Below are 241,595 nucleotides of genomic sequence, written 5' to 3'. Positions count from 1 at the left end.
GGTGAAAACCGGTGGTTCCTGAGAAGATGTTCTACAATCCCACCTTTTACAGATAGAAAAACTAAGTTCCAGAATTCCCATTGTGCCCAAAGCCAGCCTGGCCCAAATTGGTCTTTCCTGGGCTATGGGATTCCCACAGTGCTTGATACTCCCTAAGGCCCCCACAGTGGGGACAGATTATACTGGAGATCCAGCCTGTGTTCCCCTCTCCAGATTAACTGTGTTCTCCTCTCCAGATTAACTGCCCCCAAAGCATCCCAAGGGCTGGCTCCAAATCATCTCAAGCCCCTCCCCCTTCCCTGCTAAGAGTGGGAAGCTTCCAGTCTGCAGAACACCTATAAGACTGGAGACAATTCATCCAACAGGGAGGTGCCTGCTGGATCGAGGCACATTTTATAAAAGGATTGCTGGATTATTGCTAGAAGATAGGAAGATGCTGTTGAGAGAGTGATGGGACAGGCCAGCTCTCAGGAGTTGCCATCTTGTCACATGCCCTGATATGTCCCCATAGGTACATATACCATGTATACCCTCCGGTGCGCATATCCAGAGATATCATATCTCCTCCACCAGCCTGTTCACTCAATTCCCTTAAATCCCAACCCTTCCCAAGTCCTTGGTACTCTGTCTTGGAGGCAGGGCTGGTCCTGTGAGCGTGGACTCCCTGCTAACTGGAGCTATAACTTGGACCAAGGACCACTTTCTTCCACTTATCCTCCATCCCTCCCTCGAGGTCTAAAAGATTTGGAGAATTTGGGTTATCAGGGGGTTTTCAGTGCCTCCCCCAAAAGGAATCTGGACCGTGCTCCTTGGGCAGCTGGCCAACACCTAACCAATGAGGTCATTCCCCCCAGGCTTTGTAAACACTCTGCCTTCCACCTTCCCTCTTGGACTTGCATAATGAAGTCAGAAAGACCAGAGAGATTCTGTGTTGCTGGAAGCTGCCTTGAATGTATGCTATATGCATTACAGCAAGGAAACGAGAATTTGTTTTTATCTTAAATTCATTTTTTCCCAGTGCCATGGGCTATACCCAAGACGGAGGAATGGAGTAGAAGTTTGGGCTAAACTCTACTCCGTAGAGCATTGGATTGTGTTAGGATGAAAGTCTTTGGGGGAAGAATGATTGCATTCTAGAAACTTCTGTCCTCTTCTTTCTATCTGGGACCCCTAAGTTCATTCGGGCCCACAGACGATTACCGGGCAACTTCTGTGTATCTGGCACCGTGCTGGGAGCATCACAGAAATAGCCCAGCCATCACCCTCAAGGTGATTGTTCTTTAGGAAGACATTAAAATGGGCCTTTTTCCTTAAAAAAAAAAAAAAAGCTGACAATCTGAACAGATGTTGTGCAAATGAGGGGAGGTTCCATTTAGACGATTCAGGATAAATAGAGAAAGATGCATGAAATCAATAAAAGAAATGAAAGAAATGTGAAGTTACCCACACCCCCCAGACATAGAGCCCCAGATCTGCTCGTGGATCCCCTGCTGACTGGCTGTGTAATCTGGAATGCTCACTGACCCTCTCTGGTCCTTCCCAGCTTCTTTATTTGTAAAGCAAAAAAGGTAAGCTGGGTTGTCTCAGGACTTTCCAGCCAGTCTTCCATAATTTCTCTTTCCTTCACTCTGATCTTTAAGGCAGCTGTGGACACACACAACTGTGGATGGGTCACTCCTGTAGGCAAACTTGATAGCTACAACACCACCCAGCAGGGTTAGGGGAGCCAACAAGAATGGAGAAGGATTCAGTGGCATCCCATTTGCTCCTTCCCCAGAGAGCACCAACTGGTAGAGTCCAACCCCACCAGCATCAGCTGTGTGACTTTGGACAAATTGCCCAACCTCTCTGAATATCCTCATCTATAAAATCAGAAGAATAACAGTCCTTGATTTATGGATGTGCTAAAAACATCAGATGAATTATTCACATAAAATGCTTGGCACATTGTAATACTCAATAAATATTTATGATTATTATGATTTCCAGGGCTTTGGTGAGATATGAAATTGGGGGATACCACACATCTCAAAACCCCCACAGTGGGGCCAGCCAATACATTCATACCCAGGACTATTTGGAACTTTCTCAGAGGACAAAACTTGGCATATCTTATCCCAGGGTCAACAATTTAAATTGAAACTATTTTAAAACAAATATAGAAATAGCATTGAGTAGAACATAGATTTGCATTCTTTTTAGAGATAAAATATGCATGTGGTGGGCGGCAAAAAGTGGAAAAGTTTGAACAGCCCTGAAATAAAAGGCTCCGTGGGGAAGCCCTGGGAAGGACGAATCCATTTTCTGCCTGAGAAGGTCGGTTGCAGCTGTACCTATAGCTGCCGCCTCCGATCTGCAGAGCTCTGAGGCACCCGGATTCCGACTGTGCGCATGTACTTGGGTCCGTGTATTTCCAAACTGTCCTTGGTACTCCTGCAATGCACGCTCCCCCTTCTGCAGAGGCAGAAGCCACTGTCTCTAAAAATCCCAGGAAATCTAGCATCAAAGAATGGGAGTCAGGTCCCAGCTAGAAGCAAGGGTCTTTCTTGTTACCTGGGCGACCTGCAGCAATCGCATAACCCCCAGACCTGGCCAGGATGGGAGCTGGTTTTGCTGCAGACAAAGTGCTTTCTCTGCCCTCAGCTCCTCATAGCAGCGCTCTGACACCGACAGGGCAGCGGTTCTCAACATCCCCATTTCACAGATGGGAGAAGAGAGTTACCAGCAGCGGTGCGCTCCCTGTTGTGGAAGTGGGGAAGCGTGCGCCCCACAGATGGCCAGTTGCGCAGTGGGATTGGGGTTTCCATGGAAGAGAGTAGGCTGCAGCAGAGAAGCGGGTTCCTCTGCTTCCAGGTCTTTGTGATAAGAGAATCTCACCAGCACCCTCTGCAGCTGACAGAACACAGATCTTTGCTTCTGCTGAAGTCAGCAGAGAGAGCCACTGAGCAGAGAAGTAAAGACCCATCGGAGCTGAGGCCAAGGTAAATATTGACCTCTTGGCATGATAAATCCTCCTGTTAATCCAAAACAGCACTCTCCCCCACTGCCATCTGCCCTGGATTGCCCTCCAGGACATGGATTCTGCAATTTTCCCAGAAGTTCAGGAAGGCAGTAGAAGGAGCCGGGTGGTTTCAATACAGAGTCCTCCAGCAGCCGGGGGGGCCCCAGCTGCTCCGTGCCCCCAGCTGCTCTATGCCCCAGAAAAGCCTGGGGATATGCTCTACTGAACTCCAGGGAGCCAAAGAGTCACACCAAAAGGACTTCAAGACTTTGCTCCTAGCGTTCCATACTTGGCCAGGGAAAAACGCCGGCAGAACACAGATCTTATGGAAAATTATCTGAATTTCCTTCTTCACCTAGGTACCCTGAAATTCCACCAGGCCCCTGTGAAACAAATGCTTCTTCCCAGTTTCCGCAAGCATTGGCAAAGATCTAAGATCAGAAGGCAAATGAGACGGCTACCACATAGTCCATGATCTTGGACAGTTTCTTTCTATTTTGGTACCAAGGATTGAATTCAGGGGCACTTAACCACTGAGCCCCATCCCCAGCCCTTTTTGGTATTTTATTAGAAACAGGGTCTCACTGAGTTGCTTAGGGTCTTGCTAAATTGCTGAGGCTGACCTTGAACTCACGATCCTCCTGCCTCGGCCTCCCAGCCTCGGGGAGGACAAGTGTGTGTGTCGCCGTGCCCAGCGTAAACAGAAGTTTCAGAGGGGAGAAAAAGAAGTGTTCAAAGTAAAACTGAAAAATATGATTAAAAAAAAAAAAGCAATGAGAACTTGTAAAAACTAGAGCCCATATTGGAAAGCCCAGCTCGAATGTGGCGATGGCCTCACGGAAGTGACCAGAGGTAAGCAGGTGCTTCCTGGGAGCTTAACAAGATCACTTCGTGGAAAATGAAGAGAGGATGGAAGATATAAAACAGGGAGAGGAAATGCTCAGGGAGCAATGCCCTGTCGGCTGGAGGCTGTGCCCTGGCCCAGGAATAAAGCCAGGAGAGTGTCGAGGCCACCCTGGACAGGAGCTATGTACACACCTTTAAGTCCTGAGTCAAGAGGGACTGGACGGTATTGCACCCACTGCACAACAGGTGGACTTGACCTCCGCTTGGATAAGAAAGGTGCCGCTCAGGGAGTGGATGTCACCCGATGGGGTAGAATTACACCGACCTGTTTGCTGTAATCCTGTCCTTTTGCCCTTTTTTGGATAGAATGTTCCATGGATTAGCTTCCCCATTAGTAAAACCCGGGTCTGAGGAGTATTCCCCCTCTTTCCTGCCTGCCTTGCCCCCCTTATGGGAGCAGTGGTTAAGAAGTGGTCACTGAACCCCAAGAAAAGGTATTTTCTGAGTCTATGTCTTTATGTAGCCAGCCCAAATTCACTTGGAGTGACCCCAATCGATTTAGTCGCGTGTCCCCACAGGAGGGGATTTAGGCACAGTGAGTCCACATCACCATGTCCCCTCAAAGTGTCCCCAGCCTAGAGTCTGTGGGAGGGCATCTTCTATCCACCACACTCCACACCTCCTCCAGTGCCCAATCCTGCGTTATCCCTCGAGATTTCCCACCTGAGAAAGGATGGAAAACAAGCTATAAGCTTAGAGGACAGCCCCAGGGTAAGCCGATCCAGAGGCCAGGTATATGGGGGAGCTGGGAGAAAAGACCAAGGAGGAGCCATCTAACTCTAAAACAGCAGGAAAAAAATTATTAAACTTGTTCTCGAAGCTCCACGCACGGATGGATTGGGAGCTAAAAGATGGAAAATGTCAGATAAAAATAAAGAAATACTCCGTAATAGGGTTGTCAACAGCAGAGGAGAGGGTGAGTCTCCTATCAACAGAAGTAACCAAGCAGAGAGTGGGGTAACACACGGCAAGAATATTAAAATTCAGGGGAAGGCACCAACTCTGGTCTCAAAGCCATGACTTTAGACCCTGGAGGAAAGAAGGGAATCTAATCACCTGCAGAATTTTCCCCCAAACTCCATTGACACGTGTGGTAGATGTAACTAGTGTCCACCAAGGTCTGGCTCCACTGTGCTCCCTGGGCACAGAGAAGACTGCCCTCGACAGCCTCTCTTGCAGCTAGACAGGGCCATGAAGCCAGTTCTGGCCAACGGGCAATGAGTGGAAGGGACCTGTGTCACTTTGGGACCTAAGAGTGAGCCACACACAGCAAGTGGTCCCAGAGCTGACCCTGGGTCTTGTGTGAGTGTGTGCAGAAGACCCTCCTCCACCCAGCCTGCCCCCTCCACCCCCTTAGTGGCATTGAACTTGCTGCTTGAGTTCTGTTCAGCCGCTGAGATGTCAGGGTGAGGTTGGTGAAGCATGAGGTTGGGTGAGGAATCGTTCCTGACTGATTCACTGAGTACATATATGGTGCTTTGAATGTCCCTTTTTTCTTTTATTTATTTATTTATTGGTGGTGGGGACTGAATCCAGGGGTGCTTTACCACTGAGCTACACCCCCAGTCCTTTATATATTTTTTATTTTGAGATGGGGCCTAAGTAATTTAGCACCTCCCTAAGTTGCCGAGGCTGACCTCCTGCCTCAGCCTCCCGAAGGCCCTTTCTCGATGCCTGCTGTGGTTTGAATGTGTGCCCCAAATGTTCATGTGTTCAAAAGTTAATCCTCATGCTTATGTCAGTCATATGTTGTCTGATGCCATCTGTCATGTGATAATGCAGCAAGAAGGACCTCACTAGGTCCTGTCACCATGAGCTGGAACTTTGGAGCCTTCAGAACCATGAACCAAACAAACCGTTATTCTTTATAAATGACCCTGTCTTGGGTATTTTGTTATAGCAACAGAAAATGGACAAAGATGATGCCTGTGCATCTACGCTGGTCACATTCCTGCCTACTGAATGAGTGAAAGGGTGGCCTTTATTGTCATGGAGTGGTCCTTACCCCATGGAGAACTCAACTGCACAGGGGAGGCCCTAACAGCCTCTAGCCAGGTTAGACACTGTTTCTACTTCAGGATCATTAGGGAGAATGCAAATAAAGAGACACTGTCCCTGATGCCATGTGACTCAAAGACAGCAATTCAGGGGAGCAAATGGAGGCTGAGGGCCTGGGGGGTAGATATCCATGGGGGATCCCAAAGGCCTTGGAGGAGGAGGAAGGCTTTAGACCAGGCTGAGGGGAGGGAGGCAGGAGGAAGCCCCAGGGTGGGGCTGTGGGCTGAGCTGGGATCGGGGTGATGAGCAGAGGGGCTGGGCCCTGTGTGCAGGGGCTGGGCCTGTGTGCAGGCCCAGGCCCGTGCTGGACAGAGGCCACCTCCCTGGCAGCCACCTTCCACCTCCAGGATCCCACCCTCAGCCCCAGCACCCCCCCCCCAGGGCCCATGAGAAAACCCGTTAGGAGAAGTCATTTGCGGGGCTTCGGGGACAAAATGAGGCTCAGACTAGCGGTGGCAATAGGGAGCCTAGGTCTTCTCAAGAGGAGGCCAAATTTGGAAGACTGGGAGGGGGTGGGGATCTGTTGTGGTACAGAAGCCGCAGCACCAGGCACAAGCTGTGTGAGTAGGATTTGCTGAAAGTCGGGGAGGAAGGCCAGTCACCCTTCTGAAAGGCGCCATCGCATTGCTACTAAACCCAGAAGATGTCCCCCCTTGGTAAGCACCACTGCCATGTACTATTAGGAAGGGTCTGTTTGAAGGGGAACAAAGCTCTAGATAAACCCTTGGTGGGGGAACCAGAAAACACGAGGCAGAAAAGCTGGCCACAGTCCTTCATTAAGACGAGCAAGCCCCGTGAGGAGTGGAGCCTGCTCGGGCTGGAATCAGGTGGCTGCAGAATCAGAGGCTTGGGGTGAGGGCGGGGGACCTTTTCATGCTAAAGAGAGCCAAAGTCACTCTGAGGATTTTTAAATGACAGCATTATTAAAGTCAAGGCTTCCACTGTGACCAGACGACCCTGTCAACTCCATCCCCATCTTCCAGGGAGGCAGAAAACCCAGTGAGGGACACACTCCCTCCGGGGGCAGTGCCGGCCCCGTCCTGCCCGATTCTCTCCTGGGTTCCCAGCAGCCAGCAAGTATGCAGGCCCAAGGGGGCTCCGGCTCAGGCACTTGCCTTCTCCAAGCCAGCCTTACGGAGCCTTCAGAAAAGAAGGTTCCAGAAGGCAGGTCATGTCATTCCCCCCCCCCCAGGTTTTTTAAGAAGGTGCAAAGGGTTTAGATGTACCTCGCTCTGAGCCTGAGCTTCAGTATAAAGGCCACTCTTGGCCTCATTCTTTGCCCTCGCTGCCCTCCCCCCAAAACCTGTAGTGGCTCCCCACTGCCAGCAGAGTAAAGTCTGACCCCTCATTGGTCTGGCATTCAGAGCTCTTCACCACCTGGCCTCGGATGCCCTTCTAGAATCATCTCTCGCTGTTCTCTTTTGCAGGCACAAATCCCAGAAGGAGCCATGCACAGGCCTGGGAAACAGCCTAAGCCAAGATCAGGTTGTCGTGGCTCAGCCTTCGGGATCCGGGAGCGAAAGGCACGTTCCAGGCCTGAGGAGCTCGTCGGCGTGGAGACGGGGAGACAGATGAGCAGTTCCTCAGGTGCCAGCGCGGGGACACTTGCCCAGACAGATCCCTGCCCCAGGTGAGTAGGGCTCACGGCTTGGTGGGCCTGGGCGGGTTCCAAGTGTCCCAGAAGAGCCCTCAAGGTGCTCTGTCCCCCGGGGTGAGTGGGCATTTACCAGAGGGAAAGGGAGGAGGGTGTGCAGAGTGTGGAATGGTCCAGAAGGTGGCTGAGCAGAGAGGACATGGGGTGAGGACAAAAGCTGAGGCCAACGTGGCTGGCCGGCAGGGGACGGAGCTCCCTGAGGGACTTGAAACAGGGCGGTAGGAGTTAGGAGGTTCATGCTTCACGAACTTTCCTTTGGCTCAAAACAGTCAGCCAGTGGACGCAGAGGCACTGACCATTCAGAGGCTCTTCCAGAAGCCCTCACTGGGAGGATTAAAGGCAGATATGGAAGGTCCGCAGAGCCCATGAGGAGGGTGCGGGTCCCCGAGAGTCCCCAGGATTTGCTCACAGTCCAAGCCCCATGTCCAGCCCGGGGCCAGCAGCCTCCCGTGGCTCTCCGGCCTTGGACACGTGGCCGGTCCTCAGTGAGGAGCCCTGAAAACGCAGCACGTGTGCCAGATTCTGAAGTATTCGTTCAGAACCCCCCTTTGTAATGTAAAATATCTCGCTAATATTTTTTACATTGATTCCACGTTGAAATCATCATGTTTTTCGTACATGGGACGCCATAAGATTAAAAATGAATTTTACTTTCTTCGTTCTGAACGTTTTGCATTGTGGCTTTTAAGAGCTTTAAAATCGCATTTAAAGCCCATGTTCCGATTCTGGTGGGGAGGTGCTGGATTAGAGGGCCACGAAGCGGGGAGGGATGGAGGGTGGTTTCCGAGTCCCTGCTCAGCACACAGAGCCCTTGGGACGGGTGACGCCTGCGGCTCCTGCTACCAGGTACAGACGCGGCTCTGCACACCCCCAGTTACCTCCTCCCTTAGGGCTGCCGGCCATCTAGAGGTGAGCATCGTGATCACCTCCACGTGGCAGAGGGGAAGCCAAGGGACGGGGGCGGGTGGCAGGCAGACACTCTGAATCCAAGATCCAGGCTCTGCTTCTGAAAGCGCCGTGAACTCAACCTGGGAAGCAGGGCTGGATGGAGGCGGCAGAGGCAATGAGTGCATTTGGGCAGGCCTTGACCATCGTGTCTTCTGGGACATGCAAGGACACTTCTGGGAGGGACAAAGCTGGAGGCAGATCCCTGACTGCAATGTCACTGAGCGGGACATAACCAGCCCAGGAGGAAGCCCAGCCAGGCCCGTCTCCACCCAGCCCACCCGTTGCTCCTTCCCGCCTCCTTCACACTCTGACGCCCCATCCCTGCCATCTACAGGGTCCTCAGTTCACTGGTGCATTGGACAAAGATGAAAGGCCCGGACACACCGGGCCCTTCACTGGGAGCTTTTCTGCATAGCAGCAAGAGAATCTTCTGGAAGAACAACCCTAATGAAACCCATAGAATAACTAAGGAAGGAAAGAAGGGTTCTCTACTTCAGCTAAGACCACTGGAAAGGACCACCCCCAACCCTTGTGCTTAGTGAATAAAGACGGACCACACCCTGACGTCAGGATGCCTACATCCTGCTCATAGGGACAGGTAAGGGAGGGACATTTGCACAATCCAGGAGCTGCATTTTTAAATCTCGAGTGTCCACTATGGAAATCAGTATTGGAGGTTCCTCAAAGGACTAGGAATGGAGCCACCGTACGACCAGCCACACCACTCCTCAGGATTTATCCAGAAGAATCAAAGTCAGCGATTCATGCATTCACAGCAGCCAAGTTGTGGGACCTGCCTGTCTGTCCTTCAGGGGATGAACGATTCAAGAAAATGCAAACTAAAGCGTAGCATACCCACATCCTAGGGCCCCAGACCCTAAGTACACACCAAGAGGAAGAAATGCATACAGACACCAAGGACATGAGTGTGTGTGCACAATGGAGTTTCATTCATCCATGGGAAAAGAAAAGAAATCATGTCACTTGCAGGAAAACCGGTGGAACCGGAGAGCATTATGTTAAGTGAAATAAGCCAGAAAGTTATTATTACACATAATTGTGATGCACCAGTAAAATGATAATAATATGAAAAATATGAATCCCTGGTGTCATGGATGGGACAGTTAAGGCTGGCCTCCAAGAGGAGGCACCGAGGGAGCTGAGGCTTTGCTGGTGTGGAGGAGGGAGTACGTGCTGGTCTCATGGGCGAGGACAGCCAATGCTCCCCCGGGGTCTGTTTGGGGACACTGGTTATGGCTGGGACAGAGCAAGCGAAGGGTCCAGGTCATTCTAAGATCTTGGGACCTCAAGGAGGGACAAGCCTAGGACCTGGGAGCCAGAGGGTGGGGGAGGGAGGTTGCTGCGGTAGAACAGAGAGGGGAGCCGGCCGCTGGACAGTGGTCCCCCAGAGGCCACTGCCCAGGGTCCAGTCAGGCTGCTCTCTGAGTGGGTGCCTGGGGGCAGGGCATGCATCCCAGGGCCTTCACCCATGTCCTGTGACTCTTTCCCACCCCCAAGCCCTTCCTGCACCAGGTCTGTCCCAATTTACTCCGTCAGGGTCCAGTAGGGCTTGGGAAAGGAAAGAGCCCAGATTTTAAAAAATATGTATGTGACCAAAATGAAGGAATGGCATCTTCCAAGGACCTTCCATCTACTGCCCACCGGACCCTCTGTTCCATTAAGTTTTCTGTCTTTGACACCTTCCCTGGCTCTAGATCACCACCTCCCTCTCTGCCCAGCACTGAATCCTAGCAGGCTGCCCCCCCGAGAGTCCCATGACTGGTGGCCTTGCTCCAAAAGTCCTCTGCTTTGGCTTCAGGCAAGGAGCAGAACCAGCAAAACATAGGACAAAAAGGAGACGGAGACTGTAGTGAAGACATTTCTTCTCTGCTCCCTTTCAGTTTTGGCGCCCAAGTGCCTGAAAAATAAACATATCCTTCCATGGCTGCAGTTGCTCCAGCCCTCACTGGGCCCTAACAGCGTAATCCTCATCCCACACCCCTGTAAGAGCTCCTTCACTGAAGTGTCTTCATTTGTACCTCCCAGGACCTATTCTCTTTCCTCTCAGGATCCTGACTGATGCAGACCATTAAAAAAAGATAAAATTGGAACTCCCAGGATAGTGACATACATCTGTGCAAGTTCCAGACTGCACAAGTGGGGGGACTGCCATTCACGCTGCAGCCTATGAGGATGCAGCACCCTGGAATCACACAGCACACTCTCCACACAGCTGAACATGATGACATTGAATTTGCCCAAGGCCAACCGGTGGGTGGGACTCAGCCGGGTCTTGACCCATGTCCCGTTGCTTTTGCCATAGACTAAAAGAGCCTCACTACACACATTGTGGATTGGACGCTGAGCATCGATGGAAAACCCAGAGAAATGCCCATAAACCCTGGAGCTCGGTCCACTGTGCTGCACTGATGCTCATTTCTTGGATTTGCTAAATATCCCACGGTTGTGTATGATTTTAACACTGGGGACACATGGGGTTACATGGGCGAGGACTTTTCTGAGAACTCTCTGCACTCACTTGGTAACATTTTTTTAAGTCTAAAATTATTCCAAAATTTCTTAAAGTTTATTTAAAGAGAGAAAAAAAAAACTGAAAAATCGTAACAGCCAAATACAACATGCAGCCCTGGTTTGGATCCTGGTTTGAACAAATAATGTGAACATGTCTTTGAGACAATCGGGGAAATTTGGTTAGGGACTGGATGTTAGGTGACATCAGCATCAATGCTCATGCTATTTCGTGTGCCGAGGACTGATGGTTGTGTGTTGTGAAAGCCCCTACCTGGTGGGCGGTATTTACTGTTGAAGGGACAAGGGCGTTTAATTTTAAATTGTCCACTCTAATGAGCTCAGAAGGGAGGCTGAGAAGAAGAAAACAGAGAAAGCACTCTGTTCGGGTCTGGATATGCTCTGTCCCCCAAAAAGCGGATGGGAGCTCTGGTCCTCAGGTTGGCCTCCGGACCTTTAAGGGGTGGGGCTTAATGGGAGGTCCTTAGGCTGTTGAGAGCCTTGGAAGGGAATAAGGTACTTCTTGCGAGAGTGAGTTATTGTAAAAGGAAGTTCAACCCTTGGGTCATTCTCTTCACTTCCTGTTTTGCCATGTGACCTCTTGCTCCCACATACATTGCCACCATGATGCCATCTGCCATGATGTGACACAGCCAAAGTGATGGGGCTGCCCAGTCTTGAACACTCAGCAAGGGCTGGATTGCGTGTCTAGCATGAGACCATAGGTTCAGTCCCCATGGTGGCCAAGAAACAAAAATACCTAGGGACTAAATCAATCTCTTTTCTTTAAAAAGTAGCCTGCCTCGGGTATGTTGTTATAGCATCAAAAAGCTGTTAATACACTGTGTGTTCTTTGAGAGGCCCCCTTGGGAGATGGAACCATCTGGCTACCGGCTTTCTTTGTTTCCCCTGTCAGGACTCACTACCAAGCCAGCAAGTGACATGCTTTCCCCTAGGAAGGAATTGGCACATCAAGAGGCAGTGAGGAATTGGGTCCTGATGCCACACAGCCTCAGTTCACTACCTACCTAGTGGAAGGTACTATTGTAATCATCCTTTGTTTTGTTGAGGACTTCAGATGAGGTGCTGTGTGCAGAGTACTTACACCGGGATGTGGCACAAGAAGGACTGGATCATGTCAACTGGTTTCATGGTCACGGCTGCAGCTAGCTCTCCTCCACATGAGGCCTCCGGGCCCCCCATCCCCTGCAGCTGGATGACCAGAGCGCGGCAGGGTCTCTGGTTTCTCTGCCCTCCCTTGCGTTCCTAACACATCCCACATGAACGCAGGGACGGCCTCCAGTCACTTGGCCAGGACGGAGCCTTTGCGTTTTCACATGCTCCTAATTTTCAAATTAAATTCTCCTGTTTTCATGGTCTTTGTCAGAAACAATTTGATGAATCCCTTTCGCCATTTCAAAAGCCTTAGCAAAGGGATCCCTTTTCAGAGAAGAATTTGCCAAACCTCTCTGCCCTCTTCTTAGAACCGGGGCTGCTGACAGATGAGATGGGATGTGGCTCTTCGGTGCCTGGTTTCCCCAGGGACAGGGGGCCTGTTTGTCCGTCCTACAGAGCTAGGTGGACTCTCCTGTGTCCACGAAGAGAAAGCAGGCCTTTGTGCTGCGATCTGTCCTGGCGTCCTAGGGCGCAGTGACTGGCCCGGCCTGGGCACAGCAGCTAGCAAAGCAGCGAGCCACGTGTTAAAGGGATCATTTCCTGACACATTAATCCTGGGGGTGTTTAGCTAATTGGTTTAGGCACAATACAGTCAAGCCACTTCTTGGGTCTCGTTTGCACGGATCTTAAACACCTTTCTTTGCAGTTTTTCATGCCTCTGGAGAAGGCCTGGCCCGCAGAACAGTGCACCAAGCTGGAGCTGGGCCAAGTTTTCACAGTTATTAAAAAAAAAAAATCACACATTGGCAGACCCCACCCAAGATGCCAGGAACAGAGCTGGGCCCCTGAGGCCCGTTAGCCCCTGGGTGCTCAGCTCAGTCCCGCAAAGGGACTGTTCCTATTGTGGCCATGTTATAGGCAGGGTGACGGAGACACAAGGCGGTTAAGTAGCAGGTCCAAGGTCACCCATCTGAGAAACGGTGGGGCCAGGCTGTGCACGTGGCCATCCAGCTACGGATCCAAACGCCTCTTGTCACAGATGCTCACCCGATGACAGCTGGGTCATCTTGAAGTTTTCCTAAGGGCCACTGAGCTGACCCCAGTGAACCATTTGATCATCGTCTGTGTGGCTGCAACTGTTGATCTGTTGGCTGGTTTGTGGGTCGGGTGGGCTGTTGGTCCTGGATGAATGAACGTCCTGCTACTCTGTGCCCAGCATCTCCACGTAGATTTTCTCATTTTATCTTCCTAAGAATCCAGGGATGTGCGGACCGTTATTTCTATTTTTAACAGAGGCTCAAAGGAGATTTACACTTACCCCAAATCACCTTGGGAGCATTAGAACAAAGAAAATGTCCATGGCTGATAGACAAGGACCTTCCACTCGGCCAGAGGACATGACTAAGCCCCAAACTTCCACCAAGAGGTTCAAAGAAGGACAAGGGACAAGTGACATACTTTCCACCATAGAAGGACTGGCACACACAGGGGGAATGGTGAGGAATTGGGTCCTGACACTAGAATTGGGTCCCGTCGGGACTGCGTAGTGATTCTGAGGGGTCACACCAGAGCAGGGGGCTCTCTCAGGGACAGTGGATGGAAAACAGCTACAGGAAACCTGCCCCCACCCACGTCCCATGTCACATGGCCTTGTGCTGTCCTGATTTGCAGGCACCGGGACAAGAGGAAAACCATCCCTCTTCCAAAACCTGCAATGAAGATTGATTAGATAATGGTGGCAAAGCGCTTTGAAGACAAGGGATGTTGGAAATATCCTGTGTTTGGGTTTCCTCTCAGGGGCTCTGGGCCAGATCAAGGCCCATGAATGGATCTGCTCCGGTGGCTGGGAGTCTTCGTAGGGGAAAGGAACCATTTCCCAAAACCTTTCTCCTAAGGGGCTGCCAGAGTCGCCTGGCTCTGCGTCACACCCAAGTCCATCTGTCGTTTGAGAAAAAGGGGTTCCACTGCTGGTCCGTGAAATGTGGACATGTACTTTGATCAGCTGTGTCCTCGGTAAAGAACAGCAACCCAATTTTGAGGACATTGTATCAGGAGGGAAAAAGCAAATACAATGAAGAGATAAGACATCCCATCATTTGGGGAGGGAAGAAGGAACAAAGATGAACCAGTGGGACTTATCATCAGACCAGAGGAACAGGGCAAGAGGAACACCCCAGGGCGTTTCGTCCAACCCTATCCACAGTCAAGTCTATCAGCCTGTGCCTGACTGTCCACACCCACCAGGAAGGTTAAATAGCTGGGTGTGGTGGCGAATGCCTATAATCCTAGCCGCTAGGGAGGCTGAGGCAGGAGGATCGCGAGTTCAAAGTCAGTCTCAGCCATTTAGAAAGACCCTAAACAACTCAGTGAGATCCTGTCTCAAAATAAAAATAAAAAGGGCTGGGGATGTGGCTCGGTGGTTAAGTGCCCCTGGGTTCAATCCCTAGTACCAAAAAAAAAAAAAAAAAAAGAATTACCAACTGCTAAGTAGAGAAGAAACGTATCATTGAGGTTTGACAATGTTGTGTGTGTTAATATCCCCATCCCTAACTATAGTCGCTATGTATTTGGGGACTTAGAAAGTTAATTTTATTTATTTTTTAATTTTTTTTAGTTGATATAGACAAGTATCTTTATTTATTTATTTTTATGTGGTGCTGAGGATTGAACCCAGGGCCTCACGTGTGCAAGGCAAGTGCTCTACCAATGAGCTACAATCCCAGCCCCTAGAAAGTTAATTTTATGATATATGCTGCTGTGGACACTGGAGGGGACAGGGGGCCATCGTACCTTGCTGGTGGAAGTACAAAATGGCACAATCTAGGTAGCCGGCAAATTAGTTCTACTTACTCAAATCGAAAGTCCATTCAAATGACCTTTGGTAATCCCACTTCTGGGGATTTACCCTATACCTACACCAACATGTGTCAGAAATGAAGCACCAATGGCATTATTCACTGTGGCATTGCTGGCAACAGGATCAGGCTGGAAACAACCAAGCAGACCTGAAAATGGATCTGGTTAATGAAAAGAAGGTCCTCCCACATGATAGAATACTATACAGCAGCAACAAAGGTGTGAAAGCTCTGCCTGTTACGGGGAAAGACCTCCAGGCTACACTGCTAAGTAAAGGAAAGAAAGTACTGAGCAGGATCATATATCTTTGGTGCAAGACAGAAAGAAAGAAGATCATCTATTAACATTTGCTTATATGAGGAAGCGATGCTAGCACACATGATAAATTAATTCAAGTGGTCATCCAGGTCATCCATCTCTGCCCAGGAGAAGAGGGGAGGAATTCTGGGAACAGGAGCCGGTGGGAGAGAGGCCTCCCCAGGATTTGTCTTTCCCTAACATTCTTATTTGGAACCATATGAATTTGTTACCTACTTGAAATGCGTGCACACACACACACACACACACACACACACACACACACACAGAGAGGCACCAACACATTTAAGACTGAATTTTACAGAGGAAAGTTAATGTACAGAAACCAGAGCCCACCTGGGCCTCCATACCAGCAGTTTCACATCGTGGATTCAACAAATGGACCATTAAAAATATTCAAAGAAAATGGCATTTGTATTAAACATGGACAGACTTTTTTCTCATTATTCTGATGAGAAATGATGTAGTCTAACAACTATTTACACAGCACTAGGCATTGCCGGATCTCGAGATGCAGGAGGATGGGCATAGGTTCTATGCATATATTGGGCCATTTTATGTCAGGGACTTGGTGGGGAACAGTATCCCACAGGTGCTGAGAGGTGACGGGGTCCCCCTTACACTTCTGTCTCCTGAGCTTTCTCTGCTCAAATATCCAGACTTCCAGCTCAGCCCCCCAACCCTGCTCGGGAATCTTCCAAAGCAGTTCCCAGAGCCTCCGACTTTGGCCACGGGGACGGAAGCGCTCGCCAGTCCCAGAGGAGGACTGGCTCTGGTCCTAGGGCCGAGGGAGGTAGTGGGGATCCCACTCCCGTTTCTCCACCAGCCAGAGCTTCAGGTTATTGCCTGATTATATACGAAGCAGGGTCATCTCTCTAGGCCAAGGGCTGACGATTTCAGGAGACAACGACATCTAGTCTCATCAGAAAGAAGAACGCTCCTTCTGGCCCTTGGGTGACAATGACCTCAGCGTGGTTCCGCTACCATACCTCAGATGCTTTTCTGAGCCTGGCCTGCATTGCAGGGGTCACCCAAATTGAAACCCAGCCTCTCCTCCTGTGCAGGACGCCGGGCGGGATGCTCCAATTCGGGCTTCTCTGAGCTCGGTCCCCTACGAAGGGGGCTGAAAGAATCCCCTGTGACCCCAACACACAAATCACCTCTCCAGACACAACTGATCAGCAAAAGGTTTAAATACATGGTATTAAAACAACAATAACAACAAAACTTTTCAATTCACACCAAGTAGTGAAACCTGTAGAAATAATTGACAAAAGATGCAATCCCTGATATGCTCACTCAGTGGTTTCTGACACAGGGACAGCAGGGCCGTGCCTGATCAATGACCCTGATCTTCAGGAACTTGTCTGATGACCCCTCCCAGTTCTTAGAGTGAGAAATTACTCCCTGCTTCTGGCCTTTCCTAAGCAAACCAGGGGAGTCCATGCCCAACACTCTTTTTTTTTTTTTTTTTTTTTTTTGTATCAGGGATTGAACCCAGGGGTGCTTAACCACTGAGCCCCATCCCCAGCTCTTTTTTCTATTTTATTTAGACACAGGGTCTCACCGAGTTGGTTGGCATTTCTCTTTTGCTGAGGCTGGCTTTGAACTCGGGATCCTCCTGCCTCAGCTTCCCGAGCCCCTGAGATTACAGGCCTGCACCACCGCACCAGGCCTGACAGTCTTTTATCAGGCTATGGACCACTACCCCCTACCTTAATCACCCTGTGGCCAGCTACTAGGCCACATAAGTCCCTATGCCCCTGACCCCACTGAAATTATTCAGAATAACCAGCTCTGAGCCTCACTGAGCCTGGGCCTTTCCTTTCCTTCCTGAGGAAAGCAGAAAGGGCTGTTACCCCCATTTACTTGGCTCCCTCTGCTCCTGGCTGACCCTGGTACCTTCCTGCATGGCCCACATGAAGTGGCTTGCCTCCTCCCCTTGGAAACAATAAATAACAAACTGTCGTTGCAATGGTAATCACCCCGATCTGTTGGCCTCACTACACCCAAATAAGAATAAAATCGACTTTTTTTTTTTTTTTTGACAGTACTGGGGATTGAACTCACGGCCTTTGCACATACCAGACAAGCACCCTACCCCTGAGCCACACCCTGAGCCCTAAAACCCACATAGTCAAACAGCTTTATAGAGAGTGACACTTATTCAGAAAAGATTCTAGAATCATCATGGTTAAATTTCAGATTAAAGCTGGACCCAAAAAGATACAAGATACCCAACTTGAAGCTGAATGTATTAGGAAAATCTTTTCATGAACATTTGAGGGTGGCACACTCCACAGTGTAGATCTTTTGAGAAGGTGGACCAGTCATTCTCAGGCATCACCAGTTCCAGCCCCCTGTGCCTACATGCGCTTACCTGCTCTTGACCATAATTAGCGTGGGAGGTGCTGTGTGCAAAGGTAGGCTTCCTTAGGTAAGGAACAGAGTTGGAATTTTTAGCTACCCGTTAAATGTGCAGTACCTTTGCTCAAAATGAAAGTTTGAGCAAATTAAATTGAAAAAGCAAGAAACTAGCTAACTCGAGTAAGTGCTAAAGAGCTACATATAAAGAAATTTTATCAGAGACACTTCATGTGTTTGAGGCAGTAAGTTATTTGCATTAGATTAAGCAGGGGACTGCTTTTCCCTGGAATTGGAGGGAGGCAGAGGAAGAGCATGAAGTTTTAGTGCTCAAAAGATATAATTAGGGGGGCTAGGGACATAGCTCAGTTAGTAGAGTGCTTGCCTCACATGCACAAGGACCTGGGTTCAATCTTCAAACACACACACACACACACACACACACACACACACACACACACACGATGCAATTAGGATAGGGAAAATTCTGTGGTCAGGGCACCGATGGAGTTACTCATAAGCATCCCCAAAATGTTACAAAGGACTATATGTATGACAAGTGATAATAGCTATCAGATGTCACCCACCTGCTACATGCCGGGAATTAGGCTAGGCTGCTTGCAGGCTTCATGTCATTCAATCTTCCTAATAATCCCACAGGGTGGGTTTTAGAAAGCCCATTTTAGTGAGGAGGAAACCAAGACTCTATATTTGCATAAAAATCCCCCCAAATTTAGTGATCTATAGCAACAATAAACTTTTATTTTCTCACACTGTTTCTGTGGGGTAGAAATTTGGGAGCAGTTTAGCTGGACAGTTCTTATTCAGGATCTCATATGGAATTACAGTCAAGATTTTGGCTGGTGCTGCCATCATCTGAAGGCTCTAGTGGGGTTGTAGACTCTCTTCCGTGGATGGCAGATTGGCCCCAGCTGGATTGCAAGAGCGTCATTTCTTTCCCCAGGGGAGCTTGGGTCTTCAAGACATGGCAGCTGGCTTGGTACAGAGCAATTGATCCAAGAGAGCAGGAGGCAGAAACTTCATGGTCCTTTTATGACCCAGCCTCAGACATTACACATCACTCAATTTCTGATTGGTTACACAAGTCAACCCTATCCAATGTGGGAGGGGACTACTGCACAAGGGCACAAAAATCAGGAGGTGAGGGATTCCACCTCTTGGGTCCCCTTCTTCCTCCAGGAGAAGTCTTTTCTGCTGTCCTTTAATAAACTTCTAATTTCTACTCTGAAAAAAAAAAAAAAAATCAGGAGGTGAGCTCATTGGGGCCATCTTGGATACTGGCTTCCACTAAGCCCAAGAGAGTAAGAAATGCTGTTAAGATCACTCAGCTAATTTCAAATCCGGTCTTACTTTTTCCACTGAAAGACCCTACTTCCCCAATGCCCTCACACAGTGGGGGACACTGCCAAAGGCAGGATCCAGGGTCCTAGTGAAGCTTTATCTTCAATCTACTGGGAAATCGTTCTTATATTGAAAGCTTAGCTCAAGTTCTCTAATAAAAATTGATGAAAAATAACTTGTTTATTTCATTGATTTTTACCCCAAACCAAACTTGCTAGACCTCATCGCTGGCTACAACTGGATTTATTATTATTATTATTATTATTATTATTATTATTACATTCTCTGTTTTTTTAAAAGGAAAGCCAGTATTATGAATCCATAGAGGACAAAATACTTCCAGGTTTCAAACTTTTTTTTTTTTTTTTTTTTTTTTTTACCATTTCTGTATTCAAGAGTTGAGCTGAATTGGTTGGAATCTCTGTTTTGTACAAGGAGGTGATTGAAGGGTGTTTTTATTCCCATGAGTCACAGGAAATCCACAATTTATTCTTCAGTAATAAAACCTGCCTGTGTGATTATTGGGACCATGGAGGGTCAATTCAAATTAAAGACTTTACGACTGGTGGTTATATTAAATCTTTTCAACAATTTTTGGAAAGGATTTTAAGTATGTCAGACTGACTTCTCTATGTTTTTTTTTTCTTCAAATGAGAGAATTTTATTGCACCAAGTCACAGAATCAAGAGGAAAACGACTTAGTTCATCGATTCCTGTCAACCCTAGTGATTTCAAGTTGTTCCCTTTAAAACAAAGGCCACGTCTGAAGTTGCCTGAAGTCCACCTCCACTAATTAAAACGGAAGTCATAAAGCAAAGCATTGCAATAATTTACAATAATAATAATAATAATCTCAAATTGAAATAGCACATATATCCAAGAAACATAAAGCATTCCACATGTTTTATTTGTCTCACCTGGAAACAGAAATTAAAGTTCCTTGGCTAGTCTAAGGGAACACCCATTAACTAAAATATTTATATGGTTGCTGAATGTGCATGTGGGTGGGTGTCTGTATACAGAAGAAACCGACATTTATTGAGCACTTACTCAATATCAGGTCCAGAATATTGAAAGCTTAACTCAGGCTTTCTAATGAAAAATGACGAAAAATCATTTCTTTACTTCATTGATTTTTTTTTTTTTTTTTGGTACTGGGGATTGAGCTCTGGGCACTCCACCACTGAGCCACATTTCCAGCCCTAATTTTTGTATTTTATTTAGAGACAGAGTCTCACTGAGTTGCTTAGTGCCCCACTTTTGCTGAGGTTGGCTTTGAACCCACCATCCTCCTGTCTCAGCCTCCTGAGCCGCTGGAATTTACAGGTATACTTCATTGATTTTTGTTTGTTTGTTTGTTTTACCCTAAACCAAACTCACTTGATCTCATCCCTGGCTAAAGTTTTTTAAATAGTTAATAATAACAATTAATTTATTCATACATACAAAATCATGTTTGGGCTCAGAAGACCCAACCAGGAATGAGATCCTTCAAAGAAGTCTTGGGATCTTAAGGGACAGAACATCATAAACATAGGGGCTGAGACAGCAGGGGGCCCCAGACCCCACACAGCTGGGGCAGATTAAGAAGCAAAGCCACTTCCATACACGGAAGGGACGTGACATCTTGGAAAGCCTCTGCTTTCTGCCTCATCCCCAACATCAATTTGGGGACTGACTCATCCCTGACTTTTAGCTATAGCTTCAGTCACAAATCAAAATGAGACTCTGCGTGGGAAGGTGCTTGGCCGGGAGGTGCCCTCTACGGTTTGGTGTCCCCATCTGGACTGGAAGCTCTGGGGACAGGGTCTGTGCAGATCCACAAGGAACCCAACACCCACCCAGGTGCCCAACACCAAGCCAAGACCAGAGACCTAAAGGCACGGTTCATGCCAAAAGAGAGAGGGGCTGCCAATGCCCCCTCCCCCACCAATTTTTCCAGGTGTGAAAAGCAGTAACTCTTTTGAGACGTTTGATTTGTTAATACAAACAAAAGGAGGTGGGTGGTGTATGGTAGCTATGATGCAAGACTAATGAAAGGACCACCTGGGAACATAGAAAGGGTGCCAAAAAGTAAGGAGTCGCTCACGGAAGGACAGAAATTCAGAAGGATGCAAGAAACCAGATTAAAGGGGCTCTGGAAGGCCTCGTCAAGGACAGATGGGGCATCAACAGAAACCGTGGTGTTACCTGGATTATAGCCCTGAGTACAAAATGGGAACCCATGGCCACAGTGTCTGTGTGTGCGTGTGCGTGTGTGTGTATGTGTGTGTGTAGAGTCACGTGTTGCATAACACCCTCTTTGTCCACAGTGACCTCCTATAAGCTGGTGGTCCCACAGAGTCAGGAATCCCTATTGCCCAGTGACATTGGAGCACATAGTTACTTGCCTGTTTTGTGGTGATGGAGATGTGAAGGAGCCTCCTGTCCTGCCAGTCATGTATTCATAGAGCACGTCCAACCAGGTTACTGGATTTTGTATTTTTACTATTCTATACTTTTTATTGTTATTTTAGAGTGTGCGCTTTCTACTCCAAAAAAAAAAAAAAAATCCAGTTACTGTAAAACAGCGTGCTGTGTTCCACCAGCAGCAGCTTCCTACATCTCCTGCTGCTGCATTTCTCTGATTACATCAAGAAGCCACATCAAGAGCCAGGTACAGTGGTGGCACATGCCTTTGATCCCAGAGGCTTGGGAGGCTGAGGCAGAAGGATCACAAGTTCAAAGCCAGCCTCAGCCATTTAGTGAGGCCCTAAGTAACTTAAAATTCCTGTCTCGGAATTTTAAAATAAAATAAAAAGGACTGGGGATGTGGCTCAGTGGTGCCTGTTATCATTTTGAGAAAGGCTCTTATCTCGCTAGCGACCCACACTGACAAGATGAACTGGGTTCACGAGAGCTGCCTGCAACATTAAGGAAGGAAAAGCCCAGGACATAGAAGTAACTTTCTTACTGAAGGTGTGACTGCTCTGTGACCTCAGGGTTCCTCTTCCACGCTGGAAGTCAAGAGAGCGAGTGCACTCGGAATCCCTTTATTTATGGGAAAAAGACAAAAGATTTTTGGTAGAATATGACATTTGGCAGTTTTAAGAGCCTTTGTCAATAACTTACATTTTATGATATTTGGCTCTTGACAAACAGCTTCTGCAGAGTGAAGAGGAGTCAAATCTTGACTGGAGGAGGTTGCAAAGAGCAGAAGGGGAAGAGTCATGCTGTAAAACTGGGGCTTGGGGAGATTATATTATTATCTTTTATCTCTTTCAACATAGTAAGTGTATTCAATTTAAAGTCTATATCTGATAACTCAAAAATCTGGAGTCCTCAGGCAGGGGACAAGGTTTCAAGATGGAGTCTTGCTTCCTGATGTCTGTGGTCAGAAGACTGATTGACATCTTGGCAAGTCACACCCACCTCAGGTGCTGTGTGGGATCACGGGAAGAAGGAGAGGAGAGGGGCACTTGCATGGCACAGCGCAGTCAGCGTGCAATGCCAGACCTGCCCGCTCATATAGCTCCAATGCACATAGCTCACACATAAAGCCTATGGATGGCTTTTGACACTCTCGCTAAGTTGCTTAGGGCCTCAGTAAGTTGCTGAGGCTGGCTTTGAGCTTGGGACCCACCTGCCTCAGCCTCCAGAGTCACTGGGATTACAGGCATGCCCCACTGTGACTGGGCTAGTTTTAAAGTCTGGATCTGATAATCAAAAATCTGGAGTCTCTCTTGGCCTGTTTCTATGAATTTATGCATTTGTTTCCTAGGTTGTTTTATCTTTTACATATTTGATTTTTTATATTGTATGCCAGACACAGTAAGTACAAAATCATATAAATAATTGATGGCCAAGTATGATGTCTCTTTTTCCAGAAAGGATCCATATTTCTCACACCTAGGAATCTTGGATCATCTTCAAATATATGCAAAAATTGTGAAGATTTGAATCTGAGCCACAGCCCCTGCTCTGCCCATAGTAAAATGGTTTGTCCAAATTACTTAGGCAATCTTTACAGGAAGCACAAACTCTTCGTTGTAATCAAGAGCTGCACTGAACTGTAGCCATGTTCTTGTTTTCTTCATGAAAAAGCTGTTGTTCCATGGATGCTATTTTACAATGAGCATCTCACAATCCCTTCTTGCCGCAGTCTGGCTGGGCACAAAATCACGAGCCACCACACACCTTGTAGATTCAAACAGCAACTCTTTATTCCTGAACTCACACCGGCCCTCTACAAACACGTTCTGGGGAAATTCACGTTCTGGGCAAAATCCACGTACTCCACCAGGTTCTAATCAGCAGGATACGCCCTATTCCCGGCAGGGTACACCTTAAACCTGGAACAAGGAGCGGGATACTCCCTAAAACCTGATCCGACCTAAACCAGATCTGCCCTGGTCCTTGAGCAAGGTCACCTTACTCAAGCATACAAGCAATGTCACTGCGAATGTCCAACGCAAGTCCATTTCCACGAGTTCTTCCTCTAAGCAACATGGGGTACATTGGCAAGGAAATTGTCATACCTACTTGGCTAATGGCTCTCAGCACCTTCTGGTCTTAGGCAGCCTCTCAGATGATACCAATGACACCTACACCCTGGCAATCCCCCAGACCTGAGTAGGAGTGAACCTGGTGACAGAATGCAGCTAAAGTGGTGGAATGTCACTTCTAACATTAGGTTACAAGGACACCGTGGCTTCCATCTGGCCTGTGCTGTCTCACTTTGTCACGTGCTTGCTGCCATACTGCAAACTGTCCAATGGAGAAGCCACCCAGCCAGGAAGTGAGGAGGTCTCTGGCCAACAGCCAACAAAGAACTGAGGCCCTCAGGCCAACAGGATACGGAAAGCATCCTGCTGAAACCCAAAGAAGGGGACCTGCGAGTCCATCCTCCTAGTCAAGCTTTGAGATGGCTACAGCCAATACCTCGACAGCTACAGCCAATACCTCGACGGCAGCCTCATGAGAAACCTGAACAGGAGACAAGACCTGCTCACATTTCTGATCCACAGGAATCATGAGATAAAAATGTTTGACATTTTAAGCCACTGAGGTTTGGAGTGATTATGTTACTTGTGAAAGGTAAAGTAACCAAGGGGAAAAAACATGCACATCAGATAATAAAAACAGTCCAAGAAGGACTCCAGATTTTTGAATTATCAGATGTAAACTTTAAACTAAATATACTTACTATGTTGAAAGAGATAAAGGATAATAACATAATCACTCCAAGCCCCAGTTTTGCAACATAACTCTTCCCCTCCCTCTCTTTGCAACCTCCTCCAACAAAGACTCCTCTTCACTCTGCAGAAGCTGTTTATCAAGATTCAACTGTCATAAAATATAAATTATTGACAAAGGCAGTTAAAACTGCCAAATGTCAAAGTAATCTAGCAATATAATATATATATGGATACATATAATTTAAAATACACATATCCTTTGACCCGGCAATCATTTCTGTCCCATATATTCCACAGAAGTAAAAGCACCTAAAAATAGACATACATTATTGCAGTCTTGTTTCAAATGACCTTAAACTAGAAACATATTAATGCACAACATTAAAAAAAATCTGAATAAACTATGGTATATCAGACTATAAAATAGTACAGGACCTTAAAATAATGTAGCAGTGTTGGGGTCCGGCGGGCGTCGGAGGGAGAGACCACACAGAGACTTACTTCATGCAAATGCAAAGGAGCATTTATTGGGGATCCGTTCCAGTGCGCTGGGACTCTGTGCTCACTCAAGAAGGGAGAGCAGCCCAGAGCCCAGAGCAGAGGTCAAGAGGAGCTTAAGTACACTTTTTGGAAAGGGTGGGGGGCTTTGCATACATCAGAACAAATCATCATGAGGCACGGGAAAATTGAACAACATCTCTGAGTCAGGATTAGTACATACATTGGCAGGAACAACCTGGGCAGGGGTGATTGGTCATTTCTAAGCGGGGTACAGATTTAAACTGATTGGTTTTGGAGCCTAGATGCTTACGTACCTGGAGCCCTTAGCTATTAAACAACCAGGGAATCAATGGAGATATTTACTGGGCAGCTCGGCATTGTCCTAACAAGTTACAGAGATTACAAGTTCCGGGGGTAGCAGAAGAATGTTAACAATACCTAGTCTTTACTTTTTAGCCCAGGCCTTGCCATTTAGAGAACCTTACAATGCCCGGTCTTTTACACTTTAACTCAGACTTTTGCAGCTTAGAATCAGCTTAGAAATTTTACCTTTACAGCAGAACTGTGACAAAAGACTTGGAGCAGTTTCTACAATGTGTTGTTAAAGAAAACCAAGACAGAATAATACATGATATGATCACATGATTGTAAAGTAATGATTTTTATTTAATAGGTGCAGATATAACCCAGTGGGGGTGCTCTCTGGAAGTAGCAGATCTCTGATGCTGATTTTTATCTCATTGGGAAGCTTATGGGGGTTCCTGGGAGATGCATGACCATGTTTCTGGCTGCAGCTGCCGCAGACCTTAGCCTCACCTCCAGCCCAAGCAACAGCAGTCCATCTTGTTTGGGGAGTCCACCTTCTCCAGGGGGGCTTCTCAGAGGCAAGATCTAAAATACTCACAGCCAACTCCTTCCTATTCAGGTTCCTAAGAAAACCTCTTGTTCCCTTGGCTATTCCCAATACATCCTCTTTCTTTCCTCTCTCTCTCTCTCTCTCTCTCTCTCTCTCTCTCTCTCTCTCTCTCTCTCCTTGGACTAAATCTCTCTTCAGCTTCTCTCACCTATCTTCATGCTGCCCAAACTCCAGAGAACACCAGTTCTCCCATCTCCACTTGACCTGACCTGAGCAAACAGCATTCCCTCCAAAGCAATTCTCTCTCTCTTCTTCAATCTCGTAAGTTTTCAAATATTTCCAGGTAATGTGCTAAATTCTACAGAGAAGGATTAAAATCTAAAACACCGAATGCCTACTGTCATCCTTTAAAAACTTGGCCAAAATTGGGATAGTCGTGTTTTAGCAAGCTCTTCCAGATCGACAGAGATATAGATCTGCGTAGAACGGGGATGTCTAAGATGTATGGAGAAAAATACTGAAGGATGCACCGTAGATTATCACGCACTCCTATCAGGAGTTCTCTTGTTGTCTATCTCTTCACTGGAATGAAAACTTCAAGTGGTACGGAAGGAAGGAAGCGATGTCAAGGGTCAGGCAGGTGAGCCAAGAGAAACAGTAAAACAAGAGATAGCACCCCACGAAGCGGAAGTGAATGATCACTATTTAAGAAAAAAAAAAAAAGGAAGTGCATTATCTATGAAAATAAAATGGCCCGGCACCGTGATTTAAGACGGACCTAAGGACTGAATCAGCAGCAACGTTCTCAGGCCCCTGCCCTAATGCCCAGTGCATTCCTCTTCTGGTTTCTCCCAGATCACTGGAATAATGGTGAGCGGTGTCGCCCTTTACTGAGCTCAGAGTCGCGATTCCTGACCTCCTAGGCTGGCCCAGGGATGTGTAAACCCCCTCCCAACGTGGGCAGCACCAGCCAGAGTGATGAGGGGGTCAGAGGCCTGGTTCCAGGCCAGCTCATCGGCCTCGGGGTCTGTTTGACCGCGCACGATGACTGGGAGGAGTTAAGGGCCCTGCGATTCCACTTTCCGCGTCTCTGCCACGACAAGCGGGACTGGCGAGCTCTGGGCCGCGGGCGCAGAACCGCTCCTACTGCCGGGATTTCGCCCCTTGGCTCCTGCGCTCTGCGCGTCCGGAACTGGCCGTGTCCCGTCGGCCCCTGCGAGCCGCTCCCGGTCGTCATGGAAACGAAGGCAGCCAATCAGCGCGGCGGCTTGCAAGCTCGCTCTGCTGGGTTCCTACCGCGCGCTGGGGGCTGCCCCGCGGACCGCGATGCTGAAGGCCAAGATCCTCTTCGTGGGGCCCTGTGAGGTGAGGCCAGCCGGGGCGGCGGCGAGGGGGGCCCGAGCGAGCGCGGGGCCGCCCCCGGGTCTGTGCCTTGCTCAGGCAGACCCCCAGGAGGTGGCAACCCGGTCACAAAGCCCCCACCCCGACGGGCGCCTCACGGGAACTGGGCGCCTCCAGATCTTGATCCTCACCATCGCCCGAGGGCGGCGATGGAGGGGAACCCTGAGTTGCCGAGGCCCGAAGGCCCACGGTAGTGAGTGGCATCTTTGAAACCATAGCCTGGGTCTTGTGACCCTCCCACCAGGTCACATCTTTCAGGTCCAGCCCCAGGGTTTTGATTAAGTCCAGGAGGGACCAGGAATTTGGATTTTGGTGGTGCTGTTGGTCCAGGGCACACACAGGGATAAGCACTGTCGATGCATAGGTGATTATATGGAAAGAGATGTGTTCAATCTGCAGTTAGGAAAGGTCTTAAGCAAAGCCCCCCAAATGAAAAAGGCTTAAAAGAAATGATAGCTAAGTTAAAACCTGGGGGTGAGTATTTAAAACTTACATTAATAGGACATGCAAGGAAAGTTTAAAAATCAGTAAAGAAAAGAGAAATAGTTCAATAGGAAATCAAGCCAAAGTGCTGCACACAAATAAAATTGGGAAATAAAATTGCCAGGTAAGTATAAGAAGATGTTCAACCTCATAATCACAGTGACACATGAAAACAAAGAGATGGGACTTGTTTACCCAACCAAACTAATGGGGAAGTTTAAGATTGCTAATGGGTACTGTTAGGATAGATTAAAATATACTTCACATGCCCAACAGGGCAGTTTCTTCATTTTTCTCATGAGAACCCATCCCTGCTCAAATTGGTTTTGGCCAACTTATATATATAAACTTTAAGGACATAGATGAAACATTCTCATATACTTCTCCCATGTTTAATGTATTCATATAGTCATGTGTATGTATGATATACCTGTAAAGGCCCATGAGGATATATATTAATTTGAAAATTTTATTTGATTCCATTCACTGGATGACACAGTTTTATTCAAGCTTCTAATCTGAGCCTTTGACATCTGGCTTATCTTCATGACTTGAGCCACTTGTTTTGCATAATTTAACATGATTGCCAATGCATATTATTTTTCTGTTCATCTAAGTTGTTTAGGACGCAGCATTTAAAAAAAAAAAAATCAATGTTATGAAACTCTTCCTGGAAATGTATTCAGGCCCCAGGACTCATTCCTATAACCTCAGACCATTTACTATATTTATTCATCCTAAAAATAAACATGATCTCCACAAGGAAGCCACTTACCCTGTTATTTTATCTGATATTTAATTTGTGAGGCTGCATTCTAAAGACAGTGTGCCCTCCCCTCAGCTCTCAGGTTTTTGATTCTACCAAGTGATTTCTCCAGGCCTTGCAAACTAGTTCTGATCCAGGTCATTCTAGCCAAGCAGAATGACCTGGATCAGATATAAAGTAACTGAGAACGGGGCATAATTGGAGAGGTTTTTAAATAAGAACTCAAGTGTAAGAGATTGCCTTTCTTCTGAAGAATAATTTGGGGGGAGAAAAAATCATTTTATATTTACGCATATGTAGTATTTGCTCAATGAATTATGCAAATATAGAGAAGATCTGAAAAACATAATTTTAAGGAGGGAATGGGTTGAACATAGGGATGGTTTAAGTAGAGGGATCAGAAGGCTGTTTTTTTTTTTTTCCTTGGATTATATGTCTTTTTTCCTGAAACAGCTTTTTTTTTTTTTTTTTTTTTTTTAGTACTGGGGATTGAACTCAGAGGCACTCGACCACCGAGCTACATCCCTAGACCTTTTTTGTATTTTACTTAGTGACAGGGTCTCACTGAGTTGCTTAGCACCTCGCCCTTGCTGAGGCTGGCTTTGAACTCTCGATCGTCCTGTCGCAGCCTCAAGTCGCTGGGATTATAGGCATGTGCCACTGGGCCCAACTAAGGCTGTTTTCTTGATGGGTTGATTTTATTTTTATAGGAATATCAATTACTTATGTTCTAAGGAAAAATAGCTTGCTTTGAGTTACAGATTTTTTAAAAAATATTTTTATTAGTTGTAGATAAACACACAGTATCTTTATTTATTTTTATGTGGTGCTGAGGATTGAACCCAGGGCCTCTACACATGCAAGGCAGGCGCTCTACCATTGAGCTACAGCCCCAGCCCAAAACAGCTTGCTTTGAGATTGTGGAGCAATCAGCCAGGAATCCCCAGACCTGGGACTTAGCTTTGACCTTGATCTTCTTTGTGACCTTGAGCCTTGTGTCTGTAACAGACTGATTCCCTAAAAATGTGGAGAGGAGCAGGCGTGGAGAGAGACACACTGGTGATTTTTTTCTTTTGTCAGATAAGGTAACTGAGAGTCAGCCAGGAAACTCAAGTGAGGGTGGAGTCCCCAGCAGCAGAGGGAGCACTGGCCTCCCGTGCTCCCCATATTCCCAGCCAGGCCATGCCCAGCACACCAGAGCAAAACAGCAGAGGGCCCTCTATCCTGGTGACCTCAGGGCTGTTTCTACTCTTCTGTCATTTTCACAGAGTGGAAAAACCGTTTTGGCCAACTTTCTGACGGAATCTTCTGACATCACTGAATACAACCCCACACAGGGAGTAAGGTGAGCTCTACCCTATCTGCACCCCAAAAAGTCACTAACCGTCACCCATCTGTGACTTTGCATGCTATTGGCCCTTCCAGAAGGGTAATGCCTCCTAAATAGTGGTGTTGTTGCTACTGTTTTTATGTTTAGGATCCTGGAATTTGAGAACCCACATGTTACCAGCAACAACAAAAGTGCGAGGTGTGAGTTCGAGCTCTGGGACTGTGGCGGTGATTCTAAGTATGTTTCCTTTTTTTTTTAATGTTTATTTTTTTAGGCGTAGATGGACACAACACAATGCCTTCATTTTTATGTGGTGCTGAGGATCGAACCTGGGTCCCCCCCATGCTAAGCGAACGCTCTACCGCTGACACAATCCCAGCCCCAGTATGTTTCCTTTAAAGAAGGTCTACTTCGTCCAGGCTGGGACAAGTGGCAGAGGGCTTGCCTAGCATGCACGAGGCCCTGGGTTCCATCCCCAGCTAAAATACACACACACAGTGCCCACCAGGTTCCATGGAATCAGGCCTTGCCTGGTTCCCAGGATGCATGAGGGGCTTGATGAGTTCTTTGGTCACATACATTGCTTTATATGCTTTAGCAATTGAGTTATGATATAATTAGAAGTCACCGATCAATTATTAATACTGAGCTATTTTTAAAGTGATCATGAGGGCTGGAGAGGTAGCTCAGTGATGAGAAACTTGCCTGGACTATGCAAGAACCTGTTTCCACAAAATAAAAATTAAAACAAAGTGCCCAGCTAGAGTCCAGGATGCCCCGACTCCTGCTCCAACTCCCTTTCTGTGTTGCAGGTTCGAGTCCTGCTGGCCGGCCCTGATGAAGGACGCCCACGGGGTGGTGATTGTCTTCAACGCTGACATGCCGAGCCACCTGAAGGAGATCGAGATGTGGTACTCCTGCTTTGTCCACCAGCAGCTCCTACAGGACACCCAGTGCCTGCTGATTGCACATCACAAACCGGGCTCGGGAGGAGACACGGGGAGCCCGTCTTTGTGTAAGAAGGCTGGGGTTTCACCTCCACCTTTTGCCGCAGATGTCCCACGCACCTGTGTGAGGCAGTGTCTTTGAAACCAGCAGCTATGTGCACTTACTGCACACTGGCCACGCCTACGCCTTTGTCGATTTCACCATGTCCATCGGAACTGCCAGGATGGAAGGTCCATCCTTCCATGGAGGCAAGGGATGGGCACTTTCACAGCAGGTAGATGCAAAGATGGGGAGAAACCTGGTGTGGGCCATTTATTGGTCCCACTGGGGACAGTCTTTCTTGAGAGGCCTTTTCCCAAGAAAAACCTCCAACTCACCTGTGACATGTACACAGCAGAGGTGACAAAGTGATCCCGGAAAACAACTCAGGAAGTATTCAGCACTTTTAGAAAGTTAAGCAAGTCTCAGGTCCCTTGGGAGCTAGAAAAGATTCCAAGTCCACTCATTCATCTTATTCTCCTTTCTCAGCGCCACCCTTGAGCAAGCTGAAGCTGGTGCACTCCAATCTTGAGGAGGACCCTGAGGAGATCCGAATGGAATTCACAAAGTATTTAAAAAGCGTCGTCAACTCAGTGTCTGAGAGCAGAGACAGGGAGGAGATGTTGATCATTACCTAGCCGCCTCGCCTGGGACCTCCATCTCCCAAATGACATCAGCTGTTTCCTCGTCCAGAACTCAAACTTTATCCAGCTACTGATGCTCTCTTCTCCTTGTGACTAGAGAAGAAATTTTCCTCGTCTGTTACAAGGTACGATTCAGCCAGAATTGACTCAGAACATCCATCCTCCATCCTTAGGTCAGTGGGGAAAATTCTATGTCTGAATTCTGCTTCCCTAGCCCCAGACCTTTCCAAAGAGCTGGAAAATTAAACTGGGAAACTTCACATATGTAAAGTTATAAAAACTGTGGAATTGTAACTGTCACAGTTTCGTCCATGAGTCTCAGTTCAATTGTGATTTTTATTCCTTGATTCACTCAACAAATTCCAACTAGCTGAGCATCTACTATGTATAAGGTGCTATTCTGGCTGCTGCTGAAGTACAGCATGATAGAGCACAAAATTCCTTGCCCTTGTGGAGGTTAAATTCGATTTTTCTAAACAGGTAGATCAAAAACATAAGTACTACATTTTAGATAAGAAGGGAAAAAAGGCAGACTCTTTATTTTCTGTAGTGGGTATTAATTTCACAGGCTCCCACCCCACAGCTAATGAGAGGACCTGGGTTACTTATGATATCAAACAGGGGTGTGGTTGTCTTTGATCGTGGGTTCTGTATTCAAGAATTCCCCTGTTCATTAAAATTTATTTGCAACCCCTAAATCAAAACTTGGGATGCTCTCTCCATTGTTTGGGACACACATAATGTGGCCTAAAATTTGAATCGCTGCAGCACATGACTGTTCCCAGCTGAGGTTACTCCAGGGTTCAAGGGACGCTCCCGCTCTCTTCTCTTGGCTCTCGTAATGTGTCCTTTTCGTGGTCGATGTAGGGACATGTTCTCACAATTTTCGAGCTTTTTGTTGGTGATTTCACTTTTGAAATGGCCCCAAGCTCAGTGCTAAAGTGTCATCTAGTGTTCCTAGATTCAGGAAAGCTGTGGCATTTCTCAGGGAGAGAACACGTGGGTTAGACAGTCCCTTTAGCATGAGTTACAGTGCTGTTGAATTCAATGTTAATGAACCAACAATATGTTAAATAAAGTATCTTTAAAACACACATAAATGAGATTACATATCAATCAACTGCTGAAACTATTGCGGCAGAGGTTTGCAGGCACCTAATCCTGTGCTTCCCCTGAGAGCAGTGTTCAGGATTCACTGGATCAGCATGCTTGGTGACTTCATAGAACAAACTACATGAATCACAAGAATCAACTGTCTCCACTCCTGCAATGTCAAGGCTCCTGTCATGCTTCTGGAAGCCAGAAGTCCAAAATCAGTATCACTGAGTCCAAATCAAGGTGCCACCGAGACCACACTCCCTCTCGATTCTTAGGGGAGATCTGTGTCTTGCAGCTTCTGGTGTCTGCTGTCATTCTTTGGTTTGTGGCTTCTTAGCTCTGGTTTCAAGGCCAGCACCTTCAAACCTCTCCACATTCCGCCTCCACTTTGCCTTCTCTGTGTGTCTTTCAAGCTGGTCTCATGAGGACATTTATCATTGCATTTAGGGGCCACCCACATGATCCAGGATAATCTCATCTCATGATCCCTGACCTAATCACATCTGCAAAGATCCTTTTTCCAAACAAAGAAACATTGCAAGGATTAGGACCTGATATCTTCAGGGGTCATTATTTAGCCTATTTTGAAAATGACAAATGATTAGTCCAAGATGACCCAGGAAGTCAGGGACAGAGGCAGGCCTGGATCCCAGGCCTCTGCTCTTTCCACTGAATTATAGTAACTGGGCAGTTGATCCCACCAGTGAATATGCTGAGAGTGTCATCCTCTGGGATTAAAACTCGTAAAGCAACATCAACCACAGTGCTATAGTTTGGATCTAAAATATTCCCAAAGGGGAACATTCCTCATCTTGGTGCCACTGGAAGGTGGTGGGACCATATACAGGTAGTCCTAGTAGAGGTTTTAGGTTGCTGGAGTGCACCCTGTAAGGGGATTATAGGACCCCAGTCTCTTTCTCTTTTTCACTTCTCTGCCTCCGAGAGGTGAAAAGATTTGCTCCACCTCCCACTCCTTCCATGATATCTTACCTGGCCACAGGCCCAAAAGCAATGTGGCCAACTGACCATAGGCTTGATGATCTAACACCATGAATTGATGATCTCAGGTATTTTGTTACAGCAATGAGCAGCTGATTAACACATACTGCAATAACAGAAGGATGGTTACGGGAGATAATAACCATATTTGAAGTGGAGCCCAGCCTGATGGTGGTTTGCAAGTATCTTGCAGGTAGAACTAGTACATGTCCTCCGACCAATCCAATGACCAGTTTGTGTTCTGAAGCTTTAGCCATTGTAAAGATTATGCTTACATTGTAACCCGAATATCCACATCATAAAGTTGTTCAAGCAAAGTCCTTGGAGATCATTAAACTCTGTGTGGGACACTGGGAGACTCTGATATCTGCAAGGTACACTAAATTGCCTTAAGAATAGTTTTGCTGCTAACTGAGGCTAGGAGTTAATTTAAACATCAGTACTCCTGATTAAAAAGGTAACTGGGTACTGTGCCATTTGAGAAAATTACTCTGGAATATGGTTGTAGGTCTTGACTTTGGCCTTCCACACCTAATTGTTGAGAATTACATGAATATCCTGGCCTTGGTTGGTGCTTTATCATGAGATGTGCTCTTTCCTTAGGCAAGAAATGAATGATTCCATGCTTTAAAAATATGATTAAGGAGGAGGGAGGAAACTCTGTTTTGAATGTTAGGAATAAATTACATAGCTTTGACATGACTTCTAAATGTTATCAGTTAAATAATTCTCTACACTTATGATATGGGCTGTTCTTCCTACCAAAGTTTTAAGCCAGTGGGAATGTCATGTCTGCCAACTGTCCTACTTCAAAAGGAAAGTCCTGGATGCTTTGAAGCAAGCAGCACCTCATTTATCTTTCTGCCCTCTACTTGTTCATTAGATAAGCTATAAGAATATGCCTCTGGTCTCTAAATCCTCAATGCAGATTTACTCTTTGGCTCAGACCTAATTGTAGATCATTGAAGGTGTTGTGTGAATTAAAAGTAACAAGTATAGTCTCACTGCAGTTTTGTGATAAGTATTTTATTCATAAAGAACAACCCTTTTTCTTCTGTGTGACTTCAAAAGCCCAGGAGACACCTATATCATGTTATGATGTTTTCTGTTCAGAGGAATTAAATGTTAATCATGCTAATTTTATCATAGAAAATTAGGAACTTGGTTTCTACACATACAAACCTATTTCAAGTGCTTCTCAAGATTATAACTTGCAAATCCAACTGCATTTGGAATTTATCACTCTTTTAGGTGCAGCTGTTGAAAAAAAAAAAAACAATGGCAATGACTTTAAGCTATCAGTAGTAAATGAGATGTAGGGCCATCGGAATACTCCTGCATAAGGGGGTCAGAGGGAGGCAGGAAGTCAGGTCAAATATACTCGAGAGTGAGTGATTAAGAGGGCTGGTGGCGGGTTGCATCCCCTATCCTAGGCGTTTCTGGCTTGTCGCAGGTGGTGGCCCATAATCCATGACTACACCTCCCATAGTTGTTGGGACAGGGTCGCTTGACCTTCCAACTAAGTCTGTGCGCATCCCTCCCCCGAGCGTCTGCGGAAGCAAAACGCGAACGGTAGGGGGCGCTGCCAGACGTCCTATTCCATTCTCTAGCCTGCTTCTCGGGCTCCTGCTCGTCTCTTCCGGGGGCTTCAGGGGCTCCAAAGACCCGGCGCTGGTTTCCGTGGCAACCACACGCGACCGGAGTGGCGTGCGCCTGGAGCATTCTGGGAGATGTAGTTCGGCCACCGCACGAGCCCAGTCTCCTCGGGCAGCAGAACGGCCGCTTGGCGAGGGGCGGGGACAGCCCGTTTTGAAACCCCGGGGTTGAGGAAGGGTCTGTGCCCGGCGACCAGCAGGCCACCAACGACCACAGAGCCGACGAGCCCCGCCCGTCTCCGTGGTAACCGGCTCGCCGCCGGGGACTCTGGGAGTTGTAGTTGCGCGGGGGCCGGGCGCGCGCCCGGAGGACGAGCGGCTGCCGTTAGCGTTCGCCACTGGCCATTGCGCGCTGGCGGCCAGCCCTCGGACGGTGAGGCCCTTCTGGCCTCCTGCGGTGCCTCGGCCTGTAACCCGGAATGGTTGAGCGGGAGGCCGGGTCAGGGGCGGAGGCCGCTAGGGAAGGGCAGGAGTCGGCATCGCTCAGCCCCGGCCCGCCCAGGCTCCCCAGCTGAGAAGCCCCCAGTGGGGCTCCTGGTCACCCGAGGGGCTCCTCCGAGGCGGTGAGTGGCGCCTCCACGTACCCTCACCCCGTGCCCGTCATTACGGAAGGGGAGGTCTGAGAGAGCCAGGGATCTGCCCCAGCCGGAGACCAGGCCACGGCTGTGCGCTCGCACCTTTGGCTGCAGCCTGAGCGCAACACGTGGCGCAGAACAGGCGCTCAAACTTTTGTTGAGTGTCACTCCATTCTAAGGACACGCAACTGAAGTATTTCAACAAATAAATACAAAATTTAAAAAGAGAGAGAGAGAGGCTTTTCAGCCACATGCAACATGTGGACTTTATTAGGATCGCGATTCTAACCGCCAAGATTGTTTTAAATCAGGGACGTGCACATTGTTGATGATATTAAGGAATTATTTCTTCAGTTGTTTAGTCGTAATACTTTAGGAGTTATGCTTTAAAAATAAAAGAAAATGCCTGAGAGGCACATATTTGCAGATCTTATGAATGAAATGATGTCATATTGGCTTCCAAAATGCTTCAAAAATGGGGGAAGGGGAGAGAATAAAGGAAAGAGACTTGTCTAGGTGTTGGTCATTGTTGGAGCTAACCATGATACACCAAGATCACTAAACTTTCTCTCTCTGGGCTGGCGATGCATGCCTGTAACCCCAGCTACTCAGGAGGCTGAGGCAGGAGGATCCTAAGTTTGAGGCCAGCCTCAGCAACTTAGTGAGACCTGTCTCAAAATAAGAAATAAAGTCTGGGGGATGCAACTATGTGGTAGAGCACCCTGGGTTCAGTATCACAAAAAATAAAATTATTCTCTCTTCTCTCATTACATCCAAATGCTTTTTAATATAAAGTATCATTTTAATCCTTATCTGCCAGTGCTCCATATGAGTTATTCATTGGGAAGAATAAGGTCTGATGTCTGGAATTTCCTTTAAAACACAGGCACACAGGAGTGTCTGTCATGGAGGAAATAAGGATGGCAGAAAATGAATTGCTGTTGAAACCAGGTGGCAGGCAAGTGAGAGTTCCCAGCTTTGGTGAGATGGAAGAATTTCCATAACCAACGGATTCTATGTGTTTCAGGAAGTCTCTGGAAAACAAAGGAATTCAAGAGGAGCTTCTCTGAAACTTGACCCTGCCATGGCACAAGTGAGCCTCCTTGGGGACTTTTCTTTCAAAAGTGGTCACAGCAATGGGAGTACTGCACAGTGTCCTTGGTCTCTCAGGTTCCTCAAAAGTAGGATAGAGTTTTGATGGTGGAGGAAAAAATACCATGGGACTGGAGTCAGGGTGAGGGGCAGGCAGCCACAGAATAATTCTTGCAGAGGAGAGCTGGCACCAACAGCTGTAGACGGTTTGTAATGGCCTAAGAAGGTGTGCTCTGCCCGAATGGCTGAGGTAGGAGGGCATAAAAGGAGCCTATCATGGAGCTGTGGCCCATCTGGCCCCAGGAGCCCCAGGCTCAGGGCAAGGAGCAAACCTGGGCAATGAAAGGTGGACTCATGCTGGAAGGAGATACAGAGCATAGTGAGCAGGACAAGCAGGAGAAGAGCAAAATAATTTGTGAAAAGAGGGTTAGGCCTCTAAAGAAAACTAACACCAAATCTATGTTTGGTTGTTTTTGTTTTTGTTTTTGTTTTTGTTTTTGTTTTTGGTACTAGGGATTGAACCCAGGGGCACTTAACCACTGAGCACATCCCCAGCCCTTTTTAATATTTTATTTAGAGGCAGGGTCTCATTGAGTTGCTTGGGGCCTCTCTAAGCTGCTGAGGCTGGTTTTGAACTCATGATCCTACCTCAGCCTCCCAAGTTCTCTGGGATAACAGGAGTGTGCCACCACATATTGCCCCAAATCTGTTTTGATCCAACACCTTTTCTCTGTTCTTAGCTCTTCTGTTTTACTTTGGGGGCATAAATTTGACTTTGGTAATTTCCCAGCGCCACCTCCACCCCATGTCATTTTTATCTGGGTATGCTTCTTTTTTAAAAATAATTTTTCTAGTTGTAGATGGACACAACAATATCTTTATTTTTACTTGTGCATTTTTTATATGATGCTGGGGATCGAACCCAGGGTCTCATGCATGTGAGGCAAGCACTACCACTGAGCTCCAGCTCCAGCCCCTGGCTATGCTTCTTTTACATTATTTAAACCATTCAATTTTTTAAATTCTCTACAGAAACAAAAATACATATTCTCCTTTCCCAATACAGAATCAAGTTCAGGTTTTCTGTTTCTTGACAGGCTCTCGCCACAGCTCCTCATCTATGAGGGCTTCAGTACACCCTCTATATTCCTTGAGACTAGCCCTAAGGCCCTGAGGTCTGTTATCCTTCCACTTCCACTGTGTTCTTACCAAACTTGTTATCCACGGGGACACAGATTTAAAGTTTACAAAAATTCTCAGCTTCAGCAGACATCTTAGCCTTAATCTCCTAAGGAATCCTGAGCTAGAACCACCCAGTTCCGCCACTCCCAGGTTCCCAATGCTCAGAAACTGTGTGTGATAATAAGTGTTGGTTGCTCTAAGCTGCTATGTCTAGGACAGTCAGTTACACAATAGAAAACTCAATATGAGTGGTCTAACAGAATTTGGATGCTTGTTTCCAGCCTTAGAAGCCCTCTTGGGAAGGTCATTTGCATTCAGTTTCTGTACTGTTTTGATATCTTTTGGGAACAACTAGATAGAATATTTGATATTAGAGCATTTATGGGAAAATCCAGGAAATATAGTCATCGTATCAGTATAGCCAAATTCAATTTTCTTTAAAATAAAGCTACTTTGTTTATACAACTATGACTTTTATCAGATAAAAGTTTAATCAAATTTAATTTAAATACAAAATAGGATCATGAAGGACAGTCCTTTTGTACTCTTGGAGGAATGCTGGGGTCAACCCAGGGCCTCATACTATTAAGCACCTGCTCTACACTTGAGTGTCGCTCCCAGTCCATTCTTTGTGTGTTTTTATAGGGAAGTAACATTAATTATTTTTTGCAATGAATAGATATTGCTTTCAAACCAGATAGTAGTTTTTAAAGAAACACACTGGGGGAGAGGGATCTAAATAGAAATTTTCTTAAAAGAAAAACAAAAAACAACTCACTTTTCTTTCCTTCAGCTCTCCAGTTTTCTTCACTGTCTCCAGAACAGGAGTTTTTCTGGGACAGATGGCACAAGAGCACCAGAATCCTCCACCAGGGCAGACATTGTTCGGATGTGGATCTTGGGAGCCTCACCCCCTTGGAGCTCACGGTAAGGGACAAAATCCTCCAGGGGTCTTTGTCCCTTTTCTGGGACCTCCTGTGTAGAAAAGCAGGCCAGAACATCCCAGTTTGCAGACCTGTGCTGGAGCTGAGCGTGGTCATCAACTAGCACCAGACCTTAGGTCCAGAACCAGAGAGGCACTGAGGTCTTTGGGAGACTGCCAGCCCTCTCCTCAGTTACCCACAAGCACCGGTGTCCTCTGTTCCCTGAAAGGTTACAGTGAGGACAACATTGAGCTCCTCTGAATTGTCTTCTGGTAGCTTCTTAGTCAAGCCACACTTCGTGGTGGGGACTATCAGGACTTCCGCTGATAATACCGTCTCCCCTTCTCGCCTCCACAAAATCTGTACTCAAGGCTTGAAGGGAACCCTGGGGAATATCTCACCTCTTTTGGAGGAATATGGAGGGGGTCCTGCTGCAGGGAGAGGGAGGGGTTGAGAATGAAGAGAAGAGACCTGAACAGGGAGAGGCAGGGCGAGCTCTGTCTCCTCGTCCATGGAGGTTGCCCGACAGCTGGTCTCTGCTGCTGCCAGTGCTCAGCACTTGGTGCTCCCTTCCTGAGCAGACTCTGAACACTCAGGGCAAAGACTGGTGAAAACCCTGGGCTTCCCGTTCCGGGTCATCAGCCCCCACTGGTCTCAGCCTGAGCATCAGGAACCACGAGTCAACATGAGCCAGATTTGGACATGTCCATGGAGCCTACACCAGGGGGCTTGAAGTTCTTTCGCTTTGGGGTGTGGTTTGACCATAGAGATAATTGACACATTGTACAAGTTCTAGTCTTCTGTCATTATTAGGGCCCATGTGACACAGAGGTAGGGGAACAGAGTGCACGAGTGGGTTGATAAGCTGTTGGGACACCTCTGGGCCGGCTCGCCCTAGTGTGCGCCCTGCAGCCACCCTGGCTAACCTGCCTCACCCTCAGGACAGATCTGATGGTGATCACCTGATCCCTCTGCTCCAGTGCTGGGACCAGCATCTGTTGTCATTGGTGATGTCCGGGCCCTCCTGGTTGTCATCAGTGATGTCTGGGCTTTTCTGGTTGTCAAGGGACTTTGGCCCCCTTGGCTCCGGCCCTGCTGACCTTTACCACCCAGCAAAGTATAGCCACATGGGCACTGGCACCGGCTGGCAACAGGCCCTGGCCCCATGGGTACTAGCTGGGCAGTCTGGCAACTTCTTGCACTTCTCTGAGCCTCAGTTTCTGTGTGAGGATGCACTCTGCAAACTGCAGGGCACACACAGGAAAGGCAGCTTCCATCACTCGGTCTCGTCCTGAGTTCCTTGTGCATCGCAGGACCTGGCCTTGAGCCCAGCTGTCTCCCCGTCCCTGCCTTGCTCCTTCTGTGACCTCCAGTTCCCCAGCCCGCCCTGGGCTACAGCTCCTGCCTTCCTACTGCTCTGGAGGTGCCCAGGACTCTTGGAGGTCTCAACCAGCCCCCCTTTGCAGCCTCCTCAGACCTGCCAGCCACACCCTCTGCCTGCTCCTGTGGCCACAGAGCCCAGTTACTCCTCCCGGACCTTGCGCCTCCCTGCCTGCCCCCACTCCGTCCCCTGCTTCTTCCTCATCCTCTCCCCAGACTTGCGAAACAAAAAAATGAGATTTGTGTTTTTTCCTTGTATATAGAAGATACAGATAAGAAAATGAAAATGTGACTCATAAAGAAAATGAAAGTGACTCCTAATCTCACATGTGACATTTACAGCCTGCTGAATGTGGTCACTAAGGTCTTGACTGCAGCCTCCAAGCATACCCCAGTACTAGGAATTGAACCAGGGCACTGAGCTACAAGTACCCCAGCCCTTTTCATTTTTATTACTGGCAGGATCTTGCCAACTTGGATCCTCCTGCCTCAGCCTCCTGAGTAGGCTGGGATTACACACCTGTGCCCCTGCACTTGAGGATATTCTTAGCTCTCATTGTACTCTAGGCTATAATGAGTTTAATCCATCTACAGTACACGTGGCTTTTATGGTTTTTTATTGCACATGAAACAAGTGTATTTGAATTTCCTTTGGGGTAAGGTGGCTCACACCTGTATTCCAGATACTCAGGACACTAAGGTGGGAGGATCACTTGAGATCGAGTTCAAGACCTGCCTGGGCAATGTAGCAAGATCCCGTCTCAAAAAAATATTAAGTTCGACTGAATTTTCTGTTTTCAGGACTGAGAACAAGGAGTTCCCCTCCCATCAGGGACTTTCTGAAAGATGATCCCCATGAGGGACCTCACGCAGACCCTGTGGGCACTAGGAAATGCCTCAGAATGTTCCAGAACCTTCAGCTGGCATTGGGGACTCTCCCAGAGGTGAAGCCAAGCAGTTCTCCTCCCCAAGACAAGACCTTCCAGCAGAAGAGAGAAGGCAGATGCTGTGACAGGGACAAGAGGTAGCCTGCAGCCAGGTGAGCATCCTCATTCCAGGTCAGGAGCGTGGCACGGGCAGAGAGCGTTGCTTTCACACAAGGAGCCAGGGTCTGAGCAGACTGCCGTTATCAGAGTGCTGCAGGGGAGAGAAGCCCCTCAGGTGTAAGCTTGTGGCCCTGACAGGTAGCTGGCTGTCACCGGACAGGGGAGATGCAGCACCTCCCAGGGGCATCCCCCTTGCCCAGGGAGAGAAGCCAGCAAGCCTGTGGTGGGGGAAAGGCCTTCACTAGGCCCATATGTGACACCCCCAGCAGTTACCTGGAGGGTGGGAAACATGCAAAAGTTTCATATAAGCCCCCCAAAACACCCCATTTGGAACTGTAGGGAAATTCCAAGCTCACCATAGTCTCAACTCTCAGCTGCAGCCATTTAGGCAAGCATTTTAGATGTCCAGAGACATGCCAGGCACAGTGGTGCACGTCAGGAATCCCTGCAGCTCGGAAGGCTGAGGCAGGAGGATCCTGAGTTCAAAGCCAGCCTCTGCAACAATGAGGTACTAAGCAACTCAGTGACCCCCTGTCTCTAAATAAAATACAAAATAGGGCTGGGGATGTGGCTCAGTGGTCAAGTGCCCCTGAGATCAATCTCCAGTACCAAAAAAAAAAAAAAAGTCCAGAGACATGGGAGACATGGTAAAGAGACACCATAAGCCAGTGCTTTGGCAAGAAGGCTGTGAGCCTTGCCCCCCAGGCTCAGTGGTGCAGAAGCACAGTGTGAACCTCAAGCCTCTTCCCTGGGGCTGGGCTGCTGAGGTAGCTTCAAAAAACTGTCCCCCTCCACCTGCCCAGCTGTGTCCCAGGTGCAGTGAGCATGTGCAGTCCATGCCCTGGTATCGCTTCCGCACCTTGGACTGCACTGGCCCAGCGCCACAGCAGGCCCACCCTGAGGGAAGAGGTTGACCCCAGCCAGCCTGCGCTTCCCTAGCAGGGGAGTCACAACCAGGACACCCTCTTAATGGCTGAGCTGAGAGTGTCACCTAGTGAGTTACTGAAGGGACTGATGTGGGTTAGAGAAGTCCAGCCCCAGTTTCAAGGGGCATCAGGTGTAATAGGTCACCCATGTGATCTCCACTTGATCCCAGCTTGCAGGTGAAGTTGGCAGGTATGCTTCCCTCCGCCCAGTTCTTAGGTGGAGCTCAATCTGTGCCTGTGCGGCATCTTCACAGCACATTTTATAGCTTATTTGTTCTCCCTGGAAACTCAGGAAAGGACATCCTGGAACCTCAGAGAGGTTCAGAAACATTTCCAGGACTGCACGTCAGAGGTCGTCCCCTTCCCTCACTCAGCAGGACAGGTCGGGTGTGTGTGAGCTGGAGGGGCACAAGGGACATGACAGCGAGGCACAGTGGGCAGTGTTCCTCTGGAAACCCAGTCCCCAACCCCAGGCCCTGAATGTGCATTCTGTGATGAGCAGGTTTGGCAAGGAGCTGGGTGCTTCCCGGGCTCCTTCGCTCCGTCTTGAGCTGCTTTTCTCTCACTTCTGCTCTTCATTTTTCCTACTGTCAACAAAATCATGCTCAAAACAGCGTGATTTTAAAATGCATAGGTAAGTGAAGATTTAGTCCCATTTTGGAAAGAATCACTGCTAACACTTTAAGTATCTTTCAAACACTTTTTCTGAGTACTTATACCTATGTAAGTGTGTGTGTGTGTGTGTGTGTGTGTGTGCACGCGCACGCATGTATGCATCTATTTTGCCCATTAGTTATATTTCTCTAAAAGAGGAAGGTAGGGAATGTTCTAGGTCCACAAGCCCCTGCAGCCTGGCAGGACCTCACTGGGCTTGCAGCCTGTGAGCTAGAGGAGGTCCCTTTCTCTGCCAGGGAGCCTCCACCACCCTCCGGCTCTTGAGGGCAGTGCTACTCCTGGCCACAAGGGGGAGATGTTTGTCCGTGATCGTGGACCAGAGACCCTGACACCAACCCTTCGTCCCCAGATGGGTCTCGGCTGGTTACAGGATCTAGCAACGCAGTATCAGGGTCACCCAGTCACTCCTGACTTTATTCTGCTCACTGCACCTGTTGGAAATCTTGCTTCATGAGGAAAAGAATTCATAGGCTCACTCTTAGAACTTGACACCATACAGGTCTCCCCTCATCTTACAGCCTTGGGCTTCAAGGAAGAGAAATGACGAAGCTGCTCAGGCCATGCCATGTACCTCAGCACCCCCACCATCTTGCCCTGGCTTCCCAGGACCAGTCTGGGCTCCCCGCTCTCTCCTTCCCCTCCCACCTTGGCCTTCTTCCGGCTGCTGTCACTCTGCCCTCTCAGCAGCAGACCCTCCCACAGGCTTCTCCCTGGCAGGCTTTCACCAGCACTTCACCAGAAGTCTTTCTCAGCCCCGCAAGTCACAGAGTTCTCTTCCGTGTTTCCGCCGCGGCCCAGGCTTCCTCTTTCAAAATGCAGGACATACTTCACTGTCTGCCTCCTTCTGGAGGGGAAGTTCCGTGAGGGTAGAGACCCTGATGGTCTGGTTTCCCTCCCGTATCTGTCTCCTCAACACAGCGCCTGGTGCTCCAGGGACTGGGGAATGACTGGGAGAGCCTTTGTGTTCCCGAGGCAGAGTCTGCAAAAGCTAGCCCGTTTCTCTCCTTCCTCCCCCTGTCCTCGAGGCCCACCAGTGCCCTCACTGTCCCCTAAGATATGAGAAATAGATCCCCAGGGACAGTGTTGCAGAAGGACCAGTCTCTCTCTTACAGTGATGAAAAGACAGAGGGATTTGGCCTAGGACAGATCTAACTGCCACTTACTAGCTGGGCCTATCTTATTTCTTATATTTGCAAAGTAACGAGACAGTGGCACTCATTCTGCAGGGTCCAGTGACAAATCACATGCAGCCTGACACAGGAGACAGCCGTGGAGTCACAGTTGTCCCTCCCTCCCAGCGCTGCCCCTGCCTAAGCCCCCTTCTGGATCCTTGTAACACAGACACCCCTGTCATCTCAGCGCTGCTCTTTGTTTCCCGACCTCCCTCTTTTTCCCCTAGGTGGCCCAGGTCACCTGCCACTCATGCCTCCTTCTTCCCTGTCTTGGATCTCAGACAAGTAATGGGACCAGGCCTTCGGAAGAGCAAATTCTCTAAAGGTGGCTGTCTGGTGATGAGTGGGCCAGCGAGAGCAGCAGCCGGGGGAGCGGGCCAGCAGTCACCACCCGGGGATGAGAGGTGGCCTCTCCTGTTACAAGCCAAGCAGAGCATACTGTGCAGGCACCAGGACCTCTCCTAAGGCTGAGACTGACACAGCCTGGGCTTTGCTGAGAAGCAAGGGAGGAGGGAGATGGCGGGCGGCGCCCAGCTCTGTCTCTGCCCAGTGCAGCCTGGGCTCCTCTGCGAGTGGCCCCTGAGGAGCCTGCGTGTAGACCACGCCATCCGCTGGGCTGTCAGAGGTGTCTGCCGTCCTTACAGCCAAAGTCCATTTGCTGCTAGAAACCCAGGTGCCAACTGGACCATGCTCCAACCCCGCCCCTCCCTCGGTGCCCTCTTGTGTGGACACTTGAGGTCACAGGTGCTCTGAGGCCCCCTCGCTGTCGTCCTCAGGCCCCTCCTTGGCCTCCCTGTCTGGAGGTGGGAGCTTCGTCATCCGTGACGAGTATCCGCCCTCTCTCCTGTGGAATCTTCCACAGATGAATAAGAGCTGATTTCCCTCGCAGTCCCCACCCGATTCATTCATTCAGAAGCTCCGGCTTCCAGTGTTGGTCCGCGCCTGGGCGCTCTGGGAGCATCGAGCCCTTCATCGGGACGTGCGTGTTATCCCGTGTGACTCCCCGGAGCGGAGCTCTGACGTAGGTTCCCGCTTATTCTGTGCCGGATGTGCCCGTGCTGGCCTCGGAGCTTCCCCGTTGGTGCTATTCATAGGGAGCCTCTCGTCTGAATTGGGGATGAATGGAAATTTTCTCTTATTCATAATATTCAAAGATCTCCTCGCTCTGTGGATTCTTTGCTTTCCTGCCAGTGCTGGCCATATGCTGGGCCACGTGCTTGCCAGCAGATCAGGGTTGGGCTCAGCATCTGCAGTTCCTGGAACTGTGTCTTCCCTATCGTAAAGTTCCTCCAAATCCCAGCCCCTGTCCTCTCACATGGCCCCAGGATTCTCCTTGGCAGGAGACAGTGTGTTGACAGTGTGTGCCCAGCCTGAGCCTCCTGCCATGATGGCACCCTGGGAAGCGAGGGTCCCAAGCCCTGGCTTCTGAGACAGATCTCCACCAGTGTGCATGGACCCTCAAGCCTCTGACTGCAGTAGCCAGAGGGGAGAGGGCAGGGGAGCAGCCTGGCAGGAACAGCAGTGCCCCTGGAATGCTGCCCCCCCCACTCCCTTTCTCTGCCCTCCCCAAATGGCACAGCTCCCCTGGAGCCTCCCTGGAATGCTGGAACCTGGAGTTCCACTTCCCCACCTTCCTGTGGAGTCACTGCCCATAAAGGCTGGATAGCACTCAGGCCGGGCTCGCCCTCCGTGGTCTATTTATGCCTTTTTTTTTTTCCTTAAACAGACTTAAAACTCTTTGAAGAAGAGCCACATTGTGTCCCTTGGATCCTCCCCAGCACCTTCAAGCATTGACACCTCAGAATCGTGGCGGGGCTTGGAAGCTGCATGGGGCTATGGTGCCACCCTCTGAGCAGAGGGTCCAGGACATGCCTTTGGCTGAAGACGCGGCTTCCTCCTTAGGGATGGCTGAAATTCTCTTCTGGTCACACGGGGCAAAAGGTGACTTTGTATTTACTGCCGTCCTTTCTAGCCCACACCACAAGGCAGGCTAGCCAAGGTAGCCCCAGAGACCATCAGGTGGCTGGCCATCTGTCTCCATTGTCTCAGCTGTGCCCGAGAGATGTAACTATTTGCCATATGTTGTGCTGGGCCTGGGAGGGACCTGGGAAAGGACAGGCAGGGAACAGCCAGAATTCATTCGGTGGGAAAGCCACCCATCCCAGCGCCCTGGTTAAGTATGACTGGCTCAGGACCTTCCTCCACGTGAACTTGGAGCTCCTTGTGGGCAGAGCTGTGTCTTGGGCCTGTCCCTGCTTCACGGTGCCTGGTTCAGCAAATAGGTATCTGTTTGCAGAGTGTCTGCCTTGGAATAATCACTCTTTAGCTCCTGACAACTGACAGCCAGGGCTCATGGAGTAACAAGGAGAGCAGAGGTAGGATGACTGTGCTCTCATCCCACCTAGGTTCTCTCCACCTCCTGTGAGTACATCATCCCGTTGGTATGTGGCTAAATTCTAGGTCCCATGCACAAAGTACAGGAAAGTCCCTTTATCTTTTATTAATTGCAAATTTTCTCTCCCCCTTGAAAAATGGGACAAACTGCTTAAGTCTGTGTTTTTGTGTAGCCTAGGAGTTCTCCATTCACTTTCTTTAAAGCAAGTTAAAACTGTAGGGACAGTAAAAAATCATCCTTAGTGGTGGCAACTGCATTTTCTAGAAACACATTTTCTACCCCGGTGACCTTTGGCTTGGTGAGCCTATCCTGGGCCGTGGAGCTTTAAGGAGAAGAGGAGAGCATGCCTAGCTAGCTGCCCCTCCTGGGCCCACCAGGGGCCACCTGCTCACCCACTGGCCTCTGGGCCAGAGGGGATAGCCAGGCACCAGCTCTACGTTCTCTAACCTGAAAGTTTATAGATGGTGTCATTTATAGTGAGTCTCCAGAATATTCTCTCAACCTGAAAGTTTATAGATAGTGTGTCATTTATAGTGAGTCTCCAGAATATTCTCTCAAATTTCTCTTGTAATAACTGTTCCAGGCAGTTTATGAAATTATGAAGACAAGAGATTGAAGTGGATAATCAGAGGAGCAAAGGCTGGGGGGGGGGGCGGGATCCTAAACCAGGGCCCCCTGAAGGAGGCAAAGGCCACTCACAGAGGGCACAAGGCTTCTGGGAAGTTGCTCGAGAAGTTGAGTCTAGATGGAGAGCAGTGAAGCGGCCCCACCCATCCCCATGGCAAGGACCGTAACTGCCAAGCCAGCCTAGTGATGTCTCCTCGCAGGCCTGCTCTGCCGAGAAAGCCGTGAGCAGAATCCCGTTTAATCTTCTCAACAACCCTTTGTAGTAGGTATTTTTATTTCTAATTTTATGCTACAAATGAAGGAAATAAGATGTGGAGAGGTTGAATCACTTGCTCAAGGTCATGCAACTACTAACTAGAGCTAGAGCCCAATTCCTTCCCGTGCTGTTAAAAGTTGGGGTTTCCCCATTGTAGGATTTTTAATTCCGTTTGCTGGAATGCCAGCCCATTTTCGGTCCTTGGCCATCTTGGAATAGTCTTGTTTCCACAATCTCTTCTTCAGCCTGTCAAAGCCACAGAAAGGTCTTCAGGAGACCAGTCCCAGGAGGTGGTAAGCGCTTCAGTCCCTATGAAAGCTGTGTTCATGGGAGACCGCACGCGCCCCCCGGCAGCCACAGGACCTCTGCCGAGGGTGCCGGTAGAGGGGGAGTCTCAGGTCACGGCAGACTAAACTCTGTGGTTATGTGCTTGTGCTGGGGTCAGGCAGTACAGTTTATTTGTGCTTAGCTATGTCTGGGCCTCCACTGGAGTGACCACTCTGGAGATAGCTGGGATGGTCCAGCTGGGGCTCTGCCTGGGGCCCGGCTTCTGTCTGCCAGGTGGATTCCTCCATCCCTCCTCTGGTAGCATCTACGGGGCCAAAACATCCAAAGTGGCTTTTCACTCACATTCCTGGAACCTCCCCCATCTTCCATGTGGCCTTTCTCCAGGAGAGTGGCCTGATCTTGTGCTGTTGTCCAGGCTCTCAGAACCATGGCCTCTGCTCCTGTCCACTGCAGGCCCCACCTGTCCTCCTCCACCCCCTCCCCTGTTGTCCAGGTGACTGTCACATCATGAGACCCTGCCTCGGTGTGTACGTACAATTCACTGGGCCAGGATCCAACAGGAGCTGGCCAATGACTTTTGAAGTCATCTGACCCCACAATAGAAGTGAAGCAGCCAGACTAGTCAGGCTCCTCCTTTTGTAAATTTGAGCCAGAAATCAAAAAAGGTAGTGTGTGACCAGGTGTCATGAGGGCGAGCAGGGCCTGGATGGACCAGTGTTAGTCACAGTGACACTGGAGGAGAAAGAGTAAAGGAAACAAAGCAAGCCGTGACGTGGAGAAGGTCATGGAGGGAAAGCAAGCCTTGTTTGGAGCAAGCGCATACAGGACAGAAGGCCGAGGCAGAGCCGCCAGCCCCGGAACTGCCCTGTTGTTGTGGCTCCCTGGGCCCAGCCTCGCCCAGGTGATACCACAGCAGCCACACTGGCTGTTACCTTTGCTTGCAGTTGGCTTAGAAGTGGGCCTGCTACTTCATTCTGCTAATAACTTAGGGGAAGTGACAGGGACTGCCCAAGCCCCTGAGGCAGCAAGCACAAGGGGGAGGCCAGAATGCAGAGGTGACAGCAGACAGGCAAAAGGAGCCTGGGTCCTTGATGACATGGTTGAGCCACTATACCTATCCTGGAACTACCTACTTCCAGTATTGTTGCTGTGTAAGTTAAAAGTCTTATTTTCTAAGCAGATTTCTGCTACTTGCAGCCTGAAGCATTCCTATCCCCATAGCTGCCCCTTAGAGCACATGGCTCTTTCTGGAGCTCCAAGTGGAGACTCGCCCTGAGTGTTAACATGAGAAGTCCTGTTCATACAACAAGAAATAAAAGTCAGGATTTGTCACAGCTCACACAGCTGTTAGTCCCAACTGCCACGGCCTATAGGATACAGACAAGGAAAGAAAAATATTCAGGACATTTCCACAAGTATGGGCATGAGTCTTCTAAACTGGGGCTCAATAACGAATTTGAGGAAGATCAAGTTCAGTGGGGGGTTAATGCCTAAGATCCAAAGCCCAAGCAAGGTTCAGGAAGCCATGGGAGGAGCAGGAAGTTGAGCTGAACAAATGGTAGGTAGGTTGGACAAATTCTGGGAAGGATGCCCAGGACTCCAGGTGGATGGTAGGAGCTCGGGGGACCAGCCAGAAAGAAGCCTAAGCACCTGGAACTAACCGTGACCCCGACCCGCCCACCTGCCGACCTTCCTGATGCTTTAGGTTCTCAAAAAGTAAGATATCCCCCGCAGCCCTGGGTTGCCACCCTGGCAAGCCCCGTTTCCTTATTCCTCATCTCTTCTCCCTCCATCTTCCCCTTTTTTTCCTCCACTTTTGTCCTCTCTGTGCAAAGTCAGGCCTCAGAAATGCACAAGACCTGAGTCATTCTAACGCAATTGGGAGATTAAAATGGAGGCGAGGGTATTTTGCTGTCTAGAATGCTCATCTGGGAAGAGGAGTTAGACTGGCGGGAGGGGAAGCAATTGCTAAATGAGGACTGGAGAAAGCTTCCTTCTGGTGCAACTCTCATGTTCTTTTGTGTGTTTTTAACATAAGAAATGTACCCATTCTTCCCTTAAAAAATGGGAAGCTGAACTCAAGAGCCCTAGCCCTTCTTTTTTGAAACTCTTTTTAAAAATATAAAACGAAGATTAGACTGGCATCTTCTTAATCAGTCTTACCAATGCGCACTGTTCCCCTGCATTCAGACCCTGAGAAAAGCCACCGGCCCCATTTCCCATCTCTGAATGATCTTGTGCAGATGTGACCCATAGAAGTTCTTCAGATCTTTGGAGCCCAACCACAGATGTGTTGCAATCTTAGAAGTTGTGACCACCAGTTTCTGTCACTGAGCCTCGGCCCTCTCGGTGCAGTACTATGTTCCTGAACAAGGCATGCAGGCCTGTGCCCCAGGCTGAACAGCCCAAAAAGAAAATCCTATAACCAGAGGAGTGAAATTCCTGGTTGGAGTGAATGAAGCAAAAAGTTTAACCCCCTGCCTTGTGATAGGATGAACACATCAGAGCATTCCGTGAGCCCTGCATGTCCCTGGGAGTCACCAAAGAGCCTCTGAAACTCTTGAGACCAAAGGCACTTGTTCCCCCGACTGCTGCTCATCAAGACTTTTCTCCAGCATGAAGTAGCCTGATGACTGACCTAGAGTGCGCTCATCTCTCAAAGACGACGTGTCTCTCCTGTGAATCCCCCAATGATGAGAAAGAGCTAAGCAGGCCCATGTGATCCTACCCATTAGCCTCTCTCCAGGGTGACCTAATGTCCCCGCAGCCACGCTACCCCTAGAAGGTCTGCCATATTCATCACACCTGACCAGCTTAAGGCCCATTTGAGTCCATTGGTATTGTCCAAGGACAGGACTGTGATGAAGCCACTTCTTCCTCCATTATGCTTCCAGGACCTCTCTCTGCTGCAAACTCCCAGATGTCTGGCTGGTGCCAAGCACTATTTAAAGACAGTCGTTTGCATCCATCACATGCATATGGTTTTTCTCCAGTGTGAATTCTCTGACGTTGAATGAGCTTTGCTTTCTGAAAGCCCTCCCACATTTTATCGCATCTGTAGTTTCTGTTGCATGTGACGTAGCCAGTGCTGTGGGGGGGTGCTGACAGATGCCTCCCCCCACCCACTCTCTACAAGATGAGTGTTATTTCAAAAGGACCGGAGCCCCAAGGAAATTGCCTGTATTCACAACAGTCAAAGCTGTTCTCTCCGATATGAAACTGTAACACTGAATAAATCCGGAATCCTTACCCAAGACTTGGCCACGCGTGTCTTACTTGGACCTTATCTCACTTCTAAAGAGTTGAAGTGCAGATTTTTCCATATTTACCACACTTAAGGGATGGGGTCCCTGAGACAGTGCTCTGAGGTGTGTCAGTCTTCATGGCCTGGCCAGCGTCAGCGACCCCCTCGGGGCATCCTCTTTGCTCCCTCTGCTGTGGAAGACCCTGTTTGGATGTCAGCTTGTTGTTCCTGGTCCCTTCTCACAATATAAAATTGTGGAAAATATAAGTATGGACCATTCTCTCTCAAAGGACAAGACAATTACTTAGACTGAGGGTGGAAGATTTTGGAAGAAGAATTAAAGGCTGCCTTTGAGCAAATATACAAAATGATGGCTTCTTCAGATTGCTGGTTATTTAGTTCTCATTCCTTTCATGAACTCAGTTTTGGTTACAGTGAAAATGTGCCTATTAAAAATACCTTCTCTAGTGACATGGGAGGGGCATGTGGGGAGGTACAAGGAGGCTGTGAGTGCTCTGTCCATTGTTCTGGATTACTGACCAGGTGGACATGCTCACCTTGGGAAAATCCGTCAAGTTTTATATTTGTAATTTGTGCACTTTTTATACATGAAAAGTAAAATAAAAATCTGTCTCTTCCCCCATTCAGCAACAGGGCAGTCATGACAAATAAGATACAAGCAGAATTTGTGCTTCCAAAATACATTGAAGGCAGCAGCCTCTGGACCGGGACTCTTGTTGCTTCTCCCTATCTGGTCCTCTTCCTGCCTGCTCCCAGGATGTGACCAGGTGGAGAAGACCATGGGCAGAAGGTGGCTCCGTGAACATAGGAAGGGGCCCCTTCTTATGGTTATGAAATTTTTTATAGTTTCTAAGTTTTGTGTGCTTGTACTTTTTCTAGTTCAGAATTATTAGGCTGTTAAGCGCTTCCTCCTCCCAGTGTGTGTGTGCGTGTGTGTGTGGGATCTCACTATATTGCTCAGTCTTGAACTCATGGACTCAATCAGTCCTCCTGCTGCAGCCTCCCAAGTAGCAGGAACTACAGGTGCATGGCACATGCCTGGGTTATTAACCGATTTCAACAGTTCTTTTATGATTTTTTGGTGGGGAAGTGATACTGGGGATTTAATCCAAAGGTGCTTAACCACTGAGCTACATCCCCAGCCTTTATTTTTTATTTTGAAACAATCTCACTAAGTGGCTAAGGCTGGCCTGGAACCTTGTGATCCTCCTGTCTCAACCTCCAGAGCCACTGGGATTACAGGCATGTGCCACTACACCTGGCTAGTATTTTTATGACTTCATTTTTATGTTCAAGTCTTGGATCGAAGTGGAATAGGAGCCAGTTCTCCCCTCCCACCCATGATCAACCAGCTGTCCCAAAAATACCTAGTGAATAACTCTTCCCAACTATTTTGAAATGCTAACTTATTGTTAAATTTGTATTTAAATTGGGTCTTTGTCTTTAATCACTTTTATTTATCTGTCTGAATCTTCTCTAGTACCTAATTATTTTGCTTTATCATTTGTTTTAGCATCTAATAAGGCCAGTCTCCTCATTACCCATTTTTTCACAACACTCATGTTAAAAAGGGGGGGCAGTTAAGTTGGAGTCACTCAAGATTGAAAAATGAAAAAAAAAAATGGAGATTGGACCAGAGGCACTTTACCACTGAGCCATATCCCCAGACCATTTTATTTCATTTTAAGATAAGGTCTTGCTAAGTTGCTGAGGCTGACCTCAAACTTGCCATCCTCCTGCCTCAGCCTCCTCATCCCTGAGATCATAGGCATGCACCATCCCACCTGGCTGAAAACTACTTTCAAGAAGTGTTAAATGTGGCCAGTTGACAACACATGGACAAGATATTAGATAAAAAATGATGAAAGGAAAACAATGTAACATAATCACAAAATATTAGGTTCACTTATGATGTCAGAGATTGCACAAAGCTTCCATAATATAGATAACATCTTAACAATATCCTTTTTCTAAGTAATCATGGTTTTTTCTACAAGTTCTTCCTGGAACCATCTTATATAAAGAGGTCATATTTTCTCTTAATAATTACTTGTATCCAGAACTCAGCATCAAAGAAATCCCAGCTCTAATAAATACATCAAAAACGTAATATGCTTCGAGTCCTATGACGTTGAGGTATATATAGAGAGATAAGCACACAGATACCCAGAGATATATTAACTCAACACTGGTGATTATACAGGTCTCAATGAAGTGTGAATTCTACACAAAGCAAAAAACCACTCTGCCATTCTATCCAGTCTAAAAATAGTCTATGACAAAAAAAAACAAACATAATGTTAGCAATTGTGCTTCCCTTTTTGGAATTCAGGAAGATCATGAGGAAATTATGTGTGATGTGCAGGTTCTTTTCAAAATAAGCTTTCCACAGAAAACGGAAATGATCCTTTCTCTTTCGTCTGATACATTTCCCTGAAACAAACAGATGCATTCAGAATAATTCCATTGACCTTATTGCTGCATATAATTTTTGGCTTTCCCAGATCGTGGCTATTATAGTTGTATTTAAGGCATCATTGGGACCATATGTATGAAAGAAATATTAAGAGACCTAGTTTCTTGTGTCGTGCCTTTACTGGAGAAATGTTCCATGTTTGTGTAATAAAAATAAAAATGACATGTTTGAAAAAATATGGACTCAGTAAAAAATTAATTTCTCCAATGAGTCAGAATTTGCTAGAGAAAAACAGGAGCTGATGTAAGTGTAAAACAAGCATATAGGCTGCTCAGATGCCTTCCTTCCAAAGAAGACATTAGGGAAGGGGGCAATTGGGACACCTGTGATGTGATGAGAAGGGCCATCATCCCCCAAACCCATAACTCCAGTCTGATGAGAAAAGTATGAAATAAAGCCCAAATGAGGGGTATTCTAAAAAACACCTAAACAGTACTCGTCAAAACTGTCAAGGTCAGCAAGAACGAGGGAAGTCTGAGAAAACGGTCTCAGCCAAGAGGAGCCAAGAAGACACAACAGATCAATGTCATTTTGTGTCCTGGATGGAACAGGAAATGACATTAGGGAGATTTTTAAGGAAATTTAAAAGCCGGAGCTTTAATAATAGTGGTTATTCAATTATGGCAGATGAACCATAAGAGATCAATAATAGAAAAAACTAGGTATGGGGTATTATCTTTGGAACTTTCCTGTAACATAAAACTATCCTAAAGTTTTTATTAAAAACAAGATAGAGGGCTGGGGCTACAGCTCAGTGGCAGAGCACTTGTCTAGCATGTGTGAGGCACTGGCTTCAATCCTTAGCACCACATAAAAAAAAAAAAAAGGCATTCTGTCCATCTACAACTACAAAAACAATTTAAAAAACAAGTTAAAAACAAAACTATTAGAAGAGGTTGATGTTGTTTCCAGACAAGATGACATAAATGCAGAGTTCTCTGTTCTTCCCCCTGAGTACACCTTAAACCTTGGATGTCATAAGACAAATATCAGAAGACAGAAGGGACTCTCCAGGGACCTTGGGACTGAAGAGATGGCACAGCACTGAGTTCCCTGGATTTTCTGGTTATTTTCTCTATATCCTTGGATGGGCATGGAAGAAGCATGCAACCCAGAAAGCCCACTATATACAGACCAAAAAGCAAAGCCCCAGAGCCAGAGAAGGGGCACAGCCCATCAGGATAGGAATATTTTTGGCAATGTCTGCCCTACTCTGGACAAATGCCATGCGGAAGAAAACCTCTACCCCAGCCCCAACCTAACCCACAATCATCAGAGTTCAAGTGTGAGCCCAGACTCCCTAGCAGGAATGGGGTGTTCCTCTCCATTTACATGCTGTCACCAAGAAGAGAAGAACCAGGACTCACCATGGTAATGAGGTAGAATGTGCCATGACCTACCAGTGTGGTGTTAGCAGAGGTCTGCTAAAATAGACTTCAGTTTAAGACTCAGAGCCTCATAATAGCTAAAAATGTCTAGATTACAATAGAAAAGTAACTCATCTTACTGAGAATCAGAAAAATGAGAAAAGATGTCAACCCTGAGATGATACGAGGTTGAGTTTATATGACAAGGACTCTGAAGCAGCCATCACAAAAAAAAAAAAAAAAACTTCAGTGTACAATTATGAATGTCCTTGAAACAAATGAAAAATTAGGCTCAGCAAAGAAGTAGAAGGAATAAAGAAGAATCAGGGCTGGGGATGTGGCTCAAGTAGTAGATGCTTGCCTGGCATGCGCGGCGGGGCGCTGGATTCAATCCTCAGCACCACATAAAAATAACGATATTGTGTCTACTGAAAACTAAAAAAATAAATATTAAAAAATAAGAATCAAATTTAAATCTTACAACTGAAAACAATACAATAATAAAAGTTTAAAACTCACCAATTTTACTCATTATTAACAGTACAGAGATGACAACAATAAGAACAATTGATGAAAACTACCCAAACTAAGCGATAGAAGGAAAATTGAAAAAAATTAACAGGACTTCAGGAGCCTGTGGAAGAAATTTTAAAAATGTGACATATCATTGGAGGAAGGGTAAAAGGAATGAATGTAGGGCTGAAAAAATATTCCATGAAGTAATACTTGAAACTTCTCCAAATTGGGAAAAGCCAAAATCCTACAGATTCAATAAATGCAAAGGAATCTGTATCAAGTAATATCATAATCAAATTTCTGAAAACTAAAGCCAAAAAGTCTTGAAAGCAGCTATGATGTTTCTTAAAATAATGTATCACCTCTAGACACGATGTGAATAACAGCAGATCTCCCACCAGAAACCATGGAAGCCAGAGGTAAGTGACACCATATTTGTTAGGTGCTGAAAGAAAAAAATCTGCTAGTCCAGAATTCTATATCCAGCAAAAGTATCCTTCAGAAATGAAGAGGAAAATCAAGTCATTCTTGATGAAGGAAAACTAAGAAAATTTGTTACTAGCTGATATCCCCTAAGATGATAACTAAAGGAAATTCTTCAAACTGAAAGTAAATGATAAAAAGAGGAAACTTGAAACACTACGATGGAGAAAGAACAACTATAAAAAATTATGGGTAAAAAACTATCCTCTTGAGTTTTAAAAATGTTATGCTTGACAGTTGAACCAAAAAGTGTAGCATTGTCTGAGTGGTTCTCATTGTATGCAAAGGAATACAATTTTTTTTAAGAGAGAGAGAGAGAGAGAGAGAGAGAGAGAAATTTTTTAATATTTATTTTTTAGTTTTCAGGAGACACAACATCTTTGTTTGTATGTGGTGCTGAGGAAACCCGGGCCGCACGCATGCCAGGTGAGTATGCTACCACTTGAGCCACATCCCCAGCCCAAAGGAATACAATTTTAAGGAATAAAATTTAATATAATTTTAAAGTAGGAGGGAAAGAAAGTAGAGAACTAAATGGAGATACCATGGTAAAATGATGTCAGTTGTCTATTGTGGAGGAAAAAAACTATACAAAGAAATGCACTCAAAAACAGTATAAATAAACCAAACTGGGGTTATAAAAAATAGTCAAGTAACTTTCAGGAAAACATAGAAAGAAAAAAAAACAGACTAAACAAAACATCTTTTAAATGATAGACTTAAGTGCTACTATATCACAATTATATTAAACATAATTGGTATAAATACACCAATTAAAAGACAAAGATTTCTTTGACAGAGTGGCCTTAAAAACATGACACAACTTTATGCTCTATATAAGAAACTTACTTCAAATATAAAGATCTATGTAAGCTGAAAGTAAAAGGAGGCAAAAAAAAAAATTTACCATGCAGATGTTAATCTAAATAAAGCAGGAGTGGCTACATTAATAGCAGATGAAGTCAGAGCAAAGAAAATTTCCAGGGACAAAGAAGAACATTATATACTGATAAAGGGTTCAATCTGCTGGGTGTGGTGGCGCACGCCTGTAATCCCAGCACCCCAGGAAGCTGAGGCAGGAGGATCCCGAGTTCAAAGCCAGCCTCAGCAACAGAGAAGCACTAAACAACTCAATGAGACCCTGTCTCTAAATAAAATACAAAATGGGGCTGGGAGTATGGCTCGTGGTCAAGTGCCCTGAGTTCAATCCCTGCTACCCACTCCCCCCACCCCCCAAAAAAAAGATTCAATCCACAAAAAAGACATTGCAATCCTAAATGTATATGCACTAGGTAAGGGAACTCCAAAGTACAGGAGATACAGGGGAGTCCACAATTATAGTTAGAGACTTTAACATCATTCTCTCAACAACAAGTACTAATCCTAAAATCATCAAGGATATAGAAGAACTGAATACATCCAACCAACAGGACCCGTAGAACAAGCCTTTCAACAACAGCAAAACAGTCATTCTTCCTGAATGCCCATAGGACACTCACCAAGATACACCACATCCTAGGTCATAAAACAAACCTCAACAAATTCAAAAGAATTGAAATCGAAAAGAGTGATCTCTGGCCATAAAGGAATCAAACTAGAAAACAGCAGGAAGATCTCCAAACACATGGACCTTGAGCAAAATCCTTCTCAGTGTCTCAAGGAAAATTTAAGAACCACATTAAACTGACTAATAAATAAAAATAAAAATTTAGCATATCAAAATTTATAGATCACAGCCAAACGGTCTGAAAAGTAAACCTAAAACAGAGAGACAAAAAGAACCACAAAAATTAATAAAATGAAAAACAAAAACAAAGTCAATGAAACAAAAAATGGTTCTCATTGAAAGATCAGTAATATCAATAAACCTTTAGCAAGATGGATAAAAGAATGGTCTGGAGTTGTGGCTCAGCAGTAGAGTGCTCACCTGGCAGGTGTGAGGTGCTGAGTTCCATCCTCAGCACCACATAAAAATAAATAAGGGCTTGGGTTTTGGCTCAGTGGTAGAGCACTTTCCTAGCATGCATGAGACACTGGGTTCAATCCTCAGCACCACATAAAAATTTAAAAAAAAATAGGTTATTATGTCCATCTACAACTAAAATATTTAAAATATATTTTTAAAAAGAATAACCTTGGGCCAGGTGTGGTGGCACATGTGTGCGCCTGCTAATCTCAGTGACTCAGAAGACTAAGGCAAGAGGATCACAAGTTCAAAATAACCTCAGCAATTTAGCGAGGCCCCAAGCAACTTAGCAAGACTCTGTCTCAAAACAAAAAAATAAAAAGGGGCTGAGAATGTGGCTTAGTGGTTAAGTGCCCGTGGGTTCAATCCCCAATGCCAATTTAAAAACAAAACAAAACAAAAAAAAAACACAGAATGACATCTAGTTATCACTAGACTCTCCAGACTTTTAAAAGGGTAATAGAGGAATACAATTAAAAACAATCTTACCCAAATTCAAAAACTTGGATGAACTGTAACCAGTTTCTTAAAATCCACAGAACTCACTCAATATGAAATATATAATTGGAAAAAGTAATGATTTAAAAAATTAAATTCTTATTTTCTTAAAAATGAGCTTTCTGTCTTAGTTGCCCCCACAACTAGTTAGGTGATTCACAAGAAGGACCCACCTGATTCCACAGAAAGTTATATTCTAGGTTAAGGTTTTTTAACAGCAAAAGGACACAATACAGGAACAGCAGGAAACAGATATAAATAGACGAGGGTCAGACGGGTCAAATGTACATTCTTATCCTCTTGCTGCAGGGACAGCACAGGCATGTCTTTTCCAGGGACAAACTGTAGGGACACTTGTGAAATGTCCTCATCCAGGAAATTCCACTTGAGTCCTAGAGTCAGGAGTTGATCACACACCTGCCATGTGACCAGCCCAGCCCCAAACCAAGCACTAGGTAGGCACCAAGAATCTTTTGTTTGCTTTAAACATCCCAACAGCCTGGTTCATCTGGATGCCCTGATTGGAGCACAGAGAATAATATATTACCCAGTAGCTACATGAGTCTTCCTAGTTTAGTTTTCAGAATTCGACCAAGGGTCATCACCATGGCTACAGAGATAAGTGAAACAGATTTCATGTGGTAACTCCTGCCTCACACTCTCCAAAAGGAACTCTCTAGACTTAGTTTCACTGGAGAATTCTACTCATATTTTAACAAAATATTAAGACCAAGCTTACAGAATCTCTAGAAAATAGAAGGAGTACCTCTGAGGAACTTAGGAGGTCAGTTTTGCTGTGACATTAAAGCCAGACAAAGGCTGGAGGCCAGTATCAATCATAGCTCTAGGAATATATTTTTTTCAGGTGCTGGGGACCAAACCCAAGGACTTTATTTTGGTTTAGATACTGGGTGTCCATCTAAAGCTCATGTGTGAAATAAGTGGGTTACGAGAGCCTTAATCCCATCAGTAAATTAATTCCCTAAATGAGATTAATTAAGTGGTAATTGAAGGTAGGGTGTGGCTTGAGGAGGTGGGTCATGGGGACGTGCCTTGGAGACACATCTTGTCCCTAGTGAGTGGAGTGTGTCTGTCTTTCTCTCTCCATACTCCCATCTGTTTTCTTCTGCCACACACTTCCGCCATGATGTCCTGCCTCCCCTCAAGCCCCAAGAAATGGAGTCAGCCATCTTTATGAGTTGCTTATTTATTTATTTATTTTTAATTGACACATTATAGTTCGTACAGTTGGAATGCATCCTGGGTGAATTCATACATGCAATTAGCAGAATTTTGTCCACTTAAGACTTGCTCTTTTTATAACAACTAACTCAGGAGTCCCATGAAAACTGCCTTTTAATCTCTCCCAAGGGCAGAGCCCTAGGCTTCCCGACTTAAGGGCCCCCCACCTCTGCACCACCACACAGAGGACCGAGCCTCCAGCCCACCCAGCCGGAGTGGAGCGCAGTACTTGCTTTCCTGAGCCATTTCCCCTTGGGACACAGGGAGCGTGTGCTGGGGAGAGGCCAGTCTTCCTCTCTGGTTGACAGACTTATGCTTAATGTACAATTCGGGTATATGGCAGGTCTTGAATAAAGGTTAATTTGTACATTGGATTCCTGGTTTTGTTTTGCTGTGACACACGACTAAATCATTCAGGGTCACCCCAGGTGAATTTGGGGTTGACACGAAATAATGACACACAGATACAGAAAGTGCCTTTCTCTCAGGGTCTAGTGACAGCTCCTCAGTCTCAGCTCCCACGAGGGAAGCCAGAGAGGCAGACAAGAGAGAGAGAGAGAAGACGTTCTGAAGCCCTATTTATTGAGGGGAGTCATTTGAGAAAGTTCCACCCAAATGAGGCAAGGGGTCAGTAGATTGAGTGACATCTTGGCAAGCCACACTCATCTCAGGTGCTGTGTGGGATCAAAGGCAAAGTGAGTGAGAAGGACACATGGGGACACAGCCAGACCCAGCAGCAACCTCAGTCCAGTCTGCCTAGTCCTCCATGCACTCCAAAAGCTCGCAGCTCCTGCATACTGGCTGACCCAAGACATTGGTTATTTACTAACTTGTGTAAACTTAAAATTATTTCACTTCTTGGGTGAAATTTTATAGTTCATTAGAGTTACACAGGCTCATCTGAACCATTTCCTTATATATAAACCAGGTATAATAATTGCTATTATGGAGAATTATTGTGAGACTGAAGGGAGAATTTATGTTACACCTGCATACAGTAAGTCCTAAATAAGTGGAACTTTTGCACAGAAAGGCCGGCTTCTCTGCTCTGCTCTTTGGACTAAACGTCTTTTTTATCAGGGACCTGGTTCTAGCTCTGTGAAGCTGCAGGTATATGACCAGAAAAAGATCCTGGATCTTCCTGAGGGGTCAGCAGAGTTGGCTATCAGAGCTGAGTGGGTGTGGGGCAACCCAGGCCTGGCCAGAGAAGGGAAGGCGAGTGGGTGAGGGGTAGGTCTGAGTCCAGCCTCTCCCTGAGCTGGAGGACCACCACCCACTTGCTTCTGAAGGGCAAAGTGCATGGAAGCTCAGCTCCGTGCCCACCTCCGACTTCTCTGCAGACTCCCCAGCCCCCCACCACCAGAATGCCAGACAAGAGAGAGAGAGAAGATGTTCTGAAGCCCAGATTAGAGAACAAGTAGAGAACAAGTCAAGCCCTACTCAGAGCCTCGGTGATCACAGCTCTGGGGAGCTCAGCCTCAGATCTGAAAGGCTGTGTCTGCATGCCGCACCCACAGTGTGAATGGGGCCAGGAAACACAAGGTTCGCCTGGGAGTCAGATCCAGAAAGCTCTGGAATAGGAAAGATGACACCAGGACTTCATAAAGATGTCCTGTATGGCTGGTACAGTGGCACACGCCTGTAATCTCAGCTGCTCAGGAGGCTGAGGCAGGAGGATCACAAGTTCAAAGCCAGCCTCAGCAAAAATGAGGTGCTAAGCAACCCAGTGAGACCCTGTCTCTGAATAAAAATACAAAAGAGTCCTTATATAGTTATAAAAAGATATGAGCTGCCTGACTTTTGCATGTCACTTTAGTTTGTTAGAGCCACCGTGACAAAGGAGCACAGACTGGCTGACTTCAACAGAAATTTATTTCCTCAAAGTTCTAGAAGCTGGGAGCCACAGATCAAGGTATTGGCAATATTGGTTCCTGGTGAGGCCTCTCCCTGTCTTGGTCAAGGCCATCTTCTCCCTCTGCCCACAGGGCCTTGCCTCTGTGTGTCTGTCCTGATATTTCCTCTTTTTAAGGATACCAGTCTTCTTATGAGACCCACTCTAATGACCTAATTTTAACTTAATTTCCTCTTTGAAGACTCTGTTTCTAATAGAGTCTATTCTGAGGTTCTGGGGGTTAGGAGTTCAACCTCTGATGTGGCAGGTGGTGGGACACGACTCAACCCATCCCATACATAGAGCTCAGGCTTCTTTGTTCACTGTTGAATAAAAACCTTCCAAATATATAAAACTTAACTTCTCTAAGGGAGAGATTTCTTCACCCTTTTCCTCTGCTTTCATCCTATTTCAGCTGTTCAATCAACAAAAGTCTCACATTTTAAAAATACCTTAACAATTTTGACATTTGGAAGGGTTCAATGCCTTAGCGAGCTCTCAGATTTGCCCAGCTTGATAGGATCTTGTTTTTCAGAGAAAAGCAGCCTCCTTGGCTCTTAGTCACAGCTGGCCTTCCGGCACATCCTTTCTAGCATTTGAATACTTCCAAGTGGTGGGAGGGGATGTCTTTTATATACTGGGACATTTTGAGTGATCTCGTTCTAAAGACATTCCTCTTTACAAATGACTGAGCTACCTGACTTTTTTTTCTTCCAGAAATAGATGATGTTGCATCAAAATTACATTCCAAAAAAAGTTGATCTGCCACATATCAAGAGAGGTGATGGTGCCTAGGGAAATGGCTGTGGACTGAGAGTCAGAGACCTAGGAGGGCTTCCTTACTGGCTAGTAAAACTTGAGAGAATAACCTAACCATTTGATCATGTTGTGTCCTTTGAAAAATGAGAAGCTGAATTAAGGAAGGACCTTTGATCACTTCCTGCTATAAAATTCTAAGATTTTAAAATAAAACACACAACTTTCATTACACGGACATCTTCCTAACTTATACACCCAGTGAAGAGTATTCCATTAAACTCTGAACTCAATTCAAGCAAAATTGCCCAGCCAATACCCATCTGAAGTAATCCCTAATGATGTAAAATTGCAGCCCATGGAAATGACCAGATTCACAGGGCATGAATGAGCTCCAGTGGTGTCAGACTTAGCAGATACAGTTGACCACAAGACTTCCTCTTGGATTTGTCTTATTCTATTTTGTGTTGCTGTAACATACCTGAGGCTCAGTATTTTATAAAGTAAAAGAGGTTTATTGAGCTCACAGTCTTGGTGAGGGTCTTCTGATATGGCGATGCTATCACATGACAGGTATTTGGGTCACATGTCAAGAGAGTAGGGAGGGGCCACTATCTTGTAATAATAACCCTCTCTCAAGGGAACTAACTCACTATTGCAAGACCTAACTGCCTCTGCCAGACCATCATTCACGTCAGGTTGATGAAGGTGACTTAGGAACAAAGCACCAAGCAGCCCACACTCGAAGCCAGTGAAAGAAACACCAATCAGGCACCAAGGAACCACCTGTCAATCAGAGGAGTCTCCTGGCCAATCCTGGATCTTAGCCAGCCCCACCACTAACAACAACAACAACAACTCCAGTGGGACAGTGACTCTAAAAACCCCTTTTCTTGTCCCAATCCCTCCCTTCCTGCCCTAAGCCCAATAAAAATTCCAGTCTGGTCAAGTCCCCAAGTGGTTTCTTCTTAGACCCTCTTCTTATTCTCTCAATAAAGCCTTTCAGCAGCCTTTTTAAATCTTCCTCTTTTTGGTGGCTGCCATTGCCTGACCTACAGTTCATCCCTTTACAAAGGTGGTCTTGACCCAGACACCTCCCACCAGGCCCCACCTTTAAGAGTTCCACACCTTTCAGGGCAGCTCCACGGAGAACCAGCACATGGACCTCCGGGGGACAAATTAAATGTGAGCCACAACAGTATTCAAGATACATTCTTCTGACTTTTCCCTCAAGCTTCTTCAGTGTCCTATGGAATTCTGAACCTGCAAAGTTCCATGTTCTCCTCTATCACTTCTTAGATTTCATCAGTACGTATTGAAGATGCCCTGGTATGGAAGAAACCCTCCTACAAGTCGAAATATGAAACCAGGTATGAAATGGCATTCCAAAATGACAGGGACTAAGAGAGTCTGAGAGGCAGAAGATAACAAGGCACACTCAAAATCTTAGTCCTTGAAACTAATCTTTGATACAAATGCTCTGATGCTTAATAAACTTCTAGTGTCCCCAGAAAACTTCTCCAAACTCATTTCTTCACTATGGATTCTCTGGTAGCTAGTAAGAGGTGAGCTTGAGAGTTGAAAGTTCTTTCACATTCTTCACATTCCTAAGGGTTTTTTCCAATATGAATTCTCAGATGATAGATTAGGCTGGATCATCAACTGGAGTCTTTTCTGCATGCCTTTCACATATAAGTTTTCTTCTTCAGTAGGAAATTAAAAAATTTTTTTAGTTGTCAACGGAGCTTTATTTTATTTATTGATATGTGGTGCTGAGAATCAAACCCAGAGCCTCACACGTGCTAGGCAAGCGTTCTACCACTGAGCCACAACCCCAGTCCCAGTAGAAACTTTTTAATGATGAGAGGGGGCTAAACTTTCTCCAAACCATTTCCTGCATGCTTTGAAGCAATATTTTTGGGGGGTCCCCAGGTATTGAACTCAAGGACACTTGACCACTGAGCCACATCCCCAGCCCTATTTTGTGTTTTATTTTGAAACAGGGTTTTATTGAGTTGCTTAGTGCCTTACAGTTGCTGAGGCTGACTTGAACTCACAATTCTCCTGTCTCAGCCTCCCAAGCTGCTGGGATTGCAGGCAAGGATCACCGGGCCCGGCTATTGCACTAATATTTTTTTCCAGTATAAATTATTTGGTGCTGAGTAAGTTTTATGCTTTCTCAGAATGTATTTCCGCAGAGGCTACATCTGTGTGGTTTCTCTCCTGTATGCGTGACCACTGTCCCGTCCGGCAGGACACATCAATGTGGGCAGCCAGCGAACCTAGATGGGGAGGAATGAAGGGACAAGAGATGCGAAAGGTGACAGCAAGACAAAAGTTCTGATCAAGCTGCAAACTTTTATTGTTCACACAGGGGTATTTATATGCTGGGGATGGGGAAGCTCTCTAATCAGCAATTGCTGGGTGGGTATTCATATGCTAGGGATGGGGAAGGTCTCTGCAATTGCTGGATGTGGGTGGTAAAACTGCCAGCTGCAAGATGTCTGATGATCCTGATAACCACAGGATGTTCCAGGGAGATAGGTAGCTACAGGATGCCTTCAGGACAGAATGTCTCCCAGGGGGCTGTCAGGCTAATCTTTGAAGGAGAATTTCCTTCTAGTTCCCGACCATAAGTTGCTCCAGATCTAAGCACCAGGTGGACTCCTCCAACAAACATCATACCCACAGGGCCTCTCCCCACCGTGAATTCTCTGGTTCCTTAGTAGCCATGGTAGTTAGCTTTTTGTTGCTGTGATCAAAATACCTGACAAGAACAATATAGAGGAAGAGAAGCTTATTGGGAGCTCACAGCTTTAAAGGTTTCGTCCAGGATTGTCAGGTTCTATTGCTCGGGGGCCCACGGTGAGGCAGAAGATCATGACAGAAGGACACAGTGGAGGAAAGCTGCTCAACTCAGCTGGGAAGCAGAGAGAAAGGGAGGAGCCATGGATAAAATATGATCCCCAAGGGCACAGGCACGTGCCAGTGATCTACTTTCTCTAACCACACCCCCTCCTGTCTGCTGTCACCACCCAGTAGTCGATTCAAATTGTTAATCCATAAATGGATTAATCCACTGATGAGGTTACAACTCTTATAATCTAATCACTTCACCTCTGAACACTCACCTGACACATGAGCTCTTTGGAGAATCTTAAAGATCCAAACCATAACAAGTTCTGCCCGAGGATTTCTTCACCTCTTTTACAGTCATCTGGTTTTTCTCTAGTGTAAATCCCTTGATTAATGTTGAAAAAAGTATAAAAATTAAATGAAAGATTTCCTGTACTCAAATGTTATCTCTCTGATATGATATACTGAATGAGTTTTTATTTCCTTGAAAGTTCTTCCACATTCTTATGTGATTTATATAATGTCCTTCAAAGTTTGGACTCTGGTTAAAGGTTTTCCCACGTTTATCACCTCCATAGAATTTTGCTACCTCAAACATTCCTATGTCTGATAGGATCTGAATTTCCCTGAACTGCTTTCCCACATTCCTTACATTCACATGGCTTTGCTCTGATGTGGATTCTCTGTTGTATAAGATGTAAAAGTTTTCCCATGCTCATTACATTTAAGGATTTTTTATATCCAGCATGAATCCTATGTTGTATTCTGAATGTAGCTAAATACCTGGGGTTTTTCCTTTTCCAAAAAAACTGTCTGATGTATAATAATCATTGAACTCAATTTCTCCCACAAAATTTCTCCAATGCTGCTCCAAATTGTTTCGCCAATCACAGACATGCCCAGACTCAGCCATGGCTGTGTGGACAACATCCCAGAAACATCATCTCAATGCAGGAATGGGTGATTTCACTTCTGTAAGAAACACAAGTCAGCATCTGGTTCTCACTTCCACTCTCACATGCAGAAAAATGTAAATATCATCAAGGCCTGTTTGTTTAAATCAACTTGTCATCACTGTGACCAAAAGACCTGACAAGAACAATGTAAAGGAGGAAAATTTATTTTGGCTCGAAGTTTCAGAGGTTTAGTTCACAGACAGCTGACTCCATAGCTCTGGGCCCAAGGTGATGCAGAACATTATGGAAGGATATGGTGGGAAAAAGCAGCTCAGGACATGGTAATAGGAAGCAGAGAGAGCTCGCTTACCAGGAACCAAAACATGAACCCTAAAGGAATGCCCCAATGACCTACCTCCTCCAGCCACACTCTATGTGTCTACAGTTGCCACCCAGTTAAGCCATTGCAATGGATTAATCCACTGATTAAGTTCCAACTCATAATCTAACCATTGCACCTCTGAACATTCTTGCATTGTCTCACTCAAGAGGTTTTGGGAGACACTTCATAGTCAAACCACAACACCATTCAAGGAAAAGGAAAAATACTGATTAGATATCCATGGAGTTTTAGATACAAGCTTAACTGTTTTTGTGTGTCAATGCAGTAAGTATTCATCTCTGATATTTAAGCAACTTTACTCAGAGTGAACAACAGAAAAAATTTATGAGTTGAACATAAATAGATGAAAGGACATCCTTTTGTGAAAATAGCAACAAATTTTCTAGTTGACAAATATGCTTGACGTGAATATTCTTGTGGTGGTGCTATGCTTATTTTACTGTGTACCTGTTTATCGATGGCATCTAGTTAGGGCTTTCTTCAGGATGACTTTGAAACAACTGACTAAAATTGGCTGCCTCAGATACTTAGGAACTTGGAGTGAGGACACTATGAAAAAAAAAAAAGTGGGAGAGGACCAGTGGAAGTTATAGAATAGCTACACAGAAGTGCTTTAGGGATGGGGATCTGGTTGGAAGTGGGTGACGCTGGCTAGGTTGTGTATCTTGGAGCCTTGTCTGCGTGCTACATTTCAAATTTTAAGAAGACTATCATGTGATTTCTTAGGGTGGTTTTGGGGAGGGAGGCTAATGGAGATCATGGGGAGCTAATCCTCAGAGGCCATTCCCGATGCTGCCACATTCTGCATCATCACAATGATAATTTAAATTCTGGTTCAGAAGCAAAACATTCAATAAGAGTAGCTTTTCCTTTCTTATAAAAGCAAAGTAGGGGAATTAATTTAGTATTATTAGTAGCTTTAGACATTCAAAACTATACATAAAGCCACAAAATCTGTCAGTGATACCATCAAAGACAATGAACATAATTGGATCTTCACTATTAGCTTATAGATTTCTTTCTGCCCTGTAGATCTTTTGGAGGCAGATAGCAAGAATGCTGTCCTTAACTGAGCTAAGTCAACCCTAGACTTATTTTTTTTCTGCCAATAATCAGCACGTATTGAAAAAATAGGTGAACGAGTGAGTGAATACACTGCTCTCTCTTGCGTGGCTTATATTCACACTTGGTAAAAACATTGCTGAATTAGTTGGAGTTTAAGGGGGGAAAGTGAGAAACAAAATAAAATGGGCTGTGCTAACAGCTATTTGAGTTCCAGCCACTCAGGCTCAGGGGCAGCAATGGAAGGAATCACCTCTTTTACCCACCCTGCTCAGGAAAGCACCCCTTTATTAGCACTTGACCACAAGAAGTGAGCTGTTAGGGTTTGTCATTCTTCTGGCTGTCAGTCACAAAGCCAAGCAGAAAGAAAACAATGGAGCCAAAGGTGTAGAGCAGGAAGGAAGACCCAGCGGAAGTGAAGGAAAGAGAAACAGGAAGTTCAGGAGCAACACCAAGAGCCCAGGTCACATAGAACCCTGTCTAGTAGGATGTTAGATCATCCCACGTGGCACAAAACAACAAAAAATCAGTCAGATTTTGTGTTGCTGTGACAAAATACTCGATTATATCAGTTTATTTTTTTTTTCGATCATATCAGTTCAGAGGAGGAAAAGTTTATCTGGGGCTCACGGTTTCCGAGGTCTCAGTCCATAGATAACCAACTTCATTGCTCTGGGCCCAAGGTGAGATGGCAGAAGAGCCCAGTGAGAGAAAGCTGCTCCCCGCCCCTCCCCAACCCCCGTGACAGCAGGAAGCAGAGAGAGAGGGAAAGGGGAAAGGGCCACAGGGAAGATGCTGGCTTCCAGGGCCTTCTCCCAGGGACCTACTTCCTCCTGCCTATAGGTACCACCCAGTCAGTCCCTTCAAACTAGAAGATGCTGATTAGATCATAGTTCTTTTAATCAAATGATTTTATCCTGAATATTCCTGCACTAACAGGAACTTTTGAGAGACACCTCATATCCAAACCATAACACTCTGCCCCTGGCCCCCGAAAGCTTATATCCATCTTTCAATGCAAAATTAATTTAGTTCCTCTCTAGGAGCCACATAGTCTTAACAGTTTAAGTATTGCCCAAGTCCAAAGTCTCCTTTGAGACCTGAGACAAATTCTTGGTTGTGAACTCCTAAAAAAATTCAAAAGCAAGTTACATATGTCCAATATACAGTGGCACAGAGTGAACATCCCCAACCCCAAATGAAGGAACCGGGGTACAGGAAGAAGAAGTGAAGCCAAAGCAAGACCAAAACTCAGCTGGACAACACAGGTCCCAGAATTCTCTGCCTAACTTCTTCTACAGCAGCTAGGACACATGACTGAGAGATGTCACTTCCAAAGGGTTGGGCAGGTCTGCTCCTTTAACCTTGCTGGTTTCAGTACACATAGGCTCTAGCCCAGCTCTCTCTGTACCCAGCAGCTTCTCTCAGCAAACAGTCCACATTGCTGGCCTCTCTTAATTCCTGTGGTCTCATTCTTACTTTGGCTTCACTTTTGTAGCTTCATGCATTGCCCTCTCAGGGGCAGTGCTCAGGGACTCTGACTCTGCTACATTCTGCCTGAACTCCCTGGCCTGCCTTTGAAATCTCAGAGGAAGCCTCAATGACCCCTTAACCCCAGGATCCTGAGTTCCTGTAGAACCAGCACCATGTGGTCAACATCAAGGTCTACTGCCAGTTCACGGGAATACCTGGTTCCCTGGGATCATAGCTGCAGTGGCCTCTGAGTGCCTGCAGAGTTCAGCACGGCAAAACAAACTTCCTAAGTGCCCCCTCTGAAAGCAGGACCCAACCATTATCTTTTCTGAAAAGAATTTTCTCTTCTATACCTTGGTGTCTATAGTAGGTATAGTCTTGCAAGTCCTTGAGATGCCCTCAATTCATCTTTCCTATTGTCCTGTGCAAATAACTTAGCATCTTTTTAGTGGCTATAATATTTTTCAACAAGCACACCTTTCTTGGTCCCAGCTTTACACGTGTTTTTCTAACCAAACTTCACATTTTTAAAAATCAAACTTTAGCGCTCCATTTTCTGCTCCCAGTTCTTACAGTAAACTTGGCTAAAAGCTACCAGCAATATCCATGCCACTGAATGAATGTGTGACTCCTTGAAATTTCCTCCACCAGAGTAACTAATAAATTCAGCCTCACACAAAGTCTCAGGATGTGGGCAAAATAGAAACAAGTTCTCTGTCAGAATATAACATGGTGGCCTCTATTCCAATTCCCAAGAGTCCTCAACTCCCTCTGAAACCACATATGCACAATCCACATTCCTATTGGCATTCGGGTCTTCTGAGCTCTCACTAGAGTCACCCATTAAGCTGTGCTTACAACACCTTAAAGCTTTTCCAGCTTGCATCTCTAGAATTTTCAAAATTCTTACAAATCAGTTCTGAACAACATGGTCAGATTAGACGTAGCAAAAACCCCACTACTGGACACAAATTTTGTTTCAGTAAGCTTTTGTGTTGCTGTGACCAAAACACCCACCAAGAACAACTTAGAGGAGGAACAGTGTATTTGGGGCTCACAGTTTCAGAGGTCTCAATCCATAGATGGCAATTCTGTTGCTCTGGGGCCAAGGTAGGGAAGCTCATTAATGGCTGAAGGGCCTAGTAGGGAGGAATCTGCTCCCCTCATGGCAGCAAGGAAGAAAAGAAGATAGGGACATCTAAGGGCTTCATGGAAGATGCACCCTCCCAGGGTATAACCCAGTGACCCCTCTCCTCCAGCCACCCACATGCCTCTAGTTACCAGCCAGTTGGTCCATTCAAACTAGGATGGACTAATTAGGTTATAGCTCTCATAATCTAATAATTTCATCTCTAAATATTCCTGTATTAACAGGAACTTTTGGGAGACACCTCATAACCAAACCATAATACCAGGCAAGAGGGAAAAAAGAATAAAAGTTATAGAAAAGCTTATTTAACTGAAAAGAAATAGAACATTAACTGTGATGTCAAAGACAGCCCTGATTATTCACTCTATTACCTTCTTATAACAGTTGAAAATGATATGTGAATTCAAATATATCCTCCTTTATGTGCCAGTGTGTTCCTAAGAATCATGTTGTAAAGGAATGCATAGTTTTCCAATTAGTAAACTTGCATTCCAGACCAGAGACAGAAACATCATAAATCATGGCTTTAAATTATAGAATAGGAGCTGGGGTTGTGGCTCAGCAGTAGAGTGCTCACCTAGCATGTGCAACACCCTGGATTCAATCCTCAGCACCACATAGGGATAGGTGAATAAAATAAAGGTATTGTGTCCAACTACAACTAAAAAATATTTAAAAACAAAATAATAGTACACCACAAAAGAAAAGAATCAGGCCTCATACCATGATCAGATAGAAACTTGCCTGTTAGCCCTAAGGGCTGAAGGCTGGAGAGTCTCCTTATCTCTATGCAACATCTATGTATTATGACAGAAGTCAGCACTCTCCAGAACAGCATTCTGCTCGGCCTGCTCCTATCACTTTTGTTTTTAACTTAAACTTGGAAAAGTGAATATATGAGAGTCTTGGAAGCCCATATTTATATAAAGGCCCAGAAATTTGCTATGCAGATAGGTCTTCAGAACTGGAATGAACATTCTTTTCCTAACATCTTTAAACTGTGCATTACAGTAACCCAGAAATGGGAAAGCATTCAGAGGAACAGAAAGATTGATGCTCACGGAACAATGATTAGGAGTGTGGTGGTCTACCTAACCTCCGTGGGAGACACAAGATATGCAATTATATACGTGTGTGTGTGTGTGTGTGTGTGTCCTCCGTGGGAGACACAAGATATGCAATTATATACGTATGTGTGTGTGTGTGTGTGTGTGTGTGTGTGTGTGTGTGTGAGATTTTTGTTCACCCACCACCCACTTTGAGAATCTGATGAAAGCTCTTTCCAACTCCTGGGCTCACCTCGCTCCGCCCCTCCGCCAAATCCTGCGCGCTAACTGGCTAACAGGGGCCCCGCGCCCTGCCCCAAGCTCCATTAGGCCCCGCCTTCTCGCGGAGGGCGGCTAATACGCAGACGCAGACTTAGGCGCCTAGGTCCTCCGCGCAACGCTCTGGGTCCTCCAGACCACCGAGCCCTCTTCCTAGAGCAGCCCCTTGGGGGACACCCTTCCTCTCCTCCCTCTCTCGCTCCCTTGGGAGCCAAGTGGACTGCCACCCGGAAGTGCAGGCATCCCGGGATACCTAGTTTCCGTTTTGGAAAGCCTACCGTTACTCTTTCATTCACCCAACAGACTCTGCCCGGGGGCATGTCCTTTGGCAGGGGGACCCACGAGGCGCAGTGCCTGTCCGCACCCAGGGCTGCACTCCGGGGCGCAGGACGCTGTGCCTCGGCGGAGCTGGGGGCGGGCGGACGGGAGAACGCGTTCCCGGAGGCTGACGGCCCGGTCTAGCGAGGCCGCCATGTGGGCCTGCGGGGGTTGGCAGAGGGGCGCCTCCGCCTCGCAGAGTCTCGCGGGGCCGGGAGATTCTGAGTCGAAGCAGCTGACGCTGGAAAGGTAAGCAGGGCCATCCTGAAGGGCTCCGTGTGCATGGGGGACATTAAACAGGGTCCCGAGTTGCCCCGACGGCGCAGTAAGGAGGACGTAGCGGCTCTTGATTTCCCCGGGGAAACGCAGCTGGCGGCCAGGCCGGGTTGAGGGTTTGCAGGCCGGCGGTCCGGGTGCTGAGAGGAGGCGGGAACGGCCTGAGAGACGGGTGTTCCTGAGCAATCTTCTGTCTTCCCCACGACGTAGCTTCCATGAGAGCAAAGACCTTATCTGCGTAGCATCTCTCTTATCTAGCATTTAGGAGAATGCCCGGCACATAGTAGGTCCTTTGTTGGATGGATGGATGAATGAACGAGCGAATGAATGAAGTTGCACTTCAGATTCCAACTGGGAAGCAGAGGAGACAGATTTCTGAAAATCGGAAGAACACAAATAGTGGATCCTGGTGAGTGGGAGTTCGGTGAGCTCTGCTGTTGGTCCGCCTGCCCAGCAGGCAGAACAGGCCCCAACTGCTGGAGGAATCCAGGGAGGGGTCCAGAGCCCAGAATGTGCAAATACCAAAACAAGTAGCAGTTCTAGGTTTTGGTCTCACCAACTGAAATGTCAACTTCCCACGTGACTCAATTTGAAAAGCACATACCTGTTCTGTTTTGTTTAGAATCTTCCCACCTAACTGCATGGAGTCTGTATGACTGGGATTTTAAGGCTGCACATTTTCCATTATATTGATGATCATTTAATAAAATCATTCCCTGGCATCTTTATTGTTTGTTTACCCTATCAGAGATTGAAGGAATCATCATCTTCATGTCTTCCTTTTCCTCTTTTTTTTCCCACTGATTATTTTCAGAAAGAAATAGATGGTTTAGCCAAATATTACGTCTTACTTATAGCTCTTGCTGTGTACCTCATTGCTTTCCAAAGTGTTAATAATGGCAGCAGCAATGTCTGTATACCCAACAATTATGAGTTGAGTATTTCCTGGTTCTAGGTAGGAACTGAGCTGGGCTGTGGACATGGAGCTGCCCTCATGTGGCTTCCATTCTGGGGCAGGAGACCAGCTTTACTCTCCTTCTCACACTAGTACATAGTTACACACTGAGAAAGAGTGGGAAGGAAAAATACAAGCCTTCTTCCAAGAGGCTGAAATCTGTCTTGTAACAATTTCAGCAGAACTAGTTGTAGTAGGGGTTCGGGGTGATAGCCCTAGTGTAAATCTGCAGAAATTGCAAATGTAGACCTAAATTTTTTACAGATGAATAACTAGAATATAATCAAGAACCTGTCCTGACCTTTCCTCCTACTTTTTCTTTTCTTTCTTTCTTCATTTTATTTTATTTTAGGTACCAGGGATTGAACCAGGGGCGCTTTAACCACTGAGCCACATCCTCAGCCCTTTTTTGTATTTTATTTAGAGACATGCTCTCACTGAGTTGCTTAGGGCCTCAGCCTCCTGAGCCATTGGGAATATAGGCATACACCATTGCACCCAAATACTTTTTCTTTAACCGATCTTTCCTCTCTGAGTACACAGCCCCATCTCTTTCTCTTACCTGAAAAGGCAGCGGGAGTCTAATACACAGAAGGACTGAGGGTCAAATCCCAGTCTCTGCACTTCTAGCTCAATGACAGCAGATGACAGAGCTTAGCCTTAGTTTCCTAATGGGACAAGAATAGTGCCTTCCTGGGTGTGGATTTTGGTCACAAGTCATGTGTGGGCATTCCATTATGTGGGAAAAAATACACAGCAAAATAGGGTCTCTGGCACCCAAGCCTGTACCAGACGACTCACAGACACATAGTGCTGGCCAAGCAAGGACTGTGCCCACTACAGTGAGTGAAAAGGTAGGCCTGGCCACATTGTGGTCTCACAGGAGACCTCTCCTGTCGCGATGCCAGTGCAGGCCTCCCCCAGGAGGGGCCACTGAGCTGAGAACGTGGGATAGAGCGGAAGTTCACTAAGTCACCCACTTGGGCACCACCTCTTTGTGAGCCCCCTGCATTAATTCATAAGCAGATCCTTCTCTCCCTCCTGAATAGACTTCCTCACCCCTGTGACTTTTGCTGTGACCAAGTTCTTGCCTGGGCCACTCAGAAAGGGTCCTGTTCATGGCCTGCTCTCATTCTGGCCCCTACAGCTTTTTTGCCCCGCCTACCTGCAGGAACCTTTTGGTGGCTCATTGGACTCCCTCCCTTCAAAGGCTCTGTGCTTTCCTATCAGATGGAAAATTTCATGCCAGTTCCTGAGCAGGGCCTACAGGCCTCCCGCCATCCCCCATGCTGCTTCTCTGCCACCCTTTCCTCTGCTCACCCTTCCCCGTCAAGCTGGCTCCCTGGTTGGCCTCAAACAACTCTTGGGTGCTTCTACCTCATGGCTCTTGCCCTCGCTGTCGGCTGCGTGGAATGTTCTTCCATTTACCTGCGTGGCTCATTCATGTCAGGACTCTGCTCCATCCCGCCCCACAGCAGGCTCCACTGGGCGCTCCTCCATCACCTTGTTCTTTTAGCACATTCAGTTCCCGCCATTGCTAGGTTTAAATAGTGTCTCTGCTCTCAAAACACTTCTGAGCCCCAGCAGTTCTCCAGTTGTCCGAAGACACCATCTGAGTATCCTACAATTCAGTCCCCACACTGTCTACCTGGCGTTAGCCTCCCATTCACAAAGAGTTCAGTCCCAGAAAACTGTCACCCCTTCACATGCCAGTGGCGAGTTCCAGGTTTGCTACCTGTGAGTTCTGACTGTAACTATTAGTGGGAGTTCCCATAACCTCCTCCACAGGGTTGATAATTTGCTATAATTGCTCACAAAACTCAGGGACACACTTTACTTACTATTTCCAGATTATTATAAAAGATATAGTTTAGTTAGCAGCTAAATGGGAGAGACGCACAGGGTCGGAGGTTGGGGTACAGTGTGGTGTGCGAGGCCACCGTGCCTCTAGCATGTCCATGTCATCTCCAGCCCAGAGACTCTCTGAACCCTGGAGTGGAGGGACTTTTGTGGAGGTGTCATATTGTAGGTGTGATAAATTATTAACTCAGTGTCCAGGCGCCCTCCTCCCCTAGAGGTTTGTGGGACAGATCGTTCCAAGCTTTTAATAGTGTTTTGCTCTTTCAGTGAGCAGCTCCCTCACTAGAGCTACCCAGGACCCATCCAGGAATCATCTCCTTAGAACAAAAGATGTTCCTGTTACTCAGGAAGCTCCAAGGCACTTAGGAGCTCTGTGTGAGATGCTCTTATTACCCCAGGAGAACACAGGAAATCACAGGGACTTGGAGCTGCCTCAAGAATTGGGGCAGAGACCAAATATATATATATATTTCTCATTTTGTCACAGTGTTTTTATTTATTTATTCTTTAACTTTCCTGTTTTCACTGAGAGATTGAAGGAATCATCTTCATGTCTTCCTTTTCCTCTTTTTTTCCCCCACTGATTATTTTCTCTGAAAATAATCAGTGGGAAAAAAAAGAGTTGGCTATATGAGATCAAACGGGAATTTTATCGGTACTGCTCTATATAATTAAACTGTGCGTGACACATAGGAGAGGCTCAGTGTTGATTAATAAGTGAGCCATATAAGGAAGGAAGGGGACAGACGTTTTTGATAGCAGGCTCTTCATGTGCAGGGCCTGCAGCCCCTGGGAGTTTCAGAACTGAAAGAAGGCCTGTGGGGCAGAGTAAGGCCAGGGAGTGGTCATGATGGATGAGGCAGAAGATGGTGACCAGCCAAAAGAGTCTTGTAGGCTGTTACAAAATTTTGGCCTTTCTTCTAAGGACAAAGAGAAGCCATTAAAAGGTTTCATGTAGATTGAGAACTGTTATGATCCTCTGACTAGTGGGTGGTGAATTGATGGCAATGGGCAGATGACAGGAGGGGACCAGTGAGGTAGTTGTTGGAGTCATCCAGGCAGAGGTGGTGATGGGAGCTGGTTGAAGAAGATGGAGAGACATAATTGGATGTAAAACAAACTGGGACTGCTTCCTCTCCCCATGATCAAAAGTAGCCAGCAACGGGCTGGGGTTGTAGCTCAGCGGTAGAGCACTAGCCTAGCATGTGTGAGGCCCTGGGTTTGATCCTCAGCACCACATAAAAATAAATAAATAAAATAAAGTCATTGTGTCCAACTACACCTAAAAAATAAAAATAAAAAAGAATAATTAAAAAAAATAGTAGCCAGCTCCGCTAACTACACTGAAAAAAGACGCAAACTCACTTCGGATCTCTTCAGGGGCACAAATTGAACCAACCAACTAAGGCATTCTTTTTCCCTCTGTGCCAAGGGTGCAACAAATACAGAGATGAGTAAAGGAAACAGCTCCCGGGCCTTTCCAGCCCTGTCTTGTCAGTGGTGGCCTCCTGTCTTCAGTCCTGTTTGGGTTCTTCTGCTCCATCTCGAGTGTATCTTGGTGTCCTCTCCACTTGCCCCAATGCCCAGCCAAGGTCAGGTGCTGAATTTTCTCAAGTATTATGCTAGTGGTCCTCAGGGAGCCAATTTCCAAACCTGAGGTTTTCCCCTAAGTTTATTTGAGCTCATGATGTCAAAATCGTGGACATCTCTGTGGCGTCCTAGCCAAGTAGGAAAGAAGAGAAAACATCTATTGCCTACATGACTCAAAAGACCACCATAAGAATTAAAAGAAAAAATAGTAAAGGGACTTTGCAAACATGCAAGGTGTGCGGACAGTACCCCACTGTGCTTGCACTGCCTCTTCACTGTTGTTTGCTTTATTTTGTAGTTATCCAGCACATATTTATTGCACGTTCCCTGTGGGCCTGTGCTAGGTGCTAGAGAGAAGATAAGAGTCTCTGCCCTCATGGAATTATTCCACCGTGTTCTAGAGCCCTGTGGGTCAGATGAGAAGAATGGGAAGTCTCTAACTACCCATCAGTGCACAGAACAGGACAGCCTGAAGACTTAGCAGCATTTGGTCTTGCTTCTCTGCTAAACTTCTTACTGCCTGTGACCTCATGTGGCAGGCTTTCCGCCTCAGGCACACCCAGAGGATGGTTTACCCAAATAATATTTGAAAGTTGGACCCTGCAAGGAATGGGACAATAGCTTTTCTTTAAGTTCCCATTGGTAGTGTTTGCTGTAACTGTGGACCCAGCCGCTGGGCGTAGATTGACAGATTCAGGTCCTGGTCCTCTTGCGTTATAAGAACCAGCAGCGGCCCTAGGACCCTAGTCCTAGTTGTGACTCTGTTGCGGGCGGTGAAGTCACCTACCTCCAGAGTCCTAGGTTTAGTTATACATACATGTATACATGTGTGTGCATATGTACTTATAATCCGGGCGCCCTACTACTGAGTTCCAGCCCCAGTCCTTTTTATTTTTTAATTTGAGACGGTCTCGCTCTGAGGTACTCGCTGATTTGCCGAGGCTGGCCTGGTGCTTGCAATTCGGCCTCTGGCGGCCCCCCTCGGCCCGACAGCGCGAGATGGGGCCGAGGGGGCGGGGCCTCCCCCTTTCGGGTGCCGCATCCGCCGGACACCGGAAGTGCCTCTCCGCCCCTGCCACTAGACCATGGAGACTGTGGCACAGTAGAGTCCGGTGTGAGGATTGTGGGGGCAGTGGCCATGGAGGCCGTGCTGAACGAGCTGGTGTCTGTGGATGATCTAATGGTGAGGCCTGGACCCCAGGAAGGCAAAGGGGAAAGTCGGAGGGCGGGTCCTGAGGAGAATAGGGAAAGGGATAAACCCTCTCCCCACCCCCGCGTCGCCGAAGGAACCGAACTACGGCTCCCGGCAGCCTCTGCGGCGCCCGGCTCCTACCCCAAAGCGCTGTTTGTCCCGGAGGCTGATGGGAGTGGTAGTTCTTGGGTCTCCTCACATCAGACGTAGGGCCTGGAGTCTTGACGATGGAAAGGGTGACGGGTTCTGGGTTCGTGCGGAGTTGTAGCTCAGGATGCTCCTTCCGTTGCCAGGGCATACAACTTTTAACCTTGAATCCCGCATGGTGCTAAGTTCACAGCGTGCCAGGTCTCACTCTTCGTAGCTCTAGGAGATAAGCGCTGGTTTTAACCTTGTCTTGCAAATAGGATAAGGTCCAGACCCAGTAGGGTGGGGCAGTGAGGCCAGCAGCCTCGGGCTGAGACCGCGTAGGCTGTTGTTGAGCAGTTGGGACAGTGTGTTTACTGTTCAGCCACTTTGGGTCAGCTGCTCCTGGAGCGGTGCCTGGATCTGCCACCAGGTGGCATCTCCACTAGATACCAGTAGGGGGAGGGCGGAAGAAGGGGCCCTTCGTCCAAGGAGGTCGTCCACCAGCCCAGGGAGCACAGTACTTGGATCATGGGTTGGGGGTGGCAGAAGCTGGGGTGCTGGGTACCAGGACCTGTGAGGGCAAAGACAGGAATGGAGTGTGACTGGGACATGGACAGCAGGTCTAGATAGAGTGTGCTTGCACCCTTGGTTTTTAAACGATTCCTCTCCTCTCCTACGGCAGAAGTTTGAAAAGAAATTTCAGTCTGAGAAGGCGGCAGGCTCAGTGTCCAAAAGCACGCAGTTTGAGTATGCCTGGTGCCTGGTGCGGAGCAAGTACAATGAGGACATCCGGAAAGGCATTGCACTACTCGAGGGTGAGGCTCTGGGCCGCCGTCGCTGTTCTCTGCTGCATGGGGGCCAGCCTTGTCTGCTGCCATTGGCCTGGTTCGCCTCCTTTGTCCAAGCACTGAGATCCTTTCCCATCAGGGGACCCTTACCTTACAGTACAGTCACTTCATAGTAATTCCCAGCAGACTCGCTGTAGCAAAGGGCTGCACAGTTGGCCCTCCATATCTGCAGGTTCCACATCATAGATTCATTCAGATAAAACATTTGATATAAAACAAAACAACAAAAATATTTACTAAAGTGTACAGACCTTTTTTACTTGCTGTTATTCCCAAAACAAAACAGTATACCAATTGCTAATGTAGCATTTGTATTGTGTTAAATATCATAAGTAACCTAGAGAGAATTTAAAGCACGCAGGAGGATGTGTAGGTTTTATGCAAATCTTACAATTTACTTAAGAAACTTTAGCATCTGTGGGTTTGGGAATCTGATAGGACTCCTGGAACCAATCTGCCAAGAATAACAAGGGACAGCTCTACCAGTAAAGGATGCTTGTTGTAGATCTGTAAAACTAAGAGTTTTAATGCAAATACCATCACTCTACATTGTCTGTTTCACAATTCAGATTTTTCAGGTTTACCCCACACTAGGGCACAAAGGTAGAAGTGGTCTCTGGCCATTGCTTGTGTAGTTGAGGAGACATTAGGCACTTGAAATTTTAAGCACCTGCAGAACTACTTAGTGACAGCTCCTGATACTTGAGAACAGCCACGCTCAGTCCCCTGGGAAGTCACTGAATTGGGAAGTAATCAGGTGGGTTTTTCCAGGGAAGTGAGTTAAGGAGGAGGGAATACAGACTCCTCCCCACCACACACACAGGAATTGAATCCAGGAGCACTTTACCACTGAGCTGCATCCCTAGCCCTTTTTATTTTTCATTTCATTTAACGACCTGGCTAAGTTGCTTAGGGCCTCACTAAGTTGCTGAGGCTGACTTTGCCTCCTAAATTGCTGGGATTACAGGTGTGTGTCACCACACCCAGCTTTATTTTACTTTTATTTTTATTTTGAGGCAGGGTCTCACTAAATTCCTTAGGGCCTTGCTAAGTTGCTGAGGCTGGCCTTGAATTTGTGATCCTCACGCCTCAGCCTCGGAGTCGCCTTAGTCTCGGAGTCGTTGAGATCACAGGTGTGTGCCTCCACACCCATCTGTGCAAACATTTGTTTTTAACAATAATTGGGCAGCAGGTAATGGCATTGAAAACAACGGGTGCCTGAGCTAAGTAGAGCTTCCTTTTGACTTCCTGTCCTTAGGTTCCTGTGGTTCACTCCAGGGGACCATAGTGACTATAATATTGATTCCAGGATGTCCGTCATTGGGATGTTGTGGCAGCCTCTGCTCATGGTGCCCCAGAGCTCTGACTGGGAAGCTGAGAGTGACAGTAGCTGACATGGAGGCCCAGGACAGAGACCTTCCTGGGACCTTAGAGGGATCTGGAGTGTGGCAGGGTCTGTGGGATGTGGTATTAGGAAAAGAAAGAAGCCGTTTTTTCACCCTCTTTTTTTCTCCCTTTCCCAGAACTACTGCCCAAAGGGAGCAAAGAGGAGCAGCGGGATTATGTCTTCTACTTGGCTGTGGGGAACTACCGGCTCAAGGTGAGCCGCCTTTCTGCCCCAGGGTAGAGCCCTGGGCCTCAGAGAGGCTGAAAAAGGCAGTAGGCTGGGGGTGGTGTGAGGTCTCTGGTGCAAGTTGATACCAGGACTGTTTCAGAGGGAAGGTGAGAGAGGATCAGGGTGCCAAGGGTGTGGGGACACAGTGACGTCAAGATTGGGGTGTAGCCTCAGGCTTGGGCTGTTATCTCCCCTGGCTTATCACCCCAACACAGTTGGGGTTATTTGTGGACTCTACTCCATCAGGTGGGGCTGGAGGGAGGACAGGGGAGGTTCAGGCAGGGCTGGGGGCGAGAGAAAGAAAGACCCTTCCTGGCAGGAGGGGTCCTGGAGCCCCAGGGTGCAGGTGACTTGCTGTTCATTTCCCCTGAGTGCAGGAGTATGAGAAGGCCCTGAGGTACGTGCGCGGGCTGCTGCAGACAGAGCCCCAGAACAGCCAGGCCAGGGAGCTGGAACGGCTCATCGACAAGGCCATGAAGAAAGGTGAACGCCTCGCCCCGGGTTAAGTCCTCGTCCTTCCCAGGGCCCCATGGAGTATCCATAAAGGAGCCCCTCCAAGCAATCACTCCCTAGAAGGCCCCTGTCTCCTGCCCTGGAGCTCATAGCCTTTGACTCTGTCGGGAGGCATGGGTCTTCTGTGGAGCAGCGGGACCAGGGCGGTCCTGGCCAGGGTCCCTGTGGGCTATCAAGCTCTGACGGCCTCCCTTCTCCTTCTCCGTTCCCTAGATGGACTAGTGGGCATGGCCATCGTTGGAGGCATGGCCCTGGGCGTGGCAGGACTGGCTGGACTCATCGGGCTGGCCGTGTCCAAGTCCAAATCCTGAAGGAGAGCACGCCTGCTCCTCTGCCCAGGGCACTCGGGAACTATGGTGGACACTCAGAGCAGGGCCCCGCCATCCTTATGGGCCTTCCTATTCTTCCCTCGCATCCTCATCATTGTCCTCTGCGGCCTTCAACCTCTGTCTCCCCAGACCTGTTGTGTAGCCCCAAGTCATGTGCCAAGTGTGAGTGTAAATAAAGCTGGGCTGTGGCTTGGGAACTTCCTTGCCTGTGTCGGGGGGTGGCACTGTGCATAGGTGGGCTCACCCCTGGCCCTTTCCTGCCCAGCGCCCTCTTGTTCCTGCCCTCCAGGCCAATGTGGGGGTCTCCTTTGTCCACGGAGCAGCCCAGTCCACACCCTTCCTTCCTCCCCTTCCCCAAAGCCGTGTCCTTGAGCAGCAGCAGACAGCACAGGACATGGCCTTTCCATGGCCCAGAATCCTGGGAGAAAGCAGCCATCAGCGGGAAGGGCATCCAAGGCGAGGCTGGGATTTACGGCTCCGTCTCCTCTGACCCACTCAGCTGCCTCGCAGCACGTGGACTTTTCCACTGCGGCCCTTGGGCTTCCTCCACAACCTCCGCCCTTCCCTCCCTTTGTCTTCCTGCGCCTCCCCTTCCTCCTGCCCCATCCTTCTCCTTAGGGAAAGGGGGGCCCCAGTGGAGAAGGAAGTTCTTTTGGCATGGGGGAGGCAGGGGTTTGGGGGGAGGCTAGGGGCACAGAGTGTCCGAGTTCCAGCTTATGGAAGAGGAGACAGGCTCCGCCCCAGCAGGTCTGCCCCACGCCCCCTCGTGCCAGGCTCTGCGTGGGCCTGCGCTGCTTGCCGCATACCTCTCGTTCCTCAGCCCCCGCCAGGCCAGCAGGGTGGGAGGAGGCACCTGAGGGAGACATGAGGACCTGGCGCAGTGGTGGGGAACAGGGCGGACACCCCCAGGAGTGAACTAGAGCTGTCCCAACCTTGGCCTTGGAGCAGGTGCTTATCCTAGGTTGGGGGGGACTCTGGGGTTTTGATCCATCATGATTAATTGAGTTGGTAACAGCTTCTGGTAACTCTGAAGTGCTAGGAGAGATTAGCCACAGGCTCATGTCCTAGACCTCTGATCTGTTCCTGAGGCCCCTTGGCAGCAGGATCAAACTTGATGCCGAGAGTCAAAGGTCAGCTCAAAGGGGGAAATTCAAGTTCAGGAAGTTTGGAGGAAAGTTACTGCTGGCCTCACCTCAGTCCTGCTGCCCTTAGATCTGAGATGGTCCCCAAGCATGGAGCAGTTGGAGTGTGTGGGGAGCTGTGATCTCTGGTCCCCGTTCTTATTATGACCTGTAAAGCCAGTACCGGGGCTCCAGATGGCTAGCAGAAAAAAAGTGGAGCTAAATAAACGAGCCTGGCCACTTTGGTAACCGATGGAGTCTAATTTGAATCCAGGTTACCGGACCCCAGAGCGCTGGTCTCTCCCACTGCCTTCCCGTAGTCTTTGGAGACCCAGGGGTCCTAGAGGTGTGGTTCTTCCCATGCAGAGGGAGTGGCCCTGCCGCACCCCCCCCACCTCGTCCTCCATGGAAGGCATGTCTGTCAGGGTTCACTCTTCATTCACTCCACCTCTTGTCACGTTCCTGCTATCAGTCCCCTTTTCTCTCCTTGCCCCTCTATTCCATTCTCTGGCCCCAAATGAAAGCTGAGTCAGAGACAGCCGCTTCCCCCTTGGCTCTTGATTCCTCCCAGGCCCCTCCTAGGCCGGATCCGTTAGTCTTCTAAGTCCTCTCCCCCCACCCTCGAGGGGCGGGGAGTCCAGGCCAGCCTAGAGGCTGGGGGAGGGGGTGGACTTTTGGCCTGTTTATTCCCTCCATCGTCAACAGCTGCTGCCACACAGGCTTGGCTCATTCCTCTGACCTGTCAGGAAGCAGAGAGACCCAGAAAGGAGGGAGTCAGAAACCTGGAGACGGAAGGACCTGAGCCCGAGGAGAAACGGGCAGAAGCCACGGCTGGATTCCCCTCCTTCCCCTCCGCCTGCCTCAACGCTCCTCCTTAGCCAAGCCCCTTCCACTTTCCCGGGGGCTCCACCCCTGCCCCTCTCTGGGGCCCAAGCCCCTCAGGGGCCTGCTGTCCCAGGATGTCGATAGCTGTGGAGAGCCTTGGCTTCTTCATGGCAGCCCTGGGGCTGCTGATGCTGGGGGTGACCCTGCCAAACAGCTACTGGCGAGTGTCCACCGTGCACGGGAACGTTATCACCACCAACACCATCTTCGAGAACCTCTGGTACAGCTGTGCCACCGATTCCCTGGGAGTCTCCAACTGCTGGGAGTTCCCGTCCATGCTGGCCCTCTCTGGTATGGGGTGAGGAGAGCTTTAGGGAGCAGAGGGAGGGGGGACAGGCTTGGAGAGACCCCAAGGGAAGGGGTGGCTGTCTTTGGTCTGATCTTCGGTGCCATAAGGATGCAGGAAGACGGGTCAAGCTCTGGGTCCTGGGCTGCTGTAGCCAAGAGCACTGTGCACTCCAGCCTGGCTCTGGAGTGAGACCTTGTTATATTTGGCCCCTGGTCTAGTGGAATCCTCCACCAGTGGTTGTAAGAGCAGGCAGCAGAGTCATCAAGCTGCCATGTGCAACTCCTGCCCTGGCTAGCTCTGTGCCTCGGGTGAGGAGACAATGGGCTTGGTATCGGCCACCTGCAGGCTGGGACCATAACAGCACCAGCCCTCAGGTGCTGGTGAGGATCACATGCAGCAAAACCTGCAGACCCTGGCTCCCTGTTGTCACATATGCACATTTTATTCTGGGTGGGATCGCTGGGTTGGCAGGGTGAGGAGGCCCCATTTTGGCCTCTGAGCAGTTGATAGGCAGCAGGTCTCAGTGACCAACCAAGCATCCACGCTGGGCCGCTGGTCTCCCTGCTGTGCTGAGCTGTACAGAGCCCCCAGCAAGGCCAGGTTGCAGTGGACGAGCGGCCAGGCAGTCTGAATGGAGGTGGTGGGCACGCCCAGGACCAAAAGCCCAGGGTGCTGAGTGGCCAGAAGAGACAGTGGGGGTAACTGGCCCGGCAACCCAGCCAGCCCAGTGCATCCATGCCTGGCACACTGAGCCCTGAGAGGGGCCCATGGGGCACTGCTGCTCTTGGCCTGCAAGAGGTCCCAGTGCAACAATGTGCAGGAGCATCTGGAGGGGAGAGCAGAGGGCTGCGGAGAGGGCTGCGGAGCTCCGGCCTGTGCTTCCCCGTCCAGCTGTGCTGTTGCAGTGGTCTGTAGTCACCTGCTGCTGGGTGGGGCATTGACCTCATTTCACAAAGCTGAAGAAATTCTGTAGGGTGTAACAGCCTAGAGCCACAGGAGGTGAGGGCAGCTGAGACTCCAACTTATGGTGCCCGAGCCCAGGGCCCAGTTGATTCCTCCATAGCCCATTGTGGTTCAGAGAGGGATCCTGGCCCTCATTCAGCCACCCGCCAGCTGTGCACCCCAACTTCCACTTGGCCACCAGAGCTCCCTGAGGATTGAGAGTTGGGGTGGGGAGGGAGTGGCTGGGAGTCAGAATGTCCTCTCAGAGAACTTTGTCCCTCCTCCCTGCTCCCCAACTTCAGGCCACTTACCTCTTCCTGGCAGGGACCCAGCCTTTCTCCTTCAGCACCCATGCTGCTGCCCCACCCAGGAAAGGGGAGCAAGGTCCTCAGGAGCACTTAGCAATTATGGAAGACAGAGAGGGGAGGAGGGGCTGGCAGCTTCCCTCAGTTTTGCAAAAGGGGAAACTGAGGCATCAAAGAATATGAGCTAGACAAACTCGGATGATCCTGGGCCCAGGTGTCCCACCTTCCAGGTCAGAAACTGCCCTTGACCCTCTGCCATAAGCCACTGCTGCCCCCTTCAGGTTACTCTGGGAAGAAACTCTGTTGGAAGTGTCAGGCATTGTGTTTGAGCTCTGGGTGGGACTTGGAGAGCCCTTGGGGATGGGGAAGGTGAAGTTTCTATAATGTATAGTAGAACGTGGGCCTGATCTGATGGAGTGGCAATTCTCAGCCAGCCTGGCTCTGCACTTTGCCTCAGCTTGGGAGGAGCAGGGGTTGCTACAGCATCCTGTAGGCAGAGGTCCAGGGTGCTGCAAAATGCTCCATGATGCATAGGACATTCCCTGGGAACTAGGTCCCCAGCCCAGAGTCAGTAGTGAAACCCATGGAAAAGGTACCAACAAAGTGCACCTGGCTGGGAGGAGGAGGGCATGGGTAGGAAGGGCGTGGATGCACAGGGAAGGAGGCTGGAGGACTTTGAGGGACAGCAAGGCTTGTGTCTGAGCAAGGGCCACAGGGGCTGCTGTGGGCCATGGAGGTGGGAGAGATGGGGGAAAGACTGATGCCTGTGTCCCTCCCCAGGGTACGTCCAGGGCTGCCGTGCGCTCATGATCACCGCCATCCTCCTGGGCTTCCTTGGCCTCTTTCTAGGCATCCTGGGGCTGCGCTGCACCAAAATCGGGAGCATGGAGCTCTCCAGGAAAGCCAAGGTGGCAGCCATCGCGGGAGCCCTTGACATGCTGGCTGGTAATTGGGGGAAGGTGTTGGGTGAGCTTGGGGTAGCCCTTGGCCACAGACTACGGGCTTCCTGCCCCATGTCCAGCTCCCCACTCCTGGCACATGCAGCTCCTTTCCCTTTGCCTTGACACCTGCTGGGCTCTTCCCTGGCTCCCTGCCATCCCACCCTCATCTGAACCTCCAATCCCATCTACAGTTCAGTCCTCCACCAACACACACACACCGGTACAGTGTAGAGTAACAATGCCAAGACTTGCCACTAGTGTTCCATTTGTACATTTTCACACCTCTCATCTCATGATAAGTCTGCAAGGTAGGGTGGGCATTGTCCTGTTCCAGATTTGAAAAGCTCGGAAAGGTCAGGTGGTTTCCTGGAAGACAGGCCCCCAGCAAGGGGAGTGGTGACAGCCCAGGGCTTGGTGGAATTTGGGATTCCTAAGGAAAGGGCCATCAAGGAAGTGGGTGGGGAGACTTGGACAACTGGGCTTTGCAGGCTGGGTAGGATAGATTCTAGGTGAGGCCAGGAATGCCGGGGCCCTCAGGTTGGGATGAACAAGGCAGCTCTGAGGCCAAGGGGGGCTGGGATTGGATGTAGAGTGCCAGGAAGGGAGGTCAGAAGTGCTGGATTGAGACCTTTACAGTTGACTGCCAGGATGGGAAAGTTTATAGGCTGGGGCGGGAGAAAGGAATTGAAGTGAAATGGTTACCCTTAGACTTGATGCCCTCCATCCTACTCAGGAAGACCCCTGCCTGACCCTTCTTAAGCCCCCACACCAACCTCCTGCCTGGGCCATGCTGACCCAGGGCACTAGTGCGGTTCTCCTGCCTCCCCAGGGGCCTGCGGGATGGTGGCCATCTCCTGGTATGCCGTCAACATCACCCAGGACTTCTTCAACCCCCTCTACGTTGGAACCAAGTGAGTGAGAAGCTCCGCCCTCTGGGACAGCTCGGGTGGAACTCGGCCCTGTCCCTCTGGCCCGCGCTCACCTCCTGGCCCCCAACCCCACGTCGCCCTTGCGTCCAGGTATGAGTTGGGCCCCGCCCTCTACCTGGGCTGGAGCGCCTCCCTGCTCTGCATCCTCGGTGGCATCTGCCTCTGTTCCAGCTGCTGCTGTGCCTCCCAGGAGGACCCCACCACAAGGTGAGAGAGGGGAAGGACAGGGTGGAGGGCAGGGAGCAAGGGTCATACCTCCCTGTGACGGCCCCCTTCTCCCCACAGGGCCCAGCTTACCTATAAGACTTCCACAGTCGTGATGCCCACCGCCACCTCAGATGAAGGTGACAGCAGCTTTGGCAAATACGGCAAAAATGCTTATGTGTAGGAGTTTGGGCCAGCGGAACCCATCTCCTTTCCCACTGCCCAGTGGAGAGGGGTCTTTAGGACCCTGGGGCCCATCTTCCCTTTAAAAACCTGCAGCAGGCCACACTCCAGGCCACGCCCCTTGCCTGGAGGCCACGCCCCATCCTGGACTATTCTACTGCCCGTCTTCTTCCGAGGCTGGGTGTGAGGGGACGGAGGTGCCCCCCCTACCCGGTTTGTGTGTTCTATATAAATACATGCATAAATAAATGTGTTTTGTGACTGTTCAGGGTTGAAGGTGTCAGGAAGTGGGGGCTAAGCAAGGGGGAGAGGTGGGGCCAGGGAGTGAGTCAGTTCTTGGACCCCTGTCGTTCTACCACTTCTGGGCTGTCTTGTCCAGCAAAACAGAGGCATTGCTAGCGATTTCCAGAGGGTGGTACATAATTACTACCAAGAGTCATCTTGGACCAGATATGGGAAGCCCCACCTCCAGGTTCTTGGAAATATCAGAGATTCCCAGGATCAGCTGGCAGTGATAACAAGCCACTCCTGATGATTTATCAGAGCTCCTTAAGGGGACAGTTGGTTTGGAGCAGTTTCTTACCTGGGCCTGAGCAGGGACATCAGGAATGGGCAGCCCCTTTGGAGCTCTGGATCAAGTTAGCTGGGTGTGGTACCTGTACATTTCTCTGGGGGGAGGTTCCAGAAGTTTCTGCAGGTTATGTGCAAGGCTAGACGGTGTCCCCCTCAGCATAGGTTGGGGGCAAGTGTGGCACAGGCCCAGCTCTACTTGGTACCCATTCAAGACAGGAAAATGAGGCCACAGGACAGAAACCTGGCATCCAGTGACAGCAGAGAATAGGGGCCCAGCCCAACATGTATCCCCTGCCACAGGACCTAGTGATGACTGGGTCCCCTCAGCAGTCCCCTCCGTTTCTCTTCAACCTTATCCACTCACCTGCACCGGCTGTTTCCTGTAGGCCTCTTCGCACCCCTTCCTTTCAGGGAGATGCGCCCAAACCAAGTTCCACAACTGAGCACTAAGTACCATGTGCCTTAATAAGGTGCTAGGCTAAGTTTCCATTCCTCTGGCCATCACATGGTCACATGATTAAAGGAGTTAGGGACATTTTCCCCTTTTCACTATATTTACCGAGTTTCTTCTCACTAGAAGCTGGGGTGGGCACCAAAACATGGACTTTGCCCTCAAAGAACTCAAACTTGGAGCAAAGAGGAATGTCAACCAGAAGCTGCCATCTGATGTCTAACAACAAACCACTCTGGCTTTTGGGCAGTGCAGCAATAGCTGTCAATCCTGGGTGCTCACAAGCTGCGGGCACTGGGTGAGAGTTCTCCCAGTCCTTGCAATACCTGGGAGGTGGCTGTACCAAAAGCAGAGGCAAAGGCACCTGCCCAGCTGCACAAGTAGGAAGCAGTGGGGCCGGGACTTCTCCAAGACTGAGGATAGCTGATGATGCCTCCCAGAATCCTCAGCTATCCTAACGCAACTAGCAGCAGTGCTCACTGAGCTCTTTAGGAATAAGTCCCCAGTCTCCAGCCTTCCAGAAGGTGGCACCAACCTCTTCTTCCTGTGTTCCCAGGAAGGGTGGTGCTACTCCATCATGACACTAGGTTTAACTTCTAGAAACTGTTGGAATAGTGTAGATTTCCCAAAGACCAGGGGTCTCCGAAGTCAACAAACAAGTTTCCCGTTTAAAAAAAAAAAAAAAAAAGCTGGCAAATCTTGTTCAGGCCTTTCCTTGAGGAGTTCTGGTTTAAAATAGGGATCCACACACACAAAAAGAAAATATCAGATAATAAAAAAAAAAAAAATAGGGATCCACGCTTCTTAGAGAATGTTCTTGGATGACCAGGGGAGCCAATCGGCATCAGAGCACCAAGATGCCACTGGGGTTAGGAACCATCCTCACAAGGTCACTTGGGAAGGTGCTGGGAGGAGAGATCTTACACCAAGAAGAACCTACATGACTCCATTTATAATAACAAAACATGAAGCAAGGCCCTTGAGGGTAGGAATGAACCAAAGAGCAGGCTGCGCTGACACACTGAGTCTGACGCAGTGTTTCTCCACCAAGAAGGGCTTTTCTAGGCTCAGGACATAGCTCAGGTGGTAGAGCACTTGCCTTGCATGAACAAGGCCCTAGGTTCAATCCCTAGCACCACACACACACACACACACAAAAAAAAAAAAAAAAAAAAAGGCTTTTCTACTTTCCTTTTCTAGCCTGTGTACTTCTTGGTGAAGAGGAAAGATGAATTAAAGGTTCTGGACCCCAGAGTTTCATTTCCTGGGAGAGACAAGAGGCCCAGACAGGAGTTGCTGCCGGCAAACTGAGACTCCTGGTGTCCTTGTTACTAACTACTAACAAACCATCTCAAGACTCAGCAGCATAATTCCACTATTTTATTCTGCACACAGATTCTGTAGCTCAGGAATCTGAACAAGCACAGCACAGCGAGGCAGCTTCTCTCTCTCTGGATGTGAGACGGAAAGCTGAAGGTGATTGATGCCAGGGGCACAATCACCTGTGACTGAGGCTTGGCTGGCAGGATTTGAAAGCCTGGCCCTCCAGGGTCTGCAAGTGAGGGCACCTGCCCACAGCCTTGGTGTCACCTGGGCTTCCTCACAGAATGGTGGCTTCTGCTTCAGGGTAGCTGGATTTCCTATGGACTGTCTTGGGGACCCAAAAGCAAGTGTCCTAGCCACAGGGCAGGACTGTGGCTATCACGTTGGGGGAGTCATTAGCTGGCCTAGATTCTAGGGGAACACCCCACCTTTTGATTCAAGGAAAAACAACCTCACCTCTTTTCTACAATCACCACACCTGAATTCTCTCCAAACCCTGTGGTCACTATCAACTCCTGTGAAGTTGTCATTAATACCATCTGGCCTGCAACAAGTTTTCAGAGAAAGGGAAAGCAGGTCCCCAGAAAACACTGTCTCAAAGAGCAGTGAAGAGCCTGAGGCAGTGCCTGGCATTGTCCTGGTTGCCATCTCATTAACATCTTATTAAGGTCATTTGCTCAACAAATACTCCCAAAGCTCCTGCCTTGCTGTGGCTTAACAATGCGACTCCAAGGAGCTTATGGGATTAGGGTTTGCAATCCTCAAGATGAGGCACAGAGAAGGCCTGGCACCCCAGCATGCAGCGCCACCAGGCCAGGAAGCTCTACGCTGCAATCCCTGCAATCCCCACGCTGCAATCCCCACGTCTTCCAGGAACTTCTGGAGTCAGGGCTGCCAATCATTTGACACAATTGTTGTCACAGACAACAGGGGCTTCTAAAGACAACTGCTTTCTCAGACAGGGGCAGCAGGGACAAAGGTTCACTGGCCACTCCCACTTGGCTAAGCTCCAGATAAAGTCAGGACTGGCACCTTCACAGTAGCATCCTGTTCCCTGGCTCTAGCCCTCGCCCAGTTTCTGTTACCCAGTCCTGGAACCTACATGTACTTCAAAAATACTAAGAGGAACCAGAGAAATCAAAAGCAAAACCAAACTAAATAATGCTGAAGAAAGAAGGCCTGGCCCCCCTGGGTCTGCAAGTGGGGACACCTGCCCACAGCCTTGGTGTCACCTGGGCTTTCTCACAGAATGGTGGCTTCTGCTTCAAGGTAGCTGGATTTCTTATGGACTGTGAAGACACATGGATCAGTTAAGAAAGGCTGAGACAAGATGACGGAGTGGCTGGAGAATGGGACAAAATTCCCCATGGTCAGACACAGAAGGGGGATAGCGGCAAGTGGCAGGTCAGAGGAAGAGAGCAGTAAGTAGGAGCGACAGGTGGCCCATGACCCTCACCCCCAAACACCCCACAACCAAGCAGGGAGGCTCTGGGCACCAGGCCTTTTATTACCACAGCACTCTGCAGGCTGGGCCCACCCTGCTGGACGACCCCGGAGACAAGACTGGCCGTCCCTGTAGGGACAACAGAGCTGTGCTAGGGGAGTGCGTGGCTCTTCCCTGTTCAGGGCACTTCCTTGGTGGTACATGGAGGTCCTTCCTCTCTGGAGACCCCAGGCTCAGACAGTCCACTTCAGACACCTGCAGGCAAACAGGAAGAGGAAGAGGAAGAGGTCTAGGGAGCCACAGAAGGGCAGTGAGTGTGGACAGGGAGGCCACAGCTCACCTGGTCTCCTGGTGGGTGCCCAGACATCGCACCGTGCAGTACCGCGCTCCGCAGCTGACACAGGTGTAGGGGGAAGGGAAGCCGCACACAGCACAGAAGGGGCGCTGGGGCCGGGACGGGGGACCTGCGCAGGCCGTCAGGTAGTTGGGGCCCTCTGCCACGCTCAGGTTCTGCAGAGACAAGGTGGGCGGGCTCTGTGAGCCTCACGCAGCCAACACCTGCCAGGAAGGATCTCCAGGGGCTCCCCCTCCCCACGGTCCCCTGGCGTGCCCTTCTCACCTGCTCCTCCAGCAAGGCCTGGAAGTTTTTTCGGAAGCGGAGTTTAAAATGATCACCCCGAGTTTTCTTTTTTTTCTTTCCTAGGAGTCCAGAGAGATGAATCACTTGACAATTGCAGAGAAGGAACAGCTCTCTCTGGCTTGCCACAGGGGTGCAGTCTGTCTGTCCTGCCCTACCAGCCTTTGCCCTTTACCCCACTCCCCCAGTCAGGCCCCACCAGCTCTAGGTACCCCGACTCTGAGGCCCACGTCAGCTCATCCACTCTTTCCTTACTCTGTGTACAAGAGAAACTGAGACACAGTGGCTCACACCCACGAGGGCCAGCAAACGCTCGGGCCAGGGGCCTCACGGCCCAGTGTCCTTCCACAGTCCTGACCTGGGCCTGTCCCTCCCTTCCTCCTCGTCCGCCTTACCAGTGTCTGCATCATCGTCAAACTGAGGCAGCCTCTTGCCGAGCTGGGGGAGGCCTGCGTGGGGGTCATCCTGGAAGTTGTCATTCTCCAAGGCCTCGAGCTGCCTGTTGATGCGGCGCTGCCGGGCAGCCCGGTCCAGCACCCGGCGCTGTCCAGGGTCCTGGGAGCGAACTAGATGTGGCAGGGCAAGAAGAGTTATGGCCAGAGAAGAGGGACACAGGGAGGCAGCGAGTGTGGACGGGAGGCAAGATGACCAATCCCCCCAAGACACTGCGGGGTGACTTGATTATGGGCAGTGGGTGGAAGATGGACACAGGTGGTAGCCACGGTCCTCTGGTCTCATCCCAGGTCCGAGGCCCGTATCCCTGTTTCCCACTGTGTCAGACCTCTGGCCCTGCTTCCTCCCCAGCCAGCAAGACTCCTTTAGTTCCTCAAGCTGCTTCCCACATTTTCCTAGCACTTCCTGCTTCCAGCCAGTGAAGCCTCTCACTGTGCCGAAGCCACACAACTGTGCCCACGTGGAGACACGGAGCACCAGGGTTCCCCAGCTCCACTGGGACGTGCCCTTGACCAGCGTCTCTCCCCACCCCTAAAGAAGCAAGGAACACAAACTCCCCCTTCAGACCACCCACAAACACTCCTGCTGGGCCCACCCTCTCCACTCTCCAGGGGCCTGCGACTGAACCCAGCCCTTCTCCTCCAGCTTGAGTCCATCCCTAACCTCAGCACCCTCCACCGGCCTCAGCTGGACTTTCCCTTCAGGAGAATAAATTGCTGCCAGCGTGTCTACGCCTCCAATGGCCTAATCTTTTCCCTTCCAGAGGGTCTGAGTGATGTCCTCACCTCCCACCTCAACCTCTAGCAACCTGACTCCTGCCTGACTTCAGTGCTGGCCACGGGTAACCGCCTGGGGCCACTCCAGAGTGCATATCTAGCTCAGTTCTTCGTCTCGCATGTCTCTGCCCTGTGACCGTGCTGCCCACCCTCCTGGGGGTAAAGAATCCCTATTTCCTTGGCGTGGCTCCAGCTTTCCTCCTCCTCCCTCTCTGGACTCTCAGTCTCCCGTCTTGGCTGCCCTCCCTGCCCCTGAGCCTTCTGCCCACCCCTCCTCCCTCTCAGTCTACACCCTCTTCCACAGGGCTCTCCTATAACCCACATGCAAATAACTCCAAACATGATCATCTTGGCCCAGAATCCTGTCCTGAGCTCCAGAATTGGCTCCAGGACATCAGCACTGACCCTCTGATTATTGCACCTCAATATGGAACATCTTCCATCCAAGTCTGCCTCTCCCTGCGGCCAGAATGAACGGATGCACTGCGTACATCCACACAGAGCCCTAGCAGTCCGCTCATCCTCTTTGTCACCCCATCAGCTACTCGCCAGGTTCTGATAATTCTACACAAAATATCTTTGTTTATCAGACAAGTACCAAGCGTGTGTTCATCATGACAATAGCAGCAGCGCCGGCAGCCACCACTTGCCAGACACATACTCTGAGCTAGGCACCATACAGTTGGTCCTCCCTGTCCACAGGTCCCACATCCATGGATTCATCCAATCCCCAGATTGACAATGTTTATTCAAAATGCACCTGCACTCAACAGGTACAGACTTATTCCCTAAACAACACAGCGTAACAACTAGTTCAGTAGCATTTACATTGTATAAGGTATTAAAGTAGATAGAGATGATTCAAAGTAAAGGAGAGGATACACACAGGTTATGTGAAACCATTACACCATTTTATATGTGAGACTTCAGCATCTATGGATTTTGGTATCCAGAGGGGGTGTCCTGGAACCAATCCCCCATAGATTCTGAGGGGTGACTTACTAAACAATTAGCATAAACTGAATAATTTAATCCTCACAACAACCCTTTGAGATAGGTATCAGTTCATCTCAACTTACTGATGTTTGGAAGTTAAAAAATGTTTCTAGGGCTAGGGTTGTGGCTCAGTGGTAGAGCACTTGCCTAGCATGTGTGAGGCACTGGGTTCGATTCTCAGCACTGCATATTACTTAAATAAACAAAATAAAGATGCATTGACAAGCAGAATATATATATATATATATATATATATATATATATATTATACAACTAGAAAAATATATATATAAATAAATATTTCCAGAGTTTGCACAACTAATAAATGGCCAGGTCAGAATTCAATCCCAGAACCAAGCAACATCAAAACACATTTTTTTTTGGTTTGCTTTGTTTTGGATTTGGTGGTATTGGGGACTAAACCCAGGGGTGCTTCACACTGAGCTACACCTTCCTCCCCACCTTTTGATTTTTTTGCCCAGACTGACCTGAAATTTGCAATCTTCCTGCTTCAGCCTCCTGAATAACTGAGATTACAGGTGTGTGTCATCATGCCTGGCTTAAAACACATGGTCTTGCCGGGCCTGGTGATGAACATCTGTAATGCCAGTGGCCCAGGAGGCTGAGGCAGGAGGATCACAAGATCAAAGCCAGCCTCAGCAAAAGCAAGGTGCTAAGCAACTCAGTGAGACTCTGTCTCTAAATAAAATACAAAACAGGGCTGGGGATGTGGCTCAGTGGTCAAGTGTCCCTAAGTTCAAAAACACATGGTCTTGATCACTGCATGATGCTGCTTCCCTCCCAGGTGCCGAGTGCCGGGCAGCACCTGAGCAAGAGCATAGTCTTGCAGGAGCACAAAGGATTTTAAAGAACAAGCACGTTTGGCTAGGAAAGTACTAAAGGCTTCGGAGCATAAGACAGAAGCCCCCACTGCGGCCCTGGGGTTTTAGGGAAGGTAAGTCTAGCTTGAGGCCCAAGTCATCGGTACCCTGGTTGGGGGAACCAAGAAAGCTGGGTGCCTTTAACAAACTGAGGGAAGTTCAGCAAGACCAGCATGTAAAGCAAGTGGGGCAGAAGCTGAGATGAAGGCATGCCAGGTCCTCAGAGTTCTACCTCTAGATATTTAAAGGAATTTGAACTTGGGGATTTTACAGGTGAGAACAATGGAAAGCCAGTGGGGAGGTGCAAGTTAATTTAGCATCTCTTTAAGTGACCTTCCAGTCTCTAGACCTGCTTTCAACAATAAGGTAACCACTGATCACACGTGGTTACTTATATTTAATCTAATTATGAGAAAATAAAATTTTAAAATTCAGTTCCTTGGTTGTACTAGCCACATTTCATGTGGCCAGTAGCCCCATGTAGTGAAAGTCCTACTGTGGATTGAACTCCAGAGACACTTTGCCACTGAGCTACATCCCCAGCTCTTTTTATTTTGAGACAGAGTCTCAGTAAGTTGCTTAGGGCCTTACTAAATTGCTGAGGCTGCCCTTGAGCTTGCAATTCTCCTGCCTCAGCCTCCTGAGTCCCTGGGCTTACAGGCAGGTGGAACACCCCACACTCAACAGCACAGATTAAGAACATTCTCATTATCACATAAAGTCCTACTGGACACTACTGCAATCCATCTGCCTCGCTGAAGCCAGAACTGCCTTTCAAAAAGATAAACCTGCTTGGTCACGCCCCTGCCTTAAAAGCTTTTGATGGCTCTCCACTGCCTCTCCATGGAGTTCAACTTCCTCGGCGGTGTATGGAATGCTTTTCAAAACTTCACCTTTTCCCATTCCTCTGGCCACTGTTTGCTTGTAAGCTCCAAACTTTAAACAGGCTTCCTAAGCGACTTGCTTTTTCTTGCTCCTCTGCCTTTGCTCGCGGAGTGACCCGCACCTCTGCGGTGCAAAACCTTAACCCGCCTTTCAAGGCTTAATTCAAGCGTTTCTGTTTCCTTCCAAGCCTTCCAGGTCTCCTTTTCTTAGGAGCTGGGGCGGGTGCCTGTGCCCAGGCGCCGTGCGCCGCTTTGCCATGGCACCTATCACTCTGAAGGGCAATGCAGGTCCGGGTGTCCGTCCCGCTCACAGAAAGCCAGTTCTGGGGTAACAGGGCTCTGTCTCCTCTCCATCCTCAGCGCCAGGGTTAGGGCAGGCATCAATAAAACTGAATGAACGCTTTAGGGGGCTGCCCGAAAGACCTGAGAGTCGGTGAAGAGATTTGAGACAAATAACTGAGAAAGTCCCAGGTCGGGTTTGGACTTGGGAGGCCAGGGGGTCTAACCGCTGGGGGCTCACATACCCGAAGTTTTTTTCTCCACCATTTGCGCAACACAGCAGCCGGATGAGCCTACTGCGCACGCGTACTAAATAGGCAGCAGTGGTTTAAAAAAAAAATCCTACCACTTCCGGCAGCGTGCGTTTGTGCGCGTGCGCAGAACCAGCCCCCACCGCTTGTAGTCATTACGTGGTGTTCCCTTGGAGACAAGAAAGCTTTCCGCCATGTTTTATAGGGGCAAAGCTACTTCCGGTCTCAGTGTACGTGTGCAAATTTAGTGAAAGACCCGAAATGGGAGTCTTTCGAGAAATATTATTGTCCTTGGGTCCTTCAGAAGATGCTTCCATCCCAAAGACATCCCCTGAAGTATTTCCCCGGGGCAGTAGATGGGACGGCCTGGACTGCGGTGGAAAGCGGCCGACTTGAGTGGGCCGACTGAGAGGTCCTTGCTGACCGTCTACCCCAAATCAGCCTCCAGCTTCCCAGGGCCGCAGTCTCGCCGCGGACTCCCCGGCCTTCACCCTCCTTGCCGCCCCTGCGCCTCGCTGCCCCCGTCTTCCGCCCGACGGCCGCGCCCGCGTCCCGCCAGACCCTCCGCGCCGGATCACTTCCCCTCCGCGGTTTCGGCTCCCCGGGCTGTCGGGCGGGCGGAGGGCGCGGCAGGCTCGGGCCGCAGCCTCGCCCCCTCCCCGCCCCGCGGCCGGCCGCCACCTGCGCGCGCCCCGCTCGCCCCGCGCCCCGCTCGCCCCGCGCCCCGGACAATCCTCGCCTTGTCTCGGCGCCTGCATCTCCAGTTCTCCGGGGCCTCGGGTTACGCCTTTTTTCCAGGGCGGAGCCCCAGCCCCGCTCCTCCTCGCAGCGGGCGGCTCCGCAGCCCGGGTTCCCCGTTCCCAGAACCTTCTCCCGAGTTGGGATCCAGACGCGCAGCCCAGCCTGGTGCGGGCCCCCGTGCGGCCCCGGCCTGCTCCCCGCCATGGCCTCGACCGGCCCGGGCCCCCGGCTCCTGCTGCTGCTGCTCCTGCTGCTGCCGCCGCCTCCTGCGGCCTCCGCCTCCGACCGGCCTCGGGGCAGCAAGCCGGTCAACCCAGGTGAGGACCCCGGAGCGCTAGCGGGCCGAGCGGGCGCTGGACGGACAGTGTCTGCCAACCTGGCCGGGGAGGGTCGGGGCTCCAGCCCCGCACGCGCCTGTGGGCGGTATCACGCGGCCCCTTGCCCACTCCCCACCCTGAACTGGAGTTTTCAGCCTCTCCAGGCAAACTGACCCCGAATTCCTGGATGTCACTCCCACCTGGCTCTCACTGGGGTCAAAAATGTACCTGGGTGGGGAGAATTTAGAGGGAACTGGAAAGAAGAGGAAAAGGACCGAAGTGGAGTTAGGGAAAAGGATCGATGGGGTCCTGCAGAGAGTCAGGCACGTGGCTGGGAAGTCTCAAGTACCCATTCCTGGCTGACCTTAGAGAAGTTGCTGGTGATCACCGTGGCCACCGCGGAAACAGAGGGATACCGGCGTTTCTTGCAGTCTGCTGAGTACTTCAACTATACTGTGCGGGTGAGGAAGGGACCCTGGGTGAGGAGTGGGCTGAGAACTGGTGCCGGGCTCCCACCGTGAGCCTGGGCAGCCCTCAGTCCTTGTTGATTGGATTCCTCCCTGGTATGTGGATCTCCCACAGACCCTGGGCCTGGGAGAGGACTGGAGAGGGGGTGATGTGGCTCGAACAGTTGGTGGAGGACAGAAGGTCAGATGGCTAAAGAAAGAAATGGAAAAGTATGCAGACCAGGAAGACATGGTCATCATGTTTGTAGACAGGTAAAAGAGCCAGGGATGGGGGGAAAAGGAGAGGGTGAACATGAGGAGGGATAAAGATGCTGAGGTTCCCAGCGGCCTCCTGTTCATCCTCCCCTTCCTTGCTCAGCTATGATGTGATTCTGGCTGGCAGCCCCTCAGAGCTGCTAAAGAAGTTCATCCAGAGTGGCAGCCGATTGCTGTTCTCTGCAGAAGGCTTCTGCTGGCCTGAGTGGGGGTTGGCAGAGCAGTATCCTGAGGTGGGCACGGGCAAGCGCTTCCTCAACTCCGGTGGTGAGTGGCAGAGTGCCTGAGATAGAGGGGCTAAGAGTGTTCCAGGTGCCTGGGGGCTGGAGGGACAGTGGGGCCAGGCCTTTAGGGACTTTGGATTTTGAAATCACCACCTCCCCTGTCCCCTCCACCAGGATTCATTGGCTTCGCCCCCACTATCCACCAAATCGTCCGCCAGTGGAAGTACAAGGACGATGATGATGATCAGCTGTTCTATACGAGGCTCTATCTGGACCCCGGGCTGAGGGTAGGTGGGGCCGGAGAGGGGCACTCAGCCTTGTACCTGTGGGAGGCCTCTGCCTGGGGGAGGCAGACGGAAGGGGATTTGGAGGTGTAAAGAGAAGAGGGTGGGAAATGATGTCATCCCACCTCCCGTTCATCTCCCTGCTCATCCCATCCAGGAGAAACTCAGCCTTAATCTGGATCATAAGTCCCGGATCTTCCAGAACCTCAATGGGGCTTTAGGTGAGGAAGAAGGCACTGGATGGTGGGCGACGAGGGGCCTACTGCTCGGGGTCCTGATTGGGAAGGGCTCCTGGTGGCCTGTGGCTCCCCTGAGTAAACCGCACTGGGCCAGCCTCCGTAACGAAGCAGCAGTGGGGCTTGTGCCGAGGTGCCAGCCTCCGAGATCTCACAGGGGAAGGTGCCTGGCTGTCCACCCTGTACCGATCCTCGGCCATGTGGACACTGGATCCTGAGGGCTAGTGGCTCACCCCAGGTCACACAGGGAGCAGGTGGAGCTGCAGGGTGGCAGCGCCTGGTCAGAGCTCTGGGGAGAGCAGAGGTTCCTGTCCCAGTGGAGCCACCGTCTAGGGGCCTTGCCGCCCAGGCACCCTCATCCCCTGGAGAAATTGGGACCCCACATTTAGAAGAAGCCATTGCTTGGCAACTCCCAGAGAAAGGGTGTGTAAAACCTGGCCTTCTTCCCCAGACGAGGTGGTTCTAAAGTTCGATCGGAATCGTGTGCGCATCCGGAACGTGGCCTATGACACACTCCCCGTCGTGGTCCATGGAAATGGTCCCACTAAGGTGCCCTTGTCTGCTCCATGTCCTGGGCACCCCCAGCCCCCTCCAAGTCCCTGAGCAGCAGAGGTGCTGGGAGAGCTTCCTCCATACCCTGCTGCCCCGTCCTCTGGGCCGACCTCCCTCACATTGCCCCTGCCCTCCTCCACCCCCCAGCCACTCCCCGTCTCTCCCTCACAGCTGCAGCTGAACTACCTGGGAAACTATGTCCCCAATGGCTGGACTCCCCAGGGAGGCTGTGGATTCTGCAACCGGGACCGGAGGACACTCCCGGGGGGGCAGGTGAGGAAGGGAACCAGGTTGGGGTTCCAGAGCACCCTGAAGTGTGTCAGGCAGGGGAGCTCTTGGGAACCCACTGGCCAACAACGGCTGAGGGGCAGAGGGGCCTGGGCTCTCCTCTGAGCTCAGCTGTTTGCGCCCCCCAGCCTCCCCCCCGGGTGCTGCTGGCCGTGTTTGTGGAACAGCCCACCCCGTTCCTGCCCCGCTTCCTGCAGCGGCTGCTGCTCCTGGACTACCCCCCTGACAGGATCACCCTCTTTCTGCACAACAACGTGAGAGCCCCGGGCCCTGCCCTGCCTGCAGCTTGCTCCCCTTCCCGCCTCGCCACCCTGGCAAGCGCTCAGCCCACCTCTCTGCCTGCCACAGGAGGTATACCATGAGCCGCACATCGCGGACTCCTGGCATCAGCTCCAGGACCACTTCTCAGCTGTGAAGCTGGTGGGGCCAGAAGAGGCCCTGAGCCCAGGCGAGGCCAGGGACATGGCCATGTGAGTGAGACCTGGTGGGGAGGGTGCAGGCCGCCACCCTGGACCACTCCATGGCCACCTCCACAGACAGCAGAGACCCTGGGTGGGGGCAGGACCATCCCTTATCTTCCCCTTGGGGTAAAGAGGGGTCCCCCACACCCCCTAGTCCCCTCCCCTCTCTGCTCCCTGTTGGGCTCATCTGTGTGGGTGTGTCACCTCCAGGGACACTTGTCGGCAGGACCCTGAGTGTGAATTCTACTTCAGTCTGGATGCCGATGCCGTCCTCACCAACATGCAGACCCTGCGCATCCTCATCGAGCAGAACAGGTGACCCCGCCCGGCTGGGCACCCCACATGTCCTGGCACCCCTAGCCACCTCACCCCTCCCCCCCTCAAGGCTCCCCGGGCCTCTGCCCAGCCCTCACCCCACCTGTCCCCAGGAAGGTGATCGCCCCCATGCTGTCCCGCCATGGCAAGCTGTGGTCCAACTTCTGGGGGGCCCTGAGCCCCGATGAGTACTACGCCCGCTCCGAGGACTACGTGGAGCTTGTGCAGCGGAAGCGCATGTGAGTCTTGGAGGGGGGGGGTCCGTCCTCCCCTGTGCAGAGATTGGACCCTCGCCCTGGCCCCCACTCTCAGGTCTAATGTGGCCACTAGGCAGCTGTGTCGTGGCTGTGGGGTAGGTCCTAGATGTGGATAAGGTGGCTGAGACCAGCAGTGCTTGGCAGGCTCCAGGGCTAAGGTGTCCCGAGGTAGAAGCCTCTGGGATGGACTGGGCAGAATTTGGGGGTCTCCCACCTCGCTGACCCTGGTATCGCCACCTGCAGGGGCGTGTGGAACGTGCCCTACATATCCCAGGCATATGTGATCCGTGGGGAAACCCTGAGGACAGAGCTGCCCGAGAGGGAGGTGTTTTCGGGCAGTGACACTGACCCGGACATGGCCTTCTGTAAGAGCCTGCGAGACAAGGTGAGCAAGCAGGGCCTAGGGTACAGGGCCTGGGGCTGGGCGCTGGGAGGCTGAGGGGCAGCCACCGAGCATCACCTCTGCCCCTCTCACACCCACCCCACCCTGCGCCAGGGCATCTTCCTCCACCTCAGCAATCAGCACGAGTTTGGCCGGCTGCTGGCCACCTCCCGCTACGACACTGACCACCTGCATCCCGACCTCTGGCAGATCTTCGACAACCCCGTCGTGAGTGGCCCTCCCTCAGGGAATGCTCCTTCCCTGCCCTTGGCTAAGGATGTCACCAACACACAGGGGCTCCTGGGAAGGTCCCATGTTGCCGGGGTGGGGGGGTGGCCCAGAGAGGGTGGGAGCAAGGCTCCTCTCAGGCACCCCTACATTTCCCCAGGACTGGAGGGAGCAGTACATTCACGAGAACTACAGCCGGGCGCTGGACGGGGAGGGGCTGGTGGAACAGGTGAGCTGCTGGGGACTGCCTACCTGGAGACCCTGCTCCTGGGTCCTCCACTAGGACTGGCAGTTCTCAAACTGAGTTCCCAGGGACCTGGGGGTGCTCTGCTCAGGCAGGAGGGAGGCTAAGGCTGAGCAGGTGGGCCTCTAGCCCCAATCCGGGTGTCAATCACAGTGATTCTCCTTTCATCTTTTAAATACATAGATGTTTCTCAACTTAGGATGGGGCTGCGTTCCCTTAAGCCCATCGTAAAGTCCTCCGTCGTGAGTTGAGGACCCTCCATGTTGGTGTAATCATACCTTTAGAGAGGGCTGTACTGCTGGGCACAGTGGCACAAGCCTGTACTCCCAGCGACTCGGAAGGCTGAGGCAGGAGGATTTCGGGTTCAAAGCCAGCCTCAGCAACTTGGTGAGGTCCTAAGAAAATTAGTGAGACCCTGTCTCAAGATAAAAATCTAAAAATAACGGCTGGGCTTATAGCTCAGTGGTGGAACACTTTCCTGGCATGTGTGAGGCCCTGGGTTCGATTCTCAGCACCTCATATAAATAAATGTATGAAAAATAAAGGTCCATCAACAACTAAGCAAAAAAAAATTAATAAACATGCCTATGAAGGCTAGGGAGCTCAGTGGTGAAGTACCCTGGGTATGACCCCAGTACCAAAGAAAGAGGAGGGGTCGTGCTGCTGTGAGCCACTGTGCCAGTGCCGGTGGGGGGCTGGTCCCTCTTGCCATCTGTGTCCTGCCCCTCCCCCCTCTCTGCTGACCTCTCTTCCTGGCCTGGCCCCCACTCGGGTGGCCCTCCCCGCCCCTCTGTCTTTGCTTGCCTGTGTGTTGCATGTCCCCCATGCGCATCTCCCAGCCCTGTCCCCCTCTGCAGCCATGCCCGGATGTCTACTGGTTCCCACTGCTGTCAGAGCAAATGTGTGATGAGCTGGTGGAGGAGATGGAGAGCTATGGCCAGTGGTCGGGAGGCCGGCACGAGGTGAGGGGAGAGAGGCCGGGCTCCCACAGGCGGACTCTGGGTCTGGCAGAGAGACTGTGAAATTGGGAGTGGGTGCAGTGAGGGGGCCCAACTGGGAGGGAGGCCCAGAGGCACCGTGGCATCCACTCAAGGCATATTCAGTGAGCTGCTGGCCCAGGTGGCACAGTGCAGGGGCCAAGCCCACAGGCCAGAGCCAAGCAGGGGCCCTTGGGTAGCCGTGGGAGGAATCTGGGGCCTTCACTGTAGAGGCCACAGCTTCCTGAGACTCCAGGCATCAGCGAGTAAAGCTGAGAGAGAGACCAGAAAACTGTTCAGATGGAGGGGACATAAGCGTCAAGGCCTAGGGACAAGGGAAGGAAGGAGGCCAGTGCTGCCCCCAGGTGCTCAGTGCCCACTGCCCTTAGGATTCAAGGCTGGCTGGGGGCTATGAGAACGTCCCCACCGTGGACATCCACATGAAGCAGGTGGGCTACGAGGACCAGTGGCTGCAGCTGCTGAGGACGTACGTGGGACCCATGACTGAGAGCCTGTTCCCTGGCTACCACACCAAGGTGGGCCCCGCCGTCTCCCCCAGCTGGGGGTCTCCAGGCAGGCCACTCATCCCCTGTAGCCCCTGGAACCCTATGGACTTGGGTCCCAGCAAGGAGCTGCTACAGGAGGCAGCCCAGGGCGGGGAGCGGCCAGGTGGAGCCCCAGGGCGGCCTTGATACTGGTCAGCATCGGGCCCTTCCTGGCCCCTCCTGGACAGGAGCTCCTTGTCATCCTGTCAGAAGAGTCCGTGGACCCCAGCCCTCCCAGCAGCCTCTCCCTCGTGTCCCTACAGACCCGGGCAGTAATGAACTTCGTGGTCCGCTACCGGCCGGATGAGCAGCCCTCTCTGCGGCCACACCACGACTCATCCACCTTCACCCTCAATGTCGCCCTCAACCACAAAGGCCTGGACTATGAGGTGATCCGCAGCCAGCCCCACTCACACCCGCACTTCACCCTGGGCCTCCTGTCCCTGCCTGGGCCTTTGGGCAGTTCCCCAGGTGTTTTATGAGTGTCGTCTCCTGGATCCTTTCTGGGGGCACCTCCCTCTGTCCCCCTTGCCTGTACCACAGCCCTGCCTGCCAGGCCCCCTCGGACCTGCTCACCCCTCCATCCCCCATGGCTGCTCACCGCTCCTTCTCTGTCCCCTTCCCTCCTCAGGGAGGTGGCTGCCGCTTCCTGCGCTATGACTGTGTGATCTCATCCCCGAGAAAGGGCTGGGGACTCCTGCACCCTGGCCGCCTCACCCACTACCACGAGGGGCTGCCCACGACACGCGGCACTCGCTACATCATGGTGTCCTTTGTCGACCCCTGACGCTTAGCCACTCTGCCAAGCCTTCCCTGCCACCGTGCCTTGGGGGGCCTGCCCCCCCAATCCTTGGAGAGGTGGCTCTGCCCATCTCCTCTCTTCCTGAGTATGTCCCTTGCGCCTGGGACAGAATGTGTCACCTCACCCCACCCAAGGCCCTCTCAGGAAGCCCCTGGAGCCCCACTCCACTCTGCAGCCCCCGGGGCTCATGGGAAAGGGTTCCTGGAGTCCCCATGTGATAAATTATTAAGGTTTCTCAGCCCCCTCCCAGTAAAGGAGGATTTGTAACTCTCGGGTCCATGTGTCATCTTTCATCTACCTGTTGACCTCGTCCCCCTTCCTGGCACCCAGAGGAGAGGGGAGACCCTGATTTCCTCCAGAGGGAGGAAGAGAAGCAGGGTGTTCCGCCTGTGGAGGGGCCTGTGGAGGAGCCTGGCAGCTTCCCGGGGGCCCACAACCTCTATCCCCTTTGCTGCCTGAGCTGGAGAGTGCTTGAGAAGGCTGCAGCAGCGGAGGACGCAGGGTCAGACTCGGGGTCAGGTGCAGATGAGAGCCCTGAAGAGGGAGGGGTGGCGAGCACTGAGCCAGGCTCCAGGGACAGTGCTGGGGAAGCAGATCCCTCCGGAAGCTGGTCTCCAATAAGGAAGGGCAGGGTGGAACCCTGCCTGCCACCTGCCAACAGCTGGGACCTACGCTTTTACTGGGACAAGATCTGGAGAGCCCTCTGGAGGAAGCCCTGGGAAGCTTCCTGGAATAGGAGAACTTGGAGCACGCTCAGAGAGGGGAGACTCCTGAGAGCTGGTCCAGAGTCCAGCCTTCAATCCTTAATCCTCACAGCCAGCCCAACACTAAATCCTCTAGACTTATCTCCCTTTGAAGCCCTTTTCAAACTCAGCAGGCTTGTTTATCTATTCTGGGACATTCCTGCCTTTGGACCTCTCCCCACCCAAAGCTAGGATCCTCCCCTCCCTCCCCCTGCCCAGCCTCCCTGAAAACCTCACTACTGACACCTTCCTTACTGGTAGGGGGGCTGGTCATCGCTCCCCATGGGTGAGCATCTTTCTGGCCAGACTTCCAGAAAGATGTCCCTCTCACTTCATCTGCCTCCACCCTCATGCTGTGACCTGTGGGTGAAAGTGGGCTGGGCAGGGACAGGAGAAAACACTCCTGGAAGGGTCCCTGGATGGGGAGGTCTGCAGCAGAGTGAGGCAGGCAGGGACAGGGACAGAAGGAGTACACCCAGGCTTTGTGACAGGGCCTGATCACCGGAAGCTGGCTGTGTCTGTCTTCTCCATTCATTTATTGACACCTGAACTCTAGGTGCTGAGTGAGTCACATGATGGGCATGATAGCTGTCCTGTCCTCTCCTCACTTAACAGTCTGGAGGAGATGACCTTAATAGGAGAATTGCCCCAGAGATGAGAAAGTATTTTATGGTAAAGAGCATGGAACAAAGGCACCTGTGGGGGTGGGGATGATCAGCCATCCCTAAAGAAATGACATTCAGCAGGATGCCTGGTACATCCCAGGAGCTTGGGGGCTGAGACAGGAGGATTGGGAGTTGAAGGGCAGCCTCAGCAATGGCGAGGCGCTAAGCAATTCAGTGAGACCCTGACTCTAAATAACATACAAAATAGGGCTGGGAATGTGACTCATTGGTGGAGCGCCCTGAATTCAATCCCCAGTACCAAAAAAAAAAAAAAAAAAAGAGAAGTGACATTCATACTAGCAGCTCAGGAGGCTGAGGCAGGAGGATTGCAAGGTCAAAGCCAGGCTCAGCCCAGTCCAAGAAAATTAAAGTGACATTCCCTCACTCATCTCCACAGGCCTCTGGTCAATATTGGGGATAGGTCAATACTCTCAAGAGCATGTCCCACTGTTTAAAAGGCCCTGTCTCCAGGGGTTCATCAATCTTTAGCCAGTCCCACAAAGCCCTCCTCTCTGGAGTGACTCCCCCAACTGCCCCAGAGGCCTGAGCTGCTCCTTAAGGAATAGGCCCTGCCCCCAGGATCAGGCCTGGTGACTATAAGATTTTCAAGTTGTTCTCCCTGGTGTCCAGAGCCCTGCCCTTCACAGCATGCCAGGATCTCTACTGGCCTGGCTCCTGAAGAGGCCTGGGCTCTGACCACCAGGACACTCAAGGCCTTTCTCCTTGCTCCTGGCCACACTCCCAGTCATTTAGGTGTGGTCCTATTGGTCATAGCCTGTGGGCTCAGGGACTGATATTCCATCTCATTCAGGCTGCAGAGGTTCAGGGGGCAGGTCAGCAACAGGGGCGGAACCAGGGGCGGAACCAGGGCCAGGGGTCAAGGTCAGTGGATTGAGCCAAAAATGGTCGATAAGCATTTGTAGATTGTCCCTATGTGACTCCCCTCTGCGGAATGGAGGCCTCTCCCAGCCTCCTTTGCCGGAGTCTCCAAGCATTCGCGGTCCTGCAGTGGGTCTTCTCCTTCTTGGGACTGGGTGAGTCCCCAGAGCCTGAGGATCAGGCAAACCTGGCACGTGGGCTCTGCTTCCCCATTCTCCAGAGGAAGACAATGTAGGGCTCTTTGGGCTCCCGAGGGGAGTCTGAATGCAGCGGAACTAGGAAAAGGCTGAGGGGAGGCTGGGCTTGAACACCTGAGCCCTGAGTGCGCCTCCCTTGTTCTCCAGGCTCCGTGTGCCTGGTGGCCCTGCTCCTGGCTCTCCTAGGCCGGGCCTGGGTCCTGGTTGTCTTTTACCTGATCTGGCTCTATGGAGACAGAAGCACACCCAGGGCTGGCGGCCGGCGCTCAGCCTGGGTCCGCAACTGGGCCATCTGGAGACATTTCCGTGACTACTTCCCCATATCGGTGAGGCCTGGGAAGGTGTAGTGGGGATGGGGCTTCAGGACACTCTTGGGACAGTCATCCCCAAAGCCCAATCTCACCTGCTGGATGGGGTGCCCTCTGCTCCCCAGCTAGTCAAAACCGCAGAGTTGGACCCCTCCCGGAACTACCTCTTTGGCTTCCACCCTCACGGAGTCCTGGTGGTGGGGGCCTTTGGCAACTTCTGCACCGAGGCCACAGGTTTCTCCCGCCTCTTCCCTGGCCTCAGGCCACACCTGCTCATGCTGCCCTGCTGGTTCCAAATCCCTATCTTCCGGGACTACATCATGACCAGCGGTAAGGAGGAGGAAGTCCAGGCTCAGGAGCCTGACCCCAAGCCCCCGCTGTCATTTACCGGTTTCTCCCCTCCTCTCCGGGCTCCTAGGCCCAGCTCCGCCTTCCCAGTGTCTTCCCCTGAAAACCCAGGCGTCGGGTCCCCTAATCTCTGCCCTCCTCCAGGATTGGTCTCCTCTGACAAGGCCAGTGTTTCCTATCTGTTGTCCCGTCCTGGGGGCGGCCAGGTGGCCGTCCTGGCCGTGGGAGGGCCCCTGGAAGCGCTGGAGGCAAAACCCGGAGCCTTGAGCTTGCGGATTCGGAAGCAGAAGGGATTCGTCAAGGTGGCCCTGGAACACGGGTGAGGAGCGTCGGGTGGCTGGGGGGTCCACACGGGCTGCCCACGGGGAGGAGCACCGCGCGCCCCGCGGCCGGGGTCAGCGGTGCGCCTTCCCCTCCAGGGCCTCGCTGGTGCCTGTCTTCTCGTTTGGGGAGAATGAGCTCTTCCGGCAGTTCCCGAACCCCCGGGGCTCGTGGGTGCGGAGGGCGCAGGAAGCGCTGCAGTCACTGCTGAGCGTGGCCCTGCCGCTGTTCCACGGCCGCCTGGGCCTCCTGATGCCCTTCCGCTCGCCCATCCACACCGTCGGTGAGCCCGGCCCCTGCGCTCCGGCCCGGCGCCTGCTCCCTGCTCCCCTGCTTCCCGGCTCCCCGGCTCCCTGCTCCCTGCCCGCTGCGCCCTGGTTAGGCCCTGGTGTCCCGGCTCTGCCCCACGCGTCTGGCACGTTGACCTTGTCCTCCGGGCCAGCCTTTTGCGATCGCCCCAGGCAACTCTATCCTGGCAGATCCCCGTGGCCGGCGGCAGGGAGGGTGGGGGGCAGGCCGAGCATCCTAGTGACCGGCCCTGACGCCTCGGGTTCCTCCCGCAGTGGGTGCAGCGATCCCAGTGCAGCGAAGCCCGCGGCCCAGCCGGGCGCAGGTGGACGCGCTGCACACGCTCTACGTGGAGCGCCTCACGCAGTTGTTTGAGGAGCACAAGGAGCGCTATGGAGTCCCCGCAGACAGGCACCTCGTCCTCACTTAGGCGCGCCCTGCTGGCCCTGCCTTTTCCCCTCGGTGACCGCAGGTGGGGGAGTGGAATTAAAAATTGGAACAGACCTACGCGTGTGTGTGTTTGTGCCCGGTGGGGAGGTCCAGCGGGCGCCAGCTCTCCTGGGGAGCCTTGACTCCCCAGGGACCTGCAAACAAGTCTTGCCAGGGGCCCCTGCTCAGCTGCATTGGAGATCAAAGTCTCAGCTGGGATCCAGGCTCCCCACTGGGACCCAGTGAGGGGGCTGGCCAGCTACTACCTGCCCCCTGCCCACCTCACCTCCTCAGGCACCGGGTGGCGCTCCTCCCCTGCACACCCACTTCCCCGACTCCCAGCCCCGCCCAGAGGCTTGCCCAGACCAACTGACCAGAAAAAGTTCAAAGATTAGACCAAAAAGCCTAGAGACTGCTGAGGCTCCAGGTCCAGAGATCTCCCCACACCTCCAGGGGTAACCTGCCAGCAGCCAGAGTGCCAAACCTTCATCATCTGTCCTGCTGGGATGGGCGGCTCCCAGGTCCTTCAGTCCTCACCCTCCCTCCAGGGGAAAACCCTGCAGAAGCAGGCGCTAGAAGTAGCAGGTGCCTTCCAATATGTGCTGACCATCATCTTTATGGGTGAGTGGGCAGGGTGGGGCATGACTGCAGGGAACCAGGTCACAAGGGCACTGAGGGTCTGGATGCCCCTGGGGCCAAAGGACAGGGCCAGGGCCAGAGGAGAAGGCCAGGGCTTGGTGTTGGAAGCTGGGTGGGACTGTGGGTGCAGGCGGTAGGGAGGGGAGAGGCTGGACTTAATGACAGAATTGCAGAAGCCAGTCTGGTTTTCTGGGTCACCTCCCCCCAGGCCCGTTCTTCACCCTTCTCATGGTCTACCTCCTCTTCACGCCTCTCTGGGCCTTCTCTGTCCTCTACTTGGTGTGGCTCTACCTGGACTGGGACACACCTAACCGAGGTGAGCTCTGGACAGGGTCCTGGGTAGTGACAGAAGGTAAGCCGGTGCTGCCGGGGACCCTTCCACCCCCATCTCTGTCCTGCAGGTGGAAGGCGCTGCATGTGGATGAGGAACTGGTCGATTTGGAAACACCAAAGAGATTATTTTCCAATCAAGGTGATGGGTCACCACCCAGAGAGAGGGTCACCTCCCCCACCACATGCCTCCTCACCCCTCCCCATCCTGGATCCTGTACCCTGCTGCCAAAGCTCAGGCAGTGGCTGAGAGAGTGGGCTCTCCGAGTTCTTGACCCCATCCTAGGACCTTGACCTCTGAAGCCTGTTGGGGCAGAGGACACCTCTTCTTAGCTGGTGACTTACCCGCTGTGCCCCCTCCTCATCTTGCCCAATACCCTGCAGCTAGTGAAAACAGCAGAGCTGCCCCCTGACCGGAACTACGTGCTGAGCTCCCACCCACATGGAATCATGGCCAACAGCATCTTCTGTAATTTCTGCACCGACAGCAACAACTTCTCCCAGCTCTTTCCTGGGCTTCGGCCCCAGCTGACCACGCTGGCTGGCCTATTCTGCCTCCCAATCTACCGAGAATACATCATGTTCCATGGTGAGCTTGAAGTTCAACGGGAGGAGGCATACAGAGGCCAGAGGGCTCTCCCCGGCCCCAGAACTCCCCCCACACCAGGACCCCCACTCAGGACAGGGACCCGGCCTGAGCATTGGCATGGGGTCACAGTGGGCCCCAGTTGGGGATGCTGGTGCCGGGACAGGGGAGGTGGGGTTTTGAAGGAACGGAATGTGGGGCTCTCTCTTCCAGTACTAAAGGGTGGGGCTGAGGGGCTGGGGAGTCTTGGGGGAGGTGGTGACTGCCCCCCCCCCCCCCCCCCCCGCTGCTCATGTCCACAGGATTGTGTTCCGTGAGCCGCAAGAGCCTGGACTTCATCCTGTCACAGCCCCAGCTTGGGCAGGCAGTGGTCATCCTGATTGGGGGTGCCAAGGAGGCCCTGTATGCAGTCCCAGGGGAGCACCATGTCGTACTCAGGAGACGCAAAGGCTTCGTACGCCTGGCCCTGAGGCACGGGTGAGTGGACGAGCAGGAGCCGGAGGCTGGCTGAGGGACCTGTGCTTCCTCAGCCCCTGATATCGAGGTCCCTGTAGCTGGGAGTTGTGTCCCACATCTGGAAGCTCCTGTCAGCCCTGGAGTATCTTTCTCTCTGATCAGCGCTGTCCTGATTCCCCCAGGCCCCGCTGCTGCGAGTCAGGCTGGGTCAGAGTCCAAGTGGCAGGGCCCTGCAGCTCAGAAGCCCTGACCCTCTCTCAAAGGTCAGACCTGGGACTGAGCAGGGACATTCTCTTGCTGTAGGTTGTCAATAGAAAGACCAAATGAGAGAAGGAATATGGGAAGGCCACATGCCACACGACCACATGCCAAGAAATGCGAGCCCTTTCTTCTAACTCATGTGCTTCGAAAGGCCCTGGAATGTGGCGTCAAGAGGCCTGGGGAGGGCCTTGCTGCCCCTCAGGGTGATTGTGTGGCGGCGGCTGTCCAGGAGCTCAGTCACCCACCCTGTGTCAGTCAGCTATCCGTTGCTATGACAAATTATCACTGAGATAACCAATTTATTAAGAGAAAAGGTTAATTTGGCTCACAGTTTTGGAGTTTTCAGTCCAGCATTGGTTGACTCCATTGCTGGGGGGCCACTGGCGAGGTAGCACATCATGGCAGAAATATGTGGAGGCACAAACCACTTGCCTTATGGCCAGACACCAAAAAGAGGAAGGAAGAGGAAGAGTTTAGAGTCTATCTCCTTCAAGGCCATTGCCCCAAGACCCAAGACTTCCCACCAGGCCCCACCTCCTGAAGGCTCCCCTGCCACTCAATAGCACACTCTGGGGATGGAGCCAGCCACACATGGGCCCTTGGAGACACCTTTCCTCTCTTGCCCGCCTTCCCAGGGCCTCCCTGGTCCCCGTGTATTCCTTTGGGGAGAATGACGTCTTCAAATTGAAGACCTTTGCCGAGGACTCCTGGCAGCATCTGTGCCAGGTCACCTTCAAGAAGCTCATGGGCTTTTCTCCTTGCATCTTCTGGGGCCAAGGCCTCTTCTCGGCCAACTCCTGGGGTCTGCTGCCATTCGCTGTGCCCATCACCACGGTGGGTGAGTGCCATGTCCCGGGAAGAGAGTCACCCGTGGCCGCATGGGCAGCAGCGGAGGCCTCTTGCTCACCCGGGTCCCCCTTCCCTGTAGTGGGCCACCCCATCCCTGTGCCCCAGTGCCTCAGCCCCACGGAGGAACAGGTCGACCACTACCACGCGCTCTACATGAGGGCTCTGGAGCAACTGTTTGAGGACCACAAGGAGAGCTACGGTGTCCCTGCGTCTACCCACCTCACCTTCCTCTAGACCTGGCCTTGGACTCCCAGCTGAGCCCTGAGCCCAGGGTGCAAACACCTCTACTTCCTGCCGCTCTATCCTCCAATAAACGCCAGTTCTAGAAGCAAGCTTGTCTAGCTTTGTTGACCCCTCCCCTCCCGATAAGCCGCAGAGCTGCTGTGTGACCTTGGATAGGTCTCTCAACTTTGCTGAGCCCCTCGGTAAATAAAGACAATGGCTCCGCTAAGAGCTGCCAGGCATCAGGACAGAGTTGGAGCAGGTCGCTGCATGGAGAGGTATCTTCGAAGAGTGAGCAGGATTTAGGGAGAGGGAGAAGTTAGGGTGGGTGGTGGGACCCCATTTTGCAAAACAGAGCGTGATCGAGGACACTTGGAAGATGGAGGGATGGAGTGATCCCCGGGGTTGAAGAGAGAGAATTAAATATGAAGCTGGCTTCTGCCCCTCCCCCTCGGCTTTTAGATTTCCTGGGGGGCCAAGGATCAAGTGGAGACAGGATTTAATTTCCAGGGTGCTTCTGTTTCCTGCAGAGCCTGGGGCTCAGCAATTTGTGGACTGTGAAGATTATACCAATTAAGGTTTAAGGACCTGGAACAGAGAGGGGCCTACAGGAGGAGCCAGTTCTCTTCCTCGTGACTGTCCTCATTAAGACTTTATGGCCTAGCCAGGCATGGTGGGTCACGTCTGTACCCCAGCAACACCAGAGAACTAGGGCAGGAGGACCACAAGTTCAAGGTCAGCCTGGGCAATTTAGTGAAATCCTGACTCCAAATAAAAAAGCAGCCTGGGATGTAGCTCAGTGGTAAAGTGCCCCTGGGTTCAGTCCCCAGAGCCACAAAAACAAACAAGCAAACGAAAAATCTTCAGGGTTTAAGATTCTGTGTGGCCTCAGCATCTGCTAATCTTTTTTTTTTCTTTTACTAGGGATTTAATGTAGGGGTGCTTAACCACTGAGCCATCTTCCCAGCTCAGTGGTTAATTTTGAAACAGAGTCTCAGTAAGTTGCTGAAGGTCTTCCTAAATTGCCTTGACTGGCCTCAACTTGCAGTCCTCCTGCCTCAGGCTCCCAAATTGCTGGGATTATAGGTGTGAGGCTACCCTACCCTCTAACTTGTATCATTCTTTTTTTTTTTTTTTAAGAGAGAGGTGAGAGAGAGACAGAGAGAATTTTTTTTTAATATTTATTTTTTAGTTTTTGGCGGACACAACATCTTTGTTGGTATGTGGTGCTGAGGATCGAACCCGGGCCGCACGCATGCCAGGCGAGCGCGCTACCGCTTGAGCCACATCCCCAGCCCTATATGCCGACTGGCTCTGTGTCTGTAGCCAGGTCTAGAACAAGAATAAACTTGTCAGGATGTAATTGGAACTGTACCTTCGCTTGCCTTCCATTGTCCCATAACTTATGGAAGAACTTCCCTTTGTCTCTGGAGGAGGATCTAGCAGTTCCATGACTCATCTGCTCAGCCTCAGATACCAAGTTCTACGTTCCTGCCCCACCCTCCCGAGTTTCTGGGATTACCGGTGTGTGCCACTAAACCCATCTTTTACATTCTTTTTAAACCAGGCGAAATCTGATGTGTAATTTACACTGCCAACATATTTCAGTTTAGATGCTAAACATCCATTGGAAACATGTGACCCTCCGTGTCTTAGTCTACTTGGGCTTCTACAACAAAATACCACACTCTAGACAGTTCATGAACAAAAGAACTTTACTTCTTATGGTTCTGGAGTCTGGAAGTTGAAGATCAGGGGACACCAGATTCAGTATCTGGGGAGGGTCCAAACACCTTCTCACTTAACCTTCAGTAGTGGGAGGGACAAGCGTGTCTCTTGGGTCTTTTTAATCAGGGCACTAATCCCATGCACGAGGGCTCCATCCACGGGACCGGGTCACCTCAAAGCCCTCTCCTGGCATCCTCTCCAGAGGGAGGATTTCTGTGTGAATCTGGGGAGGGCATAAACATTCAGACCACTTCAATATATACACAGAATATGTCAAATTCACAATTAAAAGAAAAGATTCACAATTGAGGAAGTTATCCTGAACATTCCTGAATTTTCCAATAACCGAAATCAGTGACTTAAAAAAAAAAACTATATTAATTAAAGTTGGCTTAAAGATTCAGTCCGTTGGTTGTACCACACATTTCAGAGACTCAGTAGTCCTTTGTGGCTAAATGACCACCTTAATGGACAGGGCAGTCCACAGGACAAGAAGGACAGAGGAATGTGCTAGCAACACCCTGAGGCTGTGGCCAGTACAGGGCACTTGGTGGGGGGCTGGGGTGTAGCTGAGTGCTCACCTAGTGTAGCCCCAGCGCTACGAAAAAAGAAATAACGATCCAGATGGAGGAAAATTGTATAGGAGGACAAACAATCTTATTTCTTCAACAAATAAATTGCAAAAAGGAGAGACAGGGAATGGGGGTGGAGCTCAGTGGTACAGTATATGATTAGCTGTGGGTTTAATGCCCCAGAATGGCACGGGGCGGGGGGGGGGGAGAGAAAATAAATATCAACTGTGTCAATTGCCTATTAATTTGTAACAACTGCCAATCTAAAGGCTCACAGCAATAAACATATATTGCTGCAGTTTCTGAGGGTCAGGAATTGGGAGGGGCTTCACCCTGAGTTCTGAGGCTAGTCAGGAGATGGCAGAAAGCTGTGATGGTCTGCAGGATCTCCAAGCTCAACCAGGGCTAAAGGCTCCACTTCCAAGTTCACTTATGTAGCTGCTGCCAAGCGAGTTCTTACAATTGGACTGAGACCTCAGTTCCTTGACAGAGAGGCCTCCCCACAGGCTGTTTCTCAAGACAAAGAAGATGGTTCCCCCCCAGAGCCAAATGGACAGAGACAGAGAGGCAGAGATAGAAAGAGACACACAGTCAGAGACAGAGAGGGATGCTGTCTTATTTTGTGTTGCTATGACAAAATATAGGAGGCAGGCTACTTTGTAAAGAAAAAAAGGTTTATTTAGCTCATAGTTCTGGAGGGTTAAGATCATGGTGCCAACAACTTATCCACGCTGGTGAGGGTCACATGGAGAATAGCATTACGATGGTGGGAACATGTGCAGAAAATTCAGGGGAGGTGTTGGGGATACTTAACTCCTCATTCTCCAGGGTTCTAAAGCAGACCCAGGAGAACAACCTACTCCCTTGAGACAGCATTAGCCCATTCATGAAGAGCCAATGACCTAATGACCTTCCATGAGGCCCCACCTCTTAAAAAGCCTAGCTGCTCTAGAGGAACACACTGGGGACCACGCTTCCCACACAGGAACCTTCAGGAGACAAGCCACATGCAAACCAAGTCAGAGGCCAATACGAAATGGCAGCCTTTCAATCTAGAATCCCATCTGCCTGATGCTGCCGGTCAGGCAGACCAACCCAGGAACCATGTGGAGGTGATCCTCACTCCTGAGTCCTGACTGCAGAATAAAGAAGAGAGAGGCCTCTACTCTTCCAAAGCACAAGCTGCAAGGTATCCCCCTGGAGAATTACAGCTCCAGTTGGCTGGATGATAATTCCTACCATTAACTGAATTTCTGTGCCAGAAACACTACACCAAGCACTTCACATACATATCTTATTCAGTCCTTACTGGAAGTTAGGTGCCTCGTCCTCTTTATAGCTAAGGAAAGAAACTGTGTCCCCATGACTCACGGGCCGGTGAGTAGCATCTGTGACACCCTGCTTTCTGGGCTGATCTGGATGATCCCTTTAAGTGCTATAATTCTGAGTCAGACTTCTAGCCACTCGCCCACCAGCTCTGTCTTGGGGCCAGCTATTTAAACCTTTGAACTTTGGTCCCCTGTGTTAACCCTTTGAACTTTGGTCCCCTGTGTTAACCCTTTGAACTTTGGTCCCCTGTGTTACCTGCAAAATCAAATGCATGTGAAGATCTTAAGGAGATGAACTGCCTGGCTCAGTTCCTGTAAAGCATCCTCTCTTTTTATTTTGTTATTTTTTCTAAGTGCGCATGTGCCGTGGAGAGCTGAAGACAGCCTGGGAGGTCAGGATTTAACTCATGGGCGGGGGAATAGCCCAGCCAGAGGAATCACTTGTCACAGAGAGTGGAAGGAGAACCAAATATCTGGAGAAGAAAACCCTGGTCCCCAGAATCTCAGGATGCAGGGGTCTTCAGGAGACTGGGGAGAACGATTCAAGATGGTTTAATGGAGGGAGGGGACAATGGGAGTCAAAGTGGGGATGAAGAGGGCATGTACAGAGGCAGGGCAAATTCAAATGACAGGGCTGGGGCTGGGGGTGCAGCTCCGTGATGGGAGCATTCACCTAGCATGCATGAGGCCCTGGGTTTGACCCTCAGTCTTGGGGAGGGGTGGAGAGAAAGGGGGAGAGAGAGAGAGAAAGAGAAGAGGAGGGGCTGGGAATGTGGCTCAGGCAGTAGCGCGCTCGCCTGGCATGCGTGAGGCCCGGGTTCGATCCTCAGCACCACATACAAATAAAGATGTTGTGTCCACCGAGAACTAAAAAATAAATATTAAAAATTCTCTCTCTCTCTCTCTCTCTCTCTCCTCTCTCACTCTCTCTTTAAAAAAAAATAAAAAAAAATAAAAAAAAAAAAGAAAGAGAAGAGGAGCAGGGAGGTGACAGGGATCAACGGTTCCATCTACTGATGATAAAGCACATCTGGTCAAGAAAGGGGACAAACCATTAGCTCTCCCAAATAAAAGACTGAAATAAACCAGCACCAAGGGTAAAATCCACATGCAGGACCCAACGGTAAAGAGCAAAGAGCATTTACAAAACCCAGAGAAGCCAAAGGACATTTCCAGTATTAATAGCACCAATGCTCACTTGATGGTTTCAAAGTACTTTCCCATCGCTTGTCCCATGGGACCTTTAATGGGTGAGAAGGCAGTGAGATCTGAATACGCAGTCAGAGGACCTGATCATGTCCCTTACCAGCTTCAGGATTGTGCTCGTCAGATTTCCATGGCTGTAACAAAATACCCAAGATAGACAACTTAAAAAGAGGAAAGGTTTGTTTGTGCTCACAGTTTCAAAGCTTTCTCTCTATGGTTGCTTGGCCCTGTTGCTTTGGGTCTGTGGCAGCACCTTATAACATGGCAGGAGCACATGCTCTCCTATGGTGACTGGAAGCAAAGAAAAAGAGGAAGAAAATGGGGTCCCCATATCCCCCTTCAAAGGTGTGTTCCTAATGACATAACTTCTTTCCAATGGGCTCCGCCTTCTAAAGGTTCTACCATCTCCCAGTAGCACCCCAGGCTAGAGACCAAGGGGGTGGAGCTTAGGAGCTGGGCCTGGGGAGAGGGGGGTGGAGCTTGAGAGCTGGGCCTGGGGAGAGGGGGTGGAGCTTGAGAGCTGGGCCTGGGGAGAGGGGGTGGAGCTTGAGAGCTGGGCCTGGGGAGAGGGGGTGGAGCTTGAGAGCTGGGCCTGGGGAGAGGGGGTGGAGCTTGAGAGCTGAGCCTGGGGAGAGGGGGTGGAGCTTGAGAGCTGAGCCTGGGGAGAGGGGGTGGAGCTTGAGAGCTGGGCCGGACAGAGGGACGACCTTCAGCAATGCCTTTGGGGGACATTTCAGATAGGGCAGGCATCTGGCCCAAGTGGGCGAACCTCTCAGAATTTACTTTCCCCTGTAAAGTGCCTAAATACTCACACCTACCCTCATCTCCCCAGCCAGATCCTGTTCCCATCCCACACTCCTCTGTGGCCAATCCACAAAATGCAGCAGCCATTTGGCTGCATCCTCTGAACACTTAAGGATGCTCAAAACCACTGGTTTTCTCTGTCTGGCAGGGACATCCAGGAGTAAAGTCATCTTTTAACCCTTCACGCTTCCTCATCCTCCAGGGAGATCTAGATGCCAGAATCTACCCTGGAAGTCTCAGAATGGAGACTGGAACCAGTCGATTGGCCTTGTGAGTAGCCTGGAGGTGGGACTTATGGTGACACCTTGCTTCTCCGTGGTTTGGACATAAGGAGGAGTTGGAACTTTGGAAAACTTTCAGTTCTGATCATCTGTGGAGACCAGAAATGGGTGAGTGTTACACCAATCCAGGTGGCCAAGGGTGAGGCTCCCGATGAAATGGGTGAGATTAGAGTGTGATTGGTCTCCCCCTGTTGCCACTAGTGCCCTTTTTCCTGGAAACTTAACTTTTATAATGCTTTTCTGCAATGGGCATAGGCCATCTTTTTTTTTTTTTTTTTTGTAATTTAAGTTGTAGATGTACACATACCTTCATTTTATTTATTTATTTTTTTATGTGGTGCTGAGGATCGAACCCACTACCCCACAAGTGGGAGGCAAGCGCTCTGCCACCGAGCCACAAGTCCAGCCCCAAGGCCATCTTAACCATACCTTTGTGGCACACCAAGTGGTACCAGTACAGAAAACAGAAATGGGGGATGTTCTATGTTGAATGACTTATCAGTTACTTTGGGGCCCATGCAAGCTCCATTTCCACCCCATCCTCATCCCTTTAGCCCTTGATGGGGATGTGTGTGCCTCTAGGACCACAAGCCTCCACCTTATCACATGAGCATAGCCAATGGAATCAGGTCGCCAGGTTATGGAGTTATCCCCTTGCAAAGTACAAAAATGGAATGAGTCGGGTGAGCCATAAACCTTGGTGGGAAGAGGGGGTGGAGCTTGAGAGCTGGGCCTGGGAAGAGGGGGTGGAGCTTGAGAGCTGGGCCTGGGAAGAGGGGGTGGAGCTTGAGAGCTGGGCCTGGGAAGAGGGGGTGGAGCTTGGGAGCTGGGACTGGGGAGAGGGGGTGGAGCTTGGGAGCTGGGCCTGGGGGGAGTGGGTGGAGCTTGAGAGCTGGGCCGGGCAGAGGGTGACACCTTCAGCAGGCCTTGGGATTCTTCCAATCCCCCACATTTTTGCACGGAGGAGGGTCTTGTCCTTCACTTTCCTGGCTCCTTCTAGGATGGAACTGCAGACATGCTAATTTCACTTTATAGATGAGATACTGAGCCTCTCAGGAGTTAGGAGCGGGGGTCCTCAAGTTATGAGTCAAGGGCTCAGGCTGCACTAGCTCCTGGAAGCACAGGTCCATGCTTCATATTTCCTCCCACGCTTCTTCCCACCCACCCAGGTGCGCTTGGTCTAGTTTCCATGGTGCACCTGGAAGTCTTTATGGTGCTGCCCTAAGAGGGCCTAGGCCTGAGCCAGGGAGAGAAGAGATGGGAACAGGGTCTGCTAGGGCCCTGTGCACCTAGTGGGACAGGGCTGCTCCCCACCGCCACCCCACAGTGCTGAGGATCCAGAAGTCTTGGCCCTGCTCAGCTCTGACCAGCCTCACAACTTCTGCCTCTTCAGATCTCTTGTTTCAGGGCTTTTCAGCTTTTTTTGGATCCCTTTGCAGCCTTTCTGTAGAGAGGGTGGCCCCTGGAGGAGCGCGACTTTGGGGCCCTTGGGGACTCCTGGACCCACATAGAGATGCTGTGGGGCGGGGTGACCACTAAGTCAGAAACCAACTCTCCGCGCAAACCCAAGTCACCCGACGCCCCCTGGCCCGTTCCTCAGGCGGACCTGAGGCGGGGTCTGGTGGGCACTCTGCACTGCCACCCCCGGCACCAGCTGCCGCGGCCACACTGCCCCTGGTCTCCCCGCTCCGCGAGTCCCCGGCTGGGCTGGAGTCCGCTCCAGATCCGTCCCGGGTTTCCTCCGCGGCGCTGGGATCTCCGCCCCTCGGAGCCGCCGGGCCGCGGCGGCAGCGGCGGAGCGTCGCCCCGGGAGACGCACGAGCCACCCGAACCCTGATCTGTGGCCCAGACCCGGCGTCTGCACTCGAAGTCCCAGTCGGGATCCGACGGCGCGGCCGAGTCCCGGCGCGTCCTCCGCCCTTGACTCTCGGGGCGCCTAGTGGCCCCCAGTCCGCGCCACGGGCCACCTGCGCTTCTCAGCACCGCGCCCCGGGCTCCCGCAGGTAGGGCAGCACTGCGTCGGGGCCAGGGGGCTGGCCTGCTCCTGGACCGCTGAATAGGGACAGCAGAAGGCCACCGCCCTCCAGGGGACAAAGCGACCGCGCCCCCAGCGGTCCAACCCCTCTCTGTCAGGTGACCTAGATAACTAGAGGAAGACTTCGCCTCAGGTGTCTCAAGGCTCTGTTCTCTCATCCCTCCCAACTGTCCTCCGTCGCCATTCCGCTCCCACCTGTCCTTAGGGTCCAATGCCAGGGGGACCCCTGCCAAGTAGACCGCTTCTCTCGGAATCTCCCTCCCGCCTGCTCCACTTCAAGTTCTCCCTCCCGGAAAGGGGAGGAGGCCAGACCCTCACCCGAGAAGACTCTTCAGCCCGGCCCGCTCCTCCCGGATTGCCGCCCCCCTGGGACAAACCCCTCCCCCACTCGCTGAGCTGTCGTTCTGGTCCCCTGCCTCTGCCCCGGGCACTTTCCAGCCCTCCCCGCTCCGTGCTGTCCCCCCTTCTCGGTGTTCCGTGTGTTCTCTCCCAGCCTCTTCTGACTTTATCCTCCTCTTGACTCATACCCTCCCCTCCCCCAGACACCCTGGGAAGAAGTGGGTGTGTCACGATTTCTATTTATGGTCCCCCTGGGAAGGCAGTGCCCTGCTAAGAGTTTTTCTTTTCTCCTTACCGGGAATCAGGTGTCACGTTTGATTCCCGGTGGGAACCTCCTGGGGCTCCCTCTCTCGTCCCCTCCAGCCCTGCATCTCCTGGCGCCCTTTGTCTCCTATCTGCTTCCCTTCCTGTCCCTTTGCTCTCATCTTTGGGCTCTTTGTGTAGCTGCCTTCTTTGTCTCCGCCTTGCTGCATCTTTCCTCCCTTCCCTCGGACACCTTCCTCCCATAGTTCTGAAAAGCCATCAGCTTCAAAGGCACCAATAATTCAGGTGGGGAGGGGTCTGTGAAAGTGGAGGGTGAGCTCCCAGCATGCCCAGTACTGACTCCCATCACCCACTTCCTTGGAGCAATCATTTATATTTTTGAGACTAAAGGAATGCCCCCAAGGAGGTGGGATGAGGGAGGATGCCCCCCTTCCTGGAGTTTGGTTCAGGACTTTCCTGAACTACATTTCCCACAGTGTCCTGGGGGCATGGGATTGCCTCTGCCTCTGCCTGGATACATTATGGAAGTTAGTTTCAGAGTGCCAGGTTACAGGGTGCTGTGCTGGGGGGTGGAAAGAGAAGGGAGCAAGATTTATGGGACCAGCTGGGTGTGGTGGTGCACACCTGTAATCCTAGTGGTTTAGGAGGCTCAGGCAGGAGGATTGTGAGTTCAAGGCCAGTCTCAGCAATTTAGGGAGGCCCTAAGCAAGTCAGCCAGACCCTGTATTAACAGAAAATATTTAAAAAAATATTTTGAACTCACTGGTTAAGTGCCCCTGAGTTTAATTCCCAGTACAAAAAAAAAAAAAAAAAATTATGGGGCCAGCCCACAGTTTGGTTTGTCCTGAAACCCCTGATCTACTTTGCTCTCAGTATTCACCTCAAGGTCTAGAGACCTTGAAACCTTTGTTTATGTCCCCCACAAAGGAACAAGGGTAGAGGAAGGGTCTGGAAAGAAAGAAGAGGGAAGAATTGGAAAGTCTTTCTTGTTCCCTGTGACCTCAGGAGCTCCCCATCCTCACTTCTCACTTTCCCACCCTCACCCAAACCGCCTGATCTGAGATGTAGAACAGTCATTGACAGGAGGCTCTTCCACCCCTGGAGTCTCTCCATTCTGAAAGCAAGAGAGGGAATGGAGCCTAATGTCTTGAATTAGGCAGACGGGTTCCAGGTACAACTTGCTCAAGCTTTTCCCCCTAGTGGACAGTGGAGTATTGCTGGAGTCACCATTGAATCAGCAGCTTGTACTTCCCAAGGATGCAGGAATGACTAGCTCAGGTTGTCTGGAGATGCAAATAGGAGCCAGGAACTAACCTGTGCATATCCAGGACCCGTGTCCCCAGAGCCTGGCACTTAGGTGGTTCCTGGGTGTGTAGGTCTGTGTGTTGGTATAGAGTTGCTGGCAGTGGGTAGGGGAGCAAGTGTTGCTCCCTGCCCCCACAATCCCATCTCTGGTTCTAGATCAGTTTAGACCACTTGGGACCTCTGACTCCTAGTATTTCCTCTCCTCACTCTCTGGATAGGTTTTGTGACCCAGTTATACCAAAAGAGATCTCCCCGGCTGGCACAACATCTTTGTATGTGGTGCTGAGGATCAAACTAGGGCCACACACATGCCAGGCAAGCGCGCTACCGCTTGAGCCATATCCCAGCACCAGGAAAGGAAAGTGTTGAGCCTCCTGGTCAGTAATGGCCCTTGCAGGTGCTCTAAAACCTCTGAACCTGGATTCCCCTTCCCTCTGAATGCTGGCCTGATGTTGTAGAGAGCCTTAAGCACTGAAATCAGATTAGAAAGAACTGGAAAAGAAAGAGGAAGACAGAGATCTCCCTTTTGAAGCTCTGTGGGTATAGCAAGTGTTTACACAGGCTGTATCTATGGCATAGGAGCTTAAAGCCACCTCCCAATTACCCCATAGTTCCCCAACATGTTTTTTTTTTTGTTTGTTTGTTTTATTTTTAGTACTAAAAATTGAACCAAGGGCCCTTTGCCATTAAGGTACATCCCCAGTCCTTTCTATTTTTTAATTTTGAAACAGAGCCTCCATAAGTTGCTGAGAGTCTTGCCAAATAGATGAAGATGGCCTTGAACTTGCCATCCTTCTGCCTCAGCCTCCCAGTTCACTGGGATTACAGGCATGCATGAGCCACCACACTTGGTTGGCTATGCTTTGTTTTAAAAAAAATCCAGCCCAAGCCATCATTATTCCCAACAGAGTAGCTGGTCTGTGTCCCCTGGTAGGTTGGTTAATGGAACTTTAATTTAGGTTATATGAGAGAGTGTTATAATTGGCTGAAAGTGAGAAGATGGAGGATTTGATTGGTTGGTTTGATTTGGAGGAGACAGATCTGGAATCAGGAGTCATCAGGATGTGTGGGCAGGGGGTTTTCTCTTTGGCTCTGTCTCCAGGCAGGGAAAATAGAAGAGAGTGTTGGATCCACAAGGGGTTGACCCAAATGAAGGACTTTGAGGAATGGAAAGGGCAAAGAAATTCCTGGGTAGGAGATGGTGCTAGAGATTTTAAAAAGAGAGAGCAGAGGGGGTGGGGGAGGGGCTCTGCCCTTCTGTCTTTGGAGGGGAAGTGAACAGGCAGAGGGGCCCATGTGATCATGTGAGTATTTTGTTTGCTGGACCTACACTGCCTATTTCAAAATCACCATTGAGCCCTGGATTGGAGCCAAAGTCACACCATGGGGAGGCAGAATAATTTCAAAGAGGACAAAGTAAAGGGGGGGAGGTTGATTGGCCTGGGAGAAATGGCATTGATTCTAAAGCAGCTGTCCGTCTGTACACTTCGGTTGCCAGGTTCCAGTGTGTATGTCAGGGGGCTAGGGTAGTACACTGGAGCAGTACTGTGAAGGAGATCTGGGGTCTCCACCCTCCTGACCTTTTGCTCAGGTCACCCTAGGAGCTGATTGGGCACAAAGAGGATCTGGGGCTAGTCTCTGGGGAACTCACTAGGGATTCCTGAGTTTGTGACTGTTAAGGACATTCTGGTAAGAGTGGATCAGGTAGAACTGAGACTGGGAGCTAGTGGGAAGAGGAAAGGATTTGAAAGTCCTCCATGACCAGGGTCAATGCAGGGAGCAGAAAAAAAACGAGTATGTGTGTAGGAAGGGGTTACTGGGACATTGTGTAGGGAATCTGATATGGGAAACATGGGTCTCTGATCCTGTGCTGGGTTCTCTCCTGTAGTGACGTGAAGCTGGAAGCCAACTGGGCCATAGGCACATTGGAGGTCCCTAACCCAGAAAAAGATTCTGCTCCAGATGTGAAGATGATCTCCAAAGTCCAGCCACAGGAGACCCAGGCCAACTCCAGGTCCGGATTAGGGCTTGAGGCTGAGAGCAAGCCTCCAAGGGCTGATCCAGGGCATGAAGCCCAGGCCAAGTTCTTGCCTGCGGAGCCCAGGACCAGATCATGATCTGAGGCAGAGGCTGACTGTTGGACTTCGTGGTAGCTACAGAATGGGAGTTTGAGAGGTACTGGCCATCTATCGATGGGTGGGGTGAGCAAGGGGGTGCGTCTCCTGGGGGCTTGAACTACCTCCTGAATGGCTACCACAGCTGGCCCCAGGATCTATCTCACCTGGAGGTGCAAGCCAAGGGAAATGAGGGTGTGATGAAAGGGGCGGGGCCGAGGGCGGGGCCTGGATGAAAAGAGATGAAGCCAAGTTTCAGGGTTTGGATCTTAGGCCAGCTTTTCCTCATCCCTCGTCCATTTACTGGGAAAATATAGCCAGTTTTGGGACCAAGGCCTAGGACATGCGGGTCTAGGGGCTAGGTCAGTGAGGGTACCTTGGGGGAAGAAGTCCATACAGCAAAGGAACCAAAGGGACCCGTGACAGTTTGAGGATCCCATTGAGACTTTCTGGGGACGGGAAAACAAAAAGAAAGGGGCAAACAAGAGAAAGTAGCCTACAGGTGGGAGCAGCTAGACTGGGACCAGGACCTGTGAATAGACGCAATCTGGCCCAAAGGATCTACCTGGAAGCTCAGGGCAGCACCAACAGAGTTGGGGCTGTAGAGCAGCGAAGGGGAAGCAGTATTCGCGCTAAGGGCTAAGGGGCGTGACAAGCTCTTGGGGATGGAGCGAAGAAAAGGGAGTGGCGAGCCGTCTGGGACATTTTGCAAGCGGAGCTGGAGCACACACTGGAGCCCCCGATTGTTCTGCCCCCTCAGGAATCAGAGACCTAAGTGGTCAGGAGAGTTCCCAGGGCCTCCCGGGTCTGGCCTGGTACTGGGACAGTGATAAGGGAACAATGAGTGTGAGAATCCTGTAGCGAGGGGCCTGGCGGAGACCGGAGTGGGGTACCCCCTGACGACCTTAGTCCGCAGACCCAGCTGGAGTCGGTGAACTTGATCGACGCTGGTGGAGGGGCTGCGCTTGGCGCCCTGGGAGCGCAGCAAGAGCGTGACCAGCTTCTGAGCGCTTCTGCTCACAGCTGGTCAAACGACAGCAGCGGAGGGTCAAGGTGGCACGACTCACTCGAAACTACCAGCTCGGGCCCAGGAGCTGAAGGAATACCGCTAATTACCAAGCAGGTGAGAAGGACTGAGGAGCACGGAGCGCGGGGACTCCGCTGCGTTTCCAGTCCACTCCCCACTCCCAGCCCCAAACCGTTAGTCCTTTCTTCCCGACTTCCTTTCGTGACCCGGCCTCCCCTACGTGGATCCTGACACCCTTCACGGGCCCAAACATCCCAATTCCAGCCCTTTCCCTCCCTCTCGGCCGCTCGCATTTTACTTATTGATTTGCTTTCCTTGGTTTCACTCCCCTCGGGTGTCCAAAGACCCACACCCCAGGTCTCAGGGCTACTCCATACAGACACCGCCTCGGGATCCAGGTATTCAGAGCCATTGCCTCTGGCCATCCCTGCTACCTGCCTGGACCCAGTCGGTCCTCCCAAAGGGCCCAGCTGGGAGCCAGTAGGCACGAGTGTGGAGTGAAGATGCAGAGAAGCCTGACTCTCCAGCGACCCCCGCCCGCCCCGCCTCCGCCACACGCTCACTCGTGACCCCACAGGGGATCCTTTTGCTTTGGTTCAACGCGTTGGCGCTGCTAGCGGGCCTGGGCGCCCGGCCGGCGATTCTGCAGGCCTCTGGCACCTTGTCGCCACTGCCACGGAGGCCGTGTCCGAGGCAGGCGGTGAAGTGGCACGTCTTCTGCTATCGCCTTCCGTGCAACGCGACCGACGTGCTTCGGGAGGGACTGGACCCGCAGCCCTACCATCCTCAAAGAAGCAACCTACGCCTTCTGGCGGCCTCGTGCGCCCTTGCGAGCTCACGCTGTGCACGAGCCCCTTCCCTACCCCGCAAGGCGGCGACCGCTGGTGGCGCTCCCTCAACATCTACTGCTTTGGCAGCGACATTGCATTGCGCAGATGCAGAGCCAGCTGCTGGGGCACCTGCAGCGCCTGTCTCACCGGCCTCTACGTCTTGTGCCAACTCTTCCTGATGCCCCAGCTCTGGTCACAGCTGGCTTATTTCTGCCAGGCCTGGGGCTTGGACTGGTCCAGAGTTATATGGAACAATACCAGCTGGAGGCTGACATGTGAGGCTTCTCTTCCCAGAGAAAAGTGGAGAAGCACTCAGTGTTGCTTCATTCCTCAAATCCCCAGCCAGCCCGTGCCTACCATTTCCAAGCTCCGCTCCCCTCAGAAGTTGGCTCTGGCCCCCTACCTTAAGGCATATAGGTCCTCCCCTTTCCCTTTTCTCAACTGGGCCATCTCCTAGCTCCCCCCAATGCCCTTTCCCACTCCAGACTTGAACCTCTGAAGATGGGGGAGCCCCTTTGTTCTCTATTACCCATTCCCTTCTTTTCCAAGAATGATGGATCCCTTCAGAGCCCTGTCCATCTTCCCATGAATCCTGGCTTCTCCCTTCTGTACCCATCAGATGGAAGTGGCAGCATTGTGTGTGATGCCCAGGTCCCAGCAGGGGACACAGCCATGTTCTTTCTCTTCCTCTTCTGAAGCTTCAGAACTGGCCCAGGGTGCTCTTCCTCACTGGCACCTCTGTCTTCTAGATTAGTGTCCTTTTCCTGCTTCTGTCACCCCCATTTTCTTCCTCCCTGGACATTCCTGTCACTTAGCTCCTAAACACCATTTTTTCTGCTCCTCCCCCCTTTTTCTTCTGTTCCCTTCCCCATTACCAGAGAGAGAGGTTGTAAATAAAATATATTTATAATGATCCCCCACTTGGGATCCTGTTTACTTTTGGTGGTGTGCTTTCCTCAGCTTGCCACACTGGCTGGGTTTTGCTTCAAACTGGAATGATGTTGTTATTTCTCCAGGGTTCCTAAGGTCCCCAACTAACTAGAGGGTCCAGCCAGAAACCGGTGCAACCAAACCTGGCCTAGGGGCTGTCCCTCAACGTGGCATAGGGTTTTTCAGATTCCAACCAGTCTACCTTCTAGGAGAACTGGAACCCCCACCTCCCTGTACTTCTGCACACTGTTCCTCTGGATTATGTATGCTATTTAGACTCTGAGAGTCTTCTATATAAATGCAAGTATTAACCACTGCATTTGTACAGTGCTGTCTCCTATACTGGATCCCACACCAAAGTCAGAAGAAGGAAACAGGCTTAGAAGGATCCAAGTGACTTCTTTGAGGTCCCGTCAATAGCTGGACCTAGAACCAGGTGTGCCAAGGCCACAGCATGCCCAGAACCTCGCTCTGTGTGTTGGTATTAGCTCTGGACTTCTTGATGGACAGTGGACAGTTGCTAGGGAAGTGTGGATCCAGCTCGGGGTTTGCTGGGGATGGAATCCAAGATGTGGGCAGAGGAGGGCGCCAGTGGGTGGGAAAAGGTGGGCAAAGGGAACAGCTACTGTCACTATTCACAGCTCCAGCTCTGTGGCTACGCTGCTCTGCCTTGGCTGCCTCCTGCCCCTTCCTTGCCATTTCCACCATGGCCTTATGGCAATAAAATGGACCTTTTGCCCACCCCTTGTGTGTGTTTCTCTTCTTCTTAGTGGGGAGGGATGTAACATATTATCTTCCCCCCTTCCCCAGCAGCCTGTATTAGAGAGGATCTCTAAGCCCCGTGGCAATGGGGCTAATGACTTCCTGGTGTGTGGGGGGGAGCTGGGGAGGGCTGCTGGCCATTGTGCGCCCCCACCTCCACCAAGCGGAGGAAAGAAGCGGTTACTCAGAACCCAGGCGGGCTGCGACGCGGCGCCCGGACTAAGCCTGGGCTTCGCTTTCCCCTAGACCTGGAAGTCGGCTGCTACCCAAATTCTGTGGGATCGTCTCCCAAGTTCATCTTGGCATCCAGGAACGGCCTCTCTAAACACCAGGATCCAAGCGCCTAACTCCCATCCCTCGACTCGTTTTCCAGCCACGCTCGCTTTCCCCATTTCTGGGTGGGCAACGCGTGGTTGGGGGAGGAGGTGGAAGGAGCCTGGGTACCGCCCCCACTCCCCCGGGAGCGGAGCTCCAGAGCGGCGGAGACTGCGATCCCGAAAAGTAACACACGGGGGCGCCAGGACAAGTGCGGACGCGGGCGAGGCATCGCAAGGTGGTTTCCGTCCGTGTGAGTGTGTCCATGGGCGTCTTTGTGTGTCTGTGTTTCTGTACCTATGTATACAAGCCAGGGGGTGTCTGGGTGGATGCATTCGGGACAACATACCTGGTGTACTCCCAGAAACAGGTACCCCAGGTGGCTTCTTGATGTAGACAATGCTTGATATGTTACTATGTACGTGTAGACGGGGAGGCAGGCGACTTGTGTATATTGTCGCATGTGTACGGTGCAGACTGTAAGTCCCTGAAAATGCGTCTTCGATTTTTGAAGTCACATTTCTTGAGGGTTTTGATCCCCTTCCTGCCACTCTGTAAGAGGAATGAGGGCTCTCAATTGCTCTGGACAAACCCTCAGCATTAAGTCTGAGTGACTGTGCTAAGCTAGGTGTGATATTGTGTTTGTTAAGTGGGTGTGTCTCAGAATTTTAGTGTAACTCTATATGACAGTGTGTTGTGTGTGTGACAGGTGGATCATGATTATGGAGGGGGCTGGATCATGATTATGGACGTGCACAATTTCTTTTCTCTTGTTAGTTTGTGGATGCCACCTTCGTGATGTTTGTGTGTGTGTGTGTGTGTGTGTGTGTGTGTGTGTCCTTTTCTCATTCTCTCCAGGAGTTGTCTCTCTTTGTGTCTCTCCCCATCTCTGTCTCTTTCTCTTTTTCCTTTTCTTGGTGACTCATCTCTGCGGCGTTGCCTCCCCCGGTTTGCAGGGTCTCCCCTCCCCCATTCAGAAGTGGGTGGGGGTCTGAAGCAATGAGACCCTGGGATTAAAAATCAGGGTGAGCATCCCCTTCCCATTGCTCATCACTCCAGACCCTCCAGTGGCCCCCAGCCCTCTCCCCAGCCCCTTCCCTGGACTTCCCACCCCTGGAGTGACTAGGGAGTAGGGCAATAATGTATGTATTCTAAATGGGGCCATTATCAGGGGGTCTTCAGCATCTCCTTTCACTTCAAAGTGGAGACCCTTGCCCTCTCATAAATGCCCCCTCTCTGCCTGTCCCCCCATATGGCTGACGCAATGAAAGGCTGCAGAGGTGAGTCACCGGTTGGGGGAGGGGGAGGGGAAGAAGGGGATGATGAACTGCGGGGGCCTTGAGCCCCTGCCCTTTCTTTCTCTCCTAGATTTTTCAGGGAAAAGACTCAATGCTCTGCCCCAACCCCCTGGTTTTCCAAACCTTCAGCTTTGGATCACTACTTTGCTGAACTCCATCTTCTTCTTCTAACCTCCTGGGGAGTATAGCAGAATCAGAAACAAAGATAAAGAGAGATGGATTCATGCAAACCACTCAGAGCAAACACCAGGCATCCCCATCTCAGCTCTGCCTTTTCTAGCTTCCTCTCCATTTCTCTTTCTTTCCTGCCATCTTCCTCCTCTCCCTGATCCCAGGATCCTGTCCCTAATCCATATCTCTTCCAGAAGCTCCTAGAGGGAGCTCATTCCAGGGAGGTGAAGATGTGTGAATGAGCTGACCCAGGTAGGAAACCTGGGGGTGAGAGGCAGATCCACAGTCCAGAGACCACACCGTCAAGATTCAGATAATGGAATCACCAAGCCTATTGCCTTTGGTGCCCTGAGTTTCCACCTTGTCTCCTCCACACCTTACCCCATGACGGCTGAGGCTCTGGGATATTGATGTCTGAGAGGGTTCCCTGGGAGTAAGTGGAGGCATAGAGGGGTGTGGGGTTAGGTGAAATGAAGGAGTGGGGAATGCTCTGAAAACCAGGGACAAGGACCCACAACTTGGGGACAGCAGATAAGTAACTTGGATTCTGAAGCTTTATGGCATAGAGATCTAGAAACAAATAGGGGGAGGGGCAAGAAAGAACAAGGCACATGGAAGCCCACATAATCACCAGCATGGAAGAACCCAGATAAATGCACAAAGACACACATACATATATACCCATTCTGGGGCACCACCAAGCCAGGCATACCTTTCAGACACCAACAGGCAACCCAGAATTGGGTGCAAAGACTCAAAGTTGCCCAGGTGGACAGGCATCCCAAAGAAATCAGAACCTACGCAGATAGCTGGAAAAGGGCAGAAACAGTCACATGCCTTGGAAGAGAAGAACCCCTATTTAAATGGAAAACAGTGCCATGACCATCCACTCTCAATCTGATGCAACACACAATTTGTTCCCCTCATGCCCTTTCTTTTTCTTCCCCACTATGGGTCTTTCTAATTTCTGTACACATATACAGAAAGAAGCTGAGAGGCATATCAGGAGCCTTTACACACATGTACACACACACACACACACACACAGGTACCATGTACACACATGTACAAACCAAGGGTTTACAGAATGTGTCTAGGTGCCTGTCTCCCCTCTTCTTGCATTTAAATTCTTATTCCCGTCAATCAACCCCCTTGGCTCCCCCCTGCAGATGTCTGACACATCTCTCTGATTCATTCAAGGTGACGTGACCCCCTCCCCATCCCACTACTGCCTGTAATGCAACAGTCTGAAAAGATGAAGGCAAGGGATTTGAGGGGAATCCAGAGGGGCAGGGGAGGCCCTGGAGAGTTGTGGGAGGGGGTATGTGAAGCACTGCCAAGAGGGTCTTTTGATCCCTTTTCTTTCCTTCCTTTGGGTTCTCCAGCCACCTTGGTTCTCAATAGTTTTTTTTTTTTTCCTCTTCTCCTTCAGCCTGCTTCTTCCACCTGCTCCAGGTTCCTTCCTTCTTTTCCTCTCCCTGCCCCCATCTCTTTTCTCTCTCCACTCCTCCCCATCTCTTTCCCCGCAGAGCTGATGGGCTCTCTTCTGGGAAAGTCGAGCCACTGATGGAAGCGGAGAAGCCTCTGCTGGCTATAGAGGGAAAGCACGTGAGTGTGCAAGTGTGCGAATGTGTGTGTTGGGGGGGACATAGAATGAAGGTCAGTACTAGGAACAGATGAGGAGGGGGGCTCGGACTGGCTCGAAAGAGGCTGTGAGCCCCCACAAACAACCCCATCCTGGTTTCCAGAGTCTTGGGATGCCTTTCGTGTGCCCACGAACACCCCTGTGTCCGCAGTTCTTGTGTATCTGGTGTGTGTCATTGTCACTCCCCCCTTTCCCTGCCCACGCCCCCGCACTGCTCTCTGCCTGCACCGCAGCCCCCTCCAGTCTCCCTCCCTCTCCTTCATTCCTGCAGTGGCTGCTCCCCTGGCCACCTTCCCTCTCCCCAATCCCCTCCCCATTTCCGTCCTCCCCCCACCCCCGCCCACGCCTGGTCTCCCTTCACCGGACCCAGCTCGCTGATGGATTCTCTCTGCGCAATCCGTGCGTCATCGCCCCCCACTCCCGGAACCTCTAACTATCCAAGCCCCCAGCCCCAACCCCTCTGGCAGGAGATACGGTCCAAGGGTCTGGTGGCAGAGAGGGTCTAACTCTGACGTCGCAGCGCCCCCCACCATTGCTTTCAAACCTTCCCTTTAAGTGGTGGAGAGAGAAGGAGTTGAGTCACCCCCCTACCTGCGCAACCCCCTCCCCACCTGGTCTGGTCTCGCCCTCCAAACGTCCTTGGGTAGGGGGAGCCGCGGGAGGGAAAGAAGCTGGAGGAGGGTGGGAAGTGGACTGAGAAGAGGCACAGCGGGGGGGGGGGGGGCTTGACAAGCACGGTAGTCAACCGGACAGAAGGACAGACACACCTTTTTCTCCAGACAAGAGCCGGTCGTGAACAGACACGACTCAAAGGTACACATCCTCAGTCTTTCCCTTTTCTCTTCTGACTCGACTCGGACCCTTTCCAATGTGTACAAAAACCGCAAGATCCACCCATCTGCGGGGGACCTGAGCCAGCACCCCGCACCGCAGATCCGTGGACTGCGCCCGCTGGAGAGCAGATCCGCCCCTCTTCTCAGGTTCACGCTGTCCTTGGGCGTGTTCCCCAAGGACCGTGAGGTTGAGGGGTAGGGAGTCCAGACCCCTTCGTAGCTTTCAAATCCTTATTCTCCCCCTCCCCAGTATTAATCTCCTATTGATGCCCAGTCAGACGCTGGGGGTGCCCCCTTCCTATTCAGCCCAGCAACGCAAGCTTGGCAGCTGCAAGTTGTTTTGTAACCCACCCTCCCGCCTTCTAGCGCCTCTGCATCCACCCTTCCATTCATTCTCCCATTCATTCATTCATCCTTTTCTCCTCGTCTCTCCTTCATTCATTCATAGCCCCTTGCCCCGCCCTTCTCAGCATTCATTCATTCATTCATTCATTCATTCATTTCCCGGAGCTTGGCTAGCGCACGCCCCTCCAACTGAGGCCCTCAGTGCGCAGGCGCAGGCCGGGAGAGTCACGCACTCTCCAATCGCTGGGCGTCCTCCCTCCACCAGGCGCCCGCCCGCTTCCCCATGAATGAACATTGACGTCAATGGGGCGGGGCGCACCCACGTGACCCCGCGCGCTCCCCTTTATAAGGCGGCGGAGGCGCGGGCGCTGTCCAGCGTGCTGAAGCCCTAGAAATCGAGCAGTCCGGAGCTGTGCGGATCCTGCTGAGCCCAGCCCACTGGACGTCAGACCTCGACCGTCGCTCAAAGCCCAGCCACCACTCGAAGCCAAGGCGGACGGGTCCCGATCTTCCCTTGTCCCTACCCTGCCCCGACCCTCCTCTCCACCTCCCTCATCGTGACACCGGCTGGTAAATACTCCGCTGTCCGCCCCCCAAACCCTTAGCAACCGTGGGTGTGAGGGAGGATTCTCTCTCCTCCCGGATGGGGGTGTAGAAAACACAGCGGGGAGCCCCTGGTAAGGGTCCTTGGTAAATGGGGGAGTCGCAGCTTTTCTCTTGCTGCTGAAGTCGCCCACGCACCATCCGGGGAGTCCTGTGGGGAGGGAGCAGAGATTTTCCCCCCTATCCTTGCTGCTTAGTACGTGGGCGCTGGCAGTGAGATGGCTCAGGGAAGGGGGCGAGGAGTACTGGGTGAGAGGGTTGCAGGCATCCTTTTCCCATTTTCACGACTTCAGAGATCAGCACATCTTCCTCCTTTGCTTCTAAACGTCCCTCTTCTGGGTAAGGTTAGGGGAATGAGGGAAGCCCCGGATTTCCTGCTTTAAGGTGGGGGAAGGGAACATAGAACTAGAGAGCGGGGAATTCTTACAGAAATCCCCTCTTTATTTGGTTCCTTCTATTTTTCAGTCTCCGGCAGCCCCTTGGTCATGAAATCCCTCAGGTTGCCGGCTTCCGCCCTCTTGTGCTTCCTTCTACTGATCAAGGGGTTAGAAGCAGCGCCCCCGGGGCGCCCCGAGGCGCAGCCTCCTCCCCTCAGCTCTGACCATAAAGAGCCAGTAGCTGGGGTCGCAACGCCCGGGCAAAAGGATGACAGCGCCCCAGACGTCCGAGCCGCTCGAAATTCTGAGCCGCAGGACGAGGGAGAGCTTTTCCAGGGCGTGGATCCCCGGGCGCTGGCCGCGGTGCTGCTGCAGGCACTCGACCGCCCGGCGTCGTCCCCGGCGTCGGGTGGCTCCCAGCAGGGGCCAGCTGAAGACACAGCAGAAGCTCTGCTCACCGAGACCGTGCGCAGCCAGACCCACAGCCTACCGGCTCCAGAGACCCAGGCACCCGCGGTCCCGCCTCGCCCTCAGACGCAGGAGAACGGTCTGGAAGCGGGAGACCCCTCTGAGGAGCTCGAGGCGCTAGCGTCACTGCTCCAAGAACTTCGAGATTTCAGTCCGAGCAGTGCCAAGCGCCAGCAAGAGACGGCGGCAGCAGAGACCGAAACCCGCACGCACACGCTGACCCGAGTCAATCTGGAGAGCCCTGGGCCAGAGCGCGTATGGCGCGCTTCCTGGGGAGAGTTCCAGGCGCGCGTCCCAGAGCGCGCGCCTCTGCCGCCCCCAGCTCCTTCGCAATTCCAGGCGCGTGTGCCTGAGAACGGGCCCCTTCCCGAAGCCCACCAGTTCGGGGAAGGAGTGTCCTCCCCCAAAACACACCTGGGAGAGGCTTTGGCACCCTTATCCAAGGCGTACCAAGGCCTGGGCGCCCCCTTCCCCAAGGCGCGCCGGCCCGAGAGCTCACTCTTGGGCGGCTCCGAGGCGGGGGAGCGCCTACTACAGCAAGGGCTGGCGCAGGTAGAGGCCGGGCGGCGGCAGGCAGAAGCCACAAGGCAGGCCGCGGCGCAGGAAGAGCGGCTGGCCGACCTCGCCTCGGACCTGCTGCTCCAGTATTTGCTGCAGGGCGGGGCCCGGCAGCGCGGCCTGGGGGGTCGGGGGCTGCAGGAAACGCAGGAGCAGCGAGAGAGCGAGAGGGAGGAGGCGGAGCAGGAGCGACGCGGTGGGGAGGAGAGGGTGGGGGAAGAGGATGAGGAGGCGGCGGAGGCGGAGGCCGAGGCGGAGGAGGCAGAGAGGGCGCGGCAGAACGCGCTACTGTTTGCCGAGGAGGAGGACGGGGAAGCCGGAGCAGAGGACAAGCGCTCCCAGGAGGAGACGCCAGGCCACCGGCGGAAGGAGGCTGAGGGGGCAGAGGAGGGCGGGGAGGAGGAGGACGATGACGAGGAGATGGACCCGCAGACGATCGATAGCCTCATTGAGCTGTCCACTAAACTCCACCTGCCAGCCGACGATGTGGTCAGCATTATCGAGGAGGTGGAGGAGAAGCGGAAGCGGAAGAAGAACGCCCCTCCAGAGCCAGTGCCGCCCCCCCGGGCCGCCCCCGCCCCCACCCACGTCCGCTCCCCGCAGCCCCCGCCTCCCGCCCCCGCCCCCGCTCGGGATGAGCTGCCGGACTGGAACGAAGTGCTCCCGCCCTGGGATCGGGAGGAGAACGAGGTGTTTCCCCCTGGGCCCTACCACCCTTTTCCCAACTACATTCGGCCGCGGACACTGCAGCCGCCTGCGGCCTCGCGCCGCCGCCACTATCACCACGCCCTGCCGCCTTCGCGCCACTATCCGGACCAGGAGGCCCAGGCGCAGCGCGCGCAGGAGGCGGCGGAGGCGGAGGAGCGCCGGCTGCAGGAGCAGGAGGAGCTGGAGAATTACATCGAGCACGTGCTGCTCCGGCGCCCGTGACCCGCCCCGGCCCCGCCCCCGCGCGTCCCCGCCGCGCGCGCCGCCACTCCCCCTCCGTGTCGCTCCTCCGCCCTCTCGGTGTTTGCATGCGCCCCGGCCCCGCCCCTCGGTCGCCTCCTGGCCCCGCCCCCGCCCGCGGGCCGCTGTGTCTCCGGGCTGTTCCGGGACCTGCCAGACCTCTTCTCGAGACCGAAGCCCGAACTCCCAAAACTCTCGGGTTACCCGGGGCCCGCCCAGGTGGGCGGGTGGTTTGTGCGAGTTCCCTCCCCTCGGCGGGGCCCTGTCCCAAACGAGTCTCTCATGGGACGTCCCCGTCCGAAACCGGAAAAAGCAGTTCCAATTAATTGTGTGAAAATGTGTCTGTCTCTCGCCCTTTGGGCGTCCCTAGAGCCTGTCCGCTCTCTCCAAATCGCTCTAAATTTACCTCTCCTTTCCTCTCACTGTTGTAAATACCCCCCACGGAGGAAATAGTTTTGCTAAGAAATAAAAGTGACTATTTTATTAGGACTTTGTTCTCCATTATTCACCCGTCCCCTTGGGCCTGTGAGGTCCTTCCCAAGGGGCGGTGAGGGAAGCGCCGGCGAAACCGATCACTTTCTGCTATCCCCAGACCAAAGCGAGGGTCGAGTGGGAGAACAGGTGAAATCATATTTGGAGGGTAAATGTTTCCCGCTTCAAGCTTGGGGATAGGGCAGGTTAAAGTCATCAAGTATGAAGCCACAAGCTTCCAGTCCAAGACACTACAGCAGCTACTGTGGGTACCTGGGAAACTCTCCGCGGTCCTGGGTGGTACTCCACCTCTCCCTTAACTGCCCCATGAATTCCCTGGTCCTATGTACTTCACAGGAAATGTGGGGACAAGGGGTTGACAGCGAAGAGACACCCTGCTGTTAGCTGTTTCTCAATCCTTCCTAAGCACAGACACCCTTGAACTCCTGATTCCTTGCCAAATGAAACTAAACCGGGAAAACGAAATCTTCCATAAGAAAATCGTAGTTGAGTGGACATTTGTCCCTAGGAGTTGCTTCTGCCTGGGTGAAGACAGTGGTCAGGCACCCAAAACTGTTTGGGCAAGGTTGTCAGATGAAGCATGGAACTCCTAGCTAAAGTTCAATTCCAGATAAACAATGAGTATGTTTTTAGAACAAGTGTGTCCCCAGTGACTGAGTGGGTTACATTTCTAAAATATGTGCTGACTGTCTGACATTAGAACTTAGTTGGGTATCCTGTATTTTTTCTTAAGTCTGGCAACACCCATTCTGAAAAAGGCTAACAGGTAGTGTACTCTTGGCCTTCCAATGAATGCAGCAGCCCTGCCTTTCTTCACAGAGCACAGGCAAACCAAGTCCAGAAACACTTTTTCCTTTTATTTCAGAAGAAAGGAAATAAAGGTGGACACTTGCCCACCCCTCCCCCTTAGCTCTTGCCTCACCCAGAACAGAATGGAGGAGGCACAGGGCCAGTGTCCCAGAAAGCCTGCCCTTCCCCCAGCCCTTCCTTCCATCAAAGTGGCAAGGTTAGAAAAAAATTAACTAAGTAGTTCCTGCCCTGGTGCTGGACAGGGGCCCCACTAAAGCCAAGGAGGAAGTGGGGGCAGGTGAGGGAAAAGGCCCCCTCCCAGGCAGAGAAGCTGCCCTGGCTGGCTAGGGGGAGGGTGGAGGTAGGTTTTGGGGCACAGGGGAGAGAAGAGCCCTGAAAACCTTTTCCCTTTAACCTGACATATTTATATATTTACAGTGGTAAGTGGGGGAGGATTTCTGGGTGACATTGGTTCTTCAAAGGCAGGGAACAGCCAAATAGCACCCCATCTTGGTCACATTTTCCTGCCTCCTAGCTCCGAAAGCCTTCAGTGGGAAAGGGAGGGTGGAGGAAGGGAATGTTTGAAGGGCCGGAGCCCACGGCTCCCTCCAAAGAAGGTGAGGCGGCAGAGGAGGGGCAACTGGGTCCCACCAAGAGAAGGGCCCTGAGGGACGCGGGAGAAGCAGCCACCATGCCCTGCCTCTCCACCAGCTCCCCTAGCTCCACGGGGCCCGGCCGGCAGGGGCTATGCCAGACCCATCTCCTCCAGCACACTGCGTGGCGACTCATCCTCCTGAGGCAGAGACAGACAGGGTGACGCAGACACCAGGAGAGCAGGGTGGGTAAGACAACCGGCAACCACAAGGAAGGTGGCGGAGTTGGGGAGCACAGAGAGACACGGGGAGGGGGAGAGAAACCATCATGAGCCCAAGGCTGGGGTGGCTGCGAGCACTCAGGGGCGCTCACTAGCCTCCCAGCACCACCCCAGCACCCACAGTGGCATGGAGGGGACCAGGCTGGGCCCATTACCACCCAGAAAACCCACAGCCAGGAGCTGGGTGAGCAGGAAGCTTGGCTTCAGGGAACCTGGGACCAGAGCTGCAAATGTGCTTTCCTGGGGCTGGTGGGTATAGAGAGTAGGGTCCTATTTTGGGGGGTTGGGGGAGGTAGTAAGAGGTTGTCACCAAGTCCCTGAGGGAAGGTAAACTAGACTGCAGAGAGATGAGTCACTAGGGTCTCAGCAGAGCACTAGTAATCAGGGTAGGGGTGCACCAGGGCCTGTGTGTATGGTGTGTGTGTATGAGAGACAGACACACACTGGACCAGTGACGTGGCGAGTTCAGTTTTACCCTTTTTCCTTGTGTAGGGATGAACCCCCCTCTGCCCCTTTTCTCCCCCTCCTCAGAGCCAGCTCAGGTCGGCTTGCTCGTCACTGCAGATTCCGGTGACTCATCTCCCTGCACCAAAGCTCAGCAGTGGCACAGCAGAGAGGGGGCAGGCAGTAATGGGGTGAGGGCGGGGGTGCTGGATAGCAGAGAACCAACATCCAGGCACCCTCCACCCCAGCCCCAATCCTCATGGCCGTCTGCTCCTGAGAAGCAAAGGCTTCTGAATGTGTGTGTTTCAAAAAACCAGGGAAGAGAAGACTGATCTCTGGGTGCCCCTCTCTAATTCTGAGAAACCCCTGACAGTGAGAGAAGCACTAGGTGGGGAAAGAGCTTGCAATGAGGGGACAACTGGCATAGATGTGTGATGGGCCCTTCTGCCTCCCACCCTATGGGGTCAGGGCTTGAGGGAAAGCTGGACAGATGGGTGTGGTGGCGGCCAGACACCACAGGGAAGGGGGCCCCCTTGGTGGCGGGCAGGGTGTCCAGGGGAGGAAGGGTCCCTTCTGCTGTGATGCTCTTCCTCCTCCTCACTGTCCCTGGCCCGTACCTCCTGCAGCAGGTCTGCCTGCTCAATAGCCTTCAGCACACTCTTCTTAGAGGTGTCCTGGACGTCCCCTCCCATCAAAAACTCATCCAGGATGAAGTAGGCCTTCTCAAAGTTGAAGATGATGTCCAGTTCGCACACCTAGGAGGGGGAGGAGAAGGCAGAGTGGCCCATCAAGGTGCGCCCAGTCCCTATTTCCCCATGACCATTCCCCTCGTGGTGGGTTTTTGCTCTGGGTCTCAGTTCTTCCACCCTGAGCCTCAGGACTTGGGTTTTGCTTCTTCTTCCCTCCTTCTTGACTCTTGCCCTCCAACCAGGAAATAAACTGCCTTTGTCTATCCTTGTTCGTGGTTCCTGTTGCACTGCCTCTAATATCTGTGACACTGTTCCCACCAGAGGCTGTGTGAGCCTCCCTCTGTGGCACAGTGGATAGAGACACTGGCCCATGGGGTAGAAGACTTGAGTCCCAAGCAGGGCTCTGCCAAGACCCAGCTAGCTGTACGTATCATGGGGTGTCTCAGCCTCAGTTTTCTCATCTGAAAATGGGGATATCGACACCTCTTTATAGGATAGAATGAGGAGCAAACAAGAGAACCCCAAAGGGCTTTGTGGAGTGGGATACAGAATTGTCTGGCACAAGACTCAGGTTTCCCCCCAGATAAGTGACTTGGATCTCTGGGGGTGGGGCCCTGGGCATTACTATTTTATTCCAATACAAAGCCAAGGTCAGAACCACTGAGGAAATGTGAACTTGTTTCTGTCCTAGCACAAGAAGTCTGAGCTGAGGAGATTAAGTGCCAGATTCTGTCCCTTCCCCACCCCACCTCAACCCGGGGCTTATTAAGGGGCGCAGCTAATAGGCTTAAAGCTTAAAAAGGGAGATTAATTACTGTTCTTATTGCTCCAACTGCATCTCTCCCCTGAGACTGGAAGAGTAGAGATGACTTAGATGGACCTTGGAGTTGAGCAGAAAGGGGGATTTCTGAATATAGAACCGGGGTGAGAGGGGAGACTTACGCTGCCGAAGTATTTGTCCAGGAGCTCCACATACCGGTGGATCAGCTCCAGCGTGATGAGCTCATTGTCTTGGCCCTCAATGGCGCAGCAGAAATAGAGGCTGGCATATCTGTGGAGGGGACACGAGAGACAGCTTGGAACTGGCTTTGGAACCCAGGTATTCTGAGCTTAAATCTCCCATCAGTCCAAGATCTACGCCCCAGCTGGACACAGGCAAGTGGCCCTTGGGTACACAAAGAGTAACTAGCTTCTCAGAAATAAGTAAGGATGTGTGCTCTTTCCTTCTTGACCTCTGATCTGCTCAGATTTGACTCAGCAAAAGCCCAAGCCAACTAACTGACCTGCTCAGAGAAGGAACTGGAAAGGGTGTGTGGGGGGGTGCGCACCTGTATGCTGGGAAAAGTGGAGCAAGGCCTCCGAATGGTGAGAGACAGTAAGGGACACGCACAGTGGACAAGATAGAGCCTATAGGGACAGAAGTATATGTGTGGCAAGTGCCAGGCTTGAGCAATACTAAGCAGGGAACAAGAATTTCTTCAAGGGGAGTTTGGAAAGTACAGGAGGCTGGTGTTCATTGCTGTCCTGGGCTCTGGGTTCTCCCTGACCTAGGAGGCACCTATTTCTCTGCCATTTCAATTCTTTGCCAAACTTCAATCCAGCAGGATGCAGGCGGGTCTGAAAGCAGGTGGGGAGTCACCTCTTATAGACAACTTTGAGGTCCCTCCACTCCAGGAAGCTGCACATCTTGGGTTTTCGAGCCAGAACAACCTGCATAAGCTCCCGAACCATCTTCTTCCGTTCCTTATCTGACGTGGCCAGGTACCATTTTTGCAGCCGCAGCTTTCCCTGACGGCTGAACAGCAGCATGAATCGCATCTGGAGGACATGGACAGAGTGGAGGGTCCGAGATTTTGTTCTGAACCTCTTTCCTCCATACACACAGGCCCAAATTCAGCCCCTTGATTCTCTAATTACGGCTGCCTGCTACTTTCTTAAAAAAATCTACCTGCTGGCTGACAACTCTAGGTGTTCCCACCAGCGAGTAACTTTCCTTCTGGCAGAAGCTATTGCTTTGGTGTGTCTGTCATTTGGGTTCAAGTTCTGATTCTAGTCTATGGCCTTCAGTAACTTGATTTATGTCTCTGGATCTCAGTTTCCCTGTTTGTAAGATGAAGATGATCAAACAACTTCCCTTTCAGAGCTGTTAGAAGGATTAAATGAGTTGATATATGTAACAGTGCCTGGCACATAGGAGGCATTATAACATGTTAGGTATTATTTTTATTCCCTGATGCCCATTTCCTAACTTTGCTTTCTAAAGGAAGTAAAATGCCTAACACAGTGACAAGCGGTACATAGTTAATGCAAAGAGATACCAGTTCCCTTCCATCCTCCTGTATCCACCACCATGCTGAAGTGGGGTACTTGTCTCAAGCTACCTCAGTTTTCCACCCCATCCTATTCATAAGCCCTTGCTGATGTCCCTAAGTGTCTTCCATGGACAGTCGTATGCTCAGGGGTATCTTTCTCCAGATGTATACATGTGTCCAACACTGGACTTGGTGTCAGGATGATCAAACTCCATCCTCCAATCATATGATCCCTAGCTCTTCTCTTCCTTTTAGGGTGCCTCCCACTAAGACCCACACTTCCCCAGACATCAGATGACCAATCTCCCTTTCAGTCCCTTGCTTAGGACAGGGTCATACAGGGTGGCTCCCTTAGGGAATGTCTGTGGAACAAAGAGCAAGCTGGGTGAAGTGGGATGGAGTGCAGAGCCCTCACTACCTCGTGCACCCCAGCTTCCCAATTCCAGGTGTCCCTTCCTGGACTCATTTGCTCCCAACAACTCCCTTCTCCGTGGACACGAGCAGAGCTGGAATCCCGGGGTGTGTACAACAGTACTAGTTTAGTAGGTTAAAAATCAGGATTTGGAGAACTGTTTTTTTTTTGGGGGGGGGGTGGGATGGGGAAGGGGGAGAACCGAGGGGCCCCACGGAGCTCCCGGGCAGCCAAAACATGGGGTGGGGAGCCAGCAGGAAGACGGAAGGCCTGGGTTCCGGAAAGAGAACAGAATGGGGGGCGGAGAACCAGAGGCACTGGAGCCGGGGATCCTCAAACCTGGGTCCCCAGCACCAACCCTCCAGCCCACTCGCCTCCCCACCCAGCCCAGCCTGGGCGCGCATGGCCGGGAACCGAGGTGGGACGTACACGCCGGGACCCGGAAACAACGCCCTCCCACAGCCCGCTTTCTCGCGGGTCCCATCCTGTCTGGGCCTCAGGGGGAGAGCGTTCTGGTGACCCGAGACCCCCGCTAGCTCCCTCCGCGAACAGACCCCTCGCCCCTCGCCTTCGGGTGCTTCCCTGCGGCCGGGGTCGGGGCTCCCTGGACCGAACTCCGAGCCCTGAGAGCTTCTGCCGGCTTGGGACGGTCCCGTCGCCCCTAGACTGTCCCCTCTCGTCGCACAAACGCGCCCCCTCCCCGCCCCTCTCCCGAGTGCCATTTCCAGCTCTTCCTCCCCAGGCCGGGTCGCCCACCCGCTCAGAGAAGTGGGTCCTCGGAGGACCAGAGGGAGGAAAGAGCGGCTCCCAACGAGGGCGGCCCCCAAGGACCCCCGCAGGTGCAGCCCACGCCCCTCGGTTCCCCCCTCCCCTCCCTCTTCGCACAGCCTACCATCCTGCAGCCTCCGGCTCGGCGCGTCCCTCTTCGGCCACCGTAGGTGCCAGCTCCACTCCCTTTCTATCCTTTCTCTTCCTTCCCTCCCTCCCTCTCCGCCAAAGCCCCGCCCCGTCCCGCCCCAACGCGGAGACCCATCTCACGGCGCACTGCGCAGGCGCCAATGCTGCGGGGCGCGCGGGCGGGGCTGGAGGCGGAGAAGCGGAAGCCATGGCAACCAGGTCCTTGACTTCAGCTTTGAGAAGCTCAGTCGTCATGGTAACAAGGCTATCTTGTGGGTGGGTTGGAGGATGGGGGGAAGAGGACAATGAGGTCCTCGAGCTTTGGAGCCTTGGGGGAAAAAGGCGGGAAAAGGGGTGAGAGGTGTCTTTGGGGTTTTTGAGGGAGCAGGGAGGGCTAATGGGAGGGAGGCAGGCAGTTAAGAGGGAATTAGATGAGGAGAGGAGAAATTATATGGAAAAGAGGAATACAAAGGGGTAGTGGGGGGCATGAGGAAAGTATGGAGCTCAAGTATGTATTGAGAATCTACTAGAACAACAGTCTATTAAAGAGAAATATATAGGAAGCCAGAGGAGTGAGAAAAGAAAAGGGAAGGGCTGGTATAAAAGGGATGTAAGGAAAAGGGGGAGAGAAAAAGAATCTTAAAAGGATAGCGTGGGTCAGAACTAAACAAGTAGGTGTAAAAATGTAAATTGTAATGTAAGCCTTCAGTGGTGTGTGTGTGTGTGTGTGTGTGTGTGTAGTAAAGTGAAGGAGTATGAATTTAAGAGAAAACTTATATTTTGTTAGGTTGAAAAATTAATAATTATAGTCCCCATTATTCTCAGGGGGTTGCATTTCAAGACCCCAGTGGATTACTGAAAGCTTAGACAATTCCAGACCCTATATAAAGTATGTTTTATTCCTACACATACATACATACCTACCTATGATAAAGTTCAGTTTACAATTAGGCACAGTAAACGATTAATAATAATAACAGAAAGGGGAACAGCTGGGTATGGTGGCATACTTCTGTAATCCCAGCAATCCTGGAGGCTGAGGCAGGAGTATCCCAGATTTGAGGTCAGCCTCAGCAACTTGGTGAGACCCTAAGTAACTTAGCAAGACTCTGTCTCAAAAAAATAAAAAGGATTTGGGATGTAGCTCAGTGGTAAAGCACCCCTTATACAAAAAGGGGGGCGATTATAACAATATACTGTAATAAAATTGCCACTATGCTTATGCTTTGGAGCAGTTATTCAATAAGATATAGGTTACTTGAACCCAAGCTTTGCAGTACTGCCACAGTCTATCAGCTATTAAGTGGCTGATGGGTGGGTAGCTTATTCAATGTGAATACACTGGACAAAGAGATAGATTTGGGGTGGAGCTAGATTGCATCAGAATGGTGTGCAATTTTAAGAATTTATAAATTGCTTATTTCTAGAAAATATCTATTAATAATTTTGGACTATAGTTGATTGCAGGAAATTGAAACCACAGAAACTATGGATAAAGGGAACTACTATATCTATCTCTAGCTTCTTGTTAGCAACAATTGATGTTTTATTATTATTACTTTATTTTTATCTTTTGGTACTGGGGATTAAACCCAAGGGTGCTTAACCACTGAGTCACATTCCCAACCCTTTTAAATATTTTATTTAGAGACAGGGTCTTGATGAGTTGCTTAGGGTCTTGCTAAGTTGCTGAGGCTGGCTTTGAACTCATGATCCGCCTGCCTCTACCTCTCAAGCTGCTGGGATTATAGGCATGTGCCTCCGTGCCTGGCCTATGTTATTATTTTTTGAATAGCCTTTGAAGCACTTTTTGGTAAAATCTTATGTCTTCATTTTTCTTGTTCTTTGTTAACAACAATTGTTACTAATAAAGTGGGTATAAAAGCATGCTGTAATAAAATTGCTACTTTTGCACTTTAGAGCAGTTATTAAAAAAAATACAGATTACTTGAACACAAGGCAGTACTGTCACAGTCTACCTGATAATTGAGGCGATTACTACATTGTTGGTGAATGATGAATATAGAGAATCTGTGCACTAGAAGTAACTAGAGGTCAGATGTTCTGGTGACAAGAGGGAAGGCCTAGTTCACCTGGTGTGGAAGCTTGTCTCTAACCCCTACTAAAACGTATGGCCTCAAGGGAGTCATTGAACCCTCTATCTTCTTGTTTTGAAAACTAAGAAAGTGGTGGGAAATCTTGGAAGGTGATTTTGAGGATAAAGATAAGATATAGAAAATATTTGCCACATTGTAAATACTTGATAATAGTAGCTATTATTTCCCCCTCTCAACTTGTTTCATTTTTTATTCTTTTCTTTTTCATTTCCCTTCCTCCTCTGTCTATCCTTTATTGCTTGCTAATAGCCTAATCTAAGGCAGGTGGTATATACCAAGGAGATCTTGGTGATGGCCCAGAGAGTTGACTGAATGATCCTGGCATTACTTATTAGGTAAAGCATAAGATCAATGAAGCAAGTTGTTAGAATCAGAAAGGGTGAATCATGATGGAGTTGAAATAAGGAAAAGGACAGAAAGCAAAACAAATGAACAGAAGTGTGTCCCTGAGAGAGAGAAGGTGGCTACATATAGGGAGCGAGGTGAAGAGGCAGCACCTGCCCACATTGGGAAACTCTAGAGACATCAGCTCCATATTCCTTGGATAGCTGATACTTTCTAGAGTTCCTTGACTCAGTGAGACATGTCTAATTGCAAAAAAGATAAGATTAATGAGGGAACTGTTAGAAGATTTTGCTCATGTGGAATAACAGAATTTAAGTGGCTGAGACGAGTTAGAAAATGGTGGACTGGGTTTCTTCATTGTTAGTGAACCTATGAGTTAATAGAGCTGGTGTGCGGAGATGAGTTGACTTGCTGCAGTGGGCAGATGGGTGCAGAGTCATTATGGTGTCTGAGCTGATGAATCACTTGGTGAAAGCAGTGTTAAGGACATTAATCACATAGTAATGTGTGGGACAATTTGAAAGGACAAAATGGAAGGCTGGAAGATCATTGAAGAGGCCGTTTTGGGAACCCAGGTGCAAGGATGAAACGGGGAGGGGCAAATCAAGAGAGATGCCTGTGATGGGCCCACCAGCATCCAAGTGGGGAAGCAGGGAGAGGACTCCGGGATGAGCCTGGAGGCTTGGTGACTCCCTCAGAATACCTGGAAGAGGTGAGATTCTCCTGCATAGCTCCGGAGGGTGTTTGTACTGTCATCCCCCAAACCACACTGACAGCTCCCCTTGCCGTCCCTCATGTGGCTGTAGAATGGTTCCTGTAGCGTTTGGAAGGATGGCTCAGCTGGTTTCAGAAGCCCGGCATCCTTTGAGCCTAGGATCTGCATTTTCCCCTCTTTTGATGCCCTTTGAACCCACTTTGGGTTCATTCTTTAAGTCATTACCTGAGTCAATATGTGCTACTCTAATAAGATGCCTCCAACTGAGTGGTTTATAAAGAACAGCAATTTATTTCTCAAAATTCTGGGGGGTGGAAAGTCCAAGATCAGCTGGTTTGATGTATAAGAGATGCTGTTTTCCAAGATGGTGGCTTCTTCCCTGTTTCCTCACATGTTGAATGAAACCAAAGGGGCTATGTGGAGGGCAGGCTGTGCTCTGCTCTGAGTCACTTCATGACCTGTGGAAAAGCAGTTTCAGGCTGTGCCTAAACCTGAATTGCTCCATGTTGTAAAGCAATCGTTTTACAAAAGGTAGTTTGCCATAAGCTTCTTCATTTTCAGTGCCCAAGCAGAATGACTGTGCACCTTGTTTGTACAAGTAATGACACCATCTGCCTGGCACAACCATAAGGCACAAACTGACGAATGAATTAACCATGCTAATAAGAGTAACCACCTGTGGACTGATGGAATTAATCGGAAGCACATGGGTGTGCAGGTGTATCAAATTCATCTCAGAAAAACCAGACCACTGAATGATGCAGCCCACGCACCTGAGGCCCGTAAAAGGAGGGGCACCCTCAGACTGGACATGGTGGCACCCTGATCCCATCACCTGGTCACTGGTTGTGAGCTTTACCCAGGAAAATTGCCACAGTGATGAACTTCTGATTTCCTGTCCTGTTGGGCTTCAGCAGAACATGGTTCCTTCTGCCTGTGACGACCCTGTATGGCCCACTCCAAGCTGACATCTCAAGCTGACATTCTGGAACTGCCATCCATCTGGACCTTGGCCTAGAATAAGTTCTTGCGTGTTGAACAAGCTCTTGATTGGTTCCTAATCTTATTTGATCACCTACAGGGACCTTGCGTTAGAATCTGCCCTCTGCCTTCCCTCTCAGTTCTGAATCCCTGTGGCTGTCTTAACCCTTTTTTAGTCTTTCTGTGACACACACACACACACACACACACACACACACACACACACACACACACACAGTGTGATGTGTGACTTGAGTGTAAAACTATTAGAAATTAAGATTGGAACTTGCATTTGCCCAACTTTTGATACCAGATAACCCATGAATATTCAGTAAACTGCCACTTATGAAAATGGGAGAGCACGTGAATTTACTGTCATTGTTGAATTCTGACATTGTGGAAAGACCCAGACATGCTTGGTCTATGCTAGTGATAGCATGCTCCCAACAGGCTAAATAAATAAATATAATTAAGAGGATGGAATCCCTCAAGTTCTTTTATAAGGACACCTAATCCTCTGCGTGAGGATTGCTCAGTCACCTCCCAGAGGCCACCTGCTTAATACTGTTGCATTGGGGATTAAGTCTCAACTTGAACTTTAAAGCAGACTCCATTATTCAAACCATCTTGGGCGCAATGGTGCCTGTGATTAGCAATTCCGGAGGTTGAGGCAGGAGCATGGCAAGTTCGAGGCCATCCTGGGCAATTTAGTGAGAGCATGTCTCAAAATAGAAATAAGCCCATAAAGAAAAAGGTTTGGGGATGTAGTTTAGTGGTAGACCACCCCTGGATTCAATCTCCCAATACTGCAAAACAAAAATAAATAAATAAAAAATTAAGAGGATGGAATCCCTCAAGCTCTCTCTCTCTCTCTCTCTTTTTAAATATTTATTTTTTTAGTTTTAGGTGGACACAATATATTTTGTTTCTATGGGTGCTGAGAATTGAACTCAGTGCCTCACACATGCTAGGTGAGTGCGCTACCACTTGAGCCAAATCCCCAGCCCCTCAAGCTCTCTTATAAGGATACCTAATCCTATGCAAAACATAACAGCAATAGTTCATAATTCCCTGATGATGTCATTTGCAGTTATTTTTAAACTCTTTTTAGTGATAATTCATACGGAACCTTACATGCTCTTACCCTCAGTCCTGAACATATGTATACTTTCTATGGTAGTTTTGTCATTCTTTTTTTGTCTCCTAGACTCTAGACCCCCTTCTTGCAGTTTGGTACCACCCCATCTTGAGTCTCCAGAGACATAGACCAACCATCCCACTATAGCATTCGAAATTTCCAGATATGCTATTTTGCAACCTCTTTTGTGGGCACAGCATGGCCGTGTCTGGTGGCCTCTTCCCATCTGTGCACCTGCCTGGACTTTGGTCTAGGAGTGGATGAGGGGATGGAGGGTAGGTTAGACTCTGTGAAAGGGCAGAGGGTAAAGTTCCTGGGATGGCAGTGCAGTCTTGTTGGGGACTGTCCTGGGTCTAGTTTGGGTATGGGTGTGTTGTGGGGGGCTCAGCTGAGATTTGGGGTTTTGTTTCTAGTATGAGACTTGGAGACTTGGATCCCTTCCTTTTGAGCTTCAGTTAGAAAGAGTTGGTTTATATCCGGGCGTGGTGGTGCACACCTGTAATCCCAGTGACTCGGGAGGCTGGGGTAGGAGGATCACAAGTTCAAAGCCAGTATCAGCAACTAAGCGAGGCCCTAAGCAACTTAGCAGATCCTGTCTCAAAAAAAATAAAAAAAGGACTGGGAATGTGGCTCACTGGTTAAACATCCCTGGGTTCAATCTTTAATACCAAAAAAAAAAAAAAAAAAAGAGCCTGTTTCTGTTGCACCTGAGAACTGACTAGCAAACTTCCTTATCAGGCCGTGTCATCCACTGACCTCCTCTGTGCATAGCCTCATCTCTTCAGCTCAACTGCAAGATCCTGGGGGATGGTATCATACACATTCTTAATTTCTTCCCATCACGCAGCACAGTTTGTTAGTTGGCTTCAGCTGTGGTCTGTATAGATTTTGCTGTGGTTTGAGGGTACCCCCAACGTTCATGTGCTGGCACCCTAACTCCTCACTGTGTTGGGAGGTGGCATCTTGAAGAGGTGATCAGGTCGTTCAAGGGGATCCATGCCTTTCTCATTCTCGCAGGCCTGCGTTAGTTATCTAGAGAGGCTTGTCAGAAACCAAGTTCACCTTCCTGCTTCCTTGCTTCTGCCCTTTGGTTTTCCTCCATGAGTCAGAGCAGCCCAAGGCCCTCACCAGAAGCCATGCAGATGCCAGAGCCATGCTCCTAGACGTCCCAGCTGCCAGAACTGTGACTTCAAATAAACCTCTATTCTGTATAAATTATCCAGTCTTAGGTATTCCATGGTAGCAACAGAGGATGGACTAAGTCATCAAATATAAATATTTAAATCTTACTTCTTACCCCAAAATAGTCAAAATTCTAATTTCTTATTTAACACTGTACGTTTTATATCTGCTGTTCCTGCTGCATGATAGATGGCCTTCTCCAGCTGTTCCGGTACAGAGCGGACACGGCTCAGTCACCTGCTGTTTAGACTGATACGCATCCCCATGTGAAGGTCTTGCTGTCACCTCAAACTTCCCTTGCTACAAACAAGTTGCTACCTCCTTCTGCCTTCCTGTGAAGCCACCCCATCTTTTGATTTCCCATGTGACTACTGTCACTCACTGACCCTACACTCAAAAGTTATAAGCCTGGAACGCAAAGGGTAATAAGAAAGGACACATGACAGAGACAGGGAACACCAGCTGGGTTATCAGAGGAGAGAGCGAGCAGCAGGAGCTAATCCAGCAACTCAGGACTTCATCCTCACCTGTGTCTTTGGAACCTGTTTTTTTTTTTTTTTTTTTTGCCATGATCTTTCCTTTGTGATTTTGCTGACACCATTTTCTAGAATGTTCTACTCCCCGAACCCAATCGATCATATTCAATCAAACATCTGCCCTCTGATGAACCTGTGTTCTAGTCTGGACTAGAGCAATTGTATCCAGAATGTTCCTTTGATTAATCTTTCAATAATGCATTGCTTTTCAGCTTTCTGGTGTCTCTTCTCCTTGGGAACCTGATGTTAAGAAGCATCACTTATTCTTTTTCTCAATGCTTCATAGTACCTAATGTGAAGTTTGTTGTTTTTTTTTTTTTTAAAGAGAGAGAATTTTATATTTATTTTTTTTTTTAGTTTTCGGCGGACACAACATCTTTGTTTGTATGTGGTGCTGAGGATTGAACCCGGGCCGCACGCATGCCAGGCGAGCGCGCTACCGCTTGAGCCACATCTCCAGTCTCCTAATGTGAAGTTTGGCTTTCAAATAAATTTTTGTTCGATTGGATGGAGTTCAGATTTGGAAAGATTTTGGTTGAAGCCACAGCTGCTGTTTTGGAGAAGAATCTTCCATTAGAGTCAAAGCGACATCTGGTGGCTGGGGGACAAAAGGCCATGTTCAGGAAGCTGGTGTTGTGGCTGATGCGGTAGCATGTGTAAGTGCACAAGGTCCTGGTGACTGGCATGTGAGGGCAGCACTGTGGCACTCTCTGAGTCCTTCTTTGTTTCCAGGGAGACTTGTTGCTGCTGATAGATGCCACAGAGAGAAGCAATCCAACGCCACGACAAGCACAGAGATGCTCACTACATGGGGCTGTTAAGTAATAATGGTTGTAATGGCAGGAGCTAGGCACAGTGGCACCTATAGTCCCAGTTGCTCAGAAACCTGAGGCAAAAGGATCTCTTGAACCCAGGAGTTGGAGGCCAGCCTAGGCAACATAGCAAGAGCCTGTCTCAAAAAAATATAATAATAATAGTAATAGTAGTAGTAGTAGTAGTAGCAGCAAGTTTCTTAACCTCTTTGTGTCTTAGGTCTCATCTCTACATAAAAGTTTGCCACTATTATTACAACAAAACTTACTTCAGGAGCCATTTCAAAACAGGGTTTGGAAAACAGGTAGTATTTCCTGGATCAATTTTATTCTGATAGAATATTTTTACATCAAGGGACTTCTGACATTCATGTCGTTGCCCTCCATGGTAAGGTTCATCATCTCCCTGGGTGAGATTGATAAGAAATCTGCAGAAATGGTGGCTGGAGGCAGGTCTTGTTAGTTTTTCATCCGTAAAGAAATAGAGAAAGGAAGAAAAACTTTGAACAGCCAAGGAAGGGGGCCAGGGCAAAGTCAAACAGGATGTCAGGCCTCGCGCTGTGACACCGCGTGCTCTTCTTTATCCTCGCAGTATCAGAGAAGCTGAGCACGCTGTTAAATGGGGCAGTTCCCAGTGCAAACTTCCCCTGTTGATAAGGGGGCCTTTTGAAGAATTCTTGTCTCTTGAACCTTCTCAGCATGGATGGACGGTTTTTGAACTGTATACTACAGAATTAGAGCTAACTTGTCCTGGTTTTTGAAGCATTTTGTGCAAAAAGATTTTCTTAGAATTCTAAGAAAATATGTTACAAATGGATTCCTCTTCAGTCCCCAGCCCAAGCCCTGGAATTGGTCATATTTTCAGGTTATAAAGAGGTCAAAGGATATACCTGGATTTCAGTGTTCCTGAGTTCTTAGACTGTCACCTTCGGGACCCTAGCTACCCCTGTGAGCTCAAAGTGGGCTCGGTGAAGAGAGGAAGGCAGGAAGAGGGATACTTGCTACCAGCTGAAGTTATGGTCAGAAATCCCAAAGTGGAGCTATCTTGTGAATCGGATGGGGCTAGTGTTTGTGTTTCTGGGTTAAGCTAGCCCAAAGTAGGCCCAGTGCCTCTAGGCTCTTTGATTCTTTGGTTCCATAACTGTATTTTCTCCCTAGAAAGCTTGCCAGTTGCACAGTGAGGACAGCACAGGAAAGATGTAGACTTGTGAGATTCAAAGACAGCCTCTCTGATTCTTCAGAAAACTTGGAATGGAACCATCAGTTGACCCAGTTATCCTACTCCTCAGCATATACCCAAAGGACTTATAATCATACAATAGTGACACAGCCACATCAATGTTTATAGCAGCTCAATTCACAATCACTAAGCTATGGAACCAACCAAGGTGCCCTTCAACAGATGAATGGATTAAAAAATGTGGTGTATATATACACAATGGAATATTGCTCAGCCATAAAGAAGAGTGAAATTATGGACTTTGCCAGTAAATAGATGAAATTGGAGACTGTCACGCTAAGGGAAATAAGACAACCCCCCAAAAACCAAAGGCTAAATGTTCTCTCTGATTTGAGAGTATGGCACAATAAATGGCAGGAAAAAGAAGAATAGAAATTCAGTGGATTAGACAAAAGAGAATGAAAGAAAGGGAGGGGAATGGGAATAGGAAAGACAGTAGAATGAATCAGACATGAGTTTCCGATGTTCATATATGAATACACAACCAGTGCATTCATCATGTACAACCCCAAGAATTAATTAGAATAAGTTATACTCCATCTATGTATAATATGTCAAAATACATTCTAGTGTCATGTATATAAAAATAAAAAATAAAAATAAATAAATGACAGCCTTCTCTCTAAAATGGGGAGAACTTTCATGAGCCATCCATCTTGTCTCTTGCCTTGGTTTCCTCTGGCTTTCTAGGGGAGAAGACCCTTTCAAGCTTGATTAGACTTTGGGGACCCTCTCACTACATTAGTCTCATGGGAAAAGAAAAAGGTGAATTGAAAGGGAGGAACCCATAAGGAAGGGGTGCCCACCAACCAGATAGCCTTAGAACATCTGAGCACACCACGCTGGAGGTGCCCAAGAATGCCCCCACTGGCCCTTCAGAGGGGTGGGGCCGGGCAGAGGCCTTTGGTACTTTTGAAATGATTGAGGAGTCAATGATTGAGTACCTTGCTAGGTTTACTCTAAAACACATCATGATCAGAATTTGCCCCAAGGAAGCCCGACATCATTTAAGAGAGACAGGGAAAAAAAGATAACGTGAGGGTTCTTTTTGTTCACAGAATAAAATTTCTCTTTATTCACAGCAGTAGGTTTATGTGGGAGTCATGAAGTCTTATTCAAGCTTGAGAAAAGGTAACACTCTCATCGGGCAAAATGGCCACTTTTGATTGTTTTGCATCATTTGAGAATGTTTGTATCACCAGAATCACACAATTTTAGGAATGGAAATTTCCTAAAGGAGACAGTCACATCATGAGGAGTCACTCTGCAGATACACGAGTCCCTGGTAAACGTGACAGAGTATCTCCCACAGCACTGTTGGTAACAACACCACCAGTGACAAAACCAGGCAACAGCCACCCTTGGTGGGTCAGGACATCTATGGTGCATCTATATAGGCAGCTGGCAGAGCAAACCCGGGAGAGGCCTCTAGCAGTGATCATCAGGCGATGAAGCAGGCTGTACAACACTGTGTGCTGTGTATCTGTGTGTACCACGATTTTATTTGAGTGAAAGAAACGAATTTTTAATATGCTTCTAAATGCTTAGCAGAGCTCTAAAAGAACACCCCAAACTGGGGGACTCTTACATTTCTACTTCTATCTTTTAAACCGTTTGTATATCTTCCTATAAGCATGTTGGGTTTTTATTTTTGTAATTTGAAAAAGTCACTTAATCTGCACCTTGGCCACTGACACATCTCCATCAGTCATCTGGCTGTCCTTGAATCCTGCCAGGGACAGAGAACTCACTACCTCTTAACCACAAGACAGTGCTTTGACGCAGAACGCATAGGTGCTTAGTTCCTATTTAGAAATGAGTTGGGCATCCAGAGGGCTGGACCTATCAATCCTGTCTTTAGAGTTCTGGAGTTGGGTGTCACACAATTTTGATAGTTAATGTTTTTTTTTTTTTTTTTTTTTAGTTAAAAAAATAGTTTTGAATATGTGAGCAGAAACTAATTGGGGGAAGTGTGTCCTCTGCCAAGAGGCTTTCAACTACCAGGAGGGCTGGGAGCATAGCTCAGTGATAGAGCCCCTTCTTAGCATGCAGTGAGGCCCTGGATTCCTGGGTTCCATCTCCAACATTGGAAAACACACACACACACACACACACACACCCCTGGAGGAAAAGAATAAGAGACTCTTGAGAAGATGTTTTAAGGAGGTTATTAAGAATATGCTAACAAAAAAGCCTTGTTTTCAAAGAACCTGATTTCTAGATGCAGCTGGGGAGTAGGAAGCATCATCGCCTGGGAGTAGAGCTTTGGTTCTCAGCAGGAAGGCTGTCTAGAGAGTGTTGGATCCAGGGTGGTGTGGCTGGATTGATTCAAGGGCAATCGTAGGCAAAAGAAGGGTGACTTGATCTGGGCTGGAGAGATGAGGAGCAGGGGCAGGTGGCTGGGGAGCCTTTGGTGGTGGAAGGAAATACACTTGAGAACCTGCAGGGATGGGGCAATCAGGCCCGCCTGGGCTGGTGGGAAATGTCTGGGGAACCTTTCACTTTTCTTTCTCTTGATGCCGGGGTTTGAACCCTGGGCTTCAGGGGGTGCTAGGCAAGTGCTCTACCACTGAGCTACACCACCAGCCCAAGACTTTTAGCAATTTTGTGAATATGCTAGGGATTAAACTCAGGGCCTTGTAAGTGCTAAGCATGTGCTTGTCACTGACTACAGCCCCAGTCCCTTCTTTCCTTTTTTAGGATGTTTCCCAGGGGAGAATCAATCTCTCTCTCTCTCTCTGTCACACACACACACACACACACACACACACACACACACACACACATACATACACACACACACACACACACACACACACACACTTTTGGAGTCTTGCCTTGCTGCAGACCTGGGTGACCCATCTTGGAGACCCACCCACGGCAGGTCAACAAGCCTGTGCCTGTAATATGTATCTCACCAAGATCCCTGCCACCTGAGAAATCTTCCAGCCAGCAGGGTCCCAATTCTTTGCACCATGCGAAACATAGAAGCTAAGAGCAGGGACTGTCTTGGCATATTCTTGTACTTATTTTATTTTTTAAATAATTTTTTTTCTCATTTATATATCAAAAGTGAAAAAGCATATAAGTCAACACAACTTCGAGAACATTCAGCCCCACATTTGGGGACTCCTATGGTAACCATGTGTGGCTGTCACTGTCCAGTGCATAATGAATTCAGAAACAAACAACAAACAAACAAAAAACAGTGAATGAGGCTATTTCGGGAGAGAGGATGTCAGGGTGACTCAGCTTCCATGAGATGACACTCATTTTGCATCTACGCGCAGTTCTGCAGTAAGCAGGTCTTGGTGCGGTACCCCAGCTGGTCGGTTTTCAAAAAGATGAATTAAGTGGGGTGGCTGAGTCCGAGCTAGCTGTCTCCTCCATCCGCCCCCCCCTCACGTGTCCACTGCTCACACATAGCAGCCGGAAATGACACATTGAAGTGAGTCACCACTGCGGCTGTGAGTCACCCTGTAATTGGGGAAAGTTCTGTCCTGGTAGGTCATTCAGCCCCTTGCATCTCTGCTCCTAAATATATTGGAAAAATCTGAAACCATCCTGTCCTCCCTCAGGCCTCTCTCACCCACACCATCCTTTTGGTGTCTAATGAGGGCTGCAATTTGACCACCTTGGCAGGGGCCCTAAATCCATCAGGTGGAAAGAGAGGTGCTGTGGGGTCAAGCAGCCACAAGGTGGCAGTGTGTGCACCACCTCGCTTGCGCCCATCGGGGGATGAGGGTGGAGTGCCAGGCTCTGAGGTGCTTGCATGACACAGCCCACGAAGGAACATTCTGAGCAAGTTTAAATAACACTTTCCCCTTAACAGCCCTCACCCTCTCTAACACGCACACAGGGCAAGGCTGAGATAAATACTCAAACACACCCCTGGCCTCCCCCTCCCCGCCAGGAGATCTGGGGTGGGGGGCCAGGCACACATCTGACCTTTCTTCCTCAATTCCTACAAAAATAAAGTTTATGGGAAGCAAAAATCTGCTTCTATAAGTAAACAAGTCACCTACACTCCAAAATAATATATGTGGGATGCTTCTGGGGTGGGCGGGGGCAGGGAGGCTGGGCACGGGGTGAGCATTGGGTCCGCCCATCTGCAGCTAGAGTGGACTTTGAGATGAAAGAGCGTTTCTTCCATGGCCTTCTCTGGCCTGTCGCCAGCCTCGGCAGGGGTGGCAGACAGCGCAAGAGTGACAGCAGCGTGACTGGAACACAAACGGTCTCTAGCAAGCACACAGAAGCTCCTGCAGGCCCTGTGGTTCCATTCTGCCAGGGCCTCCGTGGGAAGCAGGTCCAAAGGCCGAGCAGGCAGGGAGATGGGCAGAGGCAGCTGTGCCCGCCATTCCTTCCGCAGGTTTTCCGGTCTGGCTTGGAGACCTTTGTGTTCAGGGGTCTCTCACGGTGGGCTCTCTAGCTGGGCAGTTACCCTGCAAGATCCTCCCACCTCCGAAAGAGGCTGAGGTCATAGAGTCGACTGGAAAGAATTTACCATTGGGGAAAAAGATACAAATGCCTTCTCTCTCCCCAGAAAGAGTCATCACAACAAAAATTCCTTTCTCCGGAGTTTGCTTCTTCCCTTCATGACACATCTCCAGTTTTGGTCCCTGATGAGAGCTTCTTTTCCTCTGGTTAGGGCTCCATCACTTGGCCCATGAAAAGCACTGCCCCTGGGGGGGGGGGGGGAAGAACAGGAAGTGGAAGTTGAGAACAGGAAGCCTGAAATTTACAGATCAACTGAGACCTGAGCAGGTAGGTGACTGTCTGGGGTCACAGGTACTTAGATGACTGAGTTAGGACTGTGTGGTCTACCCCGGAGCATCATCTCCACCAAGGGGGTGGGGGAGTGGAACCAAGTTCTATATTCCTTGCCCAGAGTCCTTGGTGAGGGGCGGTGGAGGGGCGTCTACTTCTGCATGGGCTGGAGTACCCCAGGCAAGGATGTTGGGAGGACAGGGGACACTGTGGAGTTTCGTGCTCACCTGTGGGGTTGTGTCGAACCACAAAGAGGAAGGGTCGGTCCATGACAATCTCCTCAGGTGCCATGCGGGCTGAGACCAGGATGGCTAGGAGAGAAGGGACAATGTCTTAGGACAGAGGGACCTCTGTACCAGTGCCTGAATGGATCCCCAGGGACTCTGGTATCACCGGCCTTCCATCTGACAGCAGCACTCGGAGGTGACTTTGCCTCTCTGAATATGGGTCTTGGGGGTTGGGGGATGTCTTCTGAGAACTGGTTTCTTCCAGAGGTTGGACTGACATCTTTCAAGTGTTCTCTCAAACACTTTTAGGGCTTACTGATCAGCAAGCTCCTTACATTTAGGTCACACTGTGAGACCAACCTGGGCTTTCATTTGGAGGACTTTTCCACATTCAGGGGCCTTAGGAGTCCCAGGGAAAGTGGGCCCCTTTCCAGGTTGAGAAACGCGTGGGGGAGTGTCATGACAGGGCCACTGTCCCCAGCACAGGAAGTGTGCTCTGAACAGAGAGGCCCACATGGAACTGGGAAGGGGGGTCCATTTGGGGTCTAGGACTAGTTATTCTGCAGGGTGAGTGAGGCATTGGCTGGTGGCCCTCCTAGTACCCTTGGGCTGGGCTGAGACTGGTGGAGCCTCTCCTGCCAGACTCACCCGTGGAGGAGGATGCTACCGTGCCACTCTCGTTCACCTCGATCTTGACTTTTTGCAGCGCTTGTGATACATAGAGAAGCTCTTGGACTGAAACAGAGAGGAATACAAGGTGGATCAGCCACTGGTCTCAGAGCAGCTCCTTTATCCTCTACAGGGGCCCATGACCCATGGGGATAAGTAAGCAGGAAAACCTCTCACCTGAGAGACTCGTGAAGTCCGCCTGGACGGGGCTGAACATGTCAGTCATCCCCAAGTTCTCCAGGGGCTTCCTGAGGTCAACTTCAGTTTCCAGGGAGAACCTGCAGGCAGCAGGGAGAGGGGAGACAGCTCAAGCCCTGCTTCCTGTTACTGGCAGCATCTGCCTCTCCCTGTCCCCCATCAGGTGCAACGGGGGCAGAGCAACAGGGTAGGAAGTCATGGGAACATGGAAGAGGACTGTTTTTTTTTTTCAAATCTGTTTGCAAAGCCTCTCTCTTTGCTGGTGGTTTCTAATATTAATGAACATTCTTCTTCAATCTCCTCACCCCCTTGAATCTGTGACTAATTACTTTCCTCAAATAAGGTAGTATTTTAAGCATAATTTTATTCAATCTGACTAGGGGGCCAAGGGCGAATTCTCCTGCCAGGATGTTTGAATAAAAATCTGGTCTGTAGATTGTGTTTCAGAGAGCTAACCCTGAAGAGGACTCAAGCAGTGAGGTTTGGGGGCACTCTGCTTCCCACCAGGGCACAACTAATCACCTCGATTTTTTTGTGTGTGGTGTGTGAGAGAAACAGAACCAGCTACCCAGCTAAATTCTCCTCTTTCCCCAAGGCTGTCATTTTAGCATCTGGAAGTTGGGAATAAGCCTGTAGGAGTGTCCCAGCAATTCTGGAATTACCCAGCCTCAGCCATCTCCACCCCCTTTGCTTTGTAGAAGGATTGAGAAAATCTGCTCTCCTTAAACTCCAGCCAGAAGCCATAGCTCAGGCTGCCCCATCTTGAAATGATTCCTTTTGTTCCACTGTTAGGATGTTGATTCAAGGAGGTGGGGGGTGGGAGTACTGGTCCTTCCTGCTCTCCTGCATGTAGACCCATTCAGCATCCCTCCCCCACATCGTTTTTCCAGCTCTCCCTTTGGCTGGCTGTCACTGGGTATTTCTGGGGGTGGTCAGTATGGGGGCATAGTCTGGAAATTTCCCTCCAGAGGAGATAAACAGAGGGATGATTCAAGGGATCATAATGGAGCCCAGGCCAGAGCACTTCCCTCCAGCCTCCCACACATGCCCCCACTTGGCAGGCATCAGAGATATGGGAAACTCAACCCGGGGGCAGTAATTTCAGGGAACTGGGAGACAGGGAAGATCAAGACATTGGCAAGCATGGTGAGAGCCTAGAATAGCTTACTTGGGCAGAACTAGGAGGCGGGGCAGCCTGGTCATGTTGCCTTTCCACTGGCTGATGAGCTCAGCATCCAGAATATTGGTGAGGGCAGAAAGGGGCACATCTTTCTCATAGGGAGCTGCGATGAACATGCTGAGGGTCTCCCCATGGTAGGGCAATTCCAAGATGTCATAGTAGTGGCCATCAGGGGTGGTGAACTCAGCTGTGAAGATAACCAAGATGGCGGGTTGGAAATGGCTCCAGCCCTTATTAAAATATCCCAGCCCTGGGTTTTCAGCTATTTCTCCTGTCTTCTCTACTCTTTCTGGAAGCCAAGTGCCATTCCAGATTATTTGTTTGGTATTAGAGTCTCTCTACCACTGAGCCACATTTCTGGCCCTTTTTTGCTTTTTTTAAATTTTAAGACAGGGTCTCACTAAGTTGCCTGGGCTGAATTGCTGGGATTATAGGTATGCCCCACCATGCTCAGCTTCCATTTCCACTTTTGAGGCTTGCCTTCCCACTGTCCCCATTCAGTGTTTGTTTATTTGTTGTCCCCCTGGCCCCTAATGCTGGGGCATTGAACCCAGGACCTCACACAGGTTTGGTGAGTGCTCTACCATAGTCCACATCCCAGTCCACAGTCCATGTTTTGAGTGGCATTTGCTTGTTTTTGCAGCACTGTAGAGGGAACCCAAGGCCTCCTGCACACTAGGCCACCACTCTCGGGCCCTTGGTATAGAGCCCTAGGCCCTATTCAGTGGTTTGATTTCCATTTCCCTATTCTTCTGCCAATTCAATGTAATCTGGTTTCTCTCCTTTTTGACCTTCTTGACCTTCTCTGCCCTCCTCCCAAAACCCTGTCACTATTTCATTCCAATCCTCATCCTTTTAATCCCAAGTCCCATGTAGCCCTCCTCCCAGCCCTATATAATCAGCCCTATATAATCATGCCACACACCCTGAAGTGGAGAATTGGGGTCAGGTGGTTGACCAGATGTGGGCCTGAGAGAATTTCTAGATTTTGGCTTCATCTGGCATGAGAAAAAAAAATTCCTTTCTTCTCCTCTCATTATCCAAGTGGGAATATTTGTCAAAATTGGGGTGAATACTAAGGTTAAACGGAAATGCTCCCTATGATCCTTCTCCCCAAGAAGGCGACATTTTGGATGTTCTCTGGGAGATCCTGGGGAAGAGGGGCCCTCGTTGTGAGATTGAGAAGGGGGGTCTTGTACTTACTGTAGTTAAACTTGTTGGTCTGAGACATCATGGGCACGAAGACAGTGCTGCCATCAGACTTGTGGAAGAGGCGGCGGTGGGTGGCCAACTCTGGGAAGGGCGTCTTCCACTGGCCATTGAAGTAGAGGGCGTTCACCAGCACCAGACGTGTCAGCTGGTCCACAGCCTCCTTGCCAAGTAAGTCACCAATCATACCTGTGGACAGCCAGTCGTCAAAGGGATGTCCATTGAGGGGATTCAGTTAGAGGGTGGGGTGGAATGGGGTGAGTGGATCATTCTAACTGCTTCCAATTTGTTCCATCTTCCGGAGTCCCAGGAAGTCTTTTCTCACCACGCTTTCCTGATGCTAGGATTCTGTTCAGGATCAGGGTTGGAAACTTGACCCTGTCCATTGCCCCAATACTAACATCTGGGCATTGTGTGTACCAATGTTAGTGCTGCTCTTACTAAATCTCATACTTTAGAGGGATGCCTTTGGTGTTGGTTCTTGAGAAAGTCTAATTAAGGAAAATATTAGCTATTGAGCCCTGTACTAAAGCACCTGTGTCTCCAGGGAAGAGCGTGCTGAGGGGAGACCCCTGGTGTCATGGCTCCTTTTCCCTGCCTGCTCACCTTTTGTGTGTCTCTTCACCCAGTCATTGATGATGAGTCTGGCTCTGTCCACCTCTGAGAAGTCCACCTGCTTGACTGTGCTCCGGAACAGCCTGAAGAAGTGGGGCATGAAGCCCTGGACCAGCTTCACATCCCGCTGGACAAAGATGGCGTCTGTGCTGCTGATCTCATCCTTGTTCCATGGTCCTATGAGCTCCTTGTACAGCTGGCGGAGGGCCAGGGCCATGCCCTTCTCTGTGCCGAGGCAAGGACAGTGCATGTTACATTCATGTTGGGCCAAGGACTCCCAGATGGCCAGCCTTCCCCAGGAAGGCCAGACTCTGCTTGGATGCACATGGTTCTTCTGCCCCCTCAGAGGTCTCTGGAGGGAGATTTCATTCCAAACCATAATCTTGACAACTCCCTTCTTTTCTTATAAGTCTTGGTCCTACCCCTTTCTTTGGTTTAGAATGTTTTTCTCTTTTCTTAAGTTACAAACACTAATTTTTATAATAATGTTTATGCCAAATAGTTCAGATGATTCTGTTTAATATTGACATAGCCCTGTGTATTAGGCCTTTTTAGTACTCTCATTCTGTAGAGGAGGAATTCATGGTTTAGAGGAATTAAGGAGCCACAGTTAATAAGGGTCAGTTCCACTGGTCAAGGGCCAGTCAAGGGCAAGTCAAGGGCCCAGTGGTATAAGGTATGTGGGAAGAAGACGGGGAAGTCCCTCTATTGCACAAGGGTGGACCTGGCTGGGCTGGAGCCAGCCTGTCCCCAGCTTCTGCTAGGTTCGGCCTCTACTCTAGGAAGCCCACCTGACTCCCCGCCTCCCACTCTGTCCTGTCTCTCACCATTAATGTTGAATCCCATCGCTGCTTGAATCTGCTTCTGGGTCTCTCCTCCAGTGGTTGCCTGCAGCATGGCCAGCACTGAGGCCACCCCGTAGGGCGAGAAAACCACATTGCGGTCCTTGGAGGCCCGGGCCACCTGCTGAAACACCTTCACTCCGAAGTCTGTGGCCAGATGGGCGGCCTGGTACTCATGCCGGTGCAGGGTGGACCCTTCAACAAAGAGGAGGGCCAGGCCCAGTGCCAGGCAGGCAAAGACTGGAGACAGCTGCATCCTAGAGCAAATGGAAGAGGGTCATATGAGGGAATGTTCTAGAGGATGGCTGAGTGGACAGCTGTGGGCCAGCCTCCTCTTTCTTGGTGCCACCTGGGGATAGATGAACAGGACAGCTTCTGATTCATTAAAGGGTCACAAACAGTGCTGAGCCTGTCAAACTTGGCCTCCATCTGATTCTTTTCACTGGTCAGCCCTGGGGAGACTTAAGCAATTTTTTTTTTTTTTTTTTGTATCGGGAACTGACACTTAACCAATGAGCCACATTCCCAGCCCTTTATATATTTTTTAAATTTAGAGTCAGGGTCTTGCTGAGTTACTTAGGGCCTTAATAAATTGCTGAGACTGGACTTGAACTCTCGATCCTCCTGCCTCAGCCTCTCAAGCCACTGGGATTACAGGCGTGCACCACTGCCCCTGGCTTAATCCTATTTTTTACCTGTGAGAATCTTGCAAAATACCAGTGGGTCTCCCAACCCCTCCAAGGGGCTGAAAGGCTAAATTACAATGACATCTTTGAACTGTGCAACGTTTTCTAATTCTCTTATCGCATGTCCCCAACTACAGCTTCATTTGAGTTAGCAGCATGAAAACCCCCCCTCTCCTTAGGTAAGGAAGCAGCAAGCACCTTGCAGGAGAGGGACAGAGTAAGGTCCTTGTTTCTGGGTGACAGGGTTGTTGGTGGGGCCTGATTACCCTCAGCACTCTCCTGCTGCCAAGCCAAGGTGCCAAGGCAGGATTGGCTCAGAGCTACAGGGGTCTGGGGAAAGAATACAGAGGAAAAGTGGGGATCGAGGATGGAGAAAGCCCCCGGGTGAGAGGTGAGGGAATTTGCTTTTCTCCTACCTGAAGTTCTCAGAGGAGCCTTGTGACTGGCCGTTTGTCCGGCAGGAGCTGCAGCTGTCTAGCCACTGCTGGAGGAGGGGGTGTGGCCTTCCTTCTTGACAGCGCTCTTGGCCTTGCAACCAGCCACAGCTGTGCTCCTCCTGGGCCACTGCTTCCCTTTATACCAGATGCGGGCAGGAAATAGATGAACTCATGTTCCAGCCCCACCCACTTTCTGGCTCTGGAAGTTCGTCTGAACCGCCAGCCAGGCCCCCCTTGCACCTCCCTCTCCAGGGCTTGCTGAGGCGTGTGTGCATGTCACTGTATGTGTACGTGTGTAAGAGAGGGCTTGGGAACAATTGAGCAAGTCCTGATTGCCCGAGTCCCAGGGCCTCCCTTGATCTGACCACCCTGATGCCTGTGTTCCTCTCTCTTTGGTCAGCTTGACCCCTGGCTGTGCCAGATGGTCCATGATGACCAAGGTTCAGGATCACCTTCCCTGGCGCTCAGCTTGGGCAGAAGCAGCCCATGTACTCCCTTCCCGCTGGAGAAACAGGTAGCCGTGGAGGATCCAAGAACCCAATGGACTTTGTGCACTTCTCTCTGCCAGTGTGCTCTACCCAGCACCCTGGCTAAGCTCCTGGCTAAGCTCCTCCCTCCTCTGGGTCTCAGCCCAGTGGCCGCAGGCATGTGGTGTGCCAGGAGGTTGTCTGGGTTCTGACTGTTCTGTACTGGGCCTCCACAGAGGACTGCGGGTCCCTGCCTCGTCCCCACCATGTGCCCGCCCAGCTCCTGATGATGCACAGTTGAGTCCTTCCATGTGTCCAGACTCTCTTGGTGCCCTCGAGGACTCTCCTTGTGCCAACAGCACTCTGACTGGAGTTTGAGGAGTGCTGGGTGGGGTAGAGGTGGGTAGAAGTGGTAACCAGGGATTACCAGGGTCAAGCTTTGGCAAGAATGGACCTTTCATTTCTTTGAGTTGCCTTTGGTGGCTGGGAGGGGCAGCGCCTTCTCCTCCTTCACCCATGACACTGAAGGCTGGAGCTACAGGAGGAGGGACAGGAGAAAGCAGAGTGTCAGTTCATGGTGGGTTTGCGGGATGTGCTTTTAGGGCCTTGGGCTTAAAGGAGAAAGAGTGACGCTGAGTTCTTCAAGGGTGGGCGTTGGCTAGTGTGAGCCTAAAGGACCAGGGGAGGGCGTTGGGGGAGTTTGGAGGATCAGGAGCCCTAAGCCATGTAGCCTGGATGCTGAGGGTGGAGGGGCCACAGGGGAAGGCCGGAGGCTTCCTGCAGGGAGAAAAATGGAGCTGTCTGCTTCAGGGTCCATGCACTGTCATGCTCCTTGTAGGGGACGGGTTTCAACAGGCGGTCTCCATAGAGACAGCTGATGGCAGAGTCACAGGAAGTTTAAGTGGGTGGTAGCATCAGGATATTTGTTATGGATTTTTCTGTAAACAGATGCCAAGGGCAACCGCAGCTGAGTGGCTTTCCCATCTTGACTTTGCCTCCACTTTTGTTTCCTCCGTCGGTTCTTGGAGTCGGGTGGGGGTGGGGGCAGGGAATGAGGGAAACCTCAGTCGGAAAGTTAGGATCACAGACACAAGAGAGAACTGTTCCTGTGCATCTGTCTCTTGTTTATGTCTTTTTCCTTTTCTCAGTTGTGGTTTGAAGGACCTCAGAGGGTGGTTAGTGGTGAGAGAGAGGCAGTGCCCCTGACCTCTCCAAGGGAGGAGACCAAAGCCCTTCTCCAGCCCCACCTCCTACCCGCCATCCTTAGGGATCAGAGGGGAATCCCGAGAGTCTGGGTTGGGAGTGCCAAGCCCCAAGGATTCAGAAAACAGTGAATGTGGTCATTTTTAGAAGTGGACCCTTCAGGTGCCCTGGCCCAGCCTCTTGATCCCCTTAGTGGAGACTCCTTCCCTTCCCTTGAGTCATTGCCACAACCTGCCTGGCTCAACCATGAAGGCCTCTGCTGTGATCTGTGGATGGCGATGGCCTGTGCCTGGCCAGGCAGAGGCCAGTTCCACCCCCGTCATGGACCTCATGCCATTCCAGAAAAGACACTCTGTTCTGTGGCACAGGAGAGTCGGGGAGCAGCTCTATGTCCTGACTGGGGAGGGGTGGTGGTGTACATCATCCTTTGGAAAAAAGATTGACTCACAGGGAGACTTTTCCCAAACTGGAGGGAATCTGTAGGCATCTGTAGGTGAATGTTAGGAACTAAGGCGAGACCGGGCGGGCGGGGCGCCATGTTGGTTTGCTGACTTCTCCTTTGACCCCTGGTCAGCTGGGCTGATGGTCCAGAACCCAGACTTGACCTTGGTCCCTGCCTGTCCTCTACACGCACATGGCCTTGTCAACCCTTGGCGGGGTAGAAGAGCTGGCCTTCCGTGCGCAGGGTGCAGTTTCCTGCAGGCTGCTGGGGGGCTGCTGCCCCAAAGCCTCCCCACAACACCCTTCTGGGAATCTAGCCCGACTCACTGTGTTGTCACTTTTGCTTTTTATCCTGAACCCCAAACAACTCTGACCCAATCTCTCAAGCTCTGGCTGTTTTGTAAGGGGTCAAATGGACAGAGAGAGACAGAAAAGTCCCTGCTGTTGAAATAAGTGGATCTCTGATTTCCGGAGGGTTGGAGATAAGAGACTCAATGACAGGGCCGTGAATTTCTGGGGGAGTTCCAGAACTAATTGGGAAAGAGAGCGCTATCTGACCCGCAGCAGGTGGTTCGTGACCAGGCCAGTGTCACATTTTCCGCCACCATCTCCCACCCTCACGTAGGCCCTGACTCCTCTGGGCCCAGATCACCATCCTCCTGGCGCCCCTTCACCCCTTCACCCCTTCACCGCTGCCCTCTTGCCCTCTTTTCTGCTCTCTTGCTCTCTCACACCAGCCTCCCGCTCACTCCCTCTCTCTCACTTTCCCTTTGTCCCTGTCTCCTCTCCTCTCCCTGCATGTGATCTCTCCCAGGCTCCCACCTCCTCCCTTCTGCTCTCTGACTCAATCTCTCTTTCTCTCTCCTCCACCTTCCAGAATCCCTTTTACAGGCAAACACTGCTCTCAGGAGCCCTTCCTGTGGGAAGAGAGCTCTGCCTCCCCCAGTTACACAGACTCCCTGGAATGCTGGGCCCGGGCCCTGATGGCTGCTGATTTCAGTGGGAGAGCTGGGGGTGGGAGAAGGGCAAGGTCCTGCTAACTCATGGCGCTATTTCTGGACTGGTGGCTCTCCAAACAACACAACTCCCAAAATAGCCTGTGTTTGGGCTTGGCTCCCTCTGTCCCTCTCTAGGAGTGAGCTTCTGTTCATTGAGGATCCTGGCTGGAAGAGCCCAGCATGCAGCAGTGTTGGCTGGTCCCACGCCCCCTCCCCAAACTAGTTCCTGACTTGCCCGTCTCAGTAGCACCCGTTCTTTCTGCCCTCTCCAGCCTCTCTTCAACCTACTCCCTAAATTCTTTCTTTCTTTGGCACCCCCAGATTGAATCCAGGGGTGCTTGACCACTGAGCCACATCCCCAGCCCTTTTTTATATTTTATTAGAGACAAGGTCTCACTGAGTTGCTTAGGGCCTGGCTAAGTTGCTGAGGCTGGCTTTGAACTGGCGATCCTCCTGCCTCAGCCTCCCGAGCTGCTGGGATTCCAGGCATGCGCCACCGCGTCCGGCTCCTTAAACTCTTACAGCACTCAAACCCGCGCTGTTCCTCTGTGTAGCCCTTGCTTGTCACCTTTTCCTCCAATTCATAAAGTTCCATCTAACCCAGGAGGAACCATCTTACCCAGTCCTGGGGTTCAGAGAGGCCGCACAGTGACAATACCACAAATGGAAGAATGGTGACCATGGAATTGGACCCAGCCTACAGGCAGGGATGTGACCCTCAGTGACTCTGTGTCTCAAGGCAAAACTTAGCTTTTCGCGCCTCAGTTTTCTCTTTGTTTCTTTATTCTATGCCTCAACCCAGGGTCTCGGGCCTGCTAGGCAGGCACTGTACCAGACATCAGTAAAACAGATCAGGATTCCCATCCTTCGGGGTTGTTGTGAGGTTTGCTTGAAACAGCATCTGTCCTAGGTTGGGAATTCTTAGGCTCTCACCAAGTGTCCGCCACTCTTGGAGGGTGGCAACACCAGGACGGGAGCCCAGACAGCCTAAGCCGTTAATTTTGATATAAAGCAAGCTCCCTGAGGGAGGAATGCTTGGGTCTTCTCTTTAGCTTCCCTCGGTGGTTTGGCAGAGTGTTGGCATGAAGTGCCCGGGCAGGGGATTGGCAGGTTGCCAAGAGGGTGGCTGCCAGTCCCAGTTGTCCCTTTCAGGCCAGATCTGCCTGTTTCCACTCCAGCCCTGTCACTCACGCCGGCCCAATTTGTTGGCTTTCACTTCTTCTCTGGGCTTCAAGATCCTGTAAGCATGCTGCTCACGTTCCTGGCACATTCTGATTTCTTGAACATTCCAGGGACGAGGATGCCTTGTTTCACCAACAGGTAAAACTGGAGCTGGGTTTGACTGGGCCTTTGGAGCCGTCCTTTGCCACCACACTACCCCGGCGTGTTAGTTCACTCTTATCCCTTGGCACCCCTTGTCTGGAAGTCATTTCTGCACTGGAATTCAAAGTGGCCCTCTACGTGTCTTAGGTACCTAATTTCCTGAGGGCGGTTAGTGCCGTCAATGTGCAATGGGAGCAAAGGATCTCCATGGACCTCAGGCAAGAAGGAGGTTCCTCAGGCCCAGTGTGGCCACCAAGAGGAAGTCTGATGGACAGGGAAGGGTGGGGTGGTGCATGTAGATGTGACCACAGAGCCGGCCCATGTCAGCAAGATAGACTGCAGGGCACCTCGGGGCCTTCCTGGCTGGATTCCGTCCCCCTCGTCCACTTCTCTAATCACATCTCTGGATCACCCAGCTCTGATTCACTCCTTCATCCTGACCAGCCTGGTTCCGCATTCCCTGCATGCCTAAGTCTCCCTTTACATCATTCTGTGGACACATCCTGTTTTTATTAGACCCTGGTTATGTATGAATCTTGGCTTCCCCGACGTGGCCAACTATTCCTTGACGGTGTGAAACTCAGAAATGTGAACTTCTCCCTTCCCTGAAAGGGCATCATAGACACGTGGGAGACAAAGACCAACGTGCATGAGAGGATCATAAAAAGAGCATAAAACCGTCTGAAGGAATTTTAAATGTTAAGACTTGGGGAGTTAAGGATGGAGACGTGGAGGCTGTGGAATATGGAGGGGACGCTTCATGGAGGAAGTGAGGCTGATGCTGAGCTGGGAGGGAGGCCCAGATGACCTCAGCAGAAGAGCAGAGAAGCCAATATGGATGGGGTGGGTTGGGGAGGCACAACGCACAGAACGTTCCCTCCTCCTCCACAAGTCTTCTTCTCTAGGGACCACCCTGTCCCTATTCTGTCTTGTCCTCTTGGTGGGCTTTCATGCGGTGGGTCTCTTTCTGGACTCTTCTACCCATCTGGTTGAGGTGGATGTCTGGATTCTGGCTGTGGACATGAGTCTTGTCCTGAGCTCCCACTGAGCTGGACAGATGCCCATGGAGACAGTGATGGGGTCAGTGGGGTCTTTGTGGGTGGCGGAGTTCCCAGGGACGAAGCGGCTCCTGAGGTGATATAGCACAGATGGAATTTGCCATGGGGCTCCAGGGACACACCGAGTCACTGACCAGTCCTTTCTTCCCGGCTTTCTTGCCAGATAAGACTCCCGCATGTCTCTTCATCTGAGTCACCCTAGACCCCCTCAAGCTGTCCCTGTCATCGGAACGTGGCGGGGCTATAGCTGCTTGGCTTGGCTTGAGCCTGGGCCCAGAGCCCTTCCCCGAGCCCCTGGTGCAGTTTTTCAGTTCTAAGTGCTGGGATGGCAGGTGCTGTGCGAGGGGAAGGACAGAGACCCCAGCATGACCGTCTTCCTTTTTCTCCGACACAGCTGATTTGGGGGCCCAGCGGAATCCTCAGGATCTTCCCTGAGATGGGCTTTGGGGCCCCCCAGCACAGACAGGGCGAGTGCGTTCTCGTCCACAAGGGCTGATTCTCTTGCCTCTGTCCTGAGCAGTACCCTCTACCCCAGAGCAAGCTGGCCGTCAAAGGCTCCTCTGCTCCAACAGGTCCAAAGCAGACCCTCCAGGTTGTCATCCCGGCTGCGCCCCTTATTCCCAGGACTCGAGGCCAACCTGGGAATAACAGCACGTTCTCCTCTGAGGCCCCTTGTCGGGGCCTCTGCTGCATCCCTGCTGGCCCCTGCCTCTGTCAGGAACTGGCAGGGCTGAGTGAGTAAGGCTGATATGGCCCAGACAGTAACTGTCATTCAGATGGCAGCGTGGCCTTCCTGGGGCCGTGGGAGAGGGGAGGGGGCTGCCAGGTAGAGGAGGTGAGGTGGCAGGTATGAGGCAGCTCAAACCCACAAAGGGCCCCAGGGCCTGCTGCTCCACGGCTGGAAGGGCGGGCTGGTCTGGGCGCCTCCAACAGCACAGGAGTCAGACTTGGGTTCTCTTCTGGAACCGGCATGCGGGCTAGGCCCAGGAAGCCAGGAGAGAGACCTGGGCCATTCCCCTGCCTCTCCCACTTCTCTCCAGCCTTGCAGAATCCCACAGGAAGTGCCATGGGCAGGGGAGTTGGTAGGTGTTGGGCAGACCCACCCGCTGCCTGGTGGTATCTTTGGAGGCTGGTCTCAGTCTTACCCTGAGTTCACGGGCTTCCTCCTGAGCCAGTGTTGCCAAAAGCTTGGCCTCGTCCCCGATGCCAATCCAATAATGAGGACATGGGTATTTTTTTTTTTTTCTTGGCACTGGGGATTGAACTCAGGGGCCCTCGGGGATCTCAACCACTGAGCCACAGACAGGGTCTCACTGAGTTGCTTAGCACCTCTCCGTTGCCAAGGCTGGCTTTGAATTTGCAATCCTCCAGCTCAGGGCTTCCTTCTGAGGGTCCAGTGGGGACAGCTTCTCCTTCCTTCAGGGCCCAGACCCAGCCAGGCATTAGGAAGCCAGGGTGACAGCAGAGGGACATGAGGCAAAGTTCAAGGCTGGAGGAGAAGCCCACACTTGTAATCCCACATAATCCCACATGCCTGGAATTACAGGCGTACGCCATCACGCCCTGTGAAGGCACAGTTTTGAGAAAAAGGGGAAAAGATGGTTTATTGCTTTGCTAGCAAAGGAGAAATACAGGGGACTCATGTCCCAAAGGATATGATTCTGTCCCTCGGCAGGAATAGTGGTCTTTTTAAAGAGGTGATTCAAAGAAAATGAGGTTAGGAAGGAGAGATCGGGGAAAAGAAGATCAGGGAGGAGAAAATCAGGAAGGAGAAGGTTAGGAAAAAAGAAAAACACACGTTTCATGGTGACAAGGGATTAGTCAGAGCATCAAGTGAACCCCTATTACACCAGGAGGGTCTTGCACCAAATCCAGATCCAGAGTTGAGGATATGAAGTCCATGCAGATTTGAGAATATGTCCTCCATCTGGGTAGAACCTCCTCATCTGTCCACCTGGGCTTTCTCCATGGGCTCACACTGCCCCGCTGCATAAGGGACACTTGCTGTCCATGGTGGACCCCACAGGCCACTTGAAGAGGAGGCCCCAACCAAGGAAAAACTTCCACTTCCTGCTTCTTCCTGCTCCAGTCCTTTGCTCTTCGTGGCCCTTGGGCTCTCCATGAATGGTCAAGCTTCTGGCTGGTGGCCAGCCCTGTCTGGACAGGAGGAAACCAAGAGGTGAGGAGGAGAACACTCAGTCCTCAAGACCAGAAATTCCACCGGAAAGCAGACAATGCACAGGGGAGACTCACCCTCTAGAGATCAGGGGGCAAGGAGCGGGACAGGCCCTTCCTGCTCCGGCAGGGTAAACAACCCAGGCTGGGTGGCCTCTGCTGCTCCTTCTCTTCCCAGTGTGAGTGCCAGCGTCCAGGCAGGAGGGCTGGACAGGGCCCCTGCACACCTGGGAGAAGCAGGCCCCTGAAGGAAGCCAGTGTGATAGCAGAGGGACAGAAGGCAAAGCTCAAGGCTGGAGGAGAAGCCCACGCCTCTAAGGGACAGAAGAAACGCCCCCAGCAGGCTAGAGTGCACCTAGGTCCCCAACCCAGCCTCCCATGCCCCCAAGACTAGAAGAAGGATTGATGCCAAGTCCAAAAACTCCAGCCTGGCAAAGTCTGGATTTGTGATTGCCCCTGTTCATCTATTTAGGGAACTTTCCAATCTGCGTATTGATTCATTTTTAGGATTCAGAGCTCCACTTGCCTTTTCTTCTGAGTTTTAGAAGTTCTTGTCCCCAAAATGCAGCAATGATGACATGTTGCTAAAATACGTGTTGTGGTTGCTGTTTGCCAGGGCTTTTTGCTTGCTCATTATTTTATTTCATTTTCATGAAACTCAAAACTGTGTGTGATAGCCCGGTGGAGCGCATGCCTGGAATCCCAGTCAGCCCAGGAGGCTGGCCTGAGGCAGGAGGATTGCGAGTTTGAAGCCAGCCTCAGCAACTTAGCCAGGCCCTAAGCAAGCAAAGGAGGGAACAGCTGGTGTGAGCTGAGGAGAGGAGCTGGCTCCAGCTCCCCCAGCCCCAGCCTGGTTCTCAGTGCCTTGGTGACCCCCTACCTGTCCCTTGCCTGTCTGTCCCCCAAAACTCCTTCCCCTACGGTGTGTCACTGAGCTCCCTGTGTCCCTACCCCTAGAGCTGCAGAACTGAGGACTGATTACAACTCAGGTGTCCCAGAGTCAATCGCTTTTGAATTGTCATTCTGTGCCTTGGTCCAGTTGTTCCCAACCCCATCAGCACGTCACACACCCAGGAGCTTTGCAAATCTCCTGAATCTGGGCCACCTCTGAAGGTTGGAACCTGAATCCTAGAATCCGGGAATCCTGGAATCTTGGTGTTTGGGTGTTTCTGTTCTGTTGTTATTTTCTTCTGTTTATCAGCTGCCCAGGTGTCTCTGGGATGGAGATAGTGGCCAGATGAGGGAGTGGTGGGGCAGAGGTTGGAGGTAGGGGACATCTCATCACCCTGCAAGGAGCTGCCTGGCTGGCTGAGGGTTGGTCAGTCTTTCCAGAGGCCCTGAGATTGGGTAACAAGGAGCCACAGCCAATGAAAGGGGCAGCGACAATGGGCGTGTCACCTTGTCCTTGGACCCATTTGCTCAAGGAGCAGGTTTTCCCCTGTCCTTTGCCCCATTCATGTTTGTGGGATGGTTTTATGGACTTCAGACCAGACCTTGAGGTGAGTAGAGAAGGGAAAGAGAAGACAAGGAGTTGGTCCCCGGGGTTGGGGGGATCTTCACCCTCAGGGTGGAAGGCCAGTGGGTCCCTCAAGTGCCTGGAAAGAGCTACTAGTGAAATGCCCGGGAAGGGCCCTCTGGGAAATGGCCTGTGAGGCAGCCCTTGACGATAGAGGGTCACTACCATAATTGTCATCCACAAGCATTTCTGGGGCACTGCTTTCTTCTGCCCTGGAACATAAAAAGATGGAGGAATCTGTTGGGGAGAAAGGCAGGCATTTATAAAGACCAGAGGTTCCAGGGAGTCATGCCAGATGCCCCTTGAGGGACACCAGGTGAGGAAATCAGCCAGGGGATGTCTGGGGCTTGGGGAAGGCAAACAGGAATCCAGGGACCTGACCTATGGCAGAGAGCGGGGAGTGTGGGGGGAAGAGGAGCAATATGAAGTCTGTCATGCCATTTCTTAAAAAAAAAAAAAAAAATGAGACCAGTTCCAGGAGTCTCAATTGAGACAATTTCATGTGGAGCGCCGGGACCCCTGGTAGAAGGGCCTGGAAGTGCAGAGCCCCAGTGGGAGGCTCTGCTCATGTGCAAGGGCCTGGTAGAGCCTCCCTGTTCCCGCTCTTCCTCCTGCCTGGACCTGCTCTCTTAGTCAGCACCTGTGCCAGGTGCTCTGTCTCCCCAACAGCTCTGGGGTGTGATGAGGCCCCCGTTATTCACAGCCTGAATGACAGCTGACTCCCTTGGGCACCCTCCCAGCCTCCACAGCCCGGCCTGCCAGCTCACCACCCCCCTGGGGCTAGCTCCAGACCCAGACAACCCGACGTCAGTGGAAGCCTAGGGCCCCGCTGGGCGTGGTGGCACCCCCCCACACCCCCCACACCCCCATCTGAAGTCCCAGCAGCTGGGGAGGCTGAGGCAGGAGGATGGAGAGTTCAAAGCCAGCCTCAGCAAAAGTGAGGTGCTAAGCAACTCGGTGAGACCCTGTCTCTAAATAAAATAAAAAAAATAGGGCTGGGAATGTGGCTCAGTGGTTGAGTGGCCCTGATTCAATCTCTGGGACCCCTACCCGCCCGCAAAAAGAAGCCTGGGGCCCTGCAGGGGGCAACTCTCCCTCCTCCAGAGCCCCTGAGCCCTGGACTGGCCAGCTTCATGGAGGGATCAGGCTGTCTCAGGAAGCAGAGAGGCAACCATCACGTTTGTAAGGTCTGCCTCCTTCAGAGGGAACCCACTTCTCCTCCTGAGCCCTGGTTTAGGTTCATACTCATAGAAACCATTCCACTTTGGGTCTATCAAGTGCCTATTCTGTCCCTCAATTGAGACTCCTGGAACTGGGCTCATTTTTTTCCCAAGAAATGGCGTGACAAACTCCCTATTGCTCTTGTGTGCCTGGGGTGGTAACTTGTTTGCTCAGGGAAAGGGAGACAGGGACTGAGCCCGGATGGAAAGCCCCAGTTATTCCTGTTATTTCTGAGAATCCCGAGGGGCTTGTAGGTGAGAAGTCGTGTTGTGTCTGGAGTTCGAGGCTGGTTTTCCGGACTGATTCAGGGCCATGGCAATGGCCTCACACCAGGTGCAGAGCCGTGGGGACATCCCTCCTGGCCTGGGCGGGGCTCCCCTGCCCTCCCTCTCGGACAGGGCTTTCCTGCCTGGTGTCCCACTAGACCCAGCGTCTGGATGGATACGGAAGTGTGTGTGTGTGATTGTCATCTGCTGGGGCTCTGATAATTGCGGGGCTTCCCTTGGATTTTCTGAGTTTGTTGACAAACCCAGTGCATTGACCAGGGAAGGTCTGCAGGATCTGTGTGGGTGAAAGCCGGAAGCCAGGCACACATTCATGAACAGGGGACATCACCTGCCACCTCTGTGCCCTCCCCCTCCCCCCACATCTGATTTCCATTTCCCCATCATCCATCTCCCGCAATTAGGCCAGAGGGCTCTCTGGCCTCTTCTTGCCACTTCTTACACTTGGGGGTCATTTCAGCCCCTCCCCCGACACCTGCCCCTCCAGATGTTCTGCCTCCTCTGCTTTTCCTAAAACCTGCTGTCCACAGTGCCTCTTAAGGCCTGGCCGCCCTCCCGTGTCTGTCCCTCTTTGAACTTGGAGGATCTTACAACCAGGTGTGCACATGGTCGCACGCTGGCTGGTTTTCAATGGCACCGAATGTATTCATCTTATTTTCCTGCTGGATGGTAGGCCACCGGGGGAGGAACCGTTGGTCGACAGCCTTCCTCCCATGCCCCTCGATGCTGCAAAATGTGGCCGTGCTTGGGCCTGACAGCCATGTACCTGCAAGCTCACAGCGCCTTCTGAGAATTCAATCAGGAAGAAACAGTTTAGGAGAGGAAATTAGCCCTTGCTGGAAATAACCTAGGAGACAGTCTGTCTGCGGACATCCCAAATCCAATTAGGGAGACCTGAGCGAAACCTCAGAGCAGCAACAAGAAGCTGCCGGCATCCCTGTCCTCTGTCAGAGGGTAGTGCCGGGGCCAGAGGTGGGTTCTGCACACTGAGAGACCAGATTTGGTGCTGGATCACCAGGCTGTCCAGGGGAGTTGTTGCCCGGCCTTGCAAACATTGGTGGCCAGGCCACAGCATAGGTGTGTGGATGTCACAGGGGGTCATTTGATGACAGCAGCCATGGAGACCATCCAGCATCCTGGCCTCGTTTGAATCCCAGGCTCAGGAACTCTCCTGAGGCCTCCGGAGAGATGCGTGTGTCTGGGCCCCTGGGGATCTGGGCTCTGTCTGCACTGGCACAACTGGCCCTCTAGCTCCCTCTTTCGTGGGTCTGTCCACGTTGACTGGCTCCTGGGTTTGGTTCATTGCAGAGTTCACACGTCAGCCAGTTCACAAGGACCAGCTGCTGGACTATGATAAAGTCACCACAATCAAGTGATCTCATCTGGGCCACCACCCACCTTCCTCGGCTAGCCGTGTCTTCCCTCTGCAATTCTGCACTTGCTGTTTGCATTGGTTCCTTAGAGGCAGGGCCCTATAGATCCTGCAGCATGGTGGACTGTCTGGTGCATGAGCAGATGGAAATTAGCTCAGACCATGTGTTTTATCTCCAAAAGGGGAGGGGAGGGCACAAGGTCCCAAGAGGCAGAGGAAGAACGAATAACACATCTTTGATGTGCCAGGCACTGGCTGAGTATATTTATCTTCCCCCTCTCCCTCTCTCCCTCTCTTTTTTTGGTACCAGGGATTGAACCCAGGAATGCTTAGCCAATAAGCCACATCCCTGGCCCTTTTTTATATTTTATTTAGAGACAGGGTCTCACTGAGTTGCTTAGGGCCTCGCTAAGTTGCTGAGGCTGGCTTTGAACTCACGATCCTCCTGCCTCAGCCTCCTGAGCCACTGGGATTACAGGTGTGCGATATTCACCTGGCTTATGTTTACCTTTTTAATCTCATTTATTTATCCCCAGAGCTCACGGGATATTTAACCGTGTTCATTTTGTATAAGAAGAACAGAGGTTCAGAGAAGTTAGTAACCCACGCAGAGGTCCCTCAGCTACTGTGGGGTGGAGCTGGGATTCAACACAGGTCTCCTTGCCCTGACCACCCTTCTTGGGTAGGAAGGAGGAGGGACACAAGGTGGTGAGGATGTACCTTCTGGATGGAGGGCTGGACAGGGCATGGAGGGCTGTGCTTGTCACCCACACCCAGCATTTTCCCTTGATAGCCAGACTTGGCAACTGTGATCCCCAAGTGAGGATTAAATGGTAGGAAATGAGCCTTGGGAATTTCCAGTCTGGATTCTTTGAAGAGGTGAGATCATGGTGCCCTTCCTGGGAACCTTGATGGACCAGGGGTACACCCCTTTTCCCCTCTGAACCCTGATGAGGATGCCCCTCCCCAGCCACGTGAAGGAGCCCATCCGTGAAGTGCTGCCCCGCTTTCTCCAGCACCCAGACCCCAGCTGTCCCTAGAATGGCATGTGGCACAGTGCCTCCCTGAGCCAGGGCGTGCACCCTCCAGGCCTCACCATGCCCCCCATTGCTGATCTCCTTGCATTTCCTGTTCTTTTCCCCAGGGACCACGTAGGAGCAAGAGAGGCCAAAGCCCATCAGCTTCCCATGTGACCCCAACCCACCACTTAAAACACCTCTCTTCCCTGCAGCACAACTTTTTAGCTGGTCTGATTTTCTTCCTGGCAGGAAAATAGAAGTTGATAGAGGGCATGGAGGTTGTGATGCTTTGAATGTGTCGCCAAATGTCATATGTGGGAAACAACCTCCAAACTCATAAGCCGATGGCATTTGGAAGTGAGGTGGTAATTAGGCCCCCTCCGCTGTGAAGGGACTAGTGGCTTTGTAGGGAGAGATAGCAGAGCCAACAGAAGCTTTCTGTCTCACCATGTGATACCTTCTGCCATGTTAGGACATTGCGAGAAGACCCTCACCTGATATGGGCACCATGTTCTTGAACATCCAGAACGGTAAGCCCAATCAACCTCTATTATGTATAAATGACTCAGTCCCCGGTGTTTTGTTATAGCAACAGAAGACAGACTAATACAAGGGCAGAAAGGGGAACTGATAGGTGAGGTAGAAGGAGTACGGGCCTATATGTAAGTTGGCTCCTGGGCCTGATGATTTCTTTGTCCTTGATCTGCAAAACTGGGGCGAGATGTACTGTTCCCGCAGCTCACTTCCTAACACTCATCCCTGCCCTCCACAGACTGTGTGGGAAGCTCCCAGGGCTGGGTCCTGATCACTTTCCTGTGGGTTTCTTGCTGCCTGCGGCTGAGCTTGAGCCCAGGGAAGTCCCTGAAACACCAGTGCTCGAAGATGCCATCTCCTCTCAAGACCAATTCTGCAGGTGGAGGGCAGGGAAGCCAGGCCCCGGAGCCTCAGGCCAGCTTGAAGACCAGTCCACTCCTCCATCACATCCACCAGCCTCCCTCCTGCCTGTGCTTCTATCCACTCTGATTTCTTCCCAGTTGAGTGCACATCACAGAGTTATTTTGGGAGGTGGGATGGGGTCATGGGAAGGTCAGTGGGGATTAAAGTGATTCCTGGGGTATGTCTTCACCAGGGCAGGAAGAGTTGGCACAGGTAAGCCTAGGCAGCTTTGGCCTCTGCCCTGCTCCCGGCATGGCTCTTGGCCGTCTTTCACATGTTACATAAGCCCTCTCACCGCACCTTCCTGAGCTCTGGAGCAGGCACCAGGGCAACACCTGCTTCCTGGAGAGGTGGGGATGACTAGAAGGAGGAACTTGGGCAGCACCCACAGTAGGTAGAAGGGGGCCCGACTCTGTGTGAGCACTCGCAGGGTCCTTCGCTTATTCTTTCTTTCTTTTCTTTCTTTCTTTCATTCATTCGTGTCCACTGTAGCTCTAGCACGGTTCTAAGGGTTAGGATCCATGCACAAAATAGACAAAGTCCCCTGGACGCAGGGGGCTTGCATCTTCAGGGGCAAGAAGTGTCAACGGGAGGCAAGAAATAAACCATTTCCGTCATTTCAGATGAGATAACCAAATGTCAGAGTGGATCCTTAAAGTGTCGTGGGGGGTGGGAGGGTCAGGAAGCTCCCCAGAATGAGATTTTTATCTTTTCTCCCTGACTTTTCTCCATTACTAAATGAGAGAGTGAAAGAAAGGAGACTCTTATTCACCATTTCCTTTTAAGGAAAAGGAGTCCATCTCTTTGGCCTCAGGGCCTCGCCCCAGGCATGGGGCTGCCCACTCCTCCCTGGGCAGCAATTGAACTGTTTTTGGTATAGATCCCGGAGCACAAACCTAGAGCCCCATTCCCTAGCCCCCCCCCCCCCCCCCGCGGGAGAGCTGAGAGGCGCTGCGACCACCTGTCCAGGGTGTGCCCAGCTCATGAGGCGCCTGCCTGGCCCAAGCAGAGATGAGGGGGCTGCATCCATAGCCTCTGGCTGCAGCCATGGCTGCTCACCAGGGCTGTGGGCAGCAGAGTTGCCTGGACCCCTTGCATGCACAGGAGGAGAGACAGACCAGGTCAGAGGGAGGGGGCCCGGCCACATGGCCGGGAGCATGAGGCCCGTGTGGGTCTGACCACAGAGGCAGACGCTCCGCCTTGGGGTTTGGGCTGGGAACAGGCTGTTCTGCCCACAGTCACCGCTCGGCTCACATGGACCGCAGCAGGCAGCAGCGTCTCCTGCCACCGGCCCCCTCGGCAGCTGAGTCACGCTCCCCGGGGTTCACCGGGGCGCCTGGTCCAGAGCGGGCTGAGTCATCCGGGATGAATTGCGGGATTCTTGGGCAGGCCTGTCAGCTCGGCAGCGAGGCCCTGCTCCCTCGCCAAGCCACTCAGAGCACTCCCTCCTTGGCTGTCCTTCCTTCTCCAGCTTGGGGGCCCTGGCGGTGAGATCAAGACCGCAAGGGGGGCCTGGGGCCACTGCAGCTCCTTTTCATGCTTAGATTCCAGACCGGTGACAGGGACAGGCCTGATCTGTCAGCTCAGGGACCTCTGGTCTCCTTTCTTTCACTCTCTCATTTTGTAATGGAGATGGGAACACAGCTGGGCTCAAGTGACAGAGATGCTTAGGAAAGCAGGGGACCCCGTGATGAATACTGGGAAGGACAGCTTTGGAATCAGAGGAACCTTGGTCTGAGTTTGGAGCTTCGGCAAGCCCGGTTTCCTTATCTATAGAACAACTGAGTGATGCCTACACTGGGGGATCCAGGGGTCTCGGAGGCGCGGGCAGTAAAGTGCACTGGGCAGCCCCGCCACTGCTCTGTGGCCTCCTGTGTTGGACCGGGAGGCCGAGAGCCGAGGTCTTTCCTCTTCTTGCTCAGGAAAACTCAGAAGGGAGAGGGAGGAGGTGCCTGGAGGGGATCCTGGAGACTAGGCTAGGGATGTGGGTTTGGCGATGGGCAGATATTCCTAGAACCCTGATACCCTTCAACCCTGCAGGAAGGATCACAAATGAATGTGCTGGCTCCAAAGTATCCAGAAGTACTTGTTTGGTTCCCCCAAACCATAAAATAGATAAAGACCAATGTCTGGATGCAACCATGGTCCCCCGGGGCCCCCTGGGCCCCCTCCAACGTGTCAGACTCTGACCTTGTTCCATGCACGTGGTCCTGAATGGACTGGGTCCCTGCTGGCTTCCTCCCAGGCGTAGTGTACAGGTACACATCTCTCCCCAGAGGACCCATCTGTCCTGCAGGAGGGAGCAAGCTAGGACAAGATGGGATCACAGATGGTGACTGTGCCAGTTTCTGCAATGTCACCCGAGGAATCTGCCTGGTCATCCCGGGTGCTGCCACCAGGTGGCGACAGTCATCTGATTCCCTCTGCCTTGGGAGCCTAGGTGTTGAAGGTTCCCCATACCCACAAACCCATCCGAGAAAGGCTTCCAATTTTTCAAAACAACTTTATTAACAAACAGAGGAAGATACAAAATAAACCACCAAAAGAATTCACAGCACAGACACTAGATCCCCCTGGCCACCCAGAGAAATGGGCTGGGCTGACACTATGCAGGGGACTAGGGTCCTGTTTCCTTGTTCTCAACTCAGCCTTTCTTGGTCACTAAATCAACCAGCTTACACTTTCTCTGGAGACACCTCGGGCTGCCTCTCCCAAGCCCCCCAATCCCACTTTCTAAATGGCCTTTCCACACAGGCCTTTCTCCTCCTGGTCCCAAGATTCCTCACCCAGCACCTTAGGTGAGGCCTTACCCGACCTCTCTGTGCTTTCTTCACCCTTCCAGTCCTAGGAGTCTGTGATCCCCAGATGATCTATTTTTCTTCCCGTCATGACGCATGTAATTAAACTATGTTTGTGAGCCAGCTGGGTGGGCTGGTTCTGCTCCCTTGGATCAAATTACCTATCTTCCCAAGCTTGCATCTGAACTTGGTTTCTCTCCTGCTATGAACAACTTCTTGGGTGCTCTCTCTGCCGGTGCAAGACTGTGTGCTCCCCAATACAGAAGTCTGCACCCCTCACCCGGGACCCACTTATTTCACAGAACAGCTCAAGTTCTCCGCTTTTCTGCCAAGAAGAGCTGGTCAAACACCTTGACCTTGCCACCCGTGGATCAAACCCTGCCCATCTCAGGTCCCCAACATCACGGATTTCCTCTGAAAGATTCTCACTTCTCTCTTGGTCTTCTTCTCCTTTGGAATTTTATCTCTGTAGATTCAGAAAATGACATCACTTTATAGATATAGTAAGACTACAGTTACAGGAAGGCTATTTCTTCCCAAATTATATTTTCTCTAAATTATCAAAAATTTTATCTAAATTATCACTCTTGCCATTTTTCTTCTTTCTCTCAACGTCCAGGTAATCAGTCCTTAATTAGCATAGTCTGATTCTCAGCTGGCTTTTGGGAATGGCATGGAATCTTAGCAAGCTGGTCATTGGTCCCTTCTTCTGCAGTCACTGCTGTGTCTTTCATGTGGTTTCTGCACAGAACAGCTGGAATGCAAAACAAGACAGCCTCTCCAAAGGAGAGGACAGTTTGTAGGTAGCAGCCCTACCCAAAGATTCTCGAGCTTTTATGTCAATATGTGCACGTCAAATCCCCATTCACACTAACACCGATGGAGAACAAGTCCGCTGAACTTCTTTCTAACCAATATCACGGAGCTGAGCTTCATGGTGTACAAAATACTTCCCTACATGTCTCACTCTGATCCTCACTGCAACCTGGAGATGGGCATTCAATTCTCATTTTACCCATGGACAAACTGAGGTTCAGAGAGGTTAGGGAAGCAGAGCAAGTTGACACACCTATCAAGCAAAAGAATCAGCACTCACTAGATCCAGATCTCTGCTGCCCCATTCTCCCCCTTTTTCCTGCACAAACATTGTGAAAGAGGTTTCTAGTCTTCTCCTCCAGACACAAATGGCATTCAGTCCACACACAGCCTGGACAGACCTCATGGGTAAACATGGGTAAAAGGACAACGGATGAAACTAATTGTCACAGTCCAATGTGGGACGGAGTGGGGATTTTTGTGGATACCAAAGAACGCTTCCCTCAGTGCTGGACCTCAGTGCTGGACGTGCTGGATGATGCCTCTCACTGGGCTTCCCAGGTCACAGCTAAGGTGCCAAGGATTTGACTTGCAAATTAAGCTTGATGCTGCCCATCCTATTCATCTTTCACATTTTGCCAGGGTTCTGTGCCTTCCTACCCTACCTCTTATGAGGAAAATTCAGGATTTTCCTCCGTCTTCCAATGTCCCTGGGAAGCCGTGTGGCACTTTGATCTCTTGAATTTTTCTGGGACTTTTCTGGGGGACATTTGCCATCTCACCAGTCAGGCCCAGTGTCTCTATGCATTTCTGGAGAGCTTCTGTTCCAATCAGGGGAGAGGAGATTAGCACCCCCATTCTACAAACATAGAAGCAAGATCTCCCAATCTTATCTGTTTTTTGACACAGAATCCAGTCTTGGAAAGCAAATGGTGGACTGTGTCCACAGTGCCCCCTACTGGAGATTTCCAGCCAGTGACGGTGTTTGCACAGCTTTAGCATTTTGAGGTGGGAGATCTCTGGAGTCAGACCACTGTCTTAATCCTTTATAAATATTAATTCATTTCACAGATGAGCAATCACTGGGTGATTGCTACAGAGATCACAACCAGGACAGACACCGTCTCGGCCTTCATATGACCCATCTCATATAGTGGGGTCTGTAGAACTGTCCCTTGGTTCCCAGATGGTCTGAGTAAGTGGGGGAACCCGACAAGACTTCTGCATTCTGGACATTCCACAATCATCCCATCACCTGCGGGAATTGCCTGAACTCTGCGAACCTTCCCAGGGTGGTACCTTAGTCCATCCCCATGCCCAGACAGGCCCAGCTCTGGTGGACCTTCCTCACTACAGGCCAGCTGGGATTCCTCTCCCTGGCTTCTCTCTTTCTTTAAGGATAATCTCATTTGTTCTAACTGACACATTCATTCTGGAATTCAGTAGTTATTTTCTCGACGTAAATGTTCAAGCATACGTTATGTCATGGATGACGTTAACTGAAGTAGAAATGTGTATATGCGGATGATAGCTCAAATAACTCAAAGAGAACTCGGTCTCCCAGATCACTGACTATTTACAAAGTTGGCCCTATTTCCACTCGGTCATTTTTCAGACATATCTTTACCTTGATGCTATGACTATGTGATCCCAATTCCAAATTCTCCTCTCTCTCTCTCTTTTTTTAATTGGCTTATGATTGCATCACATAACTATTCGTTCCACATAGTCTTCATAGTTGCCATACGTGAAAGCAGTAGCTCATTCCCCTAACAGACCACAATCTCCTGAGCTGTCACCCTCCAGCCGAGAAGCTTCCAGTTAATGACTCTAACACTGAAGGCAGCCACGAATGTCTTGGCGCTAATATTTTTTTCTATCAATTTTTTTTTCCAGAATATATTCCCCAAAGTGAAGTAAAGTATTCTTACAATCATTTCTGCTTTTTTTTTTTCACTTGGGTCAAATATTGCCAAATTGTTCTACAGGAAGTAATATTTATAGTGCCAAGAGTCTACCTATTTCTCCAGAATGTATTTTTGAAATTTGTTATTGACAAATACAAGTGGTTTTTATTACTTGCTGGGTGCATGGTCCATCTGGTTCTTTGTCCAAATCATTCTCTTAGTCATTTCATATACTGAGCTTCTTCTCATCAAATCAATCCTATATAGTTTTCTTATCTTATTGGTTTTCTTTGAATCTCTGTTATTCTTTGCTGTGAGCATATTTTTAATTTTTATATCACCAAAATTGTCCACCTGGACATTGATGATTCCCCCCATCGTTTCAATAAGAACTGTTCTCTCTGGAAAAGGATTTTCTTTTCCCTGACCCTAATACAACCCACTTTCCACCTGAATTTGTTCCAAATCCCTCTAGTTTTCATGCACATTCCACCGTCTGTGATCCCTACACGACAATTCCCTTCTCCGTCCACCTCTCCACAGCCCTGGCTAAACACATTCGCAGCCAACTCAACTACCTCAGCTCCATCACTGCCACCACACATAAAAAGGACCAGTGGCCACGGCTCACCTCTGACTGGATCCTTCCCTCGGGTTTTTGCACCTCCCTCCCATCCCCGTTGCTGAATTCTCAGGTTCCTAAGCTGGCCTGGCACCCACCCCAGTACCACCCTTGGCCGCCATATTGGCCTATGGAAAAGGACAAATTCCTTTACCTGTGTGTGCAGCCTAGCGAAGGCTGACGTCTCCTAAAGGGAATGTTGATGAATAATGAAGGGGAAACCAAAAAACAGACCCCGGGGAAATATAAAGAAAGCCTAACAGAAACGTTGCCTTGTGGAGATCTTACAACCCCACCAAGGCCTTGCCTCAGAATGGCTCTGGTGGTGGTGGGGGGGGGGCGTGGAGGGCTCCCCTTCTCTGATACCCAAACACTTTTTCCAAACAACTCTGCCAGGGACGCTTTCCTGGGAGCCTATTTCCTCCACAGGCTTTGAGACTAACACCTATGGCCTCTGCTTATATCTGCATCTGGGCCCACAGGAAGCCCATACCGTACTCTTCCGAGACAGCCTTCACTTCCCATGTCTGTCTGTGTCTGGCAAAGCAGGTCACTGTCATTTACTTCAAGATCTCAGGCCTCTTCTGACCCCAGCTCCTCCTGTGTCCCGCTGGCCGCAGCCCGTTCGTGACTCTATTTCATAATGCCCAGGTCTGGCCTAGTCTGGCTCCTTCTCGACTCAGACGGTGACCTCCGCCTCCCCAGGTCTCTCCCTCGGCCTCTCCGCCAGGAATGGTTTTGAAGAATACAAATCAGGACACCTCTATACAAATCTCAGAAACCTCAACCACACGGAAGCAGCCACACAGCAGCAGCAGTCACCCATGAAAGGAAGAGGTTCTATTGGCTTCTAGAACCTTCCCCGCCCCAGTACTTCTGAGAGCTATGCACGCACCACTACCCTTGGTCCCTGCACATCAGAAGAGGGGTTGGCAGTTTGGCATTCGTGCTGAAAAGCTGCCAACCACTGCCCTCTGGGGAAATGTCCTTGGCCACCATACCCCACGTGGCTCTACCCCCCACCCCCCGCCCACGGCCCCCCACCCCCATCTCAGCCCCTTTAATTGTCAGGAGAACGAACCCGAAAGACATGGATGGTCCCATTACTGAGGGACACCACCAGGTACCTGCCATCCACCATGGTGGTCACCCGGGGCTTTTCCAGACCGTGGTAGGCTGTCAGGAAGTCACCAAGAAGTGACCCCTTGGGATCCAGGATCACCACCTTGTTGACTTCTCGAAGGGTCAGAAAGATGTAGCCCTTCTTATCCACGGACAGGGAGCCCGGCTGGCAGCCGTGCAAGCCCGGCCCCTTGTATTCCCCAATCACCTGGCCCAGCCCGTCGCAGACCACCACGCTGTTCTGCTGCCAATCCGACCCCACAAAATGGCCCTGAGGGCTGGTGGTCAGGAACACCAGTGCCCGCTGGCCCCGGCTGGCCTTGCCCCCGGGGATGAACCGGGTGGCCAGGCTGCCTTCCATGTTATACACCTCCACGTGGCCTGCCACACTGACTGCCACCCGGTCCCCACTGGGCAGCGCGGCCACGGCATGGCTGGCCTGGGTGAGGCTCAGGGCCCGGCGCCACTGCACCTCACCATCAGGGCTGATGAGATAGAGGCGCGCGCCAGCCGAGAAGGCCACTGTGCTCTGCAGAGCGGCCACACTGCACGGGGAGCAGCCCTCAGGGACCGGCACGGTGCCCTTGTAGTCGCCGTTGAGCGAGAAGCGTTTCAGAGCCCTGTTCTGCTCATCTGCCACCAGGATTTCCCGGGGACCAAAGGGACAGAGCCCAGTGATGCGGGGAGACCGCCTGTCCCCAGGCATGCGGGTGGGGAAGCTGCAGAAAAAGATGGGTCTGGGGAGGAGGCCGGAGCCTTCCAGGTTTGGCCCCAGGGCGGGGCTGGGCTCCCGGGACATGGACTTGCCCCTGCCTTTGAACTTCCTCTTCTTGTTGGACCTGCAGCCCCTCTCGACCTGGACTCCTCCCTCTACTTGGCCTGGCTGGATACCGTCTCCTTTGGGGGCTTGGGCTCCATCTTCTTGGGGTGTCTTGGCTTTGTCCTCTTTGGAGGCCGGAGCTCCATCCTTACCCTGGGGCTGGCCTCCACCCTGCTGCTCGGCCTTGGCTCCATGCTCCCTCTGGCTCTGGGTTTCTTCCTCTCCCTGGGGTCCTGCTGCACCTCTCCCATCCTCCTGCGGGGGCTGCTCCTCCTCAAAAGAGAGCTGGAGCAGGTGGCAGTTTTTGTCCAGCAGCCCAGGGTAGAGTTCCAGCTGGGGCAGCAGGCAGGGCACTGGCCCCGGGCTCCAGGGGCTGCTCTGCAGCTGCCGGAGCCTCTGGGCAATGGCTCCCTCCAGGGAAAGGATCTCAGCCTCCCGACCCAGGCTGAGAACCCGCCGAGCAAAGGCAGCTGCCGCCCTGGCCACCTGCTCCCGGCCTTCTAGTTTGGCCAGCCTCTCCCGGGCAGCCTCTTCGGCAGCCTCCACGTGGGCCCGAAGCTGCCCCAGCACCTCCTGCTTCTGGGCCAGGAGGGCCCTGAGGACGCCCTCGGCTGCCTCCTCCACCTGAGTCCCCACCCTGGCAGCCTGCTCCCGCAGCCGGGTCAGCGCTTCCTTTTCGGCCACCCGAGTGGCTTCCAGCTCAACCAGGCTGCTGTCCACGCCGGCCAGAAGCTCCTCGAGGCCCGGCCTCCGGGCCCGCACTGCCTCAGCCAGGGGCAGGCAAGGGTGGTCCAGGTGGGGGTCCAGGCGGCACTCTCGGCACAGCAGCTGGGAGCAGGGCTGGCACAGGAAGCGCAGGGCCTCCCCTGGGTGCTGGGGACACTGGGCTGCTTGGCGCTCCCGGGCCTCCTCGTCGTACCACCCGGCCCTGTAGCCCACCAGGTCCACCACGCGATGGCTGTGGGTCTGGCGGGTGCAGCGGTGCCCGTCGGCACAGGCCTGACACAAGTCGTCGGCACAATCCAGGCATCGGGCTGTGGCCGGTCCCCCGGCACTGGTGCCCCCTACCAGGGGACACAGGGCACAGGCCGGCTTCCCTGCACGCAGGTCTCCGCAGGCCCGGGCCTTCACCAGGTCCAGGAGCCCATTGACGAAGAAGTTGGTCTTGAAGGCGGCCACCCCGGCGGGTGGCACGGGCACTGTCTCGCGGCACTCGGGGCAGCGGACGTGGCCGCCGTCGGCCAGCTGGGCCAGACAGTCCTGGCAGTAGGTGTGCAGGCAGGGCAGCGTCTTGGGTGTGTGCAGCTGCTCCAGGCAGATTTTGCAGGCCAGGAAGTCGCTGCTCAGGGCCTCCAGGAGGGAGGGCGAGGAGCCCTGGGAAAACATGCTGCAGACAGGGGCAGGGGCAGGGATGGAGTGGCCTCTCCACAGGGCCTCCAGCCCAGTCCCCCTTTCTTCCCACCCTCCAGCACCACAAAAATTCCCTGGCCTGGGGTCTCACCTGATGGTCAGGAATTTCCTTCTGGTTTCCTGGGGCCTTGGCCAGTGGTGGAGCTTGGGAGCCTCCCTCTTCCTCTTCCCTTTCCTCCTCCTCTTCCTCCCTAGATACATTCAGCAAATGTAAACAAGTCAGTGCTGGGGGTGGTGACAAGCCAGGAGAGGCCTCTCGGCCTCCCAGAGCAAAAATCGAATCATCCGTGTTCCAGGCGCCAGGCCTGGGGCAGGTGTGGTCCAAGCCCTCCCCGGTGACTCAGTCGGGGGTCTGCCTGGACTGGGTGCTGGGCAGGAGGGGCAGGCAGTGAGGACACAGGAGAGTTGGGTGAGCACAGGCACCTGGGTGCTGGCAGCTGGGGTAGGGACTTGCAGTGGGTCAAGGGCCCCAACTGCCCCCAGGACCATCCCCCAGGGAAAGGGGTCCCACTTCCTGCCCTTTTTCCTGAAATCCATTCTGGGACAGATCTCCGCCTGCTGGACCGCGGGATCTCCCCCGTCCTGACCTCCTCTCCTAGGGTCCTGCGTTCTAGAAACCTCTGAAGGGTGGGACTGTGAGCTCCCAGCACAGTGACAGAGAGGCCCTTCATGCTGGGACTTGGTGGCCTTTCCCCTTTGCCTACTGGTGGGTGGGAAGGGAGCTCAGAGAGTGGGAGGGGGTCTTTCTTGGTGATCCTGAGCCCTCTGGCCATGGAGAGGAGGTGTGGGGACAGTGCTGCCTCCCAGCTACCCCCTCCTGCGGCCTTCCGGGTCCCTCTTTCCCTCTCTCCCCTGCCTTCCTCTTCCTCTGGAGCCTTCTCTCTCTCTCCCTCCCTCTGTCCCCCACTGACACGAACAGGACTGCAGCGAGGTCCCGTGATCGTCCCCAGGTGGTCCTTGATTTTCATCATATATTTTGCAGAAGACTCCTAACTTCTTCACCATCCTTATTCCTTCTGTTGGAGTTCTCCACTGGACCTTGCCTTCGAAAGCTCCCAGATCTAACTGGGGAATCCCTTCTTTCCAGGCACTAGCTATCCAATTAAACAACGTTTTTACCTCTAATGGCTCTTCCTTGATCATTCTCTGTAGTGCCTCCATTACTCCAGGATGGTCTATCTGAATGCTTACTATTTGCATCTCTCGTCCAGAGAGTCTAAGACTCTCTCCTCCCTTTGACCATACATTATACAAAAATTCTCCATCGGTTGACCCTTTCTGCGAGAAATCTTGTCTCAACTGCAACATTTCTGGTCGGGTCATATCCCTCGTTTCTATCGTCTGCTCCAACCCGTCTGGGCGTCCCCTTCCGGGCGTAGATATTTTAATAATTGAGACCGGTTCTGACTTATAACATGGCTCATTATCTAGTATATCTTGTAGGAATGGGTTTTTACATTTCTTAAGAGCTTCCTGGACTAGGCGTTTTCCTCTAAGTCTGTCTTCATCTACATCGTTAATGATCTTACATAATATTCCCGGGATTTCATGTTTATCGGCCCTTTCTATTATAGGCTTTACTGTTTGTGAATTGCTTAACGCTATTTCCACGGTGGTTCCTTTTTGGAACTCAGGCATCTTTGCCTGAACTACCTTTTCTAGTGGCCGCCATGGCGACTGAGGCTTTAGCTCACTGTTCTCTAAACTTTTCTTTCTTATGGTGCACCTTTTTAATTTTGCTATTGCCTCACGTAGGCACATTTTACTATACTCAGATATATCCTAATCTTATATAAAGACCAATTCCACTGGATCCAGCTATATGTTTCTATATTGCCCAGGAGCCTACTTAAATTCTCTTCCCACTTTACTTGAGCCCAAGCTCCTATCCTTTCTTTACACCAGCTCATTCACTGGGGGCCGCCGTCACCATGAAGGATTAAGCGGGTGCGCTCCCCTCCTCACTCCGCTGGGTTCCCGGGTACTGGGAACTTCGGTCCACAAACGGAGGTAGGATTGCGAACATGCGTTTTGGGGAAAGCACTTACCCCCAGGTTCCTTGTGCGCTCTCCAGATCTTTGGTGATGATGATGGTGATGGTGATGATGATGATCCTGCCGACTACGCCAACTGACACGAGCAGGACTGCATCGAGGTCCCGTGATCGCCCCCAGGTGGTCCTGGAGTCAGGATCGCCTCTGCTCCAGGTAACCGCTCCCAGCCAACGATCCGTGTCCTGCACATGATATGCCTATTCAAATGCTCAGTTTATTCACACCAGGTTTCATCACATCACACGAGGCACAGGAACAGAGGCTGGCGGGGCTCAGTTCGCTCGATGTTGACCCACTGGCATCGTGGATCTGAACTGACCAAAGAGTTCAGCCTTCCTGGCCCTTAAATACTATAGTTGTTTACAACACTTCAAACCAAAACAAGTTTACGTCGTGGCTTCTATCTCTTATCCTATCCTCACAGATTATGTTTACACTGCATCACAACATGCTTAAACTACCACACTTGTTTGTGCTAAAATACATCAAAACATGTTTACCTTATGTCCTTATCTAACTCACACATATTTCTAACTTATGCACCCTTCTTCATCAAAACATGTTTACTTCAAATTCTCCTGTCAGTCTTGCATTCTAGAAACCTCTGAAGGGTGGGACTGTGAGCTCCCAGCACAGTGACAGAGAGGCCCTTCATGCTGGGACTTGGTGGCCTTTCCCCTTTGCCTACTGGTGGGTGGGAAGGGAGCTCCGAGAGTGGGAGGGGGTCTTTCTTGGGGGATCCTGAGCCCTCTGGCCATGGAGAGGAGGTGTGGGGAAGTGCTGCCTCCCAGCTACCCCCTCCTGCGGCCTTCCGGGTCCCTCTTTCCCTCTCTCCCCTCCCTTCCTCTTCCTCTGGAGCCTTCTCTCTCTTCCTCCCTCTGTCCCCCACCGCTGCCCCCCACCCTGCTGGCTCAGCCCCTGCACCCCTCCTTACCCAGCCAGAGGGGACCTCAGGCTCCAGGAATGGCAGGGGGCCGAGGCCCGCACAGCGCTGTTTCTGGGGCCTGAAAGAGAAACAAAACTGAAACTAATTGGACTTGTGGTGCAACTTCCGTCCCCGGCCCGGGACACCGGCTTGCACGGGCGCAGGCCCCGCCCTCCTCCCCTCCCCGGCCCGGACCTCACTCTCCAGGCCCCCGGCCCAGCAGGGCCGCCCCTCCGGCTGCAGGCCCCGGGCTCGGTCCGCCTGTCAGTCCCAGCCTCGCGCAGCCAGCTGAGCGTGTGTGTCGTAAACAAGGCATTGCCTGGGGACCTGCTCTCCGGAGTGCTGGTGCACAGGGTCAGAAGGTTTATTTGTGGAAATAAATGAGAGATCATCGGTGATGCAGAGACCGGGGCAGCTGGAAGCCAGTTCCCCGGGGCCAGATCCACAATGTTGTGGACGCCCCAGCCTCCCCCGCCCAGACCCTTGACCACATAGACCTTTGCCCAGGGACAGGAGAGCAGCGCAGACCAGAGGAGGACCTAGGGGTCAGCCAAAGCTTCCTGGAGGAGGCATCAGCAGAGGTGCATTTATGGAGGACACACAGGTTTGGGGTTCAGGGAGTCCATCAATGAGCATTCTGGGAATTGGAAGCTATGGTGAATGAAATATCCCACTCTCCTGAGAGGCTCCAGGTCATTTAGGATGGTTTGTGGGAAGGGGATATGTGAGCCATGGCGGATGGCGGAATAGAGGGAGGAAGCAGTCGGATCAAGAGGCCTCCAGTTCACTGGGAAGGAGTCCATGTTGTATAGAAAAAGCCAAAAGATTCATTGAAGGATAGTTTCCCCAACATCTTAAGAAAAATTTGCAGCACAAAGAGGTTGGAAGGAGGGCATCAAACACTCACTCACAGACCCACTATGCGTGACTCTATAATTGTCAGTTGACAGCTGCGTCCTCATGGATTCGTCTGTGTTAGCACCCTCCCTGTGCCCCAATGACAGAATTTAAGTAAGAAACTGGACTGATGAGAATGCACTCTATCCATAACAGAAGATGGAGGGAGGTGAATAGTGGGGTAGGGTGGGGGCTCTGAGATATAGTAGCCAGAGCGGGAAGTAGAAACCCAGGAGTGAGGCTCACAGCAGCCATGTGGGAAAGCAGGAAGGAGGAGGTAGCCTGCACGTTGGATGCCACAGACTAGACAGTCGACCAGGATGAGGTCTGAAGAACACAGGTGGCCCCCAACTTAAGACGGTTCCACTTCCCTGCTTGATAAAGGCGGGTCAGCAACACACCTTCCAGAGAAGCCAAACTTTGTATTCTGAATCATGATCTTGTTGAGGATCAGAAAACAGTATCCTAAAGCAAAGGGCTGAGAAGTGACGTCAGCAGAAACGCGGATCCTCCCCGCCCTCTGTGTCCTGTTCTCCTTTCCCCCAGGCAAGCTACGGAAACTGGAAATTCCTCTTCCCCAAGGAGGGCACAGAAATTAGAATTCCTTTTCTCCAACTTAAGCCATAAAGCCTACTTTATGTAATCTTCCCCCCTCATTTTTATCTTGGATCTGGCCATAAAGAAATTCTCTGCCATGCCTTGTCTGACCCCAAATCATAAGATCCTCATTCTGGAGGGGCCCTGCTCCATACCTAGAACTAAAGAATGCTGCCCAGAGGCCAAGGAGAATCTGAGCAGCCAGGCCCTGCTAGGCTTCCCCCAGGCCATCTTTTTGCATTAGATCCTATGTTTTTGCTCCATGATGTCCTACACGGTTGTCCATGCTTCATTGAACCTGAGTGGAAAGATGGGCAGTGTACCCTGGGGCTTTGGGTCTTCCGTCTGAAGTGCCATGTAAGACTACGGTCAAATACATTTGTTATGTTTTTCTCTTTTTAAGCTGTCTTCTGGAAGTGGGGGTGTTGGCCATGACCCTTGATGATGGGCAGAAATGTGATCCATGCCCTTTCTGGCACCTACCATCTTGCCCCAGGCTAGCAGCTGGTGGTGTGATATTCTCTTGAGATGCTGGGACCACAGGGACAAATAACCAGCATTCCCTAGTGTGCTAGGCTAGAACCTTTGGTGGGTTGGGTGTGTGCAGTGCATTTTTTACTTATAACAGTTTCAACTTGAAAAACCAGCCTCTACCTCAGAGCAAAGCCTGTCCAAGGAAAGGACATGACCTTTGTCCTTAGAAAGACCCACAGAGCACTCCTAGGCACATTCCCACCCTGCTAAGTTGTTTATCTACGAATGAGATCTGCTGCGCTGGGTGTCCCTGACTCAGTCAGGCTAGTTGGGGACCCATAGCATCCCTCAGCAGCCACCAATCAGCATGAGACAGGGAAACACCTGGGATGCCAGATGACCCTTCCAGTAGTTTATTTTTTTTTAATTTTTATTTTTTTTTCCTCCCAGTAGTTTATGGTGATTGATAATGTGTTGGGAAACCATGTAGTTCAGCACGAACACCCCTCTTGGCTTAAACCAATCAGTTCAAATGAATACCCCTCTTGTACTAACCAATCACCCCTACCCAACCTGTTCCCGCCAGTGAATGTGCTAATCATGTTTTAGAGTTGTTGTTTGATTTTCCGGCGGTGTGTGATGATTTGCTAAGAGATGCTATGACATATGTGGGGATCTCTGCCTTCTCCAAAGAATGTATAAAACTGCTGCAAACCCTGGGATCGGGGCCTCTCAGCGTCACCAGTTGCTGTGTGTGCGCTGAGGACCGAGCTAGCTCGCGATAAACACCTCTTTGCTGTTTACATCGATCTTGGTCTCTGGTGATCTTTTGGGGTCCCGAATTCGAGCAAAACAAACTCATGATGGACTTATCTGGATTATAATTCCCCATCGTAAATGGAGGAACATCTGTGTTGGTGCTTGTGTGTCCTTAATTCTAGGCACACACCTACTTGCACACGCCACTGGCCTCCCTGTGGGCTAGTCTGTGCACACTCAGGAAGGATTTGTTGCAGGCTGCCTGTGGTCCGAGAGTGTGGGGCAGGTCCTGTGGAATATATGAAGGTAAGACCTATTCCCTAGCTGTCAGGGGTGGCAATCTCATAGGTCCTGTGAAGGACACGCTGCAAAATGAGGTGGAAAGACAACTGTCTTCCCTGTTCTGAAATAGTCATCACGATGCTTTGGTGTGGGGTGTGGTAAACACAGCCCAACTGAATCCTCCCTACGACCTGGTGAGATCTGGGATGATAATTGCCTCACGTAACAGATGAGGAGACCTAAGGAAGTTCCCCAAAGTCATACGAATGCTAGGGGAACTCGGAAGAGGGAGTGACCTCTCCTAGGTAGGGCCAGGTATGGGATTCCGGAAGGCTTTGTGGAAGGGGCAACATCAGGATGGCCCCCCACCCCCTGCCACCCACCAACCATTGCTTAAAGCACCTACAGTGTGTGTCAGGCCCCAGGGAGACAGTTTCCCCTGGAGACCGGAATTCTAAGTCCTCACCTACAGCCTGGTGATAAGCGTTACCATGGATACACAGAGATAGCACTAGAAGCCCAGGGGAGGAGGGGAGGGTGGTGCTGCTGGGAAGTGGGGGTGGGGAGAGGTTGTTGCTGGATTCTGGGGTTCCTGGGGGTGACCCAGAGGATGTTTTTCAGCAGAGGGACCACAGGTCTGATGGATTGGATGGGTGCGGGAGGTGGTAGGAGACAGGAGAGGGCTTCCAGAACAAACGTTAAAGTTCCCAGTTAAGAAAGCTATAATGCCTTAAGGTAACCGGAAGCCAAGCTCACCATCCTCTGTGTCCCGGGATTCCACATTCTCAGGTGTTGAGTCCATGGAATCAACCAATCTTTGGTGGAAAGTATTCAGAAAAAAAAAAAATTGTCTCTGTCTTAAACATAAGCAGATATTTTTCTTGTCATGATTCCCTAAACAATACCTTATAACACCTCCCCTTCCCCCATCCCTAGGCCCTGACAGTTTTCCATTTCTTTCTTTCTTTTCTTTTTTTTTTTTTTAAAGAGAGAGAGAGTTTTTTAATGTTTTATTTTTTAGTTTTCAGCGGACACAACATCTTTGTTTGTATGTGGTGCTGAGGATCGAACCCAGGCCACTTGCATGCCAGGTGAGTGCGCTACCGCTTGAGCCACATCCCCAGCCCCTCTCCATTTCTTTAGTTTTGTCATTTCAAGAATTTATATAAATGGCTGGGCATGATGTCGCATGCCTGTAATCCCAGTGGCTCAGGAGGCTGAGACGGGAGAATCCTGAGTTCAGAGCCAGCCTCAGCAACTGGGAGGCACTAAGCAACTCAGGGAGACCCTGTCTCTAAATAAAATATAAAATAGGGCTGGGGATGTGGCTCAGTGGTCGGGTGTCCCTGAGTTTAATCCCCGGTAAACCACCCTCCACAAAAAAAGAATTTACTATAAGTGGGACCCGGGTGCTCATTGGTAGAGCACTTGCCTAAAATGTGTGAGGCATTGGGTTCGATCCTTGGCACCACATAAAAACAAATAAGTAAATAAAGTAGAGGTATAAAAGACGACATTAAAGACCTTTAAAATAATTTTTATAAATGGAATTATAAATATGAAACCTTTGGAGACTGACTTTTGTCGCTCAGTGTAGCATCCATCCAAGTTTTTGTATGTACGTTAGGGGTTCCTTCTTTTTACTTGCAGAGTGGTATTCCATTATTTGGATGTACTACAGTTTGTTTATCCACTGACCTGTAGGAAGATGCTCAGATTGATTCCAGCTTTTGATTATTACAAATACAGCTACTACGAATATTCATACACAGGTTTTTGTGTGAGCCTAAGCTTTTATTTCCCTGGGATAAATATACAAGAGCATGATTATTGAGTTGTGTGTTTTAGTTTTATAAGAAATTGCTAACTTCTTTTTTTAATAATTCTTTTTTAGTTGTAGTTGCACACAATACCTTTATTTATATGTGGTGCTGAGGATCGAACCCAGGGCCTTGCACATGTTAGGCGAGCCACATCCCCAACCCCAGAAATTGCTAACTTCTCTTCCATTCCCTCACTAATGTATACTATCTGGAATCTCCACATCATTGCCAGAATTTAGTATTGTCAGTATTTTTAATTTATTTAATTTTTTTAAATCTATATATTACCCTCTTCCCCAGCCATATATCTTCTTTGGTGAAGTGTCTGCTATTCTTTCTGCCAATATTCAACTGGATTTTAAAAGTTAATGTTGAGGGCTGGGGATGTGGCTCAGGTGGTAGCGCATTCACCTAGCATGTGTGAGGCACTGGGTTCGATTCTCAGCACCACATAAAAAATAAAGATATTGTGTCCACCTAAAACTAAAAAGTAAATATTTAAAAAAAAAAAAAAGTTAATGTTGATTTTGAAAAAAAAATCACATATTTTGGATACAAGTAATTTGTTGGTGGTTTTCAAGTATTTTCTCCCAGCCTATAACTTATATTTCCATCCTGTTAACAATGCTCTTTGGGGCTTGGGATGTGGCTCAAGCAGTAGCGCGCTCGCCTAGCATGCGTGCGGCCTGGGTTCGATCCTCAGCACCACATACCAACAAAGATGTTGTGTCCGCTGAGAACTAAAAAATAAATTCTCTCTCTCTCTAAAAAAAAAGCAATGCTCTTTGTAGGATGGAGTTTTAAATTTTATGCTGTCCATTTTATCAATTTTTTAATTTTATAGTTCATTTTTTGGTGTCATGTCTAACAAATCTTTGCATGACTCAAGGTCACAATAATGTTCTCCTGTGTTTCTGTTAGAAGATTCATAGTTTTAGCACTTACACATGGGCTCTAGTCCACTTTGAGTTGGTTTGCATATACTTTGTGACTGGGGCTTTGGCTTTATTGATTGGACATGAATATTCAAGTGCTACATATCGGAAAAAACCATTCTTCCAACTTTGGATTTTCTTAGTACCTTGGTCAAAAATTAACTGACCATTAGTCTTTCCAAAACAGGCTTTCTTTGTTTATTTCTGAAAGTCTTATTCTACTCTATCAGTCTATGTGGCTCTTCCTATGCCAATACCACACTGTTGTGGTTACTGTGGCCTCTTGGTAAACTTTGAAATTAGATGGAGCGAGCCCTCAAAGCTTGTTCTTCCATATCTAAACGACTTTGGCTATTCTAGGTCCTTTGCATTTCCATATGTTTTAGGATCACCTTGTTAATTACTTACAAAAGCTTCCTGGAATTTTTTTTTTTTTTAAATATTTATTTATTTTTTAGTTTTTGGCAGACACAACATCTTTGTATGTGGTGCTGAGGATTGAACCCGGGCCGCACGCATGCCAACCGAGCACGCTACGACTTGACTGGAATTTTGACGGGAATTTAATTGAATCTACAGATCAATTTGAAAAGAATTGCCTATCTTAATACTATTGAGCCTTCTAATTCATGAACACAGCATAGCGTTTCATTGCTTTGAGTCTTCAAATCAGCAATGTTTTATAGTTTTCAGTGTGCCAGTTTTAGCACTTCCTTGGCTAATTTTTTTTTTTGAGAATTTTAATATGTATTTGTTTATTTATTTATTTATTTTTTTAGTTTTCGGCGGACACAACCATCTTTGTTTGTATGTGGTGCTGAGGATCGAACCCAGGCCGCACAAATGCCAGGTGAGCGCGCTACCGCTTTTAGCCACATCCCCAGCCCCAAATTTGTTTTGTATTGTTTTTATTTTTACTTTATTGTGAATGAAATTATTTCAATCTCATTTTGTGATTGTTACTTGCAAATATATGAAAATACAACAAAGTTCTATGTATTGATCTAGTAGCCAATGACCTTGCTAAAAACACTTATTTGTTCTAGTAGTTTTTATTTTATTTATATGTTATTTTTTGTAGGTTCCTTAGGATTTTCTGCACACAAGGTCATGTCACCTATGAATAAAGACAGGAGAAAACAGGCACAGTGGCTCATGCTTACAACAGGTTCATGCCTGTCTCTCTCTCTCTCTCTCTCTCTCTCTCTCTCTCTCTCTATATATATATATATATATATATATATATATATATATATATATATATATATATATGAGACAGGGTCTCATTAAATTGCTTAGGGCTTCACTAAGTTGCTGAGGCTGGCTTTGAACTCTTGATCCTCCTGCCTCAGCTTCCCAAGCCTCTGGGATGACAGGCCTGCACCACCACACTCAGCCCATCAATCTTGATATTTGTATTTTTATTTTCATTAAAGTCGAGATATTTTCTAATTTCTTTTGTGATTTCTTCTTTAACTCATGAATTATTTAGAACTGTGTTGTTTAGTTTCCAATATTTGGGAAATATTCTTTCTGTTGTGGATTACTAATTTAATTTTGTAGTCGTTTGCATGATTTCAAACATTTTAAATTTATTGAGCTTCACATTATGTCCTACCATATGCTCTCTCCTGGACAATATTCTGTGTGTGCTTAAAAAATGTAGCTTGCTGGTTTTCATTTTCGTCGTCGTTGTTGTTGTTATTGTTGTTGTTTGTACCAACGATTGAACTCAGGGGCCCTCCACCCCTGAGCCACACCCCCAGCCCTATTTTGTATTTTATTTAGAGACAGGGTCTCACTGAGTTGCTTAGTGCCTCACCATTGCTGAGGCTACCCTTGAACTCACGATCCTCCTGTCTCCCCTCCTGAGCTGCTGGGTTTGCAGGCATGAGTTGCTGTGCCTGTTTTCTCCTGCTGTTTTTAAGCAGTGTTGTATGTCTGCTAGGTCAAGTGGGTACGGTGGTTCCAGTATTCTATATTCTAATTGATTATCCAACTGTTCTATTTAGTACTGATGTTTCTGTAATAATGAATGGTTGAACTGTTCATCTGTTATTTCATTTTTGCCTATTTTTACTTCATGGATTTGGGGGCTCTGTTGTTAGATGCTTACACATTTATAATGTTTATATCTTCCTTTTTCATTAAGAAATGTCCCACTTTGTCTCTAATAATATCTTAAATATTGTCATATATATGTGTGTGTGTATATATATGTGTGTGTGTATATATATGTGTGTGTGTATATATGTGTGTGTGTGTGTGTGTGTGTGTGTGTGTATCCATACTAGGGATTGAACTTGAACCCCAGGGCCTTCTACCATTGAGTCACGTCATCAGTCCTTTTTACTTTTTATTTTGAGACAAGGTCTTGCTTAGGACCTTGCTAAATTACCAAGTCTGGCCTCAAACTTGCAATCCTCCTGTCTCAGCCTCCCAAATGCTGGATTTCAGGCATGAGCCACTACAGCTGGCTCCAGTTTTCTTATTACTGTTTGCATGGTATATATTTTTCCACAATTTTACTATTAACCTATTTGTGTCTTTGACTCTAAAATGTGCTTCTTATAGACAGATATAGTTGGATATTAGGTTTTGTATCCAGTTAGATAATCTCTGGCTTTTGAGTGTTGAATCCACTTAAATTTAATGTAATTATTGACATGATTGAACTGCTTTTGTTTGTTATATTTTGATGCTGGGGATTGAACCCAGGACTTTTCAAATGCTAAACGTACAATCTCTACCACTGAACTACACCCCCAACCAATGTCTATCATTTTGATATTTGATTTCTGTCTCATATATTTCTGTTACTTTAAAAAAAATTGCCCTACTTGGTTTTCAAAATGCTATTAGTGTATTCTTTGATTTATTTATTTTTAAAGTATTTTGTTGTTCTTAGACCTTTATTTTATTAATTTATTTATATGTGGTGCTGAGAATTGAACCCAGTGCCTCACACATGCCAGGCAAGTGCTCTACCACTGAGCAACAACCTCAGCCCGGTGTATTAATCTAATTCCACCATTGATATATTTTAAAAATGATTTCTCAGGTTTCCCTAAATTTTATAGCATGTATCTTTAATTTATCAACACAGATTTCAGGTAAATACTGACTTACATTCAATATACCCACATAGCATTATTTTCTCCCTTTGTTATTTTGCTTTACGTTTGCAAACGGGAATATATACTTAATACATGTAATACCAATGATGATGCAGTATTATAATAATTACTTAAATAATTCCATTTTAAAAAGCAAATGAAGGGAAGACAACATCTAGGTCCATCTTTTGTCTCTTGCCACATGTTTACCGTTCCTCCTGCTGCTCATTGCTTCCTGAGTCTTGGAGCTGCCATCTGGTACCCTTTGTTTGCAATCTGAGGACTTCCTGTGGCACTTCTTGTTGGATGGGTTTTCCAGCCACAAGTTCCCTTGGTTTGTATTTTTCTTGGAATGTCCTTATTTTTGCCTTTAGTTAAAAAATTTAAATGAGAAATTTACTTACACAGGATGCCTGACAGGAAGAGAACATTACCTAGGATACATTTCTTCTTTTTTTTAAAGCGATTTATCACTAAAGACAAGATGGCTCTACGTGCAACAGCTACGTACAAAGAACAAATTACAGAAATTGTCCTTGACTTCACCACAAACAATGAAAAAAATGGAAATTATGTAGACATGGTATATAGGAGTCTTCTTATTGTTCTTTTTTGTTAACAGCTAACATAAATAACTTATTGGACTATTGAAATAAGAGTTCAATAGGAATGTTCCCAATGGAAAAAGAGGTCTTTGTTTTGTTTTTTAGTAAAAATAATACTTTTCCCTACCCTATCTCCATTTTAAAAAAAATATTTTTTAGTTTTTTAGGTAGACACACTATATTTTGTTTTTATGTGGTGCTGGGAATCGAACCCAGTGCCTCACGTATGCTAGGCAAGGGCGCTACCATTTGAGCCACATCCCCAGCGCCTACCTCCATTTGATGTTGGGGAAAATATATCATTGACCATTAAAAAACAAAAAGCAAGGAACTCGGGTGTAGATACCGGTGTGTTCAGCTACAGTAAAGGAATGGGAAGGCGGAAGTGGAACCAGATTACAGTTTTCTCCTTGAGAATGTCATTCTTGGTCTGTGCAAATGAAGTCCTGGGATAAAACAGCAGTTTCTCTGTTTAGTAGGCACTTCCTGTCGGCCACAGGAACACGTCAGCTGCATCTTTGCCCTTTGCTTCCACCTGTACAGGTGTGTCTGTGTCATCGATGGACCGCCCAGCAAGAGCAGAACCTGACCTTCCTCGTGGACAAATCTTGTCTTTCCAAAACAGGCTTTCACTAGTTTGCTACATGGTATTTGCTTCTTAATCTTTTTTTTTTTTTTTTACCTTTATGCTTTATAGATTTTTAAATGACAAATAATGATTGCATATATTTATGGGACACAGCATGATGGTTGGATATGTGTGTACATTATGGAATGACTAAATCAAGTGACTTAACATTGATAATCACCATTCCACCCTCTGTTTCTATGAATTCAAAGGCCTCTTCATCTTAAATTGCACTGTAGAGCCATCCTGCCCCACCACCGTCTAATTCACATAATTATTCTTCATCAGGACTCCTTCCTTGCATTTTTCATCATAGCAAGCGCTACAGTCTCATTAGCTGCTGTCACAAAAAAGGCTCCAGAATCACTCCTCCCCACAACGATACATACATGAGTGAGCAAAGTCATTTTTATTTTTGAAGGATATTTCTTCTGCCCCATCTCTTCCCCACCCCACTCCTTCATTCTCTGGATTCTCCTTTATACATACTTTGTACTGAACATTGACCCACAGGTCTATGACACTCTGTTCATTTTCTTCCATCATTTTCCTCGAGGTTTTTTGGATTGTATAATTTTTATTAACCTGTCTGAGTTCACTGATTCTTTTGCCACCTTAAATTTGCTGTTGAGCTCTTCCAATGAATTCTTCAATTCAGTTACTACATTCTCCAATTATAGAATTTCCATTTGGTTCTCCTCTTTTGCTTTCTTCTCCCCCTTCTCCTCCTGGTTGCCCTAGGGTCTCCTTGCACACATAGGTGTAATAGGACACTTAGCAATATTTGCACCCCAGGCAAGTATCGTTTAAAAAGAATCATTACTTTCTGAAGGTATCGATGCTACAAAATAGTTTATAATGTTTGTTTATGTAGAGTACAATTGAACAGGGTGAAGTACAATTGAACACCTGTAATACCAGTGACTTGGAGGCTGAGGCAGGAGGACCTCAAGTTTGAGGCTAGTCTCAGCAACTTACCCAAACCCTGTCTCAAAAATAAATAAAAAAGAGTTGGGGATGCAGCTCAGTGGTAAAACTCCCCTCAGTTCAATATCCAATATTTTAAAAAAAGTATAATTGAGAGTAGGGGGTGTATTGGTCAGATTTTCATCATGGTAACAAAATTGCTGAGATAAACAACTTACCAAAAAGAAAAGGTTTACTTTGGTTCACAGTTTTGAATATTCAAGTTCATGATCAGTTAGGGCATTGCTCTTGGGCCTACAGTGAGGGAGCATATCATGACATCATAGCAAGAGCTCATGGCAGAGGAGGCTGCTCACCTCCTGATGGCCAGAGAGAAAGAGATGGAGGCACCGAGACTGTGGTCCCAACATCCCTTCAAAGGCAGGCCCCAGGTGACCTCACTTCCTCCCACGAGGACCCCAAAGGCTGGGGACCAGTCCTTCCACACATGGGGCCTTTGGGGAAAATGCAGGAGGGCGGTGGGGGGGGGGAAAGATGGATGGATGGGTACTAAGTTTAGCTGGGTAGGAAGAAGCTGTGGAGTTCTGTAGCGCAGTAGGGCGACTGTAGACAATGAAAACGTAGTGTGTGTTTCAAAAAGTTGGAAGACAGTCTCAACGTTTTCACCATGAAGGAGTGATAAGATTTAAAGGAGATAGGTACGTTGACCCCGATTGCAACATTATTCAGCATGTGTGTGCTTGGAAACATCATAGGGCTCCCCACACACAGAGGACAATTTAATGTTTTTATGCATCAGTTCAAATAAATTGAACTTTAGAGAAGTACATGAGAGTCCTAGACGCAGCCTGTGATCCTCCTCAGGACTTGCTCCAGGCCAGAGGTGGCCCTTATGCTGAGAAGCAGTTGGGGCGATGGCTCTGATGGGACTCTGCCTCATCTCTTGCTCCACACAAACCGACCTGCCTCCAGCTGTCCAGATGGACGGAAGCAGGTCCCCCTTCTCGCTCAGCCTTGGGTGAAGAGGCTGCCAGACTTGTCTCAGTATTCTCGTTGATGTGAAGCTGAAATTCCATCATCTTAGAGTAACCAGTTTCTCTGAGTCACTCGGATTTTGGAGGCCTCAAAAATCCATTGGATAGCCGGTGGCCAGTTGTCATGGCCCAGTGCCAGGGCCCCCAAATCTAGTTCCAGGCCAGCTGACAGTGGACCACTTTTACACCCCTCGGCCTCTCTGAGAGTTGATATTCTGATTACTTCCTTCTCAAACCTCGCTCCTCTCCAGGCCGTCGCTTTCCTCCTCCTCTTTCCTCCTCCTCTAACCATTCCCCTCTGCAGATTCTCCTCCTGCTCACAGGACACACACCTGCCATCCCCACACCACGACCTCCTCCTCTCCAAGCTGTCTTTGCCACCCATGGCCACCAGAGGGCGCTCGGTTCCCTGCGAAACCTGACCGCCAAGTGGGAAATGGTGAATTACCCAGTCGTGCAGAAAATCCACCTCTGCCTCATCTCCAACCGGTCCTCATTTCTGCCCCTCCTCCGGATTTACAGCCGTTCATCTAGCAAACCCTAAGGTTGCCATAACAACTGCCGCTTTCATTGTCTTTTCCTCCTTAGTCAATTCTGGAATTGGCTAATCCTAGAATTACTCTCCTGTATGGGGCTTCTGTATGGTCACTCTCTCCAGCAGAGCCCATGGCTACTCTTCAAAGATGTCAAGGCAGCCCCGTGCCCCTGCATGTCAGCAGCACAAGAGAGCCTAGGAGACCACGTGAGGCCAGAGCCCCTGAGGGTCCTTGTGGCCTGTGGGTTGCTCCTGCCAATCATCAGAGGCCTTTCCGGTAATGCTAGACCCAGGCCCCGCCCCCACCTCCCTTTTACATTAGGAAATCTCCCTCAAAGATCCTATTTCCTCCTTTCACTGCTCTTCCCACCAGGGCCTCGGATGTAAAATCTATAGAAGGATCAAAAATATCAGTCATTAACATAAATGTTAATGGATATGCTTAATAATAAAAGCCTTTAATGTGATATTTAAAAAATCTAAATGACTGCCCCAAATCCATAACTAACATGATTTCTCAGTTGTAAGAAAGGATAGGATGGCCATTAGTGATTCTTCCTCTAGCCCCAGGCTTCAACATGGCTGGCTGGGCACGGCTGGGCTTCACCTCCTGCCACTCACGGAAAGACCTCTCTTCTGTATTTTTCTTTCTCTTGCAACATCCCCTTGCCTCTGTCCCCAGGATCCTGCCTTTAGAAAGCCGGTCCCCTGCTTGACCTCTCACCCTCTCCTCTGTCAGCACTCCATGGAAGGCGCTCTGACCAAGGTCAACAACAACCTCTACCTTCTCTGTGCTCCTCTCATTTGACTCTAGGGTTTTATAGAGACCTTGAATTCCTTTCTCTTAACGTCTTGTCCTCCGGTCTCTCTTGATCCTCTTCCCGCCTGCCTGTCTTCTCTGTTTCTGGGTTCTCCTAACATTCTGACCCTAAACATAAGAGTGTGGTAGGACTTCCTGTCTATCCATCCTTCCTCCCTGGGTGATCTCATCCGGTTCTGCGGCTTTCAATTATGTTGTATTTTTCTTTAATAGGATGATGTATCAGTCTATTTTGTGTTACTATAACAAAATACCCAAGGCTAGGTATACTAATAAGGACAAAAAGTTTATTTTGACTGGATATGGTGGCACACACCTGTAATCCCATCTCTTCGGGCTGCGGAGGCAGGAGGATTACAAATTTGAGGGCAGTCTTGGCAACTTAGCAAGACCCTGGGGACATAACTTGGTGGTAGAGAAGCCCTGGGCTCCATTACAAATACCATTAATGTGGGGGACACCTTTCTCTCCAGCATCATCAGGAAGTGGAATCTCTACAATCTTAGAACATGGACTAAGGACAGTGAGTAGAGAGTATCTTTCTGGTAAGAAACAGAGACTGCCTATGCTTTAAGAGCCCGAGTCCCCTTCAACAGTCCCCTAGAGAGTCGTCCCAACACTCGGAGGTCTCTCCATCCCCTGTGTGCACAAGCTTGGGCCCTGGGGTCCTCTGTTAGTGCTCAGGTGGTTCCATCCTCGCCATCTGGAGAGTCGCTGTTCTAGAAGAAGTGAGCTGGGGGTGGTCATTTATATGAGGTGCTCCCCAAAAGCACCTGTCAACGCAGGAACACTCAGAAGCGAGATGGTTGGATGACGAGAGCTGTGACCCCATCAGTCCATCCCAGTTTGAATGGTCTGACTGGGTGGTAACCACAGGCGGGTGGGATGTGGCTAGAGGAGGGGGGTCACGGGGCATGCCCTGGAAGGCTGTGTCCTCTCTGTGTCCCCTTCCCTTCATGATCTCTGTGCTTCCTGACCCAGGCAAGAGCTGAGCAGCCCTCCTCCATGGGCCCTTCCCCTGTGGTGGGCTGCCTCTCCCAGGATCAGCCTGCCTTGAGGTTCCAGCAGGGAAATCCCTGGGACTTGCAGGGCGCATCAGGGCAGTGACACTCCTGGGCATCCCTGACTTATCAGACCACATCCCGGGTCTGGAGAGAGTCAACCCAGGTCTCTGCAAAGTGCAGTCCATTCTGAAAAAGAGGGAGGTGTGGAGAAAACCAGCCGCCCAGGAAGGTTTTAGCTCAGCCTGGGACACAGGAAGAGCAGGCGAGTGGTCCCCTCTCCGACCATCTGGTTTACCCTGGTGGTGCAGAAAGAGATCCTTCCCAGGCGGTTGAAAGAGGCTCCTCTGGATCCTGAGGAGGGAATCTCCCCTCTCCTGCATGTGTTAGGAGAAAGCTGGCTCTGCTGGCCATGGAGGCCCTGGGGCCCAGCCTGGGACTGGAGAAAGCTGTGTGCTTGCCTGAGTCTGTCCCCACCACAGGCCTTGGTATGTCCTCGCCTGGTGAAGCGCCACCCAGCAGGCTGCTTCCCTCCTTCCTGGGTGCTCACTGGTGCAAAGGGGCTGGTGGGCTGCCTCACCGTGGGTCCAGAGCAATGGGGTCGATCAGATGGAGTGATGCTGAGGTCTCCACCCTTCCTAACACAAGGCACATGTGAAATGTCATGGTAGTAGAAAGGCCAGAGGCCGGGAGTTCCCCAGGGCGGTGTGACAGTTGTTGACCAGCCTTGCTGGGAGGCCCCGAAGGCTGGGGAGTCCCTTCCCTTCCTTCCTCTGCACAGCAGGTTGGGTGCCTGGGGTGGGGAGCTAGGGGATGCACGGCTTGGCACAGGCCTGGCAGCCACAGTGGGTTCATAAGTGGACGGGCTCTTGCTGCAATTAGGACAGTTTGGAAGCTTGGAGATGCCACCCTGAAGGGGCCTGTCGGTGGCCTGTTTCTCGGTCCTCACCGGGCACTGTGGATCCTCTTTGCCCACAGACTCCATTTTATCTCACATAAACAGGTGCCGGTGCCTTACCCAACCAGGGGACTATGGCTGCATCTCAGGTCAGGGGCTCCTGTGGCCACCCTATGAGAACAATGGCCTATCCCAGAATTAAGGCTGGGGACTCCTGCCTCCTACCCAGTGTCACCTGGCAGAGGCCAAGTCCCTGAGGGACCTGAAGATGGGGATGCTGGCAGCCGATCTTGAGATTTTCATGAGGCCCGCACCAGAAGAGGTGCCATGGGCCCGGAACTCTGCCCTTAGTCCTTCCCCTGGGTCCTGGCTGCCTCGCCCTTTATACTGCATTTACCTGTCGCCAGACTCTATCCTGGTCACTGCTCTGGACCCACCCTGGCTCCCAGCACCATGTGTCTCCTCTGGATTTGCCGCTTCCTGCGCTCTCCTGAGGCCCAGTGATTCCTGACCTCAGCAAACCCCAGCTCCCGAGCCTCCTCCACCTTGATGCTGGCTGACCCGGCTCCCCCGCACCCCCTCCCTAGCTCTGCCTCCCGCCCTCAGCTCCCTCCAGGAGGCACAAAGCTAATCAGGCTGATTATCGCCCAAGTTCAATTCCACTTTCCCTGGCTCCAACACGCAGTAAATTTCCTTAGCTGCTTGGCTCCCCGGTGAGCTCTGCCTCTTGTCAGGCAGCCCAGCCTAGGAAGCCGCCAGCACCCCCACCTGCTGTATCATCGCCGGTGAATCAGGCCCGCCCGACGTGGGGGTGTCATTTAAACGCCATCTACAGAGTCACATCGCACGATCCATCGAACAGGTCCTCCGAGGTCTAAATGCCAAGACCCTCCTGTTCTCTAAAACACCACAGTATAATCTGACGCAGGAGGTCTGGATCAGACAAGATGCTTTTGGAAAATGATTTTTCCTCCTCCACGCATTTTGAGGGTAGGCAAGTGGCATTGGGGTCATCGATTTGTCAGGAGGTGGTCCTTGAACTTCCAGCCCCATTTCCTACTTGTCCTGCTCCCCAAGGTCTCTGGGTGACTGAGGGTGACCTGGAATCAACCTGAGAAGGAGAGGAAGGATCAGGATGCTGTTTATTCTCAAACCAGGGCCCCCTGGGAGGGAGAGAAAAAGCTACGCAGGCTTTTCCTTTAGCCTTGATCCCTTCCAGACAGGGGGAGGCTTGGCTGTGGGAGGGAAGCCGAAAATCTGGCAGAGATGAGTTTTGACTCAATTAACTTTAATGAGCATTAATAGCCTCTTCTATGCACAAGGCACTGTTAGGCTCTGTGGAGTCCAGAGGGGAACAAAACCCCGTCCTCACCCTCGAACAGGGTGGAGAGTGGGATGCGCCAAGTGTCCATAGCAATGTCATGGAGACGCAGACGGGAGAGGTTAATTGAGAGGGATCCTATCCAAGAGGGCTTCCTGGAGGAAGCAGAACCGGAGTTGCAGTTACTAGAGAGGAAGCTGTGGGCGGAGAATCTGCTGAAGGGAGAGGGTGGCATTCCAGTAGTCTGTGTGACCGGGATGTGGGGTGGAGGGAAAGATGGAAGCCCAATTCCAGGGACCTTGAAAACCATGCTGAGGAATGTGGAATTTGCTTTAATAAGAGAGTGAGGCTTCCGTGCTTTGGGCAGGTGAGTGACCTCATTGGAAGGAACCATGGGTTGCTGTCGGAGAGACGAACCTGCAATAGGTCAGGCTGTGGGGATGGGGGGGTGTGTGCAGCTGTGAGGCTGTTGGATGCTACCAACTGGGTCTGAGCTAATGTACCAAAGGGCAGGCAGGCTGGCAGGCAGGCTGTGCACATAGCCAAGGGCGCAGGTGAGCCCCACTTCCCCCGCCCTGAGGCCCCCACCAGAACCTCCTTCATGTGCCTTGGTGTGTCTGCCTCCAGGTGTTTTGCACATCTCTATGCATTTGCATTTCCAGGTTTCTGCAAAGCCACAAGGTCTTCCTGTCATCTTGCCCCAACCCAATCCATCACTTTTCTGTGGTTGCAGGAGGAAGCTCAAGAAGAGAGGAGGGATGCTGGAGAGAGAATGGTGAAGGAGGAAGCAGATGTTCCCTTTCTCTTTCTTCTTTTCTTCTCCCTCTCTCCCTTCCGTCCTTCTCTGCCTCCATTCTCTCTCTCTCTCTCTCCCTCTCTCTCTCTCTCTCTCTCTCTCTCTCTCTCTCCTTCACTCCTTCCTTCCTTCCTTCTTTCCCTACCTCTCTCTCCCTCTTTCTCTTTTTAGAACTATTTACACACCAGGCACCTTACAGGTATTCATCCAGTTAATCTCATGTTCCACAACACGTGACTGATGGTCAAGGACATGGACTTGACCGCTGGCCTTGTTAATTTGTAATCTCAGCTTCCCACCCACTGACGGCATGATCCCGGGGCAAGTTACTAGGTATCTCTTTGCCTCCGTTGCCCTCCAGTTGCAAACGGAGGATGGTGAACAGTGCTTGGCACTTGGTAATTGGTCCCTGGCTTTTTGCAGATGAGACAACAGGGGTCCAGAGGGAAGAAGTTACTTTCTCACACTCACCCAGGTAGTGAATGGCTTGCCAAGAATCGGACCTGGGCAGCCTCTGAGTTTGGCTCGTCTCTCCTGCTTCTCCACTGAGTAGATGGGAGGAGAGAGCAGGAAGGTGTGAAGGTGGATAATGTCCTTCCAGATGGGAGCAGGGGTCAGCAGCCCTAATAAATATCCCCTCTCATGACCACAGATGCCCAGACCTGTAGAGGCAGGATGCAGGTCTTAAAGTGAAGAATTATGACTCCATACACGTTTGAGGAGCTCAAGATTTGGATAGCAAATATGGAAACGAATCAAGGGTAGGTTAAAAATTTCTCATGGCTGAAGCCCAGGAGGAAATGACTGAAAACCTGAATGGTGCCTGCAGATTCTGGAGGCATCCACGAGGGGGCAGCAGAGTCTAGGCTCTGTCTTAGATGGGGGTGTGCGGTGGCCGGAGGGAGAGGTGTCCAGTACAAAATGTATCCTGAGCTGCACACCGGGAATCTTCACAAAGCCTCTCCAAAATGTTAAGTGACAGTGAAGAGGCAGACTTTAGAAATGATCTAGTCCTTATTCAGTGGAAGACCAGACTGAGTCCAAATATTCACATGATCCTGCTTTTGGTCCCCCAGTTTAATTCAGGGGATGGATGAGAAAACTGGAGATAGAACCCAGGACTCCCTCTCTCTAGAGCTATGGAAAGAAATGTGACCATTCCAGGAGAACTGGTTCTCCCCAGGGGGAGTGAGTCCCTGTCTCTTGTGAGGTGGGTGGGTGTGGTCTTGCTCATGGCATTCTCTGGGACCAGAGGTGACGCTGGAGAAGACTTGGGATGGTATCTTTACAGAGTGCAGAGCTACCCCCTCGCCACCTCTAGACCCCCCATCTCATCAAACCTACATTATGAAAGGAGGAAGAAAAAGGGCCTGGCGGGTGACACTGTAGACTGCTGGCAACCGGAGAAAGGTCTGGGAACCATGGAAATTCTAACAAAATTGCTTTTGTTGTCTTGAGTTATTATAAATATACGTTATTAATATTTATTCACGAAAAATCACAACCCATATAAATAATAACTTTATTAATAATCTTAGATATATACTATGTATTTATCCTGTAAATATTTACATTATTTAAAAATAGACGCCTTTTACGAAAATGGGATGCAAGGGTCCTTAGATGAGTCTTGTGTAGGTTGCAAAGCGCAGTCGTGGGGTGGAAGCGGTCCCGGCTGCAAGCCCGTAGGCCGGGCGCTGTCCTTGGTGCTGAACGTGGGCTGGCGCGCTCAGAAGAACCTCCCAGGAAGTGGGCAAGAAGGCCTCGCCTGGCATCACCACAAACCCTCTGGAGCCTCCCCGGTGCTTCCACACGACTTTACAAGCAGAAGCTGAGTTTGTTGTTTCTCTCTTCTCTTCCTCTTTGGTATGTGCAGTGGCTGTTTCCCATCAACTCCTGGGGCGCGCTCTCCATGGGGAAATGTTCCACCAAGCTTAGCCCAGCTGGGGTCCCCTCACTCCCAGATCCCACGGCGCCACACAAAACTGCTTTGCTTTTTACAAGGCTGTCATTATCACCTGGGGCCTCTGAATTTGGACCTGAAAAGAGAAACAGAATTCAATGAGGGCTGGGCCCATGAGTGATTTGGGTTTTGAAAGCATTAGAGACTCGGGCCTAGGAAAATCTCAGCTTTGAACTTGTCCTATTACCTGGAATCCAGCACAAACACATGGTATCATCCCTCCCTCATCAGGAGGGCTTACAGGAGGCCTGGCCAGGGATTTCATTTTTTGTCCCAAGATTTGCTTTCTCTCTCTCTCTCTCTCTCTGGGAAGTACAGTATCTGAGGCCAATCACACTTGGTGATTCTTCTGTCCTCAAATATCTACCCAGATGAAATAATATTAATGAGGTCATTAAGAAGTGGTCACCTTCTCCCAGGGAACCAGTCATGGCCTCAGTCTCCATGGGACAACCTGATGTTGTGTTTCTCTTGGGTGGCGCAATAACATTATCTAAGACATAAGCCTCTAGACCTAACCTCCAGTTTGTAGGAATTACCGAGGATTGAAGGACAAGTTAAATGAGACCACCAGGAAATAATCAGGCAAATACAGAGTATGGGCCCCTCCTGCAGACAACCATCCTAGACTTTCAAAACGACACGTTATATGTTTAAAAGCCAGTTGTAGATACAAATGCCAAAGAAACAACAAAATTCACCGAATGAAATTTATATCCACATATAAAAAAAAAAGTTATAGGGCTGGGGATGTGGCTCAAGCGGTAGTGCGCTCACCTGGCATGCATGGGGCGCTGGGTTCAATCCTCAGCACCACATAAAAATAAAATAAAGATACTGTGTCCACCTAAAACTAAAAAATAAATATTAAGAAATTCTGTCTCTCTCTCTCTCTCTCTCTCTCTCTCTCTCTCTCTCTCTCTCTCTCTCTCTCTTAAAAAAAGTTATAAAAGATGCCCTTAGATCAGTTGGAAAAATTGGTTATTGGATGATATTATGGAATTATTATCAACTTATTGGGTATAATAATAGTATTTGGGAATATGTGTGGAGGTGTTTCGGGAGAGAGTGTCATAATGTTTGCAATTGACTTTCAAATGGCTCAGCAAAAAAAAAAATTAATTCCCCTCCTTTTTAAAATACTGGGGATTGAACTGAGGTGTACCTTTCCAACAAGCTATATCCCCTGCCCTTTTTTATTTTGAAACATTTTCTCCCTATGTTGTTGAGAGAATCATTAAGTTTCTGAGGCTGGCCTTGAACTTGCAAACCTCGTGCCTCAGCCTCCTGAGTCTCTAGGATTGAATGATTGAATTGATAGGTAGATAGGAAGAAAGAAAACATGACAGCATGTTAAACACCACTATCTGGGTGAGGCATGTAAGTATTTACTATTGTTCTGACGTTAATAGTTGCTTAAAAATTAAAATAACTAAATAAATTGACCATGATGGACATACTTACAATGGAGAGGGAAATCACAGAGGAGGAAGAGGGAGGGTGGATTCCACCTTCCCCACCTCCCCTACCAAGTGCCCTCCCAGGTTATGCTCATTTTCTGGCCGAGTAGTCCAGGGACCATTGTCTGGACCAACAAACCATACACCTGGCTTTACTTGCTGAAGATCCTATTGTGTCCTGGGGAAGATGGCACCTCAGAGTGGAGGGAGGTGAGAGTCTCACCCAGGCTGTTCTTACCTTTTTTGCAGGGTCTATGTGATTCAGAGAGGGCTGGAAGTTACTGTAGATGGAGTCCAGGTGGATGTAATCTTCTCTTTCTAGAGGAGGAGAAAGCCCCCCCCCCCAAGAGACAGGTGGTTAGGAAGATAAGGTCTCATTTCTGCTCACCCGACAGAGGGCGAGGGGGTTCATTCCACACCCTTGAAACTGAAAACCGTTGAAAACATGGCAGACTACCTAAACTGCTTCACCCCCAAAGCTTCCAGTTATAAGTCTTTTGAGGCTGTACATTCCTTTCTGAGTATAGTCATAACTGCCCCACAAGTTCTCATGCCAAGTATTTTCATAATCCCTTATATCCAAGTATTTTATAACTTCCATATGATTTCCTGCTTAGCACATGAGTTTTTTTAGAAACTTAGTTTCCAAAGATACAAAATTTTTTGTTTTCATTTCCAGAAATACTTTTGGTATTGACTTCTAAATTGCTTGCATTATGATCATATAATGTAGTCTGACTTATATATTTGTTTTGAAAATTTGTTAAGGCCTTTTTTTTTAGTGGCCTTGTGCATGGCCATCAAATGAGTCTTCTATATTCTCTTGTTATAACTATGTTCCCTTCAGTTGTTGAACATGATGTTCTGTATTATACCAAGGCTGCCAGTTATTGGGTACAAGTATTCTATATTCGTGATGACTTTTTGTCTGCTGGATGAATCAGTTACTACAGGTATTTTTAAAATCTCCCACCATATTGGTGGACTTGTCCATTTTTCCACACAGTCTTGTCAATCTTCGCTTTTTATATTTTGAAACTGTACCCATTGGACACAAGTGGGACTGTGTCTAACATAGTAAGCCATTTTCCAATATAGATCCTTTTCAAGGCTGGGGATGTGGCTCAAGCGGTAGCGCGCTTGCCTGGCATGCGTGCGGCCCGGGTTCAATCCTCAGCACCACATACAAAAACAAAGATGTTGTGTCCGCCGAAAACTAAAAAATAAATATTAAAAAGTTCTCTCTCTCTTAAAAAAATTTAAAAAAAATTAGATCCTTTTCATCTCTCTCTCTCTCTCTCTCTAACTTAAAATGTATATTCCCACAACGAATGTAGCTATGTAGAGAACAACAAATATTTTGTCTAGCAATCCTGTTTTCCTTTTTCCATGTTCTTTTTATATTTCTGTCCATCTGTTTTCATGTTCCTCTCATCCATGATAGACAGCTAGATTTTAAAAAAAAAATTCACTCTTTTAACTGGAGTGTTTAATCCACTTGCATTTTTTATGACTATGGATAGGTTTGAATTCTTTCTGCCACCTTATTTTGTGCTATTTATCTTCTCATTTTTCTCTTCCTCCCCTTTCCTGCTTTTTTGTGAATGAATTGGACTTTTTCCTCATTCCAACCTTCCCCTTCTTAGAAGTTAAAGACTCTTCTGAGAAATTTTCTCATTGTAGGATTTTTCATCTTTGCAATTTAAAAACTTTGTTTCTAGAATTTTTAACATGTGCATTTGACCTAACAAAATCGAATGTTAATCTCTTTGCCGAGATGCAACTTACTTGCTAATGAGTTCACCAACTTCTGGGCACAAATCTATGTCCACATAGGCCGTTTTGAGTTCTAGAGAAATCTCGCACTGTTAGGTAGCCTGTGCCTTCCCAGTGGTCTAGCCAAGCAGTGCCCAGGCTTATGCCCTGCCCAGGGTCTTGCAGGAACTAGCCATGGAAATAGGGTTTCCAATGTGGCACCAAATATTTGGGAAATGGCAAATGCTCCCCTCTTGCCCCTACTTTTTTTTTGTACTAGGGATTGAACCAAGGGGTGTTCTACCATTGAGCTACACCCCAGCCCTTTTTATTTTTTATTTTGACACAAGGCTTCACTAAGTTACCCAGGTTGACCTAGAACTTGTGATCCTCCTGCCTCCACCCCCCACTTCATTGAGATTATAGGCATGCCCCACTGTACCCAAGCCCCCTTCCCTCCTTCAAGCACCAGTGTTCCCCATGGTCTCTCTCTGTGTGTCCTCACGAATTCTGAGTCCAGCGGAGTTTGCCCATACCTTCATGGATGTCAAAGCCAATGTTTCGGAGGGTCCCAGGGACAGATCCACCATCGTCTTCTTGCCACTGGTACAACTGAGACACTGTGGCCTTTTGCCTGTTGATAGAGTTGTACAGAGACCCCATGATGATCAGGGAGCAGGGACGAGGACCCAAGGACAAGCTAGGTCCCTGCTTTCAGCTTCTTACTCTTCACCTCGGGGTTGGAGAGACCGAAGACAGAGGATCTGAGCAGGAGGAGTGGGAGGGGGACCTGGAGGAAAGAGGGGAGGGGCAGCCGTGGCTCACCTCTTCACCTCTCTCCTGGAGCGGAGCGTGAACACCAGGAGGACCACGATGACCAGCAGCACCACGGCACCGCCCGCGCCGGCGAGTCCGTACACCAGGCTCTTCTGGATGCCCCACTCACAGGTCTCTCCGCTGTACCAGTGAGTCTCTGTGATCAGGCAGCTGAGATGGGGGAGAGGGGCAGCGGGGGTGAGAGTGGGGTCAGCACCAATCTCAGAGCTGGGCCCTGACCCCTGAGTGTCTGAAGCGGGGAAGGGGGAAGGAGAGTGTGTGGCAAGGAGAATGGACGGAGACCAAGCCCAGTGTCCCTGGGCTGGCACTTCAGTGGGTCCAACACCCAGTGCCAGGCCCCTAGGTTTACCCATAGTAGCAACCCAGGACTTGGGACAGCTGGCCCAGCCCTGGACTTCCTTGGGCTGCACCCCAAGGTGACCCTTCCACCCACCCATTAACGGTCCAATCCTCACTTTCAGTTCTCCTCTCTATCCGGAAAATCTGTCCCCCGCCCTGATCTGGGGCCCCTGTTCCCCCTCTGAGGCCCGGCTCTTTTCCTCTCTGGCCAGAGTGAAAGGCCCTCCCCCAGGAAGCTGTCCCAGAAGGACCTCGCAGGCCTCCACCCGAGGGGGCTGAGGCGAGTGGGAGGAGTGCGGCTCCCGCCTGCCCACCCAGTGCTCTCGCCGGCTGCCACTCTCTCTAATTCGGTTTAGGTTGGCAACGTCTTTTTGGCTTTTGTCCCTCTAGGACTGGGCTTCGTGGGCTCTCTCCTGCCCGTGGAGATGTGTAGCCTTCTTTCCCTATTTTGCTCACAGGAGATGGCGGTCCTTTCCCTGGAAGCAAGCCCCTGCCTCCATGCCAGGCTGGAAATGTCCTGAAGCTGGGACCCTCCTTCTGCTCCCGGGGAGCTCACCCCCCCCTCAGTGTCACCCAGCACAGAGAGGACACCAGGAGGACCAGCTACGGAGCCTACTCTGGACCTGGCCAGGGGGCTTGGCCATGCATGTTCTGCCAAGTCCTTTGTGACCTGATGCATTCAGGAGATGCTGGGACCCAGTCCCATGACCTTGACCTTCAGTCAGCATCTTGGGTAGACCCCAGGAGCTGGGCGGGGGTAGGGTGGGGTACTCACTAGCACTGGGGGCCACTGCGCTGCAGCAGGCACTTGCCGTAGTGGCAGTCCCAGGAGGCGTTGAAGCCGGCCATGCAGGGCGTGATGCAGTAAGGCTTCTGGTCCTTGTACTCCACCCTGAAGTAGGGGGCAAATTCCTCCCCAGCCTTCTTCCGGCATTCCTCTGAGGGGACACGAGAGCAGCTGTGACCAGGCGCCAGGAGCCCTGGCTTCCCACTGCCCCCTCACCTCTCCAGCTCTTCCTGAATCCACCGTGTCACCTACCTTCAGGATCGTACTGGGTGACTGTAATGTTCTGCACCTTGGTGGCAGTTGAGTTGAAGCACAGCAGGGCTGTGAAGGAGACACAAGGAGACTCTTACAACCAGCCCGTCCAGCATCCCAGGGGCTGAGGCGTGTGACGGGGGTGGGGGGTGGGTGGGGGGTGGGGGGGGTTGTGACCGGGACACAGGAAGCGGCTCTGTGCAGAGGCAGCGCCAGCCTCTCTTCCAGCTACCAGAGGCCCTGCCTGCTGCTCCCTGGGTCCCTTTTCTCTCAGGATCCCCGCACCTCTCTCGTGTTCAGAAGATTCACTGCATAATAAATCACACTGGTCCTCACTTCCCAGCAGCCCCTGCTGCCTTGGACCCTTTCGGTGCCCTGTAGGACTCGGCCTGACTCCACTGGGCTCTATGGCCTCCTTTTCGAGGCTCTCTTGGAATCTGCCAGTCTGAGTGAAGGGCCGAGGGGCTGATTCCTGGATCTCAGCGAGCTGCCATCTCCCTCCCTTCCCCCCACCTCCCAGGATGACAAACATGAAGAACTTCTCGGGCAGCCCCACCTGGACGCAGGAGCCCACCTGTGCAGGTATCATTTTTGCTTATCAGCTCTCTGGTTGCACTCTCGATTTTTTCCTTCACCTCCTCCGTGGCCTTCTTGAAGACTTCCTTGTATTCTGGGGTGAACTTGGTCCTCAGGATGACGTCATGCTCCACCACCACACTGCCCTGCCTGAGGAGGAAGAGACAATGATGTGCTTGAGCATCCTCCCCTGGTGGCCTTGGTGTCCGCCCTTCCCATTGGCTCTGCTCCATCTGCTCTCTTGGGGAGGCAGAGCTGGGGGAGGGACCATTAAAATGGTGACCTGAGGCCTCCTAGGTAAGTGCTCTGTCCCAGGCACCACGGTGGGCCCTTTGCCATAGGTCTTTCTATAATGGCACCTAAGTGAAGCCTTCAACAATGGGAGGAGGCGCCTGGGCAGCCTCCAGGGAGCCTCAGCCATGTGGTTGGATGTGGGTGGAGAACACGGAAAAGCCATCCTTAAACTGTCACTAGATGTAACCCAGCAAGACACTGAGGTGTCCTGAAGGAGGCTTGGTCTCAGGATAGGCAGTCACTGCAGGGGCTCTCTCAGAGGTCACAGCTCCCTAGGGACAGGTGAAGGGCTGCAGGAGGTCTCTGAGCCTCTTAAAATGACATGCAGAAATCCAAAGGCACAGACATGCATTTTTTTTTTCTAATCACATATATTTTTGTCAACACTAAAATGATCTCCAGCTCCCAGATGATTGAAATTCCAATCAAAAAGGGACAGGCACGGTGGTGGCACATGCCTGTATTCCCAGCAGCTCCGGAGGCTGAGGCAGGGGGGTTGTGAGTTCAAAGCCAGTGTCAGCAAATTAGCGACTCAGAGAGACCATGTCTCTAAGTAAAATATTTAAAAGGGCCGAGGATGTGTCTCAGTGGTTAAGCACCTCTGGGTTCAAACCCTGGTGCAAAAAAAAAAAAAAAAAAAATCCCAAGATTAGGGTTTAATCTACTTAGGGTTTAGAAGTCAAGGTCAGTGCTCTCAAGAGAACAATGCAGCCAGCCCCAGAGTTTATGAAGGCCATCTCCTGTGTTTATAGAAGGAACCAGGAAGTTTGATGATCAGCAACCTCACACTGCAGGCCCCAGAGAGCACCTCTCAGGGAGCACAGGGATTATGTGTACCCTAAGAATGAGTCTTTTCTGGATTTAAAAATACAGTGAAAGTCTGGCCTCATAAGCACCATCCAAGATTCCTAAATTCTAGAAGTCTAATGCCCTCTTCCTTTTATCTTCTTGATGCTGTATTGAGAGGCTTAACTATCAACAGCAGATTTGGGGGAAATACTCATAGAAGAAAATTAGAGTATCACATAGACTAATACAGCATGTGGAAAAATCAAATTATACAATATTATCTATTAGAATGTGCACTATAGGGTAATTACATGAATCATAATGTAGTCATCTCTTGAGAGCCATTGCAGTCTAGTTCCAGGACCCCTTACAAGTACCAAGATCCAAGGGTGCCCAAGTCCTTTGGTCCTTTGGTGGAGCCCTTACCTAGCATGCCCAGGGTGCAGACTTCAGTCCCCAGGGCCACACACAAAAAATAGCAATGCCGTTTAAATTCCTTATGAAAACTGTCCATCATGGCTCTGCTAACCCACGAGAAGAGATTTTCCTCATGATCCATGGGGGACTCAGGGGAATCGTGCCAGCCCTGTTGGCCAGCAAGGATCAAATGGTTTCATAAAATTGGGGCGGCTCCTAGGGGAAGATTCTACAGGACAGAATCCCAGGAGGACGGGTGGGTGAAGGCAGGACGGGGTGGACTTGGGAGCCTTTCCCCTGGGCGCCTCCCTCTCCCAGCTCAATGATTTGGCTGCATCTCTGAAGACAAACAGGGTATCTATCCCTGGCTCCCACTGCGGCTTTGGGTTTTCCAGATGGTCTCTTCCTGACATGACAGGATTGAATCTCGGCTCTGCCACTGTGTAACGGACCCCTGAGGTGAGTCGCTGCATCTCTCTGAGCCTCAGTTTTTCCATTTGTGCAATAGAAACAGCCCGGCTGGCCTCCCTCATTCCTGATGAGCATCCAGTGGGGAAAAGAGGCAAAATCATCGTTGAGAGGTGTTGGGGCTGAATGGTGTTACAGTCAGACCCCCAATTCATAGGTTGTCGCTCTAATCTCCAAACCTCAGAGATGCAGGTGAAGTTAAAATGGAGTGGTTGGGATGGACCCTAATTCAGTTATTGATTGCTGCCCTTATGAGAAGGGGAAATTTGAACTAAGAGTCAGCCAAGATATGCATACAGAGAAAAGGACCATGTGAGGACCCAGCAGCGGGGTGGCTATCTGCAAACCAAAGAGAAAGGTCTCAGGAGAAACCCACGTTGCCCACACCTTCATCTTGGACTTCCAGCCTCCAGGACTGCGAGCTCACTGTCTCTTGCTGAAGCCCCCAGTCCATGTGTTCCACGGGGCAGCTCTAGCAGGCTAGGACAGATGGCCTGGTCACAATGGCCTTTATAACTAGGACCGCTGCTTCCACTCCGAAGGCCCAGCCCCAGATACGCACCTCAGCCCTGTGATGTTGACTCCTTCATACTCAGGGATTCCAGAATAAATTGTTTTCATCTGAAAGGTAAGAGGTCACTCTGTCATCCCAGAGGTCCCATCTAGGGGCCTGCTGGGCCTTTCTGTGGAACGTCAGGAGGGTCAGCATGGCCGCCCTGTCCCTCAGCACCTCCCAGTCCTCCTCCCCAGTTCTCCCTGGAATGGAAAGATTCCTTCCCAGAGACCAGGGTTCCTCCACCCAGCAGCCTCCAGAGGAAGTTGGTTTCCTGTGTCAAGGCCCCTAGCAAGTCCGAGGACATGAGGGAGCCGAGAACTCACAAGTCCATGGAGGAAATAGCCCTCAGCTGCTTTCCTAACCCCTCTGGACTCCTCCCCGGGGGAACTGAGGGGCCCTGGGGACTTGCTCTCCCAGGTTTACCTGTTCCGTGAAGCTTTCATTGAACTTCTTGAATTCCTGAGAAGACCGGTCCTGTAGCTTATCACTGTAGGGCTCACTAGTCACGGTCACGGTCAGTTCCATTTGAGCAGAGACCGTCTGTGGTGGTGGCTCTGGAGGGAAGTGACAGGAGCATCACTTACTGAGCAAGCATCACCTCTGGGCTCCCTACCAAGGAGACCTGCACCCCCCAGAAGCCCACCCTGGGTGGAGGCAGCAACCTGGGTCTCTCCCGACCCTCTGTCTCCTGGGAAGAGAGGTTAAGTATGCTGTAGTCCTCAGGGATAAGGGATGGAGCCCAAGGGGCCTTGGGTCTTATATTCTCCTAGAAAATTCTACCCATATTGCCCTGTGCTCTGTTCCTCAGCTTATGATGGGGTTACATCTGGATAAACCCATCATAAATAAAAAAATATCATAAACTGAAAGGCGTTGCGCCCACGAACCTACAGAAAACCATAACAGAAACCCTGTAGAGTGCCGGTCGCTCCCCTGCACTCCCCAGGTGACCGTGGGGCTGGCTGGGAGCTGCAGCTCTGCATCTCGAGAGAATATACCTGACATCCCTCGCTTGGGAAAAGATGCACATTCACACTTTGCAGTACGGTTCCCACTGAATGCGTATCACTCGGGCACCAAGAGAAAGCCCCCAAATCCTAAGTCGAACCATCCTGAGCCGGAGAACGTCTGTGTTGCATTTTATGGTCAAGTTCTGGGCCAAATTGGTATTTTGTTCCAAATTATACTTTCTTCTTTTATTCACTTAAAAATGTTTTTAACTCTCTTATCACTAGGTTAATATCAATCCCCAAAGTGGCCATGCTCCCTGCCACACACCGCAATGGGACAGGAACAGGAGCCTAGTGGGAAGCCCTGGGCCTGGTGCTGGGGAGAGGAAGGGTGTGAGGTGTCACGTACCAATCTCGATGCTCTCCACCACATTCTCACACAGTGGCCCGTAGTAGAGGCTGGGACACTGACACTTGAGCCCATCCCAGAGACCTCCATTCAGGCAGATATTGGTCAATAACTGACATCGATCTCCTGTGAAGCCCAGGGGACAATCACAGGCCACTCCTGTCCACTTCCCTCCGTTCATGCAGGTCACTGAAAGGCAGAAGGTCCTGGTCAACCACACGTATTTGCACAGCACATGATAGTGGGGAGTGTGTTCTCAAAGATGCTGTCTGATGGGACACTCTCGTGAGACCTGGGGTGCGCAGGTGAGTTAGGATCATGCCCACTTTACAGACAGGAGAAGGGAGGCAGGAAGAGGCCTGTCCAAGAGTCCAGGCAGAGGCAGCCTGGACCCTCCTTCTCAGAGTTTAGCTTGCTTTACTTCAGCACATGAGGAAGGAGAAACCTGGTGTCGTGACAGGTGACACCATCAGGACCCAGGAAGAGAAAACAGGAGGCGGAATAAGGGAAATCAGGGAACCGGACCAATCGAGATTCCATGAAGGTTAAGAATGAATGTGGTCATTGTCCCTCAACCCCCGCGCGTCAGAAGAACTCATTACTGTTAACATCTCTTTAGGATGCTTCTCATATTTCCTGGCTCTTGGAACTTGAGGGAGAGTCTAGACACAGTTTAAAAAGACAGGAAGTGGAGGCAGGTGCGGTGGTGCACACCTGTAATCCCAGTGACTCAGGAGGCTGAGTCAGGAGGATCTCAAGTTTGATGCCAATCTCAGCAACTTAGTGAAGCTCTCAGTAACTTAGTGAGACCCTGTCTCAAAATAAAAATAAAAAATAAAAGGGGCTCAGATGTGACTCAGTGGTTAAGCACCTCTGGATTCAATCCCTGATTACCTGCCCCCCCCAAAAAAAGACATGGTTCAGCTCTTGGTGATCGTGCCAATCAACATGCAAAATCTAAAGCACTTTTTGGCTTTTCTGGAATATTGTTGTGCCCGTGTAGAGCAGATTTCAGGGTGTGCACATGAAGGACGTGTATACTCTGCAAAGACTGCTTTCTGTTCTAACCCCACCAGACTCAGAGAGCAGGGGCCACATCCTGCAGCCTCTGAGTCAAGGGTCCCGGCGCACGGGAGAGCCATAAATCCTAAATCAGTTCGTTCTTCTCCCTTCTCCCTCTCTCCTTACTGAAGATGCTCAGACCTGATTTAAGTGTTATATCGTTTCACAAAACCATGCACAGGTTTGTGAAAAGATACAAAAACAAAACTTGGGGGTCCTCATCTGTTGCCTAACAGCATAAAGGGAAGTACAGCCTCTGGGGAAGAGAAAGAGGACAGAAGTGGAAACCATTAGCCTTCAGAGTGGTGACCAGCACAAGTGGTGAGCCCCACGGGAGTGCAGGCAACTTTTGTGCAACACCTGCATGGGTTGCGGTGTGCCCCCCAAAGATGCATATGCTGAAATCTTAGTCCCCCATTGAGTGGTAGGACCTTGAGGAAGTAAGTCCACACAGAAGCTAACTAGGTCCATCTGGGCCTCATCCTCATGAATGGATTAATGCTGATCTGGCAGAGTGAGGAGGGTCTTCCTCAAGAGGTTGTTGTAAAAAAGCAAGGCTGGGGCTGGGGATATAACTCAGCTGGTCAAGTGCTTTCCTCGCATGCACAAGGCCCTGGGTTCAATCACCAACACCACCAAAAATAAACAAATAAATAAAATAAAAGGTAAGACTGGCCTGTCCCCAAGCTCCTGCTTCCTAATTTGCACACATGACTCTTCTGCATGTGCCTGGTGCTTACCCTTCATATTGGGATGCAGCCAGGGAAGCGATGCCCATATGCCAGCTCCATGCTGTTCTAGTCACCAGAATCATGAACCAAATAAACACCCTTTGCTTATACTTTACCAATCATCAAGTAATATGTCACAGCAACACAAATGAACTGAGGCAATAGGTATGGGACATTCTACAGACACAAGACTCAGGGTCTCCAACCTGAAGAAGCTTGGGGGTCCTTGTCAGAAAACCAAAGAGCTCAACAAGAGAAAGAAACTGCGCAGAACCCAGATAACTTAAGAAGAAACTATAAAGTCCTGAATCCCCTGGCCAAGAGAGGAAGAACATCCTTTTATTTTTATGAGTTAAACATGGATTGGGCAAATACTGCAGGAAACAGATCATAAATATATGAGAAGGCCCAGGAGAAATCTAGCTCAAGGAATGTACTCAAGTGTTACAATAACTGTATTTTATTTAACTAAGGACAACTATCCTTTGCTCATCTGGAAAAAATATATAAAGTCTTACATTATATAATATACATAGTAAATAAATGGGCCATGACATTCTAAGAGAAAATGTGTGGGCGGATATCACACCAAAAGCAGAATAAACAGAGACAAGTCCAAGATCTGCAGTCAGAAAAAGTTACAACATAAAGAGAGACAATACCTCAAGGTCATGAAGGTAGAGTTAAAAACGAATAAAAGACAGTATACCTTCTCTAGAGAAGAAGGACAAAAATGAGAGTTAATGTGGAGAGAGAAAAAGATGCCAAACATACACGTAAAAACTAATGACATCAAGCTCATGAAGATTAAATCTCATGCACATGCACAGACAACGTGAATTCAAATTTACTATGATGAAAGAGCCGTAAAATATTGAGAAACAAAACAGAAAACAAATGGACATAATAAGGAAAAAAGTTAAAATGTTAAAAGGGAAAAGATCGGAAAATATAAAAAGAGTAAATGAACTATGAAAGTATATGAAGCAAAAACATGAAGAGAAAACTTTAAAAAAAAATTACAAAATAAAAATGAGAAATTACTTACCACTTGTGCTAGGAACAATGGAGGTGGTAGTTGAAGTGGTTGTAGATGTAACCCTAGAAGTGGTAGAAGGAGAAGAGGATGTGGGCGATGGCATGGAGGTGACGATGCTGGGGCTCGAATTTGCACTAGCAACGGTAGTGGTTCCCAGAACAGGGTACGAAGAGGTGGAGGAAGAGGTGCCCTGAGTCCAGACAGGAGAGGCCACAGTGGTGGTGCTGGCTGGGACACTGGTCGAGGCAGAGGTCCCCTGAGTCGTGGCAGTGGAGGTCACGGTGGTGGTAGCAGTGGTGGCCTCAGGAGTTAAGGAAGCAGAAGTGGTGGCAGAGACAGAGGTCATCCCTGTGGTGGTGGCGGGGACAGTGGCCGAGGAGGAGGTCCCCTGAGTCGTGCCAGGTGACATCACGGTGGTAGTGGCAGTGGCAGTGGTGGCCACAGGACTGCTGGCGGAGGCAGAGGTCAATCCTGAGGTACTGGATGGAACAGTGGCTATCGAAGAGGGCACCTGCGTCATGGTAGGTGAGGTCACAGTGGTGGTGGCAGTAGTGGCCACAGGAGTTGGCAAAGCAGAAGTGGTGGTTGAGGTAGAGGTCATCCCTGTGGTGCTGGCTGGGACAGTGGACAAAGAAGAGGTCCCCAGAGACGTTGCAGGTGAGGTCACGGTGGTGGTGGAAGTGGTAGCCTCAGCAGTTGGGGAAACAGAATTTGTGGGGGAGACAGAGGTCACCCGTGTGGTACTGGCTGAAAGAGTGGCTGTGGAAGAGGTCCCCTGAATCGTTACAGGTGAGGTCACAGTGGTGGTGGCGGTGGTGGCCTCAGTAATTGGGGAAGCAGAAGTGGTGGCAGAGGCAGAGGTCACAACAGCGGTGCTGACTGGGACAGTGCCCGAGGTGGAGGTCCCCTGAGTGGTTGCAGGTGGGGTCACAGTGGTGGTGGCAGTGGTGGCTACAGGAGTGAAGGTGGAGGTAGAAGTCACCCCTATGGTACTGGCTGGGACAGGGGCTGTGGAAGAGGTCCCCTGAATCGTTACAGGTGAGGTCACAGTGGTGGTGGCGGTGGTGGCCTCAGGAGTTGGGGAAGCAGAAGTGGTGGCAGAGGCAGAGGTCACAGCTGTGGTGCTGGCTAGGGGAATGGTTGAGGCAGAGGTCCCCTGAGTGGTGGCAGGTGAGATCACGGAGGTGGTGGCAGTGGTGGACACAGGAGATGTGGAAACAGAAGAGGTGGCGGAGGAAGAGGTCACAGCTGTTGTGCTTGATGCAACAGACGTCGAGGCAGAGGTCCCCTGAGTTGTGGCAGGTGACGTCACAGTGGTGCTGGCGGTGGTGGCCTCAGAAGTTGGGGAAGTAGAAGTGGTGGCGGAGGCAGAGGTCACAACAGCGGTGCTGACTGTGACAGTGCCCGAGGTGGAGGTCCCCTGAGTGGAGGCAGGTGAAGTCACAATGGTGGTAACAGTGGTGGCCTCAGGAGATGGGGAAGCAGAAGTGGTGGCGGAGGCAGAGGACATCCCTGTGGTGGTGGCTGGGACAGTGGCCAAGGACCCCTGCATCGTACTAGGTGACATCACAGTGGTGCTGAGAGTGGTGGCCTCAGAAGTTGGGGAAGTAGAAGTGGTGGCGGAGGCAGAGGTCACAACAGCGGTGCTGACTGTGACAGTGCCCAAGGTGGAGGTACCCTGAATGGTTGCAGGTGAGGTCATGGTGGTGGTGACAGTGGTGGCCTCAGGAGTTGGGGAAGAAGAAGTGGTGGAGGAGTCAGAGGTCATTCCTGTGGTGGTGGCTGGGACAATGGCTGAGGAGGAGGTCCCCAGAGTTGTGGCAGGTGAGGTCACGGTGGTGGTGGCAGTGGTGACCTCAGGAGTTGGGGAAGCAGAAGTTGTGGCAAAGGCAGAGGTCAACCCTGTGGATGTGGCTGGGACAGTGGACAAAGAAGAGGTCCCCTGAGTGGTGGCAGGTGAGGTCCCAGTGGTGGTGGCAGTGGTGGCCTCAATAGTTGGTGAAGCAGAAGTGGTGGCGGAGGCAGAGGTCACTCCTGTGGTTGTGGCTGGGACAGTTGCCGAGGAGGATGTCCCCTGAGTTGTTCCAGGTGGGGTCACAGTGGTGGTGGCAGTGGTGGCTACAGGAGTGCTGGCGGAGGTAGATGTCACCCCTGTGGTACTGGCTGGGACAGTGGCTGCGGAAGAGGTCCCCTGAATCGTTACAGGTGAGGTCACGGTGTTGGTGACGGTGGTGGCCTCAGGAGTTGGGGAAGCAGAAGTGGTGGCGGAGGCAGAGGTCTTCCCTGTGGTGGTGGCTGGGACAGTGGCCAAGGAAGAGGTCCCCTGAGTCGTGCCAGGTGATGTCACGGTAGTGGTGGCAGTGGTGGCCACAGGACTGCTGGCAGAGTTAGAAGTCACACCTGTGGTACTGGCTGCGGTGGTGGCTGCAGAAGAGGGCCCTTGCGTCGTGGCAGGTGAGGTCACAGTGGTGGCCTCAGGAGTTGGGGAAGCAGAAGTGGTGGCAGAGACAGAGGTCACAGCTGTAGTGCTGGCTGGGATAGACGTCGAGGCAGAGGTCCCCTGAGTGGTGGCAGGTGAGATCACGGAGGTGGTGACAGTGGTGGACACAGGAGATGTGGAAACAGAAGAGGTGGCGGAGGAAGAGGTCCCAGCTGTTGTGCTTGCCGGGACAGTGCCCGAGGTGGAGGTACCCTGAGTGGTGGCAGGTGAGGTCACGGTGGTGGTGATAGTGGTGGCCTCAAGAGTTGGGGAAGCAGAAGTGGTGGCGGAGGCAGAGGTCATCCCTGTGGTGGTGGCTGGGACAGTGGCCGAGGAGGAAGTCCCCAGAGTTGTGGCAGGTAAGGTCACGGTGGTGGTGGCAGTGGTAGCCACAGGACTGCTGGCAGAGGTAGAAGTCACCCCTGTGCTACTGGCTGGGATGGTGGCTGCGGAAGAGGGCCCTTGCGTCGTGGCAGGTGAGGTCACAGTGGTGGTGGGAGTGGTGGACTCAGGAGTTGGGGAAGAAGAAGTTGTGGCGGAGGCAGAAGTCAACCCTGTGGATGTGGCTGGGACAGTGGACAAAGAAGAGGTCCCCTGAGTGGTGGCAGGTGAGGTCACGGTGGTGGTGGCAGTGGTGACCTCAGGAGTTGGGGAAGCAGAAGTGGTGGCGGAGGCAGAGGTCATCCCTGTGGTGGTGGCTGGGACAGTGTCCAAGTTCCCCTGAGTCGTACTAGGTGACGTCATGGTGGTGGTGGGAGTGGTGGCCTCAGAAGTTGGGGAGGCAGCCGTGGTGGCAGAGGAAGAGGTCACAGCTGTTGTGCTTGCTGGGACAGTGCCCGGGATGGAGGTCCCCTGAGTGGTTGCAGGTGAGGTCATGGTGGTGGTGACGGTGGTGGCCTCAGGTGTTGGAGAAACAGAAGTGGTGGCGGAGGCAGAGGTCATCCCTGTGGTGGTGGCTGGGACAGTGGCCAAGGAGGAAGTCCCCAGAGTTGTGGCAGGTAAGGTCACGGTGGTGGTGGCAGTGGTAGCCACAGGACTGCTGGCAGAGGTAGAAGTCACCCCTGTGCTACTGGCTGGGATGGTGGCTGCGGAAGAGGGCCCCTGAGTGGTGGCATGTGACGTCACGGTGGTGGTGGCACTGGTGGCCTCAGGAGTAGGGGAAGCAGAAGTGGTGGCGGAGGCAGAGGTCACTCCTGTGGTTGTGGCTGGGACAGTTGCCGAGGAGGATGTCCCCTGAGTCGTTCCAGGTGGGGTCACAGTGGTGGTGGCAGTGGTGGCTACAGGAGTGCTAGCGGAGGTAGATGTCACCCCTGTGGTACTGGCTGGGACAGTGGCTGCGGAAGAGGTCCCCTGAATCATTACAGGTGAGGTCATGGTGGTGGTGGCAGTGGTGGCCTCAGGAGTTGGGGAAGCAGAAGTGGTGGCGGAGGCAGAGGTCTTCTCTGTGGTACTGGCTGAGACAGTGCCCAGGGAAGAGGTCCCCTGAGTTGTGCCAGGTGATGTCACAGTGGTGGTGGCAGTGGTGGCCACAGGACTGCTGGCAGAGTTAGAAGTCACACCTGTGGTACTGGCTGGGGCGGTGGCTGCAGAAGAGGGCCCTTGCGTCGTGGCAGGTGAGGTCACAGTGGTGGCCTCAGGAGTTGGGGAAGCAGAAGTGGTGGCAGAGGCAGAGGTCACAGCTGTGGTGCTGACTGTGACAGTGCCCCAGGTGGAGGGGCCCTGGGTGGTGGCAATTGAGGTCACGGTGGTGGTGGCAGTGGTGGCCTCAGGAGTTGGGGAAGCAGAAGTGGTGGCAGAGACAGAGGTCACAGCTGTAGTGCTGGCTGGGATAGACGTCGAGGCAGAGGTCCCCTGAGTGGTGGCAGATGAGGTCACGGAGGTGGTGACGGTGGTGGCCTCAGGTGTTGGAGAAGCAGAAGTGGTGGTGGAGGTAGAGGTCATCCCTGTGGTGGTGGCTGGGACAGTGGCCGAGGAGGAAGTCCCCAGAGTTGTGGCAGGTGAGGTCACAGTGGTGGTGGGAGTGGTGGACTCAGGAGTTGGGGAAAAAGAAGTTGTGGCGGAGGCAGAAGTCAACCCTGTGGATGTGGCTGGGACAGTGGACAAAGAAGAGGTCCCCTGAGTGGTGGCAGGTGAGGTCACGCTGGTGGTGGCAGTGGTGACCTCAGGAGTTGTGGAAGCAGAAGTTGTGGCGGAGGCAGAGGACATCCCTGTGGTGGTGGCTGGGACAGTTGCCGAGGAGGATGTCCCCTGAGTTGTTCCAGGTGGGGTCACAGTGGTGGTGGCAGTGGTAGCCACAGGACTGCTGGCAGAGGTAGAAGTCACCCCTGTGGTACTGGCCTGGACGGTGGCTGTGGAAGAGGGCCCTTGCGTCATGGCAGGTGAGGTCACAGTAGTGGTGGCAGTGGTGGCTACAGGAGTGCTGGCGGAGGTAGATGTCACCCCTGTGGTACTGGCTGGGACAGTGGCTGCGGAAGAGGTCCCCTGAATCGTTACAGGTGAGGTCACGGTGGTGGTGGCAGTGGTGGCCTCAGGAGTTGGGGAAGCAGAAGTGGTGGCAGAGACAGAGGTCACAGCTGTAGTGCTGGCTGGGATAGACGTCGAGGCAGAGGTCCCCTGAGTGGTGGCAGGTGAGGTCACGGAGGTGGTGACGGTGGTGGCCTCAAGAGTTGGAGAAGCAGAAGTGGTGGCGGAGGTAGAGGTCATCCCTGTGGTGGTGGCTGGGACAGTGGCCGAGGAGGAAGTCCCCAGAGTTGTGGCAGGTAAGGTCACGGTGGTGGTGGCAGTGGTAGCCACAGGACTGCTGGCAGAGGTAGAAGTCACCCCTGTGCTACTGGCTGGGATGGTGGCTGCGGAAGAGGGCCCTTGCGTCGTGGCAGGTGAGGTCACAGTGGTGGTGGGAGTGGTGGACTCAGGAGTTGGGGAAGCAGAAGTGGTGGCAGAGACAGAGGTCACAGCTGTTGTGCTGGCTGGGATAGACGTCGAGGCAGAGGTCCCCTGAGTTGTGGCAGGTGAGATCACAGAGGTGGTGACAGTGGTGGACACAGGAGATGTAGAAACAGAAGAGGTGGCGGAGGAAGAGGTCCCAGCTGTTGTGCTTGCCGGGACAGTGCCCGAGGTGGAGGTCCCCTGAGTGGTAGCAGGTGAGGTCACAGTGGTGGTGATAGTGGTGGCCTCAAGAGTTGGGGAAGCAGAAGTGGTGGCAGAGACAGAGGTCACAGCTGTAGTGCTGGCTGGGACAGTTGCCGAGGAGGATGTCCCCTGAGTCGTTGCAGGTGGGGTCACAGTGGTGGTGGCAGTGGTGGCTACAGGAGTGCTGGCGGAGGTAGATGTCACCCCTGTGGTACTGGCTGGGACAGTGGCTGCAGAAGAGGTCCCCTGAATCGTTACAGGTGAGGTCACGGTGTTGGTGACGGTGGTAGCCTCAGGAGTTGGGGAAGCAGAAGTGGTGGCGGAGGCAGAGGTCATCCCTGTGGTGGTGGCTGGGACAGTGTCCGAGGAGGAAGTCCCCAGAGTTGTGGCAGGTGAGGTCACAGTGGTGGTGGGAGTGGTGGACTCAGGAGTTGGGGAAGAAGAAGTGGTGGCAGAGACAGAGGTCATCCCTGTGGTGATGGCTGGGACAGTGGCCAAGGTCCCCTGAGTCGTACTAGGTGACGTCATGGTGGTGGTGGGAGTGGTGGCCTCAGAAGTTGGGGAGGCAGCCGTGGTGGCGGAGGAAGAGGTCACAGCTGTTGTGCTTGCCGGGACAGTGCCCGGGTTGGAGGTCCCCTGAGTGGTGGCAGGTGAGGTCACAGTGTTGGTGACGGCGGTGGCCTCAGGTGTTGGAGAAGCAGAAGTGGTGGCGGAGGCAGAGGTCATCCCTGTGGTGGTGGCTGGGACAGTGGCCGAGGAGGAAGTCCCCAGAGTTGTGGCAGGTAAGGTCACGGTGGTGGTGGCAGTGGTGGCCACAGGACTGCTGGCAGAGTTAGAAGTCACACCTGTGGTACTGGCTGCGGTGGTGGCTGCAGAAGAGGGCCCTTGCGTCGTGGCAGGTGAGGTCACAGTGGTGGCCTCAGGAGTTGAAGAAGCAGAAGTGGTGGCAGAGACAGAGGTCACAGCTGTAGTGCTGGCTGGGATAGACGTCGAGGCAGAGGTCCCCTGAGTGGTGGCAGGTGAGGTCACAGAGGTGGTGACAGTGGTGGACACAGGAGATGTGGAAACAGAAGAGGTGGCGGAGGAAGAGGTCCCAGCTGTTGTGCTTGCCGGGACAGTGCCCGAGGTGGAGGTCCCCTGAGTGGTAGCAGGTGAGGTCACAGTGGTGGTGATAGTGGTGGCCTCAAGAGTTGGGGAAGCAGAAGTGGTGGCGGAGGCAGAGGTCATCCCTGTGGTGGTGGCTGGGACAGTAGCCGAGGAGGAAGTCCCCAGAGTTGTGGCAGGTAAGGTCACGGTGGTGGTGGCAGTGGTAGCCACAGGACTGCTGGCAGAGGTAGAAGTCACCCCTGTGCTACTGGCTGGGATGGTGGCTGCAGAAGAGGGCCCTTGAGTCGTGGCAGGTGAGGTCACAGTGGTGGCCTCAGGAGTTGGGGAAGCAGAAGTGGTGGCGGAGGCAGAGGTCACAGCTGTGGTGCTGACTGGGATAGTGCCCCAGGTGGAGGGGCCCTGGGTGGTCACGGTGGTGGTGGCAGTGGTGGCCTCAGGAGTTGGGGAAGCAGAAGTGGTGGCAGAGACAGAGGTCACAGCTGTAGTGCTGGCTGGGATAGACGTCGAGGCAGAGGTCCCCTGAGTGGTGGCAGGTGAGGTCACGGAGGTGGTGACGGTGGTGGCCTCAGGTGTTGGAGAAGCAGAAGTGGTGGCGGAGGTAGAGGTCATCCCTGTGGTGGTGGCTGGGACAGTGGCCGAGGAGGAAGTCCCCAGAGTTGTGGCAGGTAAGGTCACGGTGGTGGTGGCAGTGGTAGCCACAGGACTGCTGGCAGAGGTAGAAGTCACCCCTGTGCTACTGGCTGGGATGGTGGCTGCGGAAGAGGGCCCTTGCGTCGTGGCAGGTGAGGTCACAGTGGTGGTGGGAGTGGTGGACTCAGGAGTTGGGGAAGAAGAAGTTGTGGCGGAGGCAGAATTCAACCCTGTGGATGTGGCTGGGACAGTGGACAAAGAAGAGGTCCCCTGAGTGGTGGCAGGTGAGGTCACGGTGTTGGGGGCACTGGTGGCCTCAGGAGTTGGGGAAGCAGAAGTGGTGGCAGAGGCAGAGGTCATCCCTGTGGTGGTGGCTGGGACAGTGGCCAAGGTCCCCTGAGTCGTACTAGGTGACGTCATGGTGGTGGTGGGAGTGGTGGCCTCAGAAGTTGGGGAGGCAGCCGTGGTGGCAGAGGAAGAGGTCACAGCTGTTGTGCTTGCTGGGACAGTGCCCAGGTTGGAGGTCCCCTGAGTGGTTGCAGGTGAGGTCATGGTGGTGGTGACGGTGGTGGCCTCAGGTGTTGGAGAAGCAGAAGTGGTGGCGGAGGCAGAGGTCATCCCTGTGGATGTGGCTGGGACAGTGGACAAAGAAGAGGTCCCCTGAGTGGTGGCAGGTGAGGTCACGCTGGTGGTGGCAGTGGTGACCTCAGGAGTTGTGGAAGCAGAAGTTGTGGCGGAGGCAGAGGACATCCCTGTGGTGGTGGCTGGGACAGTTGCCGAGGAGGATGTCCCCTGAGTTGTTCCAGGTGGGGTCACAGTGCTGGTGGCAGTGGTGGCTACAGGAGTGCTGGCAGAGGTAGAAGTCACCCCTGTGGTACTGGCCTGGACGGTGGCTGTGGAAGAGGGCCCTTGCGTCGTGGCAGGTGAGGTCCCAGTGGTGGTGGCAGTGGTGGCCTCAGGAGGTGGGGAAGCAGAAGTGGTGGCAGAGACAGAGGTCACAGCTGTAGTGCTGGCTGCGATAGACGTCGAGGCAGAGGTCCCTTGAGTGGTGGCAGGTGAGATCACGGAGGTGGTGACAGTGGTGGACACAGGAGATGTGGAAACAGAAGAGGTGGCGGAGGCAGAGGTCACAGCTGTTGTGCTTGCCGGGACAGTGCCCGAGGTGGAGGTCCCCTGAGTGGTAGCAGGTGAGATCACAGTGGTGGTGGGAGTGGTGGCCTCAGGAGTTGGGGAAGCAGAAGTGGTGGCGGAGACAGAGGTCTTCCCTGTGGTACTGGCTGAGACAATGGCCAGGGAAGAGGTCCCCTGAGTCGTGCTAGGTGATGTCACAGTGGTGGTGGCAGTGGTGGCCACAGGACTGCTGGCAGAGTTAGAAGTCACACCTGTGGTACTGGCTGCGGCAGTGGCTGCAGAAGAGGGCCCTTGCGTCCTGGCAGGTGAGGTCACAGTGGTGGTGGGAGTGGTGGCCTCAGAAGTTGGGGAGGCAGCCGTGGTGGCGGAGGAAGAGGTCACAGCTGTTGTGCTTGCTGGGACAGTGCCCGGGTTGGAGGTCCCATGAGTGGTGGCAGGTGAGGTCACGGTGGTGGTGACGGTGGTGGCCTCAGGTGTTGGAGAAGCAGAAGTGGTGGCGGAGGCAGAGGTCATCCCTGTGGATGTGGCTGGGACAGTGGACAAAGAAGAGGTCCCCTGAGTGGTGGCAGGTGAGGTCACGCTGGTGGTGGCAGTGGTGACCTCAGGAGTTGGGGAAGCAGAAGTTGTGGCGGAGGCAGAGGACATCCCTGTGGTGGTGGCTGGGACAGTTGCCGAGGAGGATGTCCCCTGAGTTGTTCCAGGTGGGGTCACAGTGGTGGTGGCAGTGGTGGCTACAGGAGTGCTGGCGGAGGTAGATGTCACCTCTGTGGTAGTGGCTGGGACAGTGGCTGCGGAAGAGGTCCCCTGAATCGTTATAGGTGAGGTCACGGTGGTCGTGGCAGTGGTGGCCTCAGGAGTTGGGGAAGCAGAAGTGGTGGCAGAGACAGAGGTCTTCCCTGTGGTGGTGGCTGGGACAGTGGCCGAGGAAGAGGTCCCCTGAGTCGAGCCAGGTGACGTCACAGTGGTGGTGGCAGTGGTGGCCACAGGACTGCTGGCAGAGTTAGAAGTCACCCCTGTGGTACTGGCTGGGGCAGTGGCTGCAGAAGAGGGCCCTTGCGTCGTGGCAGGTGAGGTCACAGTGGTGGCCTCAGGAGTTGGGGAAGCAGAAGTGGTGGCGGAGGCAGAGGTCACAGCTGTTGTGCTTGCCGGGACAGTGCCCGAGGTGGAGGTCCCCTGAGTGGTGGCAGGTGAGATCACAGAGGTGGTCACAGTGGTGGACACAGGAGATGTGGAAACAGAAGAGGTGGCGGAGGCAGAGGTCACAGCTGTTGTGCTTGCCGGGACAGTGCCCGAGGTGGAGGTACCCTGAGTGGTAGCAGGTGAGGTCACGGTGGTGGTGACGGTGGTGGCCTCAAGAGTTGGAGAAGCAGAAGTGGTGGCGGAGGTAGAGGTCATCCCTGTGGTGGTGGCTGGGACAGTGGCCGAGGAGGAAGTCCCCAGAGTTGTGGCAGGTAAGGTCACGGTGGTGGTGGCAGTGGTAGCCACAGGACTGCTGGCAGAGGTAGAAGTCACCCCTGTGCTACTGGCTGGGATGGTGGCTGCGGAAGAGGGCCCTTGCGTCGTGGCAGGTGAGGTCACAGTGGTGGTGGGAGTGGTGGCCTCAGGAGGTGGGGAAGAAGAAGTGGTGGCAGAGACAGAGGTCTTCCCTGTGGTTGTGGCTGGGACAGTGGCCGAGGAAGAGGTCCCCTGAGTTGAGCCAGGTGACGTCACAGTGGTGGTGGCAGTGGTGGCCACAGGACTGCTGGCAGAGTTAGAAGTCACCCCTGTGGTACTGGCTGGGACGGTGGCTGCAGAAGAGGGCCCTTGCGTCGTGGCAGGTGAGGTCACAGTGGTGTGGGGAGTGGTGGCCACAGGAGTTGTTGAAGCAGAAGTGGTGGCTGAGGTAGAGGTCACCCCTGTGGTGCTGGCTGGGACAGTGGACAAAGAAGAGGTCCCCAGAGACGTTGCAGGTGAGGTCACGGTGGTGGTGGAAGTGGTAGCCTCAGCAGTTGGGGAAACAGAATTTGTGGGGGAGACAGGGGTCACCCATGTGGTAATGGCTGAAAGAGTGGCTGTGGAAGAGGGCCCTTGCGTCGTGGCAGGTGAGGTCACAGTGGTGGTGGCGGTGGTGGCCTCAGGAATTGGGAAAGCAGAAGTGGTGGCAGAGGCAGAGGTCACAACAACAGTGCTGACTGGGGCAGTGCCCGAGGTGGAGGTCCCCTGAGTGGTTGCAGGTGAGGTCAAGGTGGTGGTGGCAGTGGTGGCTACAGGAGTGAAGGTGGAGGTAGAAGTCACCGTGGTACTGGCTGGGACAGGGGCTTCGGAAGAGGTCCCCTGAATCGTTACAGGTGAGGTCACGGTGGTGGTGGAAGTGGTGGCCTCAGGAGTCGGGGAAGCAGCAGTGGTGGCGGAGGCAGAGGTCAACCCTATGGTTATGGCTGGGACAGTGGAAGAGGTCGAGGTCCCCTGAGTTATGCCAGGTGAGGTCACGGTGGTGCTGGCAGTGATGGCCACAGGACTGGTGGCAGAGTCAGAGGTCACCCCTGTGGTACTGGCTCGGACAGTGGATGTGGAAGAGGGCCCTTGCATTGTGGCAGTTGAGGTCACAGTGGTAATGGCAGTTGTGGCCACAGGAGCTGGCGAAACAGAAGTAGTGTCAGAGACAGAGGTCACAGTGGTGGTGCTGGCTGGGACAGTGGACAAGGCAGAGTTTCCCTGAGTTGTGGATGGAGAAGTGATGGCCGATGCAGACGTCGCAGTTGTGGTGACGGCTTGGACTGTGGACGAGGGAGGTGGGGTCACAGTAGTGGTGGCAGTGGTGGCCAAAGGAGTTGGGGAAGCAGAAGTGGTGGCAGAGGCAGAGGTTGCACCTGTGGTTGTGTCTGGGACAGTAGCCGAGGAGGATGTCCCTAGAGTGGTGGCAGGTGAGGTCACAGTGGTGGTGACGACTTGGACTGTGGACGAGGCAGATGTCCCCTGAGTTGTGGCAGTTGGGGTCACAGTGGTGGTGGCAGTGGTGGCTACAGGAGCTGGGGAAGCAGTAGTGGTGGTGGAGGCAGAGGTCACAGCCATGGTACTGGGTGGGACAGTGGTCCTAGCAGAGGTCCCCTGAATTGTGACCGTTGAGGTCACAGTGCTAATGGCAGTCGTGGCCATAGGAGCTGGCGAAACAGAAGTAGTGTCGGAGACGGAGGTCACAGCGGTGGTGCTGGCTGGGACAGTGGTCGAGGCAGAGTTTCCCTGAGTCGTGGCAGGTGAGTTCATGGTGGTGGTGGAAGTAGTGGCCACAGGAGTTGGGGATGCAGAAGTGATGGCCGATACAGAGGTCACAGTTGTGGTGACGGCTTGGACTGTGGACGAGGCAGATGTCCCCTGAGTTGTGGCAGGTGGGGTCACAGTGGTGGTGGCAGTGGTGGCCACAGGAGTTGGGGAAGCAGAAGTGGTGGCAGAGGCAGAGGTTGTACCTGTGGTTGTGGCCAGGACAGTAGCCGAGGAGGATGTCCCCAGAGTGGTGGCAGATGAGGTCAAAGTGGTGGTGGCAGTGGTGGCCACAGGAGCTGGGGAAGCAGAAGTGGTGGCTGATGCAGAGGTCGCAGTTTTGGTGACGGCTTGGACTGTGGACGAGGCAGATGTCCCCTGAATTGTGGCAGGTGGGGTCACAGTGGTGGTGGCTGTGGTGACCACAGGAGTTGGGGAAGCAGAAGTGGTGGCAGAGGCAGAGGTCACAGTTGTGGTGACAGCTTGGACGGTGGCAGAGGCAGAGGTCATCCCTGTGGTTGTAGCTCGGCCAGTTGTCGAGGAAGAGGTCCCCAGAGTCGTGGTAGGTATGACGGTGGTGGCCACAGAAGCTGCGGAAGCAGAGTTGGTGGCAGAGGCAGAGGTTGCACCTGTGGTTGTGGCTGGGATACTAGCTGAGGAGGATGTCCCCAGAGTGGTGGCAGGTGGGGTCACAGTGGTGGTGGAAGTGGTGGCCACAGGAACTGGGGAAGCAGAAGTGGTAGCAGAGGCAGAGGTCACAGCTGTGGTGCTTGCTGGGACAGTGTTCTTGGGAGAGGTCCCCTGAGTCATGGAAGTTGAGGTCACGGTGGTGATGGCAGTGGTGGACACAGGAGCTGGGGATGCAGAAGTAGTGGCAGAGGCAGAGGTCACCCCTGTGGTTGTAGCTCGGCCAGTTGTCGAGGAAGAGGTCCCCAGAGTCATGGTAGGTATGACGGTGGTGGCCACAGAAGCTGCGGAAGCAGAAGTGATGGCCGATAGAGAGGTCGCAGTTGTGGTGACGGCTTGAACTGTGGACGAGGCAGATGTCCCCTGAGTTGTGGCAGGTGGGGTCACAGTGGTGGTGGCAGTGGTGGCCACAGGAGTTGGGGAAGCAAAAGTGGTGGCAGAGGCAGAGGTCTCAGTTGTGGTGCTAGCTTGGAGAGTGGTGGAGGCAGAGGTCCCCTGAGTTGTGGCAAGTGGGGTCACAGTGGTGGTGGCAGTGGTGGCCACAGGAGTTGGGGAAGCAAAAGTGGTGGCAGAGGCAGAGGTCTCAGTTGTGATGCTAGCTTGGAGAGTGGTGGAGGCAGAGGTCCCCTGAGTTGTGGCAAGTGGGGTCACAGTGGTGGTGACAGTGGTGGACACAGGAGATGTGGAAACAGAAGAGGTGGCGGAGGAAGAGGTCACAGCTGTTGTGCTTGCCGGGACAGTGCCCGAGGTGGAGGTACCCTGAGTGGTAGCAGGTGAGGTCACGGTGGTGGTGATAGTGGTGGCCTCAAGAGTTGGGGAAGCAGAAGTGGTGGCGGAGGCAGAGGTCACAGCGATGGTACTGGGTGGGACAGTGGTCCTAGCAGAGGTCCCCTGAATTGTGGCCGTTGAGGTCACAGTGCTAATGGCAGTCGTGGCCACAGGAGCTGGCGAAACAGAAGTAGTGTCGGAGACGGAGGTCACAGCAGTGGTGCTGGCTGGGACAGTGGTTGAGGCAGAGTTTCCCTGAGTCGTGGCAGGTGAGGTCACGGTGGTGGTGGAAGTAGTGGCCACAGGAGTTGGGGAAGCAGAAGTGGTGGCCGATGCAGAGGCTGCAGTTTTTGTGACGGCTTGGACTGTGGACGAGGCAGATGTCCCCTGAGTCGTGGCAGGTGAGGTCACAGTGCTGGTGGCAGTGGTGGCCACAGGAGCTGGGGAAGCAGAAGTGGTAGCGGAGGCAGAGGTAGAGGTCACCCCTGTGGTTGTAGCTCGGCCAGTTGTCGAGGAAGAGGTCCCCAGAGTCGTGGTAGGTATGACGGTGGTGGCCACAGAAGCTGGGGAAGCAGAAGTGGTGGCCGAGGCAGATGTCCCCTGAGTTGTGGCAGGTGGGGTCACAGTGGTGGTGGCAGTGGTGACCACAGGAGTTGGGGAAGCAGAAGTGGTGGCAGAGGCAGAGGTCGCAGTTGTGGTGACGGCTTGGACTGTGGACGAGGCAAATGTCCCCTGAGTCGTGGCAAGTGAGGTCACAGTGGTGGTGGCAGTGGTGGCCACAGGAGTTGGGGAAGCAGAAGTGGTAGCGGAGGCAGAGGTCACAGCTGTGGTGCTTGCTGGGACGGTGGTCTTGGGAGAGGTCCCCTGAGTCATGGAAGTTGAGGTCACGGTGGTGATGGCAGTGGTGGACACAGGAGTTGGGGATGCAGAAGTAGTGGCAGAGGCAGAGGTCACCCCTGTGGTTGTAGCTCGGCCAGTTGTCGAGGAAGAGGTCCCCAGAGTCGTGGTAGGTATGACGGTGGTGGCCACAGGAGCTGGGGAAGCAGAGTTGGTGGCAGAGGCAGAGGTTGCACCTGTGGTTGTGGCTGGGACAGTAGCCGAGGAGGATGTCCCCAGAATGGTGGCAGGTGAGGTCACAGTGGTGGTGGCAGTGGTGGCCACAGGAGCTGGGGAAGCAGAAGTGGTGGCCGATGCAGAGGTCGCAGTTGTGGTGACGGCTTGGACTGTGGACGAGGCAGATGTACCCTGAGTTGTGGCAGGTGGGGTCACAGTGGTGGTGGCAGTGGTGACCAAAGGAGTTGGGGAAGCAGAAGTGGTGGCAGAGGCAGAGGTCTCAGTTGTGGTGCTAGCTTGGAGAGTGGTCGAGGCAGAGGTCCCCTGAGTTGTGGCAGTTGGGGTCACAGTGGTGGTGGCAGTGGTGGCTACAGGAGCTGGGGAAGCAGTAGTGGTGGCGGAGGCAGAGGTCACATCGATGGTACTGGGTAGGACAGTGGTCCTAGCAGAGGTCCCCTGAATTGTGGCCGTTGAGGTCACAGTGCTAATGGCAGTCGTGGCCACAGGAGCTGGCGAAACAGAAGTAGTGTCGTAGACAGAGGTCACAGCGGTGGTGCTGGCTGGGACAGTGGTCGAGGCAGAGTTTCCCTGAGTCGTGGTAGGTGAGGTCACAGTGCTGGTGGCAGTGGTGGTCACAGGAGTTGGGGAAGCAGAAGTGGTAGCAGAGGCAGAGGTCACAGCTGTGGTGCTTGCTGGGACGGTGGTCTTGGGAGAGGTCCCCTGAGTCATGGAAGTTGAGGTCACGGTGGTGATGGCAGTGGTGGACACAGGAGCTGGGGATGCAGAAGTAGTGGCAGAGGCAGAGGTCACCCCTGTGGTTGTCGAGGAAGAGGTCCCCAGAGTCGTAGTAGGTATCACGGTAGTGGCCACAGAAGCTGGGGAAGCAGAGTTGGTGGCAGAGGCAGAGGTTGTACCTGTGGTTGTGGCTGGGACAGTAGCCGAGGAGGATGTCCCCAGAGTGGTGGCAGGTGAGGTCACAGTGGTGGTGGCAGTTGTGGCCACAAGAGCTGGGGAAGCAGAAGTGATGGCTGATGCAGAGGTTGAAGCTGTGGAGCTGGCTAGGACAGTTGTGGAGGCAATTGTCCCCTGTGTCGTGGTAGGTGGGGCCACATTTGTGGCAGAAGTGGTGGCCATAGGAGCTGGGGAAGCAGAAGTGTTGGCGGAGGGAAAGGTCAAAGCTGTGGTGCTGGCTGGGCCAGTGGTCGAGGCAGAGGTCCCCTCATTCTTGGCTGGTGATATCTCGTTGGTGGTGGCAGTGGTGGCCACTGGAGCTGGGGAAGCAGCATTGTTTGCGGAGGCAGAGGTCACAGCATTGGGGTTGTCTGGGACAGTGGTCAAGGAATAGGGCCCCTGAGTCGTGGCAGATGAGGTCACATTGGTGGTGGCATTGGTGACCTCAGTATTTGGGGAATCAGAACTGTTGGCGGAGTCAGATATCACAGCTGTTGTGTTGGCTGGGACAGTGGCCGCTGAAGACCTTTTTTCAGTACTTTCATGTGAGGTCCCCGTTTGGGGCAGATTTTGGGGCCCAGTATTTTTGAAATTTGGGCTGGTTGGAGAGGCTTCTTGTGTGGATGTATTTGTACTCTTCGTGGTTTTGAAAGTACCTGTCTCCCGTGTGGTCGAACTGGTCCCTTCTGTGGAGCCCTGAGCAGGTATGCTTGTTTCACTCCCAGTGCTGAGCAATGATGTGTCTTTAGTCATTGGGGATGTGTTTGTATGGACCTGTGTCCCTGTCATTGTTGGTTCACTGGCATTGGATGTAGCCGACCTTGTGCTGATGCTCCTTGGAACTCCATCATTTTCCCTCGTTTCTTTGTTCATCTTCTCAAATATCTGTGCACCTGCGGTCATTTGGGGGAGAGGTACCATTTTAAAGAACAGAAGCTTCACATATTGTTTAGGTTTTCAATCTCTCCTGGCGTTTTGAGCTTTCCCACTGTGATGTGTGTCTTTAAAATTGCTTCAAATACACACGGCTCTTTAGGTTGCACCCGCATCTTAATGTGCTAAATTACTGTTTGTTCAAGCTCTTCCCTGGCCATTGTTTCAGATAGTCATTTTATTGGAATTCTTTGTCAGATCTGAATTGAAGGCTTGCACTCCCTCTGCCTGTCTGTCTGTCCCCGTTGCCCTCTCTTTCTAGGCTGCTGTCCATTGCCCTCTGCCCAGTCTGTCTGACGGGCTCCCTTCCACCCCTCGAGGGTCTTTCCTCATTCCCAGGAGGCAGATGCCGTAGAATCTCGGATCTTTGGCAACCTGGCAGTGTCATTCATTGTGCCTCAAGGCGGGACCCCTTCCCAGGATCTGTAGGGTACCCTTGCCTCACCTCCTGTGTTGCTTTCCAACAGGCGCTGGCACGGGGAGTCCTGGGAGTCCTCTTGGGGTGGGCACCCTCCTCCATCCCACACAGCCCCACTCTCGCTGAGTTCTGAAAGACAGAGAAGCCAGTTTGCTTCCTGGAGCCACCATCTTCTTTGAGTTTCTGGGTCCTTCCTTCTTTAAAACCTCTGAGTTACCATCCCTGCTCCTGAAAGGCCCAGTCCCTGGCCCGGGAAACTACCTCCCAGCATGGAATCAGGCACCTACCTGTCCTTGTCCCCCATCGAAGTCAAGCAAGAAGATGGGGGAACGGGCGGTACTCTTATTTAAGATTTACTGTGCTTCCTTAGCTCTCAATCAGAGTTTTAATGGAGAAAAGAATCGATTGGTCTATCAAAAATTTCAAATTGTCAACGACGAAAATGTAATTTCAAAAAAAATTTCAGTGAGTTTGGTGAAAATATCATTTCCAGCCATAAAACCATATTTAGAATGCATTCTTCAGATTATCAACAGGGACTCTGTGTTAATAAATAGAGCTTAAAAACTAATAAAAGTGGGTAAGTATTTCCAAAAATTGTCATTCTACTTCCATTTATTGAGTGTCAAGAGTACCAATATCAAATGTTTCCATTTTGCCTTAATGTATATACATACATGTTACTTTAATTTTTAAAAGATTTTATTTCTGGTCAGAGTATTTTTAGATCCATCAGTATAACAAAATTAATTTGCCAGTCAGTACATGAATGTGTCATTTATTTAAAAGAAGACTTACCGTACTCAGAACTTTAATTTATAGACTTGTAGAATGACTTACTACTATGATTTGTGCCCTCTGAAGTTCCTGTCAAAATCTGGTTCCTAACGTAATGGTTTTCAAAGTTGGTGGGGCCATTAAGAGGGATTAACAGGGACTGAGTTAACTATCAAGATGACTGGACCAGTTACCACAAGAGCAGGTCGTTATGAAGCAGGGCTCATGGTTTGCCTCTTGTACAATACCTACTTGCCCTTCACCATGAATTGAAATAGCATGAGGCCCTCCCCAGAAGCCAAGCAGATACCAGCACCATATTCTTGGACTTCCCATACTCCAGAACCATGGGCCAAAATAAACCTCTATTTTCTTATAAATTACTCAGTCTTGGGCATTTTGTTACAGCAACACAAAACAGACTATAACACCCAGGATCTTGGGAAATATTTTAAAATACATATTTAATTTCTTGGATTTATAGAATTCCTTAATTGGGAAGTTTCCGTTAATTTATCAGACAACTGAAGCCCTTAAGCAGAAAATACAACACATTGATTTTATAAGGGCAATTGAAAATTTTTCAAGGAATTTAATCAGCCAACTATGAAATAGAATCAACACTAAACAAAGGCCTTCATAGAGGCAATTATTTTGCTTCCGCTTCTGGCCAGGATGGTTTATGTAGCAGGACTGGATTTACCCTTCTACCTGGTCGCCCACTCCCCAGGAAACAGCAGACAAAAGACATGAACCACCCAATATCAGACACTGAGGGACAGTGATTATGGTTTGAAGGAGTTTTCAGGAAGCAGCAAGGTGAAGTGGACCCAGCTGGAGGCGAGCAAGACCCCCTGAATTGAGGGAGATGCAGGGATGAGGGTCTTAGAGACCAAGGCAGGTCAACTTCATAGGACAGAGTTCCTGGAGCAGAGAGGACAGAGAACCCCAGAGACCAACCAAGCATCCTCCCTTGGGTTTTAAGCCCAACACTGACCAGGGCATGTCTATAAGGAAAATGTTCAAGGCCAGGGAGATAATATCAGATAGTGTTAGAAGGAATGAGGTGTGGCTCACACAGGGCCAGGGCTCAGTGCTGAACTGGAGAAACTCCTAGGGCACTGGAGGGAGTACGCAGGATGGTTTTGCTTAGATCATTGGAAACGCAGCTGTAAGCTGGGCGTATCTCTGGACACACCTAAGAAATCATAAAACCAAGACCCCAAAGGATCCGACCATTTCCAAGTGGCTGAACTGCATCCTGGAAGGAGGGTAGAAGATTTATAAGAAAACAAAAACATCCAGCACCCTACAAGGTAAAATTCAGTCTGCCTGGTGCCCAGTCATTAGGTGTCCAAAATACACATAGAAAAATGAATCTCAGAAGATTTTAAAAGATCTTCAGGGGGCTGGGTGTGGCTCCGTGGTGGAGTGCTTGCCTAGCCTGTGCAAGGGCCTGGGTTCAATCCCAAGTTCTTTAAAAAAAAAAAAAGCGGGGGCGGGGGTGGGGGGACATCCTTGAGCTTTGGGATAACTTTAAGCAGCCTCGTGTATGAATAGCTAGAGTCCCTGAAGGCAAGGAGAGCAGAAAGGAAGCAAGAAATATGTGAACAAATAACAGCCCACAAGGTTCAAAACTCAAACAAAACTATAAGTCTCAGGAGTCGAGAAGTTTGACAACACAGAAACAGGAAGAAAACTTCCAAGGAGTTCAGATTCTATAGATAAAATGAATTCTTAAAAACACCTTTATTCAATCAATCAATCCGACAGCTTAAATTAAATGAACAAATCCCCTGAAAGACAAATCACAAAACCTCACTCAGAAAGTACATTACCTGAATAACTCTGTATTCATTAAGGAAACTGAGGCCATCCATAGTTGTAAAACCTTCCCACATAGAAAATACTACACCCCAAACATCGAACTGGTGAATTTTACCTGGTAGTGAAGGAAGAAATTATACCAATTCTTACACAAGCTCTGACCAAAATCAAAAAGAAAAGAAAGATTCTGAATTTATTCTAGAGGTCAGCATTCCTGGGACATGAAATCCAGACATAGAAATTTCAAGAAAAAAAAAAAAAAACACAGACCAATATCCTTTGTGAACCCAGATGGAAAAAAAAAATTCTAAATATCATTTTAGCCAATTTAGTTGAACAACACACTGAAAGAAAAACACATCATGCCCAAGTGAAGTTCTAAGAATGCACTATTGGTTTAACATTTTAAAATTCAAACAGTGTGATTCACTTGTGTGTGTATGATCATGGGTCAGGGTGGTGGAGATAGAACCCCCAGAGCCTGGTGCATGCTAGGCAAGTGCACCACCCCGAGCCACACCCTGGTCCTATGACTCACGATTTTACCAAACTCTGAGAGAGACACCATAAGATCATTTCAATTCAAAAATCTCAGCACTTCAGGAAAAGAAAAAATTTTGAGCAAACTACAAATGTGAGGAGCTACACTGAATGACCACGCCTTTCAGTCCTGATGCACCAGGCTCTGACCAACCACTGTCTTTGTTGTGGCTTGGACAGAGACCCACTGGGATAGCAGGGAGGTCTTCTTTGTGGGTGTGCCCCGAGGGTTGAGTTACACTCACCTGTTCCCTTGTAATCCTACCCCGTCTGCCCTTTTATGGATAGAACTTTCTAAGAACAGTGTCCCCCCCCCCCCATAAAAGCTCACTTCTGAACATGCTCCCTCTCTCTTGTCAGCCTCTTGTGACTTTCTCTTGCTCTCCCTTTAGGGGAACCGGAGGCTGAGAGCCGGGGAAGCCGTCCTGAAGCTTGTAAATTGTATCTGCGTTTTATTTGGTGTCCCTGTAAATTCACATGAGCGATCTGAGTTCAGCTGCCCGCGCTGGTCGAGGGGACAGCATAGGAATAAAAGGGAACTCCTTCAACCCGGTAAAGAACCACTAGGGAAAAATTACAGTGGACACCATACTTAATGGTGAATGCCTGAAGTCTTTCCCCCAAGATCAGGAACAAGACAGAGACGTCTGCCTGCTTGGATTCTGTGTAACATCTTACCCAGGGCACTTGTTTATTCTTAAGAAAGAAATAAAGATGGGGGAGGCGGAGAAAGAAAGAAAAGAAAGGCAGGAAGGGAAAGAAGAGGAAGAAGAAGAGCAGAGGTGGAGGGGAAGGAGAAGAAACCTCTAAAAGCCATGCCAAAGATGGCCAGCTAACTACCAGAAGCTACAGGAAGGCATGGGATAGATTCTCCCCAACGGTCCTCAGAAAAAACTAACCCAGCCAACACCTGGATCCTAAGACAATATGTTTTTGTTATTTCAGCCACCCAGTGTGTGGTACTTCCTCCAGCCCAGCCCCAGCCACCCACACCCTCTTCCCTGCGCCTTACACAACACTCAACACTTATGGCTGCAGGCTGTGTGGCCTCAGTCGCCCCCCCCTGCATCACCTCCCACACACACCCACCACCTTCCAGCCACCCTGGAATGATGTGACAGGATTTTCAGTATCTTCCAATAATGATTATTTAAACTAAATTGTAAATATTAATGAAGTTTTTGTTTTCAGGTTGTAAAATCCATTTTAAACCAAACTAAGCCCCAAAGCAGATAAGATTGCTCTAAAATCAGAACATTGACCCACGCAGTTCGATCATCCCTAGCAGTGTAGGAAAAGTGGAAGAAACGTGAGCTGCAGGCTGGAAGTATTCATTTTTTCTGTCAATTAGCTTTCCATAGTTGTTTGCTGAGAGCTAGAGTCAAAAGTGTAAAAATTATGGAAATACTGAAAATATACTAGAAATTTAAAACTGTTCTCTTGATAGATTTGGCCTTTTTTTCAAGGGTCAGATGTTGACATTTTTGATTCTCGAAATGTAAAAATCAAAAGAGTAAATAAAAGCCTCTCCCGTTCTGAAAAATAGTCAAAAGTTCTCAAAGAATTATTTAAAGTGTTTTTAAATGCCCCTCTTCTACAGTGTCACCATTTTGGCAGGGGAAAATGTTGTGCTACAATGATATTTTTTAAAAATCAATTGTTCAAATCAGATTTTTTTTTTCTTGGTTTGTTTGTTTATTTATTTTACTAGGGATTGGACCCAGGGCCCTCTGCATGCTAAATACATGCTCTACACAGAGTGGTACCTCCTGCCCTACAGTGTGTTTTTCAGTTGTCTTAGCAGCTGGGCCAGCTTCTGTGAAGGACCCTGTGTTTATCAGGTGCTCTTCTGACTTTGCATTGAAATTCTTTTTAAAAAATATTTATTTTTTAGTTGTGGTTGGATACAGTATCTTTAATTAATTTTTTTATTTTTATGTGGTGCTGAGGATCGAACCCAGGGTCTCGCACTTGTGAGGCAAGTGCTCTACTGCTGAGCCACAACCCCAGCCCTGCATTGGAATTCTTAATAACCTTTCCTTTAAAGTTTTTATTTATTTTTGTGGCATTGGAGATTGAACCCAGGAGCTTTGTTTGTTTGGGTTTTGTACCAGGGATTGAACCCAGGGGGCTCTTTACCATTGAACTACCTCCCCAGCCCTTTTTATTTTGAGACAGGTTCTCACTAAGTTGCTGAGGCTGACCTCAACTTTGAATCCTCCTGCCTCAGCCTCCTGAGTTGCTGGGATTGCAGGCGTGAGCCACTGCACTGGCTTAAAATCTTAATAATCTTTGAACAATATGCCCATATTGTGCTGAGCCCTGTGAATCATATCACCAATCCCACCCAGAGCGAGGTGAGAGGCTCCAGCCCCATCATCTCAAGGGCATGAATTGCTTGCAGCTGCTCTGTTGGTGGGTTGCCCGTGGCCAGGGTTGAGGACAGGGAGGGCGAGCATCATGGCATGACCTAGAGGACCTGGTGGCTCCCAGAACCAGCCCTCTTACCACAGAGATGGGCCAAAGGGCCAAAGTCCTGGGTCCTGCAGTGGCGGCTTCCTACAACCAGCCCACCCCTCCCTCCCTGCCTGACCCTCCCCAGTAGGTCCTGACCCCGCTGACTCCTGAGTGATGGGAGAGGGTGAGTGGGGAGGAAGCACAGGCTCTGCAGGGTGGGAGTTTAGGCGGGAGAGGTCAACTGGGTCTCAGAAGCTTCGGGGGCTGAGCAGACAAAGCAGTTGCCTCTACACTGGAGAATGAGGGTGTGGGAAAAGAGGGG

At 50.8% G+C, this 241,595-nt stretch overlaps 13 protein-coding genes and 8 long non-coding RNA genes across 29 annotated transcripts; 13 read left to right on the top strand and 8 right to left on the bottom strand.

Moving 5' to 3' along the window:
- Positions 1 to 26,854: 26,854 nt before the first annotated feature.
- On the top strand, positions 26,855 to 31,961 carry Ift22 (intraflagellar transport 22). The gene is made up of 5 exons (XM_005328493.5): positions 26,855 to 27,011; positions 29,565 to 29,641; positions 29,774 to 29,863; positions 30,439 to 30,641; positions 31,103 to 31,961. Exons 1-5 carry the CDS (start codon positions 26,973 to 26,975, stop codon positions 31,249 to 31,251), a joined length of 558 nt encoding a protein of 185 aa, XP_005328550.1. The 5' UTR covers positions 26,855 to 26,972; the 3' UTR covers positions 31,252 to 31,961.
- Positions 31,962 to 35,281: 3,320 nt separating this feature from the next.
- On the top strand, positions 35,282 to 51,441 carry LOC106144977 (uncharacterized). Its single transcript, XR_001229862.4, has 5 exons — positions 35,282 to 35,572; positions 36,612 to 36,677; positions 38,652 to 38,785; positions 40,963 to 41,200; positions 45,707 to 51,441. It is a non-coding gene; the product is annotated as an uncharacterized LOC106144977 (long non-coding RNA).
- Positions 51,442 to 64,344: 12,903 nt separating this feature from the next.
- LOC120887672 (uncharacterized) lies at positions 64,345 to 71,776 on the bottom strand. The gene is made up of 2 exons (XR_013426870.1): positions 65,138 to 71,776; positions 64,345 to 64,773 (listed from the first exon to the last, which is right to left on the bottom strand). It is a non-coding gene; the product is annotated as an uncharacterized LOC120887672 (long non-coding RNA).
- A 258-nt stretch (positions 71,777 to 72,034) lies between these two features.
- Positions 72,035 to 72,487, top strand: LOC120887671 (uncharacterized). The gene is made up of 2 exons (XR_005730997.2): positions 72,035 to 72,174; positions 72,388 to 72,487. It is a non-coding gene; the product is annotated as an uncharacterized LOC120887671 (long non-coding RNA).
- A 4,708-nt stretch (positions 72,488 to 77,195) lies between these two features.
- Positions 77,196 to 80,993, top strand: Fis1 (fission, mitochondrial 1). Its single transcript, XM_005328492.5, has 5 exons — positions 77,196 to 77,353; positions 78,174 to 78,306; positions 79,863 to 79,939; positions 80,332 to 80,437; positions 80,681 to 80,993. The coding sequence occupies exons 1-5, from the start codon at positions 77,309 to 77,311 to the stop codon at positions 80,776 to 80,778; spliced, it is 459 nt and encodes a 152-aa protein (XP_005328549.1). The 5' UTR covers positions 77,196 to 77,308; the 3' UTR covers positions 80,779 to 80,993.
- A 478-nt stretch (positions 80,994 to 81,471) lies between these two features.
- On the top strand, positions 81,472 to 86,861 carry Cldn15 (claudin 15). The gene is made up of 5 exons (XM_005328491.5): positions 81,472 to 83,093; positions 85,119 to 85,283; positions 86,109 to 86,190; positions 86,299 to 86,415; positions 86,494 to 86,861. Exons 1-5 carry the CDS (start codon positions 82,877 to 82,879, stop codon positions 86,594 to 86,596), a joined length of 684 nt encoding a protein of 227 aa, XP_005328548.1. The 5' UTR covers positions 81,472 to 82,876; the 3' UTR covers positions 86,597 to 86,861.
- Positions 86,862 to 90,426: 3,565 nt separating this feature from the next.
- On the bottom strand, positions 90,427 to 96,418 carry Znhit1 (zinc finger HIT-type containing 1). Of its 2 annotated transcripts, none has more exons than XM_078023830.1 (5): positions 96,283 to 96,418; positions 91,419 to 91,589; positions 91,006 to 91,085; positions 90,727 to 90,896; positions 90,427 to 90,641 (listed from the first exon to the last, which is right to left on the bottom strand). In XM_078023830.1, exons 1-5 carry the CDS (start codon positions 96,299 to 96,301, stop codon positions 90,620 to 90,622), a joined length of 462 nt encoding a protein of 153 aa, XP_077879956.1. In that variant the 5' UTR covers positions 96,302 to 96,418; the 3' UTR covers positions 90,427 to 90,619. The 2 variants fall into 2 exon arrangements, with proteins under 2 accessions (XP_077879956.1, XP_005328547.1); XM_005328490.5 differs by lacking the exon at positions 96,283 to 96,418 and adding an exon at positions 95,538 to 95,700.
- Positions 96,419 to 96,464: 46 nt separating this feature from the next.
- On the top strand, positions 96,465 to 103,385 carry Plod3 (procollagen-lysine,2-oxoglutarate 5-dioxygenase 3). 3 transcript variants are annotated; one of them, XM_005328489.5, is made up of 19 exons: positions 96,465 to 96,601; positions 96,971 to 97,062; positions 97,184 to 97,320; positions 97,427 to 97,590; positions 97,722 to 97,834; positions 97,989 to 98,052; positions 98,519 to 98,616; positions 98,791 to 98,892; positions 99,036 to 99,161; positions 99,256 to 99,377; positions 99,579 to 99,683; positions 99,797 to 99,922; positions 100,184 to 100,325; positions 100,437 to 100,550; positions 100,711 to 100,779; positions 101,652 to 101,756; positions 102,161 to 102,307; positions 102,580 to 102,705; positions 102,948 to 103,385. In XM_005328489.5, exons 1-19 carry the CDS (start codon positions 96,487 to 96,489, stop codon positions 103,101 to 103,103), a joined length of 2,223 nt encoding a protein of 740 aa, XP_005328546.1. In that variant the 5' UTR covers positions 96,465 to 96,486; the 3' UTR covers positions 103,104 to 103,385. The 3 variants fall into 3 exon arrangements, with proteins under 3 accessions (XP_005328546.1, XP_040133473.1, XP_040133472.1); XM_040277539.2 differs by having other exon boundaries at positions 96,467 to 96,601; positions 96,917 to 97,062; XM_040277538.2 differs by having other exon boundaries at positions 96,467 to 96,601; positions 96,917 to 97,062; positions 101,634 to 101,756.
- A 2,021-nt stretch (positions 103,386 to 105,406) lies between these two features.
- Positions 105,407 to 107,370, top strand: LOC101959249 (2-acylglycerol O-acyltransferase 2-B). Of its 2 annotated transcripts, XM_005328488.4 has the most exons (6): positions 105,409 to 105,560; positions 105,750 to 105,928; positions 106,036 to 106,240; positions 106,403 to 106,577; positions 106,678 to 106,862; positions 107,143 to 107,370. In XM_005328488.4, exons 1-6 carry the CDS (start codon positions 105,479 to 105,481, stop codon positions 107,295 to 107,297), a joined length of 981 nt encoding a protein of 326 aa, XP_005328545.1. In that variant the 5' UTR covers positions 105,409 to 105,478; the 3' UTR covers positions 107,298 to 107,370. The 2 variants fall into 2 exon arrangements, with proteins under 2 accessions (XP_077879954.1, XP_005328545.1); XM_078023828.1 differs by having other exon boundaries at positions 105,407 to 105,560; positions 106,036 to 106,577.
- Positions 107,215 to 110,749, top strand: Mogat3 (monoacylglycerol O-acyltransferase 3). Of its 3 annotated transcripts, XM_078023829.1 has the most exons (8): positions 107,215 to 107,339; positions 107,750 to 107,917; positions 108,144 to 108,251; positions 108,337 to 108,407; positions 108,650 to 108,854; positions 109,154 to 109,328; positions 110,204 to 110,406; positions 110,497 to 110,749. In XM_078023829.1, exons 2-8 carry the CDS (start codon positions 107,803 to 107,805, stop codon positions 110,649 to 110,651), a joined length of 1,032 nt encoding a protein of 343 aa, XP_077879955.1. In that variant the 5' UTR covers positions 107,215 to 107,339; positions 107,750 to 107,802; the 3' UTR covers positions 110,652 to 110,749. The 3 variants fall into 3 exon arrangements, with proteins under 3 accessions (XP_077879955.1, XP_040133649.1, XP_005328544.1); XM_040277715.2 differs by lacking the exon at positions 107,750 to 107,917 and having other exon boundaries at positions 107,222 to 107,339; XM_005328487.4 differs by lacking the exon at positions 107,215 to 107,339 and having other exon boundaries at positions 107,516 to 107,917.
- A 5,913-nt stretch (positions 110,750 to 116,662) lies between these two features.
- On the top strand, positions 116,663 to 126,143 carry Nat16 (N-acetyltransferase 16 (putative)). Its single transcript, XM_078024723.1, is given in 13 exon segments — positions 116,663 to 116,666; positions 118,159 to 118,561; positions 122,390 to 122,617; positions 123,477 to 123,566; positions 123,568 to 123,618; positions 123,620 to 123,726; positions 124,206 to 124,316; positions 124,319 to 124,406; positions 124,408 to 124,457; positions 124,460 to 124,566; positions 124,569 to 124,612; positions 124,614 to 124,684; positions 124,687 to 126,143. Coding segments are annotated over 13 exon segments (1,419 nt in total). The 3' UTR covers positions 124,752 to 126,143.
- Positions 126,144 to 129,387: 3,244 nt separating this feature from the next.
- On the top strand, positions 129,388 to 134,208 carry Vgf (VGF nerve growth factor inducible). Of its 2 annotated transcripts, XM_040278718.2 has the most exons (3): positions 129,388 to 129,556; positions 131,122 to 131,341; positions 131,840 to 134,208. In XM_040278718.2, exon 3 carries the CDS (start codon positions 131,860 to 131,862, stop codon positions 133,705 to 133,707), a length of 1,848 nt encoding a protein of 615 aa, XP_040134652.1. In that variant the 5' UTR covers positions 129,388 to 129,556; positions 131,122 to 131,341; positions 131,840 to 131,859; the 3' UTR covers positions 133,708 to 134,208. The 2 variants fall into 2 exon arrangements, with proteins under 2 accessions (XP_040134652.1, XP_021584239.1); XM_021728564.3 differs by lacking the exons at positions 129,388 to 129,556; positions 131,122 to 131,341 and adding an exon at positions 131,350 to 131,713.
- Positions 134,209 to 135,053: 845 nt separating this feature from the next.
- Positions 135,054 to 140,749, bottom strand: Ap1s1 (adaptor related protein complex 1 subunit sigma 1). The gene is made up of 5 exons (XM_005328484.5): positions 140,630 to 140,749; positions 138,653 to 138,831; positions 137,956 to 138,064; positions 136,942 to 137,079; positions 135,054 to 135,799 (listed from the first exon to the last, which is right to left on the bottom strand). Exons 1-5 carry the CDS (start codon positions 140,630 to 140,632, stop codon positions 135,752 to 135,754), a joined length of 477 nt encoding a protein of 158 aa, XP_005328541.1. The 5' UTR covers positions 140,633 to 140,749; the 3' UTR covers positions 135,054 to 135,751.
- Positions 138,060 to 211,614, top strand: LOC120887539 (uncharacterized). The gene is made up of 8 exons (XR_013426866.1): positions 138,060 to 138,168; positions 186,113 to 186,245; positions 191,048 to 191,117; positions 193,564 to 193,634; positions 193,866 to 193,952; positions 197,049 to 197,152; positions 204,403 to 210,608; positions 211,278 to 211,614. It is a non-coding gene; the product is annotated as an uncharacterized LOC120887539 (long non-coding RNA).
- Positions 140,724 to 150,352, top strand: LOC144367461 (uncharacterized). The gene is made up of 2 exons (XR_013426868.1): positions 140,724 to 140,890; positions 149,619 to 150,352. It is a non-coding gene; the product is annotated as an uncharacterized LOC144367461 (long non-coding RNA).
- On the top strand, positions 140,897 to 146,478 carry LOC120887684 (uncharacterized). The gene is made up of 2 exons (XR_005731013.2): positions 140,897 to 143,808; positions 144,373 to 146,478. It is a non-coding gene; the product is annotated as an uncharacterized LOC120887684 (long non-coding RNA).
- Positions 154,186 to 160,668, bottom strand: Serpine1 (serpin family E member 1). The gene is made up of 9 exons (XM_021728567.3): positions 160,510 to 160,668; positions 159,393 to 159,664; positions 158,557 to 158,790; positions 157,945 to 158,139; positions 156,730 to 156,928; positions 155,541 to 155,641; positions 155,343 to 155,429; positions 154,695 to 154,778; positions 154,186 to 154,382 (listed from the first exon to the last, which is right to left on the bottom strand). Exons 2-9 carry the CDS (start codon positions 159,661 to 159,663, stop codon positions 154,345 to 154,347), a joined length of 1,209 nt encoding a protein of 402 aa, XP_021584242.1. The 5' UTR covers position 159,664; positions 160,510 to 160,668; the 3' UTR covers positions 154,186 to 154,344.
- Positions 167,598 to 176,950, bottom strand: LOC144367462 (uncharacterized). Its single transcript, XR_013426869.1, has 2 exons — positions 176,734 to 176,950; positions 167,598 to 168,177 (listed from the first exon to the last, which is right to left on the bottom strand). It is a non-coding gene; the product is annotated as an uncharacterized LOC144367462 (long non-coding RNA).
- On the bottom strand, positions 177,027 to 181,719 carry LOC144367460 (uncharacterized). The gene is made up of 2 exons (XR_013426867.1): positions 177,933 to 181,719; positions 177,027 to 177,807 (listed from the first exon to the last, which is right to left on the bottom strand). It is a non-coding gene; the product is annotated as an uncharacterized LOC144367460 (long non-coding RNA).
- Trim56 (tripartite motif containing 56) lies at positions 181,727 to 186,224 on the bottom strand. Its single transcript, XM_005328482.5, has 3 exons — positions 186,087 to 186,224; positions 184,130 to 184,229; positions 181,727 to 184,015 (listed from the first exon to the last, which is right to left on the bottom strand). The coding sequence occupies exon 3, from the start codon at positions 184,012 to 184,014 to the stop codon at positions 181,747 to 181,749; it is 2,268 nt and encodes a 755-aa protein (XP_005328539.1). The 5' UTR covers position 184,015; positions 184,130 to 184,229; positions 186,087 to 186,224; the 3' UTR covers positions 181,727 to 181,746.
- Positions 206,367 to 234,849, bottom strand: LOC101964013 (uncharacterized). Of its 2 annotated transcripts, XM_078023827.1 has the most exons (11): positions 219,159 to 234,849; positions 216,318 to 216,506; positions 215,382 to 215,512; positions 214,965 to 215,023; positions 212,433 to 212,584; positions 211,859 to 211,927; positions 211,595 to 211,757; positions 210,469 to 210,630; positions 210,180 to 210,277; positions 208,127 to 208,206; positions 206,367 to 206,504 (listed from the first exon to the last, which is right to left on the bottom strand). In XM_078023827.1, exons 1-11 carry the CDS (start codon positions 234,502 to 234,504, stop codon positions 206,463 to 206,465), a joined length of 16,491 nt encoding a protein of 5,496 aa, XP_077879953.1. In that variant the 5' UTR covers positions 234,505 to 234,849; the 3' UTR covers positions 206,367 to 206,462. The 2 variants fall into 2 exon arrangements, with proteins under 2 accessions (XP_077879953.1, XP_077879952.1); XM_078023826.1 differs by lacking the exon at positions 206,367 to 206,504 and having other exon boundaries at positions 207,712 to 208,206.
- Positions 234,850 to 241,595: the final 6,746 nt, after the last annotated feature.

The sequence above is a fragment of the Ictidomys tridecemlineatus genome, chromosome 10, assembly GCF_052094955.1.
Source record: "Ictidomys tridecemlineatus isolate mIctTri1 chromosome 10, mIctTri1.hap1, whole genome shotgun sequence".
Taxonomy (NCBI): domain Eukaryota; kingdom Metazoa; phylum Chordata; class Mammalia; order Rodentia; family Sciuridae; genus Ictidomys; species Ictidomys tridecemlineatus.
Note: the sequence above shows the minus strand (reverse complement) of the source record. Positions and strands in the feature narration are given on the sequence as shown.

Excerpts from the sequence above, each read along its gene's own strand:
- Ift22 (XM_005328493.5), top strand. The coding sequence starts at position 26,973 with ATGCTGAAGGCCAAGATCCTCTTCGTGGGGCCCTGTGAG. Across the intron at positions 27,012-29,564 it reads TCTTCGTGGGGCCCTGTGAG|AGTGGAAAAACCGTTTTGGC; the intron begins GTGAGGCCAGCC and ends TCATTTTCACAG. Across the intron at positions 29,642-29,773 it reads AACCCCACACAGGGAGTAAG|GATCCTGGAATTTGAGAACC; the intron begins GTGAGCTCTACC and ends TTTTATGTTTAG.
- Fis1 (XM_005328492.5), top strand. The coding sequence starts at position 77,309 with ATGGAGGCCGTGCTGAACGAGCTGGTGTCTGTGGATGATCTAATG. Across the intron at positions 78,307-79,862 it reads AGGCATTGCACTACTCGAGG|AACTACTGCCCAAAGGGAGC; the intron begins GTGAGGCTCTGG and ends TCCCTTTCCCAG. Across the intron at positions 80,438-80,680 it reads CGACAAGGCCATGAAGAAAG|ATGGACTAGTGGGCATGGCC; the intron begins GTGAACGCCTCG and ends TCCGTTCCCTAG.
- Cldn15 (XM_005328491.5), top strand. The coding sequence starts at position 82,877 with ATGTCGATAGCTGTGGAGAGCCTTGGCTTCTTCATGGCAGCCCTGGGG. Across the intron at positions 83,094-85,118 it reads GTCCATGCTGGCCCTCTCTG|GGTACGTCCAGGGCTGCCGT; the intron begins GTATGGGGTGAG and ends GTCCCTCCCCAG. Across the intron at positions 86,416-86,493 it reads CAGGAGGACCCCACCACAAG|GGCCCAGCTTACCTATAAGA; the intron begins GTGAGAGAGGGG and ends TTCTCCCCACAG.
- Znhit1 (XM_005328490.5), bottom strand. The coding sequence starts at position 95,559 with ATGGTGGAGAAAAAAACTTCGG. Across the intron at positions 91,590-95,537 it reads GGTGGAGAAAAAAACTTCGG|TTCGCTCCCAGGACCCTGGA; the intron begins GTATGTGAGCCC and ends TGCCACATCTAG. Across the intron at positions 90,897-91,005 it reads AGGCCTTGCTGGAGGAGCAG|AACCTGAGCGTGGCAGAGGG; the intron begins GTGAGAAGGGCA and ends TTGTCTCTGCAG.
- Plod3 (XM_040277538.2), top strand. The coding sequence starts at position 96,487 with ATGGCCTCGACCGGCCCGGGCCCCCGGCTCCTGCTGCTGCTGCTCCTG. Across the intron at positions 98,617-98,790 it reads ATGGAAATGGTCCCACTAAG|CTGCAGCTGAACTACCTGGG; the intron begins GTGCCCTTGTCT and ends TCTCCCTCACAG. Across the intron at positions 100,326-100,436 it reads GTAAGAGCCTGCGAGACAAG|GGCATCTTCCTCCACCTCAG; the intron begins GTGAGCAAGCAG and ends ACCCTGCGCCAG.
- LOC101959249 (XM_078023828.1), top strand. The coding sequence starts at position 105,479 with ATGGAGGCCTCTCCCAGCCTCCTTTGCCGGAGTCTCCAAGCATTCGCG. Across the intron at positions 105,929-106,035 it reads GTGACTACTTCCCCATATCG|CTAGTCAAAACCGCAGAGTT; the intron begins GTGAGGCCTGGG and ends TCTGCTCCCCAG. Across the intron at positions 106,863-107,142 it reads CTCGCCCATCCACACCGTCG|TGGGTGCAGCGATCCCAGTG; the intron begins GTGAGCCCGGCC and ends TTCCTCCCGCAG.
- Mogat3 (XM_078023829.1), top strand. The coding sequence starts at position 107,803 with ATGGGCGGCTCCCAGGTCCTTCAGTCCTCACCCTCCCTCCAGGGGAAA. Across the intron at positions 108,252-108,336 it reads CTGGGACACACCTAACCGAG|GTGGAAGGCGCTGCATGTGG; the intron begins GTGAGCTCTGGA and ends TCTGTCCTGCAG. Across the intron at positions 108,855-109,153 it reads AGAATACATCATGTTCCATG|GATTGTGTTCCGTGAGCCGC; the intron begins GTGAGCTTGAAG and ends TCATGTCCACAG.
- Vgf (XM_021728564.3), top strand. The coding sequence starts at position 131,593 with ATGGCTCAGGGAAGGGGGCGAGGAGTACTGGGTGAGAGGGTTGCAGGC. Across the intron at positions 131,714-131,839 it reads TCTAAACGTCCCTCTTCTGG|TCTCCGGCAGCCCCTTGGTC; the intron begins GTAAGGTTAGGG and ends TCTATTTTTCAG.
- Ap1s1 (XM_005328484.5), bottom strand. Across the intron at positions 138,065-138,652 it reads CTCAAAGTTGTCTATAAGAG|ATATGCCAGCCTCTATTTCT; the intron begins GTGACTCCCCAC and ends TCCCCTCCACAG. Across the intron at positions 137,080-137,955 it reads TGGACAAATACTTCGGCAGC|GTGTGCGAACTGGACATCAT; the intron begins GTAAGTCTCCCC and ends TCCCCCTCCTAG.
- Serpine1 (XM_021728567.3), bottom strand. The coding sequence starts at position 159,663 with ATGCAGCTGTCTCCAGTCTTTGCCTGCCTGGCACTGGGCCTGGCCCTC. Across the intron at positions 155,642-156,729 it reads CGCCTCCTAGTTCTGCCCAA|GTTCTCCCTGGAAACTGAAG; the intron begins GTAAGCTATTCT and ends TGCTGCCTGCAG. Across the intron at positions 154,383-154,694 it reads GGTTCGACACAACCCCACAG|GGGCAGTGCTTTTCATGGGC; the intron begins GTGAGCACGAAA and ends CCCCCCCCCCAG.
- Trim56 (XM_005328482.5), bottom strand. The coding sequence starts at position 184,014 with ATGTTTTCCCAGGGCTCCTCGCCCTCCCTCCTGGAGGCCCTGAGCAGC.
- LOC101964013 (XM_078023826.1), bottom strand. The coding sequence starts at position 234,504 with ATGGCCACCACTTCTGCCACAAATGTGGCCCCACCTACCACGACACAG. Across the intron at positions 212,585-214,964 it reads GTCAACATCACAGGGCTGAG|GCAGGGCAGTGTGGTGGTGG; the intron begins GTGCGTATCTGG and ends CTTCCTCCTCAG. Across the intron at positions 210,631-211,594 it reads CGCAGTGGCCCCCAGTGCTA|CTGCCTGATCACAGAGACTC; the intron begins GTGAGTACCCCA and ends CCCCCATCTCAG.